We start from the raw sequence: 288,358 nt of genomic DNA, 5'->3' as shown, positions 1-288,358 counted from the left end.
AGCCAGACATCCTGAAATGTGGAGTCAAGTGGGCCTTAGGAAGCATCACTATGAACAAAGCTAGTGGAAGTGATGGAATTCCAGCTGAGCTATTTCAAATCCTGAAAGATGATACTGTGAAAGTGCTACACTCAATATGCCAGCAAATATGGAAAACTCAGCAGTGGCCACAGGACTGGGAAAAGTCAGTTTTCATTCCAATCCCAAAGAAAGGCAATGCCAAAGAATGCTCAAACTACCACATAACTGCACTCATCTCACATGCTAGTAAAGTAATGCTCAAAATTCTCCAAGCCAGGCTTCAGCAATATGTGAACCATGAACTTCCTGATGTTCACGCTGGTTTTAGAAAAGGCAGAGAACCAGAGATCAAATTGCCAACATCTGCTGGATCATGGAAAAAGCAAGAGAGTTCCAGAAAAACATCTATTTCTGCTTTGTTGACTATGCCAAAGCCTTTAACTGTGTGGATCACAATAAACTGTGGAAAATTCTGAAAGAGATGGGAATACCAGACCACCTGACCTGCCTCTTGAGAAACCTGGATGCAGGTCAGGAAGCAACAGGAAGCAACTGGACATGGAAAAACGGACTGGTTCCAAATAGGAAAAGGAGTACGTCAAGGCTGTATATTGTCACCCTGCTTATTTAACTTATATGCAGAGTACATCATGAGAAATGCTGGGCTGGAGGAAGCACAAGCTGGAATCAAGATTGCCAGGAGAAATATCAGTAACCTCAGATATGCAGATGACACCACCCTTATGGCAGAAAGTGAAGAGGAACTAAAAAGCCTCTTGATGAGAGTGAAAGAGGAGAGTGAAAAAGTTGGCTTGAAGCTCAACATTCAGAAAACAAAGATCATGGCATCTGGTCCCATCACTTCATGGCAGATAAATGGGGAAACAATGGAAACAGTGGCTGACTTAACAATTCTGGACTCCAAAATCCCTGCAGATGGTGACTGCAGCCATGAAACTAAAAGATGCTTGCTCCTTGGAAGAAAAGCTATGACCAACCTAGACAGCATATTAAAAAGCAGAGACATTACTTTGCCAACAAAGGTCCGTCTAGTCAAGGCTATTGTTTTTCCAGTGGTCATGTATGGATGTGAGAATTGGACTATAAAGAAAACTGACACCGAAGAATTGATGCTTGTGAACTGTGGTATTGGAGAAGACTCTTGACAGTCCTTTGGACTGCAAGGAGATCCAACCAGTCCATCCTAAGGGAGATCAGTCTTGGGTGTTCATTGAAAGGACTGATGTTGACACTGAAACTCCAATACTTTGGCCACCTGATGCGAAGACCTGACTCATTTGAAAAGACTCTGATTCTGGGAGGGATTGGGGGCAGGAGGAGAAGGGGACAATAGAGCATGAGATGGCTGGATGGCATCACTGACTCGATGGACGTAAGTCTGGGTGAACTCCGGGAGTTGGTGATGGACAGGGAGGCCTGGCGTGCTGCGGTTCCTGGGGTCGCAAAGAGTCAGACATGACTGAGTGACTGAACTGAACTGAACTGAAGTATAGTTGATTCATAATATTATAGTAGTTTCAGGTTTGCTACTTAGTGATTCAAAAATTTTTATAGACTGAAGTCAGTTTTAAGTTATTACAAAATATTAGCTATATTATCCGTGTTGTACAATATTGATATATCCTTGCAGCTTATTTATTTTATACACAGTAGTTTATATCTATTAATCCTTTACCCTTCCCTTGAGCTTCCCCCTTTTGTCTCCCCATTGGTAACCAATAGTTGTTCTCTATATCTGGGTGTCTGTTCCCATTTTGTTTCATTCTTTGTTTTATTTTTAGATTCCACATTGAAGTGATAACATACAGTGTTTGTCTGTCTCTGACTTATTTCATTTAGCGTAATACCTTCCAAGTCCATCTATGGTGTTGCAAATGGCAACATTTCATTATTTTTTGTACTGTCTGTATATATCACATCTTCTTTACTATTTGTCTGTTGGTGAGCACTTAGGTTGCTTCCATATCTTGGTATCTGTAAATAATGCTACTGTGAACACCTCATGCAAAGAGTTAACTCATTGGAAAAGACCCTGATACTGGGAGGAATTGGGGGCAGGGGGAGAAGGGGACGGCAGAGGATAAGATGGCTGGATGGCATCACTGACTCTATGGACACGAGTTTGAGTAAACCCTGGGAGCTGGTGATGGACGGGGAGGCCTGGCGTGCTGCGATTCATGGGGTCACAAGGAGTCGGACACGACTGAGCGACTGAACTGAACATTGGGATGTATGTTTTCAAACTGATGTTTTGGGTTTCTTTGGATTTTTTTTTTTTTTTTTTTGTATACATACCTGGGAGTGGAATTTCTGGGTCATATGGTGGTTTTATTTTTAGGCTTTGAGAAACCTCCATACTGTTTTCCACAGTGGACGCACCAATTTTTATCCCCACCAACTGTGTATGATGGTTCCCTGTTTTCCACATACTTGTCAACATTTGTTATTTGTGATCTTTTTGACAACTATTCTGAGGTAATATCTCATTGTAGTTTTGATTTGCATTTCTCTGATGTTTAGTGATGTTGAACACCTCATGTGCCTCTTGGCATCTATGTGTCTTCTTTGGAAATTACCCATTCAGGTCTTAAGTCCACTTTTAAAATTGGGGTTTTTTTTATATTGTATTGTAAGAGTTATTTATATGTATATTAGATATGAACCTCTTATTGGTCATATCATTTGCAAATATTTTCTCTGATTCATGTTGTCTTTTCATTTTGGCAATTGGTTTCCTTTGCTGTGAGAAAATTTTTAAGTTTAATTAGGCCCAATTTGTTTATTTTTGCCTTTGTTTATTTTGCCCTAGGAGACTTCCCTAATGACTAAGATGGTAAAAAAAAATCTGCCTGCAATGCAGGAGATTCAGGCTTGCTCTCTGGATCATGAAGATCCCCGGGAGAACAGAATGTTTACCCAGGCCAGTGTTCTTGCTTGGAGAATTCCATGGACAGAGGAGCCTGGTGGGCTACAGTCAATAGGATTGCAAAGAGTCAGACACGACTGAGTGACTAACACTTTCACTTATGGTTCGAGTCAAAGAATATTCTGTTTTCTTCTAAGAAAAAGAAGAAAGACCTGGTTTCTGGTCTTACATTTAAGTCTGTAATTCATCTTGAGTTTATGTCTCTATGTGGTGTTAAAGAATGTTCTAATTTTGGGAATTGCCTGGCAATCCAGTGGTTAGGACTCCTCACTTTCACTGCTGCGTGCTTGAGTTTATTCTCTGTAGAGGAAATAAAGTCCTGCAAGCCATGCAGTGTGGGGGAAAAAAAGTTCTAATTCCATTCTTTTACATGTAACTCTCTAGTTTTTCCAGCACTACTTATTGAAAAGACTGTCTTTTCTCCATTGAATATTTTTGGCTCCTTTGTTATAAATTAACTGACCATACATGCATGGGTCTATTTTTTGCCTGTCTATTCTGTTCCATTGACCTGTGTGTCTTTGTGTGTGTGTGCTAGTTTTGATGACTGTAGCTTTGTAGTGTGGTCTGGAGCCAGGGAGCATGATACTTCCAGCTCTGTTCTTTCTCAAGGTTGTTTTGGCTATTCAGAGTCTTAGTTCCACACAAATTTTAGAATTATTTTTTCTCAGTTCAGTTCAGTCACTCAGTCATGTCCAACTCTTTGCTACCCCATGAACCGCAGCATGCCAGGTCTCCCTGTCCATCACCAACTCCTGGAATCTACCTAAACCCATGTCCATCGAGTCGGTGATGCCATCCAACCATCTCATCCTCTGTCATCCCCTTCTCCTCCTGCCCTCAATCTTTCCCAGCATCAGGGTCTTTTCAAATGAATCAGGTCTTCACATCAGGTGGCCAAAGTACTGGAGTTCCAGCTTCAACATCAGTCCTTCCAGTGAACACCCAGGACTGATCTCCTTTAGGATGGACTGGTTGGATCTCCTTGCAGTCCAAGGGACTCTCAAGAGTCTTCTCCAATACCACAGTTCAAAAGCATCAGTTATTTGGTGCTCAGCTTTCTTTATAGTCCAACACTCACATCCATACATGACCACTGGAAAACCATAGCCTTGACTAGATGGACCTTTGTTGGCAAAGTAATGTTTCTGCTTTTTAATATGCTGTCTAGGTTGGTCATAGCTTTTCTTCCAAGGAGCAAGCGTCTTTTAATTTCATGGCTGCAGTCACCATCTGCAGTGATTTTGGAGTCCAGAATTTTTAAGTCAGCCACTGTTTCCACTGTTTCCCCACTTATCTGCCATGAAGTGATGGGACCAGATGCCATGACCTTAGTTTTCTGAATGTTGAGCTTCAAGCCAACTTTTTCACTCTCCTCTTTCACTTTCATCAAGAGGCTTTTTAGTTCCTCTTCACTTTCTGCCATAAGGGTGGTGTCATCTGCATATCTGAGGTTATTGATATTTCTCCTGGCAATCTTGATTCCAGCTTGTGCTTCCTCCAGCCCAGCATTTCTCATGATGTACTCTGCATATAAGTTAAATAAGCAAGGTGACAATATAAAGCCTTGATGTTCTCCTTTCCCAGTTTGGAAGCAGTCTGTTGTTTCATGTCCAGTTCTAACTGTTGCTTCCTGACCTGCATCCAGGTTTCTCAAGAGGCAGGTCAGGTTGTCTGGTATTCCCACCTCTTTCAGAATTTTCCACAGTTTATTGTGATCCACACAGTTAAAGGCTTTGGCATAGTCAACAAAGCAGAAATAGATGTTTTTCTGGAACTCTCTTGTTTTTTCCATATTTGTTGTAGTTCTGTGAAAATGCCATTAGTATTTTGGTAGTGATTGCATTAAGTCTTTAGACTGCTCTGGGCAGTATGGTCATTTTAGTAATATTAATTCTCCCAATCCATGAATATGGTATATCTTTCTATTTGTGTCATTTTCAATTTCTTTTGTTAATGTCTTATAATTTTCTGAGTACAGGTCTTTCATCTCCTTAATTAGATTTATTCCTAGATATTTTATCCTTACCATACATTTTTAATTATAGGACTTTCTTTCCACTAGAGAGTAAGCTCTTTTGGGGAGACAGGAAATAGCCACATGGAACATCATAAGAATTTGTTCCAAAGTTCAACAAAGATGAACCCTGCAACAGTTGCAGCTAACTAATTTGCATATAATTTTTATGGTCAAATTCATCTCTGATCTTCATTAACTTCTCGACCTCTTGCTTATACTTATTTGCTCATGTTTATTGGATTTTTTTAATTAAAAAAGTAATCCACACTCATGGTTTGAAATTTGGAAAACATTAATAATTACAGAGATAAAATAAAATTCCCATTGAAACTTCACCTGAAGATTTGCTGGTAGTGTGATTCCTCAATTAATCTGGGCTTCCCTAATAGCTCAGATGGTGAAGAATCTGCCTGCAATGCAGGAGACCTGGGTCTGATCACTGGGTCAGGAAGATGCCCTGGAGAAGGGAATGGCTACCCACTCCAGTATTCTTGCCTGGAGAATTCCAAGGACAGAGGAGCCTAGCAGGCTACAGTCCATGGGGTTGCAAAGAGTTGGACATGACTGAGTGACTAACCCACTTTCAATTAATCTAGCATTTATTGAGGGTCTATTGTATGCCATCTGGTATCAACACCTGGCTTCAAGTCAACCCTCCATCTCTGTGTCCTTTATTTGTAAAATGTGATTCGATTATAAAATGTTCATTCTCACAACAATTCCATAAAGTGAGAGCCTGAGCTCTGCTGGTTACCATAAAACACAACGTTAAGAATGAGTAAGCAGCGTCACAAACAGCTGCACAAGTGGTACAGTCAACCCAGGAGGTGTCATTCATGTTACAGTCCACATGAACTGTTATACCAGACACTGTGCCATGACAGAGACTTGAAGACTGGAACCTGCACTGAACCCAGGACTGTAGCCCTGAGCTGAGCCAGAACATCTGCAAGTTGTGGAGTGACAGAAGGCTAAATCACCTCGGACGGATGGTCAAGCCCCATGATCCACTTAGCCATGGTACTGAAATACCACACTCATGCTGACCTTCCAAAATGCTCTGAAATGCTGCCAGTAAAACAGAACAAGAGGAGGAGTGCTGGACAGTGAGCTCTGCAGAGCAAGTCAAAGGCCACGCTTACTCATCTCAAGGCAAAGCACTTTTTCTGAGTATAAAGCAGGAGGATGTCTTGATGGCCTGGCCACAGGAGGAGGAAGGCTCCCTAGGGGCACTGAGAGAATGTAATAGGGACTACTCCATGAGCCAGAGAGCTTGTGGCAGATACATCCATGTGTGCTTGAGAAACATCCAAGCTGATTCCCGGGCATCTTGGGGAAGTGAACAAAGCTGACAGGGCTTTCTTCTCAGCAGGAAAGTGTTGGCCATGTCCCGTAGACCTTCAGAGTGAGAAACAAAGTGGTCTCCCCTAAACTCAGAAAAAACGTTAGGAGGAAGAGTTAAAGGATGGTGGGAGGAAAAAAGCAACAAAAGACACCTGTAGGAGAGGCAAGATGGTGAGCTTTAATAACCAACATTGTAACTCCGCAAACCTTGGCATTTCCAAAGCATTTTTGTATACTTTTCCCATTTGGTCCTCTCAACCACGCTGTGAAGTTGGAATCATCAACTTTTTACTAAGAAGGAAACTGATGCTCAGAGGGACCTGAGATCTGGCTCCTACATATCAAGGGCCACAGGCAGGACCTGATGATCTCCACAGGCAGGCAAAGCTTCTGATAACACATCTGAGTTCCCATTGTAGGGGACAGCCTCAAAACTCATGGTGGGAAGATGGTTTGGGGAAACATTGGGAAGAATGGTTAGGAAAAACTCCTAGAAAAACACACAGGACTCTAGCAGGCTGGTCCACCTTTGATCTTGCTGGGGATGGCCTCCTGATCCTTCAAGGTCTGGCCCCTGATCACTCTCCAGAGTCTTTACTTTCTATTATTCTTATTTCTGAAACTCCCAACTCCTTGAAGCTTAGCCATCTTGAACTGCTACTCTGCTCTACTCATGGAGAAGATAATTCTTTCCCTGCTTAGTTCCTAACCAGCAGTTGCCTACTCCAGGAAGTGGAGTAGATCCTCAGAGTGGGTGCTCCTGCTCTGAGTTCCCATAGCTTCCTTCTTCATATTTCTTTCAAAGCAATGACCAACTGGCTATTAGCTGTCTTGGTAGTTCTTGATACCACTTCCCACAGAGATCCCCCATTACTACTAGCCAAGCCTTCACCCTCTCTCACCTGCGTGACAGCTTCTTTTCTGCTTTTGTTCCCTTATAGTCCATCCTCCAATTGGCAGTCAGAAGCACCTTTTTAGATCTAAATGAGAATATATCACTATTGCTTAAAACTCTCTATTCAGAAGCTGGCAAATTACAGTTGGTTGGCTGAATGGCTCTGAACATGTTTTTGTAAAAAAAAAAAAAAAGTTTTACTGGAGCACAGCCATGCTCATTTATTATGTATTGTCAATGACTGCTTTTGCTGTGAAACAGCAGAGCTGAGGAGTTGCCACAGAGATCCTCTGATCTGCTAGGCTCCCAATATTTACCATGTAGCTCTGTACAGAAAAACTTTGCTGAAAAACTCCTGTTTTATCGGCATCCCATCTGTTTGGGTTATCTATTGTTACATAACAAACCACCCCAAAACATAAGAGATTGAACAACAGCAATCATTAATTTTGCTCATGATACAATTAGCACATGGTTCATAGGAACAATGCTTCTCTGCTCCAAGTGAGGTCAGCTGGGTGCCTGATTGGGGTGAAGGGTTCGCTTTTTTAAAAACTTATTGTATTCAAGTATAGTGGATTTGCAATGTTGTGTTAATTTCTGCTGTGCATTAAAGTGATTCAGTTATATGTATAGGTAGATATATAAATATATATACACCTTCTTTTCATAGTCTTTTCCATCATGGTTTATCCCAGGATGCTGACTATAGTTCTCTATGCTATACAGTAGGGTCTTGCTGTTTCTCCATTCTATATATAACAGTTGCATTCGCTAACCCCCAAATCCCAATCTATCCTTCCCCCACTCTCCCTCCCTCCTTAGCAACCACAAGACTGTTCTCTATGTCTGTGACTCTGATTCTGTTTTGTAGATAGGTTCATTTGTATCATATTTTAGATTCTACATAGAAGTGATATCATGTGCTCTTTGTCTTAATCTGACTTACTTCCTTAGCATGATAATCTCTAAGTCCATACATGTGCTACAAAAGGCATTATTTCATTCTTCCGATGGTTGAATAGTATTCCACTGTATGCATGTACCACAACTTCTTTATCCATTCATCTGTTGATGGATATTTAGGTTGTAAATAGTGCTACAATAAACACTGGGGAGCAAGTATATTTTCAAATTATGGTTTTCTCCAGATATATGCCCAGCACTGGGATTGCTGGATGATATGACAACTCTACCTTTAGCTTTTTAAAGGCCACTGTTGGTGGGTTCCCTTTTATCCCATACCTTCTCTACCATTTATTTGTAGACTTTTTAATGATGGCCTTTCTGATCAGTGGAAAGTGGTACCTCATTGTACTTTTGCTTACATTTCTCTAACAATTAGCGATGATGAACATTTTTTTCAGTGTGCCTGTTGGCTATCTGTAGTCCATCTTTGAAAGTGAAAGTGAAATCGCTCAATCATGTCCAACTCTTTGCGACCCGGTGGACTGTTGCCCACCAGGCTCCTCCATCCATGGGGGTTCTCCAGGCAAGAATACTGGAGTGGGATGCCATTTCCTTCTCCAGGGGATCTTCCCAACCCAGGGATCAAACCCAGGTCTCCCACATTGCAGGCAGACGCTTTAACCTCTGAGCCACCAGGGATCTTTAGTGACACGTATTTAGGTCTTAGGCCCATTTTTTGATTAGGTTGTTTGGTTTTCTGTTATTGAGTCGTATGCGCTATTTGTATATTTTACAAATTAAGCCCTTTTTGGTCACGGTATTTGCAAATATTTTCTCCCAGTCTGTAGGTTGTTTTTCCTTTTGTTTACAGTTTCCTGTGCTGTACAAAAGCTTGTAAGTTTGGTTAGGTCGCATTTGTTTATTTGTGCTGTTATTTCCATTGCCTTGGGAGACTGAGAACTGTTCACTGCTTGACTGGTTCACTCCCATGGCTTACACATTGATGCCCTCTGTTCTCTGAGAGCTCAGCTTGAACTCTTATTCTAGAATTTCTGTTCCCCTTTGTGGATCTCTCCAAGGAGATGTTTGGATTTCCTTGTAGCATGGGTTCCAAGAGTAAGTTTCTAAGAGACAGGAAGTAGAAGCTGTCTTTTAAAACCTGATACAGCATCATATTTCCTGATTTCTATTGGTCAGTCAGCCACAGAGGAAGAGGAAGAGACACAGATCCCTGAATTCTTGATGGGATCATGCACGACACAAAATCTAGGCTCTCCATGAGTCAAGCATGGACCCCCACTTCGCTCTCATTTCTGCAAACTCCCCTTATTTACTTTGCTCCAGCCACACTGGCCTTCTTGCTGGCCCTCAACCATGCTGAACGGGTTGCTTTTTGCCTTTGTCCTGGCTCTTCCTTGTGCCTATTCCCACCGGTACCCTCTTGTCAGCTCCTTCCCATCTCTCAGCTTGACTGCCAACTCCCACCAGTGGCCCTCTTCCACCTTCTCATCCAATTCAGTTCTCACTCCAGTCACTCCCTCTCGAACACATCCCTTTCTCTTCTTAGCATTTATCTACCTGAAATTCTCTTGTTTCTTGTTATGTGTATTTGTTATTTACTTACTTGTTATTTACTTACATGTTTACTGTCAGCTTCCCCGTCCCACAACAGAAGGTAGAGATCTTCAGGGGAAGGATAGATTAGGAACTTGGTATTAAAATATACACACTGCATGCGTGTTAAGTCACTTCAGTTGTGTCCGACTCTATGCTACCCTATGGACTGTAGCTTCCCAGGCTCCTCTGTCCATGGGATTCTCCAGGCAAGAATACTGGAGTGGGTTGCCATGCCTTCCTCCAGGGGAATCTCCCCACCCCAGGGGTCAAATCTGCATCTCATGTGGCTCCTACATTGCAGGCAGAATCTTTACTGATAAGCCGATAGGGAAGCCCAAAATATACACACTACTCTATATAAAATAAACAAGGACCTACTGTATAGCTCAGGGGGCTATACTCAATATTTTATAATAACCCATAAGTGGAAAGAATCTGAAAAAGAATATATATGTATAACTGAATCACCTTACTGTATACCTGAAACTAACACAATATTGTAAATCAACTATACTTCATTTTTTGAAAAATAAGAAGAATGCAGGGACTTCCATTATGGGCAGAAAGCCTGTTTATGTGTTGATATATCACCATCACCCAGTACAGACCTTGATCAAAGGAAGCATTCAATAATAATATGTTGGCACAAGGACTAACTGTCCCCTTGACTACACTGCCTTTAAAGGCAGGTCTCACTAAGTGTGGTACAGTCCCTGACACACCCTGAGTGCTTATTAAGTAACTGCTGAAAGAATCTGATTTGAGTATCCTTAAATCAGAAATAGGAAAACCAGAGGTAGGTATCAATCCACCCCACCTGGCCCATTCCTTATAGATTAAGCTATAGCCTCAAGAGAGTCTCTCTGCTAGTTGGTTGGATTCTATAGCTGACAGCATGCACTCTCTCCACCCTGTCTCTCCCTTCTTACTTCTCCCTACATCTGTGTCTCAATCTCAAACTGCCCTCAGGATGTAGGTGGTCCATAGCGTATTCCATGGTCCGATGCTCATAGACTCCAGGTACCACGGTTGGTCCTGAGACTTTCCCAAGTGTTTGGATCTGCTACAGGGTGGTCCCAAGATGAACTTAGGACCTAGACCTCTGACTCACTGCAGAAATGGGACCCTTTAGGCTATAACGTGTGAGTCCCAGTGTTGAGCCATGAGAAACTCTGTCCAACCAACATTTGTCGAGTGTATAAATGTGTGTAAGGATAATCCAGGTCCCCCATCTGATTCTCTGTCCTGAAAAGAGATTCTCTTTCCTGAAGTTAAAGAAGGAAGGTGCAGATCTGGCTGTGAGTCCCAGGGTCTGAGTCCTAGGCCAAGGGCTTCTCTGCTTCTGCCTGATCCCTCCTGCATCTCTTCCTTTCCACCCTGAACCCCTGACACATCTCTACACCCACTGCCCTTTGGACCAGGAACAGTGAGCTCTGATGCTGGGAACCTTGGGAATGAAGGATACCCACATACACATATATTCTAGAAAAAGAAGAGAAAATGGGCCAGAATGACTCTGGGCTCCTGCTCTTTAGGGGAAAAAAATCTCCTCACGAAGGCATAAAGTAGAAGGAACTGGGCAATTCTGTTTTAAATAAAACCCTTCTCTTACATTAAGGTATTTCAAATTGGAATCACATCCTCCTCCCCCTTGGCCCCCGCCCCACTGCTCTTTCTTCTGTGTTCAGTTGCAGCGGGGAAATGTGAATTTCACTGATTAAAAGCAGCCCATGATGGGCCCGCCACCAGCTAGTTCTGAAGAGACATGTCCAATTAAAACAGACAACTTTTCAAAGACCCTAGTCGGGCATTTCATATCCTCAGCACTTTCCCTAACGTATCAGTGTTACCTGTGGCAGTTCTTCCTTTTTTTAAAATTCTCCCCCCAGTGTGAAATTTAGGTCACTGACTACAGAATCCACAAAAGCAACCCTGGCTGCCTGTCTCCGTCCTCCCACTTCTCGAGTCGGATGTTTGGAAATACATAATTGGGTCCAAATATTGGCCCTGGCTGACTTCAGGGTTTGGGTGGGAACCCAGCCCAGGAATGCTGGGTGGCTGGTGGGCTCTGCTGCCCACGGGACCTGTGATGAGAAAAGGGCCCCAAAGTTGGTTGTGTGATCCAATAATGAAGTCGAGCCATGCTCCTGGCCCAGGGGGCTGGTGCGCTGCCTCACTGTGATACTAAACTCAGCCCCACATCGCAAGTCAACAGTGCAGCCTCAGGAGAGCCACTGGCCCTCTCTGGGCCCATCTTTCGTTTATAAAAGGAGGTGAGCCGGCGGCACCTCTACACCATCCCTTGTTGCTTTTGTGCCAACTCCTCTGTGCTTCGACAGAGCCTTTTGGGGACAGGTGCCCTCTTGAGGGGTAAAGAGCTCTCCTACTAATCGGCTGAAGGTGAGTCTATGTCCGCTTGTTTCTCTGGATGCCTTTGTGAGAATGTCCAGGTCCCAGGGAGATGAGGAAATGGGGGTCTGGACAGAGGAGTCTCCCTCAGCCAAATGAACGGAGGGGCTCAGCTTCCTTCCCATACACGAGCCAGGACGAGCGCTGTGCTGCCAGAGAGACAGCACTATGTTCTCAAACATGGGAGTAAACTCTGGGCTTGGAAAGTGGGCTGGCTGGAGCCAGTCCCAAAGGAAAAGGACCCAGAAAATGTCTCTCTGCTCTACTCCTGTCTCTAGCCAGCTTCTCTTGCATGAGAAGATCTCTGGCATTTGCCAGGTGAACTCGGGAAAACCTTTTCACGCCTCATTTTCCCATGGGAGAAAGCAGGGGAAACTGATGTAGGAACTGTCTGCTGGTTTTGTCTGACCCCGTCTGGCCCAGCACTCCAGTCCTGACAGGCCACATGGGGACAAACTGGGGTGAGCTGCGGTCATTCATTCTCTGTTGGGTCACACTCGCTTCAGGGACATATTGCTAGGAGAGATCTTAAGATGTTCTAGAGTCCAATCTCTCCAACCTGCTGAGAGGTTGGAAGAACCTGAACCTGAACCAGGCTCGGACAGAGGAAGTGACTTGCCATGTTCATAGAGAGTTATTGACCTATTTGGCAGGCCAGGGATTCCTGACTGCCTGGCTAATATACTGTCTGTCATCTTATGGCCTTCACGCTATCCTGGCTTCCTTCTTCTCTCTGAGAATTAGTTAAACTCGATACAAGGGTTGTTTATGGAGCACCTGCCTTGTCCCAGGCACTGTGTGAGAGGTGAAAAATCACAGATTCTGATCACAGGAAGTTCACTGTACACTAGGGAGGAAATTTCTATGGACAAAGAAGTGCAGGTGAGCATGATAACCCTAAGCTGAGCCCCAGGAGTACCTTCCTCAGTAACTGCACTGGCTATGTTGAATTATAAGTGATGTCCACTCAACTCTAAGATCTTGGAACACAAGGTGTTGGCTTATTAACTTTGTATCCTCAATGCCCAAGACAGTGTCTAATACATGTTAGGTGCTTAACAAAAAGATACATATATATACATATATACACACACACATATATATTTAATAAATGAGTAGATATTTTACTTAAACACAGTAATCTGAAAAGTTATTGAACATTCCTATGCTTCAGTCTCCTCATGTATGAAATAGGGACTAAATAGTTTTTCCAACTCTGGTGGACTAGTTTGTATCAGAGTAACTCCCTTGTTAAGAAAAGTATAAAGGCAGAACTATATATATTTGAATTACATTAAAAATGTCTGTTTATGTGCATATGTGTATATATACATATACCATTACATAAATGCATATTTTAAAAATTACATTGTATATAGATACAATATAGTTTTAAAGGGTATTGGCAGGAACAAGAAAAGTAGGACTCCAATGGTCTAAACCCCAAAGAGAAGGAAAAAGGGAAGTTAGCCCAACATTTGGAAGCAGTTTTCTCCCCAAGGTATTTGCTGGTTTCCAGCAGCAGCCAGGAGCCCAAGAATAGTCAAGAACAGCCAAGGAGCTGAGAAGCTGAGCAGGGTTTCAGTAGTCACTCAGGTTTGGAAAAGTTAAAAATCGAAATTGGCTGTCCCCAGGATGGAGACGTATGGAAACAAAGATGAAAAACCCCAGAAAAAAAGATGAATTGGAACCACTAGACATTGCAGACTGAGGCACAGGTTAGAATCAGCTTAATCTCAGAATCTGTGAAGCTGATCTGCTTCTATCTTGACTGCCTTCAGAAGCAGAAGTAAATCCTCTCTGGAGAAAAATAACATCTCCTGAACCTTGAGCTATCTCTACCATTTTCCATGCACAATTACTAGTACTCAATCCCAAATCATCAGACATACCAGGAATCAAGAGCGGAAAGGAGCAAAGTCAAGAGAATGATTGACAAGAGAAACAGACCAATGAGAGATCCAGCTACTGGAATATACATAAAATGGAATATACATAAAATCAAATATACATAAAATGGGTATAACAATAATGCTTACTAGATAAGTTAATACATGTTTAATGCTCAGAATATTGCCTGGTATCGTGAGCCTAAGATTAAGTGTGTGTTATTTATAAAATAAATACTTTGGAGTCATGGGGGTTCTGACAGAAAACATCATTCGCTAAACAGACACTTATTGGATCAGGTAGGCTCTGCACTAGATCCTGTGATTACAAACAGGTGATGACCCCAGTTTAAGATGGTCATACTGGATGAAAAGGGAAATTGTAACCAAGCAGGACTCTGTGGGTCCTTCACATGATAGAGCCCTCCCCCTAGGTCTTCTGCTTTAGGTCCTCTCTGAAGTACCTAGATACTCAATAATAGTATCTGATGCACATTTCCTGAATTGTTTTACAGATGTATAAACCACCACCAAATGGAAGAAATTTACTACTTAATGACCATGAGCATTTAGTGCTCAGACGTACTGGCACCTAAGGACTGACTGATCATGACATGACACTGCCCTGTTACCTCACCATCAACCAATCAAAGAATTATGAATAAACTGATCACATATCCTGGGACTCCCCTCCCTCATCTTGCCTTTAAAAATGCTTCTCTGAAACCCATTAAGGAGGTTGGGTATTTTGATCACTAGCTGCCCTGGACTCCTTGTTTGGCACCCTGCAATAAATGCTGCACTTTCCTTCACCACAGCATGGTTTCACTAGATTGGCTATACTGTGCATGGGTGAGCAGACCCAAGTTTGGTTTTTTAACAAAATTTCCCAGTATGGGAGGGCCATATAAGGTTGTTTTAAAGAAAAGAAAGAAAGGAACAATCATAGTGTATGGGGCCAATGGATCTAAGTAAACAAAATAAAGAAATAAACACTATGGCAGGCACTGCAGACAGGGCAGTGGTCCGCTGGAGTCTGATGCCTCCCTATAGCCCTTGGCATTGGTTTGGGTCATCTCCAATTCCTAAGGCATCTGTACTTGTCAACAGAATTCTCATTTTATACACCAGAGAGCAGAGACTCAGAGAGGTTAAGGGATTTGCCCTGGTTGGCCAAAGCAGAGCTTGTGTTCAGATCAGGACATATCCTAACTGCTACCTAGTATTCTTTTTCCCTTTCTATTATTCTACTATTTCAGAATACGGGACTTTGGGTTGAGACAAAGATATATAGTGTATAGTAAGACTCTCTATTACTAAATTCCAGTTGAGCTATTTCAAACCCTAAAAGATGATGGTGTGAAAGTACTGCACTCAACATGTCAGCAAATTTGGAAAACTCAGCAGTGGCCACAGGACTGAAAAAAATCAGTTTTCATTCCAATACCAAAGAAAGACAATGCTGAAGAATGTTCAACTATGGCACAATTGCACTTATCTCACACGCTAGTAAAGTAATGCTCAAAATTCTCCAAGCCAGGCTTCAGCAATACATGAACCGTGAACTTTCAGATGTTCAAGCTGGTTTTAGAAAAGGCAAAGGAACCAGAGATCAAACTGCCAACACCTGCTGGATCATCGAAAAAGCAAGAGAGTTCCAGAAAAGCATCTATTTCTGCTTTATTGACTATGCCAAAGCCTTTGACTGTGTGGATCACAATAAACTGTGGAAAATTCTTCAAGAGATGGGAATACCAGACCATCTGACCTGCCTCTTGAGAAACCTATATGCAGGTCAGGAAGCAACAGTTAAAACTGGACATGGAACAGACTGGTTCCAAATAGGAAAAGTAGTACGTCAAGGCTGTATATTGTCACTGTGCTTATTTAACTTATATGCAGAGTACATCCTGAGAAACACTGGGCTGGAAGAAGCACAAGCTGGAATCAAGATTGCCAGGAGAAATATCAATAACCTCAGATAGGCAGATGACACCACCCTTATGGCAGAAAGTGAAGAAGAACTAAAGAGCCTCTTGATGAAAGTCAAAGAGGAGAGTGAAAAAGTTGGCTTAAAGCTCAACACTCAGAAAACAAATATCATGGCATCTGGTCCCATCACTTCATGGGAAATAGATGGGGAAAGAGTGGAAACAGTGGCTGACTTCATTTTGGGGGGCTCCAAAAGCACTGCAGATGGTGATTGCAGCCATGAAATTAAAAGATGGTTACTTCTTGGAAGGAAAGTTATGACCAACCTAGACAGCATATTAAAAAGCAGAGACATTACTTTGCCAACAAAGGTACGTCTAGTCAAGGCTATGGTTTTTCCAGTGGTCATGTATGGATGTGAGTGTTGGACTATAAAGAAAGCTTAGTGCAGAAGAATTGATGCTTTTGAACTGTGGTGCTGGAGAAGACTCTTGAGAGTCCCTTGGACTCCAAGGAGATCCAACCAGTCCATCCTAAAGGAGATCAGTCCTGAGTGTTCACTGGAAGGACTGATGTTGAAGCTGAAACTCCAATACTTTGGCCACCTGATGAGAAGAGCTAACTCATTTGAAAAGACTCTGATGCTGGGAAAGATTGAAGGCAGGAGGAGAAGGGGACGACAGAGGATGAGATGGTTGGATGGCATCACCGACTCAATGGACATGGGTTTGGGTAGACTCCAGGAGTTGGTGATGGACAGGGAGGCCTGGCGTGCTGCAGTTCATGGGGTCACAAAGAGTTGGACATAACTGAGTGACTGAACTGAACTGAACTGAAAGTGAAGTCACTCAGTCATGTCCAGCTCTTTGCAACCGCATGGACTGTAGCCTACCAGGCTCCTCTGTCAATGGGTGTTTCCAGGCAATAGTATTGGAGTGGATTGCTATTTCCTTCTCCAGGGGATTTTCCCAAACCAGGGATTGAACCCAGGTCTCCCGCATTGTAGACAGACACTTTACCACCTGAGCCACCAGGGAAGTCCTGAACTGAACTGAACTGAAGACTCTCTCTAATAGTTTACTTCTTTATCCTCCCAACACTCCATGCTCACCTTCTAACAATCTGGAAACCCAGACTGCTTCTCAGCTGAGGGTCTGCAGCTGGGAGGAGCTGTGTCAGAGCCCTTAGCAGGAAGAAACTTCTCCAGGACAGGACTTGTGGCTGTGTTCCAGGAGGCTGGGTGTTAGAGCCCTTGACCTTCTGCAGCTCACTCCAAGTTCATCAAATGTCCCATAGTCAAATGGCCGTGGAAACCACAAAGCTGAACTTTGGAGCTTTCCCCACAGCTTGCTGCTTGGAGGAATGGTTAGATCATAACTGCACACTTAGGGACTTCTCTGGTGGTCCAGTGGTTAAGAACATGAGTTCAATTCCTAGTCAGAGAACTAAGATCCCATACACCATGGAGTAACTAAGCCCACACATCGCAACTACAGAGCCTGCATGCCACAGCTAGAGAATCTATGCACTGTGATGAAAGAGTGTGCAAGACACAGCAAAGACCCCACATCCGCAACTAAGACCCAATGTAGCTAAATCAATAAATTATTTTTTTTAATAACTGAAGATTTATAATTCCTGAGGGCTGGAGGATCCCTTCTCTCCTGGCCTGTGTGACTTCTCCCATAGCTGTCTCCACTTGCTCTTGGCTTCTTGACCTAGGGGGAAAAAAGTAGAAGAGGTTTCTGCCCAGGGAACCATATTAGAAGGGAGTAGAGGGGGTCACTCACCATAGTACATGGCCCAACCTGGCAGGGTAAGAGCAACATGCCCAGAATCAGATCTGTGGAAAATGAAGTGTATTTTGAGGAGCTGCCTGCTGTATCTCTGAGATAATCTCTCCCACGGGGCTGATGCCAAGCCCTTCAGGTAGTGAAATGTCAAGCGTTCAAGCAGAGCTGGAAGAGGCCCTCCTGGGATGACAGGTGGGGATGGCTCCACAGTGGGCAGATGGAAAGGGAGAGTCACCCTGCCTCTATTTATGATGCTGCAGGAATATGAGACAGAGAAACATGAGAAAGGGTCATATGGGGTCACACATGTGGCCACCTATTCCAGATTCTCTTTCTGACATTTCTTTCTAGGGACATTCTGGCCATGAAGCCCTCTTACCACTCAGCAGTGCTTTTCCACACAGCCTGGAAGAGAGGAGGCTGGGAGAGGCCTCCGAGCTTCAAATCCTGGCCTCCAATATCACTGATGAACATAGATGAAAAACCTTCAACAGAATTCTAGCAAACAGAATCCAACAACATGTTAAAAAGATCATACATCATGACCAAGTGGGCTTTATCCCAGGGATGCAAGGATTCTTCAATATTTGCAAATCAATCAATGTGATATACCACAGTAACAAATTGAAAAATAAAAATCATATGATTATCTCAATAGATGCAGAGAAAGCCTTTGGCAAAATTCAACATCCATTTATGATAAAAACTCTCCAGAAAGCAGGCATAGAGGGAACATACCTCAACACAATAAAAGCCATATATGATAAACCCACAGCAAACATAATCCTCAATGGTGAAAAATTGAAAGCATTTCCCCTAATGTCAGGAACAAGACAAGGGTGCCCACTCTCACCACTACTAATCAACATAGTTTTGGAAGTTTTAGCCACAGCAATCAGAGAAGAAAAAGAAATAAAAGCAATCCAGATTGGAAAAGAAGAAGTAAACTGTTTGCAGATGGCATGATCCTCTATACAGAAGCCCCTAAAGACATCATCAGAAAATTACTAGAGCTAATCGATGAATATAGTAAAGTTCCAGGATGTAAAAGTAATACACAGAACTCTCTTACATTCCTAAATACTAACAATGAGAAAACAGAAAGAGAAATTAAAGAAACAATCCCATTCACCATTGCAATGAAAAGAATAAAATGCTTAGGAATAAATCTTCTAAAGAAACAAAAGACCTATATATAGAAAACTATAAAACACTCATGAAAAAAAAATCAAAGATGACACAAAGAGATGAAGAAATATACCATGTTCATGGATTGGAAGAATCAATATAGTGAAAATGAGTATTACTACCCAAAGCAATCTACAGACTCAATGCAATCCATATCAAGCTACCAATGGTATTTTCCACAGAACTAGAACAAATAATTTCACAATTTGTATGGAAATACAAAAAAACCTCGATTAGCCAAAGCAATCTTGAGAAAGAAGAATGGAACTGGAGTAATCAACCTGCCTGACTTCAGTCTTTACTACAAAGCCACAGTCATCAAGACAGTATGGAACTGGCACAAAGACAGAAATACAGATCAATGGAACAAAATAGAAAGCCCAGAGATAAATCCACACACCTATGGACACCTTATCTTTGACAAAGGAGACAAAAATATACAATGGAGAAAAGGCAATCTCTTTAACAAGTGGTGCTGAGAAAACTGGTCAACTATCTGTTAAAACTGAAACTAGAACCCCTTTAAACACCATACACAAAAATTAACTCAAAATGGATTAAAGATCTAAATATAAGGCCAGAAACTCTAAAAGTCCTAGAGGAAAACATAGGGATTACACTCTCTGACATAAGTCACAGAAAGATCTTCTATGACCCACCTCCAAGAGTAATGGAAATAAAAGCAAAAATAAACAAATGGGACCTAATTAAACTTAAAAGCTTTTGCACAAAGAAGGAAACAATAAGCAAAGTGAAAAGATAGCCTTCAGAGTGGGAGAATATAATAGCAAACAAAGCAACTGACAGATAATTAATCTCCAAAATATACACACAGCTCAACACCAGAAAAATAAGCGACCCAATCAAAAAATGGGCCAAAGAACTATACAGACATTTCTCCAAAGAATACATACAGATGGCTGACAAACACATGAAAAGATGCTCAACATCACTCATTATCAGAGCAATGCAAATCAAAACCACAATGAGGTACCATCTCACACCAGTCAGAATGACTGCCATCAAAAAGTCTACAAACAATAAATGCTGGAGAGAGTATGGAGAAAAGGCAACCCTCTTACACTGTTGGTGGGAATGCAAACTAATACTGCCACTATGGAGAACAGTGTGGAGATTCCTTTAAAAACTGGAAATAGAAGTGCTGTATGACCCAGCAATCCCACTGCTGGGCAGACACACTCAGGAAACCAGAATTGAAAGAGACATGTGTACCCCAATGTTCATCGCAGCACTGTTTACAATAGCTAAAACATAGAAGCAACCTAGATGTCCATCAGCAGTAGAATGGTAAGAAAGTTGTACATATACACAATGGAATATTATTCAGCTATTAAAAAGAACACATTTGAATCAATTCTAATGAGGTGGATGAAACTAGAGCCTATTATACAGAGTGAAGTAAGTCAGAAAGAAAAACAGCAGTATAGTATATAAATGCATATATATGGAATTTAGAGAGATGGTAACAATAACCCTATATGCAAGACAGCAAAAGAGACACAGATACAATGAACAGACTTTTGGACTCCGTGGGAGAAGGCAAGGGTGGGATGATTTGAGGGAAGAAATAAATGCAAAAGAAACAAAAGAGACCATAGCAAAAATCAACAAAGCCAAAAGCTGGTTCTTTGAAAGGATAAATAAAATTGACAAACCATTAGCCAGACTCATCAAGAAACAAAGGGAGAAAAATCAAATCAATAAAATTAGAAATGAAAATGGAGAGATCACAACAGACAACACAGAAATACAAAGGATCATAAGAGACTACTATCAGCAATTATATGCCAATAAAATGGACAACGTGGAAGAAATGGACAAATTCTTAGAAAAGTACAACTTTCCAAAACTGGACCAGGAAGAAATAGAATATCTTAACAGACCCATCACAAGCACGGATATTGAAACTGTAATCAGAAATCTTCCAGCAAACAAAAGCCCAGGTCCAGATGGCTTCACAGCTGAATCCTACTCAAACTCTTCCAGAAAATTGCAGAGGAAGGTAAACTTCCAAACTCATTCTATGCGGCCACCATCACCCTAATACCAAAACCTGACAAAGATGCCACAAAAAAAAGAAAACTACAGGCCAATATCACTGATGAACATAGATGCAAAAATCCTTAACAAAATTCTAGCAGTCAGAATCCAACAACACATTAAAAAGATCATACACCATTACCAAGTGGGCTTTATCCCAGAAATGCAAGGATTCTTCAATATCCGCAAATCAATCAACGTAATACACCACATTAACAAATTGAAAAATAAAAACCATATGATTATCTCAATAGATGCAGAGAAAGCCTTTGACAAAATTCAACATCCCTTTATGATAAAAACTTTCCAGAAAGCAGGAATAGAAGGAAGATATCTCAACATAATAAAAGCTATATACGACAAACCCACAGCAAACATTATCCTCGATGGTGATTTGAGGGAATAGCATTGAAACATGTGTATTACCATTTGTGAAACAGATGACCTGTCCAAGTTTGATGCATGAAACAGATCACTCAAAGCCAGTGCACTGGGACAACCCAGAGGGATGGGATGGGGTTAGAGGTGGGAGCGGGGTTTGGGATGGGGGACACATGTATACCCATGGCTGATTCATGTCAGTGTATGGCAAAAAACACCACAATATTGTAAAGTAATTAGCCTCCAATAAAAATTAATTAATTAATTTTTTTAAAAAAGAATGAATTAGGGAAAAAAAAATCCTGGCCTCACTGCTAATGTGCTGTGTGACTTGAACCTTGACCTCTCTGAGTTTCACCTTCCCTCCTGTAAAATGAATACATGGAAACTTGCCTTGCCAAGCTCACAGGATTTTTCTGGAGGCAAAACCTCCATCTAAAAATCATTTGTTAGTGATTCCATGAAGGAGCTTGTGCCAGAATGTGAATCTGTGGTCACTAAACACACGATTCAGAGGACAGTTCATGTATGGTCAGGCCACTCAAGATGGCTGCTCTCTTGCTCTCTGTACATCCCCTGCCAACCAGTGTCTGCTTCACCAACACCCTACTCACATGACTGAACTTCCTGCACTCTTGCCCCAGGCCATAGCTAGTAAATGTTCTTACAGGAGAAGTTGGTAGGTGCAGCCAATAGCAACATAACATGGATTTCTCATTGCTTACAATGTTGCTGTCCCTGCTGTGGAAAAAGCACAGCTCCCAGGGTAAAAAATTAATTTTTATCTTTTTAAAAATTCTATTATTGAGAAATTTTGATTGCCAAATACATATTTTATGGTTTATATTGTAGTGGTGTGTATAAAACATTTAGAATTTTACTTGTGGAAATTGTATACAGAGAGAAAAGTATTGAAATAGGTCTTTCCAAATTATTTGAATGAAGAACCAGATGTGACTGTACCTGATATGCAATAAACCAACTAGAAAAAGTGCATGTGCTTTAACTTCTCAAGTCAACTGCAGCTGAAATGCTGCTTATGGCCCCTCCCTCCAACTCCTCACACATATATAAATATCAGAATAAAGAATGCATGTTTTAAAAAAAAATAAAAAGGGGGCACTGAGGGGCCTGCTCCTCTGCTGGTTTCCCTGGTAGCCAATGAGCCAACATGAGGTCAACTCCCCTTATAACTGTCAGTCTCCACCCTCTGCCCCTGGAGTGAAGTCTGCTGCCATGTCCTGCCATCTGCTATAAATGGTGGGCTGTCACTCTAGGGGCTTGCTTCAGTCATGTACGCTTCTCCATCTATTAAACCAGTGATGTCTCTGTCTCTGACTCCAGGCTCTTTCTTCAGCCTTGAACTGGACAAGTACAGGATTTGCAGGCCTGTGGGATGCAGCCTAACCATTTGTTTATCGTAAGACTTCCTCATGAAAGGAAGCAGTGCTGGGGTGAGTTCCCTAGCTCTTTGAGTAGCACTGCTGTAAATACGATACCTATGGGGATCTTTTGTTTTAAATGCTCTTGTCCCAGCTACTGTATTCTCTCCCCTGGCCCTCCCAGCCTAGCCACATACTAGGCTACAGCCTGCTGAACACATACTCATTTTTCAAGATGGAGCTCAAGCATCCTCCAACTAGATTGCCAATCCCTTCCTCCTTGAGCTACTTTGTGGCAGTTATGAATGCCATATCTGTAGTCCAGCTGGGCTGTGACATTCGTGAGGTCACATTAATCTCTGTTTCCAGAGACTGGCACAGAGGAGATGCCCAATGCACATTTGTCAAATAAAATAAAATTTAGAGATATGAGACATGATATAGTAGAATATTACTTAGTCATAAAAATGAATGAAATAATATTATTTGTGACAATATGGACAAACATAGAGATTATCATGGTAAGTGAACTAAGTCAGACAGAGAAAAGCAAACATCATGTATCACTGCTACGTGGAATCTATGGTTTTTCCAGTGGTCATGTATGGATGTGAGAGTTGGACTATAAAGAAAGCTGAGCACTGAAGAATTGATGCTTTTGAACTGTGGTGTTGGAGAAGACTCTTGAGAGTCCCTTGGACTGCAAGGAGATCCAACCAGTCCACCCTACAGATCAGTCCTGGGTGTTCATTGGTAGGACTGATATTGAAGCTGAAAGTCCAATACTTTGGCCACCTGATGCAAAGAGCTGACTCATTTGAAAAGACCCTGATGCTGGGAAAGATTGAGGGCAGAGGGAAAAGGGGATGACAGTGGATGAGATGGTTGGATGGCAACACCAACACAATGGACATGGGTTTGGGTGGACTACGGGAGTTGGTGATGGACAGGGAGGCCTGGTGTGCTTCGGTACATGGGGTCGCAAAGAGTCAGACATGACTGGGCAACTGAACTGAACTGAACTGAAAAAAATAATACAAATGAACTCATTTGCAAAACAGTAATAGTCTCACAGACATAAAAAACAAATTTGTGATTACCAAAGAGGATGGGGGGTAGAGGTAAATTAGATGTTTGGAATTAAGATATATACACTACTGTATATAAAGTAAACAAGGACCTACTGTATAGCATAGGGAACCATACCCAATATAGTTACTGAGTATGTAACTATTATATTGAGTATATTATGTAAGTTATCTTTTAATAATTTATAATGGAAAAAAATCTGAAAAAATATATATATGTTTAACTGAATCACTTAGCTGTATACTTGAAACTAACACAACATAGCTGCTACTGCTGCTGCTGCTGCTGCTGCTGCTGCTGCTGCTGCTAAGTCGCTTCAGTCGTGTCTGACTCTGTGCAACCCCATAGACGGCAGCCCACCAGGCTCCTCCGTCCATGGGATTTTCCAGGCAAGAGTACTGGAGTGAGATGCCATTGCCTTCTCTGACAACATTGCTAATTAACTATAAAAAAGTGAAAGAGTTAGTTTCTCAGTCGTGTCCAACTCTTTGCAACCCCATACACTGTAGCTCACCAGGCTCCTCTGTCCATGGAATTCTCCAGGCAAGAATACTGGAACAGATAGTCATTCCCTTCTCCTGACTTAGGGATCGAACCAGAGGCTCTTGCATTGCAGGCAGATTCTTTATTATCTGAGCCACTAGAGAACTACATCCCTGACTATTTCGTGGGTTCAGTTCAATTCAGTCGCTCAGTTGTGTCTGACTTTTTGCAACCCCATGGACTGCAGCACACCAGGCTTCCCTGTTCATCACCAACTCCCGCTTACTCAAACTCATGTCCATTGAATCAGTGATGTCTTCCAACCATCTCATCCTCTGTCTCTCCCTTCTCCTCCTGCTTTCAATATTTCTCAGCATCAGGGTCTTTTCCAATGAGTCAGTTCTTTGCCCAAGTATTGGAGTTTCAGCTTCAGCATCAGTCCTTCCAATGAATACTCAGTACTGATTTCCTTTAGGATTGACTGGTTGGATCTCCTTGCAGTCCAAGGGATTCTCAAGAGTCGTCTCCAACACCACAGTTCAAAAGCATCAATTCTTCAGCACTCAGCTTTATGGTTCAACTCTCACATCCATATATGACCACTGGAAAAACCATAGCTTTGACTAGATGGACCTTTGTTGGCAAAGTAATGGTCAAACTCCTTTGTAAAAATTTGTTTATATGTCTGCTTCTCTTCCTGGGCTGTGAGTTCCCTGAGGCACAGACCAAGTTTCATTCTTTTCATCTTTTACTGAGTATGTTTATTTCTTGCATAAATGGATAATTATCTCTACTTACACAAATGAAGACCTGGGTTCAGGAATACTGTGTTCTGCCTAGTGTCACAGGCAGAGCCTGGACGTGAGCCAGATCTTCTGACTCCAGCCCAGGACTCATTCTGAGGTTCAGCCAAACCCACAGGATGGCCCTGGGGACTATAATTAGAAAGCCAACTACCCTAGATCAACTTTCCTCTTCTGAGAAGAGGAGAAAAAGCAGAGACATTTCTTGGGTTGGTTCCATTAAATCTGTTAAAGAGATTGAGCAGTCCAGGTGTGGTAGTTGAGATGCACTTTTGCTTGGAGGCTGGGAAATAAATGAGGCAATGATTGAAATCGAAAGAGCCCATGGAGTTTTGTTTATTCAGCACACAAGTATTGGTCACCTACCATGTCCCAAGCATGGCATGAGGTGTTGAGAATACAGCTACGAACTAAACACAGTGCAGCTCTCTGGAAACTATTTACCTAGTCTCCATATGTTGATGTCAGCTTGTGGAAGGTGGAGCCTCTGACGCCTGGACATTCACCATTGGTGCATCCAGCTCGTGATGTTGGCGGTTAATAATATGGACTAAATTGAAGTCTTGCTTTCTGAAGAATCCCTCAGGGTCTCACTTGCAGGTAAGGAAGAGGATTACTATTTAGATGGCAGGAGGGAGAGGTAAGGGTCACAGAAGGGCAACAAGGGTTGGGGGAGGGGAGGGAAGGCTGAGTCTGACTCTTTCGAGGCAGAGCTTGTCCTCCCACCCTCTTCCTGACTGTCCTCATCCCATCTCTAGATTCTGCTCCTGCACTTGCTGGTCCCTCCCTTCTTTGGCTCACCTCCCTCCATCTACATTTTTCAGCATCCTGGCACTGGTCAAGCTCCTTTGTAAAAATTTGTTTATGTCTGCTTCTCTTCCTGGGCTGTGAGTTCCCTGAGGCACAGACCAAGTTTCATTCTTTTCATCTTTTGCCTAGTGTGTTTATTTCTTGCATAAATGGATAATTATCTCTACTTATACAAATGAAGACCTGGGTTCAGGAATACTGTGTTCTGCCTAGTGTCACAGGCAGAACCTGGACGTGAGCCAGATCTTCTGACTCCATCCAGCCCAGGGCTCCTCCAGAGTTGCAGCCACACCCACAGGATGGCCCTGGGGACTATAATTAGAAAGCCAACTACCCCAGATCAACTTTCTTTTTCTGAGAAGTAGAAGCCAAGGCCTACCAGGGGAAGGTGACCTGTGCTGTGAAAGTTTCAAAATAATGGCCAAGCGGGGGCTTGAATCCAGTTCTCTGGTCTTCAGGTCAGTAAATCTGAAAGTCATCCTCGATGCCTCCCTCTGCTCACACAACATCTTATATTCTAAGAATTCCTGAATTCAGTGAATTCTGCCTCTTCATACTTCTCATTTCTCTCTCTCTTGCCATTGTCACTAAATCAGTTCAGGCCCTTTGGCAGCCTTCTAACTACTCATCTTCCCCCCAGTGACCCTACTACAGCCAGAGTGGTCTTTCTAGAATGCAAACCCAATCATGCCCCTGCCCTCGTTGAAAATGTTCCAAGGTTCCCAGTCTCCTAGGAATACACCCAAGCCTTACCTTGGCGTCCTTTTCATCTGACTCCTCACCTCTGCAACTCTTTCTCACCCTTCAACATCCCGACACTCAGGAAGTCTCCCAGGCTATCTTCTCCCTGCCCAACTCCAGCCTTAAGACTTCTTCACTCTGCTCTGGAGTCCTGTGTTTCAGTTCTAAGCCCTGGGAACTGGGTCTTTCTCCGACCAGTCCCTTCAGGTTGATGAACTGGTTACACATCTGCCTGGCTTTGCTTATTATTTCAAACTCACCCTGATGGCTCCCATAACCCCTGTGGGCTGGTCCAACAGCATCTTCATCCCTCCCTTCATCCCCCTGCCCTCACTCCATGAGCTGCTCCTGCCCCCAGGTTTCCAGTCTAGATCTGATCATTCCAGCTCCCTCTTATCTGGAAGGGCTATCAGAATGAATGAATGAGTGGGTGAATAAATGAAAGAATGAATACATTTCCATACTTTCTCCCCTACTTTCTGTTCATTGGAAAAGACCCTGATACTGGGAAAGCTTGAGGGCAGGAGGAGAGGGGATGACAGAGGATGAGATGATTGGATGGCATCACCAACTCCATGGACATGAGTCTGAGCAAACTCTGGGAGATGGTGAGGGACAGGGAGGCCTGCATGCTGCAGTCCATGGGGTTGCAAAGAGTCGGACATGACTGAGTGACTGAACAACAACTTTCTGTTCAGATTTCCAGGGCCCTCATCTTGTGCTCTGGTCTTAGACAAGTCTCCCTAAGGTTTCTACCAGCCCAGGCCTAATCTCCCTGAAGTGGCCCATTCTCCAAAATAATCTCACCCTTCCTTGCTCTATGGGCTTCCCCCATGGCTCAGCAGTAAAGAATCGCCAGCTAACGCAGGAGGTGCGAGTTCAATCCCTGGGTCAGAAAGATCCCCTGGAGGAAGGCATGGCAACCGACTCCAATATTCTTGCCTGGAGAATCCCATGGACAGAGGAGTCTGTGAGGTCTCAGAGAGTCGGATATAACTGAGCATGAACACATAGGCATCCTTGCTTTAACTCCAAATCAGAATGTCCCTCCCCATTGGGGTGGCTGATACGGAGACTGGGTACAGGAATAAGCCTCAGGAGGCATAGAGTTTAGTCTCAGCCCTGTCCCTTAGCTCCTGTGGCACTGTTCCTTCAAGGTTTCCCCTTCTAGAACCATGTGAGGCTCAGGAAGATCATACTTGTGGCAGATAGCCATTTGTGTAAAAGTTTAACGTCCAGAGAAAAGCTGAAATTGTGGGCAGGGCTTTCCTCTACACTCATGTCCCAGGCCTGCCTGTCCTCCAGAACTGAAGCCCACCAACCCACTGCTTCTTTTCTGCCTTCCCCAACCCCCATACCCACAGCCGCTTGCTAATGTAGCTCTCCCCATCAGAACTGGGGATAGGTCACATCCTAGCAATGCTGCTCTTCCAGGCTTGCTTACACTAAAGCACTTGGCCATGCTTTATGGTATGCTATCCTCACAACGTCTTTCTGAGTCAGGCAGAGCAGGTGTTAATACCCCCATTTTATAACTAGGAATCCAAACTCAAAAATGTGGAAAAACTTGTTCACGAACATAGAACTAAGTGGCAGAACCGGGATTCAACACCAGATTTCTTGAACCTAACGCTGTCTTGCTGCCCTTGTAGCAAGGTAATGCAATTGACTGGGGCCCCTTTAATCCTTCCTTTCCTTCCTGCCTCCCTTCCATTTATTGGAATGCTGGGAATATGAAGAGATTGGTTCTGTGTCAGGGGACTTAATCCAAGGTGATGAGAGCTGTCTTTAACAGAGATGCAGACCTCATAAAGAGCTCTGGGGGCCCAGGGCAGGGTGCTGGCACACCCACAGCTGTGCCTACAGACAGAAACATGTATCTTTTGAATGGACGTGTAAGCCTTATCCAAATAACCTTGCTTGGGGAGGCAGCAATCATCATGTCTACAGGAAAACATGCTTCAATTTGCCTGCCATGCCCTAGACTCCATTCCAACTTAATGTGAAAAACTCCCAGGGTGAGAAAGACGGCAAGTCCAGTTTCCAGGCTTTTCTCTTGAGGCTGTTTTGAAGAGCAGCCAGTCAGCATGGCACTGGGGATGGCTGATGTTCCTCTTTGGGGTGAACTAGGGGGGCAATTAGAGCTGTGTCAACAGCTTTGGATGAAGACTCTGGCCCTCTAACCAGCAGGGGAGACTGGGCGAGCCTTGGGCAGACAGATTCGGGCTGGGCCCAGTCAGCTTCTCAAATGCGCCCTGGGTACTAAAGGGGAACAGCTCAGAAGTCTTCCTTTTCCAAGGAATCACGCACCGCACAGCCTTTGAGAAGCCACCTCACCCCACTCCTGTGGCTAGGGTACCCAGCCTTCAATGACACTGGGTTCTAAGGTCATCCTGTGAGAGCAGCGCTCACCCCGGGGAAGACGCTGATCAGCTTCATGTCGTAGCTCTGTCCTGGTTTCCTCCACTGTAAAGCAAGGGCAGTGATAATACCCACTCTGCCCTGCAGCAAGGATGACAGGAGCTCATCCAAGTGTGTTTTGCAAATTCTAAACTGTGATTATGGAGATGACGGGGCTTCCCTGGTGGCTCAGATGGTAAAAAAAATCTGCCTGCAATGCAGGAGAGCAGGGTTCAATCCCTAGCTTGGGAAGAGCCCCTAGAGAAGGGAATATCTACCCACTCCAGTGTTCTTGCCTGGAAAATCCCATGGATAGAGTAGCCTGGTGGGCTACAGTCCATGGGGTCACAAAGAATTGGACATGACTGAGCGACTAACACTAACACTTCACTTTCATGAGGATGATTATTGTTAATATCAAAATTATTATGGTCACTGCCTAGTTTGGGCCCAGAGACCCATGAATTCAGGTGAGGGCTGAAGACAATCTGGGGTCATGGGGATGTGCTGATTAAAATGTGCCTGCCTGCCATTGGAGGGCTGGAAAGAGAAGGGGGCTGCTGTCTTTTCAGAGAGGGATTTCAAGAGCAGGGGTCCCCAACCTCTGGGCTGAGGACCGGTGCCTCCTGTCAGACCAGTGGCAGCATTAGATTAGAAATGAACTGCACAATAAGTGTAATGCACTTGAATCATCCCCAAACCATTCCCTCAACCCCCTGGCTATGGAAAAATTGTCTTCCATGAAATCAGTCCCTGGTGCCAAAAAGCTTGGAGACAGCTGCAAATAGAGCATTTCCGGGTTCATTTTCTGGAGGAAGAGAGATGGGATGGAAGCTCCAATGTAATGAGTTCCCTACCCACCTCCACTCTGCTGAGCACTGTTCAGGGTCACTGTCCTGGGAACAGTGCCTGCACGCCCAGCTGACACTAATTGGTTCTCGTGGCATGTTTGGCTGCTCAGAAAAAGCACTAAATGGCAGGGCAGAGCTTCTGTTTCTGAGTCTCCCAGGACGGGACCCACAGAGGGAAGGAGACTGAAAACCAACCTCACGTCCCAGGATTTCCCAGGGCTCGGCCCACTTAACCACTAGGTCAGTTTTCATCTACACAACACCTAAGGCTCTCAATGTAAGAAGACCTGGAAATACCAATTAATTCCATCTCTTATGGAGCAGCTTTCTTGTTGTTCAGTTGCTCAGTCATGTCTGACTCTTTACAACCCCATGGACCGCAGCACGCCAGGCTTCCCTGTCCATCACCAACTCCCAGAGCTTGCCCAAACTCATGTCCATTGAGTCGGTGATGCCATCCAACCATCTCATCCTCTGTCGTCCCCTTCTCCTCCTATCTTCAATCTGTCCCAGCATCAAGGTCTTTTCGAAAGAGTCAGTTCTTCACATCAGGTGGCCAAAGTCTTGGAGTTTCAGCTTCAGCATCAGTCCTTCCAATGAATATTCAAGACTGATTTCTTTTAGGATGGACTGGTTGGATCTCCTTGCAGTCCAAGGAACTCTCAAGAGTCTTCTCCAGCACCATAGTTCAAAGGCATCAATTCTTTGGCACTCAGCCTTCTTTATGGTCCAACTTTCCCATCTGTACATGACTACTGGAAAGACCATAGCTAAATTCAAGTACAATCTCCTAAAAAGGCTTAATGATAAGAGCTTAGGTTCAAGGGTAAGACACACTTAATTCTAGGTCATCCATTTACAATTTGGAGGATCTAGAGCAGTTTTTGTTTTGTTTTGTTTTGTTTAAATCTGCTAAATGGTAAAAGGGAATAGTACTAATCTCTGGGTTGTTGTTAGGAATGAATGGGATGATGGAGGTTTCTGACAAGTAGCCAATATTTGATATTTTTGTGGTTTTGGATTTCTTGATCTAAGATACTTTCACTGTAGAGGTGGATAAACAAAGCATTGACTAACATTATCTGTCATGAGAAAATTAGTCCAACTGCCCAAGTTAGAAACCTAGGTGTCATCCTTAACTCCTCTGTCATCTTCACTCACCAAGGCCAGTCAGCCAGGTCCAACTCCCAATTTTCTTTCATATCACAGCTGTTTTAGAATTCCTACAAAGGCTGCCTGCCTTGCAGCCTCTACTTATTTTCGTAAACAGCAGTCAGTGGGCAATAGCCACCTACTGTGAATTTACAGCCCAAATTACTTCTCCAAGGCAGTCCAAATGGGGAGTGGACTGATTTCAGGCTGCATTTCAGTTTTTGTAGCACTGAGTGTCTTTCATATTTGCCCTAATTTGGGGGACACAGCTTTCAAAACAACAAACGGAAAGCTGAGATTCCCAGGTCCCCTCTCCTTACCATGCTTAAATGGCTGAAGTCTCACTTCTCAGCCTCTTATTTGATGCTTTTGGCTTGGCTGACCAGCATGACAGCATGCAGTTTATGAACAGAGGGATGCTTTGAGGAGAAAAGCATCTCAGATTGTCAAATCACTTGGCTGCATTCCTTTCTCTCTTGATCCCTCTATTCCTGACTCCCCTGGTGGTCCTGAACTTCAGTTTGTGCCCAAAGCTCTACTAAGCTTTGCTTTCTGCTTGGCTTCTCAGTCTCTCATCCTAAACTGACTATGAACTGACAAACCCTTTGAGGAGAAAAGCAGGATAGAATATCAGGCTCAATGAGAGTTTCCTCTTCACTCAGAGACTTTGGCCCCTCCAGTCCTGGCTTCCATGGAAACATTCTAATGCCTTCAGCCCCTTTCAAAGTCTAGCCGTTCTGCTGTGTGTTAGCTTGCTTGTTCATTTGTCAATGGGAGGTTTGGTCTCTTGCAAATCAGGCTGATACAGCTGACACCACTGAAAGTAAAGCCAGTTGTTCCCTGCCCCTCCTTTTAAAAAATTCCACTAAAAGGTAGTTTCCACCTAAAGACAAATTCTGAATAGGTTTTAAGATGATGAAAAATTTAAATTATTATATGGTAACAGCTCATTATAAAGCGAATCAAATTCTATGAACTTGGGGTTCAAGAGAGAGAACAGCCATTTAAATATTGTGGACAATTCCACTTAATAGACAATTTTATATAATAAATGTGCTCCAGAAAGAATGGGAGATATGAATTTCAGGCTGCCTCTGTCAGCTTCAGTCTCAGATAGATACTTGCCATCCTGAATGTGATTCTAGATAAAAAAGATAGTACAACGCTTGTCTGTCTAAAAGTCAGCTACCTCAACTGAAGAAATGGGGGTTTACTTCTGTATAGGATGCAGCTGTTGTGTTGGACTTACTGAAAAATAGCACTTCAGTCTTCAAAATTGATAGCTTTATAAGAGATTTCCTATGCTATTTTGAATTCTATTTTAGAATTCTATTCTAAAATAGAATTTCACCTAGAATTCTATTCTAGGTGAAATCTAGCAATTTACACCTTGTATGCTAACCCTCAACATCTCATTCTGTGTCAAATTTAACTCAACCCATGGGTCAAGCTGGATTTAGAAAAGGCAGAGGAACCAGAGATCAAATTGCCAACATTTGTTGGATCATCAAAAAAGCAAGAGCGTTCCAGAAAAACATCTACTTCTGCTTTATTGACTACGCCAAAGCTTTTGCCTGTGTGGATCACAACAAACTGTGGAAAATGCTTCAGGAGATGAGAATACAAGACCACCTCACCCGCCTCCTGAGAAATATGTGTGCAGGTCAAGAAGCAACAGTTAGAACCAGACATGGAACAACAGACTTGTTCCAAATCAGGAAAGGAGTATGTCAAGGCTGTATATTGTCACCCTCCTTATGTAACTTATTTGCAGAGTACATCATAAGAAACGCTGGGTTGGATGAAGCACAAGCTGGAATCAAGATTGCCAGGAGAAATATCAATAACCTCAGATATGCAGATGACACCACCCTTATGGCAGAAAGTGAAGAGGAACAAAAGAGCCTCTTGATGAGGATGAAAGAGGAGAGTGAAAAAGCTGGCTTAAAACTTAACATTCAAAAAACTAAGATCATGGCATCTGGTCCCATCACTTCATGGCAAATAGATGGGTAAACAATGGAAACAGTGACAGACTTTATTTTTAGGAGTTTCAAAATCACTGCAGATGGTGACGGCATCCATGAAATTAAAAGACTCTTGCTCCTTAGAAGAAAAGCTATGACCAAGCTAGCTGCTGCTGCTAAGTCGCTTCAGTCGTGTCCGACTCTGTGCGACCCCATAGACGGCAGCCCACCAGGCTCTGCCGTCCCTGGGATTCTCCAGGCAAGAACACTGGAGAGACAGCATGTTAAAAAGCAGAGACATTACTTTGCCAACAAAGGTCCCTCTAGTCAAAGCTGTGGTTTTTCCAGTGATCATGTATGGATGTGAGAGTTGGATTATAAAGAAAGCTGAGCACCGAAGAATTGATGCTTTTGAACTGTAGTGTTGGAGAAGACTCTTGAGAGTCTCTTGGACTGCAAGGAGATCCAAACTGTCAATTACTGGATGCTTGGGGCTGGTGCACTGGGACGACCCAGAGGGAGGGTATGGGGAGGGAGGAAGGAGGAGGGTTCAGGATGGGAAACACAGGTATACCTGTGGCAGATTCATTTCCATATTTGGCAAAACTAATACAATATTGTAAAGTTTAAAAATAAAATAAAATTTAAAAAAAATAAATAAAGGAAGTTAGTCCTGAATATTCATTGAAAGGACTGATGTTGAAGTTGAAACGCCAATAATTTGGCCACCTAATGTGAAGAACTGACTCATTTGAAAAGACCCTGATGTTGGGAAAGATTGAAGGCAGGAAGAGAAGGAGATGACAGAGGATGAGATGGTTGGATGGCATCACCGACTTGATGGACATGAATTTGAGTAAGCTCCAGGAGTTGGTGATGGACAGGGAAGCCTGGCGTGCTGCAGACCATGTGGTCACAAAAAGTCAGACATGACTGAGTGACTGAACTAAACTGAACTGACTGATGGGGCATCCATTTTTCTGCTCTAAGAACCAATGCTTTATGGGGAAGGGTCATCACGCCCTTCTAGAGGTGTGGAAGGTGGGAGCCACACTCAGGAATAAGAAAAGAGGACAAAAATCCAGAGGCATTTTCTGCTTTCATGGAAGTCAGGAGCTAAAAAAGAGCAATGGAAAGATACTGTAATCTTTATCAGTTCTCCACCTTTTAAGAAATACCTGAAGCATGTTTTCCTCAAGTGAGTAAAAATGGAAAGGGCTTCTTTGGATGAACAGAGAACCTCAAGGATTGGGAAGTGGCAGCTCTGAAGGGCACAGGCAGCACTCTGAGTGTCTAGGACCCACATGAAGGGGAGGGAGGGAAGTCTCAGCAGGAAGCCTGGGCTTCATCAAGTTTTACCTTTTTAAGATTTGTGGACATTTTTTATAATTCTATAAGAATTTACTTTAAAATGCGGTAAGATCTTTCCAATGGGAGCAAGACCATTATGCATGATGTAAGAAATCTTCTTTTTCTGAGGAGATGAGAGAAGAAGGAGCGAGAAGGGGTGGAGTTGGGAGGAGACGGGGTGTAAGAGAGATGGAGAAAGAAGCAGAAAGAAAGAGAGAGGCTGGGACCAGGTAGGTCGAAGATTCTGTGCTACTCCGTGCTGGGGATGCTTCAGGAGGACTTTGTGCTAAGCCACTTCAGTCATGTCCAACTCTGTGTGACCTTGTGGACTGTAGCCCACCAGGCTTCTCTGTCCATGGGATTCTCCAGGCAAGAATACTGGAGTGGGTCGCCCTTCTCCTGGGGATCTTTCCAAACCAGGGATCAGACCTGCGTCTCTTACGTCCCCTGCATTTGTAGGGTTCTTTACCGCTAACGCCACCTGGGAAGCCCCAAGCAGGACTTCAGTATCATGTTTTATAAAGCTCCCTTTAAAGTCTTTGTATTAGTTTGCTAGTGCTGAGACAGGAAGGAAGCAGGGCACAATCTTTAGAAGAATGGCAGCCGAGCTTCCCTGATGGTCCAGTGGTTGAGAATCCACCTGCCAATGCAGGGGACACTGGTTTGATCCCTGGTCCATGAAGATGCCACATACCTCAGGCCAACTAAGTCTATGAGCCACAACTACTGAGCCTGCACGCTACAGCCCATGCTGCGTGACAAGAGAAGCCACAGCAATGAGAAGCCTGCGCACGGCAAATGGAGTAGTTCTCACTTGCCGCAACTAGAAAAAGACTGCGTGCAGCAGCAGAGACCCAGCGCAGACAAATGTAATAAATGACACACCCACCAGGGCCATGACAGTTCCAAGGCCTCCCACAAAAGGTCTCAAAGCAGGTGGTGGCCTAATTCTTGGAAGTCCCCACCCCTTCCCCAGAATAGCTGGGATATGCCTCCCAATCATTAGCCTATGAAATTACTCATCCCTACAGAAACTGACAATCTCGTATGCTAATACCTTTCTTGGCTTCCAAGTGTGTCTTCCCACACTCTGTCCATGGAGTGTGTTTCCTCCGGAAATAAACTTTCCTTCACTTCACTATGGCTTGTTCTTGAATTCTTTCCTGCCCGAAGTCAAGGACCCACACTTGGTGGCCATCCCAGGGACTCACCTGAGACCTAGGACACGACCAGCCTCTCATGCCCTGTTCTCTTTCCTGCAACAGTTCTGCCATAACGAAGCTGGGTGGCTTAAACAGAAATATATTGTGTCACAGTTCTGGAAGCTAGAAGTTTGAGACCAAGGTGTCGGCCGGATTGGTTCCTTCAGGAAGACTGTTCCACGCCTTTCCCCTAGCTTCCGGTGAAATCTTTGGTATTCCTTACCTTACAGAAGCATCACCCTGATCTCTGCCTTCTGTCTTCACAAGGTATTCTTCCTGTGTATAGACCTACCTCCAAATGTGTCCTTTTTATCAGGATACCAGTCAGATTAGGGCCCATCTTAAGGACTTCATTTTAACTTGATGACCTCTGTAAAGAATTTACCTCCAGAGAATTCCCTGGTGGTTTAGTGGTCAAGAATCTGCCTTGCAATGCAGGAGACATGAATTCGATCCCTGGTTGGGGATACGAAGATCCCACAAGCCATGGGGCAATTAAGCCTGTGCATTAACCACTGAGCCTGCATGCTCTGGAGCCAGCGTGCCACAGCTAGGGAGCCCATGTGCCGCAATGAAAGATCCCACACTACATGATGAATTACTGCGTAACTCAACTAAGATCTGACACAGTCAAATAAATAAAATCAAATTTAAAAAAACAAACCAAAAAAGCTTACCTTCAGAAGAGATCTCGCAATGAGGTATGGGGGTTAGGACCTCAGAATATCTTTTTGGGGGAACACAGTTCAATGCAAAGCAGCCTTTCTCTCACTCCTCACCAAATCACCAGGGCTCACAGGAACTGAATTTTATTTAGCAGAACCCCCATGGATAAAACGATGTACAGTCAGAGATAGCACAAGAGCTATAAGCAGGAGGTCAGAGGGCAAAGGGGTCACAGATTAAAAGAAAACTTGAAGAAGTCTTTGCCTGTCTACAGGTCACCAGGTTACTAGAGACAACTTTTCAGAAAATTTCATTGACAGTGCAGGTCAATGTTTTATTACAATCTCGTGGCAAAGGAAAAGGCCTCCAGCCAACCAATTCATGCCTATCCTTGTGTTCCCGGAGCTGGGAGTTCTCCTCTTATAAAGTTCAGACTCCTTCTCGAGGCCCTGTGTCCTCCTTCTCTCTCTCATCTGACCTCAGTCTGACTCTTCTTGGCTCACTGTCCCCGATCCACACAGGCCTCCTTGCTGCTTTGCAGGCTGTCAAGCTCTCTGCTATTTGGGGGGTTTTGCACAGGATCTTCCTTCCACCTAGAGTGTTCTGCAGGGCCACCATTACCCAAAATTGAGAGCTGGGTCCCAAGGCTCTTCCTTAGAGGCTTCCCTTGACTGTTGTTTAGTTTTTGTAACCCCATGGACTATAGCACACCAAGCTTCTCTGCTTTCACTATCTCCTGGGGTTTGCTCAAATTCATGTCCATGGAGTCAGTGATGCTATCTAATCATATCATCTTCTGCTGTCTTTTTGCCTTCTCCTTTTGCCTTCAGTCTTTCCCAGCATCAGGATTTCTTGGATTTCCAATGAGTGGGCTCTTCACATCAGGTGGCCAATGTATTGGAGCTTCAGCTTCAGCATCAATCCTTCTGATGAATATTCGAGGTTGATTTCCTTTAGGATTGATCTCCTTGCAGTCCAAGAAGCTTTCCTTATCCCTCTCCAAATGACCCTCCATCCTTCTCCCTGTTTACTTTATTCACAGCACTCAGCATCATCTGCCCTTGTCTTGCTCTGTGCTCTCATCTGCCTTTCCTTCCAGATCATTAGATGCATCTGCACAAGAAACGGATCTATTTACCACATATCCAACTGTCTGAGTCATGCAATAGATGCTCAATACACTGCTGATGAATGTTCAATAAATATCTGTTGGTGAATATGGAGTAACTGTGGCTCAGAGCAGTTGAGTAATTTGCATAACATCATACAGCATTAAGTGATGGAATGAGGAAAGTAGTTTGACTCACTCTAAAGACTACTCTTTTCACTAATCTTTTCTATCTTCTTTTTATTAGCCCTGGGGGACCTCAGCACTTCTTTGCTATTTGTCTATGGGCCTAATCCTGTAACAGTTAATTTCTCCTTCCATTTTCCCCTTGATTCAGAGGCCAGAAATTCCTTCTGATGCTGTGGATCCCCTAGACCATCCTTTGACACCCAATTTGCTCCAAGCTGGTTGTCCTTCCTTCCAAAGCACAAGATGCTCACTGGGCATTCCCAAAGTGTCTCTCTTTCTCCACCTTAGAAGCCCTTCACTCTATGCTCATTAGCAAATAGTCATTAAAGGCTTCCTCTGGGCCAGGCCTGTTCTAGGAGCTGCCAAGTCCTCCTTAGTTTTCTCAATCAGGGCTTTCTGTCACCATACTGCTTCATCCTATTTCCTTCTCAGTTTCTCCAAAACACAAATGAATCAATAACTGTTTCTATCTTTTCTCTTAATTAGCCTCTTTTCTGCGGGCTCTCAGGTCTGGCGGCCCTGTGCCTGCCTGCCTGCCTGCCTGATCTTGTCCCTGGGGAAGCAGAAAAGAATCCATCCCAGTTTAGAACAAGCATTAGCATATCAAAAACTCAGGTTGACATTGTGGCTACTCCCACTCAGCACAGCCCCTGAGGCTCAAATCCAAACAGATTTGAGGCAAATGATTTCTTGAATTATGTTACCATATAAGGTACCCGGTAGGATGCAGACACAAACCTTGTGGCAACACCTGCACAACTTTTCTCTGTAAACTCCAACCCAGATGCTAAAGAGGGGTGGGTACTAAGGTTGGACTTGCCTGGCCTTGCTTTTTCTCAGATGTTAGCCCAGGACAAATGTAAAATTAGCCCCACCCCCTCCCAGTGCTAAACTCAGCTGGAGCAAGGTGGGGCCAGTTACTTTTAGAAACTATCACTTTGGGGCTTAGAGCTGAGCAACAGAAACAGGTGTTGGAAACTGGGCTGCCTGTAACTTGCAAGGCAGGAAAGAAGAGCCATATCAAATTCAGGAGCCAGGATCAGAACGCCAGATCCAAGGACCAGAGCTGCAAATCCAGAGTGATGCAGTGGTCATGGTCATATCAAGGAGAAATAGCACAAAACCAAACCAGAGCTGCCCATACCTCTTATGGCAATGCTAAGGTAGGGTGAGGATGGGAAGTACAGGGAAAGAAGGCAGTCGATGTTTACTAGATAAAGAGTGTGCTGGATGCTTTATATATGGGGTCTTGTGGAGGGTTTCCCAGGTGGCACAGTGTTCAAGAGTCCACTCCTGCCAGTGCAGGAGATGCAAGAGATGCAGATTTGATCCCTAGGTAGGGAATATCCCCTAGAGTAGGAAACAGGAACTCACACCAGTATTCTTGCCTGGAAAATTCCATGAACAGAGGAACCTATTGGGCTGTAGTCCATGGGGTCAAAAAGAGTCAGACATGATTGAGCACACACACCACACACACACACACACACATGTGGAATCTTATTGCTGGGAACCTTTGCTTTGCCTCTTTTACCATTGACTGAATGGAATGTCAGAGCTATTGAGTAAGTTAGCCAATATCACACAGCCAATACACAGCCAAGCAGGGATTCAAACCCTAGCCTGTTTAACATAAGGCCTGGCTGCCTCTAGGAGTAGCAGGAAGGGAAATTTCAAATCCACCCACAGCCCATGAGAATGGATCACTAAGTTGCCTCATCAGTATTTCTCACCTTGGATCATGTACTAATTTCCTAGGGAGCCCTGACAAAAGTACCAATGCCTGGGCACCATCACCCAGTACTTCTGTGTAATCGCTCTGGGGCAGGGCTTAAGCAGAGGTATTTTACAATCTCCTGGGAGAGTCTCTTATGCTACCTGGGTCAAGAACGAGGCTCCTATGGTTGATTGCTGATCAGTTCCCCCATTTATGTCTGACTTATCTGGGTTCCACTCCAGACCAGCTAGCTACTTGGTCGATAATGGCCATTTTCCATAGAAGATTGTCTGGTTGAGGATTGATCATCTCTGAAGTCAGGTAAATAATTAAAATACATTCCCATAAAGAGAGGATAGAGGCTAGGAACCTATAAAGGATTCCATAAAGCAGAAAATTTCAAAAATGGGAGGAGGGGAGAACAAGATGGCAGAGGAGTAGGTGGACACGGAGTACGTCTCTCTCTGCAGATACATCAGGAATACACCTTCAGACACAGTAATGCATGCAGAACAGCCGCTGAGAGCAGACAGGAGTACCTGAACAGTGGAAAAGAATATTTAGAACCATGCAAAACTCGGTAGGATGAAAGAACTAGGGGGAAAAACAGGACTGTTAGTAGAACTGGACCTGCCCTTGGCTGGTCGGGGAACTGAAGCAGGGGTCCAAACCCCACATTCAGACAATTGTCTGAATCAGAAGAGAAAGATTTAAGGCTGAGAGTGAAACAGCTCATCCGTGGCAGCCTAAATGGAATGAGAATCAGTCCTTGCCACAGCCATGCATATCCCGGACAGGGACACTGGTCTCCTGCACAGCAGGAAGGCACAGCAGCTGGGAGCTGGAGTGTAGGGATTGTGGAGCAATCCCAGGGCAAGGGCTGCTGTTGACTGTGGAGAGACGGACTGAGGGGATGTGAGGGAGGAGATTGTGGTGGGAAATGCCTGTGGAGAAAAGCCAGGCAGCCATGGAAGCAAGGCGATACTACTGAGTCACGCATATGGGGTTGAGCCATCACCATAGCCTCTCTCTTCCCACGCGCCAGGGTGCATCAGCAGCTGAACAATAGACAGGCTGGCCCATCAAACCCACTGACCTACAGAGTAGGACTCCACCCAGGGTGTGCTGTTCTTTTCCCCTTGCAGTTAATCCTTAATGTATATAAATCTTATTCATTTATTTCTATTTAATTTTGCATACATATTCTTTTTTTCTTTTCATTCTTTCCTTTCCTCTCAAAATGTTTGTTAGTTTTGTTTCCATTGCTTTATTCCCCACTTGGCACCTTGATTTAGTTTTGTTTTCAAGTTTGTGCTTTAGTTAGTTTTGTTCTTAACTGGTAAATATAATTTTTTATTTCTTTTGTTCACCAGGTTACTCTACTGTACTTTATTTTTGTTGGACTGTTTTGACTTTGCTTCTGGGTGTATATGTATATGTGTATATTCCATTATTTTAATTATTATTTGCCTGATTTTGTAACTGCTATTTGTCTGGAGTTCATCTTTAGTTTCTCGTTTCCAGGTATTTGTTTTAATCTCAGTTAATGCCATAACAAACCAAATCTTCATTCCTGATCAGAGATCAAGCCCTGAGCCTTTGGAGTGGGAGCACTGACTCCAAGACCCTAGACTACCAGAGAACTAATCCTGCTGCTGCTAAGTCACTTCAGTCATGTCCAACTCTGTGCGACCCCATAGACGGCAGCCCACCAGGCTTCCCCGTCTCTGGGATTCTCCAGGCAAGAACACTGGAGTGGGTTGCTATTTCCTTCTCCAATGCATGAGAGTGAAAAGTGAAAGTGAAGTCACTCAGTTGTGTCCGACTCTGTGCGACCCCATGGACTGCCGCCTACCAGGCTCCTCCGTCCATGGGATTTTTCAGGCAAGAGTATTGGAGTGGGGTGCCTAGGGAGTATCAAACAGTGAGAACTCACAGCAAGGAAACCACTTGAATACAAGACCTGGCATCATCCAACCACCAGTATCATCCTGAGCAAGATGCCTCATCTAAACAACAAACAAAACAAAAATACAAACCAAATCATCAGCAGACAGGATTACCACCTTATTCAGCTTGCCTATCGAGGAAAAACAAACACACACACAAAAACTCAGCACAAATCTCACCCAATACGAGGTTTGCACAAACCTTAAGAGGGCAGACCTGGATCAACCTTAAGAGGGCAGAAATGAAAAGGAAGAAAGAATTCAGACTTGAAGCCTGGGAAAAGGAGACCTCGAACACAATAAGTTAAAAAAAAAATAATGAAAAGGCAGAGAAATACTACACAAATAAAGGAACAAACTAGAAACACAGAAGTCCAAATAAATGAAGAGGAATTAGGCAAATTACCTGAAAAAGAATTCAGAATAATGATAGTAAAGGTGATCAGAAACCTTGAAAACAAAATGGAGAAAATGCAAGCAATTAACAAAGACCTATAAGAATTAAAGAATAAGCATTCAGAGCCAAACAACACAATTACTGAAATTAAAAATACTCTAGAAGGAATCAGTAGCAGAATATCTGAAGCAGAAGAATGAATCAGTGAGCTAGAATAGAAAATGGTGGAAATAACTTCTGAAGAGCAGAATAAAGTAAAAAGAATGAAAAGAACTGAGGATAGTCTCAGAGACCTCTGGGGCAATATCAAATGCACCTACATTTGAATTACAGGGGTCCAAGAAGAAGAATAGAAAAAGAAAAGGTATGAGAAACTTTTTGAAGAGATTATAGTTGAAAATTTCACCAACAGAGAAAAAGGAATAGTCAGTCAAGTCCAAGAGGTGCAAAGAGTCCCATACTGGATAAACCCAAAAAGAAACACGCCAAGACACATACTAATCAAACTAACAAAGACTAACACAAAGAAAGAATATTAAAAGCAACAAGGGAAAAGAAACAAGTAACATACAAGGGAAATCCCATACGTTTAACAACTGATCATTCAGCAGAAACTCTGCAGGCCAGAAGGGAATGGGAGGATATATTTAAAGTACTGAAAGGGAAAAGTCTACAACCAAGATTACTGTACCTGGCAAGGATCTCATTCAAAATTGATGGAGAAATAAAAAGTTCTTCAAACAAGCAAAACTTAAGAGAATTCAGTACCACCAAACAAATGTTAAAGGGACTTATATAGTCAAGAAATACAAGAGAAGAAAAAAGATCTACAAAATCAACCCCAAACAATTAAGAAGATGGCAATAGGAACATATATATCAATAGTTACTTTAAATGTAAATAGATTAAATGCTCCAGCCAAAAGACACAGATTGGCTGAATGGATACAAAAACAAGACCCATATATATGCTGTCTACAAGAAACCCACTTCAGACCTAAAGACATAGACTGAAAGTGAGAGGATGGAAAAATATATTCCACGCAAATGGGAAACAAAAGAAAGCTGGCGTAACAATCCTCATATCAGACAAAATAGACCTTAAAATGATGAATGTTACAAGAGATAAGGAAGGACACTACATAAAGATCAAGGGATCAATCCAAGAGGAAGACATAACAATTGTAAATATCTGTGCACCCAACATAGGAGCAGCTCAGTACATAAGACAAACGCTAAGAGACATAAAAGGAGAAATTGACAGTAACACAATAATAGTAAGAGACTTTAACACCCCACTCAAACCAAGAGACATTATCAAAACAGAAAATTAATCAGGAAACACAAGTCTTAAATGATACATTAGATGGAATGGATCTCATTGATATCTTCAGGACATTCCATCCAAATGCAGAAGAATAAGCCTTCTCAAGTGCACATGGAACATTCTCCAGGATAGACCACATCTTGGGTCACAAATCAAACCTCAGTAAATTTAAGAAAATTGAAATTGTATCAAGCATCTTCTCCAACCACAATGCTATGAGATCAGATCAGATCAGATCAGTCACTCAGTCGTGTCCGACTCTTTGTGACCCCATGAATCGCAGCATGCCAGGCCTCCCTGTCCATCGCCATCTCCCGGAGTTCACTCAGACTCACGTCCATCGAGTCAGTGATGCCATCCAGCCATCTCATCCTCTGTCGTCCCCTTCTCCTCCTGCCCCCAATCCCTCCCAGCATCAGAGACTTTTCCAACGAGTCAACTCTTTGCATGAGGTGGCCAAAGTATTGGAGTTTCAGCTTTAGCATCATTCCTTCCAAAAACATCCCAGGGTTGATCTCCTTCAGAATGGACTGGTTCGATCTCCTTGCAGTCCAAGGGACTCTCAAGCATCTTCTCCAACACCACAGTTCAAAAGCATCAATTCTTCGGTGCTCAGCCTTCTTCACAGTCCAACTCTCACATCCATACATGACCATTGGAAAAACCATAGCCTTGACTAGCCGGACCTTTGTTGGCAAAGTAATGTCTCTGCTTTTCAATATGCTATCTAGGTGGGTCGTAACTTTCCTTCCAAGGAGTAAGCGTCTTTTAATTTCATGGCTACAATCACCATCTGCAGTGATTTTGGAGCCCCCCAAAATAAAGTCAGCCACTGTTTCCATTGTTTCCCCATCTATTTCCCATGAAGTGATGGGACTGGATGCCATGATCTTCGTTTTCTGAATGTTGAGCTTTAAGCCAACTTTTTAACTCTCCACTTTCACTTTCATCAAGAGGCTTTTTAGTTCCTCTTCACTTTCTGCCATAAGGGTGGTGTCATCTGCATATATGAGGTTATTGAGATTTCTCCTGGCAATCTTGATTTCAGCTTGTGTTTCTTCCAGTCCAGCGTTTCTCATGATGTACTCTGCATAGAAGTTCAATAAACAGGGTGACAATATACAGCCTTGACGAACTCCTTTTCCTATTGGGAAGCAGTCTGTTGTTCCATGTCCAGTTCTAACTGTTGCTTCCTGACCTGCATACAAATTTCTCAAGAGGCAGATCAGGTGGTCTGGTATTCCCATCTCCTTCAGAATTTTCCACAGTTTATTGTGATCCACACAGTCAAAGGCTTTGGCATAGTCAATAAAGCAGAAATAGATGCTTTTCTGGAACTCTCTTGCTTTTTCCATGATCCAGAGGATGTTGGCAATTTGATCTCTGGTTCCTCTTCCTTTTCTAAAACCAGCTTGAACATCAGGAAGTTCACTGTTCACATATTGCTGAAGCCTGGCTTGGAGAATTTTGAGCATTACTTTATTAGCCTGTGAGATGAGTGCAATTGTGCAGTAGTTTGAGCATTCTTTGGCATTGCCTTTATTTGGGATTGGAATGAAAACTGACCTTTTCCAGTCCTGTGGCCACTGCTGAGTTTTCCAAATTTGCTGGCATATTGAGTGCAGCACTTTCACAGCATCATCTTTCAGGATTTGAAAGAGCTCAACTGAAATTCCATCACATCCACTAGCTTTATTCATAGCGATGCTTTCTAAGGCCCACTTGACTTCACATTCCAGGATGTCTGGCTCTAGGTCAGTGATCACAGACTAAATATCAATTACGAGAAAAAACACTGTAAGAAACACAAACACATGGAGATTAAACAACACATTTCTCAATAACCAACAGGTTACTGAAGAAATCAAAAGGGAAATCAAAAAATTCCTAGAAACAAATGACAATGAAAACATGACAACTCAAAACCTATGGGATGCAGCACAAGCAGTTCTAAGAGGGAAGTTTATAGCAATACAATCTTACCTCAAGAAAGAAGAAAAACATTGAACAGACAACCTAACTTTACACCTTAAACAACTGGAAAAAGAAGAACAAAAAAACTCCAAAATTAGTAGAAGGAAAGAAATCATAAAGATCAGGGCAGAAATGAATGAAAAAGAAATGAAAGAAACAATACTAAAGATTAATAAAACTAAAAGCTGGTTCTTTAAGAAGATAAACAAAATGGACAAATGTTTAGCCAGACTCATTAAGAATAAAAGAGAGAAGAATCAAATCAACAAAATTAGAAATGAAAAAGGAGAGGTTACAGCAGATAGTGCAGAAATACAAAAGATTATAAGAGACTATTATGAACAACCATGTGGCAATAAAATAGATAACCTGGAAGAAATGGACAGATTCTTAGAAAAGTTCAACCTCCTAAGACTGAACCAGGAAGAAACAGAGATTATGAACAACCCAATTTACAAGCACTGAAATTGAAGCTGGACTCAAAAATCTCCCAAAAAATAAAAACCAAGGACCAGATAGTTTCACAGGAGAATTCTATCAAACATTTACAGAAGAGTTAATTTCTATCCTTCTAAAACTCTCAGAAAAATTGCAGAGGAAGAAACACTTCCAAACTGATTCTGTGAGGCCACTTCACCCTGATATGAAAACCAGACAAAGACAACACATAAAAAAAGAAAACTGCAGGCCAACATCACTGAGGAACATAGATGCAAAAATCCCCAATAAAATTTTAGTTAACAGAATTCAGCAACACATCAAAAAGCTCATAATCATGATCAAGTTGGGTTTATTCCAGTGATGCAAGGATTCTTCAATATATGCAAATCAATCAATGTGATACACCACATTAACAAATCGAAAGATATAAACCATATGATAATCTCAATAGATGCAGAAAAAGCCTTTGACAAAATTCAGCACCTGTTTATGATTAAACTCCTCAAAAAATGGGCATAAAAGGAACATACCTCAACATGGTAAAGGCCATATATGATAAGCCTACAGCAAACATTATATTCTCAATGGTAAAAAACTTAAAGCATTCCCCCTAGGATCAGGAACAAGACAAGGGTGTCCACTTTCACCACTATTATTCAACGTAGTTCTGGAAGTCCTAGCTATAGCAATCAGAGAAGAAAAAGAAATAAAAGGAATTGAGAACGGAAAAGAAGTAAAGCTCTCACTGTTTGCAGATGACCTGATACTCTACTTAGAAAACCCTAAAGATAGCACCAAAAAATTGTTAGAGCTAATTAGTGAATTTAGCAAAGTTGCAGGATACAAAATCAATACAAAGAAAACACTTGCATTTCTATATACTAACAATGAAAAATCAGAAAGAGAAATTAAGGAATCACTCTCATTCACTATTGCAACAAAAAGAATTAAATATCTAGGAATAAATCTACCTAAGGAGAAAAAGAACTGTACACAGAAAATTATAAGACACTAATGAAAGAAATCAAAGATGACATAAACAGATGGAGAGATATTCCATGTTCCTGGGTAGGAAGAATCAATATTGTGAAAATGACTATACTATCAAATGCAATCTACAGATTCAATGTGATTCATATCAAATGACCAATGACATTTTTCACAGAACTAGAACAAAACATTTCATAATTCATATGGAAACACAGAAGACCCTGAATAGCCAAAGCAGCCTTGAGAAAAAAGAATGGAGCTGGAAGAATCAACCTTCCTGACTTGAGATTATACTACAAACCTACAGTCATCAAGACAGTATGGTACTGGCACAAAAACAGAAATATAGACCAATGGAACAAGATAGAAAGCCCAGAAATAAACCCATGCATCTATGGGAACCTTATTTTTTGCAAAGGAGGCAACAACATGCAATGGGGCAATGACAGCCTCTTCAATAAATGATGCCGGAAAAACTGGACTGCTAAGTCGCTTCAGTCGTGTCCGACTCTGTGTGACCCCATAGACGGCAGCCCACCAGACTCTGCTGTCCCTGGGATTCTCCAGGCAAGAACACTGGAGTGGGTTGCCATTTCCTTCTCCAACGCATGAAAGTGAAAAGTGAAAGTGAAGTACTCAGTCATGTCCGACTCTTAGCGACCCCATGGACTGCAACCCACCAGGCTCCTCCATCCATGGCATTTTCCAGGCAGGTGTACTGGAGTGGGGTGCCATTGCCTTCTCCAGGAAAAACTGGACTGCTACATGTAAAAGAATGAAATTAGAACACTTCCTAACACCATACACAAAGATAAACTCAAAATGGATTAAAGACCTATATGTAAGAACAGAAACTATAAAACTCTTAGAGGAAAACATATGCAAAACATTCGATGACATAAATCAACATAAGATCCTCTATGTCCCACCTCTTAAAATACTGAGAATAAAAACTAAGTGGGACCTGATTAAACTTAAAAGCCTTTGCACAGCAAAGGAAACTATAAGCAAGGTGAAAAGACAACCCTCAGAATGGGAGAAAATAATAGCAAATGAAACAACTGACAAAGGATTAATTTTCAAAATATACAAGCAGCTCATACAACTCAATGCTAGAAAAAGAAACAACCCAATCAAAAAGTGGAAAAAGACCTAAATAGACATTTCTCCAAAGAAGACATACAGATGGCTAACAAACACATGAAAAGATGCTCAATATTGCTCATTATTAGGAAAAAGGAAATTAAAACTCCAATGAGATATCACCTCACACTGGTCAGAATGGCCATTATAAAAAGTCTACAAACAATAAATGCTGGAGAGGGTGTGAAGAAAAGGGAACACTCTTGCACCATTGGTGGGAATGTAAATTGATAGAGTCACTATAGAAGATGGTATGGAGATTCCTTAAAAAAACTAGGAATAAAACAACCACATGACCCAGCAATCCTACTCCTAGGCATATACTCTGAGTAAACCAAAATTGAAAAAGATACATGTATCCCACTGTTCTTTGCAGGACTATTTACAGTAGCTAGAACATGGAAGCAACCTAGATGTCCATCAACAGATGAATGGATCTTTATCCATTCTTTAAGTTGTGGTACATATACACAGTGGAATGTTACTCAACCATAAAATGGAACACATTTGAGTCAGTTCTAATGAGGTGGATGAACCTAGAACCTATTATACAAAGTGAAGTAGGTTGGAAAGAGAAAGAGAAATATTGTATTCTAATGCATATATACAGAATCTAGAAAAGTGATACAGAATTTATTTACAGGGCAGCAATGGAGAAACAGACATAGAGAATAGACTTATGGACATGGGAGAGGGGAGGAGAGGGTGAGATGAATGGAAAGAGTAACATGTAAACTTACATTAGCATATGTAAAATAGATAGCCAACAGGGAATTTGCTGTATGTCTCAGGAAACTCAAACAGGGGCTCTGTGTCAACCTAGAAGGGTGAGATGGGGAGGGAGCTGGAAGGGAGGTTCAAAAGGGTGGGGATATATGTATACCTATGATTGATTCATGTTGAAGTTTGACAGAAAGCAACACAATTCAATAAAATAGTAAATTAAAAAATAAATAAAATCGCAAAGCATTCTCAACAACCTTCCAAAAAAAGAAAATTCGGGAGGACAAGAATCAGCATCACCTATCATTTTAACGTGTCACTGTGCCCATTTACCAGACCACCTGACCTGCCTCTTGAGAAACCTGTATGCAGGTCAGGAAGCAACAGTTAGAACTGGACATGGAACAACAGACTGGTTCCAAATAGGAAAAGGAGTACATCAAGGCTGTATATTGTCACCCTGCTTATTTAACTTATATGCAGAGTACATCATGAGAAACGCTGTGCTGGAAGAAGCACAAGCTGGAATCACGATTGCTGGGAGAAATATCAATAACCTCAGATATGCAGATGACACCACCCTTATGGCAGAAAGTGAAGAGGAACTAAAAAGCCTCTTGATGAAAGTGAAAGTGGAGAGTTAAAAAGTTGGCTTAAAACTCAACATTCAGAAAATGAAGATCATGGCATCTGGTCCCATCACTTCATGGGAAATAGATGGGGAAGCAGTGGAAACAGTGTCAGACTTTATTTTGGGGGGGGGTGGCTCCAAAATCACTGCAGATGGTGACTGCAGCCATGAAATTAAAAGATGCTTACTCCTTGGAAGAAAAGTGATGACCAACCTAGATAGCATATTGAAAAGCAGAGACATTACTTTGCCAACAAAGGTCCGGCTAGTCAAGGCTATGGTTTTTCCAATGGTCATGTATGGATGTGAGAGTTGGACTGTGAAGAAGGCTGAGCACCGAAGAATTGATGCTTTTGAACTGTCGTGTTGGAGAAGATGCTTGAGAGTCCCTTGGACTGCAAGGAGATCCAACCAGTCCATTCTGAAGGAGATCAGCCCTGGGATTTCTTTGGAAGGAATGATGCTAAAGCTGAAACTCCAGTACTTTGACCACCTCATGAGAAGAGTTGACTCATTGGAAAAGACTCTGATGCTGGGAGGGATTGAGGACAGGAGGAAAAGGGGATGACAGAGGATGAGATGGCTGGATGGCATCACTGACTCGATGGACGTGAGTTTGAGTGAACTCCGGGAGATGGCGATGGACAGGGAGGCCTGGTGTGCTGCTATTCATGGGGTCGCAAAGAGTCGGACACGACTGAGCAACTGAACTGAACTGAACTGAACTGTGCCCATTTCACCAAAACTTTATAGATGGAGGAGAGTCCCTTGATGTAACTGGCAGGGCTCCCAGCCAAGAAGTAAGAAGTACAGGTGAGTCCACTTTTGCTGTCACTCAGGAATGTCTGTCCAGGCACATTTAACTTAACAGCTTCTATGCAGCTTAGCACTTGATTATGTATCTTTGATGTTTTGATTTCTACTTGTTTCATATTTAATTGCTTCAAGTCTTGCCTAGTTTGAAGTCTCCTGGAAGACAGGGACTGCATCATCTAGGAGACAGAAAATAAGATCTGAAAAACCTCTGATAGTCCCAGCTGGGACATCTTTGGGTCCTCTTAATTGCATATTGGCATCATCTTGGAAATTAAAAATAGTAGTAACTCCTGAGTCCAATCCCTAAGAATGTGATTAAATTGGTCCTGGATGTGATATGAACATTATCACTTATCAAAGTTGCCCAGAGAATTAGAATATGCACCCAAGGCTGAGAAGCAAAACTGAAGGATAATAAAAAGCTATGTGGAAAAAAATGATTAAAATGGTATGTCTGTGAAGGGAAAAAAAATGGGGTTTGTTGATTTATTTTATTTTTGCTGATCTGTGTTCTCTATTTCTCCACATTGGTTATATAATTTCAAAAAGTAAGACTAAGGTAAAAATGAAACTGGATTGTGCTGTGCTGTGCTAAGTCACTTCAGTCAAGTCCAGCTCTTCGGCAACCCCGTGGATTGTAGTCCACCAGGTTCCTCTGTCCATGCAGTTTTCCACTGAAGGATACTGGAGTCAGTTGCCGTACCCACCTCCAGGGGATCTTCCTGACACAGGGGTTGAACCTGCGTTTCTTATGTCTCCTGTATTGGTAGGCGGGTTCTTTACCACTAGAGCCACCTGGGAAGAACAAAACCTGAATTAGGTATTTCTAAATGGTCCACTTTTTTCAGAGATAGATTGCTAACAATGATAACTTGTAAGTTGGAATGGGTCCTCATCACACACTACTCTCATTCACTTAGCAAATATTTATTGAGAACATGCTATATTCCAGATGACAGACATTGGTCATATAAATGTGAATTTTGCAAATACAAATCCCTGCTCTCAGGAAGTTTATAATTTAACAGAGAAGATTAACAGTCAAACAAGTAAGTACAAACTTCAGGAAGATGTTCTGGTAGGTACAAACAGCTGAGTATTATATTGTTTTGTAAATAACCATAACAGAAATTGTAAACATCCAGCTTACACCTCCCCTCCTTTGCTTATTGATTATGTCACACTTTTCTGCTGTAACTCAGTATCCATTTCAACATAATCATTGAATCTGAGGTAGTACTTGAAATAAAACATTACTAGTACCCCAGGAAAGAGCTATGAATCATCTTGTTGAAGGTAAACTAGGTGACTCAAAAGTAATGGAATGTTATGGCCATGTAGCTCCTTTTGGATCATACATCTTATAGATAACAAATATAAGCTCTGGACAAAATGTAAAAATGTCTAATTGAAGGTCCTAAGAGGAAAAAAAAAAAAGAAAGAAACCACAGGAGACTGAGCCATTGGAAGAAGAGAATGGCATGGGTTAAGTTCCCTGATTTTCAGCTTTTAGCCTAAGAATAGGGCCCTGTCTGTCATAAACAGGGCAAAAGGGAAGCCCTACACTCTATGGATAAATTCTGCCCAGATCTATGGCTAATTGTGAACCATATACAAAAGAAGAAGACTTTAAAAGTCCCAGCTAAACTAAAAGAACTGAATTAAAATTCTAGCTACTACAGGGGAGATAGAGTTTTGTAGTTTGAGTTCAGCCACTTTAAATATTTGAATAAAGAAAAGTTAGTACTCATCAGAAGAGCAATATAGAATCCAGACTTTCTACAGCATGTCATTCTTAAAGACCAGAATACACTCCAAAACTATTCAACATATAACAAAATAGGAAAACATGACTTATTTTAAGAAGAAAAGACAATCACCAGAGACCAACATCTAAGACAATTTGCATGATGAAAATTAATCAACAAGAATTTTAAAGAAGTTATTGTAAGTATGCTCAAGTATGTAAAGGAAAATGTCTATAATGAAGGAAAATATAGAAAATCTTAGCAGATAAATAGAAATTATTTTTATAAATCAAATGAAAACATAAGAACTGAACAATAAACTTCTGAGATAAAAATTCAGTGTGTGAAATGAAAGAACAAAAAGTTGGTGAGCTAGAAGACAGATGATAAGAAATGATTCAAACTGAGGAACAGAGATGTAGTAAATGTACAGAGACTCATAGATCCTTGCAGCAATATCAAAATGTCTTATATGCATATAATTGAAGTCCCAAAAGGAGAGGAGAGAAAGAACAACACAGAAAAGTATTTGAATAAATAACAGGTGAAAAGTTTATAAATTTGGGAAAAGACAAATATTTATAGACTCTAAAACTTCAAAAAATGCCAAGAAAGATTAATATCAAAAACAAGCAAAACAAAGATAAAAACCTTTATGCATATCATAGTCAAACTGCTAAAAATCAATGACAAAGAGAAAATCAACAAAATGCTGAGAGAAATTGAAGATGTAACTAAATGGAGAAATATACTACATTAATGGATTGAAAGATTCAGTATTGTTAAGACAGCAATTACTAACTTGAACTATGGATTCATTACAATCCTAATCATAATCCTAGTATGCTTTTTAGTCAAAATTGACAAGCTGATTCTAAAATTTCTGTAGAAAAGTAAGGAATTTAGAATGTTAATAGAAGGTTTGAGAAAAAGAAGTCAAAGGTGTAGACTTATTCTACTCGATTCAAGACTTACCCTGAAGCTACAATAATCAAGACAGTGCAGTGCTGGCACAAGGATCAATAGATGAATAAAACAGAATAGAGTCCAGAAGTAGATCCGTATTTAGATATTTATTTTATTTTTGACAATGGTGTTAAAATAACCCTGTTAGAAAAGGAATAAATGGTGTTGAAATGATTATGTATTCATATGGAAACAAATCAGTCTTGCCCTAAATCATACTATTCACAAAAATCAATTTGTGATTGACCATGGATCTGAATATAAAAGCCAGAGCTATAAAACTTCTAGAAGAAACATAGGAGATTATCTTCATGACTTGGGGTGGGGGTGGTGGGGGGAGACAAAAGCAAAAAAAAAAAAATCTGCACTTAATCAAAATCAAGACTTTGTTTATCAGAAGAAACATCATTAATAAAATGTATAGGCAAGCCATAGGGCAGGAGACGATATCAGCAAAACATGTCAGAGAAAGAACTGGTATTCTGAATATACAAAATGCTCCTAAAACTCAATAATAAAATGACAATTTTTAAATGGCCAAAAGATTTGAACAGACACTTCATAAAAGATGGTAAATGAATGGCCAACAGGCACATGAAAAGGTGTTCAACTTTTTAGTCATCAAGGACCTACAAACTGAGCCACAGTGAGGTACCATTCCACATGCACCAACAGGGCTAAAATTTAACTGACAGCACCAAGTGTTGTCAGAAGAATGCAAAGCAACTAGAACTCTTGTACATGGTTTGTAGGCAGGAAAAATGGTCAAGACATTAGGAAAGATCTTCCAGTTTCATATAAATTAAATACACACCTATTTTAAGACCCAAAGAATTGATCCTTTCAAACTGTGGTGTTGGAGAAGACTCTTGAGAGTCCCTTGGACTGCAAGGAAATCAACCCTGAATATTCACTGGAAGGACTTAAGCCGAAGCCAGTACTTTGGCCAAGTGATGTGAAGAGCTGACTCATTGGAAAAGATTGTGATGTTGGAAAAGATTGTGATGTTGGAAAAGATTGAAGGTAGGAGGAGAAGGGGACCACAGAGGATGAGATGATTGGATGGCATCACCAACTAAATGGACATGAGTTTGAAAAAACTCTGGGAGATGGTGAAGAAGAAGGAAGCTTGGTGTACTGCAGTTCATGGGGTTGCAAAGAGCCAGATATGATTGAGCGACTGCACAACAATTTTAAGACCCAGCAATTCTATTCCTAGATATTTACCCAGGGGAATAAGAGGGAGGCCTGGTGTGCTGCAGTCCATGGGGTCACAGAGTCCGACATGACTGAGTGACTGAACTAAATCTAAACAAATGAATGTCCACAAAAAGTTGGTTAAAATATGTTCATGTGAGCTTTATTCATAATAGCCCCAAACTTGAGGACTCAGTGTCCATGAACAGGAAACTTGAAAAAGTTTGGCATATTCATACAGTAAAATCAGATCAGATCAGATCAGTTGCTCAGCCATGTCCGACTCTTTGTGACCCCATGAATCGCAGCACGCCAGGCCTCCCTGTCCATCACCAACTCCCGGAGTTCACTCAGACTCACGTCCATCGAGTCAGTGATGCCATCCAGCCATCTCATCCTCTGTCGTCCCTTTCTCCTCCTGCCCCCAATCCCTCCCCGCATCAGAGTCTTTTCCAATGAGTCAACTCTTCTCATGAGGTGGTCAAAGTACTGGAGTTTCAGCTTTAGCATCATTCCTTCCAAAAAAATCCCAGGGCTGATCTCCTTCAGAATGGACTGGTTGCATCTCCTTGCAGTCCAAGGGACTCTCAAGCATCTTCTCCAACACCACAGTTCAAAAGCATCAATTTTTCAGCACTCAGCCTTCTTCACAGTCCAACTCTCACATCCATACATGACCACTGGAAAAACCATAGCCTTGACTAGACAAACCTTTGTTGGCAAAGTAATGTCTCTGCTTTTCAATATGCTATCTAGGTTGGTCATAACTTTCCTTCCAAGGAGTAAGCGTCTTTTAATTTCATAGCTGCAGTCACCATCTGCAGTGATTTTGGAGCCCCCAAAAATAAAGTCTGACACTGTTTCCACTGTTTCCCCACCTATTTCCCATGAAGTGGTTGGACCGGATGCCATGATCTTCGTTTTCTGAATGTTGAGTTTTAAGCCAACTTTTTCACTCTCCACTTTCACTTTCATCAAGAGGCTTTGGAGTTCCTCTTCACTTTCTGCCATAAGGGTGGTGTCATCTGCATATCTGAGGTTATTGATATTTCTCCCAGCAATCTTGATTCCAGTTTGTGTTTCTTCCAGTCCAGCATTTCTCGTGATGTACTCTGCATATAAGTTAAATAAACAGTGACAATATACAGCCTTGACGAACTCCTTTTCCTATTGGGAAGCAGTCTGTTGTTCCATGTCCAGTTCTAACTGTTGCTTCCTGACCTGCATACAGATTTCTCAAGAGGCAGATCAAGTGGTCTGGTATTCCCATCTCTTTCAGAATTTTCCACAATTTATTCTGATCCACACAGTCAAAGGCTTTGGCATAGTCAATAAAGCAGTATTTCTGCTTTATTTATTTTCTATTTCTATTCTTATTATCTATTTGATGTTTTTTTGGAACTCTCTTGCTTTTTCTGTGATCCAGCGGATGTTGGCAATTTGATATCTGGTTCCTCTGCCTTTTCTAAAACCAGCTTGAACATCAGGAAGTTCACGGTTCACATATTGCTGAAGCCTGGCTTGGAGAATTTTGAGCATTACTTTACTAGCGTGTGAGATGAGTGCAATTGTGCGGTAGTTTGAGCATTCTTTGGCATTGTCTTTCTTTATGCTTGGAATGAAAACTGACCTTTTCCAGTCCTGTGGCCACTGCTGAGTTTCCCAAATTTGCTGGCATATTGAGTGCAGCACTTTCACAGCATCATCTTTCAGGATTTGAAAGAGCTCAACTGGAATTCCATCACCTCCACTAGCTTTGTTTGTAGTGATGCTTTCTAAGGCCCACTTGACTTCGCATTCCAGGATGTCTGGCTCTAGGTCAGTGATCACACCATCGTGATTATCTGGGTCGTGAAGATCTTTTTTGTACAGTTCTTCTGTGTATTCTTGCCATCTCTTCTTAATATCTTCTGTTTCTGTTAGGTCCATACCATTTCTGTCCTTTATCGAGCTCATCTTTGCATGAAATGTTCCTTTGGTATCTCTGATTTTCTTGAAGAGATCCCTAGCCTTTCCCATTCCGTTGTTTTCCTCTATTTCTTTGCATTGATCGCTGAAGAAGACTTTCTTATCTCTTCTTGCTATTCTTTGGAACTCTGCATTCAGATACTTATATCTTTCCTTTTCTCCTTTGCTTTTCACTTCTCTTCTTTTCACAGCTATTTGTAAGGCCTCCCCAGACAGCCATTTTGCTTTTTTGCATTTCTTTTCCATGGGAATGGTCTTGATCCCTGTCTCCTGTACAATGTCACGAACCTCATTCCATAGTTCATCAGGCACTCTATCTATCAGATCTAGGCCCTTAAATCTATTTCTCACTTCCACTGTATAATCATCAGGGATTTGATTTAGGTCATGCCTGAATGGCCTAGTGGTTTTCCCTACTTTCTTCAATTTAAGTCTGAATTTGGCAATAAGGAGTTCATGGTCTGAGCCACAGTCAGCTCCTGGTCTGGTTTTTGCTGACTGTATAGAGCTTCTCCGTCTTTGGCTGCAAAGAATATAATAAATCTGATTTCGGTGTTGACCATCTGGTGATGTCCATGTGTAGAGTCTTGTCTTGTGTTGTTGGAAGAGGGTGTTTTTTATGACCAGTGCATTTTCTTGGCAAAACTCTGTTAGTCTTTGCCCTGCTTCATTCCATATTCCAAGGCCAAATTTGCCTATTACTCCAGGTGTTTCTTAACTTTCTACTTTTGCATTCCAGTCCCCTATAATGAAAAGGACATCTTTTTTGGTGTTAGTTCTAAAAGGTCTTGTAGGTCTTCATAGAACCGTTCAACTTCAGCTTCTTCAGCATTACTGGTTGGGGCATAGACTTGGATTACTCTGATATTGAATGGTTTGCCTTGGAAACGAACAGAGATCATTCTGTCGTTTTTGAGATTGCATCCAAGTACTGCATTTCGGACTCTTTTGTTGACCATGATGGCCACTCCATTTCTTCTGAGGGATTCCTGCCCGCAGTCATAGATATAATGGTCATCTGAGTTAAATTCACCCATTCCAGTCCATTTCAGTTCGCTGATTCCTAGAATGTCGACATTCACTCTTGCCATCTCTTGTTTGACCACTTCCAATTTGCCTTGATTCATGGACCTGACATTCCAGGTTCCTATGCAATATTGCTCTTTACAGCATCGGACCTTGCTTCTATCACCAGTCACATCCACAGCTGGGTATTGTTTTTGCTTTGGCTCCATCCCTTCATTCTTTCTGGAGTTATTTCTCCACTGATCTCCAGTAGCATATTCGGCACCTACTGACCTGGGGAGTTCCTCTTTCATTTTCCTATCATTTTGCCTTTTCATACTGTTCATGGGGTTCTCAAGGCAAGAATACTGAAGTGGTTTGCCATTCCCTTCTCCAGGGGACCACATTCTGTCAGATCTCTCCACCATGACCCGCCCATCTTGGGTTGCCCCACGGGCATGGCTTAATTTCATTGAGTTAGACAAGGCTGTGGTCCTAGTGTGATTAGATTGATTAGTATGGTTTCAGTGTGTTTGCCCTTACCTTGGGCGTGGGGTATCTCTTCACGGCTACTCCAGCAAAGCGCAGCCATTGCTCCTTACCTTGGACGAGGGGTATCTCCTCACCGCTGCCCTTCCTGACCTTCAATGTGGGATAGCTCCTCTAGGCCCTCCTGCGCCCACGCAGCCATGGCTCCTTGGACGTGGGGTTATACAGTAAAATACTATTCATCAAAGAAAAGAAACCAACAACATGGATAGACGAATCTCAAAACATGCTGAGTGAACACAAATTCCACAAAAGAATACAAATTGTAAGCTTTTATTTATATGAAGTACTAGAATAGGTAAAATTGATATCTGGTAGAATATGAGAAGGTTGGATCTCTCTAGGAGTGTTAAGGTAAGAGTTTGCTGGGAAACTTTCTAGGGTGATGGTCCATGTTCTGTTTTTTGATAGGATCTGGGCTGCAAAGGTGTATGCATTTATAGGAACTCATCGAATGATATACTGACAGTTTTTGCATTGCACAGTACAAGATTTTCATCTGAAAAGAGATAAAAGAATTGTAAACAAATTTTGAACTCTGATTAATAACGTTGAAGTATTTGGGGGAATGTATTAATGTCTGGAACTTTCTTCGAAATGTAGTTAACAAAGTTAATTAGCTGCTGAATGTGTAGAGAATTAATATATAATAAAGCAAATACTGTAACATGTCAGTTGAAGAAACTACGTGGTATGTATTTGGGTGTTCACTCTAAAATTCTTTCAACATAGCTGTAAGTTTGAACATTCTATATTAGAATGTTGAGAACAAAAGAAAACTGAGGAGAATTGGCAGATTGCCTGTGAGATGGAGTCCTGGGCCTGAGGAAAGACACCGGAGTCTACTTGATGTAGAGGGAAACAGGGTTACAAAGCAGGCTCCTGGGTCCAGAAATTGGCTTTCTTTGCTCTGTTCTAACTGTGGCAATGAACCTGGGGACTAAGACAAAGCAAAGGACAAAGTGCCTCTTGCATTTCATAAGACCCATTGGTTCACGCGCTCTGCAATTGCCTTGCTTACCAGATAGGGAATTTAAGAATTCTTAATGCATATAAATATCAAATCACAATGATGTACACTATGATGAACACATACAAAACTACTTGCTATTGTATGTCCATTATGCTTTAATTAAAAAAAAAAAAAGATCCTCGACGGATCTGTTCTAAAAATCTGGAACAGAAGGGATTGTCAGACACCATTTACTCTCTGGCTACTGGGCACTTACTATGTACTACTCTCTGTGCAAGGATATGAGGAGTCTGTGATAAACCAAATAAAAGTAGTTTCTGCCCTTTTTTGACTTTATCATTAATGAAACTCTGCTCATCTTCTACTCTGAATGTTTACACCCCAACCAAGAGATTTGCAAGTTTCTTCTATAAGGCCATGTTGACATTGCTTAAATCTCTGAATTCAAAAACTCATTTCTAATGTTGGAACTGAATGTCTTCATTTCAATAGAAAGAACTTTTTTTTTTTCTTGTTTTATCCTCTCTGGAGTGAAACTTGACACAGGAAGATTCCCCAAAGCCTCAAAATAGTTCAGCAAGAAACTGGAAAAAAAAAAAAAAAGAAACTGGACATGTGTGTAGTGACCCAAAGTCACCGTACACTCTCCTAAAGTACAGACGTGAGAGGGAAGGCAGCCAGCTGCTAAGCTCTGCCCTACTTCCAACGGAGGTCACTGGCATTACCATGTCTTATCCTGGCATCACAGCCAGAAGTTCTGCCCAAAGTTTAACCCAAGGACGTGGCATCAGGCAGAGGCACCCAGCTTACTGGGTAGCTTGATGTGGCCTTGAATTCCACGTTCCAAATCCCATTGCTTCAGTCTTACCTTTGACATATAAAAGAGACAACTCCTGACTTAAATAAATGTCTCTTCCCAAAGCTTGGTGGAATGTGGGCTTGTTATAAGCTAATGCATAAATGTTACAGATGATCCCAAATGGATTGAGTGGTACCATATTCAATAAAAAGAAAATGAAAATACGTCACCTTCATTTAAAAGACTGTCACCTTTTTCCCAAGTTTAAACTCAAGTTCATTTCGTCCATACCATTACCATTACAACCATTTCTCTCATGTACACACAGCTATATTTAAAATAGATAACCAACAAAGACCTGTTGTATAGCACACGGAACTCTGCTCAATGGTATGTGGCAGCGTGGATGGGAGGGGAGTTTGAAGGATAATGAATAAATGCATATGTATGGCTGAGTCCCTTCGCTGTTCACCTGAAACTATCACAACATTGTTAATTGGCTATACCCCAACACAAAATAAAATTTTAAAAGAAAGAAAAAGAGAAATCAGAGGTCATGTCTTCTAGACCAAGTGTTACCACCATTTGTATTATTAACAAATTACCTTAGCTGCAGTTTTCCAGTGATAATTCAAGTTCACAACAGTCCTTAAAAAAAAAAAGAAAGACTACCATCTTTCCTTTCTTACAGTGACACATTCCTTTTGTTGAACTAGATACTTTCCCTCCTGAAGTCCAGGCCATCACCTATTTGTCACCTTTGAAGGCTCACAAACCCACTAGATCTGCAAACCTCTTAGCACAGTGATTGTTTCCAGCTTCTTACTGCCCCCCCACACGCATCCTGCTTGAAAGATTTTCATTCTTCTCTCTCCCCTTCTTCCCCAAGAATTGCTACCTCTCAGAAGTTTAAATACCTGTTTTCCTTCCCTAGAGTGTTGGATTCTTGGGAGATAATAATATGACTCGGGGGGAAATAAGTGTGTGGTTTCCCTACCCCTGGTGCCAGTGAAGGCGATTGATGCTTCCGGACTTTCTGAAACTTTCTGAAAATGCCGGGGCAAGTCAGATTCCAGCGATCCACCTTCTGAAGGCTGAGCATGTCTGGGCAGTGGCTGCATAGTTTGGATGGAGTCATCGCTGGTGAGGCCGAGTTGGCTCAGTCAGGCAGCATTCACTGCTCTTCTAAACACCACGGCACCAGGGATGAAGTCACCTTTCTTCTTTTAAAAGCAACAGATCTGCTCTATGAATCCCTGTCACGTCTGCTGGAACTTGGTTTTTTAGGTTTTTTTTTCCCCACAGCCAGGCACCGGGACCTTCTCTCAGGTAAGGAAGCTCCTTTTTAGAGGGTTTCCATGCAAGAAAGCTTGATTTGACGGGGGCCTCTCTGGGTAAAGTTGGAGTTGGGTCAAAGGACATTCTGAATGAGGAGGGCAGTTGGTTCTCAGGCAGCTGGTCCCCACCTGGTGGGCTGGCAGGCCCTGAGCTGGGTGACCACTTAACTCACACTGCAACGGGCATGGGAGTTTAACCCGGGCTTGGTTTCGGGTGTCGTAACACCGGCACAATGAATACACTGAGGAAGCAACTACAAGTAGTCTCCTTGAGCTGGGAGACCCTATGCAATTTGCCTTCCTAACAACTGGCTTTGGATTTGGGGTAGAGGGTTTCGTGATGAAAGTTCATGTGCGGGAAAAGCAGTGCTCCGTGGAGAGTCTTCATCTGCTCATTCACCCGCTTAAATGCTTCACTTCTTCCTCTGTAGCAGGCATAAAGGGCCAGGCTCCCTGTCCTGACATGCAGGGGCCTTGTGTAAACAATGCCAGTGCTCTTTTGTGGGACAGAAGCAAGGAAAAATGTCTTTGAGCCTGTCCATGCGAGTTTTAACCTATGGGGTGTGTGTGTGTGTGTGTGTGTGTGTGTGTGTGTGTGTGTGTATGGCCAACCTGTGGCCCTAGGGGCCGCTGAAACCTCCCTGCCACACTTTCTATAAGTTATGTGAGTCACTGCTGCTGATCGAATCATACTGCTCCTATGAGCTTTGGAATTCTCGATAAAGACATCATGGTGATGACAGAGGCCCCTACTGGGTGATAAATGGCTTTTTTGAGATAGAGTTGAACCACTATAAAGTGAAAACATTGAGAACTGCAGAGTTGCTTTATGATCTGACGCAGAACCCTGCATCACACAGGGTTCAGTGCTTTCATCCACAGCCTCTGAAGGAGACAAAGAATCTCACTGAGATAAGAGAGGCTTGTTTTGTTTTAAATGTAATTGCATTCTGGCTGCCAGTGCCAGCTTACACATTCACCTCAAACCTGGCACATTCAGAATCCATCTTTGCCTGAAAGCTGCCCCCCTCCCCCAGCCCTGTGTCCCCCACCTCTGTGAAAAGCACCCGGCTGTCTGCAACAGATTTCTGGACTTCACCCTGGACCCCTCCTTCACCCTCACATTCCCACGTCTAGCTTGGTGGCATGTCCCGTAGATTCTTCTTCCTTGTTCTTTCTAGATCCATCCTCTCTCCCACTTCCATGGCTACTTTCAGCCCTTATCATCTCCACGAATACGGAAACCTCCCATCCTGGCTTCCTTTCTCCAGCTTCATTCTCCCAGAGCAGCCACAGCGGTGATTCTACGACTGAACAGCACCTGCATGATCCAAACCATCACTAGTCTGTTGATCTGTCTTCCTAATAGTTTTCAAAACTTTTCACACCTTCTCATCCCTCCACTCGTACTTTCGTCCATCCCATCAATGCTTTTTGCCTGAATTATTGTAAGAGCTGCTTAGCTGACCTCTTGGACTCACTCCCTTCCTAGTGTAAGACACTTAAAGCTTCTTACTATCCCAAGCTGATTTTTTTCCTTTTTAAACATTAGAGGTTTTTTTAATTAATACTTTATTTTCGCTTTTGGTTGCACCGGATCTTTGTTGCTGCCCAAGGGCATTCTCTGGTTGCGGTGAGCGGGGACTACTCTTCGTTGCAGCATCCAGGCTTCTCATTGTGGTGGTTTCTCTTGTTGCAGAGCACAGGCTCTAGGTGTTCAGGCCTCAGTCATTGCAGCATGCAGGCTCAGTAGTTGTGGTGTGTGGTTCTATGGCGCGCAGGCTTCAGTATTTGTGGCATACAGGCTCAGTATTTGTAGCACACGGACTCTTGCTCTGCAGGATGTGGAATCTTTCTGGATCAGGGATCAAACCCACGTCCCCTGCACTGGCAGGCAGATTCTTATCCATTGTGCCACCAGGGAAATCCTCTCCCAAGCTTTTTAAGGATGTTTCTTATAAAAGCAGAACTTGAAACAGCTATTAGTCTATCTGGGGTTTAAAAACATTAGCATTTCTATGACTTTTTGTGACTACTTCAAGGTGGGGGGCAAAGAGAAGTAGCGGGAGATGGAAGTGTATATTTCAATGGGAAAGAACACATAAAGCTCTGGCCCTGGACCCATGCAGGTCTAGGTCGGAATCCTAGCTCCCTACTTCCTAGTGTGGATTTGACCAAATTGGTTAAATTTTCTTGAGACTCATTTTCCTCAATTATGAAATGGAAATAATAATGCCTACTTCACTGGGATGAATATGAGTTAAATGAGAACATTTATGAAACACAGCCATTGAGAGCTTTTAGTTCCTTTCCTTCTTTCCTTCTCTTTTAAGGCTTATAACCTCTAATTATCATATAAGTATCCACGTGTATGTGTATGTATGATTATCTAGTTTTGGTAAGGTGGGGAGAAGGAATGGCAAAGAAATACATGTGAACACTCTCAAGGAATCTGCAATTTACTTAGAGAGGTAGAGCAAACGTACCTAGCATGAAAACATCAATAAAACAAGCAATCTGCCATTGTCATGTGTACAGTCCCAGTTGAGCACGTAAGTGGGACGGGCTTGAGTAAACAGGTCTGTGAATACTGGCAGACAGTGTAAATAGATTTATATCAAGCAGTGTTAGATTTAGGCTCTTTGGGGACTTAAAGGTCACTGGCCTCTCTGATGTTGATGTAAAACTTTCCAGAAGGCTTTACACATTCAGGGTGATTTAAGGAGATACAGATTAGAGTTTAAGTGACTTTGCTCATTCATTCATTCATCAAACACTTGTTGAATGCCTATTCTGTGCTGGCTCCTCTATTATACAATTTCTTTGCTACTCTTCCATGGGACATGGGTAATTCTCCTCTTCTTGAATCAGGCATAGCCTTAAGGACTTGATGATCAATAGGATAAAAAGAAAGTGAACTATGGGAGCATCCATAGATAGGTTCTCAGAAGCCTTGCAGCCTCCTCCTGGCTTTCTTGGCATATTCACTCTAGGGGAAGCCAACCACCATATAAAATCATGTGCTGGTAACCTGGATCTATGGGGGTTGGGGAATCCCCCTGATTTGCACTATTTACCAGTTTTCATGATATAAATATTCCCTCCCACCGTGGCTGATTTCAAGCCACCAGAGTGACAGCACTGAAAGCAAGAGTTGGAAAGAAATACATAGAATCAATTCTTACAAGTTTGTACAAGCCAGCCCCGATGCGTGACTGCTGGTGACTCAGACCATTATACCCTGAGAAGGCCCAAGCTAACTACATGGAGAGGCTCCATGGACAGAAACCCAACCTGCTCCAGATTTTCCAGCCATCCACACTTAGGTTACAGGAAAAAACCCCTCAGATGACTCCAGACTCAGCCACTGTCTGACTACATTGTATAGGAGACCCTGAGGGAGAGCCAGTCAGCTCAGCCCACTCACCCCACCGCATCCTGAGAGATGTGACAATTCATATCCTCTGAGTTTAGAGGTGTTTGTTACACAGCAAAAATAACTGGAACAAGGTGGTATGTATTCTTGCTTATGCAGAAGCCAGCCTAGATTAAGCCTCCACGAGTGTTGGAGGTCTAGAGGGGTCTATCCAAAGAATTCTTTGTCCACGTGTAGTCTCAGGCCTCTGCCTGGAGAATCCCAGGGATGGGGGAGCCTGGTGGGCTGCCGTCACTTGGGTCACACAGAGTCGGACACGACTAAAGCGACTTGGCAGCGGCAGCAGAAGTCTAGGCCTCAGATCACTAAGGGAGAAAACATTTTGATTAAAAAGGCCTGAGAGAACTTCCCTGGTGGTCCAGTGGTTAAGAATCCACCTGCCAATGTAGGGGACATGGGTTTGATCCTTGATTCGAAAAGATTCCATATGCCACAGGACACCCAGGCCCATTCACTACAACTACTGAGCTCGTGTGCCCTAAAGCCTGTATCTGCAGCAAGAGAAACCATTGCAATGAGAAGCCCATTTACTGAAACTAAGGAGTAGCCCCTGCTCGCTGAAACTAGGGAAAACCCCCATGTAGCAGTGAAGACCCAGGGAAGCCAAAAATAAATAGAATGAATAAAATAAAAATTTAGCATATTATTTTTTAAAAGCTTGCCAAAGAGACTCAATTACTTTACTACCTAGTTTTACCCTTATAGCCAAATCAGTGAAAGAATTCTGTCTCTCTCTCTCCTCTTGCCATCTGCCCCATCACTTCGGAATCTAACTCCATGCATACAAAGCTCTGCTGGAAGGGCTCCCTCACCTGCTCTTTGAGCTCTGCTCCATCCTCCACCTGAAATTTGCTGGGAAAAACAGGCAGAAAAAACATGAATTTGAGAAAATGCCCAGAGCCCTGGGGGAAAGCAAGTGAGACCCTTAGAAAAGAGCAACTAAGATGAGGATTTACAAACACGCTCTCGTCTGGACACAGGGATTAGTAGTCAAAGCATGGGTTTTGAAATCACGTGACCTGGGTTCCAATCTGGATTCTGACATTTTCTACTTGGCTGACCTTGGAAAGGATATAGACATCTCTCTTCTCAGTCCCTTTCTTTCTACTGAAGTACAGTAGTTGATTCATAATGTTGTGTTAGATTCAAGTATACAGCAAAGTGATTCAGTTATTTCAACATCTATATATGTATCTTCTTTTTCAGAATCTTTTCCATTATAGGTTATTATAAGATACTGAATATAGCTCCCTGTGCTATACTGCTAAGTCGCTTCAGTCGTGTCCGACTCTGTGCGACCCCATAGATGGTGGCCCACCAGGCTCCTCCGTCCCTGAGATTCTCCAGGCAAGAACACTGGAGTGGGTTGCCATTTCCTTCTCCAATGCATAAAAGGGAAAAGTGAAAGTGAAGTCACTCAGTCGTGTCCGACTCTTCACGACCCCATGGTCTGCAGCTTACCAGGCTCCTCCGTCCATGGGATTTTCCAGGCAAGGGTACTGGAGTGGGGTGCCATTGCCTTCTCCACTGTGCTATACAGTAGGACCTTATTGCTTATCTGTTTTATTATATATATAGTAGTGTGTACATGTTAATCCCAAACTCCTGAATTATCCCTCCCTCATCCCCTTTGGTAACCGTAAATTTGTTCTCTACATCTGTGATTCTATTTCTGTTTTGTAAATAAGTTCATGCCCTTTCTTAGTTTCTGCATATAAGTGATATCATATGATATTTGTCTGTCTTACTTCACTCAGTATGATAATCTCTAAGTCTATTCATGTTGCTGCAAATGGCATTGCTTTGTTCTTTTTCATGGCTGTCTTCTCCGTTTCTTCATCTTTAAAAGCTGGATAATAATACCATCTCATAAAGTTCTCATGATAATTAACTGAGATGATGTTTAACACCTGGTGCTGAATGAACAGCAGTCAACCCATCAGTAGTGACAGTGTTAGAGTCCTATGCTTTACTGCTGTCACAAGTCCCAAAGCCACAGGCTCCCGGCAAGACCAGAGACTGTCAACCAGTCACACCACAGATGGCCAGGATAAGTGTTCAATGAGTACTTAACACAGACCAACTATCTATATTCTGACTATTTAATCTACCACCAATGTTTTTTCTTATTTTCTCCCAAATGTATTTCCAAAGGCTTTAAAAGCATGACTGTGCATTATTTCTCCTGTATCTTAAGCAATATAAGCTAAAATCATATTTTCTTATTTTTTCATGAGTCGTCTTCTGACCTTCTACTGCGTAGAAGTTGAGCAGTTCAACAATCAATACATCTTAACTCATTATTCTAAGCATTCTATTTAATAAGTCTGGGTGACTTTGCAGGAATCCTGAGCCCAAGGTGCTACAGAAATGTCAAGACCATTTCACAGATGCCATCACTTTGGTAGGAAAATCAAGGTGAAGGATAACATGATTCTTGAGAGCAAAGTGTGAGTGTTAAGTTCTCCTGCTTTATTTATACTTTGTGAATGAAATGAAAAAGTGAAAGTGTTAGATTCTCAGTCCTGTTCAACGCTTTGCGACCCCATGAACTGTAGCCCACCAGGCCTCTCTGTCCATGGAATTCTCCAGGCAAGATTACTGGACTGGGTTGGCATTCCCTTCTACAGACAATCTTCCCAACCCAGGAATCGAACCCAGTTCTCCTGCATTGCAGGCAGATTCTTTTTTTTTTTTTTTTTTAATTTTATTTTATTTCCAAACTCCACATAATTGTATTAGTTCTGCCAAACATCAAAATGAATCCATCACAGGTATACATGTGCTCCCCATCCTGAACCCTCCTCCCTCCTCCCTCCCCATACCATCCCTCTGGGTCTTTACCGTCTGAGACACCAGGTAAGCCCCCAGTTCAGTTCAGTTCAGTTCAGTTGCTCAGTCATGTTGGACTCTTTGCGACCGCATGAATCACAGCACGCCAGGCCTCCCTGTCCATCACCAACTCCTGGAGTTCACTCAGACTCACGTCCATCAAGTCGGTGATGCCATCCAGCCATCTCATCCTCTGTCGTCCCCTTCTCCTCCTGCCCCCAATCCCTCCCAGTGTCAGGGTCTTTTCCAATGAGTCAACTCTTCCCATGAGGTGGCCAAAGTACTGGAGTTTCAGCTTTAGCATCATTCCTTCCAAAGAAATCCCAGGGCTGATCTCCTTCAGAATGGACTGGTTGGATCTCCTTGCAGTACAAGGGACTCTCAAGAGTCTTCTCCAACACCACAGTTCAAAAGCATCAATTCTTCAGCACTCAGCTTTCTTCACAGTCCAACTCTCACATCCATACATGACCACAGGAAAAACCATAGCCTTGACTAGACGGACCTTTGTTGACAAAGTAATGTCTCTGCCTTTCAATATGCTATCTAGGTTGGTCATAACTTTCCTTCCAAGGAGTAAGCGTCTTTTAAATTCATGGCTGCATTCACCATCCACAGTGATGTTGGAGCCCAGGAAAATAAAGTCTGACACTGTTTCCATTGTTTACCCATCTATTTGCCATGAATTGATGGGAACAGATGCCATTATCTTAGTTTTTTGAGTATTGAGCTTTAAATCAGCTTTTTCACTCTCCTCTTTCACTTTCATCAAGAGGCTCTTCAGTTCCACTTTGCTTTCTGCCATAAGGGTGGTGTCATCTGCATATCTGAGGTTATTGATATTTCTCCGAGCATTCTTGATTCCGGCTTATAATTCATCCAGCCTGGCATTTAGCATGATGTACTTCTGCATATGAAAGTTATGACCAACCAATATAGCATATTAAAAAGCAGAGACAATACTTTGTCAACAAAGGTCCATCTAATCAAGGCTATGATATTTCCAGTCATGTCTGGGTGTGAGAGTTGGACTATAAAGAAAGCTGAGTGCCGAAGAATTGATGCTTTTGAACTGTGGTGTTGGAGAAGACTCTTGAGAGTCCCTTGGACTGCAAGGAGATCCAACCAGTCCATTCTGAAGGAGATCAGTCCTGGGTGTTCATTGTAAGGACTGATGTTGAAGCTGAAACTCCAATACTTTGGCCACCTCATGCTAAGAGTTGACTCATTGGAAAAGACCCTGACACTGGGAGGGATTGGGGGCAGGAGGAGAAGGGGACTACAGAGGATGAGATGGTTGGATGGTATCACCGACTTGATGGACATGAGTTTGGGTAAACTCTGGGAGTTGGTGATGGACAGGGAGGCCTGGCGTGCTGCAATTCATGGGGTCGCAAAGAGTCGGAAACGATTGAGCGACTGAACTGACTGAGTGACTGACTCTGCATATAAGTTAAATAAGCAGGATGACAATATACAGCCTTGACATACTGCTTTCCCAATTTGGAACTAATCTGTTGTTCCATGGCCAGTTATAACTGTTGCTTCTTGACTTGCATACAGATTTCTCAGGAGGCAGGTAAGGTGGTCTGATATTCCCATCTCTTGAAGAATTTTCCAGTTTGTTGTGATTTACACAAAGGATTTGGCATAGTCAGTGAAGCAGAAGTAGATGTTCTTCTGGAATTCTCTTGCTTTTTTGAAGATCCAACAGATGTTGGCAATTTGATCTCGAATTCTTCTGCCTTTTCTAAATCCAGCTTGAACATCTGGAAGTTAATGTTTCATATACTGTTGAAGGCTGGCTTGGAGAATTTTGAGCATTACTTTACTAGCATGTAAGATGAGTGCAATTGTGCGGTAGTTTGAACATTCTTTGGCATTGCCTTTCTTTGAGATTGGAAAGAAAACTGACCTTTTCCAGTTCTGTGGACACTGCTGAGTTTTCCAAATTTGCTGGCATATTGAGTGCAGCAATTTCACAGCATCATCTTTTTAGGATTTGGAATAGCTCAGCTGGAATGCCATCACCTCCACTAGCTTTGTTTGTAGTGATGCTTCCTAAGGCCCACTTGACTTCGCATTCCAGGATGTCTGGCTCTAGGTGAGTGATGACACCATGGTGGTTATCTGTGTCATGAAGATCTATTTTGTATAGCTCTTCTATGTATTCTTGCCACCTCTTCTTAATATCTTCTGCTTCTGTTAGGTCCATACTATTTCTATTCTTTATTGTGCCCATCTTTCCATGAAATTTTCCCTTGGTATCTCTAATTTCTTGAAGAGATCGCTAGTCTTTCCCATTCTATTGTTTTCCTCTATTTCTTTGCATTGATCACTGAGAAAGGCTTTCTTATCTCCCCTTGTTATTCTTTGGAACTCTGCATTCAGATGGGTATATCTTTCCCTTTCTCCATTGCCTTTAGCTTCTCTTCTTTTCTCAGCTATTTGTAGGGCCTCCTCAGACAACCATTTTGCCTTTTTACATTTCTTTTTCTTGTGGATGGTCTTGATCACTGCCTCCTGTACAATGTCATTAAGCTCTGTCCATAGTTCTTCAGGCCCTCTGTGTATCAGATCTCATCCCTTGAATCTATTTGCCACTTCCACTGTATAATTGTAAGGGATTTGATTTAGGTCATACCTGAATGGTCTAGTGGTTTTCCCTATTTTCTTCAATTTAAGTCTGAATTTGGCATTAAGGAGTTCATGATCTGAGCCACAGTCAGCTCCTGGTCTTGTTTTTGCTGACTGTATACAGCAATCTGATTTTGGTGTTGACCACCTGGTGATGTCCATATGTAGAGTCATCTCTGGTGTTGTTGGAAGAGGGTGTTTGCTATGACCAGTGCATTCTCTTGGCAAAACTCTGTTAACCTTTGCCCTGCTTCACTTTGTATTCTAAAGCAAAATTTGCCTGTTATCCCAGTTGTTTCTTGACTTCCTACTTTTGCATTCCATTCCCCTATGAGGAAAATAACATCTGTTTTTGGGTGTTAGTTCTAGAAGATCTTGCAGGTCTTCAAAGAACCATTCAGCTTCTTCAGCATTACTGGTTGGGGCATAGACTTGGATCACTGTGATAGTGAATGGCTTTCCTTGGAAACAAACAAAGATCATTCTGTCGTTTTTGAGACCGTATCCAATTACTGCATTTAGGACTCTTTTGTTGCCTATGATGGCTACTCCATTTCTTCTAAGGGATTCTTGCCCACAGTAGTAGATATAATGGTCATCTGAATTAAATTTGCCCATCCCAGTCCGTTTTAGTTCACTGATTCCTAAAATATCAATGTTCACTCTTGCCATCTCCTGTTTGACCACTCCCAATTTACCTTGATTCATGGACCTATCATTCCAAGTTCCTATGCAATATTGTTCTTTACAGCATCAGACTTTACTTCCATCACCAGGCACATCCACAGCTGGGCGTTGTTTTTGCTTTGGCTCCATCTCTTCATTCTTTCAGAAGTTATTTCTCCATTCTTCTCCAGGAGCATATTGGGAACCTACCAACCTGGGGAGTTCATCTTTCAGTATCATTTCTTTTTGCCTTTTAATACGATTCATGGGGTTCTCAAGACAAGAATACTGAAGTGGTTTGCCATTCCCTTCTCCAGTGGACCATGCTTTGTCAGAACTCTCCACCATGACCTGTCAGTCTTGGGTAACACTACGTGGCATGGTCATAGTTTCATTGAGTTAGAAAAGGTTGTGATTCACGTTATCACTGAAGTGACTGTGTACTTCTTAAAAATTTTTTTCTAGTGAAATATTTATTGATTCATGAGTATGTGCCCACTTCAATCAGTCTCCCTAATATTTACATTTTGCATGACTGTGGTACAATATCAAAACTAGGTAACTGACCTTGGTACAATCTATCTACCTTATTAGAATTTTATGTTATACATGAACTCATTTGTGTACATGTATATAACTGTATGCCATTTTATGATGTTAATATCATGTAACTATGTGGTGTAACTATCACAACAATTCAGATATAAAACCCTATCATCACCACAAGGCTCTCTTTCACTATCTCTTTGCATCCACTCCACTCATCTTTAACATTTTAAAACCATTAATCTGTTGTTCATCTGCATAATTTTATTTCAGAAGCGTTATATAAATGCAATCATGCAGTAATTACGTGGTGGAGACAGACTTTTCCACTCAGCAAGATTTTCTTAAGACCTATCCAAGTTGTTGCATGTATCAATAGTGGATTCTTTTGTCACTGCTGAATAGTATTCCTCAGCATGTGGAATTGTACAATTTGTTTAATTAGTCATCCATTTACCCATTGGAGGCTATCTGGGTAGCTTCCAGTTTTGGGCAACTACAAATAAAATTATTAGCATTTGTGTGTACGTTTCTGCATGAACATAAATTGTCATTTCTCTGAGATAAATGCCTGAGAGTACAATATCTGAGTCTTATGGTAAGCCCATTTCTAGTTTTAGGGTGAACTGCCAAACTATTTTCCTGGGTGGCCGTAACGTTTTGTATTACTTTTAGCAATGTAGAAGTCATGGAGTTTCTCTGCATCCTTGTCAGCATTGGTGTTATCACTATTTTTTATTTTAGACTTTCTGATAGGTGGGTAGTGATATCTTGTTGTGATTTTAATTTGCATTTCTCCAATGGCTAATAGTGTTTGATATTTTTTATGTACTTATTTGCCATCTATATATCCTCTACAATGAGATGTTAAATTAATGACTTTTATCCATTTTTAAATTGGATCTTTAGTTTTTTTAGGGTTGTTTTTTTACTATTGAGTTCCATGAGTTCTTTATATATTCTAGGTAAATATCTTTTTTCCAGATGTGTAGTTTACGAATATTTTCTCCCACTCAGTAAATTTGTACTTCATCCTCTAAATAAAATCTTTCAAAGAGCAAATGTTTTAAATTTTGACAAAGTCTAATTTATCAATATTTTCATTTGTAGGTTGTTCTTTTAGAAGAAAGAATAAAAACTTTTTGCCTAGTCCTAGTTTTCAAAGATTTTCTCCTATTTTTTCTAAATGCCTTATAGTTTTACATTTAAGTCTGTAATCCATTTTGAGATAGATATGTATAGTGCCACCTGGGAAGCCTTGTATACTCTGTCTCTAGATTTTATTCATCTTATAACTGAATGTATACTTTGATCAATATCTCTTCAAAATACAATTAATGTTTGTGTGTTGATATTAAATACTGCAATCATTCTGAACTCAATAGTTTTGGGATATTTTTTCTTATATTAATAGATTCTTTGAGATTTTCTACATAGATCATCATATCATCTACAGATAGAAATTGTTTTAATTTCCCCTTTCCTATCTATATGATTTTTATTCCTTGTCTTGTCTTATTGCATTGGCTAGAACTTTCAGTACTATGTTGAGTATGAATAGTGATTCAGGCACCCTTACCTTGTTTCCAATCTTTTTTTTAAATCAAATGTTTTAATCTGTAGGAAAAGTAACAAACTTCCTAGAAAATTGAGACAATCTGATTTCCTTTAGCTAGTTCAACATGTATACTAACTAAGGTAAATTATCTAATGTGATTTTTAAATTATTTATTTTAATTGGAGGCTAATTACTTTATAATATTGCAGTGGTTTTTGCCATACATTGACATGAATCAGCCACGGGTGTACAGGTGTCCCCCCATTCTGAACCCCTCACCCATCTCCCACTCTACCCTATCTCTCTGCATTGTCCCAGAGTGCCAGCTTTGAGGGCTGTGCTTCATGCATTGAGCTTGCACTGGTCATCTATTTTACATATGGTAATATACATGTTTCAATGCTGTTCTCTTATATTGTCCCACCCTCGCCTTCTCCTACAGAGTCCAAAAGTCTGTTTTTCACATCTGTGTCTCTTTTGCTGTCTTGCATATAGGGTCATTTTACTGTCATTCTAAATTCCATATATACGTATTAATATACTGTATTGGTGTTTCTCTTTCTGACTTACTTCACTCTGTATAATAGGCTCCAGTTTTGTATACCTCATTAGAACTGACTCAAATGTGTTCTTTTATTTAGCTGAGTGATATTCCATTGTGTATATGTACCACAACTTCCTTATCCATTATCTGCCTATGGACATCTAGGTTGCTTCCATGTCCTAGCTATTGCAAATGGTGCTGCAATGACCACTGGGGTACGTGTGTCTCTTTCAATTCTGGTTTCCTCAGTGTGTATGCCCAGGAGTGGGATTGCTGCGTTGTATGGCAGTTCTACTTCTAGTTTTTAAAGGAATCTCCACACTGTTCTCCACAGTGGCTGTACTAGTTTGCATTCCCACCAACAGTGTAAGAGGGTTCCTTTTTCTCCACACCCTCTCCAGAATGTATTGTTTGTAGACTTTTTTATGGCAGCCATTCTGACCGGCATGAAATGGTACCTCATTATGGTTTTGATTTGCATTTCTCTGATAATGAGTGATGTTAAGCATCTTTTCATGTGTTTGTTAGCCATCTGTACGTCTTCTTTGGAGAAATGTATGTTTAGTTCTTTGGCCCATTTTTGGATTAGGTCATTTACTTTTCTGGTATTGAGCTGCATGAGCTGCTTGTATATTTTGGAGATTGATTCTTTATCAGTTGTTTCATTTGCTATTATTTTTTCCCATTCTGAAGGCTGCCTTTTCACTTTGCTTATAGTTTCCTTCATTGTGCAAAAGCTTTTAAATTTAATTAGGTCCCATTTGTTTATTTTTGCTTTTATTTCCATTACCCTGGGAGGTGGGTCATAGAGGATCTTGCTGTGATTTATGTCAGAGAGTGTTTTGCCTATGTTTTCCTCTAGTAGTTTTATAGTTTCTGGTCTTACATTTAGATCTTTAATCCATTTTGAGTTTATTTTTGTGTATAGTGTTAGAAAGTGTTCTAGTTTCATTCTTTTACAGATAGTTGACTGGTTTTCCCAGCACCATTTGTTAAAAGAGATTATCTTTTCTCCATTGTATATTTTTGCCTCCTTTGTCAAAGATAAGGCCTCCATAGGTGTGTGGATTTATCTTTAGGCTTTCTGTTTTGTTCCACTGATCTGTATTTCTGTCTTTGTGTCATACCATACTGTCTTGATGACTGTAGCTTTGTAGTATAGTCTGAAGTCAGGCAGGTTGATTGTTCCAGTTACATTCTTTCTCAAGATTGCTTTGGCTATTAGAGGTTTTCTGTGTTTCCATACAAATTGTGAAATTATTTGTTCTAGTTCTGTGAAAAATACAATTGGTAGTTTGATAGGGATTGCTTTGAATCTACAGATTGCTTTGGGTGTATACTCTTTCACTATATTGATTCTTCCAATCCACAAACATGGTGTATTTCTCCATCTCTTTGTGTCATCTTTGATTTCTTTCATCACTGCTTTATAGTTTTCTATATACAAGTCTTTTGTTTCTTTGGGTAAATTTATTCCTAAGTATTTTCATTTATATTTATTTTGTTCTTTTTGTTGCAGCAGTGAATGGATTGTTTCCTTCATTTCTGTTTTCTCATTGTTAGAGTATAGGAATGCAAGAGATTTCTGTTTATTAGTTGTTCCCAATCTTAAAGGAAAAGCCTTCAGCCTTTCTTTCACAATTATGAATAAAGTTAATTTTAGATTTTGTTGTAAGTGCTCTTGATCAAGTAGGGAAAGTTTTCCTCTATTCTTAGCTTGTTGAAAGGTTTCTTTTTTTAAATCATGAATGAATGTTGACTTTTTTAAATGTTTTTTCTGCATTAATTGATATGATCATATGTTTTTTCATCTTTAGCCTATTGATAGAGGGGATTACATTTGAATGATTTTGAAATTTGAGGAAGCTTTGCATATCTGAAATAAAACCCCACTTGGTCATATTATTCTTTTTTAGAAAAAACTGCTGGATTCAACTTACTGATACTTTGTTGACAATTTTTGTGTATCAGTTCATGAGTTACTGATTTGCTGTTTTCCCTTTTTGTACTATCTGCTTTTGATATCAAGGTAATACTAGTCTCATAAAATGAATTACAAAGTGATTCCTTCTCTATATTTTTTGGACATGATTATATAAAATTGGTGTTAATTCTTCCTTAAATGCTTGATAAAATTCTCCAGTGAAATAATTTGAACCTAGAGATTTCTTTTTTGTGAGCTTTTAAATTATAAAATCAATTTTTATAATAATTGTAGAACTATTTAGATGACATTTCATCTTGACTTGAATTTTCATTACTCATTGTTTTTAAGCTATTAGTCCACTTCTTTTCTGGATTTAAAACTGCACAGTTGTCCATTTATTTCTTTATTATCTTTTTAAAGGCTACCAGATTTGTAGCAATACCTCCTATTTCATTCCTAATGTTGGTAATTTGTCTTTTTTCTTTTCATATCTATCAGTCTAGCTAGAGGTTTACTAATCTTGATTTTTTTTTCTTATAACAATAGATATTTGTTTTTAATGATTTTCTCAATTGTGTTACTGTTTTCAGTTTATTTCTGATGTTATCTTTATTATTTTCTTCCTGTTTATTAATTTCTGTTATAGTATATTTAATGGCTTGACTTTTACACTTAAAAAAATTCTCCAGCATGGAAACACACAACTATGTATGTATAAAGATGTTCATCACAGTACTGAGACATAACCTAAATTTTCATGGTGGGAGATGGATTAATTAAATTATGGTCTATTTATACAGTGGGATACTATGCAGTCTACTACTACATAATATCCTATTAAAGGGGCTTCCCTTGGAGTTCAGCTGCTAAAGAATCTGCCTGCAATGCAGGAGACCTGGGTTTGATTCCTGTCTTGGGAGGATCCTCTGGAGAAGGAAATAGCAACCCACTTCAGTATTCTTGCCTGGAAAGTCCCATGGATAGAGGAACCTGGCAGGCTACCGTCTATTGGGTTGCAAGAGTCAGACATGACTTAGTGATTAAACCACCATAACTTTCATTTTTTTTTTGCTGAGATTGTTTCATTTGTTTCAAGAGAATTTGTAATTATTCTTGAAGCATTTTTATAACAGCTGCTTTAAAATTCTTGTCAGATATTTTCAACATCTGACTCACCTCAATGTCAGCGTTGTTTGATTGTCTTCTCTCATTCAAGTTATGCTTTTCCTGTATCTTGAAGGTATGATGAGTGATTTCCAGCTATATTTTGGACATTTTGGATAACATGTTAGGAGACTCTTGATCATACCCAAATATTTTATTTTAGTAGCAGTCACTTTATTTAAACTTAGAGTGTAGGTTCTGGCCAACTTTTGTGAGCTATAGTTGCAATGACAATTTGTTTTCAGAGCTCTTTCAATACTGATATGGGATACTTTATTTTGGTATTATTTGGGCTCTTGCTTTATTATTGGGCTTCCCTGGTGGCTAAGTGGTAAAGAATTCACCTTCAATGCAGAAGACACAGGTTCAATCCCTGGGTCGGGAAGATCCCTTGGAGGAGGGCATGGCAGCCCACTCCAGTATTCTTGCCTGGAAAAGTTCATGGACAGAGGAGTCTGCAGTCCATGTTCTCCCAAAGAGTCAGACAAGACTGAGCACCTAACACTTTAACTTTCACTTTATTATTGTAAGTGCCTCCTGGGCTGCTTAGTCAGTGTGGAGCAGGTGATGAATCCCTAGCCAGGCAATATTTGGGGGGAAAAGTAATGTCAGGAAGGAAGTCTAATAATACTAGATATTTTAAAATGTCACAACAATTAAATATAATAATTAAAATACTGGTGCAACACTAGAGAGATTATGGAAAAGCACTGAAGCATTCAGAAATAGATCCAATAAACCTGTCAAGGTAGCATTTCAATCTAGTAGAATTGGGACTCCACCAGTGACCACCACTTGGAAAGAGTCCACTTTTTAAAAAGTAGCCAATTACCCCAACACAATTTATTGAGTAGTCTATCTTTTCCCTTACTGATCTGAAATGCCAATTTTTTCATATACCAAATCAATTTCATTATTTTTTGAGTTTTTTATTCTATTCAAACAATTTATTCTAGGAATAAGATCACACTATTTTAATCACTTTAGCTTTATAATTTGTTGTATTATCTGGGAAAGTAAATAACTTCTCAAACACTGCCATTATTACATATATATATATATATATATATATATATATATATATTTATACCTATATCAACTAATAGGATATTTCTCAGTCATGTCTGATTCTTTGTGGCCCCATAGACCATAGCCCACCCTCTCTGTCCTCGGATTTTCCAGCAAGAATACAGGAGTGGGTTGCCAGTTCCATCTCCAGGGGATCTTCCTGACCCAGGGCTCAAACCTGCATCTCTTGTGTCTCCAGTGTCATCTGCGAAACTTATTTATTTTATTTGGCTGTGTCAGGTTTCAGTTGCAGCACTTGGGATTTCCCTTGCATCATGTGGGACGTTTCCTTGTGGTATACAGACTCTCGAGCTGTGGTGTGGGCTCAATAGTTGGCAGTGTGTGGGCTGCAGAGCATGTGGGTTCCAGCAGTTGTGGCAGGTGAGCTTAGTTACTCTGTAGCATGCGGGAGCTTAGTTCCCCAACCGTGGATCAAACTTGCATCCCCTGCATTGGAAGGTGAATTCTTAACCACTGGACCCCAGGGAAGTCCCCTGCTATTATTTTTTAAATCACAAATTTTTAGGCTAATAACTAAAATATATTAGTATGAAAAAAGCCAACCATAGGAAAAAAATGTATATGTGCACATATATTTGTTTATATGTATGCCTCTCTCCATAGATATACCTATGTTTCTGTATATAAATACATGTGCATATATACATATATAAAAGACGCTTACTTCTTGGAAGGAAAGTTATGACCAACCTAGATAGCATATTGAAAAGCAAAGATATTACTTTACCAACAAAGGTCTGTCTAGTCAAGGCTATGGTTTTTCCAGTGGTCATGTATGGATGTGAGTGTTGGACTGTGAAGAAAGCTGAGCGCCAAAGAATTGATGCTTTTGAACTGTGGTGTTGGAGAAGACTCTTGAGAGTCCCTTGGACTCCAAGGAGATCCAACCAGTCCATCCTAAAGGAGATCAGTCCTGGGTGTCCATTGGAAGGACTGATGCTGAAGCTGAAACTCCAATACTTTGGCCACCTCATGCGAAGAGTTGACTCATTGGAAAAGACCCTGATGCTGGGAGGTATTGGGGGCAGGAGGAGAAGGGGACGACAGAGATGAGATGGTTGGATGGCATCACCGACCCGATGGACATGAGTTTGAGTGAACTCCGGGAGTTGGTGATGGACAGGGAGGCCTGGCATGCCGTGGTTCATGGGGTCACAAAGAGTCGGACACGACTGAGCGACTGAACTGAACTGATATACATATATCCATACCTATATTTGTATGCTGTGCTGTGCTCAGTCACTCAGTCATGTCTGACTCTTTGCAACCCCATGGACTATAGCCCACCAGGGTCCTTTGTCTGTGGAATTTCCCAGAGAAGAATACTGGAGCAGGTTGCCATTTCCTTCTCCAAGGGATCTTCCGGACCCAGGGGTTGAACCTGCATCTCCTGTGTCTTCTGCACTGCAGGCAGATTCTTTACCTACTGGGCCACCTGGGAAACCCCATATATTTGCATTGGCACAGACAATTTTTGGAAGGGCACATATGAAGCTAAAATAGTTATTTGCAGGGAGTGAGATTGTTGGGGATTCTATTGATGAAAGAGACTTTTCCCCTTTTGACCATTCTCCACTTTTTATGTATTCTTTAGAAAACAAATATGCATTTCTTTCATAATTAAGACAATACCTGATTTGATTTACCATAAACCCAAACCTATACAAGGGCATATCCTGTATATCAGTATTTCTCAACTGTGGCTGCACATTAGAATTATTTGGAGACCTTTCAAGAGATCCAGATGTCAAGGGACCTGCTCCCAGAGGTTCTTATTTCATGGGTCTGGGTAGGGCTGTGGGCATTGATAAATTTTAGAAGTACCTCAGGTGTTTGTGGTGTGCAGTCATAGTTGAGAATCACTACTGTTGATGACGTGCGGCTTAAAGGGTCCCTGGAAGGTCACTGAAATGAGGTCTTTTCAGAGCATAATTATTTGAGAATGCAACCCAAAGTAATCTATCATTTCTCTGTCAGGCTAAATGTAGGCATGAGACAGAGTGCAAACAAGACTGGAGGAGAGTGATGGAAAAGAGCTTTGCTTGAATGTGTATAGAAGCATCCATGTCTGTGGTAGGCCTTAATGTTAACAGGTATAGACTCATTCAGGATTCCTCCACACATATGCATGCATGCATGCTCAGTCATGTCTGACTCTTTGTCCATGAGATTTCCCAGACAGGAATCCTGGAGCGGATTGCCATTTCCTATTCTTATCAACTCAGGGATAGAATCTGCATCTCTTGCATCTCTTGCATTGGTAGGCGGATTTTTTACCACTGCGTCACACATAAGGGAGTCTTATAAACTAATCATAACCATAAAAGATACAAGAATCTCAAAGTAAACTAGAAACAGCAAAACAGCTATGCTTTAGGAACCCAGAATGTGGTTGATACTAGAAGGTTCCAACAGAGTTCCAAGAACCGGGGTTACTTGGAAACCCTCCCATAGGAGGCTTTCAAAATTCTTTCATCTGAAGAATTGCTTTGTTCAAATGAAATGCCTCGGGAATCCTGAGGTGGAAAGTAGATCTGAGAGGAACATGAAGAAACTGAAGAAATAACTGGAAACACAATTTTATTGAAGCTCTTTCTGCTTCTTGTGTGTGTGTCTTCCTCTGATGCTTCTCCCTAAGCCTGACTCTGCCTCTATATTCCTGACAGAGGAGCTGATTGGCCCAACTAGTCCTCAGTGGTCAGTCTCTGGTTGGACAAGCTTTTCCACACCTGGTGACTATAGAGATAAATCTAACAGTTCATGGAGTCATATGCCTATTCATCCCTGGTCACCTGAGCCAGAGAGGGTATAGCGAGAAGAGGTGGGTACATAAAGCTGCCTTGGGATTGCAGGGGGAAAGTGTGGGTGAGGCAGTTTCCCTTAGAATGGGAGAGTGGACAGAACATTCACCATGATTAACCTGCCTAGACCAAGCACTTGAGCTTCCCCAGTGGCTCTGTGGTAAAAGAATCCGCTTGCAAAGCAGGAGATACAGGAGATGCGGGTTTGACGCCTAGGTCAGGAAGATCCCCCAAAGAAGGACATGGCAACCCATTCCAGCATTCTGGCCTGGAGAATCCCATAGGCAGCGAGACTGGCAGACTACAGCCCATGGGGTAGCAAAGAGCAGGACATGACTAAAGTGACTTAGCACATGCACCAAGCACTTAGTCACCAGTGAGTGTCCAATTGGAGGTTTTCAGTGGGGTGTGAACTATTTAAATTGAAGCAGAGATGTTAAAGAAAAACTGTTAGGAATAAATAGATAGCCCTTGCCCATAGTACTTCTCCAAAGGTCTTTTCTTGCTCTATGACTCTGAGCTTTTAAAAGGTCTTAAACAGCAGCCTAGGAGGTCAAGAGAATGGAATTCATTTTCCCCTGGGATTAGCTCTGGGCCACACATGGCTACTGAGCACTTGAGGTGTGGCTGGTACAAGTTGGCATGTGCTATAATTGACTGGATTTTGAAGCTTCGGTATAAAAAAAAGAAACCTTACATATTCATTAGTAATTTTTTTATTAAATGCATATTGAAATATTGTGTCAGCCAAAAAGTTCTTTTTCCCTAAGATGTTATGGAAAAATCCAGACCAACTTTTTGGCCAACCAAATACTATTTTGGATATAGTGGGTTAAAGAAAATATATTATTAAAATTAATCTCATCTGTATTACTTTTTCAAAAAATGTGGCTATTAGAAAATTTAAAATGACACATATGGCTCACATTATGGACAAAGGGACAGCTAGGTTAGACAGTAACTCTGCTGTTTTCCCCTGCACGGATTTGGCTGTAAAGATCTGTGTATAAATGACAGCTCTTTGCTGCGGGGCCCACGTCTGTATCTTATTCTTGGTTTGTAATTAGAGCTGCGGCAGTTCATCCTGCTCTGGTTCTTTCTCTTTGCCTCATAGACTGCGGCCCAATTGCTTTTCTCAAATAGAAACACTTAGTCCTCTCCTGTGGTTTCCCAACATCCCCTGGACAGGCAGCCCTGTCTATGGCTCTGCCTCAGAGAATCCTTACAGAACTTCACTCTGCCTCTTGGTCTCTGTTATTCTTTCTTGCCTTGATTCCCTCCTTCCTTTCCAGGACTGGCACACAGCAAATAGCTTGCCTTTGTATCTTTGCCCACTTTTTACAAAAGCCCTTTCCTTTGGGGACAAATGTCTGCTTCTTAATGCTTCGTCACCCTTTAGCTTTGTTCCCCACGGAATGAAGTTTGTGGATGGAACTAAGTCACTTCTGAAATGTATCAACTTCAAAAATTAATAATGATCTTAATAAAAACAATTACTGTTATTTATTGAGTTTTATTACTGGCCAGGATCTAGTCTGGTTACATTACAGAAAGTTTTCATTTAACCCTGACAACAATCCCACAAAGCCTATGCTATGATCCCCTATGACAAATGGGAGAAATTAGGTTTAATGACATTACAGTCCTTGCTTACCTATCACTGGGAAATGGGGGCCCTGGGATTTAAACCCACATCCGTCCCAAAGTCCTTGCTCTTCCCCATTACATTTAACACTGCCTTTCACATGCTGTGTCACCTCCCAAGTTAGGAACTCCAAATTGGAATTCAATGCCTCATAGCAAGTGACATGTATAAGCAAATTTGCTGAATGATAACAGTGCTGTGCATTTGTTTTGATGATTCTCTAGTTGACATACAATCACAAACCTTTGATTAAAAAAATAAAAATGGGCTTTATGAGCCCTATTTCACACACTGGAAAAACTGAGCTCCAACAAGATGAAATGATTCTTCTGGGGCTACATCGTTGAGTAACAATCCCCAGCCAGGCAAGAACCCAGTTTTCTGGAAATATTTATTCTCCTTTTTCTTTCCTCATCAGAGTATATTAGGCATTATGCTGCTTGGATGGCAGAATATGGTGGCAAATCATGTGTTATAATGGCTGATTTAATGTGAGTTATGGCAAGTGTTTGCAGGTACAGACTCATATGAGTTTCTCAGCTGTAGGCGTGTCAGTTTCATTCATTCAGCAAGATTTCCTGACCCTAAATCTGGCCAGCCATCATGCTAACAGTGAGCATGGAAAGGCAGATAAGATACGACTTTGTCCTAAGAAGATTACCTTCTAACAAGGACAGGAACCATCTTGCAAAGAGAGTATTATCCAATGGGAAAGTGTAGTCTTAATGGAATTTTAAAAGTTAGGAGAGGAGGAAAGGGAGAAGGATTTAACTCTCCCTGGGAAAGTTTCATGGTGGAGGGAACTTCTGAGTTTGGTTTCAATGGACTGACTTTAGAGATGAAAAGCCTGAGACACTGAGTATTCTGCAAAGGACTTCATCATCTTATAACTTTATTAAGTTTCCTAAAAATATGCTTGTTGCCACAGCTCCTTAGAGAGTAGCATGAATTATTCAGTGGAGTACTTAAAATATTAACATCAGTAAATTCCATAGGAACTTCACAAATACTCTGCCCAGTTGGTTAAGCCAATTTGAAAGAATGGTTTCCAATTCTACAAAGTTGGTAAGACTATGTGGAAAAACAAATGAAGCCCAGAAGAATCATGTCAACTCTTTAAACATCAGCCCATTTCAGAGGAAGACTTCATGCCTCTAGATTTCATGTCCTTTTATTTGTCAAAGAGGTATTTTCTTTCACAGGGGATATTTAGAGTATTCTACTCTCTCTTCTCTTCCAACCAAGAAAAAGTCTTGTATGTGCTACTGAATTTAATCATTGGAATATTAAGAGCCCAGATGTACACTCTGATGTGTTTGGTTTATTTGAAGTTAAAATCAAACCTAAAGGAAATCAACCCTGAATATTCATTGGAAGGACTGATACTGGAGCTCCAGTACTTTGACCACCTGATGCAAAGAGCTGACTCACTGGAAAAGATTCTGATGCTGGGAAAGATTGAGGACAGGAGGAGAAGGGGGCAACAGAGGATGAGATGGTTGGATGGCATCACCGACTCAGTGGACATAAGTTTGAACAATCTCCGGGAGATAGTGAAGGACAGTAAAGCCTGGTGTGCTGCAGTCCATGGGGTCACAAAGAGTCAGACACAACTTAGCAACTGAACAACAACAAAAGGAAAATATCTGTCAAAGTTTAGAAATTGAAACTCATTAGAGTCAAACCCTTGGGGCAGCCCAAGAGAAGAGTGCCCTCTATTTTACTGTGATCCACAAGGGTGCCTATGACTGAGTTTTCTGATAGTTAATACCAGGCTAGACATTGTGCAATGGGCTGAGGGTTTGTGTTCCCTCAAAATCCATATGTTGAAGTCCTAATGTCCACTGTGGTGGTCTTAGGAGGTGGGGCCTTTGGAAAGTAATTAGATCATAAGGGTGGAGGCTTCGTGAATGGAATTAGTGCCCTTATGAGAGGATCCCCCTCCCCAGAGAACTCTCTAGCTCTCCTTCTGCCATGAGAAAATGCAATGAGAAGTCAGTATTCTATAATGGAAGAGCTTTCCTCCCGAACCTGAGTATGCTAGCAACCTAATCCCAGACTTCCAGCTCAAGAACTATAAGCAATACATTTCTTTTGTTTATAAGCCATCCAGTCTGTGGTACTCGGTTATAGCATTCCATCTTGACAAAGACACCTAGCCCCTCGGTAATGGAGATCTTAGCTAGAAATTCCTAGTTGAGAAGGAAGATCTCATCACATGACCTCTTCCCTCTTGTGCTTCAATTTAGTTGTTAGGTTTTTTTTTTCTGGATGTAATCAGACAGATTTATACTCCCTATTCAAAGCCAAGATGGAACATTCCTTCTGATTCCTGACTCACTGAAGAATAAGGCCCAGATCTGCAAAGCTTGGAGGGCATTAGGACTGGGGTAAAATCTTAATATTCCAGGAAGAGTATCTCATCTTCAAGCAACCTCTGAAGAACAAGACAAGGGGCAAGAGGTCCCAGAATGGCTCAGCAGCACTGAGGACTTTTGGTGACTGTCAATATTTTGTTGAAAATTTAAAAATGGATTTCTTGACAGAAGAGTTCACAAATACAATGGTCTGTTTGGGAGAAAATTAACTCCTTACTGGGTATTGAAGTACAGGTTGCAAAGACATAGACTGGAGAGTCATGTATAACATAAGGGTTAGATTAAAGGTCCTCAGCTGCTGTCTAACTTCCTGATTCTATTATTTGCAGATCCTTGATTTATCTATACATGACTCAAAGCTTGCACTTAGTACATTGTTCTGTAGTAATATGCCCAGATGTTTGTCTCCCCCTCAAGGTTGAAAACTTTCTGAAGGAAAGACAAGATTTATCCTTTTCTATCCCAAGCACTTAGCACAGTGACTAGTATATAGGAGACATCAAGTAAATATTTATCAAATGAATGAACAAGTTTATTTTATATACTGATATCTCTAGCTAGACACACACACACACACACACACACACATATATATATACCTTGATTTATAGTGTAAGTTATCAGCAAGTGGAGGGTGTTCAAATTCTTTAGAACCCATGGCTGCTTGAATGCCTGAATGATGGAATATGCCATATGAATCTCCAAACATGGCACTTCTAATTATTTCATCCCTTCTCTACAAAATGGAGCTCTTTTATGCTAGCTAAGGCAGAATCAAAGTAGGAACAGGGTTTTTTATGAATTTGTATTTCTAGATTAAACCCCCCACCACTAGAAAAGACCCTGGAGGTATTGGTTAGAGGTCTAAGTGTGACTTGGCTGCATTCAGTGGGCAGGAGTCTCCTGTGGATGATCAGAAGCGTAGTTTCATCCAGTCTTGGGAAGGGAAGCAGGTGGGTGTACAATGGACAGAGGCATGCCGGGTGGAGGAGCAGGTATGCACACTGAAGTGGGAGCATAAGTGGGAGAATCTCAGCCAGTTAGACCAGATGAGAAGGTAAGAACAAAGCCAGAAAGCAGAGGCAAATAGGGTGTGATCTTTAGGTGGAGAAATTACTAGAGAAGCAGAGGAGGTGGATGAGGTTGCAAAGACAATCCTTGCTAAAGGGACATGTTAAAATGAGGTATGCTTGTGCCAAACACCACCATTCAGTCATATATTCATTCATTCAACAAATAGTTGGTGCTTGTGAAACCCCTGTATCAATGCTACAGACACAAATAGAATCTCTGCCCTTATGTACATAAACTTGAACTAAACTCTACATACATATTAACAGATAATTACAGTGCAGTGTGATACACATTGTAATGAAGCAAGCACAGGGCAGTCTGGGGGACAAGGAACCAAATCCCAGATGAAATGTGAAGGATAAATTGCAAGGTGAGGAAGGAAGAGCACTCTTGCTTCAGCTCCAGCAATGGCTGCATATCCAAAAAATCTAAGAAGAGAGCTAATTTAGGGATTTCAAATATTTTGCAATAGTTGGCCCTTATCTGCCATGTTAAGTGGTCCAGACTTTCTCCTGGGAATAATGAATCATTAGAGTATTTTGATCAAGGAGGGACATGATCAAATCTGTGTTCTAAAAATATTACAGCAAAGTGTGGAGAAAGGGTTGGAGGAAAGAAAGACCAGGGACCCACTGAAGTCACCACAGTGTCTCAGTAAGAGGGGACAGTGGCTGATCTAGGCTGAGGCAATGAAAGCAGAGGGTAGCAATTGCATTCCTGAGATATTTAGATGTTAGACTGGACAAAGTTTGGTGATTGGATGTGAGATGCAATCAACTAATCAAGGATGACCAGGGAATTCCCTGGTTGTCCAGTGATTAAGACTTGGTGCTTTCATTGCCAGCACCCAGGTTCAATCCCTGCTTGGGAATTAAGATCCCTCAGGCAGCTGGGGCTGTGGCTTGTTCTAGAGGCAGCTCCAAAAAGAGTTCTGGTGGTTGGAGACTCTGAGCCCTAAACTCAAGGCGCATTTGGCTTCACACCCTCTCTTAGGATAGATAGGTTGCCTTTGGGAGCTTAATAGGATATAGTATCTGACTAGGGTCCTTACTCACATTGGCCATTATCATTTATTCATTCATTCAATGCTTTTGAACTGTGTGTTGGAAGGCTCTTGAGAGTCCCTTAGACTGCAAGGAGATCAAACCAGTCAATCCTAAAGGAAATCAGTCCTGAATATTCATTGGAAGAACTGATGCTAAAGCTGAAACTCCAATACTTTGGCCACCTGATGTGAATAACTGACTCATTGGAAAAGACCCTGATGCTGGGAAAGATTGAAGGCAGGAGGAGAAGGGGGTGACAGAGGATGAGATGGTTGGATGGCATCACCAACTCAATGGACATGACTTTGAGTAAACTCCAGGAGTTGATTACGAACAGGGAAGCCTGTCATGCAGCAATCCATGGGGTCACAAGAGTCAGACATGACTGAGGGACTGAACTGAACTGAATCATCCAGTATTTATTAAATATCAATATTATGCTCAAAGCACTCCAATATTCCATAGATCCCAGTGTCCAACTCTGCTCAGTTCTTCTTTCTGTCTCTCTCCCCATTTTTTGCTATTTATTATTTTAATTTTTTCAGATTTATTGAGGTATAATTGACAAATAATATTGGAAGACATTTAAAGTGTACATCATGATGATTTGATATACACACACACACACACACACATTGTGAAATGATTCTCCCATCTAGTAAACACATCCATCATCTCACATATATTTATCTTATTTTTTCTCTCAGTGAGAACATTAAATTCAACTCTTTTAAAAAATTTCAATTATACAATAGTGTTATCAGTTATAGTCACAGTGTTATACAATTAGATCCTCAGAACTTGTTCATCTTATAATTGAAAGTTCTACCCTTTATACCAACCTTTTCCTATTTCCCCTGCCACCCTGGCCTTGGCAACTGTTTTTTCTACTCTCTGTTTCTATGAGCTCTTTTTTTTCCTTTAGATTTTACATGTACATGATACCATGCACTATTTGTCTTTCTCAGTCTGGCTTATTTCACCTAGCACAATGCCCTCCAAGTCCATCCATGTGGTTGCAAATGGCAAGATTCCCTTCTTTCTTATGGCTGAATAATGTGTGTTTGTGTATGTGTGTGCTAAGTCTCTTCAGTCATGTCCGACTTTGTGCAACCCTATGGACTGTCACCCGTCAGGCTCCTCTGTCCATGGGGATTCTCCAGGCAAGAATATTGGAGTGGGTTGCCATGCCCTCCTCCAGGGGATCTTCCTGACCCAGCTATTGAACCTGGGTCTCCTGCAATGCAGGCGGATTCTTTACCCCTGAGCCACCAGGGAAGCCCCAGCTGAATAATATTTCATTGTATGTATCTTCCACATCTATTCGTCCACCGACAAGACACGTAGGTTGTTTCCATATCTTGGCTATTGTGAATAACGCATCAGTGAATGTGGGAGTACAGATATCTCTTGGGAACAAAAGAGCTTCTCAAAGTCAGAATTACAAGTGTAAGTTCCCAGTACTTTCCCACTCATGCCCTCTACTCCGCCCTATTGTATGTATTATTGTTTGAGCTGCCATGTGCTGTTTTACAGAAAACTTTCTTCACTTCTTATTCCTATGCTTGCAATAATTTTTTTTTTTTTTTTGCCTTTTAGTTTCTTTTACATGGACTTCGTCCTTGATAGAATTTTGATTTGGCTACAGGTTAAACATTTTATAGAAAACTCTGAATAAGTTGTCTTATATGGCCAGAAGCTAGGAAAGTATCCACTAGCCTCCAGAGTTTTGTGAGCAACTCTGGGGCTTCCTGTGACTGATGTGATGGTGTTAGAATTGCAGGAACAGATGTGACTGATCAGTCTTCCTTGAAATACTTGTGTTTGATGCAATTTCATTTCACATTTTGTGCTTGACTTTCCCAAGTTGAGGTGTGAAATTCAAGCATCAGAGAAACCAGCAGGGCTTTCAAGTTGAAGTTAATAAAACACTCAACATGAACCTATGTAGTTCAGATTAATAAAATAAAATGTATGGGTGTGAGAGCCTAACCTCCCTCATCCAGAAGATAGCACCTTACAATTCTCTTTCCTGTGGTCCAGTGGGTTTCTTCTCCCCGCCTCCTTGGTGGCTCATATGGTAAAGAATCTGTCCGCAATGTGGGAGATCCAGGTTCAATCCCTGGGTTAGGAAGATCCCCTGGAGAAGGGAAGTGGATGTCTAGGCCACTGGACCAAGAGAGATGAAGAATCTACTTTGAAAACCCTTCTCCAATGATTCAGTAAAGTTCTGTTTTTGTCAAACAAAGTTATTATAATCTCCAACTCACTTCTCAAGATTAATAAAATGATTTTGAATGAACAGTATATGATAAATACATGTTGCTTTTAAAGGATGTAATATTATTATTAATGTTATTTTACAATTGGTAAAGATATAAGACTTTGAGTAATTAGTTTATTTGATTAAATGATGATACCCATAAAACTTGCAGTTTTAATGAAATTAAAAAGTACTTTCTCCTTGGAAAGAAAACTATAACAAAACTACACAGTGTATTAAAGCAGAAACATCAGTTTGCTGACAAAGGTCCATCTAGTCAAAGCTATGGCTTTTCCAGTAGTCATGTATGCATGTGAGAGTTGAACCATAAAGAAGGCCAAGTGCCAAAGAATTGATGCTTTCAAACTGGTGCTGGAGAAGACTCTTGAGAGTCCCTTGGACTACAAGGAGATCAAACCAGTCAATCCTAAAGGAAATCAGTCCTGAATATTCATTGGAAGGACTGAGGCTGAAGCTGAAGCGTCAATACTTAGCCACCTGATGTGAAGAGCCAAACTGATTAGAAGAGACCCTGATGCTGGGACAGATTGAAGGCAAAAGGAGAAGGGCGTGACAAAAGGTGAGATGGTTGGATGGCATCACCAACTCAATGGACATGAGTTTGAGCAAACTCCGGGAGATAGTGAAGGACAGGGGAGCCTGCATGCTGCAGTCCATGGGATTGCAAAGAGTTGGACATAACTTAGTGATTGAACAAGAAACTGGTATGATCATGGCCCAGAACTGAATTTCTGTTCCAAACATGTTTTTAGGTTTGCACATCTTGTTCCAAAGGTAGACTACCTCTAGTCTCATCAGCCACCTCTCACATGCTGAGGCTAAAGTCTCAAATTTGCTAGTGGACAAATAACACAGCTTTCTCAGCCTACTAACGTAATTGGATAGGTGACCTTTGTATGTAAAAGCATAGTATTATAGACTTCACAAACCTTTGACATCATCTAGTCCTAATTCCTTCATTTGAAGTTGAGGAAATTAAACCTCAAGAGTATAAATGGGTTTGCCCAAAGTCACCCAGTTAGTGCCAACATTAGCATTAAAATCTGAATCTATTGATGAATCCAGTGTTGTCCCTATGGTATTATGCTATACCCATTCTGGTCTAGAGTTCCCCTCTAAAATTTTCGGGTGCTTGGATTGAACACAAACCCCTAGTGAGCCAGGGCCCAATTAAGTGCAGTACAATCTTTGGTGCCTCCTGGTATTCGACTAGAGATTTGTGGATGTTTGTTGCAACTCTCCAAGAGTACCACCCTTCTCTAGGCAGACAGCCAAAACCCATCACATCAGTCTGCCTTGTCCGCAGACAGACTGGCAGTGCAGGAACCTGCAGGGCAACTCTGAGCAGCATTCTTGAGACCAAAGGAAGCCAGCTGCTCTGATTGCAGCTGGTGATCACCAGGACCCATCCTAATGAGGCTGACAGGGTTTCTGCCCTGGAGAATGTCCCACTGGCTGCATTCACAGATTAGGTCCATCAGTCACCTTCAATTATTCAGTCGTGTTCTTTGGAGGACCTGCAATGCAGAGAATTATAAAGTCTCTTTGTAATGTTGGGATAAGTTTGGCTGTGAGTTGTAATCTTCCCAGATACGGTTTACAGGAAGGGATTCCCAGGCTGGACTTCTTGGAGACAGCCAGTGAAGTGTCCTTTTTATGAAAACTAGAGCCCTCATGACATGGACCTTCTATCATGGTTTTCAAGAGAAAGTGGAAAATGCATCTTCATGGTCCTTCTCAGCCCTGGGATTTTCTTTGAAAATTATATTTATTATATATTTTTTCAGATTATAAAAGTAATGCATGTCTCTTATGGAAAATGCAGAAGATTACAAAGAAAATGAGAAGTACTCATATTTCCATTATGATGGGAAGTACTCATATTTTCAATATGATGGGATTTACCTCCAAAGTTTAGTTCAGATTTTCCAATCTGTTTTTTAGTCACATATAGAAGTATATACTTAGTTTTTTTTAATGCAACTATGCTACCCTGAAGTTCTAGGATTCTATAAAACATGCAGAGCTAATTACAGTAAGTCCCTTGCTCAAAGCCTTGAATGCGATAGTTGCTCCATAAACATGCTAACTGAATGAAAAGGGGAACCATGATTTTTTGACTCGATTAGACTTGTTGAAGATCTCACACTCAGACTGTGCCTGAATCTTTTAATTTTTATGTTTTATTGAAGTACAGGTGGCTCAGATGGTAAAGAATCTGGCAGCAAGGCAGGAGACCTGGGTTCAATCTCTGGGTTGGGAAGATCCCCAGGAGAAGGGAATGGCAACCCACCCCACTGTTCTTGCCTGGAAAATCCCATAGACAGAGGCGCCTGGCAAGCTACAGTCCATGGGGTCACAAAAAGGCAGACACGACTGAGCAACTAACACACACACATGCACACGCGCACACACACACATAGTTGATTTACAATGTTGTGTTAATTCTTGCTGTACTGCAAAGTGACTCAGTTACACACACACACACACACACACACACACATATATTCTTGTTTATATCATTTTCCACTACGGCTTATCCCAGGTCACTGAATATAGTTCCCTGTGTTATCCATTAGGACCTTGTTGTTTATCTGTTTTATTCTATATGTAATAGTTTGCATCTACTAGCTCCACTCCCAGTCCATCCCCCATGACCCTCCTTCCCTGTTGGCAGCTACAGGTCTGTTCTCTATGTCTGTTTCAGCTTCATCAGTTCAGTTCAGTTCAGTTCAGTTGCTCAGTCATGTCCGACTCTTTGCGACCCCATGAATTGCAGCACGCCAGGCCTCGCTGTCCATCACCAATTCCCAGAGTTCACTCAAACTCATGTCCATCGAGTCAGTGATGCCATCCAGCCATCTCATCCTCTGTCGTCCCCTTCTCCTCCTGCCCCCAATCCCTCCCAGCATCAGAGTCTTTTCCAATGAGTCAACTCTTTGTATGAGGTGGCCAAAGTACTGGAGTTTCAGCTTTAGCATCATTCCTTCCAAAGAACACCCAGGGCTGATCTCCTTTAGAATGGACTGGTTCAGCTTCATAGATACCTTCAATTGTGTCATATTTTATATTGCTCATATATGTGATATCATATAGCATTTGTCTTTCTCTCCCTGACAAACTTCATTTAGTATGAGAATCTCTAGTTGCATCCCTGTTGCTGCAAATGGCATTTTTCATTCTCTTTTATGCTTGAGTAATATTCCATTGTATATATGTACCACTTCTTCTCTATCAATTCATTTGTCGATGGACACTTAGGTTGCTTCCATGTCTTGGATATTGTAAATAGAGCTGCTATGAACATAGGAGTGCATATATCTTTTAGAATTAAGAGTTTTCTTCTGGATATATGCCCAGAAGTGGGATTGTTTTGGCTATTGTGAATGCCTGAATCTTGACAACAATCTTCACATGCTAAAGAAACATAATAAACTAGAAATTGAGTGCTTCCCTTCAAGAACATGTTCCCGCCCCAGCAGAGTATCAGTAGTCAATTATCTCCATTTTTTCGTGCTCATTATTTCAGGAGATTCCATTTGATGAGAGAGCTGCACATACAAGAGACTTGCGGGAAGCATGGACCTTAGTGAAAAATGGCCTTTGGAGGAAGGAACCTGGCTGTCTCACGCTGGAGTTCATCATTTTGCCAACACCAGAGGGGGTATGGCTGCTTTTGCTGTCCCAGATACACGCGGTCCTCTTCAACTCATGCACCCACTGGGTCAACCCAGCGGTACACACTACATGCCCAGCGCTATCTGCCTTTTCAAAACCAGCTGGGTGGAGAGGCGAAGGCATGGACTTTGGAGTCAGACAGACCCAGGTTCAGATATGGAATTTTCTCTTTATACTCTATGGGGCCTTAAGAAAATCTATTGTTTCCTCAGCCTTAACATGAGAGTAAGAATGCCTACTTGGAGGTTTGCGATGAGCACCATTAAGTAATGTAAGCTGTCATTGAATGAGACCTTACCCTAGCTGAGTGGGAAGCCGGTCACATAACTTTGAGCACCTAACATCCAGGCACTATTTTCTTGCCTGTCTCCCGTCTCCTCCCCTCTCATCTCCTCTCCACAGCCCTGCAAAGATTAAGACTGGGGATAATGCAACCGGTATAACTGGCATAGATTGGCTCTCCTTCATTCTGTGTCCACATCCTAGCATCTGATTAATACAACTCAGAGTTAAGTTCGGGATGTTGTTACTGTCCTGGCATGGAGCATACAGGTGTCAAAACCATACCCCTGACGCAGGGAAGTGGTCCTCTGTCAGGCCCAAGGTCTGCCCCATTGCCCATCTAATGGGGATCCACTTTGGTAGGAGCTAATCTATGGATGAGAAAACAGAGGCCACTGAAGTTAATGCATTCACAAGATATTTTTAAAAATGGTATGCCTCTCATTTGCTGTTATTTATTCATTCACTCAATTAATAATGAGCAGCTACTACATGCCAAGCACTGGGGATATAAGAAAGAGATTAAGATAGACACAGAGATCACCAGACTACATTCCCTACTGTACCCATCTCTAAAATGGGGTAACTTAGATAGCAATAAACACTTACTTAGTTTTTGCACTGCATCAGGGTACATTTTCCAACCAAGACAGCTGTACACAATGGGAGTTTCCCCAGAGGGAAGCTTTAGGTTCTGAGAGAAGGAACTTGGATGCAGTCCAGACAAAAACCAATCGCTGTTCACTCCTACGCCCTGTCACATTGCCACCTGAGCCACTTTTTAGAGGTTCTTAAGCCATGTCTCCTCACAGCCCAGGGCACAAAGTTGAACCTCCTCAGCTCCACACACAGCCTGCCTTTCCTGGTCTGACCTCTGCCTGCCTCTCTAGACTCATCTCCTGCAGCTCCTCACTAAACACGAAGCCCTTCCTCTTCACCGTGTCTACCTCCCCCTGGATCCTTGAGTGCCTCACGTCCTCACACACCTGTGAGCCTCTGCAAAGACTGTCATTAGTATATGCCTTCTACCTGGCCAGGTCCTGCTCATCTCTGAAGCGCCAGCTTCAGTCATCTCTTCTGGGACTCTTCACCCGTCCACCCCCATCCTAATCGGAATGAGCAGTCTATCTTCAGTATTGCCACAGAGCTTGCAGCTTTCCATGTCACCAAGTTTCTACATTGTATTGTCACTGTCTGCATCCTAGATGACCTGTGAGCCTCTCAGGGGCAGACATCTTGTTTTATTTGCTTTTGCATCCCTTTCACAAGCAGCCTGGCAAATATTTGATACGTATTTGGTGGCTGGCTGGCTGGGTGGCTTGATGAATGAATGGATGTATGAATGAATGATGGCTGAGACCAGGTCCTCTGCAGATTTCTGTGGTCACTGAGAACGTCTTTTGACTGTGGCAGCCCAATGCATTGCACAACTGCTTCTGGAATCACTCCACCTTGCTTTGGGCACACCTAGAGCATTTTTCTCAGTGACCCCAGGCTTGTTCATTAAAGCTGGATGGCATAGGAGAGAAGTAAGTAAGTATGGTTTGCCTGCATCATCCATCATAGAAGTTTAGAGCAGAAAGAAGCCTCAGGGGTCACTGTGACAAGGGAGTGGTTAGAAATTCTACTGTGAGCAGTTCCAAGCATTACCACACATCTCCTTGAGTTCACCACATCATATATCTACAGTCTTTGGAGATACATCTGGCTTGTAGGAAGGGGACCCAGCCCGGTGTCTAGATCTGCCTGATGGAGAGGCACTGCTCTTGGGTAGTGATGAGCATCTGGAGCTGATGGAAAAGCTTAGCTCAGATGGGCAGCAGATCCCTTGTTATCTGGCCCCAGTTCAGAAGTCGGTCTGTGATGTTGGAGGTGTCCAAGACAGACTTTGGCTGTGTTGTCCTGTGTGGGTGAAGCACCCTCTCAAGGAAGCAGTATGCTGAAATGTGAAAGTTCTTGTGAGCGGCTGGATCCGGGTGGTTCTCAGGCTGGATTAAGCAGGGCTTCCCTGGTAGCTCAGTTGGTAAAGAATCTGCCTGCACTGCAGGAGACCCGCATTCTCTCCTTGGATTGGGAAGATCTCCTGGAGAAGGAAATGGCAATCCACTTAAGTACTCTTGCCTGGAAAGTCCTATGGATAGAGGAACCTGGTGGGCTATGGTCCATGGCATCTCAAGAGTTGGACATGACTTAACAACTAAACTACCACCACCTCCAGAGGCCTAGGTCAGGGTTCAGGGAAAGGATGCAGGTCCTAAGAGGACTAGGTAGGGTGGCAAAATGGAAATATGGTGAAATGTTGAAATGAGGTGAGGAAACTCACACTCAGAAACAAACAAACTTGCACAGTGGGAGACCCCTGTGCCAGACTTAAGTCAAAACTAGATGAATTACAAAAAAATATTTGTAATCCCTCATTAGATAGACACCTTACACCGGACGTGACACTACACCTTTCTTTAGTATAGATAAAGACCATCACTGTTCATTCTCACAACAACCTTATTCTCCTTTTATGAATGAAAAAAATTGAGCCTCAAGATGTTGGGAAACTTGCTCAAGGTCACAGGCAATGTGGGGATTTGAACGGAGGTCTGCCTGACACTTAGCCATGCCAGTTTATTGCCTGACGATTCACCCTCCAAAACTAGCTACTCTGCCTTCTCAATTAAAGGCTCTGGGGGTCCAGTTACAGACTTTTTTTTTTTTTTGCTGCTTATTTCGTTGTCACAGTAGAAAAGACAACTAGCTCTTAACAAGGCCAGAAAACCCACAGTGCTGTTGCAATGTGTGGGTTACCATCCAAGAGCCACCAATGGGCACCTCAGCTAATGCATTGCCAAGGCCTTGATCCACCTGCTTCGGACCATCTTCCCTCCACCCCTTACCCCACGTCCCCCCTCTCCCAACACTGGCTGGTCCCAGCTGCTCCATCTCAGAGGCTCACTGTGGGCTAATGGGGTTTACATTTCTAGCAAGCTACCAGGGAAAGTCCTGAAAGTGTGCAAGCCTTGAGATCTTATTCTTGGCTTCACGGAGTCCTTTGAGAACCGTGTTATCTGCCAGGGAGGCTCAGTCATCCTGGTGAGTCATGGGCCTGGAGGCAAGGCCAGTTCCAGGCAACATCTGGGCATCTCGGCTGCCATGAGGGTGGGTCAACCTCCTGGAAAGCTGGCTGGGAAGAGCCCAGGATGTCTGGGGGAGATACAGAATTTCTCCACGAAAGTCCCTCTTCCACTCCCAAAGCCTACACCCTTAAAATCCCCTCAAGGGCCTGGGCCAGTGGTTATGCAAATTTATTTTAAAGGCCTGGAACACATTTTCCAAATGAAATTAAATGCAGGGCCTGACACACAGAACAGAAGGGGGCCAGAGCCCTGGTTCTGACCACCACCGCAGGCTCCTCTGATTCGCCAGCTGCCCCGTCAGACATGTGGGGATTTGGCACAGGACGGGAGGCGTCCTCAGACCTTCACAGTGAATCCATAAAACATGTCTTCCTGTTATACTTGCGCTCACTCAGCTGTTTGGGAACCCTGTTGTCATTCACTCCTCCCAGGGGGCCCAACCTGCTTAAACTTATCATCAGGGAAGAGGCAGGAAGTGTGGGGAACATAACCTGGCAGCCGGAGCCAGGTGTGTCTAGAAATTCATTGGCGCTGTTTCCCCATTCTGGTTATAAAAACAGGAAGGGGTGGACTTCCCTCCTGCAGGAAGGAAGGACATTTTTCCAAGTGTGGTCTGGGTGCCAAGCACTGCTGGGGACATTATTTCATTTTGTTCATATCCTCACTGAAATCTCTTCAAGCAGTTACTATTACCCCCATTTTGCAGATGAGGAAACTGAGACTTGTGAAGACACAAATACGAAGTCCAGCTTGCACGGCAAACGACAGTAGAGCTCACAGTCACACTTAGGTCTTTGTTCTCCAGGGTTCTGCTCCATCCAGTTCACTTCCCCATCAGTTTCAAGGGGGCAGCACCACGTGTCTAGGAAGCTTGATCCTTTGAGTTTATTTCTTACCAAAAAAAAAAAACAAAAAATTATTATTTGCTTACTTTTGCTGTGTTGGATCTTTGTTGCTGTGTGCAGGCTTTCTGTAGAGGCAGTGGTCAGGGAGTACTCTCCAGGAGCGGTCCGTGGTCGTCTCACTGCTGTGGCTTCTCTTGTTGCAGAGCACGGGCTCTAGGCACGTGGGCTCAGTAGCTGTGGCCACCAGCTTAGTCGCCCTGCAGCATGTGGCATATTCCTGGATGAGGGATCAAACCAAATGATTAATTCCAATAAGCACTGCTCTGACTTAGACAACCTGAAGGCAGCACTCCACGAAATGTATCCAGGAAGCTTCTGCATGCTTTCTCTAGTTTGAGTGCGTGGGGCTACTTTCTAATGGCAGGGTGAGGGCTTTTCACTGTGGTGGCTTGGGTACATGGGCTTAGCTGTCCTGCAGCATGTGGAATCTTCCCAGATCAGGGATCGAACTCGTGTCTCCTGCATTGGCAGCTGGATTCCTAACCACTGGGCAACCAAGGAAGTCCTATTTCTTTTTAAAAAAAAATTATTTTATTTCATAAAATAAAATTGTGTATAGTTGAGCTTTGTGTCTGTTTCTCCTGCATACAGGGTGGTAAAAAGATTGATACAACATAATCTGTCATCCCTGGTCTCCTACTGACATTTGTTTTTGTTTTGTTTTTATTTTATTTTTTAACTTTACAATATTGTATTGGTTTTACCATATATCAACAAGAATCTGCCACAGGTATACACGTTGACATTTGTTTTAACAAGTTGCATAAACGTCAGGTTTTTTTTTTTTACAGAGGAGATCATAGGCTAGGCAGGTATGGAGACTTGTCAAAGATTTAGTGGCAAAACTAAGGCAAGAACTCAGGCTTCTGCTTCCCCTTTCAGCACCTATATTGGTAAGGCCATAGTTTATTGGAAAAACCATTTTAATGTGAAAAAAAGAGAGGCTCTTGTGCACCAGGTAGAGTCTATTTGCAATGTCTGAAAGAAGTGATTCCCTCACAGGCCTCAGACCAAAATGGGAGATGAGGATGGTCTCTGCATGTCAGCAGAAACTCACATCCATTCTATGGACCTCTCTTATAATGGTTTAGTTATAGATTTCAGTGACACCAAATGTTTTTACCTTTCGCCTTAACACAAGGTATTTTGTCTGATTTCACTCAATAGATGCAGCTGAATGCAAGCTGGAAGTATATGATTTTCCTCTGCAGGGACCTTTTTCTGTGTGTATTTTTGGAATGGTTTATTCTGAGTCATAGCCACATATACCTTCTAGTTGCTTCTTGGCTCAGCCAGAGTTCATTTCCTTTGATATGATGCTGAGTGAAGAGTCTTTTAAATCTTCACCTCTATTCCATAGTTGGTAACAGGGGGTGTTACCTGGGGGTGGGAGGTGGGCTGGATGGCTCCAAGTTCATACACTTCATAAAACACTTTGCTGTTGTTAGTAACATCTACTGCATTGGTATTTGAATTGTTCAGAGAACATACTTAGCATTTTTACCAAAATGAATCCTTGTCTTCCTGTCAGACTTAGTACCATATCATCTCTTGGCTTGCACTGTTTCTGTAAGAATAATGATTTTTCTTTTCAGGTGACATATAGTGACATATAGGTGGCACTAGTGGTTAAAAAAAAAAACAAAAAAAAAAACCCGCCTACCCATGCAGGAGACGTGAGACATGGGTTTGATCCCTGGGTGGGGAAGAGTCCCTGGAGGAGGGCATGGCAACCCACTCCAGCATTCTTGCCCGGAGAATCCCATTGCCCAGAGGATTACAGTCCATAGGGTCACAGAGTCAGACACGACTGAAGCGACTTAGCACGCACACACCCACAATTCTTCCATTAAGGCCATTTCTTTCTTCTGGACAGTATCAAACACTTAAAGCATTCTCTGAGGCTTGATTTTCATTTAAAGGGAACGAAGCCACTCTGTTTTCTTTCTGCCTTGCATCAAGGATTATTAAAAAAAAAAAAAAAAAAAGTGGGGTTGTGCTTAAAGAAAAGAATATTAAACCCTAGGAGAAGAGAGATGTCCTTTGGGCCATTTCAGCCCTGGAGCTAATGCTGAGACACCAATTAGATGAAAATTCTCTTTGATGAAACCCTATGGGTGGGCACATATGTGCCCCTGCTGTCCTCTGTCCGCTGTCCTAAGAGGATGCACACAGAGACAGGATAAGAGCAGAGAGTCAGACCGGCCCCGGGCAGCCACGACCTCTCTCTTGTCTCCTAAACCAGTCTCGCCCTCGCTCCCCAGAGTGGGGAGAGGAGGAGGGGCAAGCTTCGCATCTCCACTCCCTTCTGCCATTAACTAGCAGAGAGCCTCCAGGAGACAGAAGGCTACCTGCAGAGAACGTGAGCCAAGGGCAACACCAGGGAGAAGAGGGAGGCAGGGGGAAGGTATAGCTCTCTCCTCCTCGTCTTTCATGGTTGAAATCGGTGACCTCCCAGGGGTAGGGATCGGGAAGGCTGTGCACAGATCCTAGCCTGTGGCCACCATCCTAACTTACTACAGCATCCATGCAGATTTTTCTTGCAAAGGGAATTGATAGCATACCTTGGCCGAAAAATAACCTTTTCCCTATGTGACATTTTTTTTTCTCTTTTTAACTTTTTGTTTTTAAGTTTTTGGCAACATCACAGGGCACGTGGGATCTTAGTTCCCTGACCAGGGATCAAACCTGCATCCCCTGTATTGGAAGCGTGGCATCTTAACCACTGAACCACCAGGGAAGTCTCCCTAGGGTGGCATTTAGACCTCTCATCCATCTCTTGGGGGAAGAAGTCACCTCCTGTATGAGGCCGTCTCCTCCTTTTCTCCATTGACCAAGGGGCTGTATGAAAGCAGCCCATCTAGCCTGGCCCTCCCTGTGGCCTCTGCTCCAAGCAGCGCTGCAGCAAGGCAGGCCCTGGCCCCACCGCAGCAGAGGCCAGACAGGGGCTGATGGCATCCCCAGCCTCCTGGGGGCAGGGGCTGGTATGCAGCTGCCATCCTGCCCACCATGCAGGATATTAGTGATGGCTGCTTTGCTAGAAACACTTCCAAAAGCATTTTCCAGTGCTTTTAACTCTAGAAAAATGGACCAAAGAATTCCTTTGATTTTAGCATTATGTTTCATGTTGCCACGTGAGCACAGCTCCTGGGTGGACGGATGAGAGCTCTGCTTAGTGAGTTTCCAGGATAACTGAAGTAGAACCCTTTAAATACCTACATACTGTTCAAGATTTTACTGTTCTATACATAACAGTTGATAAGACTTTTTCCCAAAGATTTGTTTATACACTTTCTTGCCCTACTGAGAAAATAGTCATACCTCAGTTTATAAACTGAGAAAATAGTCATACCTCAGTTTATGATTGGGGTTGGACCAAGATCTCATTTAGAAATGCACTGTCTTTCATTCAGAAGCCATCATAGGATACCTAACTTGTTTTAATAATTCATAAACATGTTTGAATATGCCTAAAAAGCAATCTCGAGCACCCAAGAATCTGTGGATGTTATTTGAGTTTGTGGATGGAAACTGAGAAAGGAGGACTTCCATTTGCAGTTTATACCCATGGGGACTAAACGTCTTTTTCTTTCCCCTTGAATATATATTATTTGCTTATATAATAAAATTAATTTAAAACATTTAAAGTTTGATGTATTATATAAAATTATTAATATTAATGAATAATATATTATTAACTTTATATATACGAAGAAATATTAAAGCTAGGGATTGGGTTCCCAGGTTAGCTCCCAAAAATCTGCTCAAATCATGCAGCAGGTAATAGTAAGAGTGAAGATGAGCCATCAGCCCCTTGTTGTACTATGTTTCTATGGAAAACCTGAGTCCCAGAAATATTTCCTTCTTGCTGCTTTCTCTCCACATGTCCCACTTTCTAATAAATGCTGCCCTAGAAATAGGATCAGAGATTGCTTCCCTGTCTTTAGAGGCCATAGCAGCAGGAAGCCCACTCTCCTTCTGTGGTGGTTGAGTTGCTAAGTTGTGTCTGACTCTTGAGACCCCATGGTCTGTAGCCCGCCAGGATCCTCTGTCCATGGTGTTTCCTAAGCAAGAATACTGGAGTGGGTTGCCAATTTCTTCTCCAGGGGATACTCCTGACCCAGGAATCGAAGCTGGGTCTCCTGCCTTGCAGGCAGATTCTTTACCGACTGAACTACAAGGGAAGCCCCTCTAGGAGAGTCAAAAAAAGGGCCTGCAGCATGCCCAAGCCTTCTGTGTGGGAGAGAAAGGAACATTTCCTCCTCAGCGTCCACAGTGCCCAGCACTGTGCTTGGTCTGTTTCACACTTAACCTGCTCAGCTTTTCCCAGCAATACGGTATTAAGTATTATCGTCAGGAAACTGAAGCTCTGGGAGATCTAGTAACAACCCTATGATTTCTCCCCTAATAATTTGACAGAACTGAGATTCCAACCTATAATATTGTGTACTCTCTTTTATAACTTCCCAGCAGAACAATTTCTTTTTATATTGGAGTATGATTGCTTTGGGCTTCCCTTGTGGCTCAGCTGGTAAAGAATCCACCTGCAATGTGGGAGATCTGGGTTTGATCCCCGAATTGGGAAGATTCCCTGGAAAAGGGAATGGCTATGACTCCAGTTTTCTGGCCTGGACAATTCCATGGAATCTATAGTCCATGGGGTTGCAAAGAGTCAGACACAACTGAGCGACTTGCACCTTCACATAATTGCTTTACCACATTGTGTTAGTTTCTGCTGTACAACAAAGTGACTCAGCTATTATGTATACATATATCCCTCCCTCTTGAGCCTCTTCCTTCCATCCCACCCCTCTAGGTCATCACAGAGCACCGATCTGAGCTCGCTGTGCTATACAGCAGCTTCCCACTAGCTGTCTATTTACACATGATAGTGTATATGTCAATGCTATTCTCCCAGTCTGCCCCATCCTCCCCTTCCCCCGCTATGTTCACGTGATTGTGCTTGACATCTGCATCTTTATTTCTGTCCTGTAAATAGAATAGTACCTGTCATGTGGAGTAAAGTAAGTCAGAAAATCAAATATTGTATATGAACGCATATATATGAATCTAGAAAAATGGTACTGATTAACTTATTTGCAGAACCATTTCTTTATAAGAGGTCTATAAGCATCCAGTTTGAGATATTACCTAAGGTTAGGAAGGTCTTCTGAACCTATTGGAAGGTGAGCAACATGAGGACAGGAACCCGTTCTGACCACTATTGTATCTGCCTTGCCTCATAGATGCATTGCCTACCATCCTGAAAGAATGGTGTGTATGCTTAGTTGCTCAGTTGTATCTGACTCTTTGAACCCCACAGACGATAGCCTGCCAGGCTCCTCTGTCCATGGGAATTCTCCAGGCAAGAATACTGGAGTGGGTTGCCATTCCCTTCACCGGGGGATCTTCCTGACCCAGGGATGGAATCAAGGTCTCCTGCACTGCAGGCAGATTCTTTACCATTTGAACCACCAGAGAAGCATGGTACTTCCCCATAAGTATTGTTTGACTAACAGAAAATGTTATTGTTTTTTCTGCTTTGCTTCCTAAGACAGAAAATTGGAATCACATATTTTAGAAAAATTGTCAACAACAAATATTAAAACAAGAAAAATATTTTTTCATTAACTTTCAGCTGATTGGAAATTTAAATAACTGAAGGGCTGTAAGAAAAATTCTTAGCTTATGAGTCATCCATTTATAGGGAACAAATTGAAAGGGAAGTCCATTGTGAGTTAGAACAATCTGACAGGCTCCAGAACCTAATCACCTGGTAGAATATTTGTAATGCTCTTTCTATGGGGAATGCCTGATCCTAATTCCACATAACTAACTTTCAAGGAAACTCTTAGAAAGCAAACTAAGAGGTGGGACCATGTACATTGCTTTTAAATGGAAGCATAATCTGTGGTTAGTGATTCCTTTCAGTAACTCGAAGTCATTAAAGAAGAGAAAAGAGCCTCATTTTCCTCAGCTGTGAAAGAGCATACCATCTAATAATAACTAACATGTACTTGATTTTCACAGTGTGACAGTCTCTATTTTACAGGCTCTAAACGCTGTAGGTTATTGCATTCTTGCTACAACCTTATGAGTTAGGTATAATTATTATCTCCATTTTTATAGAAAACTAAGGTTAGCAGAAATTAAACTACTAGTTAATAGTGAATCTGGTATTAGAGCCAAGGTCTGGTTGACCCCTAACCAGACCTTGGCGCTCATACCAAAGCCCTCTGTAGACTATCTCTCTTGGAATGCAAAGGCTAGTTGCCTCCTGATCCGATGGGGAATTGGAAGCGATGGGGGAGCCTGGTGGGCTGCTGTCTATGGGGTCGCACGGAGTCTGACATGACTGAAGCAACTTAGCGCCAGCAGCAGTCCTGCAAACAGGCCATCTGAGCTCACCTCCTCATGACATCAGGGAGTCAAAGACTCCTACTCAGATCAAGAACTGACCGTTGGAATTTTGCAGTGCCAAGGTCAGTCTTGACCTTGACAAGAGCTACTCTGGAAGAGTGATGAGCTATAAGCTTGTTTGCCTTTAAGATTAAAGGAAGATGGTGGAAACAATGAGTGTAAACAATTCTTTGATGAATTTTGTGGTAAACTGTCACTGAAACTTGAGATCGGTAATTGGAAGAGAGAAGTAGAATTGGAAAAGATTTTTTAAAGATAGAAACATAATAGCACATTTGTATAGTGATGGGAATGATCCAGAACAGAGGAGAACATCAACTTAGAGAAGAGAGGTGGGGAGAAATCCATGTGAGAGGGCACAGAGGATCTGATACACAATGGAGGAGTTGGCCTCAGCTGGAAAATGGATGGTTCATCCATAGTAACTAGAGAGCAGGAGAGTAAGTAAACCAGGCAAACAGAGTGATTGCTGGGCTGCACTAATGTCCACTTGAGGCTAGTGGTCACACACTGAAAATAAGACCAGTCAGCATGATGCTGTGCTTCTCTGATCATGTTTCACTGGGTGCCAGCAGAGAGAAAATGAAGAAATAGATTTTATCAGGGATATGGTTTTCCCAAAGACTTAGTAGACAGAGAGAGAGGTGGATTTGAAGGGGTATATAAGAGAAATGATAATAGTAAACCTGGAAACTAGGGTGGTTAAAAGAGAAAGGAATGTCAAGAGGGAGAGTAACACAGAAAAGATCACAGGATCAGCAAATTACAGGAGCGGTTGGGGTCAAGGAGACATTGGGTGAGGCTAACAGGAAGAATAAGCTGGAAAGCTTGGAAGGCTGGGTGGTGGTGATAGGAAAGTGGAATGCTTGGTGTTGAGATTACAGATGGTGTTACTAGAAGGGCAGGAAGCTGGGATAGCTGGAGGTGCAGGAAGGGAGAGGATGTTGAAGAGCTGAGAGACCAGAGTACGAGAAGAATCCACTGGTAGATTTGGAAATAAAAATTATCATGGGAATGGTATTGGGAAAAGTGACAGTGATCCAGATGCCAACACCTTCAAGAAATGAGGTAGAATAACACAGAGGTCTGTAGACGGCTGCAGTGAGTAAGGGTTGTGGACTACGTGCTCTGTTATTTTCAAGGAGAGCCAGGTTTCCAACAGAGTGAGGAGTTGAAAGAAAGTTTGACAAACCATGAATGAAAGTGAAAGTGAAAGTCGCTCAGTCGTGTCCAGCTCTTTGGGATCCAGTTCATGGAATTCTCCAGGCCAGAATACTTGAGTGGGTAGCCATTCCCTTCTCCAGGGGATCTTCCCAACCCAGGAATCGAACCCAGGTCTCCCACATTGCAGGTGGATTCTTCACCAGCTGAGCTACAAGGGAAGTCCATGAATACTGGGGTGGGTAGCCTATCCCTTCTCCAGGGGATCTTCCTAACACAGGAATCGAACCGGGGTCTCCTGCATTGCAGGTGGATTCTTTATCAACTGAGCCATCAGGGGAAGCCCATGAATTCCTGAAAGCAAATGGAGGTTTTCAGGAGATGGGAAGGGATGTCTTGATATATGCAAAAATTCACCCAAGCACATTCCCATCTTGGATTTCAGAGCTCAGATTGTCAGGAGTGGGGAAAACAGAAGAGGATAGAGAGATAGGCTGGGCAGTTCAAGATGGTTGCTTTGGGGTGTTCCTTGGCCTAGTGGTTAGGATTCAGGGCTTTCACTGCTGTGGCCCTGGTTCAGTCCTTGGTCAGGGAACTGAGATATCCTTCAAGCCACTCTCAGGGCAGCCAACAGAAAAGGAAGAAGAAGAACGGTTACCCTGATGCGGAAGGAGGACAGTCTCAGCTTGGTCCCGGGCCATTCCTCCGTGGGCACTCGGGCCAGGGCGCCTTCTTTCTGTCCTCCACGGTAAATTGTAGACTGACAGTAGAACATTCAGAGATGACTGAGGTTTACAGAATGAGAGCACCTCAGCACAGGTCCACGGGCCCTCGGGCTGCTGCAGCTGGCGATCTGATCAGTCTGAGACTATAGAAGGTCCGGATGTTGCCCAGACTGTTAACTCTCCAACTATCAGTGTCCAAGGCCGGGGATGGAGAAGAGACAGCCATTTTCTATGTCTGCGCCTTCCTTCCTCTGCCTCCTCCCAGCATCTCTAGAGCATTTTCCCATAGCCCAGGGCCCTCCTGAGTGAGGCATCAGTCAGTCCTGGTAGAAACACATAATGCATCTGTACAAGTTACTGACCTAGGCAGGGAGACTCCCGCAAGCTGACATCAATTTCTTTAGGACCTACAACTCAAATTTTCAGACCCAAACTTTTGTTTCTACATTCTGTACGTGAAACTGCGCAACTCTTTTAATATTAGAAGGAATATGGCTCTGCTCTCTCCTGACACGTGTGTGTGTGCGCGCGCGCGCACACACACACACACACACACACACACACAGAGTATCACAACGATGCGCAGTCGTACATAAGTTACTTAACTTCTGAGCCTCAGTTTCCCTACCTGTGAAATGAAGGCATATTATCTTCTCTGCTAGTCTCTTAAGAGGAAGAAATATTGCTTGGAGTGAAGTCAGAATTCAGGTTCAAAGGAGAGGGTTGAGGGTGTTGGAAACCCTTCCTTGCTGCAGGGAATATTCAAGCTCTGAAACTCCTGCTTTTTCCCAGGAGAAGCAAAGCAAAAAAAAAAAAAAAAACGATTTCCCAAGCATCGATCGGAACAGGACAGACATAATACAAAAATGCAGAAATCGTTTTTACAACTGGTTACGCGCTCGTTTGTCATAAATGGTCAGAGAGAGTGGGGATGGGGAAGATGCCCTCCCACCAGGAGTCGGGAGGCAGCGCGCGCGCCACTGCAGAGCGTGAAGGCCGCGGTCGCCTAGCAACGGGTAGCGGGGATGCGCACGGGCGCTCCTTCGGGTGGGCGCAGGGAGCTCGCCGCCGCTGCCGTTGCGCGCTCTCGGGCCTCCGGGACCCGCTAGGAAACTTTGGGGCTCCTGGGCGCCGGGGCGTCGACACTAGACCCGGGGGACGCCGCGATGCGCCCCGCGGGCTGAGGGTAGAGGGGGAGGTCGCTGCCTGGCACGCCGGGCCGGGGGATCCATGGGCTCCAACCTACGGAAAGTTGGCGCGCACCTGCCTGCGCCCAGAAGACGCTTGGTTCCTGGGCCGAAATGCTCCCCGCCAAGTTTCTTTAACGATTTCTTACCCCCAGTGGATCTGGCATCTGGAACCCCGGGAGGCCCCAGGTTCACGGATTTCCGTCGCTGGGAGAGAGAAACGCGCGCTTTTCTAAGGGACCTGGGCGGTAACTGATTTTTAATCGATTAGCCCTGAAAGGTTAAGATTCTATTTTTGTTTTCTGCTTTTCTTCTTCCTCCAGACAACGAGTTTGTGGAAGCCTCTCCAGCGCCCTACAGCCCGGAGGAGTTCGGTAAGTCTGCCCTTTTTTGCCTTTTCTTGTTAGAACCCAGCCTGGGAATCGCGAATTTGGAGTCCATGCCCGAGGGGCGGAGAGAAAGGGCTGGCCGGGGGACTCTCGCCCTGCTGCACGTTCCTTTTGCTGTGAGAACTGGCCTTTTCCTGGAGCGTGAGCTTTGGAGGTGGCAGGGGTGAGAGTCGGCTGTGCGGTGTGTGCGTGTGTGTGTGTCCTGGTCTTTGGTGATACTCCCAGGAGCGCGCCACAGCAAACTTCCTGATCTGCGGGACCCTGCAAGCAAGCGGTCTCATCCTGCCTGGAAAGATGCAGCTAGCCGGTAAATGCCACAAGAAGGACATCGTGTGGCTACTCCCTAACCTGAATTTAATGAAGTCCAGGGCCAAAAACGTTCTGGTAATTAAATTTCAAGACCTGGGAGCTGCGATCGCCCTTGACGTCTGTTTTTCCTCCAGGTGTCTTGGAATAGGGCGTTTCATCCTCTTCCGCCTGTCATTCTAAGTGTAGATTTGTGGTGGGTGAGCCAGGACACACTTGTCAGAGATAGACTTCCTCCCATGAAGAGAAGGACATTTGCGTTGTCGGGTTATCTCCAAGTATTCCTGCCACCCAGTCTCGTTTGGTAGCTTAGTGGTTGATTTTTGGTTTTGGTTTTCTTTCTCATTCTCGGTTTCCTTAAGCCGCTAACAATCTGGGCTGTCAAGTCTGTCCCTGCTGTTCTTTTATCACCAGCTTGAACATCTCGCCTTCCTTCCATGAAATGACAGCTGTTTAAAAATGTTTATCCACAGTGAGGCTCTGAGCCTTGGGTACCATGTGTCTGATCATCCTTTCCTCCTGGTCTGCGTGTCCTCAGCAAGACCCACACTGGCTGAAGTTAATTAAATTCCACCGCAGCAAGGATTTTCATCCATTTCTAAGAGCCAGGCACCCAAAATAGGTCTAGATCAAGGGGAGGCATTCTGAGGCAGGGAAGAGGACCTTGTTTTATTCAGAAAATGTGTTTCTGACAAGTTCTGAGGCAATCACATCTCTGGAAATGGAATCACAAATTAAATGCATGAACAAAACTAGCTTCTGAAGGGACATTGTGGTGAGCCGTTTTATGAAATGGAAATGACATCTAAACCATAGCTTTGCATGAAGCAGTTTCTGAAGAGGGCATATTCTTGATGATCTGCTCTACACGTGTTTAATTGTGTGTGAATGACACCAGCATTGGTGCTTTACATGGGACAGAAGCTGTTTGGTTCTCTTAAATTATAGATAAGTGTCAGCCATGGCAGAAAGAGCATTCCTTGCTCCAAGAAACCACCTGTATAAACACCTAATTGTTTGCATTCACAGAACGATTTATGTACCTGAAAGGCCCAGGTGATTGATCCTCTTTTGTTTCCATCTCTCCCTTTGGAAACAACAGACTGGACGGTCCAGCTGATCAGTAGGGGGAGCCCTTCAAATCAGCAGTAGAAATTCAGAAAACAGCATTTTTTTTCCCCTTCAGCTCCTCTGTGGGGAAAGCCCAGTTTTTCATGAGGAGGTGAGAGTGTTATAGGAATCCTGGGGTTCCCTCCTGGGCTCTGGGATGCAAGATGATTGAGAATACAAAATAAGATAAAATACAGAGTCAGAGTTTGAGACCAAGTTTCTGGCTGCTATGCCTTCCTTAGTATAGGCTTGTGCTCAGTTGTGTCCGACTCTTGCAATCCCATGGACTGTAGCCCGCCAGGCTCCGCTGTCCATGGGATTCTCCAGGCAAGAATACTGGAGTCAGGTGCTATTTCCTACTCCAGGAGATCTTCCCGACCCAGGGATTGAACCCATGTCTTCTGCGTCTCCTGTGTTGATGGAGAGATTCTTTACCACTGAGCCACCTGGGAACCCCTTGCCTGCTTTAGTAGATCTGTTAACCAGTCTGTTTTCTCATCTTTGAAAAGCAGGGGTTGTGCCAAGCAGCCCCTAAGGCATCACCCAGTTCCAGCCTCCTGAAATCTTAAGCCAAAGGAGGCGTGTGGCTCTTGGGTGTTTATTATTTACACCGGGTGCCATACTGCTTGGGTGCATGGTGTCTCCAGAGGGATTTCCTCTTCCTGACAGAGCAGCTCATTGGCTGAGACTGTGTTGTTTCCATGCTATTCAGGTCAAAGAGGGAGCTGGCATTTTTTCCCTTGAAAGAATCGTGATACTTTTTGGTGCTTTCCTTAGACACACAGCAGGGAAGATTACCCTACAGCAGTTGATGAGCTTGTCAAGCAGCCATTCTTTCTGAAGCACGAAAGAGCACAGATTCACCCCTTGGCCAGGATCTTAGGGACCCGGAGAAGGAGGGAGAGAGGCCATGAAGACTTAGTTTGAATTCTATCACTGCACTTACCTGTGACCTTGGGCAGATAAAACTGCTCTGAGCCTCGGTTATCTCTCAACCTAATTGCAGACCTTGCATGACTGTGGTCAATGGTGTGTGTAAAGTCCTAGCCCCACATGTTGTATGTGCAGATATTCAGGAAGTGCTTATGGCTGTTAATTCATTATTATTATTTTATTCAGTTAAAAGACACATTTCCAGTGCATGAAGTATGGACTAGCTCTCACCAATTGTCCCAATCTATTAACTGAAACCATTTTTATTTCTAGAAATTCCTCTGTAATTTATTCTTATTCTTCAAACAGATGCTCAGAAATGGTGATCGGGTCATTTGAATTATCTAGTGATTTGTTTTGGAGCTGCGTGTGGAATGGTGTTCCGTCGAGGGTCTTCAGTGACAATGCCACTACTTTCTCATGATGCGATAGGTAGTCTGCTTCAACTCCAAATTTTCATATCAGTCTCCAAATAAGCTATGACTAGCGCTTTGGGGCATTTATTCTCAGTGTTGCAGCAAGATCACGTAATGAATTTAAGTAACCAAAAAGGGGTTTTTGTTCCCCTGCACTCCTACTTTCTGCCCTCTGACCACCCTGAGGCATCTCTCGTGCCCCCAGAAGTGTGTCACACTTCCTGTTTCTCGGGCCTGTGAGTAAAATAAACTTTTGTTTCCCCCTACAAAACAAAAAGGAATTTTTGAAAAGGCAGTGAAAATAGGAGTCTAACTCGAGATGAATGCTGTGTTGAAGGTGTCTTCTGATGGAGAGTCCAGAAATATGCCGTCTCCTGTGATGGTACCATTTTCTAGAGGCAAAATCCGCATCATCTCTCCATAGCCCTTCTATAGCCCCATGTGTAGGCAGAGACGATGGCCATCAGAGAGGGTAAGAGAGAATGCACGGAGAGTTGGAATGAAGCCAGGTATGATCATGTCTGCCCCTGTCTAGTAACCTTTATCAACTTCCTACTACCTGGAAGATAGACATTCGGTTGGCCATGGGGTAACGCCCATCATTTGCATCATCCCCACTCATCATAACCATCTGTTACATTGAACTACAGTCTAAATGCAGCTCTGGCTACATAATACCACCCCTTCTCTCTTCCTCTCCTGGCTGGCTCCTACCCTTCCTTCAACACTCAGTTCATGTGTCACGTGCTCCTAGGGATTCTCCACCCTGCTCATTAGAATCAGGGGAGCTATTAAAAGTCCTACGACCAAGTTGTAACCCTGACCAATTACATTAGAATCCCTGGAGTGTGGACCTAAGCATCTGTATTTTATCACTGTATGTTTTAAAAACTGAATCCCAAGTGATTCTGGTGTGTAGCCAAAGTTGTCAGCTACTGTATGAGGTTGTGGCCACTTCATTCTTCTTTGCAGATCTAGCAGCCAGCCCAGTACCTGGTACAGGAAATGCTTATTGAACGAGTGAATGAGGGTCACCTCTGAGATGCTTTGTCTTTTCATGGTTGTATATTCCTAAGGCTGAACTGTCTCTTTGTCATACCAATGCCTTGGGGCACTTGTATCCTTTGACCTGTATCTCTCTTGTCTGTTCATTCCTTAGGCTTAATCGGTTTATTTTGTTTCTTAAAAACGGAAATTTTAAAACCACTTTTTAATATAAAAGTAGCACATGCTTACTTTAGAAAATCTGGACATTAGGAAGAATGGAAGAGAGTCCACTCCTTCACCACTGAAAAGGACATGGACATAGATGAGTCGCTGTTTCCTTTACTTTCCCTAATTTGCTGCCCTTTGGGGTTTCTTGACCCTCTGAAATGCCTCAGTGTGTTCAGTTGATGCTCTTTTTTGCTCAGACTCTGTGAACTTTCCTGAGTCCCCAAAGGAATGTTCATGGGAATAGCATTCTTGAGAGACCAGGGCCAGTGCCCCCAGGGCCAGTGTACCATGAGAAAGGGTTTTCTTGTACTATTCTTGCCTTCCTTATTCAAGCAGGATGTAGGGGCTTTATCACAATAATTAGTAACAGTTGTGTAACTTCTTTAAAACAGTAAATGTTTACCAGCCCACCCCTTTGCCCTCCTAAAACAGGGGCTAAGACTGCACTGCTGGATAATAGTACTTACGTCTGTCAGAGTGCAGCAACTGGGAAGTATGAAAATAGTCAGAATAGACAGACAAACTGCTGCTGTAACAAACAAGCTCAAATGTCAGTGACTTAACACCATAGAGGTGGTGTTTGTTGCTTGTATTGTAGTCAAGTGTTGAGTTGTCAGAGGGCTCTGATCCATGTGATCATGGAAAGCCCCAGGCACCTTTCCTGTTTTCATCCATCCTACTCTAGAGCATCAGATTCCTTCACTGGATGCTTTGCATACATTTGGCAGACGAGTGAATAAGGTGAGCGGGACAAAGGTACACTCACCGATGGTTGTCTCAGCCTGGGGGTAACACACTCACCTTCCTTCCAATTCCAGAGGTGGGAGCTAGTCCCATAGCCTCACGCAGATGGAAAGAGGCTGGGAAATGTAGTCTAGTAACAGCCAGAAAGAAGAGGAGCACACTTGCATTGGTGATCACTAACCATCTCTACCGATCACGACTCCTACTGCTTTAACCACAGTGAATGAGCTACATCCTGGTCTTTGTATTGTTTAAGTTACTGGTTCGGTAATAACAGTGAGTGAAACAAGAAACAAATTAAGTTGTCTTTCACTTGCAGCATAAGCTCCTCTGATAACCTCAAATGGAGTTTCCCTGCCGTGGGCTAAGGTGGCTGCTTCAGATCACACCATCACATCCCACATCCCCGTCTATAGGAAAGAGAGAAGAAAAGTGGAGGGTGTAATCTAACAGCTGCTCACATTGTTTCATTTGCATTCCTTTGGCCTGAGCTCTAGTCAGATGCCATACCTTGCTCCAAGAAGGCTGGAAAATCTGGGTGGGAGTAAGTGGAGTCTTTTACTGGAAGGATGACTAAGTCGGATGCAGCGGGGAAAAGGTGCTGGATAACCAGCAGTCTTTTCAATCAGTTCTAGGATGCATGTCTTAGTGGTTGAGAGCATGGATTCAGAGTCATACTGTGTGGGCTTCAGTTTGATCCCACCTCTTATTTGCTCTGTGACATTGGGCAGGTTATGTCATCTATATCTCTGTTTCCTAATCTATAAACGCATGTGTCAGCTCTCTTCTGATGCTCTTCCAGACCCACTTACCATCCTTCACCACCCTGCTCAGTGCCCTGGAAACCTTACCTTTCTGGATGGACACCCCTGGCTTCCTTTTTGGCCAGTGAAAGGTGCCACCAGGATGTGGGAGGGTGGAAACCAAGGGATGTCAAGGTACTTAGTCCCTTCCCGTCGGGCTGTGGGATGACATGGCTAGATCAGTCTAGGCCACTGCTTGCTCTCCTGCAGCTTCGGATCCTTCTGGGTTCTGGAACCTCCCCTTCTGAATGAGGGGTGGCAGCTATGCCCCATCTGGCTCGCCCCAGGCTGCTCCCCCATCGTCTGTTTTCCCTTCTGTCTGCCCATCACACTCTCATCAGCAGGCCCTTCAACCACTTTTTTTAAGAGTATACCACGCATTTCCTGTGGTATACCGCTTTTTTTAGAGTATACCACCCATTTCCTTTCTCTGATATGATGGGTCTAATAATAGTACCAGCCTCAGACCATAGTGGTGAGGAGCAAATGGGTTTTAGAAGGAACACTTGAATGTCGTCGTTGTTATTGTTCAGTCACTCAGTCATGTCTAACTATTTGTGAACCGAGGGACTGCACCATACAAGGCTTCCCTGTCCTTCACTATCTCCCGGAGCTTGATCAAACTCATGTCCATCAAGTCAGTGATACCATCCAACTATCTCATCCTCTGTCACCCCCTTCTCCTCCTGCCCTCAGTCTTTCCCAGAATCAGGGTCTTTTCCAACGAGTTGCCTCTTTGCATCAGGTGGCCCAAGTATTAGCGCTTCAGCTTGAGAATCAGTCCTTCTGATGAATATTCAGGGTTGATTTCCTTTAATATTGATTGGTTTGATCTCCTTTGCAGTCCAAGGGACTCAAGAGTCTTCTGAATGTCGTAACCATCATTAAATGTTTACTATGTTTCATGTCCCTGGACGAATGCCCTGATCCCTACAGGCATGGTCAAACCTTCTGAAAGACCTGGTTTTTGACATATAAATTAAATAATATGGCCACTCATCTCCTCTTCTGCACCCTGTGTTAAGAGGATGCACCAAGAGGTTGCAGATGTGTTCCTGCAACCAAAGTTTCTTCCCTCTCATCATGTGGGGAGAAATAAGGAGAAAGGTCCCAGACCTTTCTTATTATTCACTTACCCTGTGCTAGGCTCTGTAGGGGTGTAAACAGTCTACCCAGCTTCCCAGCTTGGAGTTTAAATCATGCCACCCCCATTGATAGCCCAATAACAGTTTCCAAGGATTTTCCTGTGCGTATTACTAACAAATTGGGCTTCCCTGATGGCTCCTGCATGTAGTGCAGGAGACCTGGGTTCAATCCCTGGGTTGGGAAGATCCCCTGGAGAAGGGAATGGCTACCCACTCCAGTATTCTTGCCTAGAGAATCCCATGGACAGAAGAGCCTGGCAGGCTATAGTCCAAAGGGTTGCAAAGAGTTGGACACGACTGAGCAGCTAAGCACACATTACTAACAAATCAAGTCTTTTTCTAAGGCTACCCTCTAATTTTAAGCCCAGGAATTCTCAGGGGTGCTTGTTCACATCCACAGAGTCAGTTCTGATTGTTCTAGTCTTTTGCCAAGGGAGCTGGAATCCAGATACACCTTATTGAGGCCAGTGGACACCTTGGTAACTGCTCACAACCTCTTTTTCCAGAAACCAGTGACCCCACGACACAGCCATCGCTGCTGCTGCCTCTACACAGGACAGAAGCCAGGGCTTGGCGTTCTCCTGCCCGGAGCCTAACTGGTTTCCCAGTGGCCTGCCCTGGGCTGGCCAAAGGGCCGAGGGCACCCCTCTCCAAATGCTGCAGAGTTGGCCCAGAGCTTTCTAGTCACTACACAAGCCCCCACTCACCTTAGGGGCTGGGATCAGGTTGGCCACATGCCGGGCTCTGAGCTGGTCTTTAAATGGCCAGGGCCGTTCACTCCACCCTTGGATATGCCCCCAGATCTCTGCACCCTGCGAAGCCCATCTGTCCTGCCTTCCTCCCCCGCCAGCCGGCCGTGGCTTCTGAGAGGGAGGGAGTTTTCACTCCAGTTTAACTTTTCTCAGGATGATTGACTGTGGAAAATTCAATTCTCTTCACAGGAAACCTCACCCTACCGCAAGGCGCGGTCTGGCCTCCTGGCTCCAGCAAAACAATCACAGAGTGGCTCTCCATTGTTACAGTTTCCTAAATCTGGGCACTCAGCCTCTTACATGATTGATCTCCTTGAGTTTATCAGCTCGTTTCAAATGCAGAAGGACTCAGTGAGGCAGAAGGAATTATCTTCACCTCATGGAGGAGGAAACAGAGGCTCAGAGGGATTAAGTTATCTGCCCAATGCCACACAGCTAGTTAGAGGGAAAACTTCCACTCGAAATAGAATCTCTGGCTCCAGAAGCAAGTCTCTGTTTCTTGGAGAGGAGAATATAGAAGTTGCCCTCCTCTCAGGGGGATTGAAGAAGGAAATGGCAACCCACTCCAGTTGCCTGGAAAGTTCCATGGACAGAAGGGGCCTGGCGGGCTATAGTTCACAGCATTGCAGAATCAGACCCAACGGAGCATGCATGCAGGAGGATTTGGTTGCTATAAATGATGTAAAAGTAACTAGCCCAGGGCCTGACTGCACAGTAGATGCCTGTCCAATATGTTCTTGTTGAATAAATGAATGAATAGTAGGTGCGCAAAGCCATATGTGTATACACACATATTTTTTTTTCTTTAGACCAACAAATAATGGTTAATATATTCCAAAGGAATTTTCCATAATGGGATCTGAAACGGCAATCAGAAAAACTCTTCCTAGCTTCCATCATCCAGTTCCCTCTCTCCTACCCATGTTTCAGCAGTGCGGAGCCTCTGGGACAGGAAAGCTCTTACAGTTCCCGGATGGTGCCGCCGCCATTTCTAAGGAAACCAAACCTTGGCGGCAGCGCAGTTCGGGGCAGGGCAGGGGCAGCCTGGAGGGGAATGTCTGAAAGCCTAACTGAGGGCAGGTGGACCCCGGCCTGGGTGTAAAACTCATCCCAGTTCCCCTGGTGTTTGTCGGCGAAGTGATACTGCTCACTGCGCAGGAGGTGAGGTCTTATTTCAGGGTGTTTTCCTTGGGAGAGAGAATGGAGTAGGCAGGAGAAAATGAGAATCACTTCTGGTGGGTAAATGGTTATCTGTGCTGTGCTAAGTCGCTCCAGTCGTGTCTGACTCTTTGTGACCCCATGGACTGTAACCTGCCAGGCTCCTCTGTCCATGGGATTCTCCAGGCAAGAATAGTGAAGTGGGTTGCCATGCCCTCCTCCAGAAGATCTTCCTGACCCAGGGATCAGACCAGAGTTTCTTAATGTCTCCTGCATTGGCAGACAAGTTCTTTACCAGTAGCGCCACCTGGGAAGCTCAAATGGTTGTCTGTCTAGGCTAAAGCGATATAGAAGAGTGGGATAAAATTCACAAACACACACACACAGAATGGAAAGGGCATTTTCCTTGCCAAAGAGATGTTTTAAGACTGTGTCCAATTATTCCTGAATGTTAAACACAAACCACTTAGAAATGATGATATTTCATCAATTGTTAAAGACTTTCTGAGTCTAAAGAGTGTTATATAACCAGTTTGATCTGTTCGAGAATGCTGTGATTACAGGTTTCTGGGTCACATTTGTACTGGATGATCTTTCTGGACTATGTCCTGTCGGTTTGGGTTTCTTTCAAATCAGTCGTGCCCCCCTGGGTGGGCACATTAAAGTGGCCTTCTGGGACTCTTCGCCTCTCTCTCTCTTGGGTTTCCCTCCCCTTTTCTCCTTTCTCCCCGCGTCTGGATCCCTGTATACCCTCTCCCCGGTGTCTGCCTCAGTTCCTCTCTGTCTTTTCCTCTCCCTTCCCCTCTTGCTGCCTCCTTCCTGTTCCCATCTGAAGTTGGAATACAGACAGAAAAGTGCTTGCCTTGCCAGGGCCCTCTGCCAGAAAAATGGAACAGGTCAAATTATAAAAAAAGGATTACAAAAGAATGCTCTGTGGCAAAATGGGGGAAACAGATGTTCAGGGGTGGTTTTGCTGTCTCAGGCTGTCAGGTGAAACACCTTCCTTACAGAATAGCTAGATGCGGGCATTCATCATCATGTTACAGGTGTGGTTGTTTTAACATCAAATATGTAAATGTATGTGTATTTGTCTCTGCTCAATTCTCATCCCCTCATCACCTTTGTAGCCCCACATCCAGAGTAGGCAAGATTACTGACCACCTGGTAGCAAGGTTTATTTTCACCCTCTTTTCAGAAGGGTTTTTTTTTTTGGAGGGGGCCCTAGAAAATTTTATTGTATCTATTTACAGTTTTTTTTTTTTGAAATATAGGTGACTTATAATGCTGTATTGGCTTCAGGTGTACATCACAGTGATTCAGCTCTCTATCTTTATATATATATATATATATATAATTTTTCAATTTCTTTCTCCTTATAAGTTATTACAAGATTTTGAATTCCCTGTGCTATACAGTAGACCCTTGTTGGTTACCTATCTTATATACAATAGTGTGTATAATCCCAAACTTCTAATTTATCCCTTTTCCCACTTTCCCCTTTGGTAGCCACAAATTTGTTTCCCATGTCTGTGCATCTATTTCTGTTTTATAAGTAACTTCATTTGTACTGTTTTTTTTTTTTTTAGATTCCACACATAAGCAATTTTGGTCTTTGACTTACTTCACTTAGTATGATAATCTCTAGATCCGCCCATGTTGCCCCAAATGGCATTATTTTGTTCTTTTTTAAGGCTCAGTAATATTCCACTGTACAGGAGACAGGGATCAAGACCATCCCCATGGAAAAGAAATGCAAAAAAGCAAAATGGCTGTCTGGGGAGGCCTTACAAATAGCTGTGAAAAGAAGAGAAGTGAAAAGCAAAGGAGAAAAAGAAAGATATAAGCATCTGAATGCAGAGTTCCAAAGAAGAGCAAGGAGAGATAAGAAAGCCTTCTTCATCAATCAATGCAAAGAAATAGAGGAAAACAACAGAATGGGAAAGACTAGAGATCTCTTCAAGAAAATTAGAGATACCAAGGGAACATTTCATGCAAAGATGGGCTCCATAAAGAACAGAAATGGTATGGACCTAACAGAAGCAGAAGATATTAAGAAGAGGTGGCAAGAATACACAGAAGAACTGTGCAAAAAAGATCTTCACGACCAAGATAATCACGATGGTGTGATCACTCACCTAGTGATCACACCAGACATCTAGCCAGTGATCACACCAGTGATCTAGCCAGACATCCTGGAATGTGAAGTCAAGTGGGCCTTAGAAAGCATCACTACGAACAAAGCTAGTGGAGGTGATGGAATTCCAGTTGAACTATTTCAAATACTGAAAGATGACACTATGAAAGTGCTGCACTCAATATGCCAGCAAATTTGGAAAACTCAGCAGTGGCCACAGGGCTGGAAAAGGTCAGTTTTCATTTCAATCCCAAAGAAAGGAAATGTCAAAGAATGATCAAACTACCACATAATTGCACTCATCTCACTCGCTAGTAAAGTAATGCTCAAAATTCTCCAAGCCAGGCTTCAGCAATACGTGAACCGTGGACTTCCACATGTTCAAGCTGGTTTTAGAAAAGGCAGAGGAACCAGAGATCAAATTGCCAACATCTGCTGGATCATGGAAAATGCAAGAGAGTTCCAGAAAAACATCTATTTCTGCTTTATTGACTCTGCCAAAGCCTTTGACTGTGTGGATCACAATAAACTGTGGAAAATTCTGAAAGAGATGGGAATACCAGACCACCTGACCTGCCTCTTGAGAAACCTATATGCAGGTCAGGAAGCAACAGTTAGAACTGGACATGGAACAACAGACTGGTTCCAAATAGGAAAAGGCGTACGTCAAGGCTGTATAATGTTACCTTGCTTATTTAACTTCTATGCAGAGTATATAATGAGAAACGCTGGGCTGGAAGAAGCACAAGCTGGAATCAAGATTGCCGGGAGAAATATCAATAACCTCAGATATGCAGATGACAGCACACTTATGACAGAAAGTGAAGAGGAACTAAAGAGCCTCTTGATGAAAGTGAAAGAGGAGAGTGAAAAGTTGGCTTAAAGCTCAACATTCAGAAAACAAAGATCATGGCATCTGGTCCCATCAGTTCATGGGAAATAGATGGGGAAACAGTGGAAACAGTGTCAGACTTTAGTTTTGGGGGCTCCAAAATCACTGCAGATGGTGATTGCAGCCATGAAATTAAAAGACGCTTACTCCCTGGAGGGAAAGTGATGACCAACCTAGATGGCATATTCAAAAGCATAGACATTACTTTGCCAACAAAGGTCAAGGTTATGGTTTTTCCAGTGGTCATGTATGGATTGAGAGAGTTGTATTGTAAAGAAAGCTGAGTGCTGAAGAATTGATGCTTTTGAACTGTGGTGTTGGAGAAGACTCGTGAGAGTCCCTTGGACTGCAAGGAGATCCAACCAGTCCATTCTGAAGGAGATCAGCCCTGGGATTTCTTTGGAAGGACTGATGCTAAAGCTGAAACTCCAGTACTTTGGCCACCTCATGCGAAGAGTTGACTCATTGGAAAAGACTCTGATACTGGGAGGGATTGGGGGCAGGAGGAGAAGGGGACAACAGAGATGAGGTGGCTGGATGGTATCACCGACTCAATGGACATGAGTTTGAGTAAACTCCAGGAATTGATGATGGACAGGGAGGCCTGGCATGCTGTGATTCATGGGGTCACAAAGAGTCAGACACAAGTGAGTGACTGAGCTGAACTGAACTGAATATTCCACTGTATATATACCACATCTTCTTTATCTGTTGATGGTTGCTTAGGTTGCTTCCTAAGGCCTTAGGTCTTGGCTATTCTAAGTAGTGCTACAGTGAGCCTTGGGGTGCGTGTATCTGTTCTAATTACAGTTTCTCTGGGTGTATGCCCAGGAGTGGGATTGCTGTATTTTAAGTTAAGCTCTGTTTTTAGTTTTTTTAGGAACCTCCATACTGCTTTCCATAGTGCTTGTACTGATTTACATTTCCACCAACAGTGTAGGAGGGTTCCCTAGCACACCCTTGAAGGGTTTCTTTTAAAGACCACCAGGAAAAGTGGACACTGGAGCTGCTTTCAGGTCACTGTTTAACAGTAAATATCTTATGGAACTTCAGGTTCTTCCAGGTGGCTCCACGGTAAAGAATCTGCCTGCAATGCAGGGGCCTCAGGAGATGGGGGGTTCGATCCCTGGGTCAGGAAGATCCCCTGGAGAAGAATATGACAACCCACTCCAGTATTCCTACCTGAAGAATCCCATGGACAGAGGAGCTTGGTGGGCTATAGACCATAGAGTTGCAAAGTCGGATATGACTGCAGCAATGTAGCATGCACTCACAGGTTCTTAAGAAAATAGAGAAGGAGCTTGTGTGTCAGAACCTGGTCTGAGATGAACCATATGGAAAGTTCATGGTCGAACTTTGGGACCATGTTACAAGCTGGGACTTCTAACCTGTCAGGGGGCCTTTGCTTCTGTCTGCCAAAGGACCAGCTGTTGATCAGAAATAGAAGTCCATTATGTAGCCCTGGTGGTGGGCCAGCCACCCACCTGAGAACTCAGACTTATCTCCTTTAAAAAACTATTTTCCTTTTGGCTCTAAAAGCCATTTCCACCACGGACTCAAAAGAGAGCTTCCAGATTCTGAACATTTTCATAGATTAAGGAGCGTGGCCAGCAGTTTCTGTCCTGGGCAGATGCATGTATGGGTTAACCTCACACGCCCGCCTGCCGCCTCCTCCTCCAATGGTTCTCCTTGTCGTGTAGGAGTGTAACCAGGACTCAGTGAGTCAGCACAACTAAAGCACATGGAACAGTGCCTGACAAATGACCAGCATTTACTAAATGTTACCCTTATTCCACTGCTTTCCTTTGTTCCTGCCTTCCTTCACTTCCCTCATCACTTTCAAGTATGTTTTCCTTCCCGAAGCTCCATTCTGTCTCTTCTCCCCTGTTATGTTCATCTGTATTGGTGCTTAGTTGCTCAGCTGTGTCCAACTCTTTGCGATCCCATGGACTGTAACCCACCAGGCTCCCCTGTCCATGGAATTCTCTAGGCAAGACTACTGGAGTGGGTTGCCATGCCCTCCTCCAGGGGATCTTCCCAACCCAGGGATCGAACCCAGGTCTCTCGCATTGCAGGCAGATTCTTTACCATCTGAGCCACCAGGGAAGCAACACTGAAAGAAAAGAACAAACTGGATCAATCACAAAGGTATAAAGCTAGAGCCACCACAGGCCCGAAGAGTGCCTTAGAGCAAAATAGAAAAAAGCATTCTCTCCAAGTGGATGAAAAGCAGAGACTGTGTTCCCAGTTTCATGAGTAGAAGGCAAGCTAGATTCTGGCTCCACGCCTCTGTTTCTTACACACCCTTAGCCAGGCACTCTTGTGCAGTGAACAGCTTATGTAACTGGACACGTTAGCCCTGATTCCTCATCCCCAACCTTCTCATGGATTTTTTTTTTTTTTTCTCCTTTTCCGGGAACTCTTTCAGTGTTGTGTAAATACAAGAAAGCCCAACTTCTTCTTGGAGTAATTCTTTAAAAGGAATTTCCCCCAGGACTTCCCTGGTGGTCTAGTACTTGGGACTCCCTGCTCCAAGTGCAGGGGGCCTGGGTTCAATCCCTGGTCACAGAACTAGATCCCACAAGCTACAACTAAAAGATACGGCACACTGCAATGAAGAATCAAGATCCTGCAGGTCACAGCTGAGACCTGGCACAGCCAAATAAATAAATAATTATGCAAGAAATTTCCCTGAAATTATTTACATGTTTTCCCCAAGTTCTGATCCCCTGAATAAAAGCTGTGTCTAAAACTTGCAATACTTATGCCAATAGTTAACCAAAATTTATTTACTCTAGTTCAAGTGGCTTTATAAAATGCAGTATATTAATAATGAGAAGAGTTGGGACTTCCCTGACAGTCCAGTGGTTGACAATCTCCTTCTTACAGTGCAAGGAACATGGGTTCGATCCCTGGTTGGGGAACTAAGATCCCATATGCCTTGGGGCAACTAAGCCCATGTACCTCAACTACTAAGCCCAAAGACCACAAATAGAGAGTCTGCGCCCTGCAACGAAAGACCCTGCATGCCTCAACAAAGATCTCAAGTCCCACAACTCAGACACAGTGCAGCCAAACTACTTAATTAATTAATTAACTTTACAAAGAGCTGTGGAGTGCCTTTCACGTATTAGGTGTCGCACTAAGAACTTTATGTCAGGCATCTCAAAACAATCCTGTGAGGTAGGCGCTGAGGTAGGAGGTTTCCCTAACTTGACAGATGGAGAGTGAGAGTTTAGACAAGCTCAGTAATGTGCCAAGTCACATCTGGGGAGTCGGGGACCCAGGGCTTGAGCCAGTTCTGTTCTCTCTTGCTGGAATTCCTAACCTCTGTCCTCAACTCTGGAGCAAATTACTAGAACCCAGACTCTTGATTCTCAGTAGTAGATTCTTGGCAGAACCATGATTTGCATCCAGGCTTGTTCTTGTTAAGTTACTAAGTCATGTCACACTCTTTGCGACCCCATGGACTGCAGCACGCCAGGCTTCCCTGTCCATCACCATCTCCTGGAGCTTACTCAAACTCATGTCCATCGAGTCAGTGATGCCATCCAACCATCTCATCCTCTGGTATTGGAGCTTCAGCTTCAGCATCATTCTGTCCAGTGAATATTGATTTTCGTTAGATTGATTAGTTTGATCTCCTGGCTGTCCAAGGGCCTGTTTGATTATAATATTATGGGCTGACCCATTTATAATACTGCCTACAGCTTACCAGACACAGCAGGCTGGGCTTGGAGACATGAGGGTGAATAAGACCCAATCCTTCCCTCAGAGACCTGATAACCTAACTCAAGGAGAAAGCTCAATAGACCAAAAAATTTACAATTTAGGAGCTCTGGCTTCTCTAGGCCAGTGGGCACCTACTGACTATGTGACCTTGTACAAGTTATCTGACCTTTCTGGCCTCAGTTTACCCATCTTTGGTATGGGAAGGCAAATACTTCATAGGGTAGAGATGTACTTATTCGCTCAGTCGTGTCTGACTCTTTGTGACCCTTTGGACTGTAGCCTGTCAGACTCCTCTGTCCATAGATTTCCCAGGCAAGAACCCTGGAGTGGGTTGCTATTTCCTCCTCTAGGGGATCTTCCGGACCCAGGGATTGAACTAGTGTCTCCAGTCTCTCCTCCATTGCAGGTGGATTCTTTACCCGCTGAGCCATTAGGGAAGCCCTTCATAGGGTAGAGGGAAGGGATTAAATGAGATGATCTATGCAAACCATGTGCTTAGCACATATTAACAGTTGGCACTCCATGAGTGTTTTCAGTTACTTTTTATGATGAGTGCTGTAAGGGAAGTATTCAAGGAGGCGTGGGACCCCAGGGAAGATGAGCCTGACTAAGCCACGGAGGTCAAGGGGAAACCAGGCAAGCTTCCTGGAAGAAAGCCACCCTCACAGCATGAGCTGCAAGAGGAAAGATATAGGACATGAACAGGTTATGTCTGTGTTAGAACAGCTAGAGGCAGCTAAAGTCAACTCCTCCTCTGGGGTCCCTGAAATTGAGTTCTGAATGCTGGGGTGCAGGTGAATGAGGCAGGATCTTCTCCCTGGTACAGCCCAGTTTGAGCATGGAAACTCTACAAAGTGAGACTGTAACGTCATTAACCCCTTCCTCAAATTCTGTGCATGTCCTGTGGGGTCTGTTTGTCCCACTCTTTTATATATATATATATATGTGCACGTCCTGTGGGGTCTGTTTGTCCCACTCAGACCCCACAGGACGTGCACAGAATTTGAGGAAGGGGTTAATGACGTTATGGTTTTTCCTGTGGTCATGTATGGATGTGAGAGTTGGACTGTGAAGAAGGCTGAGTGCTGAAGAATTGATGCTTTTGAACTGTGGTGTTGGAGAAGACTCTTGAGAGTCCCTTGGACTGCAAGGAGATCCAACCAGTCCATTCTAAAGGAGATCAGCCCTGGGTGTTCTTTGGAAGGAATGATGTTAAAGCTGAAACTCCAGTACTTTGGCCACCTCATGGGAAGAGTTGACTCATTGGAAAAGACTCTGATGCTGGGAGGGGTTGGGGGCAGGAAGAGAAGGGGACAACAGAGGATGAGATGGCTGGATGGCATCACTGACTCGATGGACGTGAGTCTGAGTGAACTCCGGGAGTTGGTTATGGACAGGGAGGCCTGGTGTGCTGTGATTCATGGGGTCGCAAAGAGTCGGACACAACTGAGCGACTGATCTGATCTGATTTGCTGAATCTGGTCTTAGTTGCAGCACACGGGAGCTTCCGTCTTTGTAGCATGCTGGCTCTTTTAGTCGTGGCATGCAAACTCTTAGTTGGGGCATGTGGGACCTAGTTCCCTAACCAGGATCGAGCCCAGGCCCCCTGCATTGGGAGGGTGGAGTCTTAACCACTGGACCACCAGGGAAGTCCTGTGTTTGTCCCACTTGTTTGGCCCTCAAATTTGGAGTGGTAGGGTTCAGTAGGACAAAGCTGTTAAACCATGTTCTTTTGAATTTCACTGCTTTTTCCATTATAATCATCATTATTTTTGTGACTGTCACCTTGAAATTCCAGACTGTTTGCCAAATGAGAAGCCGAGGGATCCTCTAAAGCAAGTTTAGAGACACCCATATAGGCAGGTAATGACAGAGAATGAGATGGTTGGATGGCATCACCAACTCAATGGACATGAGTTTGAGTAGGCTCCCGGAGTTGGTGATGGACAGGGAAGCCTGGCGTGCTGCAGTCCATGGAGTCGCAGAGTCGGACACAACTGAGCAACTGAAATGAACTGATTATTATAATCAAAGAAGTTTTAGCTTCTTTGAAAAAGCTGAAACCTGATTTCTTGTTTCTTGCACCCACTTGTCCATGTTTTCCCTTCTAGAGCTTTCACACTTTTTTTTTCACTGTGGCCCAACATAAGGATACATTTTATATTAAACTCACACAAATTTGAATATAAATATAACTAAAGCAGAAGTTTTGTGGAATAGCAATTACCTTTTATTAGATTAACTGCATCTGATATTTTCCATTTTGTTCTATTTATTTAAAATGTTGATTAACCTGTTCAATTGATTTCCAGTAATGGGTTGCCTACTACTGTTTGAAAAAGAATGTTCTAGAGGTTTTATAGCAAACATAGAGTAAATCTGCTCCTCTGGTCTTTCTGAAAGCTCTCGAGGTATTCAAAGATGGCTATCAAGTTGTATGTTAATCTTCTCCCTACTACTTCTAATTTTAAAATTGTAATTGATTTAAAATATTGTGCTAGTTTCAGGTATACAGCAAAATGATTCAGTTATACATATATATGTGTATTCTTTTTTCTATTTTTCCATTATAGTTTATTACAGGATAATGAATATAGTTCCTTGCACTATACAGTAAATCTTTGCTTTTCTATTTTACATACGGTAGTGTGCATTTTGGAGAAGGCAATGGCACCCCACTCCAGTACTCTTGCCTCGAAAATCCCATGGATGGAGGAGCCTGATGGGCTGCAGTCCATGAGGTCGCTAAGAGTCGGACACGACTGAGCGACTTCACTTTGACTTTTCACTTTCATGCATTGGAGAAGGAAATGGCAACCCACTCCAGTATTCTTGCCTGGAGAATCCCTGGGATGGGGGAGCCTGGTGGGCTTCTGTCTATGGGGTCGCACAGAGTCGGACACAACTGAAGCGATTTAGCAGCAGCAGCAGCAGCAGTGTGCATTTGTTAATCCCATACTCCCAATTTATGGTTCCCTCCTTCCCCTTTGCTTACCAAGTGTTTTTTTCTGTTTGTGAGTCTTTTTCTGTTTTGTATGTAGATTCATATGTATTATTTTGTAGATTCCACATTTAAGTGACATCATATAATGTTTGAGATCCAACCAGTCCATTCTAAAAGAGATCAGCCCTGGGATTTCTTTGGAAGGAATGGTGCTAAAGCTGAAACTCCAGTACCTTGGCCACCTCATGCGAAGAGTTGACTCATTGGAAAAGCCCCTGATGCTGGGAGGGATTGGGGGCAAGAGGAGAAGAGGACGACAGAGGATGAGATGCCTGGATGGCATCACTGACTCAATGGACGTGAGTCTGAGTGAACTCCGGGAGTTGGTGATGGACAGGGAGGCCTGGTGTGCTGCGATTCGTGGGGTTGCAAAGTCGGACACGACTGAGCGACTGATGTGATCTGATCTGATATAATATTTGTCTTCCTGTGTCTGACTTCACTTAGTATATCATCTCTAGGTCTACCCATGTTGCTGTGAAATGGCATTATTTCACTCTTTTTGTGGCTGAGTAATATTCCATCGTATATATGTAGCACATCTTGTTTATCCATTCATCTGTTGATGGATACCTAGGTTGCTTCCATTTCTTGGCTATTGTAAACAGTGCTGCTATGAACATTGGGGTGTCTATATCTTTTTGAATTATGGTTTTCTCTGGATATATGCCCAGGAGTGCGATTGCTGGATTATATGGTAACTTTATTTTTGTTTTTAAAAGAACCTGCATATGGTTTTCCACAGTGGCTGTGGGTCTCTTTTTTAACATGCTCTGGTTTTCCATCCCTTCCCATCCTGCTCAACCTCTGCCAGGTGCTTTCCAAGTTAAGATTTTGGTTTTAACTTGTCATTAAGAACTGAGCCTGACCTCACATATAGCTTGACCAGTACTTGTCATAGTGGGACCATCAGAACCCTTGGCCTCAAACCCCCACCCAAATTAATTTGTTGCTGTTGTTTAGTCGCTCCGTTGTGTCTGACTCTTTTTCGAGCCCATGGACTGTAGCCCACCAGGCTTCTCTGTCCATGGGATTTTCCAGGCAAGAATAGTGGACTGGGTTACCATTTCCTCCTCCAGGGGATCTTCTTGACCCAGGGTAGAACCCGAGTCTCTTATGTCTTCTGCATTGGCAGGCAGATTCTTTACCACAGAGCCTCCAGAGAAGGCCACTCAAGTTAATATCACTCCATTAATCAGTACCCATTGGGTGTGCTTATTTAATTTTTTTATGTACCCAAAATGCCTAATCAAAAAATCATTCATATTTTTCCTGTTTTGTCTGTAAGAGTCTCTGGAGATGTGTTTCCTAGTTGGGATGTGGGAGAGGCTCAAATCAAGATGCCATCATTCACATTTCCTGGATCCACCAACCAAATGTTCTTAAACTCAAGACATCAAAAGGGACTTTCCAGGAGGTCCAGTGGTTAAGACACTGTGCTTCTGTTGCAGGGGGCACAGGTTTGACCCCTGATCAGGGAACTAAGATCCTGCATGCCACACAGCATGGCCAAAAGAAAAAAAAAAAATGTTAAGAAGAAGCTGTGTGCCTAGCACTGTCTGGCACATCAATAATTAAAACTCCCCTAAAATGGCTATATTTTGAAAAAAAATGGGTAACAGGTTAGCAATCATTGCTAATAATTTATGGAGTTTTTGCTGCCTGCTAAGAGCTGACAGCTTTTCACGCAAGTGACTCATGAATTTCTCACAATCCTTTGAGGCAAATACTGTTGTAATTACTACTTTATCAAAAGAAGAAAACCTGATCTTTAGTCAATTAATTTGGCCAGGCATATAACTAATAAGTGACAGAAGGGAAGTTAAGCCCAGAACCATCTCAGTCCTCAGCCTGTGTTTTAAAATACTTAACTGCACCCCCCCAGACTGAAAACCACTTCTGCTGGTTTAGAAAGAGATAATATATGTAACATGCTTCCCTCTACCCTGTACGGGGTCAATCGTGTGCGACTCTTTGCAACCCCTTGGACAGTAGCCCACCAGGCTCCTCTGTCCATGGGATTCTCCAGGCAAAAATACTGGGGTGGGTTACCATTTCCTACTCCAGGGGATCTTTCCAACCTAGGAATCAAACCCATGTCTCTGACATCTCCTGCATTGTCAGGCAGATTCTTTACCATTAGCGCTACCTGGGAAGCCCTGTAACATACTTTGAGCAGTGCATTTGTGGGGGCTTAATAGAGCTTATTCCTTCTCCTAAGGAAAGAGAAGAACTTAATACAAGTTCAGGTCCTTAGCAGCCCTCAAGAGATGAGAGAAAGAAAGTGTTAGCCTCTTGCTGCTACTGCTAAGTCACTTCAGTCATGTCCGACTCTGTGCTACCCACAGACGGCAGCCCACCAGGCTCCCCCGTCCCTGGGATTCTCCAGGCAAGAACACCGGAGTGGGTTGCCATTTCCTTCTCCAATGCATGAAAGTGAAAAGTGAAAGAGAAGTCGCTCAGTCGTGTCCGACTCCTAGTGACCCCATGGACAGCAGCCCACCAGGCTCCTCCTTCCATGGGATTTTCCAGGCAAGAGTACTGGAGGGGGTTGCCAGTCCCTTCTCCGGGGGATCTTCCCAACGCAGAGATCAAACCCAGGTCTCCCACACTGCGTGCAGATTCTTTACCATCTGAGCCACTGGGGAAGCCCAGGAGACAATTGTCTGTACCCATCACTGCTCGGAGTGGGCCCCAGAGTGCTTTGCAGTGGCGTGGTGGGTCTGGCGCCAGGGAAGCATCTCTCCTCTCCAGGGGAGCCTGGAGGAGGAGACATGTGCTTGGGAGGCTACAAAGTATAGCGGCAAGATCAAGAGCTCTGCTCTGAAGAACAGGTTTGAAACCTGGCCCTGTCACTTTAGAGCCATATAATCTTGGAAGATTCCCATAACCTGGCCCAGCCTCTTTCCCTCAGGTGTAAAACATGGATAATGATGCCGCCCATGCAGTGTGTCATGTACCGGTGAAACAAGGTAACACACGACATCACCTGGGACACAGGAGATGCTCTTCCGTACTTGCTTGCTCCAGACAGAAAACTGAGTTTTGATCAATCTCCACCTACAGTATCTCTTACCTGTTCCCTCATTTAGGTTGGGATTCTGAGTGCATTGAAATGTAGGTCCTCAAATATTCTAAACCTGGGGTTCTCAAAGTGTGGTCCAGACCAGCAGCATCAGCATCATCTGGGAGCTTGTTAGAAGTGCAATTCTTGGACCCCACTCTGACCGACAGAATCAGAAACTCCACGGTGCGGCACAGCAGTCTGTTTTAGCAAGCTCTTCTGGTGACTTTCATGCAGCTAAAGTTTAAGAACCACTGCCCTGTAGACACTGAGCATCCTGAGTCTTCCTCTGTTTTCAGCAGGACTTTGTTGAAGGCTCTAGAGAGCCTGCACTTTTCATGTGGTTATGTGACCAACATAGAGTTCATGTTCAGGTTGTTCCCATCTTAAACTTTTTATGATTCAGTTCAGTTCAGCTCAGTCGCTCAGTCATGTCTTTGCAACCCCATGGACTGCAGCACGCCAGGCTTCCCTGTCCATCAGCAACTCACAGAGCTTACTCAAACCTTATGTAACATTGAGTTGGTGATGCCATCCAACCATCTCATCTTCTGTCATCCCCTTCTTCTCCCACCTTCAATCTTTCCCAGCATCAGGGTCTTTTAAAATGAGTCGGTTCTTCTCATCAGGTGGCCAAAGTATTGGAATTTCAGCTTCAGCATCAGTCCTTCCAACGAATATTCAGGACTGATTTCCTTTAGGATGGACTGGTTTGATCTTGCAGTCCAAGGGACTCTCACTAGTCTTCTCCAACACCACAGTTCAAAAGCATCAGTTCTTCAGTGCTCAGCTTTCTTTATAGTCCAACTCTCACATCCATACATGACTACTGGAAAAACCATAGCTTTGACTAGATGGACCTTTGTTGGCAAAGTAATGTCTCTGCTTTTTAATATGCTGTCTAGGTTACTTATAACTTTTCTTCCAAGGAGCAAGCGTCTCTTAATTTCATGCCTGCAGTCACCATTTGCAGTGATTTTGGAGCCCCCCAAAATAAAGTCTGTCACTGTTTCCACTGTTTCCCCATCTATTTCCCATGAAGTGATGGGACCAGATGCCATGATCTTAGTTTTCTGAATGTTGAGTTTTAAGCCAACTTTTTCACTCTCCTCTTTCACTTTCATCAAGAGGCTCTTTAGTTCTTCTTTGCTTTCTGCCATAAGGGTGGTGTCATCTGCATATGGTTATTGATATTTCTCCTGGCAGTCTTGATTCTAGCTTGTGCTTCATCCAGTCCAGCATTTCTCATGATGTACTCTGCATCGAAGTTAAATAAGCAGGGTGACAACAGTCTTGACGTACTCCTTTCCTGATTTGGGACCAGTCCATTGTTCCATGTCCAGTTCTAACTATTGCTTCTTGACCTGCATACAGATTTCTTAAGAGGCAGATCAGGTGGCCTGGTATTCCCATGTCTTGAAGAATTCTCCACAGTTTATTGTGATCCACACAGTCAAAGGCTTTGGCATAGTCAATAAAGCAGAAGTTGATGTTTTTCTGAAATTCTCTTGCTTTTGCAATGATCCAATGGATGTTGTCAATTTGATCTCTGGTTCCTCTGCCTTTTCTAAATCCAGCTTGAACATCTGGAAGTTCATGATTCACGTACTATTGAAACCTGGCTTGGGGAATTTTGAGCATTACTTTGCTAGCGTGTGAGATGAGCCAAATTGGTCATTTTCTGGTGTTCCTTTTCTCTCTTCCACTTAATTTGAAACTCATGTTGCTGGAGACTCATAAAGTATCACATCCTAAAGTGAAAGTGAGAGTGTTCATCTTTCAGTCATGTCCAACTCTTTACAACCCTATGGATTGTAGTCTGCCAGGCTCCTCTGTCCATGGAATTCTCCAGGCAAGAGTACTGGAGTGGGTTGTCATTTCCATCTCCAGGGGGATGTTCCCAACCCAGAGACTGAACCAGGGTCTCCTGCGTTGCAGGCAGATTCTCCACCATCTGAGCCACCAGGAAATGATGATTGGAAAGGGACCATTCCCAGAGGCTGGTAGCTCAGTTGGTAAAGAATCCGCCTGCAGTGCAGGAGACCCCGGTTTGACTCATGGCTTTGGAAGATTCCCTGGAGAAGGGATAGGCTACCCACTCCAGTATTCTTGAGCTTCTCTCACGGCTCAGCTGGTTAGGAATCTGCCTGCAATGTGGGAGACCTGAGATTAAACCCTGGGTTAGGAAGATCCCCTGGAGAAGGGAATGGCTACCCACTCCAGTATTCTGGCCTGGAGAATTTCATGGACTGTATAGTCCATGGGATTGCAAAGAGTCAGACATTACTGAGTGGCTTTCACTTTCGGCCTTCCTAATGGAGAAGGAAATGGCAACCAATTCCATTATTCTTGCCTGGGAAATCCCATGGACAGAGCCACCTGGCAGATTACAGTCCATGGGTTTGCAAAGATCGGACATGACTGAACAACTAACACACACGTAACCTTCCTAAGGAACTCATCCTGGGGTGCTCTGGCCTGGGTCCCTACAGGCACCCCTTGCTTTGCCTCCTTTAAGCTCCTTCCTGCTTTAACATACCCACTCAGGCTATTTGTTCAACTCGACTGTTCTTCATCCTCTTCTTTGTCAGCTTGGAGAAGCCTTCCTTTCCACTCCCTCTCAGTAGCTACCCTGTCCATCATTAATCTTTGTTACTGAACCCTGTTCCTTTTCTTCATCACAGGTAGACCAGTTTGTAGTTATAGATTTATATACATTCTAATGAGCAGGGCCTGTGGTAGGGTATTTGCACACCTAGTGGAGGGTGTGGCTTATTCAATGTAATTGATAATATTTTTTGAGTAAATGAATGAATAAATGAACCACTGCAGCTCTCACATGGTTCTGCCTCCTTTCAAACTCTGTTGTACTTTCTATTAATTCTTTCACATAGTCCTTTTGTTTAGGACTTAATTTTTTTATAGTTATTTCTAATTTTTCCCCTCCTGACCTTGGACTTTCCTGAATATTATGTTCTGCTTAGCATAATACTGGCTCTGTCACTGACGCACAATAAGTAATTTTTGATTTCTGGATGGATCACGTATAAGGTGTGAATTTTATACGTGATCCATATAATCTATACGTGATCCATAGTGTCCTCACCCCCACTGGTGGGAAAGATTGAGGGCAGGAGGAGAAGGGGGCAACAGAGAATGAGATGGTCCGATGGCATCAACGACTCAATGGGCATGAATCTGAGCAAACTCCGGGAGATAGTGAAGGACAGGGAAGCCTGGTGTGCTGCAGTTCATGGGGTCGCAAAGGGTCGGACATGACTGAGCAACTGAACAACCACAAAAACCCCCACTCTGAGATTATGCTGTAAAAAATTTTTTTTCTCTTTAATTGAACCACCCAGAGTGGCTGGAGTCCTTGGGGATGGTGAGAGCTTTCCCATTTCTTTGTCTTTGGCATTTAAGGTACAAGATGTACTGGAAGATGTTCTTGTCTTTACTACATATTCTAGAAAGAGAAGAACTAGAACTGCTGGATAGGCCATGGAGGGGCCATTCTTCTCTCTGTTGTTTCTAGCTATGAACAGAGAGGACATGTTTTCGGAATAAAACACACCAGCATACTTTTCAGAATGGTAACTGTAAGCAATCTTAAGTGTGAACATTCTGACCAAAGTTATCTCCAGTTATAACAGTCCTTGTTTTTAATAGTGATTGTTGCTGTTGTTTTAGAAACTCAGTATGATTCCAGTTTTTATGAAAAAAAAGACACTCTCTATACCATCATTGGAAACAGAATAAAACCTAACTAGTTTTTTGTTCATGAAGAGAGAAAGAGAAAGAAATTGTCATAACATGACATAAACTGTAGAATGAATGAAACCGAGGCTGGCTTGTATTAGTAATGCAATTGGATTCACCCAACAATTCAATGGAATGATCAATATAGTTAGAAGCTTGGGAGCTTGTAAGCTGGGCAATATTAACTACTTAGCTAATTCAGACGTTCTCAACCAGGGGCAGTTTTGCCCATAGGAGACATTTGGCAATGTCTGGAGCCAGTATTCCCTGGAGAAGGAAATGGCAACCCATTCCATTATTCTTGCCTGGAAATCGCAGGAACAGAGGACCCTGGCGGTGCATTGGATCATAGAAAAAGCTAGAGAATTCTAGAAAAATATCTACTTCTGCTTCATTGACCACACTAAAGCCTTTGACTGTGTGGATCACAACAAACTGTGGAAAATTCTTAAAAAGATGGGAATACCAGACCACCTGACTTGGAAATCTGCATGCAGGTCAAGAAGCAACAGTTAGAATTAGACATGAAACAATGGACTGATTCCAAATTGGGAAAGGACTACCTCAAGGCTGTCACCCTGCTTATTTAACTTATATGCCGAGTACATCATGCGAAATGCAGGGCTGGATGAAGCACAAGCTGGAATCAAGGTTTCCGGGAGAAATATCAATAACTAGATGACATTACCAGATACACAGATGACATTATCCTTATGGCAAAAAGTGAAGAGGAATTAAACAGTCTCCTGATGAAGGTGAAAGAGGAGAGTGAAAAAGCTGGCTTAAAGCTCAACATTCAAAAAATGCCAAAGATCATGGCATCACAGTCCCATCACCTTATAGCAAACTGATGGGGACACAATGGAAACAGTGACAGACTTTATTTTCTTGGGCTCCAAAATCACTGCAGATGGTGACTGCAGCCATGAAATTAAAAGATGCTTGCTCCTTGGAAAAAAAGCTATGAGAAGCCTTGACAGCATATTACAAAGCAGACATATTACTTTGCCAAAAAAGGTCCATCTGGTTAAAGCAGTAGTTTGGATGGATGTGAGAGTTGGACCATAAAGAAAGCTGAGCACCAAAAAAGTAATGCTTTTGAACTGTGATGTTGAAGAAGACTTTTGAGAGTTACTTGGATGGCAAGGAGATCAAACTAGTCCATCCTAAAGGAAATCAACCCTAAATAGTCATTGGAAGGACTGCTGCTGAAACTGAAGCTCCAATACTTTGGCCACCTGATGTGAAGAGCTGACTCATTGCAAAAGACCCTGGTGCTGGAAAGATTGAGGGCAGGAGGAGAAGGGGACGACAGAGGATGAGATGGTTGGATGGCATCACTGATTCAAAGGAGATGAGTTTGAGCAAACTCCAGGAGATAGTGAAGGACAGGGAAGCCTGGCATGCTGCAGTTCATGGAGTCGCAAAGAGTCAGACACGACTGAGCGACTGAACAACGACAACGAGACATTATTAGTTGCCACAACGTGGAATGGGAAGGTTGCTACTGGCATCACATGGGTAGAGGCAGTGATGCTGCTAAGCATCTAACAATGCAGAAGGCAGTCCTCACCACAAAAAAAATCTCAACCCCAAATGTCACATGTGCCAAGGTTGAGAAACTTTGAAACAACCATTCAGCCAAAAAAGTATGAGCTTTCAATATTCTGAAGGTTTCTGTAGTAAGAATAGCAAATAACAATGATTATCATTTAATAAATACCTGTGGCATGCCAGGTGCTTTATATTCTGAGCTGCTGAGTGTCTCAGTCAGGATCTGACCCTGGGTTTGTTTGCAGCCAACGTCTCTCCTCTTCCTTATGAGCTTTCTGATGTAGGTGCATTTTCCCTGTACATGATGGTATCCACCCTCTGCTCCTTGTGTTTTATGTAGACCAGATTATGTGTTTAATGGGCTTCCCAGGTGATGCTACTGGTAAAGAACCCTCCTGCCAATGCAGGAGACATAAGAGACTCAGGTTCAATCCCTGGGTAGGGAAGATCCCCTGGAGTAGGGCCCGGCAACCCACTCCAGTATTCTCGCCTGGAGATTCCCCTGGACAGAGGAGCCTGGCGGGTCCATGGAGTCACAAAGAGTCAGACATGACTGAAGAGACTTAGCACACATGCACATGTGTTTAATGAATATTAGGTAGTGTGCTCAGAGGAGAAAGCCATGAGGCAAGAAGAGACCAGTGTGTCACCATGGGTGTGAAGCTGAAACATCCAGACAAACCGGCCTTGGATCCATCATTCACTCAATGAGCCAAATGCTTGCGTAGGATGACAGCACAGAGCCTGGCCCTGCTTGTTTCATTGTTCAGTTGCTCAGTCGTGTCCGACTCTTTGCGACCCCAGGGACTGCGGCACGCCAGGCTTCCCTGTCCTCCACTATCTCCTGGAGTTTGCTCAGACTCATGTCCATTGAGTCGGTGATGCCATCCAGCCCTCTCATCCTCTGTCGTCCCCTTCTCCTCCTGCCCTCAATCTTTCCAGCACCAGGGTCTTTTGCAATGAGTCAGCTCTTCACATCAGGTGGCCAAAGTATTGGAACTTCAGCATCAGTCCTTCCAATGAATGTTCAGGGCTGATTTCCTTTAGGATGGACTGGTTTGATCTTCTTGAGGTCCAAGAAACTCTCAAGAGTCTTCTCCAGCACCACAGTTTGAAAGCAATGTAGAGTATGTAGATCCAAAACCACGGATGCTGACTGGTTAACTACCTTTCTGCTCGTAGAGCTACATTCAGTTTTTAATGTAAACTAACCTTGTTTCTATTTGGTCCCAATCATAGTTGGAATCTGAAACCAAATATATGTAAAATGTTACTGATGACCTCTTACTAGTCAAATACAAAGTGTTTTTCTCAGGTCTTCGCTCCTGAAAAATAGTCATATATATATTTGATGTAGAAGACTATTCATTTTCTGTATTTGATATAGTGATTATTAATGGTTGAGAAAATTAAAATGTGTGGAGGGGGAAAATTTGCCTGCCAAATTAATCATCACTCTGGATCAATTTGAAAATTCTAGGTGTGGTCTGCTTGATTGGTCAGCAGATTCTTGAGCCCACATTCTGTGCCTGTCACTTCTTCAGAAGCCTAAGAGTCTGTAGCATTTGATAGCATCTTCTTAAAACCCCCCCTGTCTTAACATGCCTTTAAACCTTCCTAGCTCTTCTACTGGACTTCCCTGGTGGCTCAGACGGTAAAGTGTCTGCCTACAACGCGGGAGACCCGTGTTCTTCCCCAGCTCCTGCCTCTTCTGCCTCCTTCTTCCCTGAATTTTCTGTTATGAGCATTCTCCAAGTAAACTTATCTTCACAGCTTCATCTCTTTTTCTCTATAATTCTGTTCTTGACTTCTCAGCTAAGGCCCTTGTGCCTTATTTCCTCTACAGAAAGCCCTTCAACATCTCTCTCAAACCAGTTTTCCCTCTCAGTTCTTCTTCTTCTTCCATCCTTGGTCCATCCATTGGATTAATTGGTTTATAAGTCTTCCAAGAATGATCCATTCTTTCTATGATCCAGCCACAAAATCCGAGTTAACTTGATTACTTTGTTCTTTCTCCCAGGATAGCTGTCCAGTCAATGAAAAGAATAAAATGTTGCTTCAAAGATTTGGTTATCTTCCCTGTATTTGGTATCTTCAAAGATTTGGTATCTCTTTTCCTTTCTATCTCCTTTGCCCAACCTCATGTGTCATTGTTTTCTGCAGCTATTTCCCTGATGGGCTTCCTATCACCAGGGCTATTGGAGTGTTGCTTGAAATAATAGCAAATGTGTGTTGAGCACTTATGTGCATTGTGCTATTTTATATTTACTAATTTATTCAGTCCCTACAACCACCTTGTGAGGTTTGATGCTATTTCCCTCATCTTGCAAAAGAAGAAACTGAGGTTTTAGCAAAGTTAGGTGACTTGCCCAAGTGTCCACAGATAGAGTGGTGGAACTGTGACTCGCCAATCCATTTAGGTTTCATTCCAGTGGATACTTTAAAAATATTAAATTCTGCTGTCTCTCAGGATATAGTGATATTGAATCATGGGCAATTAATACATTTTAGTTTCCTTCCTACTTTCCCTCCTTTTTCTATACATCATTCTCCCTCAGCCTACGTTAGTCACTCAGTCATGACTGACTCTTTGTGACCCCGTGGACTGCAGCCCACCAGGCTCCTCTGTCCATGGGATTCTCCAGGCCAAGGATACTGGAGTGGGTTGCCAGTCCCTTCTCCAGAGGATCTTCTTGACCCAGGGATCGAACCCAGTCTCTTGCACTGCAGGCAGATTCTTTATCATCTGAACCACCAAGGAAGCTTGATTTGAAGAAGCCCCAGGCGAAGCTAAATCCCTACAATGCCCGTGGCTCTGAGCTCCAGAACCCTTCAAGGCTCTCCTTTCTCCTGCATGTACTTGGTCCTCTCAGTTTTTCCGAGTATCTTCAGTGCTTTCCTGCTCTGTGGTGGCATATTTTGTTATTTTAAATAAATAAATCCTTGAAGGGCTGGTTAGCTGCTGCTGCTTTTGTTTCTTTTGTGTGTTATCAAGTACTAGGGTATCAAACTCTAAATGTGATAGGTATTTGGTAAATAATTGTTATATATTATTGCACCTGGATGCTTTTGAACTGTGGTGTTAGAAAAGACTCTTGAGAGTCCCTTGGACTGCAATCCTAAAGGAAATCAGTCTTGAATATTCATTGGAAGGACTGATGCTGAAGCTGAATCTCCAATACTTTGGCTACCTGATGCGAAGAACTGACTCACTGGAAAAGACCCTGATGCTGGGAAAGATGGAAGGTGGGAGAAGGGGACAACAGAGGATGAGATGATTGGATGGCCTCACTGACTCGATGGACATGAGTTTGAGCAAGCTCCAGGAGTTGGTGATGGACAGGGAAGCCTGGCATGCTGCAATCCTTGGGGGTCACAAAGTGTCAGACAGGATTTCGTGACTGAACAACAACAAATCTTGAGAGCAGAGGTTCCTGAACCATTAGGGATGTATGAGGAGAACAGACTGGAATCAGAAGGGCACACCACCCACTAGGATTGAGTGGAGGGGTAAAACTGCTGGTGGATTGCTTAGCTCATTGCCTCAGTCCAGGCAGGAATCCCTGAAAGAACCCTGGTCTAGAGAGGAGCACAAGGTGAGAGGTTTGGAATGCCCTGACTCTCCTCCGCTGAGCAGCAGAGCCAGCTCCTGGAAACTAGGGAGAAATGTTACAAGATGTGGGTGAGTTTCAGGCCCCCAGATCAAGGCTCCAGAGATGCATTAATTGGATATGCAGGAGCGATTGAGGATGTTATATTCAATATAGCCTGATTTAAGACGTGAGGCAGAATCAGCAGCCTTTTCCCAGAGTTCCTTTCTTTGCCTCCACTCCTAGAGGGGTTATGACCACCAGTTGTAGGCTCTCGGGTTGTAGAATCTGTTTTGGCCCTTCTGCTTGTCAACGGAGCCCATCGCAGCGGCTGGTCGCCCAATCCCAGTGCGTGATAGAAGCCCTGGAGACCAGGGCAATGCAGAGAGAAAACTCTGGCCACTTTTCATCTGAAAATGCTTCTTAAGAAGAAAAAAAAAGACTCCTACAGAGACCTCATCTGGACTTTGAGGGCAGATCGGGAAAACGACTTCGGCCGGAGTTGGTCTGGTGGGGAGGAAGAGAAAGTCGCAGGAAGGAGACCGAACCGAGAGAGGCCGTTGCCCTCCTCATTCCGGGGCGGACACTCGAGCTGGAGCCCAGGGAGGTGGCAGCAGGCGGTCTCCGGGGCCTGGGGAGGGGCGGCGAGCGGGTGAGGGCGGGCTCTAGGGCCCAGCGGCCGGGCGCCCGGCGGGGGTGGAGTGTAGGGTTACGCGGACCAGCCCGGACCACCCTCCCCGGGCGGCGGCGCGGGCGCCAGGGCGCTCTAGGACCCAGAGGCGGCGCTGGGATTTGGGGCTGGAGGGGAAGCCCCGGGCTGGTCTCCGCTTCCCGTGTGAATGGGGGCGATCGCCGGGCGCCGCTTCCGCAGGCTGCCCCCACGCCGTGCCCAGCGCGCTGCCCGGCGGCCGCCGTCCCCAGCCGCGGAGCTGAGCTGGCCATGATCGCCTCATGTGGAGGGCAAAGTTGCGCCGGGGAACTTGTGAGTCTGCGGTGAGAGGTAACCAGTCCCCGCTCGGGGTGCAGGGAGGGGCGCCCCCGAGTCTCCAGCGCCGAGGACCCAGCCGATCGATGTTCTCCGCTCCCAACCACTCCGGGCCGGGGGAGCGGTGGGGAGAGCTCCTTTCCCGGGGGGCTCCGGGCTGAGGTCGGCCCGGCTTCGGAGCGACTTGGGCAGCCTTTTTTTCGGCCCCGGGGACCGAGAGTGCCCGCCACCGGAATCTTGATCCCCCTTACCTAGATTACTTAAAAAAAAAAAAAAATTAAAACTACGTTTCCGCGCCACTCTGCAGGCCCCAGACTGGGAGTCGTTTGGCCGTCGCGGCCCGGGACCCGGGGTGCAGAAGCGCCCCAGCCGTGGGGCGGGCCTTTAACGGAGGGGCGCTGCCATATGGCCGCGCTCCGCACCACCCGCCCGCGCGCGGGTCCCCGGCGGCGGAGGGAAGCGGTGGCCGGCGGCCGCTTCCCGGCGCGCGAGACAAAGGCGCTCACGCCCGCCCGCCCGACACGCGGGGACCTTCCTACGGCCCCAAACTCTCGGCCCTGGAGGGTGGGGGCGGCGAAGGGACGCCCCAGCCTCGGATCGCCTTCTCCGATTGCTGCTTCTTTGTTCTCTGCGGACAAGTTTCTTTGGCCGAAACTGGGGAGTGAGATCCCTTTCTCTCCCTTGCTGTTACTGATGCTTCAAAAGCATCTGTTTTCGGGGTGGGGGAAACATTAAACTTTCCAAGTGGCACTGGCCTTTCTTGGAATGGTACTTCCGTGGCAGGAGGGAGATTGGCACTTCGGTTGATGACAGCTGGGCAGAGCCGGGCCCCCGGGCTGGGCCAGGGGCCGGACGTGCCCCGTGGGCAGCCGAGCTGGAGGGCCGGGCGGCCGAACCGACGAGCTGCTGGCGCACACCCATCTCCAGGACCCCCGCCGTGGCGACCTTTCCAGGTTTCCCCCTTAGGAGCTCCGGCTGAGAACCCGGCTGGCGGCCCGCAGCTCCCGCTCCTCGCCACGCCCTGCCCTCTAGTATCTTGATTGATGGCTGTAAAGACTTTACATTTTTGTTCCAAGGGTTTTTGCATCTTTGATTTCGGTGTTGGTTTACTGTCCCCAGGTGGCACGTGCTTTGGAAAATGCCCGGCTGGTGTGTGGATCACCTGGACTGGGGCTTCAGTAGACGTGGTCCTGATGATGGGCCGGCCTCGGAGACTTGGCGGTTGGGACAGAACACTTTTTGCTCTCGGTCCCTCCTCAATTCCTTTGCCCTGTCCTGTTGGAGTGTGGACATGGTTGCCGGCTTCCTTCTTCCGAGGCGTGTTAGGAGGATCGAGTTTTTATTCCATCCCTGGGTTGGGAAGATCCGCTGGAGAAGGAAATGGCAACCCACTCTAGTGTTCTGGCCTGAAAAACCTCATGGGCAGAGGAGCTTGGGGGGCTACAGTCCACAGCGTCGGAAGGAGTCACTGACTCGACAACTAAACACACACACACAACAGGCACTGGAGGTAGGGAGCCAGTCACCCTTTATGATCCCCAAAGATGCTTTGGACCACCCCAAACAATAAGGGTACTTGCTATAAGCAAATACAACCAGAATAGAGGGCTTATTCATAGCTCCTATTCCAAAAAATGTCCTTCCTTTTCGGGAAGTGAAAAGCCTGGACTTGAAATGTTGAACAGTCATTCCTCTCTCTGCTTCCAAAACTGGCCAGTGTGTCCCTGCCAGGCTGACTGAAGATTTCCCCTGACTGCCCACCTCTCCTGGACCCCACAGCTCTCCTTGGACATCTAACATGGTAGGGGGTGGGGTCTCTCTAGATTGCAAGTTCTTGAAGCATCTAGACCAGTGTGACGTTTATCTCCCAGGACCGGGCTCAGATCATCATAGTGCATCTACTATAACGCTTTTTATGGAAGCAATGTGGTCACAGTACTTCACACATTTTGAGCTGTTCTGCAGGGGAGCAGAGGATTGGAAACCACTGATTTGATCAGAATAAAAAGGAGTAGGGCATAGAGGAGAAGGCTTTAGAGCCGCCTGCCTCTACTCCCTGGTGGGGTGTGAGTGGATGCTTAGTTTTTGGATGGATATACTTGCTTTGGTGAGGTACATTTTTTCAAGATAAATGAAGAAACCCTTGTGAACTCTATAAGTAGGATAGGATGAGAGAAGGCACTCTTTAAAAAAAAAAATTATATTTTGACTTAGGTGGGGAGGCAGTCTTAGTTGTGGCCCTGGGATATAGTTCCCTGACCAGGGACGTAACGCAGGTCCCAGGTTTTGAGATCAGAGTCTTAGCCACTCTAGCACCAGGGAAGTCCTGAGAAGGTGCTCTTAAATCCACTTCCCTCTCCCTTCTTTTTAAAATGTGCACAAGTCTTGGTGTTTTCCTTCGGTGCAGATGGTGGAGGGTGAAGAATACTAATGTACAGAAGGACATGTGGAGATCAAAGCACTTAAAAATACATCTTTTCATGGAAGCTAATGGAGGACTTTGAGTTTAAATGAAATTTTAAATTGCTGTCCTTAAGAAAAGCACAGGAATGCAGAAATGTGAGTGATTTTATGGGAAGGCACTCTGCTGATTAGACTTGAGAGTGTCTGCCCTTGACTGGTTTGTCTGGAAGGCTTCTGTGTAGAGAACTCTGCTTTTTTTTTTTTTTTTTTTTTCCGATGTCTACCCCTGTGGAGTAGTGTGGACCCAGTGCCTGGGGGAAACATGGCTGAACTAATTGAAATTAGATGGCAGTCTGGTTGGTGAGAGTTTTGTGGAAAAGTACAGCCCATGGGTACCAGTGCTGTGTTTCTTAATAATCTGTGAAAATGCTTTGAAAATGATGAAGTATTGTGTGACATAAAGCTTTTCAAAGAAAAAAAAATAATGAATGACTTAGGAAAGGAGGGGATTGCTAGTGAAAATTGTAAAAATCTGATTTTCCAGGCCAGTAAATGAAAAAGGAAGTAACTTTGTAAGACCTGTTAATAGTCCTGATAAGCAAAATTCTCACAAAGTAACATTCTCCTGGCAGGAACTGCACCCCCCTCACAACCCTTCACCACTTTCAAGTATCTGTCTGCATTTTAAATGGATGTGGAAACTTAGATCAGTAAATTCTCTAGTGTTTTGAATAATTTTTCTCCTCCTAGTTTTTCATTAATTTTGGTAGGTTCTTATGTCCCAGAATTCACTGGGCAGTGGAATACTTGAAAAGCAAGGGGTAGCTTGGAGGTCATGGAAGAGGACATATTTAATTATAAGGTTTGTTGGAAATAGTCTGGGGTTCTTGAGGTTTTTATTTGTTTGCTGAACAATTTTTTTTTTTTTTAATTTATTTTGTTGGTTTGTTTTGTCTCAGAAGGAAGGCAGAATTTAAATCTTGGCCATCGTGGGTAGATCCACACAGGGCATTTTCTGAAAGAGAGCCTCGCCTGGGCTTGTGTGTTGGCACCACTTTCAGTTCTCCTCTGACTTGTGGGCCCTTGGCCTCCATCCTTGTGAAACTTTAGGGTCTATTCATGCCAGGCTGTTAGGACCAGACTCCTGGATTCCCAAAGTGGCTCACACATCAGGCATCTTTCCTCCCTTTATTGGGGGATGAGGGAGTAGCTCCAACATATTAGGAAATGTATCCCCTTTATGCCTCTGGAGAACTGGGTTTAACTTAAAAAAAAAAAAAAAAAATCAAGCCAGTGGGCCTACTTTGTGTGTTTAAATCTGTAATTGGGACTTCACTGGCCAGTCGTGCAGTTATGTACACTTCTTTTTTTGTTTGTTTTAAGTGAAATGCCTGTAATTCCGTTGTTTAACTTTTAGTTTTGAAATGATTGTAGCTTTATGGGAAGTTGAAAAATCGAAGAGAGGTCCCGTGTTCACTTCACTTCAGTCTCCCCCATTGGTAACATCTCACGTATCCCAGGGACGGGGGAGCCTGGTAGGCTGCCGTCTATCGGGTCACACAGAGTCGGACACGACTGAAGCGACTTAGCAGCAGCACGTAACCAGAGCATAGCAGCAGAACCAGTAAATAAACGTTGGTACAATCCAAACCATATTCAGACTTCACCAGTTTTACATGCGGACATTTGGGGGGAGGGCAGTGTAGTATCCTTCGTCTGTGTGGATTCCTGTAGCTACTTCCGCAGTCAAGATACAGAGCTGTTCTGTCACCTCCCAGCTCTTTGCGCCACGCCTTTGTAGTCACGCCTCCCTTAGCCCCGCCCCATCTCTTAAACCTGGTAACTTGTGAGGTTTTTTGGGTGGCTCTTTGCCATCTGTAATTTTGAGAATATTACATACATAGCTTTATGCGGTATGTGGTCTTTTGAGATTAGCATTTTCACTCAGCATAACACCCTTGAGATCCACCCAAACCGTTGCATCATCACTGGTTCATTCCTTTTTATTGCTGAGTAATATTCTATGGTGTTGATATACCAGTTTGTTTAAGCATTTACCCACTAAAAGACACCCAGCTTGTTTTCAGTTTTTGGCTCTTACAGTTGAGGTTGCTGTGAACATTCATGTACAGGTTTTGATGAGGACAGAGTTTTCATTTCTCTAAGACAAATGCCTTGGATTGCGATTGCTGGGTTTTGGGTGGTAAGCATGTGTTTAGTTTTTTCTTTTTTAAAGAAATCATCAAACTTTCCCAGCATGGCTATACTCTTTCACATTCCCACCAGCCATGTGAGAGGTGCAGTTTTTCTGCGTCCACACCACCATTTGTTTATTATTTTAGTCTCCCAGTAAATGTTCTAGTCTCATCATGGTTTTGATTTGCATTCTCTAACGGCTGATGGTATTGGACATCATGTGGTTATTTGTCATCTGTGTGTCCTTTATGGTGAAATGTCTGCTCCTGTCTTGCCCATGTTCTAAGTGTATTTTATTTTATTTTTTTTGCTATTGAGCTTTGAGAATTCTTCATATAGTCCAGATATGAGTCCTTTGTCAGATTTGTGGCTTGTGTATATATTTTTTTCCAACATGTAGCCTGTCTTTTTGAACTTTTAACAGGATCATTTAGAGGACAAAATTTTTAAAAATTTTGCTAATATCCAGTTTATTGATTTTTTTTTTTTTTTTTTGCTTTTATGAACTGTGCTTTTGGTGTCACATCTAAGAACATTTTGCCCAAGTTAATTTCCCAAAGATTTTCTGTTTTTTAAAAGTCTCATAGTTTTACGTCTTCAAACTGCAGTTCCCTTATACCCTCTTAATAATGTGTATGTCTTGCTATCCATGTTATCAACCATCTCTTAGGTGTCGATTGTGTATTTTAGTGCTCTGGAAGCCCACCGGTGAATCAGATATAGTTCCCGCTCTCCCAAGCTCACTATTGGCGCAGTGGTGTGCAGACATTCCCAGGTGTTACTTGTCAGTATAGAGAAGAGCAAGGGAGAAGTATGTGGGAACCGAGAGAAGAGAAGCCTCAGGGAGTTCCCCTCTGATCCGGTGTCAGGGAGGGCTTCCCTGGGCGTGTTGCCCGAGCATGGTGAGAAGGCAGTGGGTTCTTACTTCGATCTAGGTTTTGAGTATTTTACTGGCATGAATTCTTCCGTGTAAGTTACCCAGGTTCTTGAGCACGGGCTGAAAGACTCTGAGTAAACCGAGTGGTTGAGGACTCTTTTGAACAGCACGTGGCATACTAGCCTTTAAAAGGAAGTACTTAAAACTGAATAGCATAAAAAGTATGAGTAAGATTGAATAGATTTAAAGTTAGAATATGTGTCAAAATGAAAAAAGCAGTAGTATTTTGGATTGTTTAGGTCGGATAGATCTGGTTTGCTTCTTGGCCCTGCCACCTCCTTGCTGTGTGAGCTCAGCAAATGTGACCTGTGCAGCCTCACAGAGACAGTGGAGACAGTCATAGTGCTCACCTGGGGGTGGAGGGTGCAGGTGAAATAAAATGATGCATATATAGTACTTAGCACAGTGCTGGGCACAGTCAATAAACGCCTATTATTATTTTAAAATAGCAGGAGATAAATGATTTTGTTTTGTATATTCTCATTTCTTTCTCTGAGAAACTGGAATACCAGCTCTTAATCGAAGCTTAAAAAAAGCCATAGAAATTTGTCTTTTCACACTTGGGAACACAGTTGTGTACTAAATACTATTTATTCTAAAAATTATTTAAGTATAGTTGATTTACAATATTGTGTTAATTTATGCTGTACAGCAAAGTTATTTATGTATATATATTCTTTTTCATATTTTTTCCATGATGCCTTATTACAAGATATTGAATATAGTTCCCTGTGCTATACAGTAAGACCTTGCTGTTTGCAAATATTTATTGAGATTAGAAGCTAGGATACTCTGTTCACAATCTAGTATTCCCTATAGAATATACCTTCCCCTGCTGCTGCTGCTGCTGCTAAGTCGCTTCAGTCGTGTCTGACTCTGTGCGACCCCATAGACGGCAGGACACCAGGCTCCCCCATCCCTGGGATTATCCAGGCAAGAATACTGGAGTGGGTTGCCATTCCCTTCTCCAATGCATGAAAGTGAAAAGTGAAAGTGAAGTCTCTCAGTCGTGTCGACCCTCAGCGACCCCATGGACTGCAGTCTTCCAGGATCCTCCGGCCATGGGATTTTCCAGGCAAGAGTACTGGAGTGGGGTGCCATCGCCTTCTCTGTACCTTTCCCCTACTTCTAAACAAATTTCTTTTTTAGAATTTATGTAAAAAAATTTTTTTGGCTGCACTCGTGGCCGAGCACACAGGCTTAGTTGTCCCGCAGCATGTAGTTAGCTCCTAGACCAGGGATGGAACTTGCATCCAGATTCTTATCCACTGGGCCAACAGGAAAACTCCTAAACCAAGATTTTCTGAGTAAAGAGCAATTTCCTCTGTGCCCTGACCACAGGAGGTGTGTGCGGTCCCAAGCTAGTTCAGAGCTCGGTGGTGGTGTCACTAAGACACTAAGTCATGTCTGACTTTTGCGACCCCATGGACTGAAGCCCGCCAGGCTCCTCTGTCCATGGGATTCTCCAGGCAAGAATACCGGAATGGGTTGCCATTTCCTTCTCCAGGGGATTTTCCTGACCTAGAGCTCAAACCTAGGTCTCCTGCATTGCAGGCAGATTCTTTTACCGACTGGACTGAGTCCTTTATTACCCGAAGTACAGTACATCAGGGCTGATGTCACCAGGACGTGTCTCAAACTTCACTCCCGGCGGCTCCCTTTCCTTTCCCTTGATGACCAGGTTGTTTATTTCCCAGAGGAAATGGACTGGGCTTCAGATGTAGAATTGTGGCGCGGTGGTTCTCAAACGTGGGTGGACCTGGGAATCATCAGGAGGGCTTGTTTTAAGCCAGACTGCTGGGCCCCACTGGCTGTTTCTGTTTCACCAGGGCTTGGAGAGGGCCTCAGAATTTGCACTTCAGACAAGTTTCCAGGGGCCACTGTTGCTGCTGGTTCTGGTTCGGGGACCACATTTTAAGAAGGACTATTTTAGGGCATAGCCTCCCCCCAACCCCATAAATTAGCCTAGACTGGTGCTTTACTCTTTGGAACTGAGTCTGTTCCTGTTTAATAGTTGAGATTAACGTCAGTTTGATTTCTGTGGCTCCTGGCTGATGTGCCTGATTGCATCCTCTAATCCCTCCTCCACGCCTTCCCCCTTCACCACCACAACTTTTCCATTGTCTTTTGACCTCTCACTCCTTGGAAGACATGTGAGATTAGGGTACATGGTGACCAAGTGCCGGCGATATTGCCTTGGCCAATTCACTTATGTAAAATAAATGTGTTACTAATGCTTATATCCTGATGTTAGGTGAGGCTTACCTGAGATAATGCATGTGAAAGGGCCACATAAGAGGTAAAGCATGGTGCAAAATTTATTTTTTATTATTTTGAGCGTCCTTGATTTCCCTTTGAAAGAGTATCCTAGGATTTTGGGGGTGGACTGATGCTGAGTCTCACTGCTGCTGAGGGCACCTGGTAAGACAGCAGGGACATTGTAGAGTGGCTTCCTACAGTGGACCGTTTGGGCTCGGGTCTCTAAGGGCCTTCCGAGTTGTGATGTGTTGGAGGCACATTGATATATAATTGTCATGACCAGAGAAGAGTTCAGAGCTGGAAAAAAGCTGGAGCGGATGCTGCACTGTTAAGGAAGTTCACTTCCTCACAGTAGAGAAATAGAATTCCATGATTTTTTTTTTTTTCCTGGCAGCTTAAACTGGCCCCTGTTTTTTGTTTTTTTTTTTTTTAAGTTCTAGATCTCCTCCGTCCACGGTAACCGCTAGCCACATGTGGCCATCTAAAATTAATGAGCATTAAATGAAATTAAACCTTCAGTTTAGTTTAGCCACGATTCAGGTGCCTAAGAACCATTTCCAATCATCACAGCAAGTTCCACTGGCCAGTGCTATTCTAAAAAGATACTAACCCTGTTTGTCTGAAGGTAGCATCACTGGGCTTCTTATTGTGGGACCAGGACATGTTTCTGAGTGAAATGTACCACTCCTCCTTGGAGGTCTGGTGTGGACTGATGGGGAGAAAATACCACGGGGGATACTCCACTGTCAGCTTGAACCTCACTTTGCCACTTGGCGTTTCTGAGACTCTCTACTTGGAAGGTAGGTCAGTGAGGCATCTGGGAGTGGAGCTTACCAACGTAGCAGGCTGCTGTCAAGGGAGTGGGGTCTACTGTTTCTCGGGGGTATTCCTAGATTTGTTTGTGGGGTTCTTTCAGGAATCTGGTCCTTGAGAGAAACAAATGGAAGTGTCAGGGTGGGTTTAGCCCTGAGATGCCCCTCTCCTGGAGAGGGATTTAGCCCCAAGATGCCCCTCTCCTGGGGAGGGATTTAGCCCCGAGATGCCCCTCTCCTGGGGAGGGATTTAGCCCCGAGATGCCCCTCTCCTGGGGAGGGATTTAGCCCCAAGACGTCCCTCTCCTGGGAAGGGCTTTAGCCCCGAGATGCACCTCTCCTGGGGTGGAATGTAGCCCTGAGATGCCCCTCTCCTGGGGCGGAATTTAGCCCTGAGATGCCCCTCTCCTGGGGTGGGATTTAGCCCTGAGATGCCCCTCTCCTGGGGAGGGCTTTAGCCCTGAGAAGCCCCTCTCCTGGGGAGGCCCTGCTGTCAGCTCCTCCACCTCGGGTCAGCTGCTTCTTCGCACCAGCCTGTGCCAGTGGGTGGCGGGCGGGGGGCTCGCTCATCTGGTTCAGGGCGCCGGTTTGGACTTGCTCGGATGCCATTCCCCACTGCGTCATTCTCGCTGTTGCTGCCTTTGAAGGTGTTCCGCAGACTGTCGAGCGCTTCTCCTTCCTCACCTGCACCCGCTCAGTCACCAGGTGGGCCCCAGGAAGTCTCCTGGACCCATCCCCTTCCTTCACGTGTCCCCACCGCCCCGCTGGCTGGACTCCTGTGACCTGGGCTCGTGTGGGAGCCACGCGATAGGCACTCCCCTCTCTGCTGTCTCACACCTCTTCCGATGAGCCCTGTCCTCCCCACCACCCCTCTCAGAACAGGCAGAGCCAGACAAGGATGGCAGGTGTCCTGTCTTCATGCCTGCTCTGCCTCCTCAGTGTGAGGTGGGGCCCACACACGCCCCATAGCCCTGCGCCTCCCTGCCTGCTCCTGGCATGTCCCTGCCAGTGGCCACTGCTCAGCTGTAAGGGCTGCTCTGGGAAGGGAGGCCCAGGCGTGGGGCCCTGGAGCAGGTGTGGGCCCGCCTTGCCCTTCCTCACAGGAGCCGTGCTCTGAAGGGCTCTGAGAACCAGGTTTCTCGTGAGTCAGTCTTTCTGTCTGGGCAGTCTGGGGAAAGGAGGGAATGTCATATTCTCTTGTTTCCTGAGGGATGGGCTCCTAGTATCATGGCCACCAAGTTGTTCATCCTGGTGATGGGGGAAAATTTGGTTGAAAGATGTGAGGGCAATTTATTCATTCATACGAACTCTTAATTTATAATCAACCCTTATTTTAGGATGGTAGGTTTGTTTTCAGTGCTTGATATTGCAGGCAGTACTTTACTAGCTTTGTGCTTATCTCTTTGCAAATGTGCTAATATATATCTAATATAAATTTCTAGAACGATAACCACATATGAGTACATTTTGAATGTTAATGGATATAGCCAAGTTACCTTCCAGAGGTTCTGTTTTTTTCCATAAATTCTCCTCAAGTCAGTTTTGTTCAAATTTTACCACCTGATAAAGAAAAAAACTGTTATATTTTAAATTTTTATTTATTTATTATGAGTGGCATTTAGCATCCTTTTATACATTTATAAACTATTTGTATCTGTTTTCCTGAGAACTTTCTATTTATGTGAAACTTTTGCATGTTGATTTGCAAGATCTCCTTATACCTTGAAGGATGAACCATTAATTGTCAAAGAAAAAGATGTGAGGGCAGACAAGAGGGCCTCTCTGGGGTCTTTTTTGAGGGACGGGTCAAGAAGGAGGAAAGGGTAGAAACAGAGACTAGGAAATGTTCTTTTTCAGAATTACGGAACCTTGTGGATGCAGTAGACATTTGTTTGTGTGTTAAACTCCCTGCAGAACACACCTAACTCCACTCTAGTTTCTGAAAAAAGAAGTGGTCTAATGTTCCTTTGACTAGAAGAGGAAAAGAAAATGCCTTCTGAAATCACAGTAGGCTTAAATGAAGGCACCTGGGAAAGTACTGTAACCAGCAGCCCAGTACCATTTACCCGAAACCCTGAAAACAGTGGGGATTGTGAGGGTAAGAAGCTGGAGGTTTGTTAAAGGCGAGGGGTCCCCAACCCCCAGGCCATGGGCCTGTAGTGGTCCGTGGCCTGTTAGGAACTGGGTGAGCAGCGGGTGAGCCAGCAAAGCTTCGTCTGTATTTACAGCCGCTCTCCATCGTTTGCATTACCTCCTGAGCTCCTCCTTCTGTCAATCAGCTGTGGCATTAGATTCTCAGAGGTGCTCGAACCCTACTGTGAACTGCGCATGTGAGGGATGTAGGTTGCCGGTTCCTTCAGAGAATCTAATGTCTGATGATCTGTGTTGGTGAGGCTGGCCTTGGGGAGTGGCTGCCACTGTCTCCCATCGCCTCCAAATGGGACTGTCTAGTTTCAGGAAAACAAGCTCAGGACTCCCCCTGATTCTGCAGTATGGTGAGCTGTATAATTATTTCAGCTGTATAAAGTAATAATAATAGAAGTAAGGTGCACAGTCAGTGCCGTGGGTCTGGACTGTGGCAGGGCCTAGTAGAGACAGCTTGTTTCTGTCCTCTGTACTGAGAAGAGGCCGGAGGTGACTGGATGATTTGGGATTGGGTCATCTGGAGACTCCTTCATTCATTAACCTGGCCCCAGGGCTGGGGTGCACTTCAAGGCTAGGTGTGCAGACTGGAGCTCCTGCAAGTGGCCTTTCCTCTCAGCATCAAACTAGTCAGAATTCTTACATGGTGGCTCAGAGCTCCAGCTGTGAGTGTCCCAGCAAACAAGGTAGAAACTGCTCTGCCTTTTATGTTAGTCTGCATCCACTAATCCCAAACTCCCAATCCATCCCTCCAACCAGTCTCCTTGGCAAATACAAGTCTGTTCTCTACGTCTGACATAGAGAAGTTCGTTTAAGTTGAGATAAGTTCATTTCTGTCATATTTTAGATTCCACACGTAAATGATATCATATGATACTTGTCTTTCTCTTTCCAACTTCACTTAGTATGATAATCTCCACCCAATAGCCATGATTCTTGTTCCATTTCCCCATTCTCGTAAAAGAAGCCAAAATGTATTGGACATACACTTTGTGCTGGAACAACTGCTTGTAGCCCTTGCTGTTGTCTCAGTTAAGCTTTATAACAGCCCTGTGTAGTAGGTCCTATTATCCCCAATTATTAATACCAATGTAATGGCCAACAAGAAGTTAACTCGTTTGCTCTAGTTCAGGTAGTTTAATATATGGCAGAGCCTGGATTTTTACATTGTTTAAGAATCAACGTACATTGTTTAAGAAGGAGATTTGCCAAAATAAAATGAAAAGCATGGCACATCCTTCCTTTCCATTTAGTGGATATTTTCTCCTCTGTCATTTTTATTCTTTAAACCTTTCTAATACTCTCGTCTTCTGGCTTGAGAGCATCATTCTCTTTTCCTTTCAGTCATCATTTCTTACATCCTTCCCTTTGTCCAAATGTTGCCTGACTTCCTGCTGGGCTAGTTATTACAATTTCTTTTCTTCCCACCTCTTAAAAGTAATCTCACGGAGCCTTTTTGCCAATCACATCACTGTTGATTTGTGTTCCTTTTTATAACAAGGGCAAGAAAATGCATTCCTGTGCAGGTGTTTTCTAGAGAGGCTGCTCTCTCTCTTCAGATGCATTGCCTTCAATCAGCAGGATTCGTTCATCTGATAGAGTTCAAGCAGGGCTTTGCATCAAAGGGGCTGTGTGTGTCTTCTCTGTAAGTTTCACCAGCTTCTGAGGGCTGTGGGCATATCTTTCTTTGTCTGGGCAGGGAGGTGACTCATTTTCAGGTATGACTGGCTTGCAGCCATTTTCATCTTAAAGTTATCCTTAAGTTTCACATCTTTTCCTGGAAGAGGTTATAGAACAGAGTAGTTGTTCTCAAAGTGGTGTCATGTGGAACACCGGGGGGTTTCTGAGACCTAATAACTATCTACATAATAATATTAAGACTACTAAGATGTGTGTCTTTTCCACTGTATTGATGTTTGTACTGATGGTACAGAAGCAACAGTGGGTAAAACTACAGGCAGATCGATATGAATCAAGGCAGTGGAAATCAGGCCGCTTCTAACCAACATGGTATAGAAAGCCCATTTCACTTAAGAATGTTCTTGTTGAAGTGGTACAAATGATCAATTCTATTAAATCTCCAGGCTCAAGTACATCTTTTCAGTATCGTGTGTGACCAAGTGGGAAGTACACATAAAGTACTTCTGTTGCAAAGGGAAGAAGAGTCCTTGTGTGACAAGCACTTGAGTCCTGAGTTTAACTAGCAGCTTGTCTCAGGTTTAGTTGAAAGAACAATGGACAGACAATGGTTATTCTGAGTTAGGTATTTGATAGCTGCTGTTTTCTCAGAAGTGAATAAAGGGAGACGTCAAGAAAATCAATGGACAGTATTTGCGACTGATGGTAAAACTCAAGCTTTCAAGTGAAAATTAGAATTTTGAAAAACTTGCATTTGCCAACTGTGAGCTTGACAGCTACCCAATATGTGAAAGAGTTTTCTGATGATTGTGATCTGTGGTGAATTAACAAATGTGATTTTCTTGATATTGCTTACTTGAAATATTTCCATGTATGGAAGATTTTGCATAGGTCAGTGAACCATTATTTTTCTATGACCAACGGATGATGTTAGCAAATCCTGCATTGATAAAGAAAATTCCAAAGTGAAAGGTGGACTGATAGATTATAACATAACAGAATAGAGAGAAATATCTGGGAAACATTCACCTGAAATGGCTTTTTAAAAAGCTTATTTTTTATTGAAATGTAGTTGATTTGCAATGTTGTGTTATTTTCAGGTATACAGCAAAGTGATTCAGTTCTATTATCTATTCTTTTTCAGATTCTTTTCTTATATAGGTTGTAAAATATTGAGTACAGTTACCTTTGCTATACAGTGGGTCCTTGTTATTTATCTATTTTACATATAGTAATGTGTATGTATTATCCCCAGATTCCTAATTTATCCCTCCCTTCCACTTTTCCCCTTTGGTAACCATAAGTTTGTTTTCTAAGTCTGTGAGTCTGTTCAATCTTTTGTAAGTTCATTTGTATCATTTTTTAAGATGACTTATTGATATACTTTACCTTGGTATGACAGTCTCTAGGTCCATGATGTTGCTGCAGATAACATTATTTCATTCTTTTTTTATGGCTGAGTAACATTCCGTTGTCCCTGGAGAAGGAAATGGCAACCCACTCCAGTATTCTTGCCTGGAGAATTCTATGGACAGAGGAGCCTGGTGGGCTACAGTCCATAGGGTTGCAGAGTCAGACACGACTGAGCAACTGACACACACACAACATTTCATTGTGTGTGTGTGTGTGCACATCTTCTTTATCTATCCATCTGTTGATGAACATTTAGATTGCTTGCATGTCTTGGCTACTGTAATAGTTCTACAGTAAACATTCAAGTAGGTCTAGTCTATCTTTTGAATTATGGTTTTCTCTGGATATATGCCGGAGAAGGCGATGGCAGCCCACTCCAGTACTCTTGCCTGGAGAATCCCATGGATGGAGGAGCCTGGTAGGCTGCAGTCCATGGGGTCCGCGAGGAGTCGTACATGACTGAGCAACTTCACTTTCACTTTTCACCTTCATGCATTGGAGAAGGAAATGGCAACCCATTCCAGTTTTCTTGCCTGGAGAATCCCAGGGACGGGGGAGCCTGGTGGGCTGCTGTCTATGGGATCGCACAGAGTCGGACATGACTAAATCGACTTAGAAGCAGCAGCAGCAGCAGCAGGAGCTGGATATATGCCCAGTAGTGGGATTGCTGGATCATATGATAGCTCTATTTTTAGTTTTTTGAGGAACCTCCAAACTGGTCTCCATATTGGCTTCACCAGTTTACTTTCGCACCAATAGTATAAGGAGGGTTTCCTTTTCTGCACACCTCTAACGTGTATTATTTGTAGACTTTTTGATGATGGCCATTCTGATTGGTGTGAGGTGATACCTCATTATCGTTTTATTTCCTTTTCTCTAATAATTAGTGATGTTGAGCATCTTTTCATGTGCCTTTTGGCCATCTCTGTGTTTTATTTGGAGAAATGTCTATGATATGGTTTTATAATGCACATTGCAACTACCTTTAAAGAATTATCACTTGCTGTGTTTTGGTATAGTTTCAAAGAATAGTCACAAATATATGAGAAGGGTATTAAAATACTTTTTCCAACTGTGTGTTTGAATGAGACCAGATTTTCTTCATCTTCTTCACCTAAAAAATGTGTAGCGGTAGATTGACAGCAGAAGCAAACGTTAGAGTACAGCTGTCTTCTGTTAAGCCAAACATTAAAGAAATTGGCAAAATTATAAAACAACACCATTCTTCTTACTGCTTTTTGTTTTAGAAATGAGTGTTTCTAATGTGTAACTTATACTGGGTTTATTGTTTTTAAATGGTTGACATATATTTTAAAAATGTAAAGGGGAGCACTTTTTTCCTTTTTGAGTGGCAAAGACTATAGATTCTGGAGCCAGACCAGCTGGGCTTTTTTGCCATTTACTAGTTATGTAAGTTTCTAGCAAGTTATTCTCTGTGCCTTAGTTTCCTTATTTGATAAATGAAGATAAGCCTCATAAAGCTATTAGGAGGACTAAATGAGTTCATGTGAGTTCCTCAATGCCCTTCACGTAGGAAATGTTCAGCAGTGTTTGGTTACTTCCATTTCCCTCTTTCCAAGACATGTAGTTCATTTGCCTCCAGGAAATTGTATTTTGCAGCATGTTTCCCTCTTTTCTAGTATAAATTGGGGGTTCTTATTACAAAACATAAATAGACTCACAGACCTAGAGAGTGAACTTATGGTTACCAGAGGGTAAGGGTGGGGGGAAGGGATAATTAGGGAATTTGGGACCAACATGTACACTTGCTATATTTAAAATGGATCACCGACAAGGGCCTACTATGTAGCACAGGAAACTCTACTCAATGTTATGTGGCAGCCTGGATGGGAAGGGCGTTTGGGGAGAATGGATATATGTATGGCTGAGTCCTTTGCTGTCCACCTGAAATTAATCACAACATTGTTAATCGGCTATGCTCCAATACAAAATTAAAAGTTAAAAAAAATAAGTCATCAGATGTGAATTAAGGGAAATTGAACAGCAGAAATAAAAGCAATGTCACAGACCTTAAAAAAATAAATAAATTGTGGTTTTTCTACTGGTGTTATTGTGTGTGAACTTCATGAATTCAGTGTGTGTGCATTCTTCTTGACCTAGCTCTGTAGCTCTTGACAGATTCTTTGAAAGGTGTTGTCCGTGATCCCAAACATGCAGGTGAAAGAGAGGAAGGAGGTAAGCGTGGCCCAGCAGATCCAGTGTGTGTGCCCTGAGAGGGATGTGGGACTCTCTCCCTGCTCACTGCTCCACGCCACCGTCCAGCTGCTTGTGTCGTTACGTTTCTGTACCGGTGAGCAGTCCTCCACTTTGTACAGCTGTCTCTCTCAAGCATGTCATATTTGTCACAAGCCTCGTACTGGGCACTCTTTTGTCCTGACAGATACTCAACGTCATAGATCTTTGTGGAATGTATAGATGAGTTGTTTAGTCGCTAAGTTGTGTCTGACTCTTTGTGATCCCAGGGACTGCAGCCTGCCAGACTCCTCTGTCCATAGAATTTTCCAGGCAAGCATACTGGAGCAGGTAGCCATTTCCTTCTCCAGGGGGTCTTCCCGACCCAGGGGCTGAAGCTGCGTCTCCTGCATCGGCAGGCGGGTTATGTACCACTGAGCCAATAGGGAAGCCCATACATAAGGAGATGAGCGAATTAGTGAGTGATTCCGCACGGTGCTGCTAATCCAACTCACAGACCCATGAGCTTTTGTAACTCATAGGAGTTATAAGAAACCCAGATACTATCACAAATACCCACGTGTTTTAAAATATCATTTAAATTCTGTGGTGTGCTTTGGAACAGTCCAAGTTGAGTTTGCATCTCAACCTTAAGGCCGTGAGCTTTGTGACTCAGAGTGCCATTCCTGCTTTTGTTTAGGTGAAAAGGAGATAATGAAACCTAATTCTCAAGGATGTGAGAATTATCTGATGTAGTGTTTGTACCATATCGTGCTCAATAATGTTACTTTCTATGCCTTCCTTCCCTGTAATTAGATAGCTGCTTGTCATGTTTGGCTTGCTGACATAGTTGGCCATGTGATTTCTGAGTTTCAGAGGTAGACATATTTATTGTATAATATGATAGGCAGTTTCCCAGGCTTTTTTTCATCATATTGAATTAGATGTATTTTTTGTATGATTGCTTTGTTATTGTATCTTTATAACAATATTTTAGATGTAACTGAAATAGTCATTGGAGAAGGCAATGGCAACCCACTCCAGTACTCTTGCCTGGCAAATCCCATGGACAGAGGAGCCTGGTAGGCTGCCGTCTGTGGGGTCGCACAGAATCGGACATGACTGATGCGACTTAGCAGCAGAAATAGCCATATTCCCTTATGCTAACCGTCATTCAGGTTAGCAGTTATGAAATAACGGGGCACCAAAACTATCAATTTCAAATATAAATTTATGAAAAAGTAACAATTTATGCAAAGAATTCTTCACTTTAAAGGAGTAAATGCAGATTAGTTGGTTGGCTAATTTTAGGAAAACTTGTCACTTTTAATTGTTTATCATCATTTTGCTTCATAAATCTAACACGTTTTGACTTAAAACATGATTGAATTATAAAATTTCAGTTTACCACAACTTTTCAGTTCATGTGTTGTACAAGATCTTATATGAAAGAGAAGTCCAGGCTTCCCAACCCTGATTCTGCATTCAAATCAGTTGTGAAGTGTGGCTCTCCAAAATTCATTTCTGGTCCACACTTGAGGTGATCTTGATGTTATAGGTCTGACATGGGGACTTGGAGGTGACATTTTAAAAATGTCCCTGAGTACTTTGATGCACCACGGGCCTGGAATTCATTGTTAAAGTGGAGACACTACTGTGAAAATAATAGATGGCTAAATGAGAGAGGTGGGAGGGGCGGCTTCATCCGCTGCCTTGGTGTTACAGTGGTTGGCAGCAGCTTGCTCTCCTAAGCTTTTATAAGTAATAACACAAACCTGCCTGTATATATTGGCATTTATGCAGGCATATAGGGAGAGAAGGAAGCTTTCTCTGAGCCTTTTCCCATTGTTCACAAGCAAGGACATTTCATTAAAACTCCTCTAATATTGATGTAAGAAATTAGGCAGGAAAAGAGGACTTAGAATCAAGTGTGCACTTTGCAGTATACCTGAATCATTGTAAATTAACTAGACTTCAGTTAAAAAAAAAGAATTAAGTATACATTACAATCCCAGTCCTGGGTATATATCCAAAAAAAACCCCAAGAATACTAATTCAAAAAGATACATGCATCCCAGTGTTCATAGCAGCATTGTTTACAGTTGCCACGATATGGAAGCAACCTAAGTGTCCAACAACAGAGGAATGGGTAAGGAAGACGTGATCTATATACACAGTGGAATACTACTCAACCATAAAAAGGAGTGATATCTTGTCATTTGCACTAACATGGATGGACTTGGAGGGCAAGACATACAGAAAAATGCAAATGCTATATGATATCACTTATATGTGAAATCTAAAAAATACCCCAAACTAGTGAATATAACAAAAAGGAAGCCGACTCACAGATACAGAGAAACCTGACCAGTGGTTATCAGTGGGAAGAGAGGGAAGCAGGGGGAAGGTCAATATAGGGAGAGGATTAAGAGGTACAAATTATTATGATTAAAATAAGCTCCAGGGATATACTTAGCTTACATAGCCAATATCTTATTATAACTAAAAATGGAGTATAACTTATAAAATTGTGTATTACTGTATTGAACACTTGTAATATATAATATTGTACCTCAACTATAATTCGATTTAAAAAATTGTGTGCATGACTAACTGATCTTTGGAAGGCAGGATTGCTTAGTAAGAAGAACTTTGTTGTTGGAGGGGCTGAGGGACTGTTCTGCTGGTTAGTTTTGTGACCTTGGGCATGACTTAACCACTGTGAGCCTAGTATCCTTGTCTACAAAATGGGAATAGAGTTGTGATAATTAAATACAGTAATTTTTATATCACCCTTGCACTTAATGTTGTTCAGTCGCTCAGTCATGTCCGACTCTGCAACCCTATGGACTGCAGCATGCCAGGCTTCCCTGTCCTTCACCATCTCCCAGAGCTTGCTCAAACTCATATCCATTGAGTCAGTGATGCCATCCAACCATCTCATCGTCTTTCATCCCCTTCTCCTCCTGCCCTCAATCTTTTCCAGCATCAGGGTCTTTTCTAATGAGTGGGCTCTTTGCATCAGGTGGCCAAAGTATTGGAGCTTCAGCTTCAGCATCAGTCCTAATGACTATTAAGGGTTGATTTTCTTTAGGATTTACTGGTTTGATCTTGCAGTTCTGGAACACTCAGGAGTCTTCTGCACTTAATAGGCCCTCAATAAATGGTAGCTCCTGATTGAATGGTTATATGTTTAATGTTTAATTTCTTGGGGGGATATTGGTTGCTTAAACTGTGTAGTTCATTCACGAGCCAATGTTGATTTGTGAAGTTGGTGGTGAGTGTGATAAGAAGAGAGGTACTTGCCTCTTGAGAGTCCCAGTCCCCACGAGACACTGCTGCCTGGCAGGCCTCTGGGGGCCACTCAGCCGCAGCAACATGCGTCCATAAGTTCTGGAAAGCTGAAGGAACAAATATGTATGTTTAAAGATGATTTAAATCTCAGTCATTCAATTAATATAGAACTTATTTATTGAAGCCGATCCAAGTAAATAAGTTCTAGAGACAGATCTGTTACACAGCGTAGTGCCTAGAGCTGACAGTACTGTATTGTGTATTGAAAAGCTGCTGAGAGGATGGGTCTAAGGTAAGATCTTACCACACACACATGCACACATCAGTCTCACAAACAACAGAGAGGGTGAGAGAAAACTTTGGGAGGTCATGGATATGTCCGTGACCTTGATGGTGGTGATGATTTCATGGTGTATTCTTATCCCCAAACTCAATGAGTTGCGTACATTAACTATGTATAGCCTTTTACATGTTAATAACACCTTAATAAAGTGGTTTTAAAAAAACACTCGAGGAAAAGAATCTCTGAAGTCCAGGTACTTCTAGTTTTAAGTAAGTTAACCAGCAAATACATCAATGTGAAATATGAATTATATTATTATGTGCCATTTGAGTCAAGGTATTTAGATAGTCTTTGGATTTGATATTAAAATCCAAATTTAGGACTTCCCTTGTGGTCCAGTGGTTAAGAATCTACCTGCCAATGCAAGGGACACAGGTACTATCCCTAGTCGGGGAAGATGCCACACGTCAAGAGGCAACTAAGCCCGGGACCACAGCTACTGAAGGCCAAGCTCTAGAGCCCAAGAGCTGCAACGGCTGACGCCCTTGCACCCTAGAGCCTGCGCTCAGAGACAAGAGAAGCCACTGCAATGAGAAGCCCGAGCACCTCTACTGGAGAGTAGCCCCCTGCCAGCCGCAGCTAGAGAGATTCCATATGCAGCAGTGAAGATCCAGCTTAGACAAAAATAAAAAACCTCAAATTTAAAAAATGACTTCCCCTTGGTAGATGAAGTTCTTTTATCATGGACTCTCTCATTGTGAGTCCAGGTGGTAGGACTGAGATGATTCCTTTTTTTGTTTTTTTTAATGGTGCATAGTTGGATACCCTCAGAGGTCTCCTGACTGCACCAGCTCTCAGACCTGTGGGAAGGAAGCAGAAATCAAAGGCTGCATTTAGAGCACAGTCCCAGGGCTCCCAGGGTAGCGCAGTAGTAGTGGTAAAAGAATCTGCCTACCAATGTGGGAGATGCTGGAGATGCAGGTTCGATCCCTGGGTCGGGAAGATGCACTGGAGAAGAAAATGGCAACCCACTCCAGTATTCTTGCTTGGAGAATCCCCATAGACAGAGGAGCCTGGTGAGGCTACAGTCCATGGGGTCGCAGAGTAGGACATGACTGAGCAACTAAGCATGCACGCACACATGCCTGTAATTAAGCTGTTTTAGCGCTAGATGGCTATCTTTTTTTTTTTTTTTTGCCCAGTAGCTTTTACCAGGAGAAGGCAATGGCAACCCACTCCAGTACTCTTGCCTGGTAAATCCCATGGATGGAGGAGCCTGGTAGGCTGCAGTCCATGGGATCGCTAAGAGTCAGACATGACTGAGCGACTTCACTTTCACTTTTCACTATTATGACTGGAGAAGGAAATGGCAACCCACTCCAGTGTTCTTGCCTGGAGAATCCCAGGGTTGGGGGAGTCTGAAGGGCTGCCGTCTATGGGGTCGCACAGAGTCGGACATGACTGAAGCGACTTAGCAGCAGCAGCAGCAGCTTTTACCAAGCCCAGGTTTCCTGAGTAGTTTGAAAGAGACAACTCACCTTTGAGTTAAGCTCTGTAGAATTGAGAATATGTTTGTAATTGGTTATTTTTACATGTACCTTAATTCCATTAATGTATATTTATCGAGTATCCCTGGTGGCTCAGATGGTAAAGAATGCAAGACGCTCAGGTTCAATCCCTGGGTCAAGAAGATCCTCTGGAGAAGGGAATGGCTACCCACTCCAGTATTCTTGCCTGGAGAATTCCATAGACTGAGGAGCCTGGCGGGCTATATAGTTCATAGGGTTGTAGAGTTGTATCCGACTGAGTGACTAACATTTCCCCTTTTTTTTTTTCTTTTTCATTGAGTATCCATTATATGCTAGAGACTGCTGCGTTCACTTATCGTGAAATGTGTGCAGATGAGTCATTGATTCAATAAATAAGTATTGAGCACTTACTTTGGTCTTATTCCTGCTAGAAACTGGAGATACAGAGGTAAATAAGGCATGGCCTCTGCTGTTAATCAATTATAAGTTATTAGGGGGACAAACTAAAAAAATTAAATACACAGGGAATTTAATATATTGTGGCGTAAGTGTGCATGAACTGTGATGGGAACACAAGTGAGTGGCATGTAAAAAATTGGGAGAGGAGGGGTAGATGATTTCCTGGAGGAAGTGGCACTAGAAGAGGACTTCCAGAGACATTCGGATAGTCAGGGTATATATTGTAGTGTTTAGTGTGTGCTGAAGTTAGAGTTTCCTTGACTCAGCTCATGCGGGGAGAAAGGCCCTCCAGATGGAGAAAACTTTGGAGAAAATGCAAGTATTACTCTAGGTTTTGTGCAAAGGATATTTGGGTTAATAGACACGAGATTGTGCTAAGTCATGTAGTACTTTAGATATTAACAGTGTTATTTTCTTAGAATAGGTGTCAGAACAATTAATTTTTTTAAATAAGGTAGGTATCAGAAGTTCTTTTTAAAAAACTTATTGAAATTTAGTTAATTTATGATGTGTTAGTTTCAGGTATATAGCAAAGTGATTCAGTTATACATATATGTATAAATATATGTATTATTATTTCTTTACATTCTCTTCCATTATAGATTATTACAAGGTACTGAGTATAGTTCCATGTGCTATACAGTAGGTCTTTGTTGTTTATCTATTTTATATATAGTAGTGTGTATATTTTAATCCCAATCTCTTAATTTATCCCCTTTCCCCTTCCCCTCTGATAAGTGTAAGCTTGTTTTCTATGTCTGTGAGTCTTTTTCTATTTTGTAAATAAGTTCATTTGTATAATTTTTTTAGATGCCACCTATGACTGGTATCATATGATATATGTCTATCTGAAGTTCTTGATTGTAAGCTGCACAAAGTAAGTTTGGCTAAATTAAGCAATTTGTTATTGTCAGTCATGTCCGACTCTTTCTGACCCCATGGACTGCAGCACACCAGGCTTCCCTGTCCTTCATCATCTCCCGGAACTTGGTCAAACTCATGTCCATTGAGTCGGTGATGCCATCCAATCATCTCATCCTCTGTCGTCCCCTTCTCCTCCTGCCTTCAATCTTTCCCAGCATCAGGGTCTTTTCTAATGTCAGCCCTTTGCATCAGGTGGCCAACTTAAGCAATAGAAGAATTTATTGAAAGTACCTTGGGCAGCTCACATATTAATGGAAAGCCTCAGAAAATGAGCAGGATATCTTTAGGTGAAGATATACTGGGAACCCATGCAGGGCTAGACTTGTTGTCTTGTGATGATGGTGGTCACCATAGACACCACTGCTACTCTTAAACTCTTGGGGGTTCTGTTACCATAGACACTTTAGCAACACCCTTTGTTTTTGTTTCATTTCCTCGAGATTCAGAGTCTTTGGTTGGAACATCAGTTAACTAGGCCTAGGTCCTTCTAACTGCTAGAACAGAGAGGGGCCTTTTGGCTTCTGTAACAGGAGGTAGACTCAGCCCCAAGGCTTACACAAAGAATTCAGAGTTCTCCAACACTATTTAATTTAGTATTTAATTAGAGGTGATTGACTATCAGGAATATGATAGGTAATAGTTGAAAGCTGAACCACATAATTCTAAATTATTTTCCATTTCTGTAGTATTTATAATGCACTTTTATTTATTTTTATTGAAGTACAGTTCATTTACAATGTTATGTTTCTGGTGTACAGCAAAGTGATTCAGTTATATATACACACACATATATATTGCTTATCATATTCTTTTCAATCATGGTTTATTTTTAATACTTATTTAATTGGCTGTGCCATATTTGCACATGTGGGATCTTTATCATGGCATGCAAACTCTTAGTTGGGGCATGTGGGATCTAATTCCCTAACCAGGGATTGAACCCTGGCCCCTTGCATTGGTAACATGGAGTGTTAACTGCTGGACTACTAGGCAAGTCCCTCGATTATGGCTTATTAAGAGATATTGAATATAATTCCCTGTACGGCAGGATCTTGCTTTTTATCTGTTTTATATTTAGTAGTGTGTATCTGCTAATCCCAAACACTTAATTTATTCCTCCCCCCATCCTGTTTCCCCTTTGGTAACCATAAGTTTGTTTTTTATGTCTGTGAGTCTTTCTGTTCATTTGTATCATGTTTTAGATTCTGCATGAAGTGATGCCATTTGGTATCTGCCTTTCTCTTTCTGACTTCATTTAGTAAAATAATCTCTAGGTCCATCCATGTTGCTGCAAGTGGCATTATTCTGTTCTTTTTTATGGGTGAGTAATATTCCATCGCACACACGTATCACATCTTCTCTATCCATCCCTCTGCTGATGGGCGTTTAGGTTGCCTCTGTGTCTTGGCTGGTATAAGTCGTGCTGCTGTGAACATTGATGTGCAGGTATCTTTTTGAATTTTCTAGGTGTATGCCAAGGGATGGGATTGCTGGATCCTATGATAACTTTATTGGATTTTGAAAACCTCCCTTAAATACTGGACTGTGGGTCTGTAGATGCAGCTTCGTTGTGCTCCTTACCCACACTTAAGCGCCAGTGAACTCCCTATCGCTTAAAGTGCCCGGGCACCTCGGTGACTCAGTTCCTGTGCCTCACCTTTACCTCCCTGGGCTCATCTTTCCTCACTAGCACCCTCTCGTCACCCTGAATTGGATTAACAGCCTCCTCCTTTTTTCCACTTCAGCTTAGGAGTCTCTTTCTCCCTGTCATTTCAGCTCCTGAATCACCTCCATCAATCAATAGATAGGAAGGAATTACTCCTGAGCCTCCAAAACTTTGTGTCCCTGTAATAGGGCACTTACTCCGCAGTGAAATTTGGATCGCTGTGTGCACCTTGTCTCCAGAACCAAATCATAACATCCTAAGGCCAAGGACAGTCTTATTCATTTCTTTGTTATTTATAGCTCCCAGCACAGTGCCTTGTTGAACTCAGCTGTTACTTTAAAGCTTAAGCATACATTCGCATTTTGGTTCACACTGATAATATCTCAGAGATATTTTTAAATAAGCATTACAGAGTTATACTTCACACAACTTTAGAGAAAGTTATTCATCACAAATTCCACCTTGAGAGAGTCTAAATTAAATAGGTGTATTTACTGTACATGTACTTTATGATGATCCAAGGATTCCAATTCAAGTTCAGTGCCCAGACCATACCCTGTAGAGACTGGGAAGTTTGGAAACCTTCCCCCCTCCCACCTTGGGTTTCAAATACTGGTTCCTTGGGGGAAAGTGAGTGAGAAGGCCTCTTCAGGTATGTGCCTTCAGTTTAGTGTTCGAGATTCCTGTTTCCTTTTACAATGTGTGCAGGTGTTCATAGCCTGGGGTGCTGGGACCTGTCTTCCCCCAGGCCTCAAGTCCAAAAGTGTGACTTGGCTACCTCAGGGAAGGAGCTTGGCTTCACATGAGGGTCTGTGAACAGACCAGCCCTTATTTTTCTGGTATTGGCTGTGGGGTCTCCAGATTCCTCCTAAGACCTCGTTTCTAGGGCATCTGTCTCCAGGAGTGGACTATTCAACTCCCCGGGGAAACCTCCAGTCCTGCCAGGATCGGAAGGCTTGATTGCTTACATTTGACTTTGAGGACGCTGGCACACTCAGTAAATTCCTCAGCTCTTTGAAAAGGAAGGTGGAGGCCGCAGAATTGTTCTGTTGCCTGTGGTTAAAATCTCTGTCATAAAGTTAGAGGAGGTTATTCTCATCTCGTCGGTAAAGTTGTTTTTGAAGGCATTAGGTGGTTTTGGCTTACGTGGGCCTGGCGGAAAGTCTTGCACTTGGGCGCAATGACACCTGGGAGGTTTTCTGGGTTTGGTTTTTGTTTTTTTTTTTGCAGTGAGTAAAGGCTTTGAGGAATCTGGCCTGCAGACCCCAGAGCATCACTGCCGGCTATAGTGGGGACAGTGAGTGCTTCCTCCTCTTAGGGTACTGAGAGGGCCTGGGAATCGTTGGGAACTCTCAGAGACCCACTTTGGAAGGACCTCTTTAAACTTGGCAGTGACAGCGTCCCAGAGGATATGCCAAGTCTCTCCATCGGTCAGCAAGGAGGGAGCAAGAGAACACAGGCTGTATACAGAAAGGAGCAAGGACTTGGATAGTGCCCAGCTCTAAGGTTCCCAGGACACTGGCCCCAGCCTATATGTATTGAAGTATAGTTGATTTGCAGTATTGTGTTTAATTTCTGCAGTTATGATGAAGTGACTCAATTCTACATATATATATTCTTCATTATGGTTTTATCACAGGATATTGAATGTAGTTCGCTGTGTTATACAGTGGGATCTTGTTTATCCATCCTATATATATACATAGTTTGCATCTGTTAATCCCAAGCTCCCAGTCCCTCCCCCATCTCTCCCCCACCCTTGGTAACCACAAGTCTGTTCTGTGTATCTGTGAATCTGTTTTTATTTTGTAGATATGTTCACTTGGTTCACATTTAGATTCCACATGTAACTGGTACCATTTGGTGTTGATCTTTCTGACTTACTTGCTTAGTTTGATCATCTTTAGGTCCATCCGTGTTGCTGCAAATGGCAGTATTTCATTCTTTTTAATGACTGAATAATACGCCATTATTTACACACACACACACACACACACACACACACACACACACACACACACGTATATGCTTGTGTGCTTACTTACTTCAGTTGTGTCCGACTCTTTGCATCCCTATGGACTGTAAGCCTGCCAGATTCTTCAGGCAAGAATACTGGAGTGGGTTGCTGTGCCCTCCTCCAGGGGATCTTCCCAACCCAGGGATCGAACTCACACCTCTTGTATTGCAGGTGGATTCTTTACTGCTGAGCCACCGGGGAAGCCCCATATATACATACATAATCACATCTTCTTTAGCCATTTATCTGTGGATGGATATTTAGGTTGTTTCCATCTCTTGGCAATTGTAAATAATGCTGTAATGAACATTGGGGTGCATGTCTCTTTTTGAATTACAGCTTTGCTTGGATATGTGCCCAGGAGTGGAATTGCTGGATGCACCGACCTATATTAAATGACAACCGCAAGCTGCTGGGCAGTTTAAGTGCTCAGTTGTGCACTTCCGATCATAATTGCCCTGGTTGTCGGGGGCAGGCAGGCCATTGTAAGGGGAGGTGTTCTAGAGAGAGTAACCTGAAGATGTCTTGGGGTGAACTTTAGAGGACCTCGGGAAGGGAGTGTGAAATGGGGCCTTGGAGAATGAGGGTGGCATGTTCATGGGATACTGGAATGCTGAGGGGACCAGCGAGACTGGTGACAGCTAAAGGAAGGGTCTGAGTGTAGTGGCCTTGAAAACCATGCAGAGTTTGAACTTGAAGCAATAGCCAAAATGGTGATGTACAGCGGATTGACAAGCTGACAGTGCAGTTTAATTAAGGACAGGTGATTCCCAGCTGTGTGTCCTCTGCTCTCTACACCTGAAGGAGACTCCTGAGCCTGTTACATTGGTCTGTTTGTGGATTCTGGATCTGGTCTTAGGAACAAAGTAGTTAACGGTGAAGGCGAGGCTGGTGAGCAGGTGACCAGGGTTCTTGTTGTGCCTCTCACTTCCGCCAGGAAACTCACTTCATTTTTACCTTGATTCATTTCCTCTCAACAAGGAGGCCTTTGTCATCACTACTATGGAGTGAGGCAGAAAAAAGCCTTATTCAGGGTCGCATTGCCTAAAGGCCTCTGGACATTTACAGAGAAAGTAAGAGTGTAGAACCGTAATGGGAAGGAAGTTTTCAGTGCTTTAGAAGCTAGCCAGAAGCAGTCATGCTCATAGAGAAGCAAAGGATTCTTTTTGTTGACAAATGACGTACAGTTTTTGCAAAGAGAAAGGAACTATTCTGGGTGAAATGGGTCATCATCAATCAAGGTAGAAAGGTTGAACCCTCAAACTGGACTTGCAGAATTTCACCCTCTGTGGACTGCAACACAAACAGACGTCTGGTTTTCCTTCAGGTGGGGCCCCCTGCCCAGAGGGAGACCCTGAGCCTGTTTTCTGTTGCTCCTGCCACTTTCCCCATGAAGACCTAAGCTGTGTCCTTGGTGGTCTTAGATGAAGGTCTGGTTTGAAAGCAGGTAACTCCTTATGTGGAGATTGACTTTTTTTGAAACCCCTCGAGGCAACTCCTTGCAAAGATTACACAGAAGCAGAATCCTTGCTCAGCCACTGTTTTTGTTGTTCAGCTGATCAGTTGTGTCCAACTCTTTGCGACCCCAAGGACTGTAGCATGCTAGGCTTCCCTGTCCTTCACCATCTCCCAGAGTTTGTGCAAATTCATGTCCATTGAGTCAGTGATGCTGTCTAACCATCTCATCCTCTGTCGTCCCCTTCGCCTCCTGCCCTCAATCTTTCCCAGCATCAGGATCTTTTCCATGAGTGGGCTTTTTGCATCAGGTGGCCAAAGTATTGGAGCTCAGCTTCAGCATCAGTCCTTCCAATAAATATTCAGGGTTGATTTCCTTTAGGATTGACTGATTTGATCTCTGCAATCCAAGGGGCTCTCAAGAGACTTTGAAAGCACCTGTTCTTCCACACTCAACGTTTATGGTCCAGCTTTCATGGATGCCCCTAAACACTGCCCTGTTCCATATGCCCTGGGCCCCAGCCAGGCCCTGCAGCACTCGCCGGGAAGGGGTGGCGTCTAGGCATCTCCTGTGGTTTATGGCAGCTCCTGCTCCGGGGGCTGGAGAAGTGCTAACAAGGAAAACCACATCTCTGCTCATGATGGATACTGATGTCTAGTTTCTGATTTCAGAGACCCTTGACCCTACTGGTTAGATTACGGACACTGTGTTTTTACATAGGAAAACACATGCAAATTACACGACCAGAGTTCCTAATGAAGATCCTGAATGAACAGGAAGGGAAAGATTACGTGCTCGTGGGCCTGGGGTTGGTGTCTGTTTTTTGCCACGTAGCCCAGGAAGCTCCTTCAGAGCCTGTGATCCGTGTTACTGTCGTTTGCCCTTGTCTTCCCAGTGAGGGAAGGGAAGTAAAGTGATTCCTTTCCGGTGTGGCAGTACCCGCCCCGCCCCCAGCCCCGGGGGGATCTCTGGGCTCAGTGGAGTTATCATCCCTGGACCTGTCTGTCCATAGGGTCTGTCCTGATCATCTGCTCGGCCAGCCTTTTCTCTCGCCCTCTGAGAAGGGCAGAGTGGGAACAGGACTCAGTGTGGGGGCTGCCGCATCTTAAATGACTGTCGGTGAGGAACTGAGATCCTGTCCTTCAGTCTCCATCAGTGCTTGTGTGTGTGTGTGCGTGTGTTCATGCACGAGTGTGAACTGCATTTGTTCTTTCCTAATACTGAACCTGCGGAAGAAATGGTGACAGGGGCACGTCTTTGATGCCCTCAGTGCTCATGCCCAGCATCCAGCCCTGCCATCTGCACAGCGCTCTGTGGCCTGGAGCCTTGGAGCTCGCTGCCACTTGACAGGCCATTGGATAAGGTGTGGAAAAACGATTTATACCAGTCTGGTGGTGATAGGAGCGACTTAATGCGGGGTTCTTGTTTTTTTTTCCCAATTTATTTTTGAAAAAAATTTTTAACTGACATCTAGTTGATTTACAATGTTTTAATTTCTGCTATACAGCAAAGTGATTCAGGTATATATGTACATATATACACACACACACATTCTTTTTTTAATCATCTTCTCCATGATGATTCACTATTGAATGTAGTTCCCTGTGCTATGCAGTAGGACCTTGTTTATCCATTCTAGATGTAATAGTTTGCATCTGCTAATTTCAGCCTCCCACCCCACCCCTCCTCCAGCCCCCTCCCCCTTGCAGCCACAAGTCTGTTCTCTTTGTCTGTGACATTGTTTCTGTTCCATAGATGGGTTCATTTGTGTCTTATTTTAGATTCCACACATGATTGATATCATATGGTGTTTGTCTGTGACTTACTTCACTTAATATGATAATCTCTAGCTACATCCATGTGGCTGCAAATGGCATTGCTTTGTTCTTTTGATGGCTGAGTAGTATTCCATTGTCTACATGTACCATATCTTCTTTATCCAGTCCTCTGTTGATGATGGACATTTAGGGTGTTTTCAGGTCTTGGCTGTTGTGAATAGTGCTGCTCTGAACACAGTGGTGCATGCATCTTTTTTAATTCAGAGTTTTGTCTGGATATATGCCCAGAGTGGGATTGCTGGAGCACATGATAACTGGCATCCATGTCGAAAGCATGTATCCATATATACACACATCCCCTACACACTCCTTTATACACCCATCCAATATACATGTATATTCTTAGGTATGCCTCAATTTTATTGGCAGTTTGCTCTCTGTTATCACTTACAATTCGTAGTCAATCTGATAGTACAATTTGATAGTAGGGCCTGAAGTTGTAATCTGCCTGCATATGCCATTCCTGACCCAGATCTACTTTAAGAGAATACCACACTTAAAAAAAAAAAAGTTGAATTGGAGTGTAATTGATTTACAATGTTGTGTTCCTTTCAGGTATACAGTAAAGTGATAACAGTTGTGTGTATATATATATATATTTTTTTTTTTTTTCCCCAGATTCTTTTCCATTATAGCTTATTACAAGGTATTGGATACAGCTCCTTGTGCCGTATAGTTTATCTACTGTTTATCTATTTTGTATATAATATATCCTTGTTTATCTACCTTATACGCAGTGGTGTGTATCTGTCGCACTCGCTTCTCTTTGCTGAAGTGTGTGGGTCCTCACTGCCCCTGACGCTCATCTGGTGGGGGAGGGGCTGCGGGTACAGCAGGTGGGTTTGTGTTTTCCTGTTTCTTTTTCTGTGTACACTGTTCTCCTTCTGGCTTAGGGCTTCTCAACCGTGGCTGCGTATCAGAATCATACGAAGAGCTCTATGAAATGCAGATGCCCGGGTCCTATCCTGGGACGCTGACTGCCAGGTCCGGGTGAGGCCGGGGTGCTGGCACTGGAGAGCTCCCCAGGGGATCCTCTCTGGCGGCCACGCTTGCTCTGCGCGGCTCTCCAACTTTCCACCAACATTTTCCACCTGTCTGCATTAGAAGCCAGCCTAGATTTGCCTTTGGATCCAGGCCATTGACGATTTCTAATTTTAACTTTCAACTTTGAGACTTACAGATGTAGAGGGTGAGGCCCAGAAGGGACTGAGTGTCTTTCCATGGTAGTCCCTGTGGATTGGCCAGAAAGAGAATGCTGACAGATGCTGTCAGAGGCGCTGAAACTGTCATTTTAGGCTGATCTTTATATAGTATGTCATTCATACTCAGATTATATTCAACCTTAAGCTCTAACTCACAACTGCATTATTTAACATCGTAAGGTAAATATTCTAGTCGTCCAAATCTTTTTTTCTCTTTTTCTCTGTAGTCTAGACATGCTTATGCTCCATGTGAAAAGAAAGATAGCTAATCACTTGGTCGTGTCTGACTCTCTGTGACCCCATAAACTGTAGCCTACTCTGTCCATGGAGTTCTCCAGGCAAGGATACTGGAGTGGGTAGCCTTTCGCTTCTCCAGGGGATCTTCTGAACCCAGGGATTGAACCCAGGTCTCCTGCATAGTGGGCAGACTCTTTACCGACTGAGCCACCAGGAAAGCCTTTTGCTACATGTGAGCACACGTTCAAATGTCATTTCATGGGTTGAGGGAGAGAAACTCAGGAAGAGGATGAGTAAATTTCCATCTTACAGCCTCTCGGAATAATTAGTTGCTTTGGCCTTATGGGAAATGGATAGATAACCATCCTAGCAAGAAATTTTGAATGACCCATTTGACGTGATGGCTGAAAAACCGTATTTTTTACTAATGGAATGATCTTGCAGGCAGGGATTTTAATTTTTTTAAAAAGCATGACTCTTTGCCCAGAGTAAACTAAATTACCTTTGCCAAAAAGAGCCTTCAACTTGGTGCCCACGGGGAGAGGTCAGTGCAGAGAGGGCGGAGCCTGGACTCCCCCCTCACACTGAGTGCTCCCACTCATCACACTGAGTGCTCCCTCAGTGTTGTTTGTGCTGTATCAGTGTCATGTCCTGGTACTTCATGTTCAATGACAGCAGGATTGAACCCAGTGTCACTTTTAATTGAAACAGGAAGCGTGTTCAGCTTTGTGTGTGAAGCAGCCACGTGGGATCCGAAAGGCCAGTGCTGGGCAGAGGGCCAGAACCCATGACCCGGGCTCACACTGCCGCACAAGGCTCCAGAACCCCCAGAGTGGGGCCGATCGCTCTGTGCTGGGCTGCAAGCAGCCCTTGCTAACACGTGGTCTGGCAAAATGACCATTCCTCTCTGCATCTTCGAGATGCTCCAAGAGACAGCTGCTCTTTCCGTTTTAGTTTTCCCTGTCTGGCCTCCCCGCCCCCTTCCCTTTGACTGCTCCGAACCTGGTGGCTTGTCCAGCTCCACAGGGGACTTGATGTTTGTGGCTGCTGTTGCCACTGGCCTTGGAAATGAATTGTGTGAAAAGGCCCCTGCCTTTGCTCAGTGTGTCTTGAAAATTATGATTATGACCTCACGGGTCATTGTGGTGGGTGCCAGACTTGTGATGATTCTGAATAGTTACTTTGGAATTTTATGAGTCAAAAAGACAGAGCTGCCCCTGCCAGTGGAGAGGCTTGGGGGAGAATGGCTGGTGTGAGTCACATGGCGAGGAGGACTTCGTTGACACTGAAGTGCACTTTGCTCTCTGCCCCCAGGTCCCCCTCCGGCCTGTTACAGCCCCAGCAGTCCCGTCCAGATTCTGGAGGACCCCAGCTACTTTTTCCCAGACTTTCAGCTCTATCCTGGGAGGCATGAGGCATCTTTGACAGTGGAGGCAAACAGCAGCATCAGAGAAAAAGTCGGTAAGTTCTTTCACTGGCTTTCATGTTGGAAAAGCAGAATGATTTTATGTTTTTCACTCTTCTGAATAATTTTTTCTCTATCCTCTTTTTAAAAAGCAACATATTGGATTACTGGTTGTTTCTTTATTGGTAGGTGCCTTATTTTTAATGTTTGCTTAACATTGTGCATGCGTGCATGCTGAGTTGCTTCAGCAGTGTCCAACTCTTTGTAACCCTATGGACTGTAGCTGGCCAGGCTCCTCTGTCCATGAGATTCTTCAGGCAAGAACACTGGAGTGGGTTGCCATGCCCTCCTCCAGGGGATCTTCCTGACCCAGGGATTGAACCTTTGTCTCCCGTGACACTTGCATTGCAGGCGGATTCTTTACTGCTGGTGTTAATAGACTGTTAATTATAATACATGACTCACTCAACAGAGAGAGTTCCTGAGTAGGTAGGAACTTTCGAATTATACCATTGAGTGCCTAATTTTTCTCTAATTCCTAAATGTTCTTTTTTATACTCTTTCCTAGAATCTTTCATTTCTTTTTTCTTCTCCTTTCATTTATACCTCTTTTTGCAGGTAATTCAGAAATTCAGAGAAATTCTAAACTATATTCGGAAAGGAACTGCTTCCTTTGTAAAAATTTCCTGACTATTTTTAAGGGTTTATGAGATTGGTTACACCATGAAGGAATCTTCAAAACCACATTAAAGAAGGATCTTAAGGCTCTTGCCAGATGTGCTCATGAAAAGGAGATTCAGTTTCTATGCCTAATGAGACCCCATTCCTTTTATTATTCATCCAAAAAATCATTTTCCTTTGGAAATACGTTTTTATTTGAATTTTTATCCATTTTTATTTGAAGTGTTGATTTTTTATTTGAATTTGCTTGTTCATTAAGCCCTGAGGGTAAGAACTGTCTTCTTTACTCTCCCAACCCAGCACCTGTCAGAATGCCTGAATATCACAGGCTGGCAGTTGGTATTTGTGGAGTGAGTGATGGCTCAACTCAACCCACGCTGTTAATTGCTTTCCTAGGATTGTGCATCACTTAGTACAGTTACTCAGCAGCTCATCTTGGGTGACTTTCAGTGGTCTGTTTTTGTTGTTGCAAAGTTCTAATTGCTGAACTTCGGGTTTATATCTCAGTTACTGTGCACGTTCTCTGAAAATGAGCAGTAAGTTTGAATTTACTCCACATACCATCCTGTGAAGTAGATATGAAGCCTGACCCCAGAGGAGAGAGAGGTTCAGAGAAACCAAGTAATTGCCTGAGCTCACGAGGGGTAGATCAGAGGTGAGCTTCAGGAACCAGTCTGTAGAGTTCTTTACTCTCTCATTTTTTAAACCATTTTTTTAATTGAAGTATAGTTAATTTACAGTGCTGTGCTAATTTCAAGTGTATAGCGAAGTGATTCAGTTGTATCTATATATCTGTATATGTCGATTGTTTTTCAGATTTTTTTTCCATTATAGATTATTACAAGATATCAAATATAGTTCCCTGTGCTATGCAGTAGGTCCTTGTTTACTGATTTCATATATGAAAAGTGAAAGTGAAGTCGCTCAGTCGTGTCCAACTCTTTACGACCCTGTGGACGGTAGCCTACCAGGCTCCACGGTCCATGGGATTTTCCACGCAAGAATACTGAAGTGGGCTGCCATTTCCTTCTCCAGGGGATATTCCCAACCCAGGGACTGAACCCGGGTCTCCTGCATTGCAGACAGACGCTTTACCGTCTGAGCCACTATAGTAGTGTGTATATGTTAATCCCAAACTTCTAAGATATCTCCTACCCTCCAACAGTTCTTTCCTGAATGCCTTTTGTGTATCATGGTAGTGTTCTAGACAGTGGGTTCACAGCATGTGATAAGATAAGGCTGTCTGTTCCCTGGTGCTAGAGAATTCTAGTAGTGGAAGACTGGTAATAAATACACTGTTGATTGAAAGAGAAGGCCAGAGACAAGGCCAGATGTTAGGCTGTTCAGGACATTTAGAAACTGGTTAGGGGAGCTTGCGGAGAAGGCAATGGCACCCCACTCCAGTACTCCTGCCTGGAGAATCCCATGGACTGAGGAGCCTGGTAGGCTGCAGTCCCTGGGGTCGCTGAGGGTTGGATACGACTGAGCGACTTCACTTTCACTTTTCACTTTTCATGCATTGGAGAAGGAAATGGCAACCCACTCCAGTGTTCTTGCCTGGAGAATCCCAGGGACGGGTAAGCCTGGTGGGCTGCTGTCTATGGGGTCACACAGAGTCGGACATGACTGAAGTGACTTAGCTTAGCTTAGCTTAGCTTAGGAACCCAGAGAATTCTGGGTTCCAGAATTCTCTGGAACCCAGAGAATGGTTGAGGTCGTAGAAGCTGGGGCTGCAGTCTTTGCTGTTACAGAAACACTCAAAATGTCATCTACTGTCACCTTTTCTCATATTTTAATACCAAAAAGTATAAGAGGAATGTAGTCCTTAGTAGCAGCCCCTGCTAAAAGAAGGTAGTAAACTCAGCTTATGTGTATCTAGGTATATACACATATATATGTGTGATTATGTGTGTATTTATATATCTTGTAAGAGTATCACACCATCTTCATTTTTTTCTTATTTTACTATAAAATAAAAACCTAGCTTGGCACTTGATTAAATGTAAGGAGCAAAGGGGACTTCCCTGGCAGTCCAGTGGTTACGACTCCATGCTTCCAATGCAGGGGATGTGGATTTGACTGCTGGTTGGGGAACTAAGATCCCACATGCCATGTGGTGTGGCCAAATACATAGATAAATAAATTAATAAAGTACCTCTACAATTCAACAATTAAAAAAACCTTTAAAAAAAAATGGAGGGAGCAAAGGAAACAAAAGGGACAAAATTGTATCTGCACTTTGTATCTGGATGACTCTTTGATCATAGATGAGGATGCCATTTATCAGAAAAAAGGCAACTTTCGGGAAGAGAGACGGTTTGGGGGGAAATAATGTGTCCTTTGTATATATAAAAACACAGAACCATCACTGCTTGGAATTGTAGGGCTGAAGGCTACTTAGAGATGGGCTTGCTTAGCTCCCTGCTTTTACAGGTAAGGATTTTGAGCCCAAAGACAGCAAGTCTTATCAGTAGTAAGTAGTAGAATGTTTACTAGCCTATCACTATAAATATCCTCAATACACTCCTTCTGAGTACTTTTGTGCAAAGGCATAAATTATGTATTTCATGGTACTTCTTTACTGGTTAAATGTTTGACACCCATTATATGCAGGCATTAGGTTGCTTGTTGTTGTTCAATTACTAAGTTGAATCTAACTCTTTGCAACCCCATAGACCACAGCACACCAGGCTTCCTTGTCCTTTACCATCTCCCAGAGTTAGCTCAAACTCATGTCCATTGAGTCCATGATACCATCCATCCATCTCATCCTCTGTCGTCCCCTTCTCCTCCTGCCTTCAGTCTTTCCCAGCATCAGGGTCTTTACTGTGAGACAGCTCTTTGAATCAGGTGGCCAAAGTATTGGAGCTTCAGCTTCAGCATCAGTCTTTTCATGGAATATTCAGGGTTGATTTCCTTCAGGATTAACTGGTTTGATCTCCTTGCAGTCCAAGGGACTCTCAGGAGTCTTCTCCAGCACCACAGTTCAAAAGCATCAATTCTTCAGTGCTCAGCCTTCTTTGTGGTCCAGCTCTCACATCCATACATGACCACTGGAAAAACCATAGAGTTGTATGCTAGGGAGACCCAGATGAGGAGCCATGATCTCTGCCTTTAAGATGTTCAAAGTCTTGTTTACATAAATAAGTGCCATCTGACACAACTTAGCAACTAAACAACAACTTGTGATGATCGGTCTTTGGGATGTATGACACAACAGAACTTGGATGTTGGAGAAGGAGGGCTCAAGCCTGCTGGGCTGCAGCAGGAAGGGTTTTACTTAGAAGGCAGCTTTGGAGCCATCACTCAAAGCACATCTAGGAATTTCCCAAGAAGATGTAGTGAGATGCATCTTTCCAGGCAGAGGGATGAATGGGGACAAAGTCCTGGAGGCCAGAGAGAGCTAGCTTGTTTGGGAACTCTGTGTTCTTGGTGTGTTGCTGGAACTCGAACTCTCAGAGCAGTAGGGTGGGCCGTGTCTGGAGTGTTTGAAAAGTGGAGACGGCAAGTGTCGATTGCTTTCTGAGGACAGTTAGGAGAGAAGAGAGAAGAGAAACTGGGTGGCACTTAGAGGTTTACACTGGGCTGTGAGAAGGTGGTTTCTTTTTTTGTTGTTGTTCTGATTTTTTTTTTTTTTAAGATGGGAAAGAATGTTTATATGATGAAGAGAAGGGGTCAGTGGAGAGCTTAAAGGGAGAGCTTGAAGGCCTGACCAAGGTCTAGAAGGAAGCAGGAGGTGAGGGAAGGGAGAGTGGGAGAGGCGCACTGAGCTGGAGAGATGCTCCCCGTGAGAAACTCCAGGGTAATGGGGGTGACGCGGTATTGGAACGCTTTAAATGCCTCTATCATTAGAAAGTTCATTATTCACAATATACACTGAGACCTGTACGGAACAGCCTGACACGTTTTTCCCATGTTTATCTTCCAGTTGAGGATCCTCTCTGTAACTTCCACCCCCCGAACTTCCCGAGGATCCCAGAGGTGGAGATGAGAGGTTCCGAGGATGCGGCAGCTGGAACAGTGTTACAGCGGCTGATCCAGGAGCAACTGCGCTATGGCACCCCGACCGAGAACATGAACTTGCTGGCCATTCAGCACCAGGCCACAGGGAGCGCAGGGCCAGCCCACCCCACCAACTTTTCTTCCACGGAAAACCTCGCTCAAGAAGACCCACAAATGGTCTACCAGTCAGCACGCCAGGAACCGCAGGGTCAGGAACACCAGGTGGACAACACGGTGATGGAGAAACAGGTGCGGTCCGCGCAGCCTCAGCAGAACAACGAGGAGCTGCCCACGTACGAGGAGGCCAAGGCGCAGTCCCAGTTTTTCCGGGGACAGCAGCCGCCGCCGCCGCCGCCACAGCAGCAACCGGGGGCCGTGGGGCACAGCTACTACATGGCCGGGGGCGCCAGTCAGAAGGCCCGGACTGAGGGCAGGCCGACGGTGAGCCGCGCCAACAGCGGACAGGCGCACAAGGACGAGGCGCTGAAGGAGCTCAAGCAGGGCCATGTCCGCTCTCTCAGCGAGAGGATCATGCAGCTGTCGCTGGAGAGGAACGGCGCCAAGCAGCACCTCCCTGGCCCCGGGAACGGAAAGGCGTTCAAGGCTGGAGGGGGGCCCTCCCCAGCCCAGCCTGCGGCCAAGATGCTGGACCCCCGAGGTCCTCCACCCGAGTACCCCTTCAAGACCAAGCAGATGGTGTCCCCGGTCAGCAAGACCCAGGAGCATGGACTGTTCTACAGTGACCAGCACCCCGGGCTGCTCCACGAGATGGTCAAGCCTTACCCTGCGCCCCAGCCTGCGAGGACAGAAGTGGCCGTCCTGAGGTACCAGCCACCCCCAGAGTACGGGGTAACGAGGTGATTATCAAGCCTAGAGAATTTAAAAAAAATTATTCTTTTAATTGAAGTATAGTTGATAGATAATATTATTACTATTTTGCAGATGTACAATAGAGCGATGCATAATTTTTAAAGATTATGCCCCGTGTATAGTTATTATAAAATATTGGCTATATTCCCCATGTCTTACAGTGTATCCTTGTAGCCTGTTTTATAGCCAGTAGTTTGTTTTATAGCTAATAGCTATAATGGTTTTATAGCTAATAGCCTGTTTTATAGCTAATAGCTAATAGTTTGTTCCTCTTAATCCCCTGCCCCTACACTGCCCCTCCTCCTTCCCTTCTCCCCACTGGTCACCACTAGTTTGTTCCCTGTATGCCTGAGTCTGCTTCTTTTATATCACATTCACTGGTTTGTTGTATTTTTTAGGTTCCACATATTAGTGATATCAAACAGTACTTGTCTTTCTCTGCCTGACCTATTTCAGTTAGCAGATTGCCCTCCAAGCCCATCTGTGTAGCTGCAAATGGCAAACCTTCATTCTTTAATATGACTGAGTGGTATTCCGTCACGTGTATCTATCACATCTTCTTTATCCATTGATCAGTTGATGATACTTGTGTTGCTTCCCTATCTTCTGTGAAGTTGCATCATCTGTGAATACACGATTCTTGATCTGTGCCCCTTTGAACACTTTTGCGTACGTGTGTGCTCAGTTGCTCAGTTGTGTCCAGCTCTTTGCAACCCTGTGAACTGTAGCCCGCCAGGCTCCTCTGTCCATGGGATTTTTTTCAGGCAAGAATATTGGAGTGGGTTGCCATTTTTTCCTCCAGGAGATCTTCCCAACACAAGGATGGAACCTGTGTCTCTTGCATTAGCAGGCAGATTCTCTACTATTGAGCCACCTAGAATGCTGCTGTGAATACTGAGATGCATGTGTCTTTCTGAATTAATGTTTTTATATACCCAGGAGTGGAATTGCTGGGTCATAAGGTAGTTCTGTTTTTAGTTTTTTGAGAAACCTTCATACTGTTTTCCACAGTAAGCCTAGTGGTTTCACTCATGGTTTTAGCTCTCATTATTTTCAAGGCATATTAGGTTTTTGTCACAATATTTAGTAAGCAGAGTTTTGGCCAAAATATATAGAGTGAAACAGAATAGAGGTCAACTGGGGATTTTCTCCAGGTGTTCCCGAAGGCAGGTAGGAATTTCTGAGTTTGGGGCGGAGCCTCCGTTGCGGGCTGTCCCTGGGGAGCTCGGCCCAGTGGGCTAGAGGAGCAGTGGTTTTCCTGGCTGGCTTTTTGGAGAGTGTCCAAACTCCTGGAACATGTTATTACCATGGGGTTTTATAGAGTCTTTCTTCATTGTAGATTTTAAAGGAAAATGTAGTCTGAATTCTAGAACAGAGGAGCTAAAGAGACCTAGAGATCATACAGCCTCACCCCTTTATTCAACAGAAAAGTGAAAGTATTAGTTGCTCAGTCGTGTCCAACTCAGGCAATGGCACCCCACTGCATTACTCTTGCCTGGAAAATCCCATGGACAGAGGAGCCTGGTAGGCTGCAGTCCATGGGGTCGATAAAAGTCGGACACGACTGAGCGACTTCACTTTCACTTTTCACTTTCCTGCATTGGAGAAGGAAATGGTAACCCACTCCAGTGTTCTTGCCTGGAGAATCCCAGGGACGGGGGAGCCTGGTGGGCTGCCGTCTATGGGGTCGCACAGAGTCAGACACGACTGAAGCGACTTAGCAGCAGCAGCAGACTGTAGCACACCAGGCTCCTCTGTCCATGGGATTCTTCAGACAAGAATACTGGAGTGGGTTGCCATGCCCTTCTCCTGGGGATCTTCCTGACCCAGGGATTGAACCCACGTCTCCTGCATTGCAGGCAGATTCTTTTACCGTTTGAGCCACCAGGGAAGAAGCTCTGTTTATTCAAGAGATGAGAAACTCAGTTCCTGCAGTACTCAACTCTGAGGCAACTGGAGTGAGGCTCAGGTATCCTGACTGTCAAAACCATTTCCTTCCATCGCCCTAATTGCTCTGACTGATGGATTCAACAACACTTCCCACATTTGTAGTCTGTGTAGCCCTGTACTCAGTTCAGAGATAAAGATACAGTTTCCACCGTTAAGGTCCTCCCAGCATCGTCTCAGGGAAGCCAGCATCTGAACAGATCCTTGGGCTGCAGGGTGCCGTTTTAGGATAGAAAGGTGCAGAGAGCATTCGGGAACCGGAGAGAGTGGTATGACTCACAGCTTAAGGGCTTAGGGAGAGCTGCACAGAGGAGGTGACCTTTGAGTTGGGTCTTGAAGAAGAAATCAGAGCTGTGGGGTAGAGGTGAAGTAGCAGGAGGTACTATGCAGGACTATGCAGGGGAAAGGCCATTTCTTCAGACCAGAGCTTAGGGGGTTTTGTCTGGCATGAGCTGCAGTCATGCAGAGCTGTGGCGGTGTAGGAAGTGGCAGAAAGTGTGTTTGGACAAGGAAATTGAGACCAGTTGATGAGGATCTTTGAGTGTCATACTAAAGAGTTTAGAATTTATTCAGAAACAATTGCAAGAACCAGTGTTTTTCAGTAAAGACTGTGTAGATGTTTACTAGGCTGATTTTAATGGCAGCAAAGGATGAATTAGAGGAAGGGGAACCTAGAGGCCATGAAGACCATCAGAGATGAGGTGAGTTGTGTCCAGATAAGACTTGGAGAGAGTAGCCCAGCTTTGAGGCCATAGGTATGGAGGAGCATTATATGCTAAGAGAAATAGAGCTGACATCATTTAATGATTGATTAGATATGGACACTGTGGGAAATAAGTCATTTGGAAAGCAAACTTTCAGGAGAGAAGTTGGCTCTGGAGATACCCATTTGGAAATTGCTGGAGTTTAGATGTTTCTGAGCTTGCTTTGCCTGGGGAGACTGTGGAGCATAAGAGAAGACAAGTGGGTCACTGTCTGTTATGGCTGTGTCTTCATTCTTGCCAGAGGTTTCATTTATCAGATTCTAAGTCAAATGAGCTGAGATTTTCCTGAGTGACCCCAATGGCTGGGTGCAGGGCCTACTTTGGCTGTACATCTTCTGAAAAGAGAGTGACTGGGCCTTGGCAGAGTGAGCTGGCCTGTCACTCACTTGGCAGCTGCTGACCCATTTCCCTGCCTTCGGTGGCAGTGGCAGTTTTGAAGCAATGTACCGACAGGCAGGCCCCTGACAGGCAGCAGGACGCAGCGGACACAGTGTGACCCCACCAGGGTATCCAAGTGCAGCCTGGGAGAGCTCTTGTTCTCACCCTTTTATGATTCCTTAAGGCAAGGAGAAATTGAAATTTAAAAGCTATTAGGTTTGAAGAGGAAAAATATATCTTCAAATTTCTGGTTATTAGCACATTGATTTGCCAGAGTTAAATAATCCATGGTACTTGCTTGGAAAATCCCATGGGCGGAGGAGCCTGGTGCACTGCAGTCCATGGGGTTGATAAAAGTCGGACATGACTGAGCAACTTTACTCTCACTTTTCACTTTCATGCATTGGAGAAGGAAATGGCAACCCACTCCAGTGTTCTTGCCTGGAGAATCCCAGGGACAGGGGAGCCTGGTCGGCTGCCATCTATGGGGTCGCACAGAGTCGGACACAACTGAAGTGACTTAGCAGACTTAGCAGACTGATTGCAGAATCATATCAGAGTTTGGGTTGTGATAGTTCACTTTTTTTTTTTTCTTAATCATTTAACTCTGTGTCTAGAGCTTGATCAAAAGTAGAAATATCCTTAGTCTCCTTACTCCTCTTGGGCTTTATTCTTGGTTACCTGGCAGGGCATAAAGGGGTCTTGCTGCTTTTTATCATTTGGCAGTAGGTATGCTGTGAGTGGAAGATAGGAAGGGGGAGGAGGAAGCTATTCCTGGAGGGCTGCCCAGGTATTTGTGGGTGGTGTCATGTGTTTCGATGTGATGACGTCAGAAAGAAGAAGCAATGCCTGAAGGATTTGAGCTGGTTGCCGGGCTTGGCAGCTGGGTCCACATGACACATCAAAATGGCCTAGAAGATGTAACAGACAGACTATTGAGGCTCAGCCCCAGAGCTACAAGGTGGCTTTGTGAGCCTGACCACAGCTCGCCAGCATGGCTCCCCCAGGGCAGCCTTTGGCCAGCAGGGTAAACAGAGTTGCGTCCACACCAGCCCTGCTTCAGACACATTCAGTGTGGCCTGAGCTCTAAGGACTGGATCTGAAGCTCAGCACGGTGTGATGTTCAAGCTATCTTTGACCAAAAGAAGAGCCATTGCGTGTGTGCTCAGCCATTTCTGACTCTGCAGCCCTGTGAGCTGCAGCCCGCCAGGCTCCTCTGTCCATGGGATTCTCCAGGCAAGAATACTGGGGTGGGTTGCCATGCCCTCCTGCAGGGGACCTTCCCAACCCAGGGATTGAACCTGTGCCTCAGGCGGCTCTTGCAATGGCAGGTGAGTTCTTTCCCACTCAGCCACCTGGGAAGCCCAGAGAAGAGCAGGTCTCCCTTTAACTTCACTGTCACCTTTCCTTGTGCTTAACAGGTTATCAGTTTGTCATTAATGGTGATGGTTTGGGAAGCTGCCGGTTGTTGGGTCAGTGCCTCATGGACGACCCTTGAGTCAGGGAGGCGTTTGTCTGAGATCACTGGGCTCATGTTCTGGCCTCAAGCTGCAAAGACAGCCCCAGTATGTTGTGGATATTCAGAGCTCTCACCCCATCCATCACACACTATCAAGACTTCACTGCTTTTTGTCTAGAGATGGAAAGGTCTAAAGAGCACAGAGCTTAGGATGAGTAAGAATCTGGAGTTCTGGCCTCCATTACTGATTTACCATAGCTTACGAATTCTCTCACCTGCTCTGATCCGCGGACCATGGGAGATGTGTAGCAGGTTATGGTCTCTTCTTGTGGGAAACCCCGTGGAGAGGCCACCGGTCAAGGCCTCCTTGACTTTCATCAGTTCAGTTCAGTTGCTCCGTCGTGTCCGATTCTTCGAGACCCCATGGACCACAACACACCAGGCCTGCCCATCACCAGCTCCTGGAGTTTAGTCAAACTCATGTCCCTTGAGTCAGTGATGCCATCTAGTGATCTCATCCTCTGTTGTCCCCTTCTCCTCCCTCCTTCAGTCTTTCCCAGCATCAGGGTCTTTGCAAATGAGTCAGCTCTTCACATCAGGTGGCCAAAGTATTGGAGCCTCAGCATCAGTCCTTACAATGAATGTTCAGGATTGATTTCCTTTAGGACTGACTGGTCTGTCCCGTTAATGGAAGTGAAGGCACGAATGAATACTGGGGAACTAGATCTCACACACCACAGCTAAGTTTGCATTCTGCAACTAAAGATTCCAAATGCCACCACAAGATCCCCCAAATAAATATTAAAAAAGAGATGACATCAGAGCCAGTGGTGCCATGGATCCTGTTCCATAGAACATGCTTGCTTCGTCTCTTCACAGGCCAGCCATCCTTCCCATCAGTTCAGGGGGCTCGTGGTTTCCTGCGTTCATGGAGGGACCCTGTGGTGTGCTCAGCCTCCCAAATCATGCATGTTTTCCTTAGAATATTCACTATGAATTTTCCTCTAGAAAAACCTCCTGGTTTGGTTTTATTTAGCACAGAGTCAAAGTTCCTGATGCTCTCTGATGCTCAGGTGCTTCAGTTGTGTCCAACTTTCTTCGACCCCATGGACTATAGCCCTCCAGGCTCCTCCGTCTCTGGGATTCTCCAGGCAAGAATACTGGAGTGGATTGCCATGCCCTCCTCCAGGGGACCTTCCCGACCCAGGGATGGATCCTGGGTCTCCTGCACTGCAGGTGGATTCTTCACTGTCTAAGCCACCAGGGAAGCCCCATGCTCCCTGGGAACGTGTCAGACAATGCAGCGGGGAGAGGGGGAGCAAAGAGGAGAGTCCTGGAGCCCATGTGGCTGATTAGAGAGAAACCGTGCCTCTTGCCAGGAACCCACGCCGACCCAGCAGTGTGGCCAGAGTGCAAACAAGCGTGAGAATTCGGGCTGAAGAGCAGCTTTACTCTGGGTGAGTGTGAGGTCTCAAATGTGCTGTATAGTACAACAGAGAATGTTCAGTGGCCCCCTCTCACTCTGAGTTGGAAATGGCTGGAGGAGGAAGGGGGATTGTCCGAGTGAGTGTGTTTCCAAAGTGCTGATTTGCAGTGTAGATAGTTAACGAAAATGAATTGCTATGTGGCATTAAAAGGTGAGCCAGACCCAAAGCTTTCGGATTAACCACCACGCGTTGCTCTGAACAAAAATGAGGCCAGGGAGTGTTTTTTTAAATCCCACCAGCTAAACATGTGTTTTGAATACCAGAATTAAAATTTACGAGTTTGTACAATTTTTAAGCTGAATTGTGGCTGGGTGAGCCAAGTAAAATGCCCTGTTTATTGTGAGGAGCGGCTCTGCGGTGTGGGAATTTGAAAGGGCTGGGGTCAAGTTTAGGTTGCTTTCTCAGGAAATGTAACACAACTCCAGCTGCAGTGCATTAAATGCATGGCTTCTCCAAACAAGAGGATCATCCATATGCACCTGCCTAGCAATAGTTTGGGTCTTAGTTTACCCAAGAGTCTAGACTCAGCCTGAACACTTAAGAGTCCTGTGTTGCACCACCAAAGGGATCCAGGTGGGAAGGCTGTGGGTTTGGGGAAAGAAGTTTTGAGCCCTTTTAAGTCCTGGCTCTTCCACTTTGTAGCAAATTGCTTAAGTTCTCAGGGCCTCAGCTTCCTTATCTGCAATTTGTTGTAGCTGATGTTTCCTAAAAGTAACTGATTTTCTCTTACACCAATGAAACACTTTCATTATCAAAAATCTAGTAATATAGATAACTCCCACTTCCCCACTCCCTAAAAAATGGTAAAGAAGGGAAACAGAAATTGCCTGCAGTTCCATTATCCAGCCAAAACTACTCTAAAATACTCTGTTCACTGTTGCTTTCACAGTCAGAAAGTATAAGAAAATACTCTAAATTGGAAACCTCTAGGTAAATAAGAGGTATTTTTACTGAGGGAGAAGTCTTAAAATTTGAACCTTGCCATTTGTTCTTTTCACCTCATTTTAACATTATTTTGTCATGTTCACTTCCTCTGATTATTAAAATAACAGTGCTGATTTTTGACTTATCTCTATTTTCTAATTTTTCTATAAGTGAAAGTCACTCAGTAATATCTGACTCTTTGTGACTCCATGGACTGTACAGTCCCTGGAAGTCTCCAGGCCAGAATACTGGAGTGGGTAGCCTTTCCCTTCTCCAGGGGATCTTCCCAACCCAGGTCTCCCACATTGCAGGCAGATTCTTTACCAGCTGAGCCACAAGAGAAGCCCTTGTGGCTAATATATGTTTTTCTATGATGAACATATATATTAATGCAGAAATTTTTGAATAGCTAGCCATATTCATTGTAGAAATTACATAAAGAATAGAAAAATAGGAAGAGAGAAATCCATGAATTTGTCATCTGGAGACTGTCATTCTGTCCTTTTGTCTTAGTTCCTTCTAGTCATTTTTCTGTAATGTTTTACTCAAGCAAAGTCCTAATATGTATCATGTCTTGAGAATTTTAAAGAATCTTTGCTTTAAAGCTCAGTAAACATTCATTGAACTGATTGTTAATATTGATAAATGGAAAAAAGTTGTTTTGATTTTAGTTGTCTATTAATAACTTTGCTTTGGGAAATTTGTTTAGCTGCTTGCAGTTTCTCTTTTGAATTACTTGGTCACACATCCTTCATCTGTTTATCCATTGATGTCTCTTTTCCTGTTATGTTTTAGACAACTGTTGGCAATCACACAAGCCATATTAAATGTTAGCATGATGGCCTAATTGTAGATAAACATGTTGTTGTTGTTTAGTCACTAAGTCATGTCCGACTGTTTTGTGACCCATGGACTGTAGCCCACCAGGCTCTTCTGTCCATGGGATTTTCCAGGCAAGAATACTGGAGTGGGCTGCCAGTTCCTTTTCCAGGGGATCTTCCCATCCCAGGGACAGAACCTGGGTCTCCTGTATTGGCAGGTGGACTCTTTACCCCTGAGCCACCTGGGAAGCCCCCAAAACATATAGTATTTTGAATATAGGTTCCTGGTCACCATTGATGCTTGGAGATCTGGGGTTAGTAGAGTGGGGACTACTGGTCTGTTGGCGTGAATTGCTCTGTTGCTCACTGAATTCTGGAATTCTTTCCAAAATGAAGCCTTTTGGTGTACATGTAGTGTGGACCAAAGCAGTGCTGAACAATGAAAATATATTGTTGAGGAGGGAGAGGAGAGGGATAAATTGGAAGATTGGAATTGATGTATAGATGCCACTATGTATAAAATAGATAACTGATAAGGACCTGCTATATAGCACAGGAAACTCTACTCAATACTCTGTAATAACCTATGTGGGCAAAGAATCTAAAAAAGAGTGGAGATACATTTGTGTGTATTGTGTGTGCCTGTGTGAATAACTCATTTACTTTGCTGTACAGCAGAAACTAACATGACATTGTAAGTCAGCTATACTCTAATAAGAATTTAAAAATTTAAAATGCTAAATTAAAAAAACTTAGACATTGACATCCTTTAAAAAAGAAATATAATGTGGGACAGATATCTAATTAAAATTTTTCTCACAGCCACATTTTTATAAAGTGAAAAGAAACAGGTGAAATTAATTTAAAAACATGTTTTAGTTAACCCGTTTTTAAAAATTGAATATAGTTAATTTACAGTGTTGTTTGTGTTAGTTTCTGCTATAAAGCAGTGATTCATTTATACATTATACTTCCTACATTAAATTTTTTTTCTGTTATTGAATATTGTTCCCTGTGCTATACTGTAAGACTTTGTTATCTGTTTTATGTATAGTAGTTTGTATCTAATTCCAAACTCCTAATTTATCTACCCCCTCAACCCCTCCCCCCTTGGTAACCATAAGTTTGTTTTCTATGTCTACGAGTTTATTTCTGTTTTGTCAGTCAGGTCATTTGTTTCGTTTTTTTAAGATTCCAGATACAGGTGATACCATATATTTGTGTTTGTCTGACTTCTTTTAGTATGAGACTCTCTAGGTCCATCGTAGAGATTGCTGCAGATGGCATTTCTTTCTTTTAATGGCTGAGTAATATTCAACTGTGTACGCTTATCACATCTTCTTTACCCATTCGTCTGTGGGTGGACACTTAGGTTGCTTTCATGTCTTGGCTGTTGTAAGTAGTGCTGCTGTAAACACTGAAGCGTGTGTGTCTTTTCAAATTGGTTTTTGTGTTTGGTGGATATATGCTCAGGAGCAGGATTGTTGGATCATACGGTAACTGTATTTTTAGTTTTTTTAAGGAACTTCCATACCGTTAGTTAATCCATTTTAAAACGTACATTTGGATGCATGTTTTATTTAACCCATTATATCTAAAGCATTATCATTTCAACAGGTTATCAACATAAAAAACTATTGCTGAGATATTTTACCTTTTTTGTACTGTCTTCAAATTTTGATGTGCCTTTTATACTTCGTGCACATCTCAGCTCAGATGAGACACATTTCAGGTGTTCAGTAGCCACATGTGATTTGTGGCTAGCATTTTGGACAGTACAGGTCTAGAAGAAAGTGAGGATCTGTGTTCAAGAGAGGGTCCCGACATGCATGTGCATCACCTTGACATTATACTCTTGTTCTGCATTGCACTGCAAGAAATCACTTCAGAAATAGAAGCTTCTGTGGTGCTGGCATTTGCTTTGTTTCCAGGTTGAAGCTTTAGTGTTAGGGACTGGGATTCTCCACACAGAGTGTTTTAAGAGGAAGGGACACCCAAGGGTGCATTATCCTTTGCTTTTCTCCTGACACCCATTAGCAGTGTAATAATAATAACAGAGACTAGCAGTTATTAAGTACTTTCCCAAATGACAGACACTATGTGCAGTGCTTTATATACATGGTCTCATTTAATTCTCATAACAACTCTGTGAAGTAGATAACTATCGTTGCTGCTGCTGCTACTGCAGCTAAGTCACTTCAGTCGTGTCCGACTCTGTGCGACCCCATAGACAGCAGCCCACTAGGCTCCTCTGTCCCTGGGATTCTCCAGGCAAGAACACTGGAGTGGGTTGCCATTTCCTTCTCCAATGCATGAAAGTGAAAAGTGAAAGTGAAGTTGCTCAGTCATGCCATACTCTTAGCGACCCCATGGACTGCAGCCCACTAGGCTCCTCCGTCCATGGGATTTTCCAGGCAAGAGTACTGGAGTGGGTTGCCGTTGCTTTCTCCATCAGACTCTCTGCTGGTCATCAAATTCACCCAGCCTTTTCCCCATTTCATTTCTTTCTCCTGAGAAACCCAACAACCCTCACCCATCTCTAGCTGCCCAAATTATACCTATCTTTCAAAATCTATCTTTCCCCAAGATTCTTGTTCCAGTTTGCAATAGTATGAGATAGTATTCCCCTGAAATCTCCGTCGTTATCACCATTTAAAGGTGAAGAAGAAGTTAAAAACTTGTCCATGGTTACATGGCTAGAAAGAAGCAGAGAAAGAGTCCCATATTAAGGAATACTCCAGTCTTGTGCTAGCATGGGGCGATAGCCCTGGTGTGGTGGAGGTATGTGAGTTCCAACTCCCAGTTCATAGCCCATTGTTTTGCTTTGTAAAGACTGAGATCTCTGGTTTATTAATCCTCTGAGCTTTAGTTTGCATACTTTAAAAACAGAATAATAATACATGTTGTGAGAGCAGGGAATGTCCAAGCTTGTGAGAATGAAGTGACAGTAGAGGTAAAGTGCTATTCATGGCACGTTTAGTACATTACACATTTAGGTGTAATGTAAATACAAATGTTTAAACAAGCTTATTTGTGGGAACTTCGCTGGTAGCTCAGTGGTTAAGACTCTGTGCTTCCAATGCAGGGGTCATGGGTTTGATCCCTGGTTGGGGATCCCACATGCTGTGAGGCACGGCCCCCAAAAAAATTTTTTAAAAGAATATGTAAACAAGCTTATTTATGAAGTCTTGTTGTGTGCAGAGAGAAGCAAAGGGACTGTTGAGTAGTAGCTGTCACCAATGATCTTGCTTCCCTAATCCAAATTACATTAGCACTTCAGTATTGAGCTGCATTTTGTGTATGAGAAAGGAAGCAACATGGAGCCGTGTTATTAAATTGGCAGTGTCATGACTGGAGATTCTAACTATATTATCCAGATCAAATATAAATACCAGAGGTCTCTTCCTCAATAAAACAGTGTTGAAGTTCATAAAGCATATATGACCTCCTAACTGGCTGTTGGGCTCTGGGGCCAAATCAACTGACAAAAATGTACTGGATACCAATTTAGTGTAAGTCATAATTTTCTACCCTCAGAAAACATGCATGATACTAATTAGGAAGAATAATAATGCATGAAAAATTAAATGATATTTAAATAAAAATTCAAGAGAACAAAACCATGACATAGGCCAGTGGTGGTAGGTTGTCCGGACTGTGACCGGGCAGGGCTGTAAATTAGGAAGCAAGAGATGAGTGCAGATTCTGGGGCAGGCTATGTGTCACGGTCCCAAGTCATTAATGATGGAAGATCAGCCCATATATATTCCCTGTATGGCCCTATTTTTTTGAATCATAGATGCGGCTCTTTGTTTTTTTATTAAAATTTTTTTGATGTGGATCATTTTTAAAGTCATGGTCCAAATCATTGATGATGGAAGATCAGCCCACATATATTCCCTGTATGACCCTATTTTGAATCATAGATGTGGCTCTTTGTTTTTTTTTTTATTAAAACTTTTTTGATGTGAATCATTTTTAAAGTCTTTATTGAATTACTTACAGTATTGCTTCTGGTTTATGTTTGATTTTTTTGGTCACGAGGCATGTGGAATCTTAGTTCCCTGACAGGGCTCAAACCCGCACCCTCTGCATTGGAAGGTGAAGTCTTAACCACTGGGCCACCAGGGAAATCCCAGATGTGGCTCTTTAAATGTTCCTTGATTCTTGTTTCTAATACCTCACTGTGGACTTGGGGCGAAGAGGCTTTTCAACCCTGCTCAGATATATTTAATAGTCAGTTCAGTGGCAGGTGGGAAAAGATCCCTTTCTTCAGTGTTCCAAGATTTCTCCAATTCCATGAGACAGGAGCAGAACCTGGTGGTGGTCCTGTCTTGGTGTGTGTGAGGATAAAGCGAGGTGATGAGTTGTGCTTCCTGGCAGATGGTGTAGACCCTTAATAGTGTTAGTTGAATGCTTGTGTAGAAGAGACATTAACCTATGAAAGACAACAGCATTGAAGGTAAGTAACAGTCCAAGAGAACAACACAGGGGCAGCTTTCTAGCCTTCATGCTTCCTCTGAGGTGGCTTGAACCTACAGAAAGCTCTGATGCTTTAGCTAGGGTGTGAGTCAGGGATGTGATGGTCACTCAGACTGAGCCGCGGGACCTGGCAGCAGAGGTCACAGGGTGCCTGCCTGTCCTCCCTGTGTTCCCCCGCACCGTTCAGGGAACGAGTGAGCTGCAGGCTCTGGAATCCCAAAGCCTGTGCTTGCATCTTCTTTATGTTTCTGCCATTTAAGGAAATGGCAACCCACTCCAGTATTCTTGCCTGGAGAATTCCATGGACAGAGGAGCTTGGCGGGCTCCAGGCCATGGGGTCACAAAGGGTCAGACACGACCGAAGCAACTTAGCACAGACCGTCTTGTGCCTTGTTTTCTCATCTAAATACAGAGACTTGATAGTGATGCCTATTTTATAAGGCAGTTATGAAGCTCAAGGTGAGATGATGCGTGTAGCAGTGTATACTACAGTGGCTAGAGTCAAAAGTGCCCAATAAATGTTAGCCATAAGAGAAAAAAAATATTGGACTTTTCATGAAAGCCACACTCAGGGCTAGGCTCTGGGTGTTGTCGTTCAGTCACTGAGTCATGTCGGACTCTTCACCACAGCATGTCAGACTCCTGTGTCCTCCACTGTCTCCTGGACTTTGCTGAAGTTCACATCCATTGAGTCGGTAATACCATCCAACCATCCCATCCTCTGTTGCCCGCTTCTCTTCTTGCCCTCAATGTTTCCTAGCATCAGGATCTTTTCCAGTGAGTCGGTGCTTCACATCAGGTGGCCAAAGTATTGGAGCTTCAGCTTCAGTATCAGTCCTTCCAGTGAATATTCAAGGTTGATTTCCTTTAGGATTGACTGGTTTGATTTCCTTGCAGTCCAAGGGACTCTCGAGAGTCTTCAGCAGCACCACAATTCAAAAGCATCAATTCTTCAGTGCTCAGCCTTCTATGGGATACAGATGATACTAATTATAGTGGTAATAGCTAACATTTGTTCAGTGCTTAATTTGTGCCCAGCTTAATACATATTAACTCCTTAAGTCCTTTAACTTAAGCCAAGTGATGGTATGGTCCCAGGATACTGAAACAAATGATGCGAGTAACAGCTCTCTGCCTTCACATTCTAATAGAGGAAGTAAGTGAAAGTGTTAGTCGCTCAGTTGTGTCTGACTGTTTGCAACCCTATGGACTGTAGCCCACCAGGCTCCTCTGTCCATGGGAATTCTCCAGGCAAGAATACTGGAGTGGGTAGCCATTCCCTTCTCCAGGGGATCTTCCCGACCAAACCCAGGTCTCCCACATTGCAGGGAGATTCTTTACCATCTGAGCCACCAGGGAAACCCCAACAGAGGAAGTAAGCTATAGTCAAATAGATAGTTGTGGCATAGAATTCTGGGCTTACATTTACTAGCTCAGCTGATAAAGAATCTGCCTGCAATGCATAAGACTCCGGTTCAGTTCCTGGGTCAGGAAGATCCTCTGGAGTAGAGCATGGCAACCCACTCCAGTATTCTTGCCTGGAGAATTCCCATGGACAGGAATCTGGTGGGCTAAGTCCATTGGGTTGCAAAGAGTCAGACACCACTGACCAACTAAGCACAGCACAACATAGAATTCTATATAAAGTAGTTTCTCAATAAATATTAGTTCCCATCTCCTCTTTTTCTTTTTTCTCTGTGTCCCCATTGCGAAGAAGTCTTTATCCTAATGGTGGCCGATCAGTAGCATTATCTTTGGAAGCAGAGGATATCTTGATTCATAGCACTGGTCTGATGGTGTGTGACATTTTCCTGTGCCCCCTCACCATTCTTTCCCCTTCATTTACTGTCATCCAAATCTGCCTTGTACGGACCTTTGAGCCCACCCGCCCCAGTGGCTGAGGAGCGGAGCCAAGGAACAGTGTTTTGCTCCCCTGGCTAGACATCATCCGTTGTAATACCATGCTTCTTGAATGCGTATTCTTGAATGTGTAACCGGGTTATTTTTTGAAGCCAATGTTCTCTATTTATCATAAAAGACTTCCTATTTTGAAAAACCCATTCTTTCCGTCCCTGAACTTGGCAAGAACCTTTTTCCTGCATTGCCACTCAGGTGGCTAGTCACCATCATGGATGACTTAGGCTGGCATTATGAAAACTTCCTTTTTGTTATATAAGGGAACATAGGCCCATCCTTGACTGTGAGTTCCAAATGCCAGAGCCCAATAAATGTCAAAAAGTAGAACCCCCGCCCTGAAGCCCATGCCTGAAGGGTCAGAGGGCAAGTCCTATTGGGGCCCTGATGCTTCATCTGTGCCCACCCCAGCTCCAAGGAGACATACCATGCTTGTTGTTTGCGTTGGATGAAGTGGGAAGGGAGAACTTGAAGTTGGGAATGGGTGTCTGCCTTTGGATTGAGGCAGTGTAATTTGTGATATTTTGTCTCTTGTCAAGGTAACCTCTTTGCATGAAAAATACACTGTAGAATTTAGCCAGGCTGCAGGAATGCACTTGCTCACAAAGGACCTGTGGTGTTTTGGGTCCACAACTGATAGGAATCCCTGTGATGGGGGTGAACGTTGGGCATTGTGAAAGGCAGCCAAGGGCATTTCACTCTCACTATGGAGTTGGACCTTGTACACACAGACGTCCTCATGCGCACGGGACAACACATTCACATACACTTCAGTGTAGAAGGGGCACAAATTCATCAAACTGCAGAAACGCTTTATTTCTAATGAGAAGGTCAGATGGTAATCGTAGGTGTGGAAAGGGAGGGAAGGGGGAAGGTTTATACCCCCCCACCCCGAGCACTCCTTTCTGAAATCTGAGGCCCTTAAGGAGTAAAGAACTACCTTAAGCTCCATGGTTCCCTATTTTGACTCTGGGAACTTAGATCCCAGTTATTTTAACATGAAATGGATGGGCTCCTAGATCAAAACCATAAGGAGATCTAGTTGGAAGCTAGCTTGGGAGCCCGGTGGAGCACTCTGATGTTGGTTACCACAACAGAGCCAGTGGTTAGTCACTCTGGTGGGATCCCTGGGTTTCTTCCAAGGTCATCTTTAGGGGTGTTTGCATCTCCACGTAGGGAGGGCTAAGGTGACACCCTTTCTTCTAGAGTTTGACGTTTAGCTGCAGAAGTCAGCATTCAGAGGCTGCTTAATGCTGTAAGATACACTTGCACAGTGAGAGATATGGAGGCTGACACCGTCCAAAAACACCGCAGCAAATATACTTAAAAGGAAATATAAGGTCAGATGACCTCTGAGGATAAAGGGAGGTAGTTCTGAGAGATTTGGCCTTGGAGGATCAAAAGGAATGGAGGTAATACATGAAACTGTTACAGACTAGAAGGAGCTCAACCCTTTGATATAAAGACGCCAGTGATTTGGGGGTTGCTGATAATTCTTAGCACCCCAGTTCCCAGACTGAGACCTAAAGGTTGAAGGGATAAACAAGAACACCAGTTTCCCCAAGTCTGCAGAGGAGAGATAGCCATGGTTGCAGAACTAGATGCCAAGACTGTCTTTGCTGTTTATACTATAGAGTTGTTGTTAGGAGCTCTTGGCGTAGGCTGGAAGAAAATACAGTGATTCTTATGAAACCGATTAACAGAATCAGGAGGCGGGGATCCTTCGGAAGGGGAGATTGGAGATGAAAATTCATGGGTTCAGATAAAGAAGCTAGTACCAGAATTTGAACCATCAAGGAACATCTGTGTTTTCTTAACCTGGCTGTTGCTGTTGTTGTTCAGTCACTAGGTCATATCTGTCTCTTTGTGACCCCATGGATGGCAGCTCACTCCCGTGTCCTGTGCTGTCTCCTGGAGTTTGCTCTAATTTATGTCCATGGAGTTGGTGATGCTATCTGACCATCTCATCTTCTGTCAGCCCCTTCTCCTTTTGCCTTCAGTCTTTCCCAGGTTTCCTCACTGGGCACCTTTGGTCTATCCTCGCCAACATACATCCCACCCACAGGCATGAAGACAGCTCCTCCTCTGCCCCCTCCACACTCCAAGGGAAGGTCTGGCTTTGGCTCCCAGAGGCCCATGCCCATCCCTCTGGCCTCATCTCGCTGTTCCTGCCATCTGGGCTCTGTGTCCACTTGCTTTCTTCCACTTGATCTGCTCCTCTTGGTCCCGCTCGCCCCCGATCCCTCTACCTGGAAAACTTCCCCCGCTTCTTCTCCACTCCCTGCCCCCAGCCACTCTTTACTCCATGGCTGTCAACAGACTTCAGCTCAGGCATCCGCTTCTCAGAGACCATTTCCCTGACCCCTCTGTATGAACTGGCCACTCAGTGATTCCCTGTCCCTGTCCCTTGGGTTGATTCTTGGAGAGGTGTCGTTGCTTTTCAATACCCAGCTTTGCGTGTTCATCATTTGGTGGTGTGCCCATCTCTCTCTCTCTCCAAGAACATAAACTTCATGAGAGCAGGGAAGGACCTTGTCTGTCTGGTCCACCGTTTCCCGATGACCAAAGCAGTGCACATTCAGAGGGAGAGCGCTGAATATCTGTGGGATGGGGGGTTGAAGCTGCATCTCTCAGCCCAGCCTGGACCCTGAGTTGATGCTGACCCCTGGCATCACCACAGTGCCTGTGCTGTGGGCGTTCCTCCCACTCCACCCCCACCCCCGCCCCAGCCTGTGGCCCTGGCCCTGACTCCTGGTCTCTTCCCTTGCAGCCGCCCATGCCAGCTTCCTTTCCCGTCCACGGCGCAGCAGCACAGCCCGGTGTCCTCGCAGAACTCCTCGGTCAGCGGGCCGTTGCACTCCGTGCCCCTGCCGCTTGCTCCTCCCATGGCCCTGGGGGCCGCGCCGCCCCCGCCCGCCGCCTCGCCCAGCCAGCAGCTTGGTCCTGACGCGTTCGCCATCGTGGAGCGAGCCCAGCAGATGGTGGAGATCCTGACGGAGGAGAACCGCGTGCTGCACCAGGAGCTTCAGGGTTACTATGACAATGCCGACAAGCTCCACAAGGTAGGGGGCTTCCCCGGAGATGGGCGGGGGAAGGTTCTAGGTATTACACGTAGATGGATCAGATTAGGGGCTAGCGGGACCTAAGGCAGGACTGAGAGGAGCAGATCAAGTGGGAGAAAGCAAGTGGACACAGAGCTCAGACGGCAGGAACAGCACAAGATGAGGCCAGAGGGAAGGTTCTCCGAAAGGCACATAGTTCCTTATGGCTCAAGGGGGTTGATTTACTGACTCACTGGCCAGCGTTTAATTCGACACCTTTTTGTGCCAGGCACCATGTAAGGCTTTAGGAAGACAAAAATAAATATGCCAGGGTGCCTCCCTTGGAGGAGCTTATCGTCCAAAAGTGGGAGAGTCACTCCTTCAAGTTTGATGGAGAAATCAAAAGCTTTCCCGACAAGCAAAAGTTAAGAGAATTCAGTACCACCATACCAGCTTTATAGCCAGCGCTAAAGGAATTTCTCTAGGCAGGAAACAAGAAAGAGGCCTAACTACAGAAAATAAACCCCAAACAATTAAGAAAACAGTAATAGGATAACACATATCGATAATTGCCTTAAACATAAATGGATTAAATGCAGCAACCAAAAGATACAGGCTGGCTGAGCAGATGAAAATCTGTGCATATATGTACTTCCACTTACCTCATCACTGCCTGACGTCCTCCTGCCAAATGGTAATTATTTTATATTGTTAGGTTACTCATGTTCCCATTATGGCTTGCAGTTGTAATTATCTTGTATTTTTTGTCTGGCTATTGATTATGAAAACTGATAAACATCTTTTACTATTGTGATTATGCAAAAAAAAAACAGGGGTGGAGGGGAGTCATGCAAGCTAAACCTGCAATAGAATGTCAAGGGGCTACAGGAGAGACAGGAGAGGTGCCCCTGGACAGGGACTCAGCAGCTAAGCAGCATCGCCCCAAACGGACAGTGTGGGAGAGGGGACACCGAGAGGGATACGGGAGCAGCAAGCTGAGAGAGGCAGGTTCTTCCTTTACGTCTAGGATCTCACACAGGAACCTGGTGATTGCTGTGCTGGTTTCATTAGCCGGTCTCTGCAAAAAAAGCAGTGATGCCTCAGCACCGACGGCAGAGTGCGAGTTCCGGCATGCTCTCCTTCTGCTTACTCAGCAGGTGGGGAGATGCTGCAGAATTCCAGCCCGTGTCTTTGTCATGAGGATATTAGGACACACGGCAGCCTTCATTCTTAGGGCTTTATGCTGTGAGCCAAAGTCAACAGGGAGACGTCTAGTGAGAGTGAACTGTTACAGGCAGTGATTTCACCATGACCCACACGCCAGCACCTGAAAAGCTGCAGGTACAAAGGCCCTGCAGGTGAGGGACAAAAGTCATAGGATGGTTTCAAGCAGCAGAGCCACGGGGCTCCGGAGTTTCCTTTCTGGGGACAAAGTGGCATGTGTGGTCGGGGCCATCTCATAAGAGTCTAGGGGCCTGCTCTGTCCTGGGCAGGTGGGGGCTTTTGTAAAGAGAAAGGGTGGGACTGTAAACCCCCCTGAGCAGAGCAGCCTTGCCCTTTGGGTCCTCATGCCAGGACTTGCTCCTGGCTGGACCACGGTGGTCACTGCGTCCATATGACAGGGCTGCTCAGTGTTGACCTCTCCGTAAAGCCTGGCCTTTCTGCGGGTCCGGGTGTCAGAGCCGTCAGCCCCTCTGATTCCCCCGAGGGCTGGCAGCAGTCGGCAGGGTGCCGTGGGTGGGATGATGCAGCCGTTCACAGACGGGACCTGTCCCAGCGCGTTTGTGTGGAGCTTCCGCGGCGAGGGTCTGGAGCTCCCCGAAGTCAAGACCAGGCTTGGCTCCGAGAGGCCTGACCGCCTTTCCTGGAGGCGTCAGACGAGGGGCGGGGACCGGTGGGCTGCCTAAAGATGGCGGCCTCCGCCCTGGGCCGGTCACGCGGTAGCTCGTGTGCGGGTTCCTGGCAGTGCCTGGAAGTCACACTCAGGCCTCGGCTTGCCTCTCTTGCCTCTAAGCTTCTTTCCTGGTCCAGGCTGAAAATTGGGACGGGCCAGCTCAGCACTTCCTGGGAAGTCAGTCGTTTTTTTTCCTCTCTCTCTCTGAGGGAGCCCAGTGGCAGATGTGTCTAGGAGCCGTGCAGACTCCTGAGGGCTGAGTGTCGTTCTCCCCCTTTTCCATAAATATTTTTGAACAGCTACAGGGAAGATGCAGAAACTGGGAGTTCTTATTATTCTTCATTGACTTTTTAAAAATTCAGACGTATTGGCCTGTAACACACATCTCTTTGTTGATGTCGATGACCATTTCTGTTTTGAAAACCAAAATCAGCCTCGCAGGGACTCAGTTTCCCTGCATGGGTATGATCCTTAAGTTTTGCGGCCAAAAGCGTTTTGATAACTTCTGGAAAAGGGGAAAAATCGAAGGCTGTACCCCTTCTGAAATCCCAAACTCCTTCAGTCCCTTGAATGTTGTGAATGGTTCTGTAAATATTACATTTCATTAATCACTAATTAGTTGTGTATCTAATTGAAATTGTCGGTGTGAAAACTCAGATTTTGATGAATAGGAGCCATATTCAGCACTAGTTCCGTAGCTCTCCTCAGCAACTGGGACCAAGAGACACAGAGCGGCCTGAAATCACGACTGGGTGGTTCAAGGCCTGTGTTCCCGAGGTCGCCCTAGTCCAGGCCCCACCGCTCCGTGTGTCTCTGTAACTGTGTCTCTTATTTGAGCCTCAGGTCTGGGGAGAGGCTTGTCCAGTGAGGTGACTGTACTCCTCAGGGATAAAGACCCCCACTTTGGGTGGTGCCACAGCGTAGGATGTGGCCGCCCTGTGTTGGCAGGAACGTCCATTCTGGAATCCTTCTTCACAGCCTTGGGAGCGCTCGTGGAGATTCATCTCCAGGGCAAAACCAAAAATAGATAAATTTTTAATTGCAGGGCTTTAGCCTATGTGCGACATGCCAGGAACTCAGCAGGAAACAATGACTGAGCTCAGAGGCTGCCAAAGAACCACCTGGAAATGAAGACCCTGTTTCCAGAGAGGGGCAGGGTGGTGATTATCCCTGTTAGTGTTGGAATGAGGACCACGGACCCCCAGAGAGAGTGGCGGTTTTTCATCACTTCCTTTCGGCCACTCATTTTGCTTCTTTTTCCTCCCAGTTTCCCTGAAGCATAATTCATGCACGGAATTTCCAGCAGGACCAGACTGTGGGTTGCTGAGCAGGTTGGCCTCAGAAGCCATCAGGGTGTAGGTGGATGTTTGAAGAGCCACACATCGATGGTTCCTCTGGGCTTGCTTTAGTAAAGACCCTCTTGTCAGTACAGCAGCAGTGGCTGTGGTTGGGCAGTCTGAGGCGTGGACGGCAGGCCTGTCTTCAACCCTATAAGTCCCTGAGTTGTGCATGTGAAGGTGTCTGGGAACAAGCCAGTCTCTAAACTGGGAAGGGCTGAGACTTGCTCACAGCCCCTCTCTGCCCCTTTGCTTCATGGCAGCAGCCCCTGCTGAAACTGTAAGCTTTCCATTCTTCTTGGAGTTCCGTTTCTGGGCCAGAGATTGCTTCTCAGAGATTCCCGGGTCTCCTGCAGCCTGCCCTAAGAGCTTCCTGACGTCTTTGCTGGAAGGGAGGCTGGGAGCTGTGGAGACAAATGCTCTTCATATGTTCCTGCTCAGACTTGGGACTGGCCCAGATGGTCTGTATATCAAGACCAACCTGTCCAACTCCTTTCACCTCTGACACACATCGCGTGTGTGTGCTAGGTTGCTTCTGTCGTGTCCAACTCTGGGCGACCTTCTGGACTGTAGCCTCCCAGGCTCCTCTGTCCATCAGATTCTCTAAGCAAGGATACTGGAGTGGGTTGCCATGCCCTTCTCCAGGGGATCTTTCCAACCTAGGGATTGAACCCGTGTCTTTTATGTCTCCTGTATTGACAGACGGATTCTTTATCACTAGCACCAGCTAGGAAGTGACATTAAGAGGGCCTTAAGGTATTCTGACCCGAGGCTCTGAAGAAGAGGATGTGGTCCTCCTTCTGAAGGAGTGTGCAGTCAGAAATCACAGAGCTTTAGACTTAAAATTCTTAAAGTGATTCTAGTCCAATTTCCCACTCCTTAGAAACCTCATGTCTCTGAAAAGAGGTCATTCATTTTTTTACTTGAATGCCTCCAGAGTAGAGACGCTCACTACTGGGTAGACTTCTGGAAGAGATTGTTAGGAAATTCTCCCTGATGTTGAATCACAATCTCATCTTGCTAACTTCCTACATACAGTTGTAGTTCTGTAAGAGATTTAAAGGTTAATTATGCAGTCGGTACTTTTGTCATGAGGCAGGGCACAAGTCTAGGGTTATGGGGCTGTTTCTGCTCTCAAGGAGTTGACAGTCAAATCAGAGACACAGAATGCAGCTGAATTCCAGTCAGCTGAATATAACATAGGAAAGTATATGAAATCAGGTAGAGGGAAGTTCCTATGGGTGGCCTAGTTGAAGAAGGCTTCACTGGTGCCCCATCTTACCGGGGATTGTCCCTGCAGCGTTGCCCATCTGTCTGCAAGCAAAGGCCACCTTTCACAGATGAAATTAGCATAGAAGTGGTGGTATGTTTTGGAGCCATCTCTTTTGAAAACAAAATTAAAAGGAAGGAACATAATTTTGCGGTAGGACTATGAGCAGGATTCAGGACAGGCTGTTCTTTCTCCTGCCACATGACCAATAATTCATGATATCTTTGGAAGAGATAGAAAGGCCTCGTTGAAATAAGGGGACTGTGGAGGAACCCACTCTGGTATTCCCACTTTGGGAACATCCATGCCGAAGGGAGCCTTGGTGTTCAGCCCCGCCCCAGCTGGAGGCCAGCGAGCAGGAGGCCCGACGCCCTGCAGCCTCGCCACCCACCTCTTCTCTGATGTGTCTTGGCTCCGTTGCAACCTCTGGGGCAGTGACCACACTCTCTCTCCTTTAGTTTCTGGCTTCCTGGCTGCGGAGGCGTCCCTGTGTCGGTCTCTCTCCTGGGTCCTCCTGTCCCACCTTCTCCTGAAGTGTCAGCGCTCCATCCTCGGCCCTAGGAGCATCTGGTGGCCTCCCTAAGCGGTCTCCGCTTCGTGGCCTCATCTGTCCTCTGCACATAGCAGCACAACTTTGCCCTCCCGACTTTCAGACCTGTCTGTCCCCGGCTTGCTGGAAATCTTTGCCTTGTTGTTCTGCAGGCACTTCAGGCCTGGTATCTCCAAACCCAGACTGGTTTTCTTTCTTTGGTAAACGTGTTTGCCTTATCATCATTTATCTTGGCTGACTCTTGTTACTCTGTCTTCTAAGCTGTGACTGTGTTTGGTTTCTTTCTCCCTTGCCTGTCCAGACCTGTCACGGAGGCTTACTGAGTCTACTCTTCAGTGTCTTTGGGATCTGTCTTTTTGGTTGTCTGGGTTCACTCTTTGTCATGTGTCACTGAACTGTTTACAGCAGCTTTTACCTGGACTCCTTTCTCCTGCCTCCTGTCTCGGCAGCCCCATCCTTTAGTCTGAACTCTGTAAAACCTCAGGTGAGGTTTATGCTGCCCTGCCCTCCCCAAGCTCTCCCACCCCTGTCATTCTCTTTAAAGCCCTGCCTTTGCACTGCCCTGCTCCTGCCTCTCGCCCCTTGCTGCCATCCTCAAATGACCTGCCCTGTCAGACACACGCATACTCTTTCATGGCTCTGTCTTGGCTCATGCCCTCCCTGTCTTCTGCTTTGAATGCCAAAGCCCTTTAGCCTTTTCTTTTCTGCTTGGCAAGTTCTTGTTCATCCCTCCGGACTCATTTTAAATGGCATTTTCCCTGAAATCTTGTTTTAAAGAAACCCCTTCTTACCCTGCTAAATTAAGGACTTTGTCTGCAGGCTACCATAGCATTAACACCACACCTTTTGTCAGACTGCACTGGAGAGGCGTGTGTGCCTACACACAGGCCAGCCAGGCTGCAAGGCCCACAGGAGCAGACACTGTCTTATTTCTGTTCCCCTGGCACCCAGACACACAGTGAGTGTGTGATAGGTGTCTGTTAGGGTAGGTATTGGTTTAGCAATAGTTATAGGAGTCTAAGCAGGAACTTTCTGATCTGGGCGTTTGGAGTTCAGGCAATCAGGTTACCTGGCTTATGGTGTACACAGCTCTCCTGTGAAGAGACCAAAATGCAGGGCAGGTCTCTTTGTGCCCAGGGAGAGGTGCTGGTGTTCTCAACCCTGTCACTTTGCCTCTGATTCCAACTTTTAGTAGCCAAGTTTACAGGCACTCTTTACTTTTTCTGGGCTTCCCTTGTGGCTCAGCTGGTAAAGAACATGCCTGCAATCTGGGAGACCTGGGTTCAATCCCTAGGTTGGGAAGATCCCCTGGAGAAGGGAAAGGCTACCCACTCTAGTATTCTGTCCAGTATTCTGGCCTGGAGAATTCCATGGACTACTGTAGAGTGTCCACAGTGTCGGACACGACAGAACAACTTTCACTTTACTTTTTCTCCTGCATGTATGTTGCACAACAATAAAATGGGATTTATTAATATCTACTTTAAAACATGCTATTGTGTTAGACTCCTGTTATAACAGTTTCAGCTACTTGTTATAGATTTATGTATGCCATAGATTAAAGACTTCACCAGTGACAGCCCTGGATTCAGTGAAATCCAAGAGAAAAGGTGGTTTAAATTCATGTCTTTTCAGTTCCCTCACATATAGAGAAACAAGCTGGCAGATTGGTTTACACTTAGATACAAATCCATTAGTCTTTTATATAGATAATTTCATAGACAAAGGGGTAACAAAACTAAGCGATGAAGCCTTTCTTCATGTGGATTTTATATTCCTTTGAGGATGAGGGTCTCAGGAAGAGCACTGTACTTGGACTCAGGGAATTTGGGTTCTAGCTGTGATCCTTTCGTTTTCTTGTACTTTAATATTTTTCTTAAGTTAACTAGGAAAAATAATAGTTATAAATTACCATACAAAATATAAGAGTATGCGTTATGTTTAAATTCACCCCTTCCTGATAGACATCTGATGGACATTGTACTGAGAGACACCTGATGTACCAGGTGACATCAGATGGTCCCACCAGACTTGTGACTGTCATTTACAGGATCCTAACGTGGCCCTGGGGGACACAGGGTGGGGGTGGGGGGTGAAGTCGACTGCAGGATTTGCTAGCCAAACTTGAGGTGCAGAAAGGCTGCAATGAAGATACAGCCTTCACACTGGGAATGTCCAAGAATCGGTATAACCAAGTCATGGGTGAGAATGTCAGAGGTTCCACTTCCACGCTGTTTCTTTCAGTTTGAGAAAGAACTTCAGAGAATCTCGGAAGCCTACGAGAGCCTGGTCAAGTCTACCACCAAGCGAGAGTCGCTGGACAAAGCAATGAGGAACAAACTCGAAGGCGAGATTCGAAGGCTCCATGACTTCAACAGAGACCTCCGAGGTACGTCACTCACGTTTTCCCTGCCCTAAACACCCTTGCCCCATGTAGCTGACAGTCTAACTCCAAGTCCAAGTTGTGTTAGATAACCTTGTAAATCCCAGCATCCTGGGGAAGGGGCACCAAAGAGCAGACGTGTTCTTTTCACCTTATAGGTTGTCCAGTGCAGCATTGAGCCTGAAAAGTGACAACCTCTATGCATGAGTCCTTGAAAGGGAGGGAATATGTGTGCAGCTCCTTCTTGCTTCAAAAGTACTTAGCATGATTCTTGTTGTGAATGGGAATGTCTGAAAAGACCAGTGTTGCATGCACAACCCTTACCATATCAAGCTGAAGCATTTGATTGCATTCTTTGAAAGCCAACACTTAACACTTGCTCAATATATAGTGTAGAAGACAGAGCTAGACACATGTCCCTCTTAGAGAAAAAACAAACCCATGGTTCTGAGAAGAGTAAACGTATATCAATTTCCTGAAAGCCTGGGTCCCATGTTGCAGGATCTTGACAACCTCCCATATGCAGATTGATTTGACCCATGAACTTGTACTTCACTTTCAGTCAGCCAAGCCATTTTTTTCAGTTCTCTCATGTCAAAAGACTCAGTGTACTTGGAGTCTGTAGCTGGAACCTACATTTTTTTTAATTACTGTAAACCCTTCAGTTTTGGGTATGCTGTATGCTCAATAAAACCTTGTTAGGTTGAATTATTTAATTGAATAAATGAAGACTGATGAAATGGCATGAGCAAACCTAGAACTCACTGAGTAGAGTCTTTATCCGTTAGGTCATCTTGACTTGTTTCCTGCTATTTATTTGTTATTTTTAATTTTTTGTTTCCTAGCTACAGAGAACTGATAGTTAAGTTTAGATGAGGGCTCAGTTTGAGGCCAGGGGAACTCAAGCCCTTTGCGAGGACTTTGCTGGGCTTGCAGGTACCTGCTCTTCACTGCCTGTTGCTGGTGCACCCCTTGGCAGTGGATAGTATAAAGACATGGCGTGGCCACTGAAGACTTTCCTTTCAGTGTTTTGGAACATCTTGTTCCTCCCCAAGAGTTGTTCAGTTTGGGGCTCCTTCCCGGGCAGCTCTCCCTACCAGCTCTCAGCACCTGGGTCATTTGTCAGTTGCAGGATGACTTGGATTCGCATGCATGTCTTTGTAACCATCTGCTCTCTATGTCCAGATCGACTGGAGACAGCCAACAGACAGCTGTCCAGCAGGGAGTATGACGGACATGAAGACAGGGCGGCCGAGGGGCTTTACGCTTCCCAGAGTGAGTCTCCTTGCTTATCTTTCCCAACTGTGTGGTTTTAAAAGCTCAGGGCCTAAGGGGAGAAGCCTGTTCATTTTAAGTAAGATTTGTGTTGCTTGCTTTTCATTTGTTAACTCGGCATATAAGCTCTTGGGCCTAAGATGAAGCCCTCTTGGGTCTGCCCAAGACAAAGCCGAGGTTGTAGTATTTCAGTAGTGTTTATTCTGACCTCCTGACCTTCAGTTTCTGTTTCTCTACAATACCCTCCGAGGAATAACACTCTTGCAGTATTCCCTGGCCCTCACCACCTGAAGTAAGGCATAGTTCTTTATCTCCATGGAAAAGGAAGGAGGTCTGTGGTGGGATTCGCTCTTTTGTCGTGTTTTGTGTGCGCGTAGGTTGAGCATTTCTGAACTGGCCGCCCCTGGCAGCGTGAAGCAATGGAGATGTTCCCAGCAAGGGTCTTCATTGCTGATGCTCGATGCTGAACCCAGAGAGCCCATTTCAGCCAGAAATAAAATGGCTTCCTCTGCCTCTAGATTTATTGGGAAATATTCTATTAATTTCACGAGAGGCAAATAATAGAAGCAAATGGATTTTGAAAAACCATCAATTAGGGTTTGAATTTCTGCAAATTCATTGTCTAAATCAGAAACATAAAAAATCCAGCTGTCTTTTTTGGGAAACTGTATAGAAAATTGAATTCATTTCTCTGTCATAATTCTCAGCAACATTGTGAGTTAAGTGCTCACAGCTAAAGGCAGTTCTAACAGCAAAAAATGTTGTTCAAACCCTGGCCATCCACTGTATAGTGATAGTATATTCTGGTGCTTGGATCTCTCATTACAGGTCTACATTTTCAAAGCTGAGAAATACTTGGTTACATTTTCTAATTCCCAATACTGTCCATTGGGGTTAATGTTTCTTCTTTGTTTTTCCCAAATTTACTCACGATTGCGCTCCAGTTTTTCCAAGATTTTCTCATGATCAGACTCCAGCTTGAGTCTCAACTTCATTTTTAAAACTCTGTTTGGCAAATAGACACTCATACAGTCTTGAACTTTTGCGTCAGATTCCTTTGCATTAGGTGAATTGGCCTGTGCTCCAGACTTGTATACAAAGCTATATATATATATATATATAAGCATCTTGAGTTATTCACTTTCCTAACAGAAGTTATTTCTACTCATAGATGCAGTGGATTTACCATTTCATCTGAGCATTCGTTTGACAAATGAGTCATCTGTACTATTAGCATTTCAGATTTTGACACCTTAATTTTTAAAAATTAATTTATATTTTAATTGGAGGGTAATTTCTTTACAGTACTGTGATGGTTTTTGCCATACATCAGCATAAATCGGCTCAGGTATACATGTGTCCTCCCCATCCTGAACCTCCCACCCACGTGCCTCCTCACCTTATTCCTCTGGGTTTGACACCTTAATTTTGGATGATCATATTACTAGGTAGAGTAAGTATCCTTGTGGCCGTTATGTCAGTAATGTCACTCTGCTGATACTCTGCCTTCTTGTCAGGAGATATTATTTTGTCACGTAGTTCAGATCAAAATGGAAAAGTCAATGCGTTTCATCAGGTGAGCATTTGCTGCAGCCTCCCAGCTCAGGCTGTGCTGATGGACTAATAGATTTTCGTGTTGTGTGAGTTCAGAAATGTTCCCGACAACTTTAACCTTCTGGCTGAAAGCTAAAGCATCAATAATGCAGGCAAAGGGGCCCTTCCAGCTTTACAAGGAATGAGTTGTTCCATGCAAATATGTTCTGCTGTTCCAAAGGTATAAACAAGAGAGTCCAGGGGCATTTTTCAACTGCTGAAGAGTGCCTCAGTGTTGACGTGTGATGTAATTGCATCTCGGCAGGGCCTTTGAAGCAGGGTTGCTAACACTGATAGCTAACCAACGTTTCATTACCTAGTCTTTGCAGGACACTTTGTGCCTGCCTGCCAGCTTTATAATCATTTGCATTAGCTTTTCCTCTCCTGGAGTGGCCAAGAGATGGACTTGAGATGTTATTTCAAATTTACAAATAGTTTTTTTTTTCTTAGTGAGTTGGAAGAACTCTTTGTATGAAGAAAATTAGCATGTTTCCTGCTATATATAGTGCAGATATTTTTTCCCCAGTTGTTTTTGTATCTTTGAATATAGTGCCCTTTATCTTATAGATTTTCCAAGTGACTATATTTGTGCCTTCTAGATTTTAGGTCATGCTTAGAAATGCTTTTTCCACTCCAAAATTATAAACATATTCACCTGTGTTTTCTTCACGTATGTTTATGATTTCATTGTTTCTAAGGCTTATGTTTTAGAAGCTAGTTAAGGAGGCACAAAAGAAGGGAAATTCATGAAGAACTAATCTGGAGACAAGGAGACTGATTAACAGATAATTTAGTATCTGGACAAAAGAAGTAGAGGTCCTGAACTAAGAAGTAGTAGTGGAGGGTAGGAGACAGATCAACAGTTGACAAATTAGAGGACTTGGTGACCAACTGAATAATGACAGAGAGTGAAATGAGTGTGACTAGAGCCACTGGATGTATGGTCATCCTTTACCAATAAAAAGCAGGAGGAGGAGGAGGAGACGTGGGGATTCGGTAACAAGTGAAGGTTTGAGCGTGTTGAGTCATCTCCTGCTGCGGCCTGTAGCTAAGTGAGCAGCTGTAATGACAAAGGTGCAGACGTACCCTGGAGGCTGGTGATGGGCGGTGCTCTCTGTCAGGCTTTCCTTTTAGCACATGGGCACAGAATGGCAGGCACAAAGCACTATCTCTTCAGTTATTAATGTGTTCCATTATCTGTATAGTCTTTAGAAAGTCTATTATAAGAATACTTTTCAATGCCTAAGAATCATAATCATAAACACTGAGTGTACACTCAAGAGGAGCCATGTTTTTCAGATGAGCCTTTGAGATTCTAATGCTTGGCTAAGAGAAAGCTAAGACTGACTGCATAGCAAACAGTAGTGACGTCTCTGGATCTACCTACCAGTAGCTAAGGCTAAGTTGGGAAGGCCCTGACAACCGCCTTGGCCAATGGAAAAGTTAGAGGGAAAGGGGAAAATAGAGAATAACATGTATGATGTTTTTGCTCCATGTTCCAGCGGAAGCTTGGAGTCCAGGTCCCAAAACACTCAAGGCATTCTTGCAATATGAGCGGTTGGGAGGATTTCTGTAAAGTCTCAATTAGTGGAAGGGGATGTCCTTCCTGGCCTGATTTCCAAGTTTCCCTGCTGCCCAGAGTAGTTTGCCTTTAAAGACAGAACTCTGCTCTTCGTTGGAGCCTGATAAAGGCCTGGGTGGTCTGCCTGGGTCATTACACATAGCTCTACAAGTTGAAATAAGCATTCAACAGAGTGATAATTATGCTCCTTTTAGACATGAGATTGTCTGAATTAAAAATCTCTCTGAATGAAGTGCTTAGGAGTTTTAAGACTCAGGGGAGTGTTTTTCCTCTGTCACCTCTTGATGTTGCATTGTTCATTTTGGAAGAATTCAAAAATTTGTATGTGTGTTTTCTGATTTTGTGTGTGTGCTTAGTCGCTCAGTCATGTCCAACTCTTTGCGAGCCCATGGTCTGTAGCAATTTCCCAGGCAAAAATCCTTGAGTGGTTGGTCATTTCCTTCTTCAGGGGATCTTCCCGACCCAGGGATCGAACCTGAGTCTCCTGTATTGGCAGGCAGATTCTTTACAATGGAGCCACCTGGAAAGCCTTTTCTGGTTTTACTTGTTTTTCCAAATATGTTTGCAGCCAAATTACTCCTTAAAAACAGGGCATCTAACCAATTTCTTTTTTGATCTGGCTGAGTGAAACTGGGTACTTTAGCTTTTTTAACTTACTGAGATTCCTGGTTTCCCCATTTACTCATCTGTCTCACACACACACACACACACACACACACATGGAGAAACGTAGACAACCGTCCACAAAACGAAGTTCTCCAGGAATGTCTGTCATCATTCTTCGCTCTGTCTTGTCAATAAGTGAAATGTTTTATCTGTTTCTTTCTGAAAATTAGTAACTCTGCAGAATTTTTATCACTATTATGTCTGGAGTGGTTTCCATTTCCTCCTCCAGGGGATCTTCCTGACCCAGGGATTGAACCTCCATTTCCTGTGTCTCTTACATTGCAGGTGTATTCTTTACTGCTTGAGCCATCGGGGAAGCCCATACTAGTAGCCAGAAAGTCAAAAACAAAATATTAGATATGGGGAAACTAGACTGGCAAAGATCTTATATTCTTGAGTGGAGGGGGAGCTGATGAGCTTTGGCAGCTTGTATTATTCCAGGATAAAACCCATGTGTGTTACAGGATGGCCAGAAACTTCTCTCCCCATTCACTCCTTGGGATTCTTTAGGCCTCATGGATTCAGCATATTTGGTTAAACTGAAGTCTATGTATATTAAATTCTATCTGTTAAATGTCCCTCTCTAAGAAAAAAAAAATATTTTGGGGACATTCATTTATTTGTTTAATAAGTTATGGGTATAAATAAGAGTAATTCATAGGATTTGATTTCCTTTATAATCCCCATGGGTTTAAAAATGAACCCCCCCCCAAAAAAGTGTGGAACCACTGTTTTAAAAATAACAATAATTTGCCGTTTTCAATTTATCTTACAATCATCATCTTAAGTCTTACTTTAGATACTTTGATTTTCTGTCTCTTTTAGAACATAAAAGAGGCAAAAATAATTTCCTACAAGAAAATCCTTCTTTCTGTATTTCCTCTAAGGGCTTATGTGAAACACAAAGCAGAAATTACAATGACATAAATATTAATTCTGTTGACCCACATAGAGCGTAAGGAGTGTATTCTGAATCCTCATTGTGTTTCATTACATCCTGCTGTGGGTTTCTGTCAGGCTTCGTTAGGAAGGAGAGGCTCGACATTGTCACACGTGGATGCACTGGGTTCCCTCCTCCTCTGTGGGCCCGATGGTGCTTGCAGCTGCCACCTGGGCGCGAAGCCCGTACCGCAGCACTTATTTTGCCTATGTTCTCTGTGGGCACCGTTTCTTAGTGTGAATCTCCTGCACTAGATGGGAGAATTACAGGCATTCTTTGTCAACATCCAGCCCCAGCCTTCATTAAAACCCCTTGGATCTTTATGTACCTGGCGCTCAATAAATGTTTATTGAGGAAATGAGTAAAAGTGGGAGATCTTGTAAGAACAGGCTTGAAATTTTCATCATGGCACATCAGTATCAAAATGTTCTTTTTAGCTCAAAATCTCCCACCCATGCTAGGAGCTACCTCTGGTTCTGCTCAGTTATTTCAAGATATTACGTGAAATTATTAATGACAATAGAATAGAAGCAACTTAAAAATGCTTGATTTTTTTTTTTTCTTTTTTGCCTTTCACCTTCCCCTTCCCCTCCTCTCTTGCTTTTTCAAGTAGGAAAATATCCAGGTAAAGGGAATCTTCCTCTACTTCCAGGAACAGTAGTATTTTTCATGAAAATGACTACTATGTACTAAAATGTAGTTGGTTCCCTGACTCCTCTTTTACTCTGCTGTGGTAATGTTGAAGTTGAAGGCTGACTATGGTATATAAAAGTTTTGGGGGCAGCTTGCCATATTCTTGCACAAACCAGTCCATAGACCATGCCAGACACCACACATCAGATCCTGGGCAGAGGAAGGGAATGTCCACGAAAGCCTGCTAAGGTACATTTCTTTTTTTTTTTTTTAGTTTATACAATAAGGTTTTATTTTGGAACCAGTGGATTTTTAACCAATGGATTTTAAAATACTCAACTATTTAAACATTTTTTAACATAATCAGTAACATGATATTTTGGTGATTTAAACAATTTACTTGCTAAAGCTATAAAAATTCTTGGTGATGTGGCTATTACTTTTTATAAATATGACTTAGCTAATAACACATAAGGTACATTTCTTAAACTGAGAAAATTTTCTTGCCCTAAATTAACCTTTAGATGGCCTCTGAATTTAGTTGTTGTTGTTCAGTCGCTCAGTCATGTCCTACTCTTTGCGATCCCATGGACTGTAGCACACCAGGCTTCCCTGTCCTTCACTATCTCCCAGAGTTTGCTCAGATTCATGTCTATTGTGTCAGTGATGCTATCTAACCATCTCATCCTCTGTCATCCCCTTCTCCTTCTGCCTTCAGTCTTTCCCCGCATCAGAGTCTTTTCCAGTGAATCAGCTCTTTGTATCAGGTGGCCAAAGTATCAGAGCTTCAGCATCAGTCCTTCCAATGAATATTCAGGGTTGATTTCCTTTAGGATTGACTGGTTTGATCTCCTTGCTTTACTAGGACTAAAAATTCAGTTTTAAAAAGCAAAGGTTTTATAGGCACAAGCTTAAGCAACCTAATTTTGGATCAGTCACCACATCTTCCAGTTCTTGGGTTCTCACTCACATGCTCAGTGACCTGAAGTTAGATGCTTAATCTCCCTGTACCTACATTTCATCGAAAGAAATAGAGAACAAAATCTTCCCAATTCAGCCAGCAGAGCTCTGTGGGCTCATCAGTAATAGGAAATGCAAAGAAGACTTTATGCATTTATTCTGCAGACTTGCATTTATGGATTTGTAAGGCTATACATTTATTCTGCATCGCTTCTTCTTGTTCCTTTGCTTCCTTCCTCCACCTTCTCTAGAAGAACCTGCCAGTCTTCAGGGTGGAGAAATGGGTCATGTTCCCAAGGAATGCCTGTGTGGCCTCCCGAGCCTTGCTAGGTTTTGAAAGCAGAGTGTGTGACTGCTTACACCACTTGATCAACCTTGACAGGCAGCACTGAGAAACTTCAAACCTTCATGACAACCAGCAGTGCATCCAGCCTGCAGGGTGTCTGTTTACATTCCATCAAATCTTCTCCCCAAGTGTGAAAATTAATGTTATTCAATTTAGGCTGATTTTCTCTGCCTGAAGAGCCAGAGCTGATGACAGACCTGTATCTTGGTCACATGTTGATGTCCAGTCTCTAACAAGCGAACGTGGCTTATGATTTTCATGTCATTGGTTTTTAAATTATTTGCTTACTATTCCTGTTTGAGGGTTGAAAAATCAAGTGTCTTAAACTTCATTATGATCTGTGTTCCTTGCACTCATAGCTAGATGGATGGATGGAAAAAGCACAGACTGAAACCCATTTGCATTTCATGTGGCATCAGGGACCCTTCACTTTCGCTGACAGTTCAGAGCCAGGAAATCCACATTCAGGTCTCAGCTCAAAGTAAATGGCAGTTACTCAGAGAAGGCTGCCTGAGATAAGATCCAGTCTTCCTTTTATATCTCCCTCCAGTTCCCTGTTCCCTTTGTAAACACTCATCATACTGTAAATAAGGAACCATTTGGATGACCATTTTCTCCCTTCCCTTTCTAAACTGTCCACACCATGAGGGCATGGACCCTGTCATTCTCACCATTCTAGTCTCAGGTTACTGTGTTTCCAGAAGCTGGCACAGGGCCTGGTGCTTGGAAGCATTAAGCACTTGTTGGATGTTGAATGAAATGATGACCATTATCATTTTGTCCAAAACAGTTATTAGCTACCTACTATGAATGAGCTGTGTTCTAGACCATTGATCAGGAAACTCTTTCCATAAAGGGACAGCCTGTAAATAAGTCTAGGCTTGGGGGCCGCAGCTACTCAACTCCGTCCCTATGGTCTGAAAGTCACTGTAGATTAGCCATGGACAGATGGTGTGGCTGTGCGCTGGGTTCAGCCTGCAGGCCATCGTGTGTGGACTTCTGTTTTAGGCGCTGGTTATGGAGAAGTAACTTAGCATGCATGCATATGGAGGAGGAAGGGAAAGGAGAAGCCCCAACAAAGAAGGAGGATAGAAAATAACTTCAGAAATATTTATTAGATCTTATTTTGTTAATTGTCCCAATTTATAAATCAGGATTCAATTGTTATTTTCTTTTCCTGGTAGGGTTTTAGTCATCTTTTACTTCATTCCTAATTAGGTGAGCATGGTTATTTCACATGAGATTAACTGAGACACGTATGAATGCAGTTACAAGCCTTTGTTAGCCCAGTGGGAATCTGTAATTAGCTAATGGTGGAAACAGGGCTGGGCAGGGTAGTCCTGTGGTTAGCCACCGGTGGTAGCCTCCTGGGTGCCGAGGTCTTAGGGGTCCATCTCCCAGCAGGGCCATTAATCTACCCGTAAGCATCCTGCTGTGAGGTGAGGTCTACAGTTCTTGGATTGAGGAGTATCTGAATGGCCATAAGTCTAGTTACTAGCCGTGTGTGTATCCTCTGAACTGGAGCTCGTTAAAAGCCATCTGATGGCCATTATGAGTGACAGTGATTTCAGAGGCTGTTGATCTGATGGTTCAAAGTTTACCTTTAGGTGGAGTTGCAAGTGTGCTCCCTCATAATCTAGCCTTCAGGTCCTGGTTCAGATCATGCAAAAACGGTGAGGTGGCCACCGCGGATTGAACACTTCCTGTCCACCAAGCACCGTGCTGACCTCTGTCAGTGCACAGTCCCGGTTTATCCTGCAAGCAGCCCTGTGAAGTAGGTATTACAGGTCTTTAACGGATGAGCGAACTAGGGCACAGGAAGGTTAAGGAACTTGTCCATGGTTATACAGGCAGGTAAGTGGAGCAGACAGGCTTTGAACCCAGGGCATCCTGATTCTCGAGAGCTGCTTCCTGTGTACCAGGCATTGGAGACAGGTAGCAGAGTTGGATTCCCAATGATTTTAGAGCTCACTTAGCGTGGCCTCCATGCTTCATTAAAGAAGAAACTGTGACCAAAGATGATTAAACGATTTGTCCAAGGCCCCCTCAGTACTTAATGCAAGACCATGATAAGAATAGGGACCTCCTTTTTCTTATGTTTTTTTTTCCTTTCCAGCCTCCAAAGGTCATCTCTGTTGGCTCTGGGAGTAATAAGAGATTTCACATTTTTTACCCAGAGAAGAATCCAGCTTAGTAAGCAAACATAAATAATTCTTGTACTAGAATTTTTACTGCAAATTATTTAGCCCAGTACTGTAACTTAATGATAGTGTATTCAAGTCATCTCAAATGAGTTCTAGCTACTGGAATGAACATTTTATGTTTCTTAACCTTTTACATCTGTCTTTGAACCTGAGCCAATTATAATAAAAAGCCTTGCTGGATAATTCAGTATATCTCCTCAGATACTAAAACAAGAAAATTATTGAGACCAGCCTAGAATCTTAAAAGTTTTCTCAAAACGTCTATGAAATTAAACTCTTTGTTCTCTGGATGATAAGAATAAAAAATAAACAAATTACAATAAGTAACCTTGGGGTGTGGTTTCTTACAATTAGTTTTTGAAATTATTTTTGGTTCATGATTTGGAAGGAGAATATGCGGTTGTATCTTAATGGAATCCAAGAACTTTGAGGGGACAAAGTGTTTCTTTTAAGTTCAGAAAATTTGGTCTTGGACCATTAAAAATAAGCTTGCATCTGCTTCTAATTTGCTTCTTGCCGACAAAGACTGTGGTTTGGTAGAAAGAAGAAGAAAAGGATCTGCTCAAAGCAAGTTATGAAATTGACAATGGAAGAGCTCGCAGAAGCTAAAGGAAGGGAGAATCTGTAATTGCAGGTGACTCATTTATTTCTCCCTGATCAGGAGATTAAACCACTTCCGTTCCCACATATAACAGTTTCCCCAGCATCTGCTTCTTTCACCCAGGTTTTGGTGTTAAGCCGTGTCTGCCATTCAGAGGTCCCGTTTAGAAAGCATAGTTTTATTATACATATTATAATAATGCCTTGAAGTGAAAGTGAAGTGTTAGTCTCTCAGTTGTGTCCAACTCTTTGCAACTCCGTGGCTGTCACCTGCCAGGCTTCTCTGTCCATGGGATTCTCCAGGAAAGAATACTGGAGTGAGTTGCCATGCCCTCCTCCAGGGGATCTTCCCGACCCAGAGATCAAACCTGCCCAACATTGCAGGCAGGTTCTTTACCATTTGAGTGATCAGGGAGGCCCCTAATTAAACCAAATATAGGTTTATAACACGTACCTATATTTTCATACAGTAAAGTTGACACATTTTAAGTGTACAGTGCGACAAGCCGTGACAGCTGTCACAGTCCAGCCCCCGTGCAGGTCGAGCGTGTGCAGCTCTGACCTCTGCAGCGAAAGGCCTCCCCTCACCATCTGTCCCCCTGCCTCACATCTTACTCCCTTCAGGTCGTTGGTCTCTGCATTATGTCCAGGTTCTGTGGTTGTTTTCTGCAAGGGCAGCAAAATTGTCTGGTAGGTTCTGACTTTGTCATACTTGGAAACAGACGTGTCTGTTGTTTATCATTTTGTATGAAGAAGAGAGAAGGCAGAAAAGGACTTCTGTGGAGATTATAGAAAGCGTAAGCCATCAGGTTTCATTGACAATTCGTGCATGGGTGTATAGTCAAAATCAAATGCCCTGTGCGTCCTGACATTTTTAATGCATTGCATAATTTATTATGCTGTCTGCAGTGACACAGAAGTAGCAGTACGTTTTTACTTCACGTTAAAAATATAAAGTGGAAGGTCAAACAGCACATGAGGAGGCTGAGCCAGGTGAATGGATGTATGAATATAGAAGGTTTTGCTGAGTAAGTTTGCTGGTTGTGTATGTATTTAGGCAGGTTAAAAAATACCTATGAATTATACTTGAAAGTATAAGTATAGTTTCTAAAATTAAAATGCAATACTCAAAATGATTAGATTAGAAAAAGTTATATTGACAGAGCTTTTACTGCTATTCAGATATTTTGCCAAATCCATACCTGAAATATTTTACATTGGGTGCTATAAAAAGCACTTTGCAGTATTAAACTCACTTTCTGGATACTAAAGAGCAGCAGATAAATAGAGTATGGTAAGACCAAATGTGTTGTTTTCCTCAATTAGATCAATAGATTTTGTGGTTTGAGTTTGTTACTTTCCAGGGAAAAGCATCTGAAAAGGATTATTTTTGAATTTTTAAAGATTGAGTTAGAATTTGATCGTGTATTAATAGAACACTCGTTCGGTGAGGTGTTGCCTAAACTTTTTCTATTTCTTCCCATAGGAAACATTTCTACTATCTTAGATCCCTAAAATCCTACAAAGATAGAAGGATTTAGACACGATATAAAGTAAGTCCAGGAGGTGGAAGGATTAACTCAGACGTTGGCCACTGTCCCTGGAGTACAAGTAGAAAACTGTCAAGACTCGTGAAAGAACTACTTTCCCTCTCAAAGTATATGTATGCAGGTTCTCCCATGCAGGAGAGGTCTCCTTGATTGCAAGAATCAATGTGTAGCCTTCAGTGTGGGCCTGGAAAACAGATATATATGTTAGAGTAATGTAGCTGCCATGCTGCTGCTGTTTAGTTGCTAAGTCGTAGCTACGTCTTTGTGACCCCATGGGCTGTAGTCCACCAGGCGCCTCTGCCCATGGGATTTCCCAGGCAAGAATACTCGAGTGGGTTGCCATTTCCTTCTCCATTTGTAAAAGGGAAATTTTCTATTTTCTTTTTAACTTTGGGCAATGAAGACTGAATGAATCCTTCACACATAAGGCTTTACCTCCCATATTGATTCATTTCTCCAAGTGTCTTCCCTACATTTTAACAGCGGCCATTTCCACAAATCAGTGTTTCCCTTGTAATGTCTGAACTATTAGCTTTCAATCTCAGAGGTCTTATTTAAAGAGAGTTTATCTGGGGACTTCTCTGGTGGTCCACTGGCTAAGACTCCATGCTCCCAATGCAGGGGGGTGCAAATTTGATCCCTGGTCGAGGATCTAAGATCCCCCATGCTGAGTGGTGTGGCCAAAATAAAGAAGAAAAGAACGCTTATCTGGAAGCTCAGATAAAACGCACGAAGCCGAAACAGGTTTCTGGTTAGGACAGGGGCGCATTTGTCAGGAGCCCCTTCCTTCCTACCTGGCCCAGCATCCCTTTTCTCCCCTCCCCCTCCTCCTCCCAGGACTCTGCAGAACAGAGTTTGGTTCTTAATCTTTCTTATTACAGAATTCATTTTGAAACAGTTCACTCTCAGCCATTTAAAGCAAACCCTGGCTAGAGTGTTCTGTGTTTGTTCACAGACTTATTTAGCCGCCCACTCACAGCCCCTGTCTCGCTGTTTCCGGGAACCATGACAGCACGCACGCGCGTACGAGGATGGCAGGGAGCCCAACAGCCCGGTCTGAAATAATGAGCTTCCTTACCTGAGAAACTTATCAGCCCATTTTACAAAGACAGCAAAAAGCCAAACCGGGAGGATATGGAGTCAGCTTTGTATTGTCACTTTAGAATTTCTGAATGAATGAGTGTGGCTTTTAAAGGTAGATCATCTCTCAGGTTGTTTTGCATCAGATAAACTTCATGTGAACAGATTGCTCTTACGTGCTGTAAACAGTGCTCTGTTTGGATTATATTTTTTGGATGTGTCAGTGTAGCTTTCAAACTGGAGTGAGGGAGTGAGGGCAGATGGAAGAAGGAGCTTCCGAGGGCATTAAGAGAATATCTTTGAGGCAAAATGAACCTAAATAGCTTGGCTTATAGTGAAGTACTTGGAGTACCTTCCTCTTGTCTTTCCACTCTTATAACCCCAGCAGAGAAGACTTGCAAGTGGATCTGACTCTCCAGTTATTCCGTGAATCATAGCCGACCCTTGAAATAGGCTCCTCTGCCACGTCTGCTCAGAATTACAAGATACGGTGCCAGGATATGGCCAAAGAATCCTAAGGAAGAAGAAACAGGAGGGGACATTTTAGGAAGGGATAATAAGGCAAATAATTATTCAGATGTCTTTCCAGAAGAAGGAGTCTGTTTTATCAGCATGGTGGAGCAGTGTCTAGTTACCAGAATTGTTGCCAGGAGTCCTGGGCAGCCTGTCCTGAGGGATTACTACCAGGTCCTTTCTTGGTGGAGGAGGGAATCAGTTCAGTTCAGTTGCCCAGTCGTGTCCGACTCTGCAACTCCATGAACCACAGCACACCAGGCCTCCCTGTCCATCACCAACTTCGGGAGTTCACTCAAACTCATGTCCATTGAGTCAGTGATGCCATCCAACCATCTCATCCTCTGTCATCCCCTTCTCCTCTTGCCTTCAATCTTTCCTGGCATCAGGGTCTTTTCCAGCAAGTCAGTTCTTCGCATCAGATGGCCAAGGTATTGGAGTTTCAGCTTCAGCATCAGTCTTTCCAATGAATATTTAGGACTGATTTCCTTTAGGATGGATCTCCTTGCAGTCCAAGGCTTTTTTTGGTGGAAGAGAGCATAGAGGTGTAAAGAAAGAACAGTGAATGTATTATTGACCTTTTGGTTACAAAAAGAAAATTTTGATTGGGCTAGCTTAGCCCTGGATAAGAGAACTATTATTGTTGGGTTTGGGTTTTTTTTGTTTTTGTAGTATCCTTGTATGTGAAGGAGGCCCTAGGCAAGATGTGTAGACACGCTTCGCAGGGGCCAGGGGCCCAGGCCGGCCTGTCTGTGAGAATACAAGGGGAGATGGTTTGGGGGGACTTCCCTTTCCCTCTCCCCTTCCTACCATAGCCTCTCCATATCCATCTGCTTGATTCTTCACCCTCTGCATGTACACGCTCTGTCCGGCGTGCATGTGGGATGTGGTCCCTGGCCTCAGAGCTGGGCTCCCGTTCTGTGTCAGCATCCCGCTCGCCCAGGCGCCCCCTCATGCAGTTCCAGACGTTTCGCTTGGCCTGGCTCGGGTCACAGGGCCCTTCAGGTTTGCTCCTGTCACATGGAGAGTGTGGGATTGGGGATGAGAGGGGCTTTGTAATGCAGACGCGGCTGCTTGGAATTTAGCCCTGCAAAACGGGGACCACAGTAGACATTTTTCCAAGTGGAGCGTTCTCTGAGCAGCCACTGTGACAGCCGTCTACTCCAGGTAAAGATGTACTTGCCTCTTTATATAGGTAGGTATAGAGTTAATTTACAACTTTGTTTTAGTTTCAAGTGTACAGCAAAATGATTCAACTTTATGTATATACATATATAAATATATATGTGTGTATATATGTATATATATGATAAATATATATCATCATCCTTTTCAGATTCTTTTTCATTATAGGTTATTGTAAGATAGTATATTCCTGTGCAGTACAGTCCATCCTTGTTGGTTATCTATTTTATATACAGTAGTGTGTATGTATTAATCCCAAACTCCTAATTTATTAATATCTCCCCCCACACACAAGCACCATCCCCTTTGGTAACCATAAGTTTGTTTTCTATGTCTATGACTCTATTTCTGTTTTATAAATAAGTTCTTTTGTATTTTTTTTTCTTTAGATTCCACATATAAATTACATTCTGTGATATTTGGAAAGGGACCTCTCTTTTGCCTTCCAAGCATTCTAGTGAATTAGTCACCCCTTGGTCACGCTGGTGGTAGCCAGACTCCTCTGTCCCTCCAGCTATATTGGGCTTAGGGGAAAACTTATCAAAAAACCTTTATATCAAGAAAGGCCTATAACAACCTAGAGAGGTGGGAAGGGGTGGGAGATGGGAGGGAGGTTTAAAAGTGAGGGAATATATGTGTACCTATGGCTGATTCATGTTATGCAGAAACCAACACAATATTGTAAAGCAATTATCCTTCAATTAAAAATAAATAAATTTTTAAAAAGAAAGGCCTAGAAAATTAATTCCTGCTTGAGAAGGGCCAGTTTGTAGCTTTGCTCCCCTCATCAGCTCCAGCCATAAGTTGGAGCTCTGCATTAAAAACCAGCAGCACATTTAGTAGAGAAATGCAAATCAAAGCTACAGTGAGGTATTTGCTCACACTGATCAGAATGGCCATCATCCAAAAAATCTACAAGCACTAAATGCTGGAGAGGCTGTGGAGAAAAGGGAACCCTCTTGCACAGCTGTGGGGATATAAATTGATGCAGTCACCATGGAGAACAGTATGGAGATTCCTTAAATTAGGGGAAAAAACTACCATGTGACCCAGCAATCCCACTACTGAGCATATACCCTGAGAAAACCATAATTGAAAAAGACACAGGTACCCCAGTGTTCATTGCAGCACTGTTTACAATAGCCAGGACATGGAAGCAACCACATGTCCATCAGTGGATGAATGGATAAAGAGGTTGTGGTACATATACACAATGGAATATTACTCAGCCTTTAAAAGGATTGAATTTCAGTCCATTCTAGTGGGGTGGATGAATCTAAAGCCTGTTATATAAAGTGAAGTAAGTCAGAAAGAGAAAAACAAATATCATATATTAATGCATATATAAGGAATCTAGAAAAAATGGTATTGATGAACCTATTTACAAAGCAGGAATAGAAACACAGACATAGAGAATAGACTGATGGATCCAGCAGGGGAAGGAGAAGTGAAGAAGTGAAGTTGCTCAGTCGTGTCCGACTCTTTGCGACCCCATGGACTGTAGCCTACCAGGCTCCTCAGTCCATGGGATTTTCCAGGCAAGAGTACTGGAGTGGGTTGCCATTGCCTTCTCCAGGGGAATCTTCCCAACCTAGGGATCGAACCTGGGTCTCCTGCATTGTAGGCAGACGCTTTACCATCTGAGCCTCCAGGGAAGCCCAAGGGGAAGGAGAGGGTGGGACAAGTTGAGAGAATAGCATTGAAACATATAATATACACTACCATTTGTTAAATTTTGAAAGTGAAAGAGGAGAGTGAAAAAGTTGGCTTAAAACTCAACATTCAGAAAACTAAGATCATGGCATCTGGTCTCATCACTTCATGGCAAATAGATGGGAAAACAATGGAAACAGTGACAGACTTTATTTTTGGGGGGCTCCAAAATCACTGCAGATGGTGACTGCAGTCATGAAATTAAAAGACGCTTGCTCCTTGGAAGAAAAGCTATGACAAACCTAGACAGCATATGAAAAAGCAGAGATATTACTTTACCAACAAAGATCCGTCTAGTCAAGGCTATGGTTTTTCCAGTGGTCATGTATGGATGTGAGAGTTGGACTGTAAAGAAAGTTGAGTGCCGAAGAATTGATGCTTTTGACCTGTGGTGTTGGAGAAGACTCTTGAGAGTCCCTTGGACTGCAAGGAGATCCAACCAGTCAATCCTAAAGGAAATCAGCCCTGAATATTCACTGGAAGGACTGATGCTGAAGCTGAAACTCCAATACTTTGGCCACCTGATATGAAGAACTGACTCACTGGAGAAGACCCTGATGCTGGGAAAGATTGAAGGCGGGAGGAGAAGGGGATGACAGAGGATGAGATGATTGGATGGCATCACCGACTCAATGGACATGAGTTTGAGTAAGCTCCAGGAGTTGGTGATGGACAGGGAAGCCTGGTGTGCTGCAGTCCATGTGGTCGAAAAGAGTTGGACACGACTGAGCGACTGAACTGACTGACTGACTGGCTATATGTTAAATAGATAGCTAGTGGGAAGCTGCTATATGACACAGGATCCCCAGCCTTGTGCTCTGTGACAACCTGGAGGGGTGGGTAAGGTGACAGGGAGGTTCAAGAGGGAGGGGACATATATGTACACATATGACTGATTCGCATCACAGTATGGCAGAAACCAGCACAACATCGTAAAGCAATTATCCTCCAATTAAAAATAACAACAACAAAAACCCAGCAGTGCAGGGCACGGTGCCCTGACACCTCCACTGCCAGACCCCGCAGCCCAGGCTCCACCCTCAGTGTTTCTCCACAGAGGTTACTAGGATGCATCACCCTGTGCTTCAGCCAGCAGTTAAGCTTGGTGCTCAAATAGTAATTGCAGAACACTTGCAACAGACAGTCCACTGCAGACTTTGCCCAGAACTGGCAAAGGTGAAGGGTAAGACGGGAGGGGAGCTGCTTTGAATTCTAGACCCAGTTCTCATTTCCATCGACTTCTGCTCTTTTTCAAGCCAAGAGATGACCCTATGGGTAGAGACACAAAAGAAGCTACCATTAGACCTGTCACAAGTGTCATAGCTCATGTTGCTTCAGATTTTCCAGTTGGCAGACGGAGTTGATGCGAGGATTCATGAAATGAGGTTGTGTGGTAAAGCTGAAGGCACAGTTCCTGGGGCAGGAGAAACACCAGTGTCATGCGTCTCAGCTCTTGTTGTTTATTAAGTGTCTGTTAAATGCCAAACCCCACGGTAGGTATTTTATGTGCTAAGTCGCTTCAGTCATGGCCGACTCTGTGCATCCCTACGGACTGTAGCCTGCCAGGCTCCTCTGTCCATGGGATTCTCCAGGCAAGAATACTGGAGTGGGTTGCCAGTCCCTTCTCCAGGGATCTTCCCAACCCAGGGAGCGAACCCGTGGCTCTTAAGTCTCCTGCATGGGCAGCTGGATTCTTTACCGCTAGTACCACCTAGGTCGTCATTTTAATCCTCACAACATTCCTGCAAAATCCCTTCTTAGTTGCATCGGAGGAGATGGAGTCTGAACAGGGGAAGTCACGTGTTCAAAGTGAGCCAGCCTGTGAAGGTGCCAGGATCGTACCAGGTCGGCCGGCTACAAAGCCCACGCCATCGCTGTGGTTTCCAGAGTCAACAGTGTGTGCGCAGACAGCCTCTGTGTAAATGGGACTGGAGCCATCAGGCTAAACAACGCCCCACTCCACACAGTCGAGGGTAATTCATATCCACTGAGTAAACAGACCATTCTGGGCATGAGTTCCCTTGTGTCAACTTGCCTGTTCTAAGAATTCTCAGTATATACCTTGGAGCTCGACCAGAGGTTTAATGTGAGGCTGGTCTTTCTCAAGATCCATCCCGAGGGGCTTCACTAGTAAACTGCAGGGACCTTCCTATGAGATGGTTTCACTTATAGGACTCACCCTTGGCATCCCCCAAGAGATGACTTTTTCAGATGGCCCTGACATCTGAAGTGTCTCCAGGGGATTAAGGGGCACAGTGACCCCACCACGTAGGCTCACTGCTTTGGCAGCCCCTCTTCCTCCTACCCTGGGTTTGCGGCAAGGGTCCTCCCTGTGTTGTCATAGAAACTGTGCCAGCATCTCTTAGAGCAGCTGGTCCCAGGGCCTTTGCCTGTGTCCCTGCCTCTCTTCCCACCCGACTAAAAGCAGGGTGCTCTGGCCTATTCACCTTGTAGCCTGAGAATTTATCACACTTTTTGGACAAGAAGAATAGCCTTAGCATGTCATAGTTGATATTTGCTATATGCATATATGCATTTTGAAATAGGTACTGTTGGTGAGTAGGTGAGTAGGATCCTTACCTTAAAGACAAGGAAACTGAGGCACAAAGATGTTCATTTATTCTGAGTCACAAAGCTATATAGGAAACTTGATATTAGATTTGTGCTTTTATACCCGGAGAAAAACATGATCCGAAAGGATATGTGCACCTCAGTGTTCATTGCAGAACTGTTTACCAGTAAGCATACTGTTTACTGTTTACCTAAACGTCCATTGACAGGGGAATGGATAAAGAAGGTGCGGTGCCTGTTTATAATGGCATATTACTCTGGCATTGAAAAGAAGGAAATCATGCCATTTGCAGCAACATGGATGGGCCTAGAGAGTGTAATACTGAGCGAAGCAAATCAGAGAAAAAGACATATCATATGGTATCTCTTATATGTGGGATATAAAAAGAAATGGTACAAATAAGCTTATTTACAAAACAGAAAGAGACTCACAGACTTAGAAAACAAACTTATGGTTTCCCAAGGGGAAGGGATAGTTAGAGACTTTGGGAAGATCATGTATACACTGCTACATTTGAAATGGATAACCAACAAAATCTTATTGTATAGCACATGGAACTCTGTTGAGTGTTATGTGGCAGCCTGCATGGGAGTGGGATTTGGGGGAGAGTGGATACATGTATATGTATGGCTGAGTCCCTTCACTCTTCGCCTGAAACTACAACATTGCTAATCGGCTACACTCCAGTACAACATAGAAAGTTTAAAGTGTTTAAAAAAAAATTATAAGACAACTATGCTCCAGTAAAAGTTAATTAAAAGAAAAAAGGTTCATGCTTTTGTCCAGTACTCTGAATCCTCCACATAGCAAATACTTAATTAATATTTGCAAAAAGATACACGTGTAGTATCAGTCGCCGTATATTGAGATGATGATATGACCCGTGACATACTTAAAGCTGTGCCATGATGAGCTGGTAGCGATGGTGCTCTCCCAAACCTCCTGTTCTGTCATCCTGGAGGTCTTCACCCCTCATGCTTGTACAGCGGAGACATGAGGCACTTTGCCTGTGAACGTGCGTTACAGAGGTGTGGTGACGGTTCTGGCTCTCCCACTGACGAGCATCACCTCTGTGGGCACGTTACTTATTCTCCACTGGAAAATGGGAATCCTAACAGTGCCTCCCTCGTAGAGTAAGCTGAAAGGAGAGATCATGAATGGAATAATGAAAGGGAATAATGTAAGTCACCATTCCTGGGACACAGTAGCCATTCACAAACACGAGTTGTCATGAACATTGTCTTTAAAACGGGAGCACTTCCTGTCAATGGACAAGGAGTTCTGAGCCAGTGTGAATGACATTAACATTGCTTCAGCCTGAAGTTTAAGGTCATCAAACTCAGGGCAGAGATGTCTGAACCCAGGAATTCCAGAGCTAATGCAGTCTCCCCCCCAGTACCCACATCTTTGTCCTGATGTGCCAACTGTGAGATTCAGGGAGCCTGGGCAGAAGAAGGGAGCCAGAGACCTTCAAGGTCAGTACCAGCCATCTGATGAGTGGTGGCTTCAGAGGTGAAGTGATCCGCTGCATAGCAAAGGCTGTCAGGAGACCCCAAGGAGGCCAAATGCTAACTGCTAACGAGAGCTGCCATTTATTTTACTGTTGGCAGTGAACTTGGCACCCAGTAGAGATTCGTTCATTCATTTATTCATTCAACAACACTTACTGAGCCAGGCAATGGTCTAGGCTCAATAATGACCTAAAGAGATAAAGATCTATCTGTTTCTGTCCTTTTAGTCTTTATCTGCCTCATCTTTGTCAACAGACTCATCACAACAATTCCATGATGTAGCTTTTATCTTTCCCATTTGATAGATGAAGGTGCTGAGACTCAAAGAGGTTATTCCTTGCCCAAGGCCTCAAAGCTGAAAAGTGGTGAACCTGGGATTTGAATCCAGCTCTTTCAGATGCCAAAGTCCATCCCCTATCCACAGTTTGATACTGCCAATCGAGGGAATAGCAAAAACTGGAATTGTATGTGTTGGGGGAAGGGAGGAGTATTCATTAATCCAGAAATCCAAGGAGTTGTCATAGTTGTCATTGTGACAAGGCAGTGTTTGTGATCAACTTGCAAACTGCAAGAAGCTCTAGTTGTGGCTTCTACACTTTGCCTTTGGTCAAACCTGAGGTGTCTTTGCCCTCAACAAAGACAGAAAGTGTTAAGCTTAGGTTGATAACCAAGCAGAAACTCTGAAATCCAGTGGTGCATCCCCAGGTCTGCCTGCTGAGAAACTAACCCCTGGGTGCCCTCCAGAGCCTGGACAAGGCCAGTGGGCACCATGCCTGTTCAGATGTTGTCCAAACCCAGGGAGCTAGTGCTCAAATGTCAGTAATTTTGCACAGAAGGCGTGAAATGCTCTGGTCCGCCTGGGGCTGTGGATGGGGATGCCCAGAGCTTCTGGCCCATTTGTTTAGGCCTCTTGCATGCACGGGGAAGGAAGTTTCAGAAGTAGCATCTCATGCCACTGAAAGGGAGAAGGCAGTTGGTCGTTGCAGTGGGATATGGGAGCTGAAAAGTAATGCTCTTTTCTGGGTCAGGATGTTGGTGGCCTCACTTTGTTTTTGAGAGATGCCATTATTTCTCGCCATCTCAGCCAGCGCTCTCTTTACAAGTCTGCTCATTCATTCTATCCATTCTGAAGCTGTTCCATTGTAGGCTGATTCCCTTGACATAAGCTCACGGGGCAAGGGCAGTGCAGTCAGGCGGGAAGGACATCACAGCAGCCGTCAGGAGACCGGCCTTTGTCCCTGGCTCTGCCCCAGCTGGCGGGCACGCTGGGCAAGTGCCTTCACTCCCGGGCTTCCCTCTCCTCACGTGTTAAGCAAAGGGGGCAGAACTGGATGGTGATATTTCCTGTGATTCCTCCTGGCTTTAAAATTGTGAGTTATTTACTGAGTATTAGCCGAAGGATTGATGCTTTTGAACTGTGGTGTTGGGGAAGACTTTTGAGAGTCCCTTTACAAGGAGATCAAATCAGTTAATCCTAAAGGAAATCAGTCCTGAATATTCATTGGAAGGACTGATGCTGAGGTTGAAGCTCCAATATTTTGGCCACCTGATACGACGAACTGACTCATTTGAAAAGACCCTGATGCTGGGAAAGACAGGGCAGGAGGAGAAGGGGACAGCAGAGGATGAGATGGTTGGATGGCATCACCGACTAATGGACATTAGTTTGAGTAGGCTCCAGGAGTTGGTGATGGACAGGGAAGCCTGACGTGTTGTAGTCCATGGGGTCTCAAAGAGTTGGACACAACAGAGCAAATGAACAACAATAAGCAGCCCTAAAATGTCTTCGCCCTATATTCAGAACCACATTTTCCCTTCTCCTTACAAGCGGCATTCCTTCTACTGCTTCAGTGCCTGTAAGACCAGTCCTTGATGTTTGATAACTGTGCTAAATGAATGAGTGGCTATCCAAGGAAATCATGAATGAATGAAACCACTATCACAAGCTTGTACAGCTTCTAGACTTTGGTTCTTAGTGTTTCAGTTTGGTTTGCTAGGAGGACTAGATAACCAGTATGAGGCATTTGAGTATATGGGCACAGAGAAATCAATTTCTTTTTTTTTTCCTCTCTTTTTTATATTTTAAATTATGAAATTATGATAACACATTTATAGGAGACTTGAAAAATACAGAACAAGGTTACATATAGTTCCACTATATGTTACAATTATTTTTTAAGTAGAAAATTAAGATTTTTAGTTGGAGTTTCAGTATTAAACTCTCAAAAAGTAATAGAATGAATATATAGAAGTAGGATATAGTGGACCTGAAAGCACTATGAAACAGTTAAACATAATTAAGATGTATATATTTTTCACACAACAGTAGGATACAAATTCTACTCAAGTTCCCATAGACTCTAAACTAGGAGACATCGGAACATATCCAGGGACATAAAACAAGGTGAAGAAATTTATGATCTAAAGATATTGAAATCATACAGAGTCTGTTCTCTTATCACTGTGGAATTATATTAGAAATCAATATCAAAAGATATTTGAAAATGACAAACATATTTTCAGATTCTGTGTGACATTTACCAAGAGAGATCTTTGACTTAGCCATTGAAAGCCTCAATAAAGTTAAAAGACTGAAAAAACACAGAGGGTGATTGCAGAGAAGAAATCATTTAAATGAGAAATTGATATCAATGATACTTTAAAAAATCCCATATATGAAGAAGTCAATTTGTAACTATTGTTGTTGCTGTTAAATGCCCTGTTTTCTGCAACTATGGAAGAGTATGCACAGGGTTTTGTAGCCACCTTTTTTCAACAATGAAGATTTTTTTCCTCATCACTAATAGTCTCTTATTTAGTTTTAATGGCAGCATCCTATTCTATTGTAGGGTTTACTGTATTTTATTTAACCAATCCCTTAATTTTACACATTAAGTCCATTCAAGTTTCTCCATATTATAAACAACATATCTAAATATTCTAAGTTACTTTAAAAATAAAATATACAGGCATGTCTCATTTTATTGCACTTTGTTTGGTTGCCTTTCCCGCCCCCCCCCGCCCCCCAAATTAAAGGTTTGTAGTTACAAACCTTTGAGTAAGTCTCTTGGTGCCGTTTTTCTAAAAGTATCTACTCCAGTCCCTATGTTATGTTTTGGTAAATCTCACAATATCTCACACTTTTTCATTATTATCATACTTGTCATGGTGACGTGATTATGATCTTTGACAGTACTGTTTTGTTTTGGCCTTTTTTAGCAATAAAGTATATTTTAATTAAAGTATGAGGATTGTTTTTTAGTCACAGTCCTATTACTGCACGCTTGTGCTGTGCTCAGTTGCTTCGGCTGTGTCCGACTCCTTGGGATCCTGTGGACTGTAGCCCGACAGGCTCTTCTGTCCTTGGGATTCTCCAGGCAAGAATACTGGAGTGGGTTGCCCTTCCGTACTCCAGGGGATCTTCCCAATCCAGGTATTGAACCCACGTCACCTGGGCTCCTGCATTGCAGGCGGATTCTTTATCCACTGGGAAGCCCGTTGCGTGCTTAGTAGACTAGAATATAATCTAAGATCTACTGGACCCAGGGATCGAATCTGCGTCTCTTACGTCTCCTGCATTGGCAGGCAGGTTCCTTACCAATACTGCCACCTGGGGAGCACGTAACTTTTATATGCACTGGGAAACCAAAAAAATTTATGTGACTTGCTTTATTATGGTCTGGAGTAGAACCCACAGCATCTCTGAGGTGTGCCTGCATTGCTTTGTAACAGGAGACATGTTTTCCATAAAAAATACTGACCTCATGACACCATGGGCCCTGTCTGCTTGTCAAACAGTGGGCGAGGCTATGGGAGAGCCAGGTGGGAGCGGCAAGGGGGAGGTGCCCTTTGCGCGCCACATGCGGAGAGATGTGATCACCCTCAGTTACAGCATCAGTGGAGGAGAGGAAGGCTGTTTGCACACATCCAGATCACTTTGCTTTTCCTCTCATGAACAGAACCAAGAGAAAAGGTGAAGCTGGGTTACATGGACGAGGACCCAGCCAGAGACTGGAGGCCTGGGTTGAAGCTCCCCTCTGCTGCCTGGCCTCAGAGCGAAAGCTGAACCTCCTGGACCGGGGTTTATTTTTCAGTGAACGGGAGTGTTAGTGTTATCATTAGTATTGCCTGCCTTTCCATCACTGGTTTGGAAGTTAGAAGTGGGGAGCTTGTGAGCCGAAAAGGAAATCATTGGCCCAAGGTTAATTTGAAGGCTTAAAGCAAATGTTGTGCAGAAATGAACACCTGAGAATAGGGGCTCACTAGATCTGTGTGTGCTGTGCATCTCTGGAGCTGTAACCTGGAATATATCTAGAGTTAACAGTGGTTTTTAAGAAAATCCTTGCCTTACACACCACCCCTATGAACAAGAAGCAGAAGCAGTAGTTCCAGCCTCCACTTTGTGCATGTTTTTCAACTCCTAATTCTTGCCAGATGTAGACTGGCGGGGAGCCCAGACGGGGAGTGCTTTCTGATAGAGCTCGTTTTGTTCCTGTCTCCCTTCTAGACAAGGAATTCCTGAAGGAAAAGGAGAAGTTAGAGATGGAGTTGGCGGCAGTGCGGACCGCGAGTGAGGACCACCGGAGACACATCGAGATCCTAGACCAGGCTCTGAGCAACGCCCAGGCCAGGGTCATCAAGCTGGAAGAGGAGGTGAGCCCGCAGGGGAATTGGGGGGTACAAGGGGTGGTGCCCAGAGCCCCAAGGGCCTCCATGTCTGTTTCCTAACCCAGCAACTTTAACCAGAGCCAACTCCAGGGGAGCAATGTAGGCAACCTCTCAAATAAAAATGAGTAAAAACAGAGCTTATCCACCCCAGAGTCGGGCAAAGGATGAGAGGCAGTGGTGAATACGTCAGCAAAGAGCTCAGTCTCAGCGATAAACCCAGGCTGCCGCCCACCGCCTGGCAGGTGTCCAGGGGCTGGAAATAAATGGAAGGACTGGGAACCACTGGTGCCTGTGCAGAAAGGAGACTCAATTAAGAAAACAGTTCAAGTGTTATATCTTTGGGTTCTCCCGTACGTAAAAAAGGCCCAGTCTTCTGACTGGGTGGGGTAGGAATGGTGTTCAGCAAACCTGTCTCCAGTTTTTAAAAGTTGGCTCAGTTAGCAATGACCACCGCCCGCCCCCCGCCCCACGCCCCAGTCTAGGAAATATTGATGCTGCTCAAGCATTATGAGTTTAGTGCTTTTTTGATGAAATCAAGCCTTTAGGTGAAGTTTTGAGAAGTAGAAAGTAAAAGCATTCATCTCTTAGTTGTGACTGACTCTTTGAAACCCCAAGGACCTTAGCCCACCAAGCTCCTCTGTCCATAGACTTCTCCAGGCAAGGATACTGGAGTGGATACTGGAGTGCCATACCCTCCTCCAGGGGGATCTTCCTGATCCAGGGATCGAACCCAGGCCTCTCACATTGCAGGCAGATTCTTTACCATCTGAACCACCAGGGAAGCACTTTTCCTTTAAGCCTGACCAGGGAAGGAGAATGACCACTCCTGAGGCCCCAGTTCCAGGATCCAGGCTGTAGATACCGCAGCACAGAGAAGCTGGCTGCACAAGCCCCTGTGTGGTGGGGCTGAGTTGAACAGACCTGCTGTGGAGAGCAGGAACTAGAAGTCAGAGAGACACAGGACTGAAATATGCTCCACCAGAGCCCAGTTGGTGCTTGACACACAGGATGCAGTACTGTTATTAATTTAAGTGCTTTTATTCTTGTTGAAAATGAAAAACTGTTCCTTCCAAAAACATCTCCTGGTGCCAAGGGACTCGAGTGTCTCGGCAAACTTCAACTTCAAGCCTGAGCAGTTAAAGGCAAAGATTGTTAAGTTAGTACTACTTGTTGTTTTTCAGTTGCTCAGTCATGTCTGACTCTTTGCAACCCCATGGACTGCAACACACCAGGCTCCTCTGTCCTCCACCATCTCCTGAAGTTTGCTCAAATTCCTGTCCATTGAGTTGGTGATGCTATATAACCATCTCCTCCTCTGCCACCCCTTTCTCCTCCTGCCCTTAATCTTTCCTAGCACCAGTCTTTCCCAGTGCATCGGCTCTTCCCATTAAATGGCCAAAGTATTGGAGCTTCAGCATCAGTCCTTCCGGTGAATACTCAGGGTTGATCTCCTTTAGGATTGACTGATTTGATATCCTTGTCATCCAGGAGACTCTCAAGAGTCTTCTTCAGCATCACAATTCAAAAGCATCACTTCTTTGGCCTTCTTTATGGTCCAGATCTCACATCTGTACATAACTACTGGAAAAACCATAGCTTTGACTATGTGGACCTTTGTCAGCAAAGTGATGTCTCTGCTCTTTTAATACATTGTCTAGGCCTGTCTGTTAAACCCCACAATTTTTTTCTAGCAACTTGTACTTAATTTTCTTTTTCTCCCCCTATTTTTTGGCCACACCATGTGGCATGTGGGATCTTAGTTCCCCAACTGGGGATCAAACCCATGCCCCCTGCAGTGGAAGTGTGGCATTTTAACTACTCGACTACCAGGGATGTCCCTGCTTACAGTTTTAATGCTAGCATGAGTTATCTCAGGCAACAGCCCCAGAGTTTTCCCTGTCACCACCAAGCAGCTCATTAAATAGGAAATCATTTGCTACAGAAGGTAACCTTAACCCCTGAAGGACCAGAGGCCCGCTTTGAGCAATGGAGGCTGGGACTCATTATCCATAATAACTAAGATCATTTCTCAAGGGCCCATCTCCATGTGTGGAGTGAAGAAAAATGATTATTTTTAACCTTTTTATTTAATATTTCTGTTAAAGCCAAAGTTGTGAACTCCTTGAAGACAGGTTCTTTATAATCACCACTATGGATCTTCCCTTGTCATTATATTTATAAGATCTTTCCTCGACTGATTGTACATAACTTCTCCAAAATGTCTCATGTGTCTGGCTTCCAGGATCCCTCCTTGTTCTTATTAAAGAAGGGTGTTAACTCAGTTCAGATGGCTCACACTGAGGGCTTACCGTAACTTTCCACAATGCTTAAGTGCTTGGACTCTAAAGGCAGAAGACGTGAGTTAGAATCCTGACCCCAGGATGGGTAAATCAGCTGTGTAACTTTGAGTGAATCACTAACCTATTCAGTCCTCAGTTTTCTCATCTGTTAAATCGAGATAGTAAGACTTTACCTTCTTTACTGTCATTGGGCAGATTAAACGAGATACTGCATATAAAGCACAAGGCTTGGCATGCTGTGCTTGCAAAATGTTGGGTGATTAATTATGGTTATGACTAATCACCCTCATCATTACATACTCCTTGCTGGGCTTAGGGCTATTACAAGGGTGAATGAGAGTGAACCGTGTCTTTAGGAATCCTGCAGTTAGAGTTAATATTAATTCATTCATTTAACAAATATTTACTGAACTGGATGGCAGATACTGTCCCAAGCCTTGGGGACATACTGCACACTCTGCCCCAGGGAGACAGATCTTGTGGCACTTATCTTAGTATTTTAGGGGCTACACACTCAAAACAGTATACAATCCAGGACATGGTAAGTGGTATATGAACAGTACTCACAAAATATTCTATCAGATGAGGCTGTTCTAGCACAGGAACCTGCAGTCAGTAGGTCCTCAAGCAACCAAAGTCACAGTGAAGGAAAAGCCAGAGGAAAACTAAGCCCAAGAGCAGGTGTGGAAAAGGCTGTTGCTGTCTGCACTCCCTGCAAAAGGTCAGAAGCCTCTCCTTTCTTTATCGCAGTGGCTTTGGCTAGGACGCAGGCACTGGTCATGGCAGGACTGCCTGCTGAAGTCAGACACCGACCTTCGCAGTGAGCAAGTACTTTAATCACTAGCATATTCCACTAGCATGTTGCCAGTGCAGTCGGGTTGAACTCAGGATCTGAACCACCTGCCAAGCGTCTGTACACTGAGGTGCAGAGTGACAGGAAGTAGCATCTGGTGTCTACTCACCCAGGACCAGATAAATGCCTCAGTCTGATTTTTGGCCCCAGCCAATCCCCAGCAAGTTAGAAATGTGCCTGGAATTTATGAACGTGGACCAGACGCCTAATTGGGAGAAAACAAACTCTGAGGGTAAGAATTTGAAGCTGTTGATTGATGGTTCTAAATTCATACCTGACATGATATTTACATAAATCATTTTTACCTTAATCTGTTTCTCCTCAGTTATTGTGTGGTTTGCATGTTCATTAGCCCCATCCTTCTCTCCAGGGCTGTCAGCTATTCATCCGTAAAGGGCTCTGAAATCTTTAGGAGAAAGTTACTTCCAAATATCTACAATAAGAAATATTTATACTTATTCACACATACACAAATGGATACACATGCATATATTCATACAGACACAATCTCTCTGTTACGATAGTAATTGATACTTATAGAAAATTTGAAAAATACAGAAGAAAGAAGACGAGAAATTATTTTTTCTGCTATACAGGTAAACACAATGCTTTCATTTCCTTTCAGTCTTTTTTCATACATTGATGATAGACATAGTTGTGATGATGTTGTATATAACTTTTGATTCTAGATTTTTCAGTTAACATTATAGAATAATCATTTCCTCATGACACTTAAAAATTCTTTATTAACCTCATTTCCAATGCCCGTACATGCTGTAAGTACTAAGCAATAACCAAGGATTGAGCTCAGAGCTCTGTGAATGACTGAAAGCAGGTGACCTCTTAGGGTCTTCAGTTCAGAATATCCCAGCCGTTTTAGGTGTAACTGCTGGCCTTGGCCTAAATCTTTTCTGTTTCAGCACGGCTTAGGTATAGGAGTGAGGAAAGGACAGCATCTCCAGGTACTCTGACCTTCTCTCCCCCTCACCCCGCCCTCACCTCCACTCCAGCTTCAAGAATCACAGTCTAAATCCCGTGCTCCTTTTTACTCTGCTCAGCTCCGAGAGAAGCAGGCATATGTGGAGAAAGTCGAGAAGCTGCAGCAGGCCCTGACCCAGCTGCAGTCAGCGTGTGAGAAGCGCGAGCAGATGGAGCGGAGGCTGCGCACCTGGCTGGAGAGGGAGCTGGACGCCCTGAGGACCCAGCAGGTGAGGGGCGGGGCGGGGCGGGGCGGGGTGGCGCATGCGTGGAGCGGGGCGCATGCGTGAAGCGGGGCGCATGCTGCCTGCGGGCTGCGCTCTGCGTTTGGAGCTTAAGGCTGGTGAGAGCGTCTGTGCTCGGAGGTCCAGCCAGTGGAGCAATCAGTCCACTCCCTTGGAGGGACAGAGGTCCTTACAGAAAGAAGTAGGTGACCCTTGGGGGCTGGGCATGGGGGAATGCAAGTATACACGACTTCACAGAAGATGACTTTGAGTAGCACTTGGAGAGATGAGTTTGTTGGCCATTCTGCAGGAAGCATCAGAGATAGAGGAGTTCAGTGCATAGAGGAGAGAGGTGTGAGACACGCGGTGAGTCCAGGACAGCTGGGGGAGCGTGCCCAAGGAGCTGGCTGGTCAGGTGGCAACTGCCAGTTTGTGGAGGGCGTTTGCTCAGGTTGGGAAAGTGGATTCCCCGCCCCCCGCCCCCACCCCTGTAGGATCAAGGGAGGAGCCCTCCAGTGGTGTCAGAAGAGGGGCTGGACGGACAGGTGTCAAAGTCAGGAAAGCCAGCTTGAATGGCTATTAGTGTCTTCAAGGGGGTAGATATGGTGGGAGTCGAGGTGGGGAGGACCTAGAATGGGGGTGAAATAAGGAGGACATGACCATCAGTGAGTTTTCAGAGGTAAAGGACAAAAGGAGTCAGGACTATCCCGAAAAGCTAGTTTTGGCCATAGGCGCTTAGTCCTTCTGCCGCTCCCGGTTTCTCCTGGTAACAGCTGTTCCTGTAATGCAGCTATGAACAAGCTCAGATGAAAACACCCCAGCCCAGGGTCCATGTGGGCCTCGACAAGGGCAGACATCCACCAGCTGGGCCAGACCCGTTTACAGGCTGGTCAGGGGCTTCTGGCATATCATCGGCCAGCGCTGTGGGCCCAGTCCTCTGTGCAGCTGGTGAAGGGTGTGCTGTAAGTTTGGAACCAGGGAAACATGAGACAAGGCTCCATGGAATTGTCTAGTGGACAGCGCATAGTGGTTATGGTTGAAACACTTGAAAATGCTTGAAAGCATATGCTCAGGCCAGTTCAGCCCTTTCTCGTGGCAGTGCACACAGCTCCCTCTGCACATGTGTACTTGGCTGGAAATGGACATGTTGGCAAGATTGCCCGGAAAATTCAGAGGCCCACCCAGGCCCCCACCAACTTGGCTTCTTAGGAAGAACTGATCTATCTAACCTGTGCCACATTCCCCACCCTTCGGCTGTTCTCTGTTGCTCGGTTATTGAGATCTTAAGCTTCCCAACTGAAGGGTAGGCTCTCTGGTGCCAGGCTTTCTGGTACTGTGCTGGCACCTGGTGGGTATTTATGAGTTTCTGGCTGACAGAATAGGCACATCTCAGTACTTAGAGCAAAAAAGAATGTTCCTTTCCAGTTAATGTGCCACCCACACCCTACAGTTAAATTACTTACCCCTGGATCTTCTATTTTGAGTGCCGTGAAACCAGACTCTTCATTTCAGCTCCTTTGTGTATTCTCAACCATCTCTCCCCCACTGATTACTCTCGGGATTTTTGTCAGTGGTATTGCTGTTATAGACTACTATAGTGAACTGCCTTTTTATATGTATCCTTGCTAAAGAATGTGAGAGTTTCCCAAGAGGATATACCTAAAAATGGAATTTCTGGATAGTGAATGCATATGCTAAACATTGCTAGATATTGCCAAATCACTCTACAAAGTAAATGTACCAATTTCTTATCTGAAATGTATAAGAATATCTTCCTGTACATTATCAACATTTAGTTTTGCACGATGTCTTTTTCTTAAAAAAATAAAAGAGGAAAGAAAGAAACCAGACTCAACTCCATTATCCTTGTTATATATCCGGAAGAAATGTGAAGTTAACATTATTTGGAAAATATCTCTATTGCCACAGAGGCCCGTTCCCATATGTACACTTAGACCCTTGCATACTCACATCCGTTTTTTCCTTAGACAAGCAAACACAACATTCCTGCTGTACATAAAGTCAGCTGCCAGATTTAGGCTACCTGGGGAGGACAGAGGGCTTCCCGGTGGTGCTAGTGGTAAAGAACCCACCTGCCGATGCAGGAGATGTTAGAGACACTGGTTCCGTCCCTGGGTTGGGAATATCCCCTGGAGGAGGGCATGGCAACGCACTCCAGTATTCTTGCCTGGAGAATCCCAAAGACAGAGGAGCCTGGTGGGTCCAGTGGGTTGCAAAAAGTCGGACATGACTGAAGCCACTTGGCTTTGCATGCACGTACTGGGAGGACGGAAGTTTCAGAATTGGGACTCTTCGAGTATTATGCGGCTTATAGTTTGGACTTGTCTTTGGAGAGGATAGCAGACCCCAGCTGTGTGTGGCTGACATGAGACCAGAGAAAGGGGAAACAATCTTTAAACAGAATTGCCCAGCATTTCTTTACATTAATATTCCAGGGGTTTTTTTTTTGTTGTTGTTTTTTAATGAGAGTGTTAATCTGTCTCCTCTATTATGAAAGACACTTGAGGGTTTCCCTACTTTTCCCTACTCATTAAAAAGATAATTTTTTTTTAATTTTTTCCTTTAATGCTTCATTCTCTTATTTTACCAGTGAGCATACTCCCTAGTGGGTCAGACAGTAAAGAATCTGCCTGCAATGCAGGAGACCCAGGTTCAACCCCTGGGTTAGGAAGATCCCCTGGAGAAGGGAATGGCAACTCACTCCAGTATTCTTGCCTGGAGAATCCCATGGACAGAGAAGCCTGGCAGGCTACAGTCCATGGGGTCGCAAAGAGTTGGACACGACTTACCAACTAACACTTCACATACGTTATTCTATAACCAGAAAAGGCAAAAATGTTGTCACAAAGAAATCCACCAGAACACCTTGGGATTTTAATAGTTCCATGTGGCAGATACTATATAGATTGGTCCGATTCCTGCCTGGAGTCTGTGAATAAGTGTAGTGATCACAGTTCTGTTGACCCTCAGCAGGGATGACCAGCATCCACTCTGGAGTGCGGGGTCACCCAAGGAACTCATACTCTGATCCGCTTCCTCCTCATTCACTGTGAGGAGCTCACACATCTGCCCGCCTGGGATGTGGGCAGCCCATGCTGCACCCTGCTCCTTCACCCTAGTGCCACTCAAGTATTTATCTGACCCTATCAGAAGGCATACTGAGGTTACACAAAAGAAATAAAGCTCCCGGTCATCTCTCTCTTCAACAAAGCAGTAAGGTCACACTGCCCACCTTCCCCATAGAGAGTCATTCTGGAAAGGACCATTGAGAAAACAACTTAGAGCACTTTTGAATCAACTACCCCGCAGAAGGGCTCTGCCTTTAGATACATGCCAAGACACTGCTGACTCTCTCCACCCAACCCTCTAACAACACCGAGCCCCAGATGAGCTCCATTATCCCTGCAAGGTGCCCTGGAACCTTCCAGAAGGATGGTTAGATGAGGTGAGCAGAGTGGCATGGAATCGTAGATCAGATCAGAATATGGACTCTGAGGTTAGGCTGACCAGTGTTGAATCCTGCCTTCTCCTATTGAAAAAGTAATCTGTCTGCGCCTTCACTTCCTTGTCTCTAAAATGGGGCACATAAATTATACTTACCATATACTTGTAATTACAAATAAGAGAATCTGCACAAAATCCTTACAGTGATTGACACTTAGCAACTAATGAAGGAAGAATAACTATCATTGCTGTTTTTTCTCATCATTACCTTCAGAGTCATTTGATCAAACTGCTCCAACTTTTCCAATGCCACTGAAATAAAAAGTGACAAATGTGGCTGGACTGAGAAGAGGGAAGACAAAGATAGGTCAAGACGCTAGGACCAGGAGGAAATAGCAGCTCTCCACGAACAGATTCTTTTTTTAGAAGTCATCTCCCTCTACTTTGGGAGGCCAAGTGTAGTACTCAAGCATCATTAGAAGTGGGAGAAAGTGAAATAGAGTAATGGTAAAAAGGGAAGGGAAATTAAAATTTTTAGAACTCACAATCTTCTCTTTCTTAAACAGAGCTCAGGTGGTCTTAGGAGGTAGAAGAGAGAAGGGGAAATATTTTGTTGTTTAAAAATGTACTGACATTTTTGCTTTGGTTGCACTGGATCTTCATTGCAGTGCACAGACTTTCTCTAGTTGCAATGAGTGAGGGCCACTCTTGGTTGTGGTACGTGGGTTTCTCATTGGGATGGCTTCTCTTGTTGCGGAGCACAGGCTCTAGGCACGTGGTCTTCAGTAGCTGCAGCACGTGGGGTCAGTAGCTGTGGCTCTCAGGCTCTAGAGCACAGACTCAATCATTGTGGTGCACAGGATTAGTTGCTTCTCGCCATGTGGAATCTCCCAGGACCAGGGATTGAACCCGTGTCCCCTGCATTAGCAGGCAGATTCCTATCCACTGTGCCACCAGGAAAGTCTAGGGGAAATATCCTTGAAGAGCAAAATGAGGTCCAGGGCAACTGAGAGACCATTTCAAGATCAAGTTGCTAATTAGGGCATTTCTCCCAGGTGAACACATTGAGGGCAAAGATTTTCTCTGCACTGTTCCTTGTGGTACCCCCTGTACAGAGTGCATGCTTAGTAAATATTTGGTGACTAGCTGAACAGGCAGCAGAAGCTGGCCTGCCTGACTCTTCGTATATTTTTCTGGCCAACATACTTACCCATTAGATTGTGCTATCTCTGAACACTTGAGTGTTGAAATGCATGTATTTGCTCAGATAGCTCTTAACCCAAGCAGGTCACCAGCCTGAGATGCAACACAAGGGATTTGGACAGAAACTGAGGGGTGGCTCTCTTATAGACCCAGATGGAGAGAAGGGGCTGGGAAATGAGCTTGATTTGCATCAGAGGTTTTCTGGTAGCACTTTGTTTAGCCCCTTAAAGTGTATTAAGTGCTTTCATAGCTGTCCTATTTGATTACCCAGCTTCCACGTAGGGTAGGTGTTAATTTCTGTTTCCCAGATGCCAGCAGTGAGGCTGGGCAAGCATGCCCTCAAGGCAGGGGTCCCCAGCCACTGGGATCTAATGCCTGATAATCTGAGGTGGAGCTGATGTAATAATAATAGAAATAAAGTGCACAATAAATTATTGTGCTTGAATCATCCGGAAATCATCTTCCCCCTGCCCCACCCCCAGTCTGTGGTTGTCTTCCAGGAAACCAGTCCCCATGCCAGAAAGGTTGAGAGCTGCTGCCTTAGGGCATCTCACTCCCACTTCCTGTGCTCCCTTCTGACTCCCAGCCTCAGGGAAAGCAAACAGCTGAATCACTTCCTTGAACTCTAGAGAAAATGCCCTAGACCCTGAGACCCAGTCTTCTTTCTTGTTCTTACTCTTGGGATAAATCAACTGGGAGACCTTGGACAAAGGCACTTCCTGACAGGTGAAGCTGGATGTAGCCAGACAGATTTCTGGTTTAAATCCTGAACCTGCTTAAGAATAGCCTTAGAGACACAGAACAGTGCATTCAAGCTTCCTCAACAGCTTAGTTTTCCCGTCTGCAAAATTGGGATCACGTTGTGCCTTTGGTAGAGTTCCAGGAGAATTAAATGAGCTAGAGGAACCGGATATAGGGGTTGACAGTGTGGGGATCCACCCGTTAGGGTCACCTGTGCTGGAGAGGAGGCAAGGGCGTGCGGATGCGTTGAAACGCGTGTGATGCGTGTGAAACGCGCTGCAGGACCTGCGTGAACCGCGCGCGCTTCCCAGGGGAGCTCTGCCTGCATGCGGTCTGCTTTGCAGCCCGGTTCAGCATCGAGGTGTTATTTCTTCCGCTTCTCCAGAAACATGGCAACAGCCAGCCGGCCAGCCTGCCGGAGTACAACGCCCCAGCGCTCATGGAACTTGTGAGGGAGAAGGAGGAGCGCATCCTGGCGCTGGAGGCCGACATGACCAAGTGGGAGCAGAAGTACGTGGAAGAGAGCGCCATCCGCCACTTCGCCATGAGCGCCGCGGCCACCGCCGCTGCTGAGAGGTGAGGCCCGGGCACCGCGCGCCTCGGAAAACAGTGGAAAGAAGCGCAGGGTGTCCAGAGGGGTTCACGGCTGCATCCCAGGGAGTGAGAGCGGTTAAAAATAATTTCAAAGTGGCTGTAGTGCTAGTTGGAGAGCAAGGTGTGGTGTAAGGTTTCTGGAGAATGATTTTGGTAATCTATCCCTCTTCTTTGGAGGACTCATTGGAAAAGACCCTGATGCTGGGAAAGATTGAGGGCAGGAGGAGGAGGGGGCGACAAAGGATGAGATGGTTGGATGGCATCATTGACTCAGTGGACATGAGTTTGAGTAAACTCCGGGAGTTGGTGATGGATAGGGAAGCGTGCCTGCTGCGGACAAATGGGGTCACAAAGAGTTGGACAGGATTTAGCGACTGAACAACACCATCTCTGCTTTGGTTCCACAATTCTGATTCTCAACATTTCTTTTAAGGAAATCATTGTATAAGTGCCTGAAGACTTATGTCCAAGGACGTTCATCTCAATGTAGTTGAAAACATCAATACATTTAAAAACAGAGTAGAGCCCAATTAGTGGGAGTCAGTCAATACTGAAGTCCATCTGTTCAACAGAGTACTATGTGGTCTTTAAGAATGATGCTGGAAAAGTATACTTTATGTTCTTTTTAACAGTGGGTATGTTTCATGGGCCAGACAAGAACATGCAATCCTCATAACAGCCCGGAGAGTGAGGACTATTATCCTCATTTTGCATATCCTCATATTTCCTCGAATTGGGGTTTAGAGAGACACAGTGGTAGTAAGTGGTGGTACCACCCGTCAAATTGAAATTTGCCCGGCTTAAAGCCTGATCTCACTTGGTTTGAAATGGTTTTCTGCGACTATCAGTTCCTACCTCTCTTGCTTTATTTCCTTTGTTGTGGGTGCACAGCCTTACTCTTTCTTTAAAAACTAGCTCAAAATGCTCAATAATTCACACGATAATTCTGTTAAGTTCTACCCTTGTCTGAATGAGCAGGTCGTTTCCCTCAATTGCTGCACCTAGCCTGCATTCACGTCTGTTGCACTGACCTGCAAGGCTCTGTGTTCTGCTAGTCCGGATTCTCACCACCTCCTTTTTGCCCATAAGTTGTATTGGGCATTGAATTCAGAGTTGTTTGAAATTTACCAAAATTTTGAGTCAGCATATTTGGCGGAGAGCCTCAGATTTTAAAGGAGCATCAATAAAACTGGACTAAATAAGAGTTATTGTTGTACCATTGGGGATGGGAGGGTGTGAACCAGGCATGAGAAGAGAATGCTGTCATTTAGTCAGCCCTCCACTTCTTGGGCTGTGTGATTTCTTTTTGAATGAGGTAGAGAAGGTCCCTTGTGGTTTGGGGGAGTTACTTTATATGTTGAGCGTGGGCTGCCATGTTCATTACCCAGGTAGAGAATTGCTAGCTGAATGCCCAGATGGCACCTCCAGGAACTCAGAGAGAGACCAGTGCTACCCACGTGGGCACAGATGCCTCCTCTGGGTGCTCAGCACACTTGCACCTGCAGACCCAAGTGGAAAATCACTGTTTGGAGATCCTTTATTAGTGCTCAAGTGTTGATTCTGTATGTCGGTGCTGTGAGGGAAAACAGCCCACCGTGTCCCCTCTTAGTGTGTCTTTGGGAGTGGAAATAGGCATTCAGGATGCGTATCAATCTCGGTGAGTTGCAGCTCCAGCCACGGAGGAAGTTACAGCCTCAGGCCAGCCCTTGAAATGTGTGGGTGACATTGGTGAAGCCCTTGGAAACACTTTTGATTTTTTACATAACTGAAATGTTTTTATCTTCAGCTCTTTGTTTTCTGAGCTAAAAACTAAATCACCTCTGGATCCCGAGGCAGAGAACAGCCCATCATAAAGTTGCATGGAGGGATGTGGCCTTGTTTGCCAGCTTAGTCTAACGCCTGCCTGTCAGTGGTTGCCCTGGGAATCTGCATGACTTTTGATGGAAAGAACACCGAGTAGGCAGGCAGGACGTCCACTTTCAGCCCTTCTGTCTCACTGGCATGCACTTTCACTGCGCTGACCTGCAAGGCTGTGCGTTCTGCCAGTCAGGGCTCTCACGGCCTGCTTTTTGCCCACTGTAGGTGTGTGACTGCACAAGGCCTTTCTGAGTGTCACTTACTTTATTCAGAAATTACCTAATCTCTGAAATCTTTGACTGGTGATGTGCAAGGAAGCAGACTGTATTCCCCTGGCTGAGAACACAGAAACCCCAATAGCGCTACCTTGGAAGCATGACCCAAGGCTGTTATGGGTCATTGTTGTCTCAACTCCTGATTTATCAGATTAGATGCACGCTTGGGATCCCCAGGAGGGCTTCCTTGATGGCTCAGTGGTAAAGAATCCACCTGTCAACGCAGGAAACTCAGGTTTGATCCCTAGATCAGGAAGATACCCTGGAGAAAGAAATGGCAACTCACTCCAGTATTCCTGCTTGGGAAATCCCGTGAACAGAGGAGCCTGGTGGGCTATAGTCCAAGGTGTCGTGAAAGAGTTGGACAGGACTTCGTAACTAAACAACAACCAAAAAAAAAAAAAAAAGAAGAGGGGATCCGGAGACAAGTGGGCTGCTGCTGCTGCTAAGTCGCTTCAGTCGTGTCCGACTCTGTGCGACCCCATAGAGGGCAGCCCGCCAGGCTCCCCCGTCCCTGGGATTCTCCAGGCAAGAACACTGGAGTGGGTTGCCATTTCCTTCTCCAGTGCATGAAAGTGAAAAGTGAAAGTGAATTCGCTCAGTCGTGTCCGACTCTTAGCAAGCCCATGGACTGCAGCCTACCAGGCTCCTCCGCCCATGGGATTTTCCAGGCAAGAGTACTGGAGTGGGGTGCCATTGCCTTCTCCGAGACAAATGGGACTGGAATGTAAAGTCAGAAGTAGGGCATGGAACAGGTCTGAGGCATGAGACTGCTCAGTGGGCACAGGATGGGGGTGGCGGAGTGTTGTGAGTTGAACCAGCCAGAGCCCACACGCAGTCAGCCCCATCCCACTATGTTAGGCCCAGCCTTGGCCATCTGTCGTCCTTCAAGCAGGGGACAGGCCTCTTGCTCTCAGACAGTAATCCTGTGGGATTTACCCAGCCCTGTTTCTCTCCTCCTTAGCTCTGTTTAAAGTCCTGGATGGATTTGTAGGTGGATGGGTCACTTTGCACCGTCCCTCCCTTCCCCTTTTTTTGCTTTCACATGTCATTACTGAGCATCTAACAATTCCGTGGGAAACTTCCCTCCCTTCTACTGACCACTGCTTCCCCCAGTCTTGGGAAAAGTCAGTTCAGAGGAGGTCACATTTGTAACTCCTATCTTACTGTTCTTTTCAAAGAAAACCTCTGTAGTTTTAGCATGGCTTTGCTATTAACAAAAAGGGAGAAAGGGAAAATGAAGAATTTTTGAGAAAGGTCAAAATTCTGAGCTCTTATTGCTGAGATGCTAAATGGCTATGTAAGAACTGGCAAAAATGACTATTCCCAGCCATTAGCTTAGTGACTTTGCAGCCACTGCTGCATACTTCATGTTTATAGGCAGTGTGATATTTGTGTACCAACTGCTTTTGCCATCTTGATGCATTTTTGGCACCAGTGATCAGAAGTTTGAGAGACTAGGCTGTTTTGTGTGGGTGGGGAAGTTTTGAAACTTTTTAAACATTTCAAAGCAATGTAATATTTTGTTGAGAGTTGTGTGTGTATACCTTCTAAGTTGTTTTCATCTAATTGTACCTCCTGTCCTTGATAGTATAAATATGAATTTTTAAATCTGTCTCCAGTAAATTCTCTAAAAATAAATCAGTTGAAAATGTTTCTGGCTCTAATACCCTGTATTGATGAGTTTTGAGCACCATGGAGTGAATTTATAATTGTGTCAGTATGTTTAAAGCACTCTGCTGGCTCCCTGTGTTGTTAGGCGTTCTGATTTGTTTTAGGCAGTTTGCATTTGGCCACATTCTCACATGTGCCCTCTTTGTTGGTTTCTCTTATCATTCGTGTACCTTTGCTGAGGCCTTCTTCATAAAGACACAGGACACTGAGGAGTGTGAAGGTTAAGAGCATGGACTCTGGAGTCAGGGATATCTGGATGTGAATCCATCTGCCTTCACTAACTGGGTGCTCTTGCAAACTCATTCATTTGTTCATCTGTAAAATGAGGATGATCATGCTTACTGCCCAAGTTCCTGAGAGAGCTACATGAGATACCTCGGGTAAAGTGCTTCACCCAGGTCCAGACATGATGAAACACTCCCTCATGAACACGTGCAAGAAGGCCCCTCTTTTTGCTACTTTTAGGTGTTCTAGAAAAGAGCTTTAAGATTTTAACGCTGTAATGTGAAATTAAAGGGACGTGAAGCTGGATCACTTCTTACTAAAGATTCACTTCCTAGTTTAAGATTGTGCCTTTCAGCCTCAGACATGCTTAGATCTCTTAGAATTCAGAGATCCTCAACCCCCAGGCCGAGCACCAGTACCATGGCCTCTTAGGAGCAATGGACTGACAGAGCAACTGAAGCTTCTTCATCTGTCTGTCACTCCCCATCGCTCACATCATCGCCTGAACCATCCACCCTCTGCCACCCCACCCCACCCCGTGGACAAATCGTCTTTCACGAAACCTGTCCCTAGTGCCAAAAAGGTTAAGGACCACTGACTTAGATGACACGATTATCTTGTCTTTACCAGTCATCATTGAAAGAGAAAGTGTTGGTTGGGTCCGACTCTTTGTGACCCCATGGACCATGGCTGCCAGGTTCCTCTGTCTGTGGAATTCTCCAGGCAAGAGTACTGGAGTGTGTTGCCATGCCCTCCTCCAGGGGATCTTCCTGACCCAGGGATCGAACCGGGGTCTTGTGCACCGCAGGCAGATTCTTTACCGTCTGAGGCACCGGGGAAGCCCTGTTAGGAGTAATTATATTGACGGAACCAGTGACAGGAGAGCAGTCCCCGTTGACCGGCTGTTTTCAGCCAGGCACCTGCTGCCAGCTGCACTGCTTTGCGGTCTCCCTCTGTCTGCCCCTCCCCGACTCCACCCCCTCGACTGGACTTTCCCAGGACATGGGGTGTGTCTTCTTCATGTTTGTGTCCTCCTGCCCGGCATGGTTGTCGCACTGAACAGACCTGAATCCTAGGCAGGGGCTCACAGGAGAAGCGAGCCGGACGCAAGCGTGGAGGGGACTCCAGCCGGGGCCTTGCTGTCCAGGAGGACCAGTCTCTGTTTCAGGCATTTCCTGAGTCCCCATTTATTGTAAAACACTGAGATAGCTCCTAAGTGGGTGAGAAACAGAATAACACCTGAATGCTGGTTGAGAAAGTAAGAAAGAAGTGTGAAAGAGCACAAGCATGGACATACTGGTACTATCCACTGTCCACATGTTAGGAGACACTGGCCCTAACATAAGTGCACACTTAAGTGTACAGTGTCTGTATTCAGCGCACACCACGTCGCTTATGATTCAGGATCATTGGTAGAAGGGGCAGGGAATTTGGAACTTTGCATTTTATTTTCCTTAGATACTAACTTCGTTCTAGCAGTTCAGGGAGAGAACTGACTGACATCAGTCTGTGTGTGTGTTCCGTGTTGCCAGGGACACCACGATTGTCAACCACTCGAGGAATGGCAGCTATGGCGAGAGCTCGCTGGAGGCCCACATCTGGCAGGAGGAGGAGGAGGTGGTGCAGGCCACCAGGAGGTGTCAGGACATGGAGTACACGTAAGGGACGGCCGTGCCCAGCCCCCCGGGTCCCACGCCTGCCACCCACCTCACAAGCCCAGTGGGGCCACCATCCCGCTGTGTGCACTCGTCTCCAGCCCCTTCCTGTTCTAGATAGCCTTCAGCTTGAGCCCTCCAAGTTTGCATTCCAGGGAAAGAGTCCTGTTAACAAGGGGCCTGGAGCCCGAGGTCTCTGGGAGCTAATTTCATGTCAGATGCAGATATTTAGGTGGAGGCTAGTAACAAGAATTTAGAAGCCCATGTGTTTTCTGGGTGTCTGTCTCAACAGCCTACTGGACATTATCAGCTAGACAGAGGGAAACATCATATGTCAGAGTCTCAGAGTTTTTGAGCCAGTATTTATATATTCCAGCCAGTAATAAAGAACATATGTAGCCAATGTGTTTTTCTCCTGAAGTAAACAAGAAGTCCTCCAGCAGGCTTTGTGACATCGCAGAGCTAGCCTGCGGCCCACCCCCAGCCCTCCCTGTTGAGCCCTGGGAAGCTGAGCTTCTCATTCTGCAGAAGTGAAAATAGGACTGCATGGCTGAGTCGCTGATAAGCTCAGCAAGTTACTACTTAGGTTGTGAAAAAGAACTCACATGTCTCCTGATTCTCATCTTTGACCTTCAGGGAGGAAAACAACATCTTCTCACAGAAAACTTGTCCATTTCCCGAACCACCCCTCCCTCAGAAAATAGGCAAATTGACTGTCCTGAGCAGCCCACCCTGTGTGAGGCTTGAGTTTGTGTGTGTTTCCCCGTAGTTCCTTGCACCCTTCCTACTGCCAGGCTTCTAGACACACTTCAGTCCAAGATGTCCCTGCCAGGTGGCCACACGCACTCAAACTGTGTGTCCTCGGGGTCCCAGAGCCTCCTAAGGGGCCAGAGAATGTGTCCCCTTTTCAGGTACTACAAAAGATCAGTCTTCTACAATTGGAGATTGTAACTGAAGACATAGGCAGCAGTTAACTCTGTCCTTGGAATTATAGTTAAAATCTATGGGGTCCTGAGAAAAATACAAATATCCCTGTCATTCCATGGATTTTGATCATGACTGTTTTGTTTTCTTACACAGTATTAAAAATCTCCATGCCAAAATCATAGAGAAGGACGCCATGATTAAGGTCCTCCAGCAGCGATCCCGTAAAGATGCCGGGAAGACGGACTCCTCCAGCCTGAGACCCGCCCGCTCTGTGCCATCCATTGCAGCAGCCACCGGGACTCACTCCCGCCAGACCTCGCTCACCAGCAGCCAGTTGGCTGAGGAGAGAAAGGAGGAGAAGACCTGGAAGGGAAGCATAGGTGAGCCCCACCCCCTCAACAAGCCCCGCCCCTCCCAAGCAAGCTCTGCCCCTCTGCAGGTCAGCCCCACCCCCTCAACAAGCCCTGCCCCTCTGCAGGTCAGCCCCACTCCCTCAATAAGCCCCGCCCCTCCCCAAGCAATCCCTGCCCCTCTGCAAGTGAGCCCCACCCCCTCAACAAGCCCCGCCCCTCCCAAGCAAGCCATGCCCCTCTGCAGAGAGCCCCACCCCCTCAACAAGCCCCGCCCCTCCCCAAGCAAACCCCACCCCTCTACAGGTGAGCCCCACCCCCTCAGGCAAGGTCCTCCCTCCATAAGTGAGGCCCACTCACCCCCAGGCAAGCCCCACCCCTGCATAGGTGAGCCCCTCCACTCCTCATGTGAGCCTCTGAAGAGCAGGAGTCACACAAACACTGAGGCACCTCAGCTGGCCAATGGAGTTCAGACCCCCTTGTGAAAGTAGGAATTTTGAGTATCTCCAAGTCTCAGTTTACTCACATGTGAAGTTCGGTTCCCTCGCTCAGTTGTGTGCGGCTCTTTGTGACCCCACGGACTGCAGCACACCAGGCTTCCCTGTCTTTCACCATCTCCCAGAACTTGGCTCAAACTCATTTCCATCAGCTCGGTGATACCATCCAACTATCTCATTTTCTATAGTCCCCTTCTCCTCTTGCTGTCAATCTTTCCCAGCATCAGAGCCTTTTCTAATGAAAAGACCTTCTTATCAGGTGGCCAAAGTATTGGGGCTTCAGCGTAAGCATCAGTCCTTCCAATGAGTATTCAGGAGTGATTTCCTTTAGGATTGACTGCTCTGATGTCCTTGCTGACCAAGGGACTTTCAAGAGTCATCTCCAGCACCACAGTTCAAAAGCATCAGTTCTTCAGCACTCAGCTTTCTTTATGGTCCAACTCTCACATCCATACATGAGTGGATGATTGGAAAAACCATAGCTTTGACTATATGGAGCTTTGTTGGCAAAGTAATGTCTCTGCTTTGTAATATGCTATCTAGGCTTGTCATAGCTTTTCTTCCAAGGAACAAGCATCTTAATTTCATGGCTGCAATCACCATCTGCAGTAATTTTGGAGCCCAAGAAAATAAAGTCTGTCACTGTTGCCATTGTTTCCCCATCTATTTGCCGTGAAGTGATGGGATCAGATGCCATGATCTTAATTTTCTGAATGTTGAGCTTTAAGCCAACTTTGTCACTCCTCTTTCACTTTCATCAAGAGGCTCTTCACTTCTTTTTCACCTGCCATCAGGGTGGTGTCATCTCCATATCTGAGGTTATTGATATTTCTCTCAGAAGTTTTGGTTCCAGCTTGTGCTTCACCCAGCCCAGCATTTCTCATGATGTACTCTGCATGTAAGTTAAATAAGCAAGGCGACAATATGCAGTTTTGACCTACTCCTTTCCCAATTTGGAACCAGTCCATTGTTCCATGTCCAGTTCTAACTGTTGCTTCCTGACCTGCATACAGATTTCTCAGGAGGCAGGTCAGGTGGTCTGGTATTCCCATCTCTTGAAGAATTTTCCACAGTTTGTTGTAATCCACACAGTCAAAGGCTTTAGTCTTTGACTAAAGTAGTCAGTGAAACATAAGTAGATGTCTTTTTGGAATTCTCTTCAATTTTCAATGATCCAAAGAATGTTGGCAATTTGATCTCTGGTTCCTCTGCCTTTTCTAAATCCAACTTGAACATCTGGAAGGTTCATGTACTATTAAAACCTAGCTTTGAGAATTGTGAGCATTGCTTTGCTAGTGTGTGAGATGAGTGTAGTTATGTGGTAGTTTGAACATTCTTTGGCCTTGCCTTTCTTTGGGATTGGAATGAAAACTGACCTTTACCAGTTCTGTAGCCACTGCTGAGTTTTCCATATTTGCTGGCTCGCAGCATTTTCACAGCATCATCTTTTAGAATTTGAAATAGCTCACCTGAAATTCCATCACCTCCACCAGCTTTATTCATCTTGATGCTTCCTAAGGCCCACTTGACTTTGCACTCTAAGATGTCTGGCTCTAGGTGAGTGGCCACACCATCGTGGTTATCTGGGTCATTAAGATCTTTTTTGTATAGTAGTTGTGTGTATTCTTGCCACCTCTTCTTAATATCTTCTGTTTCTGTTAAGGCCATACTGTTTCTGTCCTTTATCGAGCCCATCTTTGCATAAAATGTTCCCTGCCATCTCTAATTTTCTTGGAGAGATCTCTAGTCTTTTCCATTCTATTGTTTTCCTCTATTTCTATGCATTGATCACTGAGGAAGGCTTTCTTATCTCTCCTTGCTATTCTTTGGAACTCTGCATTCAGATGGGTCTATCTTTCCTTTTCTCCTTTGCCTTTAGCTTCTCTTCTTTTCTCAGCTATTTGTAAGGCCTCCTCAGACAACCATTTTGCCTTTTTGCATTTCTCCTTCTTGGAGATGGTTTTGATCACGTCCTCCCACACAGTGTTACAAACTCCTGTTAATAGTTCTTAAGGCACTCTTATCTATCAGATCGTGTCCCTTGAATCTATTTGTCACTTCCACTGTATAATCGTAATGTATTTGATTTAGGTCCTACCTGAATGGTTTAGTGGTTTTCCCTTCTTTCTTCAAGTCTGAATTTGACAATAAGGAGTTCATGATCTGAGCCACAGTCAGCTCCAAGTCTTATTTTTGCTGACTGTATAGAGCTTCTCCATCTTTGTCTGCAAAGAATATAATCAGTCTGATTTTGGTATTGACCATCTGGTGATGGCCATGTGCAGAGTCACCTCTTGTGTTGTTGGAAGAGGGTGTTTGCTGTGAGCAGTGCATTGTCTTGACAAAACTTGTTAGCCTTTGCCTTGCTTCATTTTGTACTCTAAGCCCAAAGTTGCCTGTTACTCCAGGTATCTGTTGACTTCCTACTTTTGCAGTCCAGTCCTCTATGATGAAAAAGACATCTTTTTTTGGTTTTAGTTGTAGAAGTTCTTGTAGGTCCTCATAGAACCATTCAACTTTAGCTTCTTTGGCATTTGTGGTTGGGACATAGACTTGGGTTACTGTGATACTGAATGGCTTGCCTTAGAAATGAACAAAAAAAAAATCTCATTTTTGAGATCGCACCCAAGTACTGCATTTCAGACTCTTTTGTTGACTATGAGGGCTACTCCATTTCTACTAAGGGATTCTTACCACAATAGTAGATATAATGGTCATCTGAATTAAATTTGCCCAATTCGATCCTTTTTAGTTCACCAATTCCTAAAATGTCAATATTCACTGTTGCTATCTCCTGTTTTACCACTTCCGATTTATCTTGACTCATGGACCTAACATTCCAGGTTTCTATGCAATATTGCTCTTTACAGCATAGGACTTTACTTCTAACACCAGTCACATCCACAAATGGGTAATTGTTTCCACTTTGGCTCAGCCTCTTCATTCTTTCTGCAGCTATTTCTCCAGTCTTCTCCAGTAGCAGATTGGGCACCTACTGACCTGGGGAGTTCATCTTTCAATGTCATATCTTTTTGCCTTTTCATACCATTCATATGGTTTTTCTCAGTATTCTTCTGAAGTATACTGAAGTGGTTTGCCATTCACTCTCCAGTGGACCATGTTTTGTTAGAACTCTCCACCATGACCTGTTGGTCTTGGGTGACCCTACACAGCATGGCTCATAGTTTCATTGAGTTAGAGAAGGCTGTGATCCTCGTGATCAGTTTGGTTAGTTTTCTGTAACTGTGGTTTCCATTCTGTCTGCCCTCTGATGGATGAGGATAAGAGGCTTGTAGAAGCTTCCTGATGGGAGGGACTGGCTGTGGGGGAATCTGAGTCTTGCTATGATGGGCAGGGCATGGGTCACCAGTTGCCTGCCATGGGAACAGGGGCTCTGGCTGCAGCAGACCTGGGAGGTGTGGGGTCTGAGCCCCACCATAGAACCACCGAGCAGACAACCCACAAACTGGAGAACAGTTATACCAAAGAAGTTTTTGCACTGTTGCGAAAGTTCTGGGACCCAAACCAGATTTCCCAACCTGGGGATCTGGCAAAGGGACTGAGAACCCCCAGGGAATTTGACTTTGAAGGCCAGTGGGATTTGATTACAGAACTTCCACAGGACTGGGGAAACAGACTCTTGGAGGGCACAAACAAAACCTTATGTGCACCAGGACCCAGGAGAAAGGAGCAGTGACCCCACAAGAGACTGAGCCAGACCTGTCTGTGAGTGTCCAGGAGTCTCCAGTGGAGGTGTGGGAAGGATAATGCATCATACTTTGGTGGTGGAAGCAAAGGCCACCCCACCAGTCACTGTTAGCCATGAGTTGACTCATAATCATTATCATTATTACTGAAAGCTAAGGTGTCTTACACTATAAAAATTTTTAGTAGGAAGAAGACGTTGAGACTTCAGGCCTCTGAACTTGGTTCTGCCCCAGACCAGTGGTAGGACTGCTCCACCTCTGCTTCTGTGTCTAGAAAAGCTGGGTGGTGTCTGGAAGTGTCTTCCCTGCTGTCCCGTATGGGGTCATTGCAAGGCCAAAATGACGTACTGGAGAGAAAGCACTTTGCAAGCAGTGCTCTCACATAAGGGGCTGCTGGTGGTATTTTGTTGGATTGTTGTTGCACAGGCAGAGTTTGGAAGAGTATTCTGCAAATGCTGTCATAGCCATGGACCGGTTTCCTAGGGTGATGGGGACCAGCGGCCCAGCTCGCTGAGTCAGAGAGGATGAGACAGAGCTGCCCGGGTCACAGGCAGGACTCCCAGTCACACGTCCTCTGCTCTTGTCCCTGACTCTGCAGCCCCAGGGGCCTGGCCCTTCTTTGATGCATTTCCCTGGGTCAGAGTGTGTTTTGTTTATCCGTGGAACTGAGAGCCTGTTTTTGTCAGCCCAGGACAGTGGAGGAGCCTGGCTGCTTCATGTCAAAGGGGATAAGAGCTTCCAGGAGGAAGCTGACAGACTTGGGGGGGAATCAAAGGCACCCAGCCGCTATCTCCTTTTGAAGTCCCCCCATGGGTTACTTCTGTAGGCCCTGCCCTCCAAGGAAATGCACTTCAAAGAGGAGGCATGTGGACAGCAGCTAGGATCTTCAAAGTCCCTCTCAAGGACTCTTAGCTCCCCTCCCCATTTACAGAGCCTCGGCAGTGGTGCTCAGGTAGACTTGGGAGGGGACTCAGCACGTGCTCCTCTCCCATAGAAACCTCTCTGGCAGAGGCCCGTCTGTGACATCCAGGCAGGCAGGCATTTCCCTGGGGGCTGCCCGTACCTCTAACATTTGATGTATCACAGCCAGGCCTGGGAGCGGAAGACCTGGCCGCAGGAAGAGCTCCTGTGTTCTCTGCACTCGTATTTCCCCTTGTTACTGTGATCAGTGTCCACTTGTCACAAGACAAGAGTGGAGCCCTCCCACTGCAGAGGAAGGCACACGTTCAATTCCCACAGACCTCCTGCACGGGCCCCACAGCGTTTCCACTGTCTCTTGTCTGAGAGGCTCTGGAAGGAGGCAGATCCCTGTCTGATGGCTCAGGGGCTCCCAGGTGAGATGACTGACCAGTGGCTTAGTTGCACAGGAATACCCTTGCTAGACTTGGGCTCTCCACGCAGGAGTAGAGTGATGAGGTGGAAAAGGACACAAGGTGGACTTAAAGGCAGGCACCTCTGGCTTCAAATGCCATTTCTGCTACTTCTCCACTGTGAGACACTAATATCGGCCATTTCCTTTTCTATAAAACAAAAGAGAGCAACAGGACCTACCTCATACGAACTGAGATGATGTCTGGGAAGCACCTAGTGAAGGCTTCTTGCTCCTCAAGGTGTGGTCTGTGGGCCAGCACCACCAGCATCACCTGGGAGCTTCTTAGAGAAACAGAAGCTCAAGGTGCCCCGCTGACTTGAATCTTCATCTTAACTATATCCAAGTAATTGATGTGTGTGAACACGTTGAGAAGCATCGCTGTAGACAGACTGGATTGAGTTGTGTTGCATTATGAATGGGCACCCTGAAATAGCCCTACCAAGGAGACTGTGTGAACTTCGTTAAATGAACAGACACTTGATTGTGCTTACTGCACTTTCTGTAGGCTGGTGTGAAGTGCTGGCACTTTTCTGAATGAGGGCCGTACTTCACTATTAGAACAGTTGCTGTGCTGTCCAGCTTGCAGAAAGACATTGAAGAAACGGGGCACGTCTCGCCTCCCTTTTGCCCAGCTGGCCGCCCTCTTCCCACCCTGAACGCTTTGGTCTTGGGATGGGTGGGAAGAAAAGAGCTGAGCCGCCCTCCCCAGGAACTCAGCTGGCTTCCTGCCTCTTAGAAGACATGGCTCTTCATCACAAGGAGCCCTCTGGGGAATATTGTACACAACTCTGTTGCTGTAACCAGGAGGCGTGCTTGTTTTGACCCAGGCCCTGGGGAGACAATTCATTACCAGAGAGGAGTAGAGTTGGGGGCTGTTAGGCAGAGCAGCAGGCCAACAGGGCTGTGTCTAGGAGCAGAGAAGCCTTCAGGTTTTCTTAGACACGCCACCACTGCTCAGGACTAGCCCTCCTGGGTTGCATATGGAAAGAAAGCATTGTCTCCAGAAAGCCTTGCAGGAGTGCCCCTGCCCCTCGACACTCTGCCTGTAAGGTACCTCTTCTCCCTTCTTTCCATAGCATCCTCAGAATAGTAGTATCCTATCATTTGTTATATTATAACCAGTTTATGTGACAGCTCCTCCCCTGCCCCATGCTAGGTTTTTTGTTTTTGGTTTTTAATTGGGGTATTCAGTTCAGTTGCTCAGTCATGTCCGATTCTTTGCGACCCCATGGACTGCAGCACGCCAGGCTTCCCTGTCCATCACCAGTTCCCAGAGTTTACTCAAACTCAGGTCCATTGAGTTGGTGATGCCATCCAACCATCTCATCCTCTGTCATCCCCTTCTCCTCCCACCTTCAATCTTTCCCAGGATCAGGGTCTTTTCCAGTGAGTCAGTTCTTCGCATCAGGTGGCCAAAGTATTAGAGTTTCAGCTTCAACATCAGTCCCTCCAGTGAACACCCAGGACTGATCTCCTTTAGGATGGACTGGTTGGATCTCCTTGCTGTCCAAGGGACTCTTGTCTTCGCCAACATCACAGTTCAAAAGCATCAATTCTTCTGTGTTCAGCTTTCTTTATAGTCCAACTCTCACATCCATACATGACTACTGGAAAAATGATAGCCTTGACTCGATGGACCTTTGTTGGCAACGTAGTTGCCTTATAATGTTATAGTTTCTGCTCTACAGGAAAGTGAATCAGCCATCCATATACATATTGTCCCTCCCCCTTGGACCCCCTTCCCACTGTGACCCCTATCCCATCCACAGAGCATGGAGCTGGGCTCCCTGTGCTATACAGCAGGTTTCCACTAGCTGCCTCTTTTACATGTGTGTGTAAGCTCAGTCATGTCTGACTCTTTGGAACCCCATGCACTGTAACCCGCCAGGCTCCTCTGTCCATGAGATTCTCCAGGCAAGAATAGTGGAGTGGGTAGCCATGCCCTCCTTTCAGGGGATCTTCCCAACCCAGGGATCAAACCCAAGTCTCCTGCATCGCCTGCACTGGCAGGCAGACTCTTGGCCACGAGTGCCACCTAGGTGTGTATGTGTGTCAGTCCTGATCTCCCAGTCCACCGCTCCCCAGCCTGTACAGACATCCATTCTCTTCGCTGGCATCTGTATCCCTGCCGAGCCGATGGGTCTTGCTTCTTGAGGCACGGTACTGAAGAAGCTGTTCTTCCACCCACAGGGCTGCTGCTGGGGAAGGAGCACAATGACCACGCATCCACCCCCCTGCTGCCCACCCCCTCTGCCGCCACACTCTCGCCCCCAACCCCCGGCACGTCGGCCAGCAGCGCCCACGCTAAGACGGGCAGCAAGGACAGCAGCACGCAGACGGACAAGAGTGCCGAGCTCTTCTGGCCCGGTGTGGCCTCCCTGCCCACGCGCAGCAGGCTCAGCGGGACCCCTTCCAACAGCCCCGTGCTGAAGCACCCCGCGGCCAAGGGCACAGCAGAGAAACTGGGTACGAGGTCTCCACCTGCTCTCACACTCCATAGAGCTCCCTGTCCTGTCAGGGGTGGGAGAGGGGCTTCTATTGAGCTGGGGAGGGAGCCAGGCTACCAACCTACTCTCACTTATGGGTTATCTTATGGTATGGTTGGAGAAGGAAATGGCAACCCACTCCAGTATTCTTGCCTGGAGAATCCCATGGACGGAGAAGCCTGGTATGCTATAGTCCACAGGGTCGCAAAGAGTTGGACATGACTGAGTGATTTCACTTTCTATAGTATGGTTACTTTGATGCATTTAGGCTCTGCAAAGTGTTAGTCGCTCCATCGTGTTTGAATCTTTGCAATTCTATGGACTGTAGCCCACCAGGCTCCTCCGTCCATGGGATTTTCTAGGTAAGAATACTGGAGTGAGTTGCCATTCCCTTCTCCAGGGGAGCTTCCCAACCCATGGATGGAACCTGGGTCTTCTGCAGTGCAGGCAGATTCTTTGCCATCTGAGCCACCAGGGATGCCCTAGACTCTGCAGGCTCTTTATTATTCTGGAATTGAAATATGTGTGCTTGCACGCTAAATCACTTCTGTCATATCCCACTCTGTGACTCCATAGACTGTAGCCCACCAGGCTCCTCTGTTCATGGAATTCTCCAGGCAAGAATACTGAAGTGGGTTGCCATTTCCTACTCCAGGGGATCTTCCTGATCGGGTATCATGTCTCCTGCATTGGCAGGCATGTTCTTTACCACTAGCGCCACCTGGGAAGCCCTAAAATGTGTGTAGAGACTCCTAACTTATTACCATATTTAAAGAGCACAGAAAGTGCATTTGTCCTTTTAGCATATGTTTAATAGCTAGCCCTTCCCCAGAAGGTGTGCAGACAAACCCTCCGAGGGATGTTAAGGAATTAGTCCCCCCAACTCCCCCACCCTCCGTATGTTTGGGAGCTGGTACCAGGTACCAGGTCCATCAAGAGCATGAGGTACAGAGATGTTGCCTTCAGGGTGTTTACTCATCAAGGATTCAGTGTCGACTGAAGGAGACACTGATTCAGTCCCGATTGACGCAGAAGGTAGATTTAGGGTGGGTGAAGTGGCCCAGCACTCAGGCCAGTTCTGAGGAGTTGCTTTCAAACATTTAAGAGAAGACAGATTGGGAGGAGTTTTGCAATGAGTCCAGAAATGTCCTTGGAGAGCGTAGACTTGGCTTTGGACTGTTCATAGTTGTAGGGTGAGGATCCCTCTGCTCGGGAATCCTTTGGAGGAGGTGGGGGCTCCTGGGCATAAATGAGTTGTTTCCTCCAACGGGGTTCCCTATGTTCATTCTCCAAAATAAACAAGTATACATAATGTTGTTGATTTTTGGAGATGTAATTCTTGGGATGCCCCTTTGCCAAGAAGGCAGGGAACCGGGGAGGGACCTGCCTCATTGTAGGCACTTGATAATGTAGAGGAAAGGAGGGGAGCGGGGTGGGTGAGGTCCCCGCACAAAGTCCTAATGCCCCCTTCCCCCGCTCAGACCTCTCCCTCACGTTCTGGTTGTGTTCTTTGTGTCTGAATCCCAGGCCCAGGCATTTAGCTCTGGTCCGCCAAAGCTGGGCTCTGTGGCCTTAACCTGTGTGCGCCGGTGGTGGTGGGTGGTACTTGAAGTGGTTCCATTTTAGAGCGAGCTGGGTAGGCCTGTGGTCCTCCTGGGGAACGGGCCACTGATATGTCCCTTCTGTTTGGCAGAGAACTCTCCCGGCCACGGAAAGTCGCCTGACCACAAAGGCCGCGTCAGCAACTTACTCCACAAGCCTGAGTTCCCCGACGGGGAGATGATGGAAGTTCTCATCTAACCCTGGGCTCCCTGTTGAATTTAACAGTGGAACACCGAGGCGCAAGGAACGTGGCAAAGAGAAAGAAAGATCATGAAGGTTGCGGATGGGAAATCAGGGATGGTTTGAGCAGATAAGGATTTCAGATTAGTGAGAATTCTTTTTATAAATGTTAAAACAAAAACAGAAGACCTACATGACTGAAGATGAAGAGGATGCCGTGGATTTTTCCCGCTTACGGTGGAAGAGAGAAGATGCATGTAGGTTTGGAAACAAAGAAGATCTAGGAAATGAAATTTTTTCATTGTACAGAAAAATGTACCTCTCGGGGAGGGTCTGTGTACACCCACGGTCTGGTTATAAACAGATAAACCTGAGCATGGATCTTCCTTGGAATACGCCCATTCTCCTTGCCTCTTAGCTTGTTTTGAGAAGAACCTCCTAGAAATCTCTCAGTCTGTCTTGACACAACGTCATTTCAACTGTGCCCTCCATGATGTGTCCTGTGAATGCGTGTGGGTGTGGCAGGGAGGAGAAATGTCCAGGGTGATGGAGGGTTTAAAAGGCCATCTCCACCTCTGTACCTGATTGGTTTGGATTTTCAGGAGGTTATGGGCCTTCTTGGCTTTTCTGCACTGAGCAGTATGCAGGATGGGAGCTTTCTGGTCTTGGGGTTCACCCCCGCTCACATCTCTGAGTTCATCTCTGTCTCTGCCTCATTCTCTTTCATTATACCTTTTTTCCTTCATTTTTTTCCCTCTTGTAATAAGCCTTGCAGGGTTCCTTCGGTCTGGGGTTTGCCAGAGCAGTATCTGATGGGTCATCATGCACAGTGACTAGTGGGACAAAGCCTTTTGGTGGCTTCCTGGCAGTTTCCTCCGCCTTGGAGGAGTTGGGCTACAGCAGTTGACCTTCTGACAGTGAACTTGGTCAGCTCCGATGAGACAGAGGATTCATGGCCACTGTGACGTCCTGCATTAAGCTCCTGCCACCACAACTTTCTCCCCTCACATCAGCTCTTGCGTGGAGTTCTGATTCTCCACCTCATTGCTCCGTTGAGGTAGGACTTTCAGGATTGCGCTCCAGGAACCAAGGGACACTTGACTTGGTGGCATCTAGAATCTCCCCTGGCACCTTGTCCCGCTTGCTACTGTTTGTGGCCCCTGCTCTGCCATCCCCTTGAATCCTTCTGGATGTAGTTGGTGAGCACACAGATTCTGTGGCTGTCAGCAGTCAGGTCCGCCCTGCTGGGGACTTGCTTCGTAACCTAATAGGCCAGTATCGATACAGTGTGGTTGGGTTGTTCAAGGGTTTAGTTCGAAGCAACTGGTCCAAAGTAAGACAGAAGCACCAGGTCCAAGAGCCCGGAATGAGTGAGGCCGTGGCCCCCTTTGCCCTGTGTTGTAGGGTTTTGCATCTGACGTCTCAGATGTCGGCTTCCTTTACAAACCTGGAAGGTGCTGGATCAGAGGAGAGAGGCTAGTCAGGCCATCAGATGCCCTTGTGGGGTTCTGATGAATTTGCTGCCTCCGGGCCAGCGGCATTTCTGTCACCCTGGGTCCTCATGCCCATGATCTGAGACTTTCTCGCATCCCACCCAAACGAAGCCCTGAAGACCCCATCACTTCAAAAAGTTGGCTGGGGTAGCTCCTTGAAGGGTTGGTTTTTGGAGTGTAACCTGGGTGCCTGCCTGCCTGCCAAGTCGCTTCAGTCATGTCCAACTCTGTGCAACCCTGTGGACCATAGCCCGCCAGGCTTCTCTGTCCATGGCGATTCTCCAGGCAAGAATGCTGGAGTGGGTTGCCCTGCCACCCTCCCAGGGATCTTCCCAACCCAGGGATCGAACCCGTGTCTTACGTCTCCTGCCTTGGCAGGCGGGCTCTTTACCACGAGGGCCACCTGTGGGGAGCCCTGTAACCTGGGTGAAGCCTCCCCAGATCCACATGGTAGAAGAGGGTGATGAGTGTGGGTGGAGGGAAGGAAACTGCTGGCTTTGCCCAGGAGCTTCTCGGAGCTGCCTGGTGGTCAGAATAAACAGAAGGGATGCACCTCAGGCCCAGCTCTGTGGGGGACTCTGTATCACACATGTTGCCTTCTGCGGTCCCACTTTAAGCGTCACTGAGGGTTGTGCAGCCTGAGGAACCAGAGTGGCTTTGCGGGGCCGAGCAGTCCCTGGTTCTGCCAGAGCGGTGAACCTCATGGGTGGTGCAGGGGCGTGGCGAGTATGGACACATGGGTGTGGTGGGGCAGAGAGCTCCCCGTCCTATCTCTCTTCTCTTTCACTTTCGACAAGTGATGAGGCTCAGTTGATGGCAGCCGAGTCTCTTAAGGACCTTTTGACCCCTGATTAATGTTGAGAAAGGAAAAGATTAGTATCTAGAAATAAGAGGTGCCCCCCCCACTGCTGTCCAGGCCTGGGCCACCCCAAATGTGAGCTGTGTCCCCCAGAAATGGGGGAGAGCCAGAGCCTCGTCTTTAGGCCCCAGCACATCTCAGTGGCAGCACAGGCACGAAGCTTGCTGGCTTTCCTCGGTCCCTGAGTTGCCAGGCCTGGTAACTCTCACAGTACAAGACGTCACCGTTTTTCTACTGTGCTGTGGTGTCTGTCCACCTTTTTTGCTTCTGACCTGCCTCCTCTGCAACAAAAGGGACTTACAGCTTTGAAATCTCTTCTTTTATGGCAGATTTCCGGCCCAGCGAGGGCCTCACTGCTCTTCATCTCTGTAGATTTCTCGAAGCCTTGCTTGCCTTTAGGAGAAAGCAGATACTGAACTCCCCCTGTGCGTTCTCGCCGTTGATGAAACATGATCTCATTGGATTTTTGGAAAAGAATCCTTACTCCATTTTTTAGTGCCAACTGTGTGCAAGCACTGGGTACCTTTCAGTGCATCCTCTGACGACATGGGAGCAGGGGCAGGTTTATATCCTTATTTCACAGAGGAGGAAACGGGTCCAGGGAGGTCAAGTCCCTTCCGCAGGAGAGACCAGCGTCTGGACCGAGGGTTTGGGAGAGCAGCCTTGACGTGGGCCGGACTGCTTCTGACTTGGGGGTGATGAGCGTCTTTTGGGGTCACACCTTGACCCGCTCCATCCCCTGTGCGTGTCTGTGTACATGTGCACACACAAGCAGCTCCCTTCTTCATCCCCCCGACCCTCCAAACTGCTAGGACTGCCCATAAACACAGCTTGGGAGTCTGTGTACTGTTACACTAGGCCACAAAGTCTGTTTTATAAAGCTCTTCTTTGCATGTAATCCAGAGGCCGGGTCTCCTCCAGAACATCCCAGTGTGGTGTCTGACCATGAACTCCTGGGCCCTGTCTCAGGGTGAAGGGTCAAGCCTTGGCCCTGGGTGATGATGACATGCCGGAGTCACCCTGCCTCCTCCTTGAGCATGTCATCTGGCAGTTTCCGCGTGCCACCCAGGGTACCGTGTGGAGCAGGCGATGTCGCTGCTTTCTGGCACTGATTTCCAAGTGTGTGCAGAGCCTTTCCTTGATGTTTTCTTCTCAGCTTGTCTTCGGCTTCCCACAGGTTGGAGGCCAGCCACAGCGTTGCACTGCGCCTGCTCAGAGCGGACACGCAGGACAGGGCTGCCGTGTCCCTCCCGGGACTTGGGTTGGAGGCAGAGAGTGGGGGCCCTTCTTTCTCTCTTTAGGTTTGCGGAGCTTGCTCTTTGGCCACTTGTGCGTTTGACTACACAGGACTTGGGCTGGGTATCCAGGCGTGCCGGAATGCCCCCTGCAGAACAGCCAGCCATCCCTGCTGTTTGTTGTCTCGCGGCTTTGACCTTGTGATGCTGAGTGCCAACAGTTAGAGATGTCTCATGCTTCATCCTCTGCAATGCTGGTGATTTAGTCTCTAAGTCATGTCTGACTCTTGCAACCCCATGGGCTGCATGTAACCCACCAGGCTCCTCTGTCCAGGGATTCTCCAGGCAAGAATACTGGAGTGGATGGCCGTTTCCTTCTCCATTCCTCCTTGGTAGCTGATGGTGATAGAAACTCCCCCCACTGCATCCTGAGTCCCAGAGCCTGGTGTGAACACAGACATGAGAAAAGGCAGGGTTCTAAGAGTAGGTGGCGGGTTGCAAGGTTTGGAGGCAGGGAGCTCACGTGAGCAGAGAGGTGTGTCTTCCAAAACAAAGTCCTACAGCCAGCATATGTGCCCTGGCGCCGGTGGGCGAACTTCTGTGTGCCCCCCGTGATCTCACACTCCTCCTGAGCCAGGGAGGATCATGGCCGTGATATGAGAGAGTCAGAGAGTCTTCTTTAACACAGAACATCCTGTCCAAAACTGCCCGCTTATCCCCAAGCTTGACGCAGCTGCAGTGTATGCTTTACAAATGTTTTTTCTCTTCTCATGTGTTTTTTTGTTTGTTTTTGCTAATTAATCAATGTGTTTAGAATGTCTTCATTCAACATGAGGGTTGTTCAGTGGGTGCCCCTTGTGTGTGGCTCCATGGAAGATGGGCAGAGTCATTAAGAAGTTACCAGAAGCTGATCAGCTGGGAGCATGAAAAGGTTAGCGCTTCAGTAAATAGATTTCTTCTGGACCTAATAAGCAGTTTTTTTTTTCCTCTCGCTTTTAAGTAGCACCCCCTTTTCTTGTTTGGTAATTTAAAGGTATCTAAAGACATGCATTTAAAAAAAAAAGACATGTATATATTGTCAGTGCATACACGAGATGTGGCTCTAAGATTGTATGTCGAGTTTCTTTTCTTAATATCCAAAAGATCCAAGTGTTTCATCTCACCCTGCTTTGTGAGACTCTTGCTGATGACTACAGTGCTGTCCAAGTAGAAACATTCTGTAAACACCTCTGTTAGGATGGATTTGGGGGCCTGACACGTTCCTCTGGTTATCCTTAGAGATGAGGGAGCATCATCCTTTGAGAATGGGTTTAAGATTGGAAATAAACCCAAGTCATTGACTCAGTTGGATAAGTAAAAATGGGTGATGAAGGTAAGTCACATCCTTTTAGCTCTTTCTTTTAAAAAAAAAAAAAGTCCCTAAGATGTTCCTGGGGATACTGCATCTTTGGACTCCTTTCAGAGTGACCACTTCAAAGGAAAACAGTAATCACTAGTACATGTAACTCCCAATGGATTAAAAAAAAAAAAAAAAGCTGCTCTCTTGTCACGCCTTATACGTGTTCACATCTCTGCGTACACACGGATGTAAATGCACATTCATGAGTATCTGTCTGCCTCCAGTCGGAATTCCATAAAACCATGTTAGACTTAAGTGCATGTTATTGTCATATTAGGCCAAAACCGGGGTGTTTCTTTGTCGTGAAAGTTTGCTTCTTCACGGAATTAGAGCACTGTTTTCAGTATAATGGAACCCATATACAACGTTCTCTTGTATCAGCTCTGGAGTTTTGGTGCCCAGTGGTCTATTTCCATGTGGTTTACCTAGAATTCTGTTCACACAGAGACACCTATAAGTATTTATTACAAACTGGGATGTGAACAGACTGACCCATAGTGGTTTTCTTTGATTTAAGGTGTTTTCCCCCTTTGTAGAGCGGAATCTGGGACGTTCTGTGAGGCAGGGCGGGTCAGGCACCCACCTCGGCCAGAACCCTGCTGGCTTGGGTGCCACTGCGCTTCCTGCCAGGTGCGTGTGCTGTATTCTCTCCAGCAGACTCTGATGTATCATTGTGGCATCTTCGTATGGCTGGTCTGTCCTGGGGGGGCGGGAAGCCCAGAGCTGCAACGGCCGGATGGGTCTGTGTACAGAGCAGGGAAATTCAGGAAGACGGTTGTGTCCCCCACAGCAAATATTGATCCTGTTGGTCAGCCAAAGATTTTCCTATCCTTTGCTGCTTAAATTTGTGCCTTAATATTGTATATAATAAATGGATTAAAAAAAAAAAACAGTTCTTTCCCTCTCATTTGCTCTTTTCTTTCCCTAGGAACTTATGTACCCGGCGCTCAGTCAGTGTGGGTTGAATTTCATCTCATTTTACTCCTGGAGGCGGCCTCACTGGCTGTTTTGCTTCCAGAGGCCTCCAGTCCCCCACTGCACCCCTCCACCACCACCCCCTCCTTGTGGAACTCCTGCTCTGATCCCAAGGAGGAAATGAGTCATCCAGGCCACTGGAGCTTGCCATCCACCCCCTACCCACCCCTCCAGACAAGTACGGAAAGAGGAAACACAGGGACGTGGGCCCGGGAGATAGTGGCCACTTTGATGGCATCTGAGCGTCCCCTTGAGACGTCCCTGGGCCCTGAGTCTGGGCTGGGGTCAGACGTGTCTCTGCACCCCATGATGGATGTGGTGGATGTTGCTGCCTGGTTGGTCTCTTAGGGTCATGGGAAGTGTGGGGGGCTTCGGTAGAAGTCACGTGGTAAATGGTGGGGGCCTCAGAATAAATGCCGGGAGAGTCCCCAGGTGCAGTGCCGTCCCGAGGGGACAGTGGTCTGGGAACACTGTCAGGGAGGACAAGATGCCCTCTTTGTTCTCTAGTCCTGTGTCTTTTAGCAGAAACCTCTCTTGCCTACCCAGCCCACGCCCCCAACCCAGGCTTGGCAAAGGCTTCCTCAGTGTGAGCGAGGGGCCCACCTCCAGTCTGCAGTGATGGCTGTTGTGACCTGCATGTGTTCCTGCCTTCAGTCTTAACAACAACTTGGTTGGCCCCATTTTAAAGACAAGGAAACTGAGGCTCAAAAACCTCGGGCAAGTCACTTGTGAAAGATGGCAGGATTGGAACCCAGGTCTATCTGACCAGGAGCCCATGTACTTGGCGATAAAACATGGGTAGGGGCTGAGAGCTTGGGTTCTTACCTGTCCTGCCTTCTACCCAAAGGAGCTCTTCTCTGCGGGGACCCCTGGACCCCTGCATGGGTGCAGATGTGACGCATGAGAATAAAGGGCAAACTGGGCAGCCCCCAGCCTCCAGCTCCTGGCGTGACTTCGGGAAGACAGCTGGAGGACCCCCATGTCCTGGGGCTCAGAGGAGGAGAGGGGGGCTCCTGAGCTGGGCGCCCCGCTCTGCCATCTCCCTGCCCTAACCCCGTGCCTGCTGCTGGAGAGAGTCGTCCGCAAGCTCTGGCCTCTGTCCTGAATCCTAGGCCGGGGCCTCTGCACCGCAGGAAATAGTAGCGAGGCCTTTTAGATTGCCTGGGCTCATCGTAGTCAGGAGGAAGGTCCCAAATGAGAAATAAACCAGGAGCTCTGAAATGCCTTTCTTAAAATATACAGAGTTCAGTGATGATGAAATAGGAGCTTTTGCCGTCTCCCGGTTTCCGGTGCCCTTTTATCAGGCACCGCCCTGTCTCCCACATGCTCCCTTTCGCCGCTGCGTTCCTGGCAGGCAGACATCCTCTCTTGGCCGGTCTGTCTCCCTCCAAACTCCCCTTACGGAGCCCCAGAAGGAGACCCTCCCCATCTGATGTGGCTTTCTGTCAAACGGTGACTCTTCCCAAGTTCTTCGTGTGAAAACAGAGTATAGGGCTCGCAGACTATGTAGTTGGGTAATTAGGAGTAAAAGAAAGTGAATCTACCCACCACAGGAGGTAGCCAGAGTTTATCAGCAGCACGCCAAATCCTGGGGCTTCCCAGGTGGCTCAGTGGGAAAGAATCCACCCGCCAGTGCAGGAGACGCGGGTTCAATCCCTGGATCGGGACAATTGCCTGAAGAAGGAAATGGCAACCCACTCCAGTATTCTGGCCTGGAGAATCCCATGGACAGAGGAGCCTGGCGGGCTACAGTCCATGAAGCTGCAAAAGAATACAATATGACTGAGCACACATTATGTGAATCTTAGTCCTTGTGTTGGAAACATACTACAGCGCTTAAATCCTGATTGGTTTCAGCCCTCTGATTGAGGGAGGGAGGTCCTAACATTTCTGAGTTGGCTTTGGAATATTGCTTCTCCTTAGCAACCTCCGAGGGAGGTGGATGCATCTTCACCCCAGAGTTTCTGATGAGGAAATGCTTACGAGAAGCATGGTGCATGCCCGGCTGCAAGTCCTGCCCGGGCAGACTTCTCTAAGTCGTCCTTCTCCCCTGTACTATGTCATGGTTTTTTACTTTAACTGGTCTTATCTTTGATGGTTTGTTTTCTGCATTTTGTTTTTAATAGTTCTAGAGAGAATTGGTAGGCAAATGGCTAGTTGGGGAGTGGGGGAAGCATTTTTGAGGCTCTTTCGGAAATGTATGTCCAGCGGGAGGTCTGTGTGGATGGACAGACTGAATTCAAGCCTCTGGTCTGGTTGTAAGATAAGGACTTAATGTAGAGCAGCCTGACCATGTTTTGATGCAGGTACACCTAGGGGGCAGCACCAGGGAGAAGGGACCCAGTGGCTCAGATAGTAAAGAATCTGCCTTCGATGCAGGAGACAGGGGTTCAATCCCCTGGTTGGAAAGATCCCCTGGAGAAGGAAATGGCAACTCACTCCAGTATTCTTATCTGAAGAATCTCATGGACAGAGGAGCCTGGTGGGCTACAGTCCATGGGGTCGCAGATTCGGACGTGACTAAGTGACGTAACACTTTCACTTTCAGATGTGGTCAGAGGGCCCACTCTCAGGCCAGGATCTCACTCTTTATTTTGTCAGACAGGTCCTTAGCCCCCAGGACTTGGGGTCCAGAGATGCTGATGTAAAACTGAAGTACGTTTGTTTTGGCCAAATGAACTCATGGGCTGTTCCTGCTGGACGCCTCTGTGTGGGTTTCCCCAGACCTGGCGGCTTCCCTTCCCCCTCCTCTGCTCTGCTAGCTGTCGCATCCTCTCTGTCACCTCTGCTGGGAACCCAGGTCACCCGGTCCCCTCCCTTCCCCTGTTCCTGGCTACTCAGTCCACCTTCCCAGGTTGCCTCTCTGCTTTCACTCCCTCCATCCTCACAGCCTTAGCTCAAGACCTCATCTCTCACTTGGACGATTGCAGGAGCCTCTGCCTCCCATCTCATCCCACTCCATCCTTGACAGGGACACCAGAGAAACGAGGAATAGCCGACACTTATTTATTGTTTTTCTGCACCCCATGCTCCTGTGACCTGGAGAAGGGCATGGCAACCCACTCCAGTATTCTTGCCTGGAGAATCCCATGGACAGAGGAGCCTGTCGGGTTACAGTCTATAGGTCGCAGAGTCAGACCCGACTGAAGCGACTGAACACACATGCTCCTGTGAACCACTCCTACCTTAGCACGTTGAATTCTTATGGTCACTCTGAGGCCGGCACTGTTACTAGATCCTCATTTTACTGGAGGTAAAACTAAGAGGCAGAGAACTAAGTCTCTTGCCAAAAATTCTAGAGTTTGTGAGTGGCACGTGGTTTAGTCGCTAAGCCATGTCCGATTCTTTTGCAAACTTGTGGACTGTACAGCCTGCCATTCTCCTCTGGCCATGGGATTCTCCAGGCAAGAATACCAGAGTGGGTTGCCATTTCCTCCTCCAGGGGATCTTCCCGACCCAGGGATCGAACCCTTGTCTCCTGCGTCTCCAGCACTGGCAGGTAGTTTCTTTACCTCTGAGCTGCCTGGTGTGCCACCCTGTATCCAGAGTAGATGCTAATTAAAATTTCAACCACATATGAGTTCTCCCGAGCTTCTGCTTTCATGTCTTCAGGGATAGTTTTCAAGGAGACCAGAAGAGGGAAGCTAGAGTAAAATTGTGCTGAAAAAAATGCACATTAATTACAAAAACAATCCCACAAGGAAGTACACAAAATAGAAGCTACCTCCCCCTCTAAACGCCTATAAGTCACCACTGTGGACAGTTCAGTTCAGTCAGTCAGTTCAGTCACTCAGTCATGTCTGACTCTTTGCAACCCCATAAACCGCAGCATTCCAAGCCTCCCTGTCCATCACCAACTCCCGGAGTTCACTCAGACTCACGTTTATCAAGTCGGTGATGCCATCCAGCCATCTCATCCTCTGTCGTCCCCTTCTCCTCCTGCCCCCAATTCCTCCCAGCATCAGAGTCTTTTCCAATGAGTCAACTCTTCCCATGAGGTGGCCAAAGTACTGGAGTTTCAGCTTCAGCATCATTCCTTCCAAAGAACACCCAGGGCTGATCTCCTTCAGAATGGGCTGGTTGGATCTCCTTGCAGTCCAAGGGACTCTCAAGAGTCTTCTCCAACACCACAGTTCAAAAGCATCAATTCTTCAGCGCTCAGCCTTCTTCACAGTCCAACTCTCACATCCATACATGACCACTGGAAAAACCAGTTGTGTACAGCCAAATACGTATGTGTACAGATACATGTGAATAAGTATTAATTTTAAAATTACAATCATGCTAGTTCACATAATGTGTTTTATTCACTCAGTAATAGATCACAGGCAGATTGCTCTACCAGTGTATATACACCTGTCTTCTTATCTTTGGTGGCTGAGTAGTGTTTTGTATGGAAGAGGGGAGCTGACTGACATCTATGTTCCGTTGTTGCCCTTCCCCCAGCTACCCCATGGCATTTTCCCAGCCGTTGACAGACAAGAGCTAAGAAACAGGCCCAAACTTGCAGTATGAGTCAGGCTTGGCCAAACACTGCCCCCGAGTTCCTCCAAGGCCTCGGAACATTTCCATGTGCCTGTCCAAGCCACAATTGGTGATTCCTGTCATGGTGACATTGGGATCCCAAGGACTTGACAGTGCCGTGGCCCCAGCTGATGGCTCAGGTCCGGCCCGACCTGGCCTGCTCTATGTCTATCCAGAAAACCTTCCAGCTCTGACAGGCTCACTTTCCATCCAGTGTCCTAGCCTTTGGCCCCGAGAAAAAACATTTTCCTGGCATAACCCAACTCACAATGAGCCCAGCCTGACTTTGTCCAGTGATGTTGATGACATTGATCCCTGTCTTGTCCCCGGCACTTTCATTTTGTAAAGTGTCTATCAGATTTTTCAAATATTTAGCTTGAGGAATAGCCTGTAAACAGAAGCCCGGTTCATGACTCACTTACCATGTTGTGCATGCGTGTGTGTGCGTGCTCAGTTGCTCAATCATGTCTGATTGCAACCCCACAGACTAGAGCCCGCCAGACTCCTTTTGTGCATGGAATTTTCCAGGCAAGAATATTGGAATAGGTTGTCATTTCCTCCTCTAGACGATCTTCCCGACCAAGGATTGAGCCCATGTCTTCTGTGTCTCCTGCACTGGCAGGCGGATTCTTTACCACGACACCACCAGGGAACCCCTCACTTAATCATGCTACTACTGAAAATCAATTATGCGCCTAGCACATCTCAGATCCTGAGGGGAACCAGGCGTAGAGATTGCTCTAGTGATTCCTCTCCTGAAGGAAGAGGAGAGGGGCAGGCAGGTGAACTGACCACCTTCTCTGGGCGAGCATTTTGTATCAGTCACTGCACTGGGGCCTCAGAATAGCAAGTACAGGGGGATTCACAGAGCTTCTGCAAGTAACCAGGGTCCACACTTACCCAGATAAGTGTCAGGGTGGCATTTGAGCCTAGGCTTGGGTGCCTACGAGTCAAGATCTTCCCGTTATATTAGGCAACCTCTGCCTTTAAGTCTAGTTGAGGTCGCGGGTACAAGAAATACATTGCTCCCTGCTCATCCTTGTTGGGGTGTGTACACCGGCTTTCCTGGACAGACCTGTTAAGACCCCATCACCCTTGGCAATTGGGAAGCAAGGATTTGGCTGGTTTTCCAGCCAGCTACTGCCATCCCCAGCTGGGGCTGCATCTTTCCCTCTTCTATTTTTTGCGGGGTGGGGGGTAAATTTTTAAATTTCATGTTGGATATAATTGATTTACATATAGTTGTGTTAGTTTCAGGTGTACAGCTAAGTAATTCAGGTATACATATACATATCCCCGTTGTTCAGATTCTCTTTCTCTTCCCCCTTCTGCTGTGTCTGCAAGCTCCACGGCCACCATCAGCTCTCCTGTGCCAGCCTCTCCAGCAGAGCCACTGAGGGAGTAGGAGCCGGGAGAGCCATGGAGGGGCGGAGCCGGGAGAGCCACCCAGCGGGGAGGAGCCGGGACAGCCACGGAGGGGGCGGAGCCGGGAGAGCCATGGAGGGGGCGGAGCCGGGACAGCCGCGGAGGGGGCGGAGCCGGGACAGCCACGGAGGGGGCGGAGCCGGGAGAGCCATGGAGGGGCGGAGCCGGGAGAGCCACCAAGGGGCAGGAGCCAGGCGAGCTCCTGCCCTCCCCTCTCACTGGCCTGTTTTCTCAATTTCATTTTACCTAGAAGGGAGGTAGTTGGAGCCAATAGCCATAAGCACTGTCTTTATTTAAAATTAAAAAAAAAAAAAAAAGTCTGGAAATTCCCTGGAAGTTCAGTGGTTGGAATTCCATGCTTTCATTGTCAGGGGTCTGAGTTTGATCCCAGTTGGGAAACTAAAATCTCACATTTAGCCATGCACTGCTGCCAAATAATAATAATTTTTAAATTATTAGTCAATAATTTATATCTTAAAAAAATACAAAATTCCCTTTCCCATTTCTTCCTGCTGTCTGATCACTGCTCCCCTTTCCCACTGGATTCATGAACTCAGCCTGTCCCAGCAGTGCAACTGATGTCATACCTCCGTAATAAACACAGTGAAAAGGGCAGAGCCACAGACTGCTCAGTCCTCTGAGCCTCTCAGTCAAGGCCATCACAGTAAGCTGGAGGGGAGCCCTTTGCCTTAGAGCTTCTGGTAACAAACACCACCCACCTCTGCTTTCTGTAGAGTAATACCAGACAGCCAATGCAGAGAAGGCAATGGCACCCCACTCCAGTACTCTTGCCTGAAAAATACCATTAATGGAGGAGCCTGGTAGGCTGCAGTCCATGGGGTTGCTAAGAGTCAGACACGACTGAGCGACTTCACTGAGCAACTTCACTTTCACTTTTCACTTTCATGCATTGGAGAAGGAAATGGCAACCCACTCCAGTATTCTTGCCTGGAGAATCCCAGGGATGGGGGAGCCTGGTGGGCTGCCGTCTATGGGATCGCACAGAGTCAGACATGACTGAAGTGACTTAGCAGCAGCAGCAGCAATGAGTGGCTGATAAACGTGAAATCTCTACTTAGTAACATTCCCACTCTATGCAAAATGAACCTAAGTACGTCTTTTATTGCCATTTGGCATGGAGTGCATGCACACTCAGTCGTGTCCAAGTCTTTGTGACTCCAAGGACTAGTAGCCCGCCAGACTCCCCTGTCCATGGAATTTCCCAGGCAATAATATCTGGCGAGGGGTGCTATGTCGCCAGTGGATCTTCCCGACCCAGGGATTGAGGCTGCATCATTTGTATCTCCCACACTTGCAGGCGGGTTCTTTACCAACTAAGCCACCAGGGAACCCCTATTGCTATTTGGCTATATGCTATTAAAGCTGCCTAGGGGCGGCTATGTGATTCCTTGTTATACAGCTGGGAGAACAAGAACAGAACTAGGGCACCTTCCCAAGGCCATGGTGAAGTGCCAGCTGAGCCAGATTAGAACTGGGCCCTCCCGCAGCCCTTTTAGTGCTTTTTGGAGCAGATGGAGCCATCTGTGCTGATGCTGTGTGGGCATCATCAGGTCTTTTCAGAGCCCTGCACCCTTTCCTGCCTGGGAAGCAGTGAATGGAGAAGTGATGGGTGTGGAATGGATCGATCAGGGCATCACTCAAGAAGAGCTTCACATCTAACTCATGTGCCTAAAGAGCCAAGAGATTTTACAGAGACATCCTTCCAGACTCAGAGGTTGGGATTTCTCTCAGTGTCAGATCCAGGAGACTGGAGTCCAGGATCATGGGAACACAGAAGACAATGCTTGAGAACTGTTCCTTTGACAGCCTCAAAACCTATGACCTTATAGCACAGCTGAGATGAGCATGACCCTGCAGCAAGACAGCACGTGGAAACAGATAAGGGGCCTCTCCCAGGGATGAGAGAGCTGATGGCAGATGCAGGGCCCCTTTGTATTTGAGACACAGAGTTGGAGTGGCACCTCCCATGACAGTCTGGCGGGGACCACATGTAACAGACTGAGTCCCAAATCATCACAGTAGCTCATGATTTGGGACTTTTCTGGTGGGCCAGTGGTTAAGAATCCACTTTGCAATGCAGAGGACACAGATTCGATCCCTGGTTGGGGAACTAGGACTCTACATGCCACAGAGCAACTAACCAGAGAGTCTGCATGCCACAATGAAAGAGCCACACGACACAACGCAGACCCTGCATGCAATGACTAAGACTCAATGCAGCCAAATAAGCTAATTGCAAAAAACAAAGCCAAAAAACATCTAGTTCATAGCATTAAAAAAAAAAAAAAACCCTCATGATTCATACTGAGAAGCATGCTTAAACAGTATAGACCCAACAGAAGCAGAAGATATTAAGAAAAGGTGGCAAGAATACATAGAAGAACTATACAAAAAAGATCTTAGTGACCCAGATAACCATGATGGTGTGATCACTCACCAGGAGCCAGACATCCGGGAGTCCAAAGTCAAGTGGGCCTTAGAAAGCATCACTACAAACAAAGCTAGAGGAGGTGATGGAATTCCAGCTGAGCTATTTCAAATCCTAAAAGATGATGCTGTGAAAGTGCTGCACTCAATATGCCAGCAAATTTGGAAAACTCAGTAGTGGCCACAGGACTGCAAAAGGTCAGTTTTCATTCCAATCCCAAAGAAAGGCAATGCCAAAGACTGCTCAAATCGCACAATTGCACTCATCTCACACACTATTTGAACACAAGTAATGTTCAAAATTGTCCAAGCCAGGCTTCAAAAGTACTTGAGCTGAGAACTTCAAGATATTCAAGCTAGATTTAGAAAAGGCAGAGGATCCAGAGATCAAATTGCCAACATCTGTTGGGTCATCAAAAAAGCAAGAGAGTTCCAGAAAAACATCTACTTTTGCTTCATTGACTACGCCAAAGCCTTTAACTGTGTGGATCACAGCAAACTAAAAAATTCTTCAAGAGATGAGAATACCAGACCACCTTACCTGCCTCTTGAGAAATCTGTATGCAGGTCAAGAAGAAACAGTTAGAACTGGACATAACGGACTGGTTCCAAATTGGGAAAGGAGTATGTCAAGGCTGTATATTGTCACCCTGCTTATTTAACTTATATGCAGAATACATCATGCGAAATGCTGGACTGCGTGAAGCACAGGCTGGAATCAAGATTGCCAGGAGAAATATCAGTAACTTCAGATATGCAGATGACCACCCTTATGGCAGAAAGTGAAGAGAAACTGAAGAGCCTCTTGATGAAAGTGAAAGAGGAGAGTGAAAAAGCTGACTCAACATTCAAAAAATGAAGATCATAGCATCCAGTTCCATCGCTTCATGGCAAATGGGTAGGGAAACAGTGACAGACTTTATTTTCTTGGGCTCCAAAATCACTGCATATGGTGACTGCAGCCATGAAATTAAAAGATGCTTCCTTCTTGGAAGAAAATCTATGACCAACCTCGACAGCCTGTTAAAAAGCAGAGACATTACTTTGCTGACAAAGGTCCATCTAGTCAAGGCTATGGTTTTTCCAGTAGTCATGTCTGGATGTGAGAGTTGGACCATAAAGAAAGCTGAGTGCCGAAGAACTGATGCTTTTGACCTGTGGTGTTGGAGAAGACTCTTGAGAGTCCCTTGGACTACAAGGATATCCAACCAGTCCATCCTAAAGGAAATCAGTCCTGAATATTCATTGGAAGGACTGATGTTGAAGCTGAAGCTCCAACACTTTGGCCACCTGATGTGAAGAACTAACTCATTGGAAAAGACCCTGATGCTGGGGAAGATTGAAGACAGGAGGAGAAGGGGGTGACAGAGGATGAGATGGTTGGATGGCATCATCAACTCAATGGACATGAGTTTGAGCAAGCTCCCAGAGTTGGTGATGGACAGGGAAGCCTGACGTGCTGCAGTCCATGGGGTTGCAAAGAGTCGGACATGACTGAGCAACTGAACTGCCCTGAACTGAACTGAACCCTTATTGCATTAGAGGAAGGATGCAAAGATAAACAAGATGCTATACGTGTTCTCCACACCCCACACCCCATGCTCATAGTCTGGGTGAAAAGACCAGAGGGAACCACAATACCATGAATAATAAACATCAAACTCATGGGTTGTACAGGTTGTTCTGTTGGTCTGGAAGAGCAGGAAGGCAGAAAGGCAGGTGACATGTGAGTGGAATGTTGATGAGTGAGAAAAATGAGACAAGACTGAGGTCAGGGCAGAGGGGACAGTGGGCACAGAGGCCGGGTGTGCTCTGGACACCATGGCTCTGGGCTGCAGGGGCCAGTGGGCATGAGACAAGTGGTCTGCTGTGCCAAAGACACTGGCCTTGGTCCTGTGGTCATCGGTGTTGAGAGCTGGCAAAGGTATATACTGAGATCCCATCAATGCCATGTTGTAGGAAAGTAACCAAGGGCTGCTTTGAGTCTTCACAATGAAGAAGGGACAATAAAGACACTGGATGTTTCCATTTCTATAGCTATGTCACAATTACTCTTAAACTTAGTGGCATAAAACAACTGTTTATTTTGCTCAAAACTTTGCAATTTGGGCAGGACTTAGGGTGGGGTGGGAGTAGTTCTGCTTGGCTCTTCTTGGCTCAGCTGGGGTGGCTCAAAAGCATAGAGGCTGCAAGAGTGGGGAGTCCGAGCCATGTCCCACTGTGGTCTCTCCCACGTTCTCTCCAGCATGCAGGATGGGTGGACCTCGGGGTGAATGGACCTTTTATCTCGTAGTTTTGCGTGTCAAATGCACACGAGAAGAGAGGGCCAGAGAGAAGACATTCTGCCTTTTATGACCTGGCCCCAGATGTCACACAGCATCTCTCTGCCACAACTACTTGTTAGGCATTTAAAGGATCTGCCAGAGTTCAAGGGCAGGTAGGGGGCAGGGTAGACTTGATCTCGTCAAGTGGAAATGGCAAGCTTCTAGAAGAGCGCAAGTGCCTGGAGATCCATCTATTACCATGACTCTTTTGGAAAAGAAAGTCTGTCTCACTAGGCACCCGCCCGACCCAGTATCCTGAAGTTTTACATACACTTTCTCCTCTTCCTCTCCCCTCTCCCTAAGAGGTAGGTATTATCCTTCTCATTTTATATATCAGGAAACTGAGGCCTGAAGATGTTAAGAGGTCTGCCCGAAATCACACCCCAAGAAGGGCGGAGCTGGATTCTGTGTGCAAGTCTAATGACCCCAAGGCCCCGGGTGTGCTCCCTTGCTGCAGCTTCAGCCACAGGGAGGAGAGCATGGAGACAGACTTCAGAGTCATTGTTCTGCTCCGGAATGCGTCCACCAGGAAGAAGGGCAGGTGACTGATGAGCTGAATAGGACCAGTCGGATTTGGACTGTGTCTGGGTCATGGGTGCCAGATGACAGGCGCTTCCCATGTCATCAGGGCAGCCACCAAGGAGGCAGAGCTGACCGTTGTCACTTTTCAAGGGCCAGGCACTGTGCCAAGTACTCCCTATGCATTAACTAATTTAATATCCCCAGGTATTATTATTGTTGCTGTTATTAGGTGTCAAGTAATTCATTAACATTGTGCAGAGAGGACATCACCCCCAAGGGACTTCCCACCTCCTTGGTATGAATCGCTTTGCCATCCAGCAACACGATGACATGAGTAAATAAAGCAATAGCCTCCCCTCTCAATGGCACCATTGGCCATGGAGCGGTCAGGAAGGCCTGTCTCTGGAGTCAGATCAGTCGAGTGGAAACCAGCTCCACTGTTTACTAGCTGTGAGCCTGGGCCCATCACTCAGCCTCTCAGTACCCCAGCATCCTCACCTGTAACATGCGAATACAGTCCCTTTCTCACAGAGGTTCCCATCAGAAGTACAAGACAGCCCTGGGTAGTACCCTGTGAGACCTTGGCCAGGAGAAAGCACGTGAGAGATGCCAGCTATTGTTCTTAGCGTACAGGCCGGTGCCAAGGGCTCCTTGGTGAGTTCTCATGGTCCAGGGTCATGCATTGTTTTCTGCAGGAGTCCAGGAAGCAACTGATTTTACTGGCCTTGTTGGGGTGGAGATGGAGTCAATCTGTCCAGCCAGATGCCAGGGATAAGCCAACCAGTGAGACAGTGGAGGAGGAGAGCAGTTTGCAGACGTGCAGCTTCATAGACACTGGAAAGTGCAGAGAGCTGGCCCCAAACACAGAGGCGTAACTGATGCCCTGAGTCAGGGCCCACACCGCTGTATCCCTTATCCTGTGCTTTGGGTTAGCAAAGGAGCTATGGATGTGCTACGGATGAAGCCACCAATAATTGTCAGCATCTTACCACCTGTCACCTCCATTCTTGGCCCGACCCACTTTTGCTTTTAAGGAGAAAGAAAGCTCTTTGGTGGTGAAGCACACAGTCCTCCCAGCACTCTGCGGCAACCTTTTCAGCTCAAGCCAGGCTGCAGTCCTTCTCTGCTGGCAGAACTGGGGTCTGGTTGACAGGTGCCCAGTGGTCTGGAAGCGGAGTTGAGAAATCATAGCAGAGAGGAGAGGCTGTGAGCCTCCCGGCTGGGTTCCTGTCCTTCGTTCCTACTGTCCCAGCCCCACCATGCTCCTATCCTTCTGGTGACTTGGTGAGGTGCCAAAACATCTCTCCTCTTGCCCAAGCTGGCGACGTGTCCCTGCAGTCACCCATCACTCAGGGTCCCAAGTAAAGTAGGCACAGGAGGGTCAGCCCAGGCAGCTTGCACCCCATGCCCACCTTGAGGGTAGAGAATCCAGAGAGTGGTATCCTTCCAAACACCTCAAAACCAGACCTCAGGGTGTCCTCACTGTGCACCCCCATTGTCAGACCTCTGACAGTTTCAAATGTGAGAATGCTTCCCATCTTTCTATGGTATCAACTCTGCAGGCTTTCTTGTCAGCTAAATCTGCCCTTTTCTCCTTTCCTTTTTGAAAAGCAAGAATCAACATTAAAGACTATAGCTATACGTTACATTTCCACCTTCTTGACGGCAGACACAGGCCCCCGAGAGTTCCAAGTCGAGGAACGATCCCTTCCACCCCACCGTGCATTTCAACTGGGAGTTTTACAAAACTTCTGTTTACACACAGCTTTCAAAAAGCACGTCAGTTTCATGTTCTCAAAATCTCCATCCCTCCTGTCTCTCACCTCCTTTGAAGTTGGCCAGCGTCTCCCACAGGAGATCTGATTGTGAGCTTTCTGACATTTGTTTGCTTACTTGTTTTTATCTTTTATCTTTCCCACAAGGATTCCAGGCGGCTAGCAGCAAAGTACACACAGAGAATGGTTCATAAAACAAAAATAGGAGACCTTTGATGTTTGTGATTTCAAATTCCCAGTTTCAGCTCTTCTTTAATAATGCTGAAGATCGGTGACGTAGAATTTTGAAACCTCTTGAAAGTTGAGCCACTCAGCCTCAGACTTTCCTAAGAGACAGGACAGTCTGCACACTCCAGAATTAATAAAGGGTTGCAGGCTCACCCCATTCCCTCCCCAAGCCCAGCGGCACCATCTGGGACACAGCCAGCAGTGGGCCAAGGTGGCCAGCCTCCCAAGGCAACTCACTTGCCTCCTGAATCACGAGGCACTGTCCAAGACCATGCCCATGCCAAAGGGGAAATTTGTGGGGAGGGGCAGGTATGTCAATACAATTTCAATGTGCTCTCCTGCCCCTAGTGGTTTGATAATCAGATGCAACTTCAAGAATTTCTATAAATGCTGGAGAGGGTCTGGACATTCCCACTATTGGTAGGAATGTAAATTGCTGCAGCCACTATAGAAAACAGTATGGAGGTTCCCTAAAAACTTAAAAAGGGAGCTACCATATGACTCAGCAATGCCACTGCTGGGCATATACCCCCAGAAAACCATAATTCAAAATGACACATGTACCCCAATATTCATCACAGCACTATTTACATCAGGACAGGGAATCAACCTAGATGTCCACTGACAGATGAATGGATAAAGAAGATGTGGTACATATATGCAATGAAGTATTAGCCATAACAAGGAATGAAATTAGTTCATTTGTTATGTGGATGGACCTAGAGGCTGTCATACAGAATGAAGTAAGTCAGACAAAGAAAAACAAATATCTTTATACATTGATGGATACCTGTGGAATCTAGAAAAATGGTACAGATGAACCTATCTCCAAGAAGGAATAGAGATGCAGACATAGAGGACAAATATGAACACAGAGGAGCAGGGGAGGGTGGGGAAAACTGGGAGATTAGGACTGACACATATACACTGTGTGCATGCTAAATCGCCTCAGTCATGTCCAGCTCTTTGCAACCCCATGGTCTATAGCCCACCAAGCTCCTCTGTCCATGGGATTCTCCAGGCAAGAATACTGGAGTGTGTTGCCATGCCCTCTTTCAGGGGATTTTCAGACCCAGGGATTGAACCCGCGTCTCTTACATCTCCTGCATTGGCAGGCGGGTTCTTTACCACTGAGCCACTGGGGAAGCCTGACGTATATCCACTACCATGTGTAAAATAGACAGCTAGTGGGAACCTGATATAAAGCACAGGGAGCTCAGTTCAGTGTCTGTGATGACCTACACGGGTGGGAAGCGGGGAGGTGGGTGAGAGGTCCTAGAGGGAGGGGATATGCATATACAGTAGCTGATTCCCTTCACTGTACAGCAGAAAATAACACAATATTGTTAAGCACTTCTGCTCCAATAAAAAATAAAACCACACCAAACGAAAACTAAAAATAGAGCTATCATATGCTGTATTGACAGATGAATGGATCAATAAGATGTGGTACACACACACACACACACACACACACACACACAATGGAATATTACTCAGCCATAAAAAAGAATGGAATAATACCATTTGTAGCAAAACGGATAGACCTAGAGTTTATCATACTGATAAAATATCATATGATATCACCTTTATGTGGAATCTAAAAAAACACAAATGAATTTATTTACAAAACAGACACAAACTCAAGGATATAGAAACAAATTCATGGTTACCAAAGGGGAGAGTGGTGGGGAGTGAGATAAATGAGGAGTTTGGGATTAACAGATACTTACCACTATATACAAAATAGATAAATAATAGGAATGTACTATATAGCACAGGGAATTGTATTCAATATCTTGTAATAACCTATAATGAAAACTCATCTGAAAAAGCATATATGTATACATGTAAATATAGAGAGAATTGCTTTACTGTACACCTAAAACTAACATAATATTGTAAATCAAATGTATTTCAATAAAAAATTAACAATAAAAGAATTATAAAATGACAAATCTCCATAGTCCTTCCTCCCAAACAGAAGGCTCCCAACCCTCCCATCTGGGTCTGGGATTTTGCCCCACTTCCCAGGTAATAAGCTAGCCTGTTACTATTCCAGGGAGGCTGGCAGAAGGCATGACACCCCTGAGTCAGAGACAAATGACTTTGTTCTTCACAGCACAGAAAGCAGCGTGAGCATCACGTTGGCATTTCCCACATCCCCATGCCACTGGGGATGACATCACACAGGACCATGCAGCTGGGTCCAGGCTGATGCTGGCCATGCAGTGGGTTTGCTTCAAAGCTGGAGATCACTGAGCTTGAGGCAGCCATGCTTTCAGAGAGCACGGTAAGCAAGCCTCCTCTTTGTCCAGAGGGAGACATTACCCTGACTGCTTGCAGCAAATACAACCCTGAAAATTGGTCTGGATAAAGAACAGTCAGGGCCTTGCATTCTTGGCATACCCAAGAGAGGTCATCCCTCTCAATAACTTTCCTGTGATGAATTTGGGGTGGGACTTCCCAGCTTCCCAGGTCAACCAGGATGGCCGAGGGTTTCTTGGCTCTGGGTCCGTGACTTCCACATTCCCAGCCCACAGCCCTCCAAGTCCACAACCTTGACTGCTGATCTGATATCCACGAGCCAAGGTGGTGGCTGAACTTTGTGGGGCCTAGACACTGCCTGGCACCATGCCAAGCATTCTGTGTGCTTTATTTCATTTAATCCTCACACCTTTTGAGTAAGTGTGACCCCCTCCCTGTCTACCATCGACAGATAAAGAAACTGAGGTTCAGAGAAGGTAAGGGACCTACTGTCTGTCAGCCAGCTGGCAGGTGATGGAGGCAAGTATTGGCCACAGTCTGGCTGCCTCCACAGTCCAAGCTCATTGGCAGTGTTTCTGTTCCTTTCCTGGTCAAGAAGGAATGGGGGGCACTTCCTGGTTGCCCAGTGGTTAAGACTTCACCTTCCAATGCAGGGGATGTGAGTTCAATCTCTAGTTGGGGGCTAAGATCCCACATGCTTCGCGGACCAAAATCAAAGCATAAAACAGAAACAATATTGTAACAAATTCAGTAAAGACTTTAAGAATGGTCCACATTAAAAAAAAAACTTAAAGAAATGGGTTTTTCTTTTTCATTCTTTCTTCTTTCTTTCTTTCCTCCTTCCTTCCTTTTCTTTATTTCTCTTTCTCTTTTTATTTCTTGTTTATTTTCAATTATTATTATTATTATTAGCAAATTCTTCCTCACTGAAGGGCATCTTCCACTGACCTCTAGCCTCTATCTATACCCAAAGGCCTAGTTGGGATTCAGCAAGTTCTCATAGACCCTCATAGAATTAGGGTGAGCAAAGGTACACAAAGGAGCCAACTGAACAGGACCAGCTCTCAAGGCTGATCTTCTGGGCTCCTGGAACCACCCATCATGGCTCTACTTCCTCATAAATGAGTGACTGCGGCCATGCCAGGAATGCTGAAAGATCAAATGGCCCCTTTAGCAAATTAGAAACAGGCACCCTCCCTCAAGACTTTTGATTAACATTTGCACATTTGCTGGAAACCTATGATTGTAAACATACATATCTAGGGAGGTGCCTAAATTCATTCATTTCTTGCAATTGGCTAGTGCCCAACCGACACGACCATACTGGCCAGGCCAAGTCACACAGTCCCGGTTCTACACTGGTTCTGCCATTTACCAGCTGAGTGATCTTGGGCAGGTCACTGGGCTCATTGAAGCTCAGTTTCTGATAGAATGGAGTCCACGTGGCCCCCTTGTCTAACTTGCTCACAGGTTTAAAAGGGGAAATAAGAAAGAGCTGTTGTTTAAGACCCAATTCAGTTCAGTTCAGTCGCTCAGTCATGTCTGACTCTTTGCAACCCCATGAATCGCAGCACGCCAGGTCTCCCTGTCCATCACCAACTCCCGTAGTTCACTCAGACTCACATCCATCGAGTCGGTGATGCCATCCAGCCATCTCATCCTCTGTCGTCCCCTTCTCCTCCTGCCCCCAATCCCTCCCAGTATCAGAGTCTTTTCCAATGAGTCAACTCTTCGCATGAGGTGGCCAAAGTACTGGAGTTTCAGCTTTAGCATCATTCCTTCCAAAGAACACCCAGGACTTATCTCCTTCAGGATGGACTGGTTGGATCTCCTTGCAGTCCAAGGGACTCTCAAGAGTCTTCTCCAACACCACAGTTCAAAAGCATCAATTCTTCGGTGCTCAGCCTTCTTCACAGTCCAACTCTCACATCCATACATGACCACAGGAAAAACCATAGCCTTGACTAGACGGACCTTTGTTGGCAAAGTAATGTCTCTGCCTTTGAATATGCTATCTAGGTTTGCTTCTTGTAATAAGATGGAAATACTCAAAATCAGAGGCTGGGGCCTTGTCCCAGGAGGACGCAGCCTCCCCACCAGCCACAGGGGGATAATGGAATCCTTTTAACTCCTCACGTGTTTTCTTTTCACTTGGGAAGATGGCTGGGCTAGTAATTGAGGTTTGCCATCAGTTTCCTCTGCTCCTACTGTCTCAGTGACCAATTCCTCCCCTAAATCCTACCCCACTCATTGCTTTTCTATTCTTTCTCCTATTCAATCTATTTTCAGAAAATGATTGGTAAGCCTCAATGATTCTCAATGGACATGAGTTTGAGCAAACTCTGGGAGATGGTGAAGGACAGGAAAGCCTGGTGTGCTGAAGTTCATGGGGTCACAAAGAGTCGGGCGTGACTTAGCGACTGAACAACAACAATGATTCTTTGAAAAAGTGAAGTGAAGTTGCTCAGTCCTGTCTGACTCTTTGCGACCCCATGGACTGTAGCCTACCAGGCTCCTCCATCCACGGGATTTTCCAAGCAAGAGTACTGGAGTGGGTTGCCATTTCCTTCTCCAGGGGAATCTTCCCAACCCAGGGGTCAAACCCGGGTACCCAGGTCTCCCGCATGGCGGGCAGACACTTTACCCTCTAAGCCACCAGGGAAGTTGCCTCTAAATAACTTCAGACCAAAAAGAAAAAACACCTGAATCTAATCAATGCATTTGGATCTCAGGAAAAGATATTTGGGAGCCAGTTCCTACATATGACATGGAAATATCACCAAGAAGTTGACCATCTGTTCTACTTTTGAAAAGTCTAGAATAAAGGAGATGACCCGGTGTCAAAATTTGCTGCTCTGAACCCCTCTAGTGGTTCACCATGGAAATGGCCACCATTCTCCTAGGATGGGGACTTGAAAGTTCTGCTAGTCCAGTGCTGGCTTCCAGCACCTGCCTCACTCTTTAAACAGTCATAGCAATGAGGTGAGACATTATTTGGGATTTCTGGTCATCTTTTGATGTCTAGAGAGCAAGAACCTCACTCCCTCAGATTGTTCAAGAGACCAGGTCTCTAGGCCAAGCTCAGTCTTTAGCAGGGGCAACTCTAGTCTCAGTTTAGCCTCAGTTTTCTTATCTGTGAAATGAGATTAATGACATCTGGTGTCTGCCTCTCATAAAATTGTTGTGAGGATCAAAAGAGACAGTAAAGGAAAAAGGAGGTGAAAACTGCATCCATAAATAAATGTTAAGGTAGTTCTGTATGCTGTCTAGCCACATGCAACTATTTAAACTTAAATTGATTAAAATTAAATAAAAATTCAGTGCTTTAGCCACACTGGCTACATCTCAAGTGATCCGTAGCTACGTGTGGCTAGTGGCTACCGTATTACAGAACACAGATCTAGAACATTTCTATCATCACAAAAAGTTCTGTGGGACAGTCCTGCAGCCTAGAGAACTGAAGGACAAACTTCATATTCCCCACTTCTGCTCGGCCCTTGAAGGAGAAAGTTTTCATACAGCAGTCAAGTCTAGGAAGACACCGGGATCACAGTCACCCTGGGGAATACAGTTCACTTTGGCATGGACTCGTTCGTTTTGTGTGTGCATGTGTCCCATAAGATACACAGTGCACACACAGAGAGAAGCTGCATGTCTCGGCCAAGCACTGTACTAAGCTCATCGTCCTACCAGGAGGAGGGCCTGGGTTGTGCAAATATGTTTCTGCATCAGGGTCTCTGGATAAGAGGCTGTGAACAGTGCAAGGAAGTTTTATTCGCATGTCAACCTCCTGCCTCACAAACACACAACTGAAGTGGCTCCTGTTGCCTCTGGGAAGATTTTCCTGCCCTCTCCACACTCAGTCTGAGTCCTCCTGTTTCCTGCCACATTCCCCTGTTCTTCCCTTTTCATTGCACTTATCAAATTGTGTTGGAGCTTGCTGGTTTGTTTTCTGTTAAAATGTAAGTGCTCTGAGGTAGAAGCCAGATTTGTCTCATACTCTCTTGCATCTTCAGCCTCTCATACAGTGCTTGGACCGTACATAGTAGATGCTCAGAACTATTAATTAATGAGTGGTATTTATGGATGGGCGGATTTCCTGCATTCCCCCGCATAAAGCCCTCAGTTACGGCTGCTGGAGATTCTCTTCATGCTGGGACACCAAATGCTTTTTAGGGCGAGGGCTAAAAAGGCATCACAAGCTGAGTGGGAAAAAGCACAACTTGATTTCTGTTTCTGGCAGTTCGGTTGACAAAAACAGAGTCCTGGATGAAATTTTTAAATTGTATTAAAAAAAAAAACATTGCTAACTCACACAAAAACTTGTACACAAATGTTTATAACTGCATTACTCATGGTAGCTCAAAGTGGAAATGACCCACATGTCTCACATTCGACAGTGAACAAAATTTAGTTTGTCTCTACAGCAATGTTATTCAGTAATTAAAATGAATGAAGTATTAATATAAGGATGGTGAAACTTGACAGCAATATGCTCAGCAAAGGAAACTGGTCATAAATGCCATATTTTTGCATGATTTCATTTGTATAAAATATTCAGAATAGGTAAATCTATAGGGACAAAAAGTAGGGCACTCATTGCCTCGGGCTGGCAGAAAGGAAGAGTTACCGCTAATGGGCACAGGGCTTCTCTTTGGGATGACAGAAATGCTCTAAAATTAGAATGCAATGATTGCACAACTCTGTGAATATACTGAAAACCTGGTTTCTCTGATGAATTCTATCAAAAGCTTAAAAAAGTAATTAATGCCAATTTTCCACAAACTCTTTCCATCACCCCCCCCCCAAAAAAATAGAACAGGAGGGAACACTTTCCAACTCATTCCATGAGGCCAATATTATTCTGATACCACAACCAGACAATGACATTACAAAAAAGAAAACTACAGACTAATATTCACTGTGAATATAGAGCCAAAATCCTCAACAAAATAATAAAAAGCTAATCCCAGCAACATATAAAAGGGATTATATATCATAACTAATTTATCCCAGGATGTAGTGAAGTGAAAGTCACTCACTTGTATCTGACTCTTTGCAACCCTATGGACTGTAGTCTGCCTCTTTCCATGGAATTCTCCAAGCAAGTATATGGGAGTGTTTAGCCATTCCCTTCTCCAGGATATAAGGTTGGTTAAAGCAATTAGTGTAATAAACCATATTAATAGAATAAAAGACAAAAAAAATAATCATCTTAATATATGGAGAAAAAGCATTTGACACAATGCAACACTCTTTCATGATAAAAACACACAATAAAATAGGAATAGAAAAGAAACTTTCTCAACCTGATAAGGGCAATTACCAAAAACCCACAGCTAACATCATACTTAATGGTGAAAGATTAAATACTTTTCCTTCAAGTTCAGGAACAAAACAAGGATGTCTGCTCTCATCTCATCACTTCTATTTAATGTTGTATGGGAAGTTCTAGCCAGGGCAATCAGACAAGAAAAAGAAATAAAAGGCATCCAGGTTGAAAAGGAAAAAGTAAAACTATTTTTATTCACAGATAACATAATCATGTATATTGAACATCCTGAAGAGTTCACAGTAATAGCAGGAAAAAGAAAAAAAATTAGAACCAATAAATAAGTTTACTAATATGCAGGATAGAAAATAAACATATGAAAAATCAGTCATATTTCTATACACTAGCAATGAATAGTCTGAAAGTGAAATTAACAATGCAATTCCATTTATAATAGCATCCAAAAGATGAAAATATTTTGGAATACATATAACAAGATTATTATAAGATTTGTACACTGAAAACTATAAAACAGTCCTGAAAAAAATGAAAGCAAACCTATGGAAAAACATGCATGTTCAGGGAGCAGAATATTTAATCTTGTTAGGATGGCAGTTGTTCCCCCAAATACTTACAGATTCAATATAATCCTTATCAAAATCCCAGCTTCTGTGGTTTTTTTTTTTTTTTTTTTGCAGACATAGGCATAAAATTCACATAGAATGCAAAAGATGTAGAATATATCTAAAAAACTTGAAAAGAACAAATTGGGAGGACTCACACTTCTCAGTTTCAAAACTTAGTCAAAACTGAGTTTCAAAACTTAGTCAAAACTGAGTTTCAAAACTCAAAGCTACACTTATCAAGACAGTATAGAACTGACATAAATTTAGATGTGTGGATCCATGGAATGGAATTGAGAGCCTAGCAATAAACCCTTACATTTATGATCTCTTGTCCTCAGTTCTTGAAATGAGAGCCTTAAAGGCTAAATGGGTGTCTTGTTATTTGTTAATAACAAGCCACTTTCCACCATAACTTGGTTTATGTTAATAAGGTGAGTTTTGGAAAGCAGGAAGGATGGAGACTGGTGGCCAAGGGAACCAACCCTGAATAGAAGTTTCCAACTTTCAGTCCTAATCCTGAGCACTCCAAGGGAGGGAGAGGGACTAGAGGTTAAAGCGATCACCAGCAGTCAGTGATTTAATCAATCCTGCCTGTGTAAGGAAACATCCATAAAGACCCAAAAGGAGGAGGTGCAGAGAGGTTCCAGACTGGGGGAACAGGACCCTTCCTATGCCCCATGCCAGGCTCCAAACTCCATGAAGATAGAAGCTCCTTTGTTCAGGACTTCACCCTATGTATCTTTTAATCTGGCTATTGATTTGTATCCTTTAATATCCTTTGAGATAAATTGGTAATATAGTAAGTAAACTGATTTCCTGAGTTCTAAGAACTTCTCTAGGCTTCCCAGCTGATGCTAGTGGTAAAGAATTTGAATGCTAATGCACGAGACATAAGAGACGCAGGTTCGATCCCTGGGTCAGGAAGATCCCTTGCAGGAGGAAATGGCAACCCACTCTGGTATTCTTGCCCATGAACAAGGAGATTGGTGGGCTACAGACCTTGAGGTCACTGAGAGTCAGACATAATTGAAGCAAACACGCATGCATGAACTGCTCTACCCAACTAGTAGAACTCAAAAAGAGAGTTGTGTCAACTTCCAGTTTATAGCCAGTTGATCAGAAGCATAGATAACAATCTGGACTTATGACTGGCATCTAAAGTTCATACTGGCAGATTAAACAAGCCTATGAAAGCTCCAGTCTGTAGTCGGTTGCTTTGGGCTTGACATGGGCGCCTTCAGTAGGTGGAGAGTGGGTGGCAGTCTCGTAGGAGATGCAGCCTTTAGACTGGAATCTGAAAGTGTCAGAATTGGGTTAAATTGTAGGACACCCAGCTGGTGTTTGGAGAATTGCTTGGTGGTGTATGAAAACCACCCTCACCGCCATCCCTCTGCCCTTCCACCCCCATGCTGGAACTGGTCCCAGAACTTTTCATACATTTAGCATATTTCAGAAAGTCAGTTACAAGGCAGGCTCTGGGCCTGTATAAACCGGGTCTTTGCCGACACAGCAGAACATAAGCCCAGTGAAGCGGCTGTCCCTCTGCCCTCAGGGGCCTCCTCTTGCCCTGAGAGCCGCCACGGTCAGTCCCTATGACAGGCACCGTCTTGGTGAGGCGATGTCATTTGTGGCTCAGGTGACGGGTTATGGAGTCAAAGAGCCCTGGATTCAAACCTTGGTTTGGATGTTCCCACAAACTTTGGGCATCTTCATCTCTCAGTTTCAGCTTCTGCATCTGGTTGGGGATAACATTTGTCTCCCAGGTTTGCTGCTGGCAACCTGCAGCCTGTTTACGCAGATAACCAACATCGAGCTCACAGCACAAGCCTGGTGCGTATGAAGCAGTCAGCACACACCAGATATTCTTATTACTCATTTTGTTCTGTGGAGACTCAGCTCACCTGCTTGTAGGGCACAGGAAGGACAGAAGAGGGTTTTTTTTCCCTCTGTGTCCTGATGACCATACAGCTACTTAGAAAGAGAATCCAGGCAGCCTCTTTCTGACTGCAGATTCCTTATGAAAAATGGGTCTAAAATGGGCCCCAGAGAGCCCCGTCAATGTTAAGGAAGACTTAGCATAGCTGCACCGCTCCTCAGGCCCTCCACATCCCAGAGGAGGTCAGTTACCATTCACTGCTCAGCCTTTATGAGTATTTTTAAAACTTTTCTTTGAACCTACCTATAGGATGGTGTCTTCAAATGTCTTGCCCAGGTGACAAAGTTCTTTATTAATAGATCCAAAGGATAGCTATGTCCATTGCATAACTCATCTTTCATGGTTCTCTTAATAATCCACCTATTTTTAAAAAACGGTGCTTCTTCTCTAAAGTTTCTCATGACTCTGAAATGTTGATGCTTTCATTTCATTAACATTAATGGCTTCCTAGACCAAACGGTGCAAAATATCAAAAAAAGTGGGGAAGTCATATATGCATTCCATGAACAGTCAGATTGTCATGCTGATTTCCAATTCTCTCTTCTCTGGGGTTTCTGTGAGTTGACTGAAGGTCAGTTAAGTACTGAGAATTGTATTAGGTCTGGAGTGCAGCAAGGTGAGCCTGGAAGATGGAACTTCTGATCCAGCGGGGGGCTAAAGACTCTTACATGGACAATCATGATGCAGGGGGGTGGTGACCTGAAAGAATGGGATGAGTGTGGGTGTTGTTGGATGAGCTAGAAGAGGCATTTACCCAGAGTCGGAATCAGCAGAGGTGTGGGCTAGGGGCAGGATGGTAGGCTGGATTCTTGGGAAGAGAATGCTGAAATGGAGTTTGGGGTGTGGGATGTTGCATGGGGTGAACTCCTGGGAAAGGAAGGTGAGGAGGCAGGATGGGGCCAGGGAAGGAACTGAACTACGGTGGTGTCGCCCCAGCAAGCTGCGGCTGGCTGGGTGGGGGGCTCCGGAGAGCAGGCAGCCTGTCACGGGGTCCCTGGTGGGGCTGACACTGCCCCGCGGGAGCCCCGCACAGCGTTTGGATGTGGAGGCCTGCGGCCGGCAGCCGGGGCTGCTCGCTCACGCGTCCCTCATGAGAGGAGCCTCCCCGAAGGCGGATCCGGGTCTGCCGGCCTCGTGGCTGCCTGGGAGGAGGCTTCCTGAAACAGGTGACATCCAAACCAAGACGTGAAGGACAAACACGAGGTACAGATGTGAACTGGGCGAGGGGTGGGAGCAGGTGGAGGGAATGGCATATGTGGCCAGGAGGGCGGGAGCGGGCCAAGCCGGGCCAGGTGGGGCCGGAGGGGCGGCGTGCCGACAGGAGACAGCAAAGTGCGCAGGGCCTCGAGGGCCCCTCCCTGGGGTCTGGACTGCATCCTAAGGGCCGTGGAGGTGCGCTTACAGGGGAGTTGGCCCTGACCTCTGTTCCCGAGGGTGGGCTGGCAGATGGGGGTGCGTGGGGCTCGAGGCGTGAGGCATGAGCTCCTGCTGAGAGAGGGAGGGGCTCCAGGCAAGGCCCCTGGAGAAGGGCGCTCCTGAGAAGGATGGCTCACTCCAGCCGGTGCGTGGACCGGCCCGTGGCTCCCTCTGAGGAGGAGACAGAGGCCTCCCGAGCCTTAGGAAGGCCTGGCACCTTCCACCATTGCAGTTTTGAGAGCGGTCCAGCTACTCCACGTGGCTCCACTCACAGCCTGTATCCTCATCAATTTCCCCTTTCTCATATCCTGGTGGGCTGCCGTCTATGGGGTCGCACAGAGTCGGACACGACTGAAGCGACTTAGCAGCAGCAGCAGCAGCAGCATATCATTTTGCAGCAAATTCCAAGCATTATGTAATTTAATCTCTAAAAGATAAGGATATTTAAAAAAAGAAAACCATGGAAAACAGAATGGAGGTTCATCAAAAAGTTAAAAATAGAGTTGCCATATGATCCAGAAATCCCACTCCTGGGATTATACCCAAGCAAAACTATGATTGGAAAAGATAGATGCACCCCTGTGTTCATAGCAGCACTATTTACAAGACATGGAAGCAACCTAAATATCCATCAACAGAGGAATGGATAAAGAAGATGTGGTGCAGATTAAAATGGAATATCACTTGGCCATAAAAAATGAAATACTGCCATTCGCAGTAACATGGATGGACCTAGAGGTTATCATACTAAGCGAAGCGAAGTGAAGTCGCTCAGTCATGTCCGACTCTTTGCAATTCCATGACCATGGGATTCTCCAGGCAAGAATACTGGAGTGGGTTGCCATTTCCTTCTCCAAAGCGAAGTGAGTCATAAAGAGAAAGATAAATACTATATGATATCTCTTATATGTGTAACCTAAAATCCAACATAAATGAACATATGTAAGAAACAAACAAACTCACAGAGAACACGCGGTTGCCAAAGAGAAGGGCAGTGGGGGAGGGAAGGATTGGGAGCTTGGGATTAACAGAAGCAAACTATTATATATAGGATGGATAAACAAGATCCTACTGTATAACACAAGGAACTACATTCAATATCCTGTGTTAAAGATCATAGTGGAAAAGAATATGAAAAAGAATATTTATGTATAACTGATACATATGTATATATATATTTCTTGCTGTATAGCAGAAATTAATACAACATTGTAAATCAACTATACTTTAATAAAAATTTCAAAAGAATAAAAAAATAAACCACAGTACTAATGTAACCTGAAGAAACTTCAAGGTTTCTTGATATCAAATGAAATATCAAACTTTGATTTGTCTCAGAATGTAATAGATGTTAATTTTCTACCATTGGTGTAAATCAGGACCCAAGCAAGGTCTACTCACTGTGTTTGGGTGGTATGTTTTTAAGTCTCTTTTAATCTACACGTTTCTCTGCCATCACTCCTCCCCTTCACAAAAGCCACCCTCACCCCCATATGTGAACCGTGAACTTCCAGATGTTCAAGCTGGTTTTAGAAAAGGCAGAGGAACCAGAGATCAAATTGCCAACATCCGCTGGATCATAGAAAAAGCAAGAGAGTTCCAGAAAAACATCTATTTCTGCTTTATTGACTATGCCAAAGCCTTTGACTGTGTGGATCACAACAAACTGTGGAAAATTCTGAAAGAGATGGGAATACCAGACCACCTGACCTGCCTCTTGAGAAACCTATATGCAGGTCAAGAAGCAACAGTTAGAACTGGACATGGAACAACAGACTGGTTCCAAATAGGAAAAGGAGTACGTCAAGGCTGTATATTGCCACTCTGTTTATTTAACTACTATGCAGAGTACATCATGAGAAACGCTGGGCTGGAAGAAGCACAAGCTGGAATCAAGATTGCTGGGAGAAATATCAATAACCTCAGATATGCAGATGACACCACCCTAATGGCAGAAAGTGAAGAGGAACTAAAGAGCCTCTTGATGAAAGTGAAAGAGGAGAGTGAAAAGTTGGTGTAAAACTCAACATTCAGAAAACGAAGATCATGGCATCTGGTCCCATCACTTCATGGGAAATAGATGGGGAAACAATGTACAGTGACAGACTTTATTTTTTTAGGCTCCAAAATCACTGCATATGGTGACTGCAGCCATGAAATTAAAAGATGCTTCCTTCTTGGAAGAAAATCTATGACCAACCTCGACAGCCTGTTTAAAAGCAGAGACATTACTTTGCTGACAAAGGTCCATCTAGTCAAGGCTATGGTTTTTCCAGTAGTCATGTCTGGATGTGAGAGTTGGACCATAAAGAAAGCTGAGTGCCGAAGAATTGATGCTTTTGAACTGTGGTGTTGGAGAAGACTCTTGAGAGTCCCTTGGACTGCAAGGAGATCCAAACAGTCCATTCTAAAGATCAGTCCTGTGTGTTCATTGGAAGGACTGATGTTGAAGCTGAAACTCCAATACTTTGGCCACCTCATGCGAAGAGTTGACTCATTGGAAAAGACTCTGATGCTGGGAGGGATTGGGGGCAAGAGGAGAAGGGGATGACAGAGGATGAGATGGCTGGATGGCATCACTGACTCGATGGACGTGAGTCTGAGTGAACTCGGGGAGTTGGTGATGGACAGGGAGGCCTGGCGTGCTGCGATTCATGGGGTCGCAAAGATTCAGACACGACTGAGTGACTGAACTGAACTGATGATATATATGTGTGTGTGTGTGTATATATATATATATACACACATACATACACACAGCACATCTTCTTTATCCATTCCTTCTTCAGTGGACAGTTAGGTTGCTTCCATGTTCTGGCTATGGTTAATAGTGCCACAATGAACATGGGGTACATGGATCTTTTTGAATTATGGTTTCTCCAGTATTTTTAATTTTTCTAAGAAACTCTCATACTGTTCTCCATAGTGATGGTGCCAATTTACATTTCCACCAGCAGTGTAAGAGGGTTCCCTTTTCTTCACACCCTCTCCAGCATTTATTGTTTGTAGATTTTTTGATGATGCCCATTCTGACTTGTGTGAGGTGATCTCATTGTAGTTTTAATTTGCATTTCTCTATTAATTAGCAATGTTGAACGTCTCTTCATGGGCCTATTCTGCCCTATTCTTGCCCCCTCTAGCATACTCTGAGCAGCTGTTTCCTTGTAACAGAGTGCTTCTTACTAAAATGTTGAAAAGTGTTGCATTTGTTACTGATTAGAGTTCACTTTTCATGGCAAATATGATCTATGTTCTAAGGAGATTTACTTCTTTCTACTCCCTTTGCATAAAGCTCTTGATTTCTGCTCACGGTAGGATAATGGCTCCCTCTTAATGTGTGATTGTTCTCTTTGCTTTGGGTCAGGGAGTATAACTGTTCTAGACTAGACGAGCTTTGAGCCTAAACCAGATTCCCTCTGTGGGGAACCTGGCCAGGCCTGGGCCCTGGTGGAGCTTTGTTGGGCAACCTTCCCACATGCAGCAGCCCCAGGCTGGTGCCATGTAACCATTCCTCTTCAGCTGACATTAATGATAAGGATAATTGTTGTTCAGAAACACTGGAAGGACTGCCATGCAGTGAGGAACGTCTACTCACCCTGGGCCACTCCGGAGGCAGTGGCCCAAGCATGGCCTAACAAAGAAACAGTCTTGGCTATGCTATGCCCTAAGGAGGAGTTTTTAGATAACCAGAACACCCCGAAAGAGAAGGGGCTCTCCATCAGGAGAGGTGCTCCCAGGGGCCACCTGTCAGGATGCCTGGATACATGACTCTGCCCTGGGTGGGGGTGGCTTGGAGGACTTGAAAGTGAGGCCCTGACCATCTCTAAGGTTCCTGGGTTTCTACCGTGCTTGTTTATGACTGAAATCCCATTTGTGGGGGAAGTTAACTGGCTCCTGAGACGATCACACCCACGACCTCAAGCTCATTTATGTCTTTCATGTCATCCTCAGAATTGGCCTTCCCTGATCCTTTCTTCCCAGAGCCTCACTTCCTGGTCAGAGAGGTAGCACGCAGGAAATTTAGTCTAAGGGAGCACAGAGAAGGACAAGGAATACACATTAATAATCCAGCCCCTACTGACAGTATACAAAGTGCTTTCAGACACATTGATTCACTGCATCCTTATTACAAACCCCGTGAAGTTGAGTGAGCAGGAATCACTATTCCCACATTACAGAGAAGGAAACTCAAATGGAGCAATGACTTGTCGAGTGTCACTTAGGTTGTACTTGGCAGGACCAAGCTTCCTTCTGCAAGTAAAAAGATGAGACAGAGCACAGCCCATGCTGGTCAAGGGTTGAAGTGTAGAGGTGATGCTCCCTGAGTGTCTGCTAGGAGCTGGGTGTTGTGAGAGAGGGTGAGTGCAGACACGAATAGGATTTTCTCCACTGGGAAATGCTGACAATCAAATAAATGCTCTTGCAATGAGAGGCACACATGTTCCCTTCGGCATCTTTGAATCTTAGAGCTAGAAAAGCATTTTGTCCAGCCCATCCACCTCGCCAATGTGAAGCACACTAAGCTTGATTTCACAATGTTTGATTTATGTGGTTCATAGCTGTATGTTCTCAAGAACCTGTTTCACTGTTTTTCTTTTCCCAAGATTGCTTAAAAAACTAATGTGCCAAGCATTCTGCTAAGCACTTTACTCACTTTAGTAGAATTTGTCATTGATAGTTATAAACAGAAGTTAATATTGAGAGGCTGAATAAACAAATGGGCAATCACTTGACCCTATATGAAGATAGAACTCTACAGCAACCAGCCCCAGAGGCCAAACCACAACCCCAGTAGCAAAAGAGCCCCAAATAGTTAGAACTTAGGACTGACAGCTTCCATAATTGTTGCCTCCACCTCCAACTCTGATCCAATCAGAGAAAGGCAAATGTTCCTCCCTAACCAATCACAGAAGAGGGTCTACTTCCTTAGCCCGCCTCCAGCTTCCCAGTGCCAACAGCCTCCAGTCAGGGCTCACCTGAAGTCTTCTCTTCTACCTGTGACAGACCTTCTAACTCCCCTGCCTGCATTTGATTTTTTACCAAGCCCAACTGATGGTGACTGGCCCTTGTTATAGAAAACTCTGAACAATGGCCTCTGTATGTTCCAATCTGAGTGGTCTTTATTTCCACAGTATTTAGTATATACTAATATTATTTCCATTATATATATATTTTTAAAAAACCCTGAGGCACAGTCCATCCATATCCCTTCAGGCATTTGAGTGCAGGTCTGAAAGAGTCTAAGGCTCACACTCTGAACCCCTTTATCTCATAGACCTTCACTGACCCCTGGACTTCTGCTTAACCTGGGTCTCCTCTTCCTC

General features: G+C 44.5%; 1 protein-coding gene across 7 annotated transcripts; it reads left to right on the top strand.

Moving 5' to 3' along the window:
- The first annotated feature begins 60,072 nt into the window (after positions 1 to 60,072).
- On the top strand, positions 60,073 to 252,702 carry AMOTL1 (angiomotin like 1). 7 transcript variants are annotated; one of them, XM_059875070.1, is made up of 15 exons: positions 60,073 to 60,240; positions 105,685 to 105,735; positions 169,259 to 169,405; positions 169,502 to 169,534; positions 173,959 to 174,889; positions 191,849 to 192,140; positions 199,415 to 199,559; positions 200,739 to 200,828; positions 224,984 to 225,129; positions 229,356 to 229,505; positions 235,294 to 235,484; positions 241,066 to 241,191; positions 242,269 to 242,495; positions 250,232 to 250,507; positions 252,221 to 252,702. In XM_059875070.1, exons 5-15 carry the CDS (start codon positions 174,018 to 174,020, stop codon positions 252,325 to 252,327), a joined length of 2,622 nt encoding a protein of 873 aa, XP_059731053.1. In that variant the 5' UTR covers positions 60,073 to 60,240; positions 105,685 to 105,735; positions 169,259 to 169,405; positions 169,502 to 169,534; positions 173,959 to 174,017; the 3' UTR covers positions 252,328 to 252,702. The 7 variants fall into 7 exon arrangements, with proteins under 7 accessions (XP_059731053.1, XP_059731052.1, XP_059731050.1 ...); XM_059875069.1 differs by lacking the exon at positions 60,073 to 60,240 and adding an exon at positions 91,423 to 91,539; XM_059875067.1 differs by lacking the exon at positions 60,073 to 60,240 and adding an exon at positions 105,100 to 105,550.
- Positions 252,703 to 288,358: the final 35,656 nt, after the last annotated feature.

This window comes from Bos taurus, chromosome 15, assembly GCF_002263795.3.
Source record: "Bos taurus isolate L1 Dominette 01449 registration number 42190680 breed Hereford chromosome 15, ARS-UCD2.0, whole genome shotgun sequence".
NCBI lineage: Eukaryota > Metazoa > Chordata > Mammalia > Artiodactyla > Bovidae > Bos > Bos taurus.
The sequence above is the reverse complement of the archived record's forward strand: the minus strand, read 5'-3'. Positions and strand labels throughout refer to the sequence as shown.

Coding starts and splice junctions, on each gene's coding strand:
- AMOTL1 (XM_059875067.1), top strand. CDS start 105,106: ATGGGGAAGATGCCCTCCCACCAGGAGTCGGGAGGCAGCGCGCGCGCC. Junction 200,829..224,983: donor GGGGCTTTACGCTTCCCAGA/GTGAGTCTCCTT, acceptor TCTCCCTTCTAG/ACAAGGAATTCCTGAAGGAA. Junction 225,130..229,355: donor TCATCAAGCTGGAAGAGGAG/GTGAGCCCGCAG, acceptor TACTCTGCTCAG/CTCCGAGAGAAGCAGGCATA.